The 287,271-nt window shown below is 45.8% G+C and overlaps 12 protein-coding genes and 2 long non-coding RNA genes across 36 annotated transcripts in view; 4 read left to right on the top strand and 10 right to left on the bottom strand.

The window, feature by feature from the left end:
• The window catches only part of dclk1a (doublecortin-like kinase 1a), an 84,944-nt gene extending 45,009 nt beyond the window's left edge, over window positions 1-39,935 (bottom strand). For all 3 annotated transcript variants that reach the window (XM_035433732.1, XM_035433733.1, XM_035433734.1), the window contains exons 1-5: window positions 39,755-39,935; window positions 38,457-38,864; window positions 35,500-35,846; window positions 13,258-13,357; window positions 6,294-6,407 (exon numbers count right to left, since the gene is read on the bottom strand). In XM_035433732.1, coding sequence (XP_035289623.1) covers window positions 6,294-6,407; window positions 13,258-13,357; window positions 35,500-35,846; window positions 38,457-38,817 — 922 coding nt within the window. In that variant the 5' untranslated portion in view covers window positions 38,818-38,864; window positions 39,755-39,935. The remainder of the gene's footprint in view (window positions 1-6,293; window positions 6,408-13,257; window positions 13,358-35,499; window positions 35,847-38,456; window positions 38,865-39,754) is intronic.
• Window positions 39,936-43,118: 3,183 nt separating this feature from the next.
• Window positions 43,119-48,639, bottom strand: ccdc169 (coiled-coil domain containing 169). The gene is made up of 8 exons (XM_035433738.1): window positions 48,466-48,639; window positions 48,043-48,125; window positions 47,627-47,737; window positions 47,330-47,370; window positions 46,690-46,788; window positions 45,751-45,804; window positions 44,720-44,799; window positions 43,119-44,383 (listed from the first exon to the last, which is right to left on the bottom strand). The coding sequence occupies exons 1-8, from the start codon at window positions 48,537-48,539 to the stop codon at window positions 44,281-44,283; spliced, it is 645 nt and encodes a 214-aa protein (XP_035289629.1). The 5' UTR covers window positions 48,540-48,639; the 3' UTR covers window positions 43,119-44,280.
• A 40-nt stretch (window positions 48,640-48,679) lies between these two features.
• Window positions 48,680-49,872, top strand: LOC118235870. The gene is made up of 3 exons (XR_004766929.1): window positions 48,680-48,838; window positions 49,239-49,336; window positions 49,702-49,872. It is a non-coding gene; the product is annotated as an uncharacterized LOC118235870 (long non-coding RNA).
• A 247-nt stretch (window positions 49,873-50,119) lies between these two features.
• On the bottom strand, window positions 50,120-62,314 carry sparta (spartin a). 2 transcript variants are annotated; one of them, XM_035433735.1, is made up of 8 exons: window positions 62,166-62,314; window positions 60,269-61,032; window positions 57,056-57,250; window positions 55,750-55,930; window positions 54,718-54,912; window positions 54,337-54,495; window positions 53,916-54,006; window positions 50,120-51,333 (listed from the first exon to the last, which is right to left on the bottom strand). In XM_035433735.1, the coding sequence occupies exons 2-8, from the start codon at window positions 61,028-61,030 to the stop codon at window positions 51,135-51,137; spliced, it is 1,782 nt and encodes a 593-aa protein (XP_035289626.1). In that variant the 5' UTR covers window positions 61,031-61,032; window positions 62,166-62,314; the 3' UTR covers window positions 50,120-51,134. The 2 variants fall into 2 exon arrangements, with proteins under 2 accessions (XP_035289626.1, XP_035289628.1); XM_035433737.1 differs by lacking the exon at window positions 50,120-51,333 and adding an exon at window positions 52,971-53,233.
• Window positions 62,315-63,384: 1,070 nt separating this feature from the next.
• Window positions 63,385-66,621, bottom strand: ccna1 (cyclin A1). Its single transcript, XM_035432419.1, has 9 exons — window positions 66,485-66,621; window positions 66,080-66,262; window positions 65,712-65,946; window positions 65,510-65,628; window positions 65,028-65,251; window positions 64,726-64,930; window positions 64,533-64,646; window positions 63,952-64,085; window positions 63,385-63,867 (listed from the first exon to the last, which is right to left on the bottom strand). Exons 2-9 carry the CDS (start codon window positions 66,245-66,247, stop codon window positions 63,816-63,818), a joined length of 1,251 nt encoding a protein of 416 aa, XP_035288310.1. The 5' UTR covers window positions 66,248-66,262; window positions 66,485-66,621; the 3' UTR covers window positions 63,385-63,815.
• A 15,786-nt stretch (window positions 66,622-82,407) lies between these two features.
• Window positions 82,408-89,860, top strand: LOC118235494 (serine-rich and transmembrane domain-containing protein 1). 2 transcript variants are annotated; one of them, XM_035432904.1, is made up of 2 exons: window positions 82,408-82,737; window positions 88,656-89,860. In XM_035432904.1, the coding sequence occupies exon 2, from the start codon at window positions 88,765-88,767 to the stop codon at window positions 89,104-89,106; it is 342 nt and encodes a 113-aa protein (XP_035288795.1). In that variant the 5' UTR covers window positions 82,408-82,737; window positions 88,656-88,764; the 3' UTR covers window positions 89,107-89,860. The 2 variants fall into 2 exon arrangements, with proteins under 2 accessions (XP_035288795.1, XP_035288794.1); XM_035432903.1 differs by having other exon boundaries at window positions 88,653-89,860.
• A 21,428-nt stretch (window positions 89,861-111,288) lies between these two features.
• rfxap (regulatory factor X-associated protein) lies at window positions 111,289-114,222 on the top strand. 3 transcript variants are annotated; one of them, XM_035434348.1, is made up of 4 exons: window positions 111,289-111,515; window positions 111,772-112,265; window positions 112,850-112,963; window positions 113,349-114,222. In XM_035434348.1, exons 2-4 carry the CDS (start codon window positions 111,822-111,824, stop codon window positions 113,442-113,444), a joined length of 654 nt encoding a protein of 217 aa, XP_035290239.1. In that variant the 5' UTR covers window positions 111,289-111,515; window positions 111,772-111,821; the 3' UTR covers window positions 113,445-114,222. The 3 variants fall into 3 exon arrangements, with proteins under 3 accessions (XP_035290239.1, XP_035290240.1, XP_035290238.1); XM_035434349.1 differs by having other exon boundaries at window positions 111,289-112,265; window positions 112,853-112,963; XM_035434347.1 differs by having other exon boundaries at window positions 111,290-112,265.
• Window positions 114,223-115,082: 860 nt separating this feature from the next.
• smad9 (SMAD family member 9) lies at window positions 115,083-122,446 on the bottom strand. Its single transcript, XM_035434346.1, has 6 exons — window positions 121,950-122,446; window positions 120,431-120,688; window positions 118,918-119,022; window positions 118,180-118,404; window positions 116,877-117,133; window positions 115,083-115,740 (listed from the first exon to the last, which is right to left on the bottom strand). The coding sequence occupies exons 1-6, from the start codon at window positions 122,359-122,361 to the stop codon at window positions 115,597-115,599; spliced, it is 1,401 nt and encodes a 466-aa protein (XP_035290237.1). The 5' UTR covers window positions 122,362-122,446; the 3' UTR covers window positions 115,083-115,596.
• Window positions 122,447-126,784: 4,338 nt separating this feature from the next.
• Window positions 126,785-134,041, bottom strand: alg5 (ALG5 dolichyl-phosphate beta-glucosyltransferase). The gene is made up of 10 exons (XM_035433592.1): window positions 133,682-134,041; window positions 133,031-133,202; window positions 132,241-132,287; window positions 131,818-131,886; window positions 131,374-131,466; window positions 130,898-131,011; window positions 130,624-130,683; window positions 129,836-129,987; window positions 127,917-128,002; window positions 126,785-127,691 (listed from the first exon to the last, which is right to left on the bottom strand). Exons 1-10 carry the CDS (start codon window positions 133,745-133,747, stop codon window positions 127,576-127,578), a joined length of 975 nt encoding a protein of 324 aa, XP_035289483.1. The 5' UTR covers window positions 133,748-134,041; the 3' UTR covers window positions 126,785-127,575.
• Window positions 134,042-134,475: 434 nt separating this feature from the next.
• exosc8 (exosome component 8) lies at window positions 134,476-137,682 on the top strand. Its single transcript, XM_035433593.1, has 11 exons — window positions 134,476-134,541; window positions 134,843-134,879; window positions 135,060-135,123; window positions 135,325-135,398; window positions 135,514-135,559; window positions 135,650-135,755; window positions 135,849-135,894; window positions 136,260-136,356; window positions 136,455-136,575; window positions 136,993-137,099; window positions 137,421-137,682. The coding sequence occupies exons 1-11, from the start codon at window positions 134,525-134,527 to the stop codon at window positions 137,537-137,539; spliced, it is 834 nt and encodes a 277-aa protein (XP_035289484.1). The 5' UTR covers window positions 134,476-134,524; the 3' UTR covers window positions 137,540-137,682.
• A 31-nt stretch (window positions 137,683-137,713) lies between these two features.
• supt20 (SPT20 homolog, SAGA complex component) lies at window positions 137,714-151,923 on the bottom strand. 10 transcript variants are annotated; one of them, XM_035433583.1, is made up of 24 exons: window positions 151,759-151,923; window positions 150,952-151,042; window positions 150,771-150,806; window positions 150,223-150,348; window positions 149,685-149,811; window positions 149,335-149,438; window positions 148,889-149,005; window positions 148,736-148,789; window positions 147,939-148,078; window positions 146,473-146,629; window positions 146,280-146,339; window positions 145,854-145,925; window positions 145,550-145,719; window positions 145,381-145,413; window positions 144,814-144,970; window positions 144,378-144,483; window positions 144,062-144,217; window positions 143,459-143,744; window positions 142,889-143,022; window positions 142,486-142,544; window positions 142,261-142,377; window positions 141,712-141,814; window positions 140,466-140,575; window positions 137,714-138,793 (listed from the first exon to the last, which is right to left on the bottom strand). In XM_035433583.1, exons 2-24 carry the CDS (start codon window positions 150,952-150,954, stop codon window positions 138,647-138,649), a joined length of 2,574 nt encoding a protein of 857 aa, XP_035289474.1. In that variant the 5' UTR covers window positions 150,955-151,042; window positions 151,759-151,923; the 3' UTR covers window positions 137,714-138,646. The 10 variants fall into 10 exon arrangements, with proteins under 10 accessions (XP_035289474.1, XP_035289471.1, XP_035289472.1 ...); XM_035433580.1 differs by having other exon boundaries at window positions 137,715-138,793; window positions 142,889-143,025; window positions 151,759-151,922; XM_035433581.1 differs by having other exon boundaries at window positions 137,715-138,793; window positions 142,486-142,541; window positions 142,889-143,025; window positions 151,759-151,922.
• Window positions 151,924-157,415: 5,492 nt separating this feature from the next.
• LOC118236406 lies at window positions 157,416-205,406 on the bottom strand. The gene is made up of 3 exons (XR_004767030.1): window positions 205,187-205,406; window positions 201,974-202,071; window positions 157,416-157,517 (listed from the first exon to the last, which is right to left on the bottom strand). It is a non-coding gene; the product is annotated as an uncharacterized LOC118236406 (long non-coding RNA).
• Window positions 205,407-214,912: 9,506 nt separating this feature from the next.
• LOC118236444 (periostin-like) lies at window positions 214,913-245,782 on the bottom strand. 2 transcript variants are annotated; one of them, XM_035434830.1, is made up of 24 exons: window positions 245,589-245,782; window positions 244,637-244,735; window positions 237,254-237,318; window positions 234,881-235,038; window positions 234,309-234,473; window positions 233,605-233,751; window positions 233,115-233,256; window positions 230,887-231,099; window positions 230,143-230,277; window positions 228,314-228,462; window positions 225,038-225,174; window positions 224,640-224,770; window positions 224,411-224,541; window positions 223,380-223,482; window positions 222,262-222,329; window positions 221,827-221,872; window positions 221,622-221,690; window positions 219,854-220,201; window positions 219,418-219,471; window positions 218,583-218,663; window positions 217,370-217,435; window positions 216,763-216,843; window positions 216,300-216,344; window positions 214,913-215,859 (listed from the first exon to the last, which is right to left on the bottom strand). In XM_035434830.1, exons 1-24 carry the CDS (start codon window positions 245,708-245,710, stop codon window positions 215,807-215,809), a joined length of 2,808 nt encoding a protein of 935 aa, XP_035290721.1. In that variant the 5' UTR covers window positions 245,711-245,782; the 3' UTR covers window positions 214,913-215,806. The 2 variants fall into 2 exon arrangements, with proteins under 2 accessions (XP_035290721.1, XP_035290722.1); XM_035434831.1 differs by lacking the exon at window positions 218,583-218,663 and having other exon boundaries at window positions 245,589-245,781.
• A 5,876-nt stretch (window positions 245,783-251,658) lies between these two features.
• trpc4a (transient receptor potential cation channel, subfamily C, member 4a) lies at window positions 251,659-282,035 on the bottom strand. Of its 7 annotated transcripts, none has more exons than XM_035432409.1 (12): window positions 281,508-282,034; window positions 280,037-280,103; window positions 276,862-277,268; window positions 272,476-272,994; window positions 260,625-260,961; window positions 257,894-258,033; window positions 257,332-257,645; window positions 256,184-256,379; window positions 255,629-255,823; window positions 255,070-255,111; window positions 253,980-254,069; window positions 251,659-252,781 (listed from the first exon to the last, which is right to left on the bottom strand). In XM_035432409.1, exons 3-12 carry the CDS (start codon window positions 277,237-277,239, stop codon window positions 252,134-252,136), a joined length of 2,859 nt encoding a protein of 952 aa, XP_035288300.1. In that variant the 5' UTR covers window positions 277,240-277,268; window positions 280,037-280,103; window positions 281,508-282,034; the 3' UTR covers window positions 251,659-252,133. The 7 variants fall into 7 exon arrangements, with proteins under 7 accessions (XP_035288300.1, XP_035288299.1, XP_035288303.1 ...); XM_035432408.1 differs by having other exon boundaries at window positions 280,037-280,098; XM_035432412.1 differs by having other exon boundaries at window positions 276,862-277,262; window positions 280,037-280,098.
• Window positions 282,036-287,271: the final 5,236 nt, after the last annotated feature.

Raw genomic sequence — 287,271 nt, 5'->3', positions numbered from 1 at the left:
ACGTCGCACGGCCGCGCCCCGAAACCCTACGGGGACGGCCCTGCCCAATCTAACTGTCACATGGAATGTTCTGGAAGCCAGGACACGCAGCCGTTACTGTCAGTACAGTAGCTGGAGCGGCCAGGGTTTACACGAGGTGACGACAGAAGCTCCGACTGCAGGAGCGGCCTCAAGTCCCCCCGCAAACCGGTCGGTCACCCCCCCTGCACCCCCCACCCGCCCACCCACCGATAGCACTGCGCAGGAACGCCGACCGTCTCCACCCCCCCCCCCCCCCCCCCGCCGATAGCACTGCACCGGAACGCCGTCCGTCTCCACCCCCGCTCCATTAAGGCGGGGTCGAATCTGTCCGCGCCCGAGCTCCGCTAGGATCCTTACAGGAAAAGAGCAAGCCGGGAGCGTCACACACCTGCGTTACGATCCCTCCGCCCTGATCCAGAGCCATGCGCGGCCGGGGAGAGCGTCAGCGCAACTCTGCACGGAATACAAAACTGCAGTCGCACCAGGGAGCGTCACACACCTGCGTTACGATCCCTCCGCCCTGATCCAGAGCCACGCGCGGCCGGGGAGAGCGTCAGCGAAACTCCGTACGGAACACAAAACTGCAGCCGCGCCAGGAAGGAACACACACCCCGTTAATAATCAATAAGTGTAATGCCAACCTAACAAAAAAAACAATTTGTAGCGTAACTAAAGGTAAGCCCCCCACCACCCTGCCCCCCCCCCCCCTTTCGAGCTGAAACCCTGCCTGGATCGCCCGCCCCCCCCTCCCCACCACCCCCTGGTTAACTTCCAGTTACCCGACCTGAATGTGCGCATTTCGCCTGATGCTACACCCGGCATCGGTGCGGTTACTTTCAAAACGTTCAATCCTGCTGATCATCAGGACATGCTTGAAGCACTAGTGGGTCACTTTAATACGTGTGTGTGTGTATGTGTGTGTGTGTGTGTGTGTGTGTGTGTGAGAGAGACAGAGAGAGAGAGAGGGAGGGAGGTTTTAAAGTAGATGTGCTGCTTATTACTGTCTATGTGTGTGTGTGTGGGAGAGAGAGAGAGAGAGAAGGGGGGGGAGTGAAGGAGAAGGAGGTTTTAAAGTAGATGTACAGCTAATTACTGTGTGTGTGTGTGTGTGTGTGTGTGTGTGTACACTCACACTCAGTGAAGAACCATTAGGGGCTGAATACAACCGCTAATTAGAATTTAATTATTGAAATAAGAGAGACCAGTGTAGGAGAAAGTTCATTCCCTACATTTTGTAATTAGACATAAGGGCTGTTCTTTAATACGCTGAACTGCTAATTACTAGATTCAGCTTCACTGTCCTCTTTTTGTCACGTTGGCAAACCCTAAACGATAACAATAACGTGCCCTCCACAGCAAGGTACTGTGCGTTACATTGCACATGGTGCGCGGGCGCCTCAAGTGTAGGCGCTGCGTGTGCAGTTAACCCCCCACGAAATCATTCTGCTGGAAACTGGAGCCAAAATGGCGGCCAACTGTAAGGGTGTTACATAACCGGCTCTGTACATGCTGTCTGGAGCCTGTATAGATCCATGGGGAGAAGAGACAGGGATGTGGGCGGTCGGGGGGGGGGGGGGGGGGGGGGGGGGGGGGGTTTGGTCTAGGAAGACGAATAATCAAAAGGAGAGGAAAGGATAAATATGGGGGAGGGGGGGGAGCTGGTTCTGTCTAGCAACAGGAGCCCAGACTGGATCGCGCCCCCCCCCGCCGAAGGAGCACACCTACTGCTTACCTGTCGTCCGCCCCCCCCCCCCCCCCAAACAGGTTCCAGCCTCTGCGTAGCAGAATGCCAAAAGACAGAGGAGGAACAGAACAGAACGCCAGACGCCGCATGCAGCCGTGTAACATCACTGACCCAGATTCCGCACTGCGATGTCGGAACGCTAGAACGAGGCGGAATTCGTTTTGGGCAACAACAACAAAACAAAAACGAAAAAAAAACGCTAATAAACAAGCAAAATTTCAAAGCTTTTTTTAAAAGCCGACTTTGGCTGTTTCGTCACCCGAACCTCACACTTTTGGACTGAATTCCGAGCGATTTTTATATAAATAAAAGTGACTCATTTTAGTTTGCTGTTCTACCATGCGCTTTGCCTCAGGTCTGCTGCTTCATGGGAAATAAAAAACATGAATGACTACTGGAACCTAAACGACAGGCCACTGATTATGAAACCAGCATGATCTTTATTCACATGCAGTCACCTCGGATGCTGGTAGGGCAAGCATGTCATCCGTCAAGTTTACTGATCCTATAAAAATCAGGGATCAAACTCTAATCCTGGGGGCTGCAGTGCCTGCTAGTTTACATTGCGTTTCATCAGTAAAGCACCACATTCATGCCAGTGATTAGCTCAAGGGCCCACACACTTTGGTTCCAAGGGGTAAACCGGGTGCTAAGGAAACCACAAAAACCTGCAAACCCCACTCCCCTCCCCCCCCCCCCCCCTTAGGACTGGACTTTGACACCCAAGCTACAAATTCACAGGGATACCAATCTTACTGCACACACTTACAATGGACTGAGATAATGTTAGTATGTTTTTCATGAACATTTTTAGGAAACATAAATCATGGGGATGCTGGGTGGCTCACTCAGTGAAGGCACTGTGTAGTGGTGCACGGATGAGAAAACAACAGCAGGAAAAAAAAATTAATCCAGATAAACTCGAAGTAAAGAAAAAGTTATTTTATTGTGTAAAAGCCACAGAATTCTGGCAATGGCCTTTGTGTTAATTATATATATATATATATATTTTTTAAAAGCACATTTTCAAAACAATCGCCCGTACAACCTAATTAGCGCCATGCTAGTAGCAGGAGCAAGGCTGCATTCAGCTGGCATAAATGTCAGTCAACGGGCAAGGCCAGATTATACCGCCAGTTACTGCACATCCCATGAGCATCCTTACCGCTCAGCACAACCCGCCCGCACGCCCCCCCCCCCCCCCCCCCACCCCCCCCCGCCCGCCCACAGTTTGGGCAGCACCGATATAAACCCACTGAACTTCACACTGCAAGGCCCACAATGCAGCAGTCCCGAGCTCTGTCTCCGTTCTGCACGCTACTGCGCTCTCCAAAATAAAGGTGCAGCGGAGGTACAGTTCTGTTCTTTCAGGAACAAATTTCCCCAAATGTACCCTGAAGGGTACGACAATGCTCTGTGTACTAATAATAAGTAGGAACTAATAAGTACCTTTTTACAAGCAAAAATGAGTTTTTAAACCCGAGGCTAAGGGGTACAGTTTTATGTACCTACAGGCTACCACCCGAGTGATAAGCATTGTAGCTTTTTAGGCACTTTTTTAGTACCCTTGTTTTTTTCCTGAGAGTGTATACCGAACCGGTGCGGCTGCAGGGGGGGGGGTCACCGTATTCGGGGAGGTGTTTAACGAGGTCCGTGTCCTGCACTCCATTGTAACGGCGCACTGCTCCCCCTCCCCCCCCCCCCCCCCCCCCCCGCAACAACGTAATCTCCAGCCGAAAAACACTTTCATCGCGGGCGAGGAGAGGAGAGGAGAGGAGAGGAGAGAAGAGGAGTCGCTGGCTGAGACGCGAGTGGGTGGTGGGAGTGGGCGTGGGTGGCGGGAGTGGGCATGTGGGGCGCTACAAACCCACTCCCGCCACCCACCGCTAACGCTAGCTGCTCTGCTGGCGCCGAGCCCCGTTACATAACGCCAGAGACCGTCGAGAAGGCTTCTCCTTCGCTGGTAGTCCTTTCATTCCCAGTGTTTATCTCTCCCACAGACACAAAAACATGCCACCTTCACATAGCTGTGAAACCTGCTTTATCACAGGTTTATAAGAACCAAAGAGGAGGCCATCTTAAAAATAGTGTTTCCATTAATCTGCAGTATTATGCATGGTGAAGAGAAGTAACGGGGTTGCTACAGTTTATGTAACGGGTGTTTTATTTTCCTTTTTTTTTGTAGTATATGTCATTTTTTTCCCCCACAGAACTTCTAATTCCGAAGGTCACACTGGAAGAACTGTGTCTAATGTGTATTAGCTTCCTGCTGCTCACACATACTCCCTCAGACCTCGTATCAATGCGGCTAATCAGCTAAACTGTGAGCCCTCACTGAAAATCAATCACGTTCAATGACTACGAATCCCTGGAATCACTGTTCCGACCTGCCTCCCATTACCAGATGCCCAGACAGGAAGTGAGACCCATATATGGGCATTCCCTGCCTGGTCCATTGCAGAACAGAACAGCACATCCCCCCCCCGCCCTCCCTCCCCCCACCCAATCTCTGTCTCCAAGGCAACCACAAGGTACTTTTCTCACACAGCAGTCATTTCTTCTGAAACAATTTCGGCGAATCGTCTGAGACGATGACTCTCTCGCTCGCTCGCTCGCCCCCCCCCCCCCCCCCCCACTCCTTCCCCGTCTCCTTCTGGCACATTCTATCCCATTCGCGAGGCGGATCTTGAGTTGTGTGCAGCTTCAAACAGCTGACACATCGAGGTGAGACAGATAAAAATGATCTAACTGATTTGGGATGGGGGGGGGGGCACGGCTGTCTAGAAAACGTGACAGACTAAACCAGAAAAAAACAACAGAAGCACAGCACAGGCGTTTCAGCTCTACCCTACCTAACCATAACAGCAACCAGCTAACCATAACTTAACTACTAACCTTAACTACTAACTGTACCTACTAACCAGCTAACATTAACTAAGAACCAGCGAACCGTAACTTAACTACTAATCACAACTACTAACCGGCTAACCTTAACTTCACTGCTAACTACAACTACTAACCAGCTAACCTTAACTTCACTACTAACCACAACTACTAACCAGCTAACCTCAACTTAACTACTAATCAGCTAACCTTATCTACTAACCGTAACTATTAACCAGCTAACCATAACTTAATGTATCTAACAGGCTGGTTCAAGGCTCTTTAATAACATCTATCTAACAGGCTACTGTCCTCAGTTGCCCTCCTAGAGTTTTCCATGTTTCATAAATAAGTTAGCCATGCTAATATTAACCGTCAATGTACTTTACCTGTCAGAGCACTGCACTGATTTATTCAGGGAAACTCAAAGATAATTAGGCGTTCTCAGTAGGTACGTATGTTAACAGAAATTACGTGAGTATTTGTGGTTTTTTAAAGGACGTCAGGACAGACGATAGCACCGCCTCTAACTGATCCAGTCCTCAGTCATAAAGAAACTTCCGTGCGTGTGCACACACAGACCATCTGCATTAGTACTGAAACTCATAAATCATGTATCCAGTCCGTTTACACAGTCAATGACAGAAAAATGAATTAACGCTCGGTCATTTGCATTCTGAACAGCCAATATCTTTCCCTGTGTACAATGTGAGGACATAGCAATCTGTAGAGATGTAGACTGCAGTTTGTACCAGCCAGTCTACAGTATATAATGTGTATAAGCGCCGACAGACACAACTAACAGTAAACACCCAGGAATGCACACATACATACATACTCACAAACAGACGTGCACATGTATGCACACACACACACACATGCCACACGCACAGGCATACACACACAAACACAAACACACACGCACATGCACACACACGGACACACACACACATGCACGCACATACACACATACACACACACACACAAACACAAACACACACATACACACACACACACACACACACACACTTCCAGGTCCCTTAAGGAGCAGCCTAGTTCTCCAGCTTTATTGTGGATACTCACTGATGCAGTATCAGCTTCCAAGCATATCTAAATCTTAATTACATCTTTTAAGAACGGAAGCAAACGGTTATGAGCTTTGCAGTTCTTCATTTACCGCTGCATTTGTTGGACAAAAAAAAATCCATAGCAGAACCAAAAACATGCAGATATCAAACAGCACACCTTCATTTTTAACGTTTAATTAAATTTTCTGATTAATTTTCTGATCTAGGGTAGTCTCAAATGTATTCTGATGCTTCCTGGTTTTAAGTACGTTATGTAAGTTCTGTATAATTTATTTATGGATGTACATACTATAATTTCCCTAATACAATTTGTTTCAATTTTTAAAAATGATTTTATTGATTTTTTTTTTTTACTTTATAAATTTCTTAATGTAATTTATGCCATCTCGGTTGAAGCTACTTCACCTGAAAAAGCTTGCCCAGGGAAAATAAACTTCTAAAAAGGAGGGAAAACTTTCACAATGTAAGGAACCCAGCTGACCCTGGATCCAGGGCACACACACACACACACACATATTACACACACACACACAGTGCAGGGGTAATCCAGGTCTTACCTGAGCTGGCAGACACAGGAGACTTGCTCAGCCGGGACGTCCCAGCACTTTTGGGAGACCCCCGGTTTTGCATGGAGATCTTCCCATAAGGGGTGGACTTCAGCACCCTACACTCTGGGGGGGGGGGGGTGAGAGAAGCACATCGAGAGCCAGGTCACACAAATATTAAATATGAAAATACATTTAACCCTTTACACACCAGTACAGTCCCATAACAGTTTTAAAGGAGCTTATCTGTTTTCACCAGCAATCAGAACCAAGTTTCTGGGGGCAGTAGTGTAGTATAATGGGTAAGGAGCTGGTCTTGTAACCTAAAGGTCACAGGTTCTATTCCCAGGTAGGACACTGCCATTGTACCCTCGAGCAAGGCACTTAACCAGCATTGCATAATTATATATCCAGCTGTATAAATGGATACTATGTAAATTCTATGTAAAAAGTTACATAAGTCATTCTAGATAAGAACGTCTGCTAAATTCCTTGTAATGTCTAAAAGTTTCAGAACTTGTATGATTGTGCACAGTCGTGGGTAACATTTGCTGAAAGCTCTCAGGTGTGCATGGGCTGTCTGTCGCTGTGTCTAAACAGATAAGGGATCTGAAATCTGTCACTGTCCCTGGCCCACATTGTGTCCTTCAGTTCTTTCACAGTCATTGTGCACACAAACTCTAAAGGTTGATAAACAGCAGAACATACCAGGAACTCGCTCCATAAAGAAGAGGCACAATAACAAGCATGTGGCCCCAGTGAACAGGATGTAACATGAAGGCTGAGCACCTTCCCACACCATCTTATAACATCACAGATCCACTTCCACTGTAGGTACAAAAGCACCTATCCACACACATACACATATGTACACACGCTAGCACACACACACGCAAGCACGCACGCACACACGCACGCACGCACACACACACACATGCACACATACGCACACACACACACACACACACACACACACACACACAGACTCACACACAGTGGAAATGGTTAGACAGTTTCTTTCTTCCCAATTCTTGAAAAGATAAGTTATCAGCAAACACTGCACCTACAGAATTATATATTTCGGATGTCAGTACACAAAGCATTCTAATCTAATTTAAAAGCATCCATCATAACGTAGAGCAACTGGGAGGATCACAGCAGAGTTGGGGGACCCCGATAAATATGTTTTTTTAAATTTAATTTTGTTGATAGAACCCTGCAGAGTTTACATCCTCCTTATCAGATGTTTTCAGCCCTGAGTTTAAGAATTATCTTTCTGTGGCGTACGAGCTTGCAGAACAAATCTCCCAGTTAAAGCTCAGACTTGTCAAATCTGGATTCCGTCTCACGAATGCAAACTGGTACTTAGCCTTGCGATATCCGGCAACCGTGCGGACCAAATATGGGAGATATGGCTGACTCTCGCTCACACAGAGCTGCTGACTTTTGAAAAAACACATTTCTACCATTTTGCTTTGGGGGTGGGGCTGGTTAGGGGTCCATGAAACGTACAGCAGCGTGGCAGATTTCTGCACTCTCTGTTTTTTTTTTTTACATTATGACAAACGTGTAATTAGAAGTGAGTGTCACGGTGTGGGGTGGCAGTTATTGCTTTGTTCTTTAACGCTGTGACCGCTCCATGAGTCATCCAATCACCAGCCCCTGGCAAAATGAAATGTTCATCAAGAAGCCCGTCGCTGGGCATGATGAAAATGACTTTGAGTCTGCAGAACTGGCTAAACGTTTCTAAAAAATAAATAAAAAAACAGGCACAGTAGCATCTTGTGTTTCTGGATTGATGCTGATTTTAAGATTAATGCAGATTTAAATTCAGCCTTTGATGTAATTATCCCCTTAAAGTTACCTACACTGGTTGTCCTCTACAAATGTCTAAAGACTCACTTTTTCATATTAAACCTCAATATTAGAGGATATATGCAGACTGTAGTCTGCATATATCAATGTATTTCAAGGAGAACAGCCTTCAGAAGAAAATAAATCCTATTTCAGTCTAGAAGAAAAATGGGTCAGTCATTCATTAATAACAAAAACACTTCAAAATCTATCTACCTTTCCATTCCAAATGAAATAACCCCATAACAGAAAAAATGTTTTTGTCATGCTTTTCATTATTCACCATAATTACAAAAAATTAACCATACAAGTGGTACCATTAAAATGATTTCAGTTCTCTAATGATTCAACCTACTTCATTAACCCTTAAAGGTGTGAGATCACAGACATGCGATTAGAACGTTCTTTGCTGAGCATTCTAATGCTGATGTCACAATCGCTGCTGGTGACTGAAAGCAGCGGAGTTCTAGGACACTCTAGAATGGCAGATCCGACACTGACATGTATGGGCTAATTATGTTTAATGGCCGCGTTTTCTCTCCAACGAAACAAGCCCGCGATCGCGATTGTTACTCTTCAGAAATTAAGGTTAAAAGAACTCATACGGGCCATTGTTTGTCTTCTATGCAGCTATCACTTTTTGACAAGTAATTAATTCAAATTAGCGACCAGTAATTGCTGAGGACGTGTCAGAAAGCAAATGCCACTAATAATTAAGAGTTGAGTCTTGAATGGCTAAATCCCACAGGGAACTGTCTGCACTCTTTGGAAGTTAGTTAACTTCTTTTTTTTTTTCCTTCTTCTTCATTCCATATCTGACAACAATCAAGCAGAAAAAAAATTAACTCTTCCCTGTTCTGTTTGTTAACACGAGCAGCGAGAAACTTAGTTCTTCAGCGGCTTCACGCAAAACAGGTAGACCACAGGTCTAGCATATAACCCAGCTGTATAAGAGGAAGCTGAAGTTTTATTTATATAATCTTTCAGCAGACAAGTCCAGGATTACCAATAAGGCTCATATTTTGGCTAAAAGCTGGTAAATGCATGTGCCATATGGGCAGTAAGCTCATCGCAGCGTCTTGATGTTTACCGGCGTCTGTAAGGTGATGCAGTCTACTTGCCCCACGACACAGACCCCGAGCCTCAGAGGCCTGTCTGGGTATTAAACACACGACGCTGAGGACACAGGCCCTTTCACCTCCGTGCTAAAGTGTGGATGGGAACCAGCCGTGTGGTGATCTGCAGTCCTTAGAGTTGGGCAGATCCCCAGCAACTGGCCTTGTGTGTGGAAACAGTAGTATCCTGTAGGGATAGGATGGGTGCCGTTGCACACGCTGGTCTAAAACGACAGCAGGACTCTGGCGGGGGGGGGGGGGGGAGTGCAGGGGGGGGGGGAGTGCAGGGGGGGGGGGGTCACATGCCGGCACGGGGATCTGCCAGCTCGATGATGCTGCAGGAAATGCCCACGGCGGGGGTTCATCTGTTCCACTGATCCCTCGCCCCACAACCCCCCCCACCCCCACCCCCACCCCCCCCCAGTGCCATCCTCTCAAGTCATCATTCCACACCCCTCCCCCCACCACCTCCACCTGCACCTCCACCCAACGCTCGCCCTCGTCCCCCTCACACACGCAATGCTGTCTTAGTCACCCATGCCCAGAAGCACGCACAAGCAAACATACACACGCAGACACACACACACACACACACGCACACACACACTCACACACATACACATGCGCACACACACACTCACACATACACACACATACACACACGCACACACAAACACACTCACACACAGACGCACTCACACACACTCACACACACACGCACACACACACACTCGCGTATAGACGCACTCACACACACTCACACACACACACTCGCGTATAGAAGCACTCACACACACACACACACACTCACACACACTCGCGTATAGACGCACTCACACACACACACACACTCACACACACACACACACACGCACACACACACACACTGCCCACCCAATCTCTCTCCCGGGGGTTCTCCCTCTCTTCGCGCCATTAATCAACCTCTCACTCCGGTTCCATCCCTCTCACACATGCGTCATTCTGTTTCTCTCTCTCTCCCCCACTCTCTCTGTCCCTCACTCCCTCTATCCCCCACACACGTACCCGTTTCTCTGTCGCTCATTACCCCCTTACGTCCGTCTCTCTGTACCTCATCCCTGCATCCCTGCGTACCCCTGAACTCTGTCCCTCTAACACAGGGGTCCCCTAAACCAGGGGGACACTCAAATCTTTCCCTCAGGGCCAGAAGTGCTGCTGATTTCTTTTCTTTCTGACAGTTCATTGATTGAATAATACCATTGATTGGCCAGAGCTTTAACTTGCTTGGTGTCCTGGGTTTATATCAGTCCTGATTAGACGGAACGAATGAAAACCACACTATTAAAAAGTTGTAGATTTTATATTCAAGGTTGTTGCCAATGGTTGCCGTTATTCACCGTATAAACAACAATAACAATATGTTAAGCGTACAGTAGCAGGTTATATATCTAACAAACACTATATGTATGAATGTTTCACTGAGATAATACAATTATTTACATTTCAGCTGTTTGTTTACAGTTTCACATCGCCACTATTTTACAGACTTTTACTGTGAAATTCACAGATGTTTTTTACTGCAGTACTACTGGCCACAAGGCCCAGATTTGAGTATAACGTCCCAAAACTATTGCACAGGGGGGCAAAGACTTTTCTGATCAGCCCAGTATTAGTGCTGAAAAATATACTAAATTATTTTGGTTTCAACAGTCCATAAAAATAAAGAAAAAGATTATGAAAAGCAGAGATTCTTACGCTGAAAAGACACAACTTTTCATCAATTGTGTGTTAGGCGACTGGAACAGACCATTAATCGTTACATAACCGTAAATATTCAAAGAAATTAAATTGGCGCTCACCTGACACTGAACTCTGAATATATATTGAGTGCTACTATTGGCTGTGGGCCTGTTGACACAGCGTCAGCATTGTTCGTTGTCTAACCTTGCAGGCACGCGCTTATGTAAGCTACTCCGAATGACAGCATCTGCCAAACGCCTCAATTTAATGCAGATGTAGAATCAGATAAAACTACAACCCCCAACATTCTATGGAGCAAACAAAGTCCTGCAAACATAGCGAGCACATAGATAATTATCAATTAGCGTTACACATCATTAGCCAGCTTAGAAAGCCAGTTACTCCCTCCCTCTATCTCCCTCTCTTTCTCCTTCTCTGAATTTCAAATTCCCCTTTAAAACATTGTTTACTGGCCTGGCGTATTTAACAACATATATATTGCCAAAGCTCGTGTATTTGTTATTGCAACTATGTTGCCATGACAGTTAAAATGACAATAACAACAGTAATAACAAAAATAACAATGATAAAATACATCATCTCTCTTCATCTCTCCCTTTCCCCCCTTCTCTCTCTCTTCCTCTCTCTCTCATATCAGTCTCTCCATCGCGAGGGTGTTTGTAAGTGAAAGCAGTGCAGTCATGAGACGTGTGATGGGTCTGAAGATCTCTCAGTCATTCTAACACCACTGATTCATAAATAGACCAAAGTGATGGTACAACAGGGGCAGTGTCAGCTTCCTGTTACTGGGAAGATTTTTTTTGTTTGTTTGTTTTCTCTCTTCTTTAAGAGACGGGCTGTGGTGGAAATATGTCACATTCACAGAAATCTGCTATGAGTTAAAAGTGGTCAAGATGATCTTATCAGGTTTTCTCTTCATGAAATGTGGGGAGGGAAGGTGGCCAAGTCTGATGGGAAAGGAGGGGGGGGGGGTGGACAGGGGATGTGGTCAGACTTGGTGCTGGCAGAGTACTTTTTCATACACATTTTTCTTGAAGAAAAGTAAGAACCAAGAAAACCAAAGTGTGATGGTGGACTGGGCGCAGGTGGGGGATTGTGGGTCAGGCAGAGGTGGGGGACTGTGGGTAGGGTTCTGGTGGTGGATTGTGGGTAGGGCTCTGGTGGGGGATTGTGGGTAGGGCTCAGGTATGGGATTGTGGGTAGGGCTCTGGTGGGGGATTGTGGGTCAGGCAGGCAGACCCTCACATGGAGTGGCAGAGAGCAAGAGGGAGAGAAGGAGAGAGGGAGGAATAAAAATGAGTGTGACTGATCCATTCTCCACACCTCCCCCATGAAGGGAGGCAGATGGGTGAAGTGGGGGGGGGGAGTGAAAGGGGTGGATGGTGAGAGGAGAGAGAAACAGAAAAAGAGATAAAAGCAAAGGGAGAAAGGGTGAGGGAGTGAAAAAAGAGAAAGAAGGGGAGAGATAGAAGAGAAAAAAAGGAATTTAGTGGTTGAAAGGGAGAGACAGGGGAAGCAGCTCAGCCAATCAAAAGGAGGACTCTGCTTCAGCTGTCAGCAGAGACCAGGGTACGAGTCTGTGAAGAGGTGCAAGGTGGGAAGAGGACGGGGGAGGGGCTATCGGTCCACTCTCCTTCCCGAAAAAACGGGCGAGATAATGAGGGAAAGGAGTGTGTCGGGCGGAGTGTGGGACGGCCGGACGGGACAGGAGGAGAGAAAGAGAGAGAGAGAGAGAGAGAGAGAGAACATTCTAATTCATCCCACCCTTGCCAGGTCATTAGAGAAAATTATTCAGACACAGGCGGAAAAAACCCAGACCTGCCACTATGACCAGCCGCCTCACAATCCAGCCAAAACGCAGGAGAAAACAAAGGAGAAAAGAAATGGAGGCAGAGCGAGTGAGAGAGGGAGAGAAAGAGAGAGAAAGGGAGGCAGAGAGCGAGAGAGAGGTAGAGAGTTAGAGAGGTAGAGAGGGAGAGAAGTAGAGAGGGAGAGAGGTAGAGCGGGAGAGAAGTAGAGAGGGAGAGAGGTAGAGCGGGAGAGCGGGAGAGAGTTAGAGAGGTAGAGAGTGAGAGGACAGAGAGAGAGGTAGAGAGTTAGAGCGGTAGAGAGGGAGAGAGGGAGAGAGGTAGAGCGGTAGAGAGGGAGAGAAGTAGAGAGGGAGAGAGGTAGAGAGGTAGAGAAGGAGAGAGTTAGAGAGGTAGAAAAGTAGAGAGGACAGAGAGAACGCACACAGTCGCAGGATAAATCCGGTGGCACGGTCTTACCGCTGTCGTCCAGGAGGAAGTCGTCCTGGTAGCGAAACTTCTCCGGGCCGCACGCGATGAAGATGTCGTCGTCCCCGAAGAAATCCTGAAGGCACGTCACCTGGGAGAGAGACAGACAGCAGAGCCGACCACTTAGCAAGCTGCCTGTCGTGCATGGACCCGCCCCCCCCCCCCCCCCCCCCCCCCCTTCAGTTCACAGAAGAACAAAAAAATATGTTGACACAAATGTAATAAAAAAGTAGTCAAACAAAAAATGTCTACCCCTTAACATTGTATGACAGGGAAAGAAATATCAATGAGCTATGGCCTCCATTCAGTGGTCAGGCATGGAATCTCCACCTCTTAAAATCACCAGGGCAACTGTCGTCTTGGCTGCCATGTGGGTTCCACCCTCCTGCCACCTGATTGGCCAGCCCATCACATCATCATGATAAATTACTGACGGGACTCCTGTGTCCAGTCTGTATGTTACCACACTGTACCTGAGAAAAACAGCCAATGAGACCCTTTATATCTTTATGTCATTGAGCAGCTATACATTTGAACATCCTCTCCGTATGTTCAGCATACACACACACACACACACACACGCTGCATCGTAACACCTTCCTCAGTTTCCAGGGTTCCACTGGACTCCGCCCCCTTATGGCTGTGCTGATGGTATCTGGGTCAGATTTGGCCCCTCCCCCTTCCTCCCTCCTGACACGGAACACATTTGAGCTGTCCGTCACGTGACCATTCCCCCCAGATGGCACACGGACAAAGAGTAATGTACCAGTACCTCAGAGCCAAAATGGCCTCCGTGCCTTAGCACCAAACTCCGTACAAACACGCATACATACAAAGCAGCGATCATTGAATCAATCCTACATTTCAGCACGCGTGCACACACACACACACACACGCACACACACCATGCATTCCAACACATTTAAGCACCCAGCTTCAATAAACCATCTACACTGCACACATCAGCGAAGCATGTTCCTCCTCCCTCTCTCCCAGAATCCTTTCTCTCTGGCTGAACCGTTCCTCTTCTGGCATCCGCACCATTAGCGTTCACCTCCAGCAGAAATGTCCCCAGTTAATTCCATGCATGCATATAAATGCGGGTTTCCAATGCGCCGATCATTTTACATAACCCGCCACCAAATAAATATGCATTTTACATGTAGAGCAGTCAGTCTGCTTATACCTCTGCGTCACCCACAAAGCTAACTACGACTCCACCATTTTCATTGTAGTTCACAGAATCGTTTTTTTATATTTTTTTCAAGCCGTTTTGTTTTTATGTAAGAATACACAGCTCATTTACACGGTCTCCTGAACTGCAGGGAACTCTTCCTGCACTGCGAGACAGACACAGAGCACAGGAAAATGTTCAGCATTAAATCAACGCTCACAGAGCACGCATGCTCCCTGTTGGACTCACATGTACTCGGCCAGAGCTGAATTAACACTGGACAGTTTACTGTGAGCACAGGGGCAGTCACTTTGGAGGCACTGAACAGATGCTGTAACCCAGAGCAACTTGCACACCACGCGATAATGTAGGAATCGAGCATTAGGCAAAAGGAACACCCTTTGCTCTTTCAAGCGTCAGTTTGAAGCTTGTGTCAACTATGGACATGGCAGATGTGGAGAGGTGGATCCACGGGTGGATCATTTATATGCATCACACGTTCCTAAAAAAACACCTCCACAAAGGACGCGCTCGTGTTTCCTCGCTGAAGCGTCCTCCAAGCGCCTCCTAGCTCCTCACTCCTCCAAGGAGCTTTTAACAAGGTTGGAACATCCTTAAAAGGTGATGGACCTTAATCGATTTCCCATTATTACGGGATGCCACAGATCCTGTGTGTTCCCTTGCCGGTGGCGGTACTGTATTAGTATGCTTCTTGCGGCAATGGTCGTGGTACATTTATGGATATGAAATGAAAGCAATTTGATAATTTTTTTTTTTTTTCAAGCAGGCCAGTCTGCCGTACAGGACTGGAGTGCGTCCTCCATTGTCTGAGTCGGACATCGCCATGGTAATGATGACATCAGCGAAGCTCCGGCACTGGCCTTCCATTATGGCAATGAAGAGCGGCTTCCGGATCATTATTGGTTAGCAAACCGGGCCCCCCACCCCCCACCCCCGCCCTCGGCCCCCAAAGCCCCCACAACCCCCAACTTCCTGTTCAAACAAAAACAACACATAAGTGCTCAATGTCCTCAGCGAAGGACAGGAAGAATTTTATTTTATTTTGCTGCTATTATTTGCACTCAGAAACTATTACTAAGCTTATTATTGAGCTGGGATAAAGGAAATGGACGAGTTTTTAAAACTCGTCTTCAGACAAACGAGGGACAAAAAACGGCAAGCGTGGGCAAGAAATGGAAGCCAGAGTACACAGAGCGGTCTACAATCTGACATTTACAAACTGCGTAAAAAATGACCCTGTAGGCCACCATAACACATTTTCGACATTAGAAGTGTTCCCACAGAGCGGTCATACTCGTAGCTGGAGTCTGTTTTCAGGAGTCTGCTTGCTAATCTTATTTCGCCCGGTAGCTGAGCTGCCCTGATAAAGTAACACTCTCTTACCTCTGTTTTTTTGTGGTGTTTCGTAAAAAGGTAAAAAGCCATAGATCTGCATACCTGCATAAAACGGGATTAATTTAATTTTTGGGGACACAGAGAAGAGGAAGGGGCTTAGTGGGGCAAGAGATGAACCTGCGATAAGACAGTCTTAAACGATGCAGAGAACAGACCGGGAAAAAGACAGTCTTAAACGATTCAGGCAGCAGGTGCAATGGCAGTTTCAGCTCCCAGGACTTGTAAAAGGGATTATGTCAGCAACTTCCTGCCAGCTTACCGGAATTATTATACACTGAGCAACATTCAGCACACCATAGAGAGTCTAGCATAGTCTCTCTCTCTCTCTCTCTCTCTCTCTCTCACATGCACATGCACACACACACACACACATACACACACACACACACACACACATGCACACACACAGACACTCATATACTCACACACACACACACACACACACACACACAGCAGGCACATCTCCCATAAAGGGGTTGATATCAGCGCTCTCACTCCATTATGAAAGCTGACTATGCGGAAGTCAGGGGAGGGGCCACATGACAGACACTTTTGATTGACAGCTTCTCCATGACAGCATTCTGCAGTCATCTGGCACAGGCAGGCTTATGGGAATTGCTCTGGCTTATTTTACATAACAGGAGAGAGAGAGAGAGAGAGAGAGAGAGAGAGACAACATCACATTATAAATGGTGTGACTTCCCCATTCCAACACAAGGCTAGGCATACTTAATTTGTTTTAAAGTCACCCAGCGAGTCAACCTAACCCAACCTTCCGTGTTCCAGGAGTCTGATAATAAACCAGGGGCCGGTTGCTTGTTTTGATGACTCATCATTTTGTGCTGTTGGGGTCCAGAGTGGAGGTGGCGATTCAAGCCTGGCTAGAAACTGCAGTCTAACTGCAGGACTTTTAGCTAAATCTAATCTCTCGGGCGATTTTTAGCGGAATCTAATCTCCCTGATGCTCTGTGCATTAACCGCCCGGCGATGAGACTACGGCTGATGCTGCATTGTGTCTCATTACCACAAGGTGGTGCTAGAGACCTCAGGGCAACCTATGTGGATGTTAGTTCGCACTAGAAGAGGCTGTTTGCCTGTCTCTGTCAGGACGCCAAAAATAGCAGCTTTACCAAATGAATCAGACGCAAGCCCTTTGAACACAGATGTTTCCGGAACATCAGTCTCTCGACTCCGCGCGTCCTAGATTGGCGGTGTGCAAAAAGCAACCCAAATCAGCCAAACCCGCAAAGAAACAAAAAAACAAACTAACGAAAGCAGTCAGAAATAGTCAGCTGTCAGCAAAGGACTCCACCCTCCAGAATGTCTGGAGCTAGAAACTTCTACAGAGGCTTTTAGAGGAGAGAGAGAGAGAGAGAGAGAGAGAGAGAGAGATTTATATTCCCCACATTAAGATGTTAGAATCCAGTACTTTGACCACTTACCCAAATAAATGGACTTTGAAAATAGGAAATGGCAGAAACCACATACCTGAGACAATAGGTCGAAAATCTAGGTTCATAAAGTAAAAGTCCTCCCCAGAATTTTGTTCCAGTCACCTGGATTTGCCAATTAGCACAATGCTTCAGCCAGGAGGTGGAACTAATAAGTGAAATCAGCTGGCTGAGTTCATGGGCGGGAGAAGCGCGTGGTAGGGCTCTTACTTTCTGACCCCTGGACTTTTCCACCTCTGGCGGTGACTCAGAATGAACGCCCGATGCCATTGGCTTTGAATTATAAGAAGGATACTATCTGTTGTAATTGGCAGTTTCCAAGGAGATGCCATCAATCACTTCTTCCACGAGGGGGTTATTTTCCTTACCTTCTCCAACACACAAACACAGTCTCTAAAACTGTGTCACAGCCTGAAAAAACTACTCCTCCTCACAAAAAAAAGAGAGAAACAACCAGAAAAACCTGGATATGAAAAAACTTAAAAAAAATCCTGACTGCAAGGCACTTATTTTCTCTATTTTTACTTTTTTCTAAATTTTATTTTATGCTTCTGAGAGGGGAAAAAAGGGTCTCTGATGTTGCAGTGACTGATGAACGGGTCTCAGGCAGTCACGCAACGCTGATGTCTGTAAGTCTCCCGTCGCACGGAACGGCACGCGGAGAAACAAAATGGCCGCCTCATTTGCCACATCTAAAGAACAGAGAGAGAGACGTTCAAAAGACAGGAATTCGGCACGCGAGCATCGTTTCCCCGACTTCTGCGATCACCATAATCCACTCAAAGGGATGGATCAATGCTACTGTAATTACTCGGTTTAATCAGACTGAAAAAAAATATAGCGGTGTCTATCGAGGCCTTCCAGGGTATAATGACTGGTAGAAAGGATGGAAAGGGTCAGTGTTGTACAAATTCATTTCTGGGGCTTGCCTGAGGTTCACAAATTTTTTACAGAAGGTTAACAGACACCCCCCAAAAAAACATATTTGTTTGTGAAATGTATCATTTATTCAGTCTTGTTCTGACCACCCGGAATGAGTGAATTAAAGTAACCGGTGTGAAAGAAAGCAGTGAAAGCAGAAATTAACTGTTCCTTACACTGCACCCCATGGACAAGAACAAATTTAGCTTTTAGCAAAAAACATTTGAGGTGTGGCCTGAAAATATGAGTTTTTAGACATGTCTTGAAAATCTAGTATGTTGTACAGTCACAAGTATGTGATTAGAATGTTCTTGACTAAAGCATTCTAATGCTGATGTCACAATCACTGCTGGTGACTGAAAGCAGTGGAGTTCTAGAATGCTGACTTAGCATTTTGAAAAGGGAAAAAAAAAAAAACCCTGCTCTTCAAAGGGCTACAGCAGCCAGTGAGTCTCCCCTCCTGGCTGACAGGGGAAGGTCGTTTTGTTATTGAGGGACGAGGGCCGAGAAGAGTGGGGGTCGAGAGGAGAGGATGCTGGGAACTCGGAGGGACGGAACAGCCATACCACTCAAAGCCCAGTACGCCAGCGTGCGTGATTCGAATCGAATTAACTTGAGTGCTATTTTATTTCAGATGAAAGGCTCGTGACACACAGCACTGAGCACTAGAACTTTATTCTACATTCCGTGCAGGTACAGCACGCGGAGAGAGACTGCTGAACAGCCGTCTCGTTTCAGGGTAATTTGAATCAAGTCTCCAAAGGACAAATTGCGTTTGTTCGCTGAGAGAAATTACAGCCCCCTTTTTCTGCAAAGCCCTCTTAAGGCGCATGAAGGGAAATTGCGAAGGAAATCGCTCCTGTGGTTATAATCGGAAAGTACAGAGGAAATCATGTGCGATTATACGTGGCAATTAAGCCTGGAGAATCTTCCCTGAAAAATAAAGTTCCATAAATTCCGGTTTGTCATGCAGCTGGGAGAGCGACAAACTTCACTCTGTAATTTTCACAACAGGTCATTCTTGGCAGGGGTGGGGGGACACCAAACCCACCCCCACCGCCCAACAGGTCTGCCTGTCAGTGTTCCAACGGGCAACTTCCGTCGTCATCTTTCTTTCAAGCCCGGCAGCACGTTGTGAGTGTGCCATCTAGTGGCCAGTCTGTGATGCTGCAGCAAAGACAATTGATTTCCCTGGGTCCTCATTATTACACATTGGAACGCTGATGATCTTCACTCCTGGTCCCGACGGGCTGCAGGGTCTGCTGGTTGATGCTGTTACTCGGCACTTAATTGACCAATTAAAGCAGTCGATTACACAGTCACCTGGTTTCTCGGGTCTGAATTGGTTGCTGATATTAAGACGAAAACAAAAACAAACAGCGGGGGGGGCGGGGGAGTTGACAATTTCAGTTGTTCTTAAGGAACCCAGTTTTCCCATAACAATCTGCTGCAGGTATTTGGATTTTGGGGGGCTTCAGTTAAAGGTTTGAATACAATATTGTATAGCACAAGCATTTGGTCTTATAAACTAGAAAGTAAGAAGTACTAGAAGAACATTTCACACCTTTCTGTCAGGGCGGACTGAGGGCATTCTTGTCTTGCGCGCTTACCTCTGTAGTTCCTCTCTAAACCACCAGAGGGCAGTGATGTCTAGAAAAATGGTCCTTGTGAAGGCCAGAAACAGAGATACTGCAGTCAACTGAACAGAGGAGGCGGCTCCACAAAACCTTCAAGCTCAGCTACCATACGCTGGCCATACACTCCCTAATTTTCCAACAATCACTGTGCCTAACTCAGGAGAGGAGGAAAAGCCTCCTGCTTCAAATAAGTCAGTGACTGACAGCTTATTGTAACTGCCCATTTTTGGTTTCATGAAGCATTGGGCTTGCTTCAGTAGACTGTAATGAGAATTAGAAATTAACAGCATCGGTGTTTTTCTTTTTTACTATGTCACTAGATTGCTCTCCTATTCTACCTTCTCTGTCTTTTCCCCCCATTACTCTTTCCATCTCCTCCACTCTCTCGCTCTCCGATCTCTCTTGCTTTCCTCTTCTCCTCCCACTCCTCCATCTCTTTCACTCCCACCCTGCTCTCTCTCCCTCCCACTCCCACTCCCACTCTCTCTCTCCCTCTCTCCCTCCTTCTCTCTCTCTCTCTCTCTCTCAGGGGGTAATCAGACGCCCCATCAGGGTGCCACCTGAGCTTGAGCAGGAAACAGGAAGAGGCTCACAGAGGGCTGAACTGCACACAGTCCACAGCAGCCCTAGCAGATGGGGACTCATTTGCATGAACATGAAGGAGGAAAACACAGACAGAGGCCAGAATATCCTCCGGCCTTATTTACATCCCAATGAGCTCCGGTGTGCCGTCCAGCCGGCCCTGTCAGACCTGATAAATCCCCCTCAGCCTTTCATTTCCTGTCACAGGAAAAGTTCAGCCTGGTTTCATGAAAGGTTTCTCAGCTCTGACAACTGAGAAGGCTGTCAAAATATATTTGAAAGCTGGAAATGTCACAATTCAGTTACAGACGAGGCTCACAGGATGGGCCAGACTCATCAGTGTGTACCTCATCATCATAAACCTGAACCCTAACCCTAATCATCCTCCTCTACATCTGACTGGATACACAGTTCATCCAACCACAACATCTGATTGACTACATACTGCAGCCAATCAAGGCACTATTACTGCAGACGTCCTCCCGGGACCTGTAATACATTTCTGTCCCCTGTAGGGGACATAAGTCTCTGGTCTGTGGGTATAGGACTGCTTATCAGTGTCACACTAAACGCCAGTCTTATCACAACTTAGGCAGTTGAGTCCTGATAAGTTTATATGAAATGTAGCCGCAGCTTCAAACTTTCAGAATTAAAATGAGGGTTTTTTTTCTCATAACACTAAAGATATACATGATGAGGACGCGTCGGGAAGTAGCGAAAGGGTGTGATCCTCCTGTCACTGATTAAACAGCAGCGAGTGTTACCGCTGAAGTTCGGCTCCTCGCCTGAAGTGCTTTTCGCACCCTTTTCCCCGTTTCGCGAATCACCCGGAGCGGCGGAGACAGATCGCCTGGCTCGGCAAAAAGACGCGCCACCGCGGCTCTAAAAATAGCGCCAGAAGAGCGGCGGGGAAGAGAAGAAAGATGAAAGGAAGGCGAGAAAACGACAAGAACGGTTTCCAGGCAACTTAAGTCGGAGAGTTTGGGGAATCTGGCGACGTTCTGGAGAAAAACGTAGACGGGAGAAAAGAGAGAACAGAAGGAGCGAGTGTTAAACGTGACGTGTTTTTTTTGCGTGCGCAACGGGCCCACGGGCATTTGGTATTCCCATTTAAGGACTAAGACAACAAACACGCTCCAGGACAACTGTTTGCCCAGCACGGACGGATGCACAGAAAGAGCATTTAATTTAATTTAATTTAATTTAATTTAATTTAATTTAATTTAATTTAATTTAATTTAATTTAATTTAAACTAAATTAATGTGAAAATGGTCAGGCTATAAGGTTAAAACTTTCACATTAACAGTTTATTTATTTAAAGGCCACATTATAAGGTTAAAACACACACATTTTCTGTGGTGCTGATATTTTTATATACAGCCCATATATATATCAAACTGCATTTTAAAAATCTGAGTCTTGCATTAGCCATGCAGTCGAAAAATTGAAAGTGCAATGACCAATTGTGAGACTTCCCTTTCTTTCCATGTCTAAGATAAATGGCTACATTTATTTAATAGTTTTTTTGTGCTACCCCAGACAAATTTTTTTGTACTACCCCAGAAAACCTTCTGTTCCCCACAGGGAAGGTAGAGAGCTGTGTGAAGGAGAGAGAGAGAAAGAGAGAGAGAGAGAGAGACAGAGAGGACATGAGGTTTCAGAGGGGAAGGACTGACAGAGTGAAAGAAGACAAGGCAGTTCTGTTCCATCTCCTCTGTCATCCAGGGGCCATCAGGCAGAAAGGCGTGCTTTCCATCTTTAAACAGCTCATGCAACATGAACAAAACGTCAACGTCCATCTGCGCTTCCAAGCACAAAAACTGCGGAAGACGTTCACTTTAAAGTAACAGACTTATAACCTTTACTAGCCCAAGAACATCTTTCCGTGGAAAAGAAAGATTAAATACTACGCATGATGTCACCCATACATGAAAATGAATGAATATAATAGTCATTATATAATAAAAAGTCAAACAAAAATTCCTACACTGTAACCAGCTTTGGCAGTGTAATATCCATGGTAACCATGTGGTTTGTCTTTCATTGATCACAAAGGACGATGACTGTTACCCACAATCCTCCAAGGGTTCAATCTGTAAATTTAAAAGAATTTCAGATTAATTCTGAGGCAGTTAAAAAGTTGTTGTCTATTGTTCATAAACCTGAATTCCCTAATATACAAACCTTATGTCCAGAAGAAACAGATACCCAAGGAGACGTTATGTTAAAATATGACTGCACTGGGAAAAGTTTTCTTCACATAAAACTAACTCATCCCTAGTTCCCTGTTGGGTTGGAGAGAGGGTGTGTCGGGGATGGTTCAAAGGGGGGTCAAAAATGTCATAGTTGGTTTATTAACCAACGGCACCAAGCTAGCGCCCTGACGTAGCCTACACTGCTTAAAACTCTGGTAAGGTTCTCTGACCGGTTCCGCTTCCCCGAGCCGTAAACGCAAACCCCTGACATCTGTTGGGCAGCAGGATGGTCAAACAGTCGGTCTCTGAGTTAGGTCGGTGCATTGTATCCGGCTTCTGGATAGATAGCAGGATACAAATAAGAGTTGCCAGGGAGATCGAGCGAAAGGCCACGGAGACAGCCAGAAAGGTGCGCGCGCTTGCTTTGGGCGCGACCTTCCGTGGGATTCATTGAGTCGTTACATTACTTTTCATCGAATGAACCGAACGAACTCGAATCGAGCTTAAAAAGTAAGCTCTGCTTCGTCGTGCTCTCACAAAAAAGTCTAGACGAGATAATTTATCATGTAAACAAACGAACTGTAGAAGGATTCGCAGTACTGATAAACGGCTGTGCAGGGTGAGAGGAAGAGATAGTCGGAGGGGTGGAAGGGGAAAGTAAGGGAGGAAAGAAAATAGGAAAACTGCAGGCTATGTAGTTTTGTGACTCTGCAACTCCGGCTTCCTCGTTCTATTCACGCGCCGCAGTGTCCCGAGAAGGCTGGGTGCGCAGTTGCTGTGGTTACTGTAGCCACCGGCAGATAATGGACTCAAAATTTTTGCAGATGCCGACACCCACATAAAATTAATCAATAAACGGAGAAATTGGCAGCGTTCACTACTGGACTAAATTACAAAACTCTGACGTGCATTGCGCAACAGTGTAACATTCTCGCCAGTGGCTCAGTTGTTAGTACATTTAAGACCTAGGCCAGGATTCAATCAAATACGTCCTTATCTTTCACTGACAATTACGTTTTTGATTAATTACATTTTAAAATAATTTAAAATAAAATAAATTAAATTAATTTTCCAATTTCTTGCGTTTGCCATTTTTGTCATAAATACATTTTGGCAGTGCATATCAATCACCAACACGAATTCGTCAAGCAATTAGTTCATAGTAAAAAAAAAAAGTAAAACTGGCATTTAATAATACATGACGAACAAATGTTAACTGAATCCAGGTCGGGTCTCTTTACGTATCGCTGTACATTGAGTTGGGTGCGCAGCTACAGAGACTGTCGAAATGCATCTGTTTAAACAAACAAGCTGCGTCATGCAATGAAAAGGCAACAGTGAGTGTTGGCTTGTTTATCGAACTTTTGTGTTGGCGCCGTAGGCTACTGTGTGGTCTATCTTTAGCCCGGTCGGCTCTCAAGGGGACGCGGCCCGTTGGATTCTGGTAACGGGAGCTGTCCATGGTGCTGAATCTCTCGCGCATTCTGTTCCGAATTCCCTCTCGGCGTACGTCTCTCAAACGCCATCCAGTCTCCCGTCTATGACAACGATGGCGTTATTTTCACAGGTTTTTTCAGTGGGCAGTGTCCGAACGGCTCACTCGTCGTACTTTTGTTCTTAAAGTGACTGTTTACACAGAGCCACACCTGCCACGTCCGTTTGAGCTCATGTACGCATGCGCGTATCAGTGCGTGCTTCAGAATGCGGAGCAGGCCAAAGGCTAATCCAATAAAATGACCGTCCTTGTAATTAATTGTCCTTCCCTGGTGTGTGACTGGGAGTGTGTGAGAGTCAGGCTTAGTGTTTGAGTCCATATCAGCATGAGAGAGGGGGTGTGTGCAGTTTGTAACTGTGTGTGTATATGCCTTTCGGTATGAATTAGCATGGTTAATTTGCCTCTTTGTTTGCGAGTGCGTGCGTGGGTGGGTGCAGTTGCATAAGTGAGCGTAGGTGTGTTTTCGTGCGCGTAGGTGTGTGTGTGTGGGCGGCCATGAATCTGCGTGACAAGCTCAGACCTGGCTGCTGCCTACACACACACACACACACACACACACACATTCATGAGCAAGCGAACGTGCGTTTGTTTGCGCGTGTGTATGTGTGAGAGAGTGTGCACGTGGGCGCCAGTGTTGGAGGGCATTGTTTCAGCTCCGATCGGCTGCCTTTCACAGCTCCAGTCCCGTAACTCTGGGGAGAGGCTGTGCGGCGAACAACAACCTCTCTGCTGCACCCACACCCTCTGCTGCACCCACACCCTCTGCTGCACCCACACCCTCTGCTTCACCTACACCCTCTGCTTCTCCCATACATTTCCCCCTGACCTCTCCTCCGGCTCCCTCCAGGTCCAACCTGGTCTTTCAGGCCGAGCTCTTTTTCCCAACAGTGGAGACCTGGAGTTATCAGGTCAGGTCTTTAATCCAATGAGGGAACGGAAAAGGGGGTGGGGGGGGGGTAAACACCAGCTGCTCAAAGTGGGCGGAGCCACAGAGACCCCGGCGGACCTGGGGGGGGGGGGGTCCGGGCGGCGTGTGCGTGAGGTGAAAGAGCGCCATTCCGCGTTAATGACCCCCACCGTGCGGCTCAGCGATAATCACCCCCCTCCCCCCCCCCCCCCCGAGCTCACTAATACACAGCACCGCACAGCGAGCTAGCATTACGCAACACGCTTTTTAATTAAGCACTTAAGACTTCTGCCTTAAGAGTCGAAAAAAGGCTGCGAGAAACTGGAGATCTTACAAGCAGCCGGCGCTGTGGTGTGGGTTATGTAAGCTGGCGCATATTTTGCTTTTCGATTCAAGCGGAGACAAAAAAGTCTGAATAGTAAAAACCACAGCATCCGCCTGCGTGGTCGTTTCTGAGTAGTGTTACATCACCAGCAGCCCCCAATCCCAGCACTGCCTGAACTCTGAGTAAAAGTATCCAACTCTCACTAGCGTGCGGCTCGGTTCGACGTTCGCTGTGTGAACGTCCCCCGGCCTGCTCAGGGTTCAACCCTTTGAAGAGCAGGGTTTTTTTTATTTTGGAATGTTTTTCAGTGTTCTAGAACTCGATATATCTTTCAATCACAAGCAGCGATTGTTACATCACCATTAGAATGTTCGGTCGAGAACATTCTAATCACATACATTTGTTACCTCACACATGGTCAATATACGGTTCATTTGGACACACCTCCACACACATCACACAGGGTTGTTGGGTGAAACTCCCGGGCTCTGAACAATAATAACCCACCCCCCCCCCCCCGAAGTGAAAAACAGATAATAATTTAATAATTTAAACCAATTATTGTTATTATTATGATTATTCATAGGAGAGCGTTTATGCTGAATGACTCAAATGACTGAATGACCGATTGACTCACCGGCCCAGCACTGGGCCTGTACGTTCAGCGGCTGATGACTGGGAGGGGTTGTTCCATTTTGGGATATTTAGGCACTATTCTATGGCAACCGACACGGTTTCTCTTTTATTGTCTATATAACTTATAATAAAAAAGCAAGCTCTCTTAGTTCTCTCACTCTGTTAGTTCTCTAACCATTATACTACACGGCCTGCTTCATTTAATCTAGACCTCCACCCCCCGCCTCCCAGAAGAGTTACAATCAGGATTAAGGTTAAGATACGGCCTTCAATCAGCCACAGAGATAAGAAGGGGGGGGTTTAACTTTCAGTGGGGCTTGGCAGAAATTTTTGATTGGCAGGATGGGCTGAAGGCTAAGGGGTCCAATCAGGAGCTCCGGTTTTCAGATACGCTTGCGCTAAGGCCCGCCTCCTGCCTCTTCTATTCGATCGCCAGCCTTTTTGATCTCTTCAGCCCTGCCAATGAGAACGCTGCAGTCCGTGAGAGGCGTTACGCAACGGCGCGGTTATATAAGCCGGAGAGAGAAGAAAACAAGGACACAACAACCCTGAAGTTCTCCATCCAAGAGGAGAAGAGGAGAAAGTAGGATATTATCTACAGACAACTGGCGAATGATAGAAACCCTGCCTTGGACACACTCTCTCTGTCTCTCTCCCTCTCTCTCTCTTTCTCTCTCTCTCTCCCTCCCTCTCTCTTTCTCTCTCTCTCCCTCCCTCTCTCTCTCTCTCTCTCTCTCCTCTCACACACTGTCTCCTTGATTTGACATCACTTGAAAGGCGCTGTATTGCTGTAAATTGCTTGAAATAAAAAATATTAAGACACAATATTAAATTACTGTATTAAAATGCATTCTCAGTGCCCCTGTAGGCCCAGGAAAGAAAGAGGCACTGTTAATGCTACCGCTAATCAGAAATTACACCCAAATCCTCCTTCATGTACGAAAGCTGAGGCCCCAGGCACAGTCTCTGATTGGTGCCATGGGCGGAACCGGTCCTGCTTCCTGCTCAGACCGGCCGCTCTGATTGGCTGCTCTCTCTGGAGGGTTTCCACTAGGAAGAGAAGCTCATTTCCTGTGGGGCCTGTGCAGCTCATTCCATTCCAGGGCAGGGCCCTTCCTCTTTCACATTTAACAGAAGGAGCCAGGAGCAAACACACACACACGCCGAGGCGCCAGTGTAGCACAATGGTTAGGCAACGTGACCGATAGCTCAGAGGTTGCAGGTTCAATTCCCAGGTGGAGCACTGCCACTAGCACCCTTAACCTGGATATCCAGCTATACAAGTGGAGTATGCTAATAGGTTAATTGTAGAGTGCTAAAAGGTTAAAATTGAGAAAAGAAAATCATACAAAATTCTGGCCAAACTATAGCCGGTGGTTGAAAACTGAGTGGACAGTGATCGTAGAGAACAGTTGATCAGCAGAACAGAGCTCAGCAACACGTTATCAGCAGCAGGAAGCAGCTTCCTCTGTAGTGACAGGAAGTGCTAATTAGATTCCGGAGGAAATGCGCTCGCTGGTAAAAAATGTGTCCAAACTGGGGCGGCTAATTAGCAGCTGTTTCCCCCGCTGCTGGAGCTCCGCCTCCTAGGGGGCGTGGCTAGTGAAGCTGCGGAGGAGGCAAGCGGCGATTAGCGTCGCAGCTGGGGGGGGGGGGGGGGGGCAGGGACACGGGCATGTGCTTCTGACAGGAGTGAGTGTTTCTCTGGGAGAGGAGGAGGAGGAGAGGAAGGGAGAGAGGGAGAGGCTGGGAATGAAGAGGAGGAGAGGAGGATAGAAGAGATAGGAGGTAGAGATGTCCCACATCACATATGCACAGTCAGAGACAGCCAATAAGTTTGCAGCTACAGCACTGAGATAAATTGCCTAACAAACACACACACACACACACACACAAACACACACCACACACACCGCACATACACACGCTCACACAAACACAATCATGAGCACTCAGTAGAGGGTGTCCAGCTGTGACTGAAAATCAGCCACTGCTTTAGAAGCCAGTCCCCCCCCCTCCCCCCTCCCTCAGGGACCCATACACAGCCACGGAGAGCGAGGTCAGACGCTTCCAGGGAGAAACAGCAAACTGCACAGCTCACATGAGGCCCTAAGCCCTTCATCAGCAGAAGGGCCTGGGCGGGGGGGGCGGAGGGGGGAGGGGGAGGGGGGCGGAGGGGGTGTCCAGCCAGGCCAGTCCCAAAGGGAGCGACTCACTGAGGGGGAAAATAAATGGCTTCTCCTTCCAGACGATTTCCTTGTTTTCCAAACGAAACGCGCGGCGCGGATAAGCGGAGCCGCCCAGCTGTGCAGCGGTGATTGCTTGTTTTGACGGGGTGCCACCGGCTCGCCGTGGCGGGAGAGGGAGGCCGCCGGGGGGGGGGGGGGGGGGGGGGGGGGGGGGGGAGGGGGGGGGGCTCTCCTGTACTGCAGAACCATGCACCATCAGATGAGGAAGAGCATTTCTCTCTATTTCTACCTCTGTCTCCTACTCCTCCTCTACACAGAGGAGGGAGCAGTGGGGGGGGGGGGAGGGGGTGTGGGATATTTACATCATACTGTAAATATAATAATGTTTGGGCTAAAGCCATATTTGTTTCCCAATGGAGAAAGCAATGTTGCTGGCATTTCATAATGCACGTGCATGTTTATATGTGTGTGTGTGTGTGTTTCCGTGTGTATACGAGTGTGCATTTCTGTGTGAACACGTGTGTGTTTGTGTGTGTGTGCATTTACATTACATTACATTATAGGCATTTAGCAGACGCTCTTATCCAGAGCGACTTACACAACTTTTACTTAGCACTTTACATTGTATCCATTTATACAGCTGGATATATACTGAAGCAATGCAGGTTAAGTACCTTGCTCAAGGGTACAACGGCAGTGTCCTTACCCGGGATTCGAACCTACGACCTTTCGGTTACAAGCGCAGTTCCTTACCCACTGCGCCACACTCCGTCCCGCATGCGTGTGTGTGTGTGTAATCACCAGCAGCAATGTTGTCAAGGCGGTTGTGATGCTGTCTCTAAGTCACAGTGGTTGGTAGATAGCTGCTTAGGGAGGTAATTATAGTATGCCCATGACTGGGGCCTAATCCACTTTGCAGTCTATCCTACTAATTAGTCTGAAAGGGCCCCTTGCTCTCAAGCACCGCCCCCCCCCCACCACCACTCTTCACTCAATCACTGGCCTGGGTGACTGTGACATCACCGACACACAGCCCCTCTGCCTGAGCCTGTTTCCAGGCAACCTGCTGTGGCAAATACATTGCCATAGAAACTGGCCAAAGAGGGCTAAGGAAGGACAGAAAATGCACCAATTTTCTTTGGTGAGCATGAAATACAATACAATAGCATTCGGCTAAAAATAACCCCTCTGTTAACAAGGTAAGAAGTTCTACTTGTTTTTTGGAGGGTTGCCAGTTCGATCCTGGGCATGTCGAAATGTCCCTGAGCGAGACACCTAACCCCCAACATGGCAGCCTTTCACCGTTGGTGTGTGAGTGTGTGTGCGAATGGGTGAATGAGAGGCATCAACTGTAAAGCACTTTGGATCAAAGCGCTATATAAATGCAGTCCATTTAACATTTACCATTTACCATTCACAGAACACTGAGGCATTCTGGGAGTTTGAAAAACCTCCAACCTCATTTTCCAGAGGTTGTCCAAGTGTGCCAGTGTTTCTAGAGGCCTTCCAGGCCCAGAAACCTACTTTTGATACTTGACTGGTGTCTTTATCTGATGCTGACAGACTTAACCCTTTCATGGGAATACCAAGCACTACATATCCCATGCAGTGAATAAGAGCGTTCTCCATGCATCTGCCAAACAGGCCACGGCCATGCTAGGGAAACCTTCAGCATGTTTTATTAGAGATGCACACATACATACACATACACACATTCGCGCATGCACAAACACACACACCTATACACACACACACACATACATGCACACACCAGTACCACCAACTGAACACACACACAAATACATGTACACCTGTACATACACAGAGACACACATATCACATACACACACTCAACAGAATGTCCAACCTTCTGTCAAAGTGCACTTCTGGTAGGATTCACTTTTATCTTTCTCTTATCATCATCTTCACAAAGGATATGATGCAATCTGACCTGAGGCATTCAAGCATTCTTTGGGCCGATTCGATCGGCAAACAGGAAGTTACAGCCCAACAGCAGTAAACAGCCAGCGCTAATGCTACTGCCAGTGGAACAGAGGCAGAGATGGACTGCAGCAGACCTGGTTTGTCTCCTCTGTGCCAAAGTAGAGAGAGGGGAAGAAAAGGGATTCATTTGGTCAGCCAGACACAATGAGGAACAGTGTGGGCTTTTAACCCAGTGGTTGCAGGTTCAAATCCAAGGTGGGGCACTGCAGTTGTAATGTAAGAACAACTTTCTTTCTCTCTCTCTCTCTGTCTCTCTCTCTCTCTCTCTCTCTGTCTCTCTCTCTCTCTCAATTCAGGATGCTGGAACGGATAGATGGCCTGTAACTGGTTACCGATCCGACCCTTCACAGTGGGTGCATCGCCCCTGCAGACACGATCAATGAAGAGCCTATAAATAGCAGTGTCTTACGTAAACGCTCTCTCCACTTCTGCAACAGAGTGGGAACAAGGCTACGGTCCCTTAATACGAATCAATATCTAATTTCAAGCTTGTGCAAACCCATTGCAATGTGGGAAAAGTCACGGAATCCCAGCTCTAGCCGTGTTCCGAACCCCCGCTTCAATGCTTGCATCATGCCGCAGCCTCAGGGCCCTCTCAGGGTAGTTCAATCACTGAGAAATTCTATTTTTCTCTGGTAGTTAAAAGTGGTTTCTTGGCACTTTCAGCAGTTGGCTGTTAGCAGAGGAAGACATTAATATCCCAGTGTGTGTGTGTGTGTGTGTGTTTGGTTTTCAAGACAGATGGAGAAGGTGGGAAGACACAGTGGGGGTGGGGGGACGGGGAGGGAGGGGAGAAATCTTCAGAAGGACTGCGGTGCTTTTGCACCCATTAAACCATGGAAAGTTCCAGAAAAAGAACAGGCATGTTCCGTCGAGCACCCAAAGCTGGTGGAAAGTGCTGCCTGGTGCACTACCCGAGAAAGAGGCCCCTGAATATCAAAACTGTGTCACCTGTGTAAATGTCACGGTCAAAGTGTCTCCTTTTTATGCAGATGTGGGCACAACACCGCACATTGCAAACTGCCAAGCTTAAGAAACGTGGGTTTTTTTTTTAGACCACCTGAAACCTGGCAGTAGGCCAGCACAGTCCGTTTAAAAGCCATGCAATGCGCGTGCATTCCAGTGACCGGAGGAAGGCACCGCTAACACATGCAAGAGAGCGGAGCGGAGAGAGAGAAATTACATGTCATCGCGAGCTGAGTCACGCAACGCTAGAATCACTCGAGGACAAAGATGAGATTGCACCTAACCCCGGTAAATTAGTTCTCTGCTATTATTTTAGCAGGTTGTTTCATTGTAGGATGGGAAATATTTAGACAACTTCAGTGACCGTGCTGATCAATAAAAAGCATTCATATGAAATAGGCCAATTTTATGAATTGAGGTAGCTTTTCCAAGAAATATTGACAGGGTCCATTTGCTGAGCTAACTGAACTTATGTGTGGTTCAATGGCTCCTTTTTTCCATTATTATTATTTGTGCCCCGTTAGTGAACATAAAATGAATCCCCTGTAAGACAAGAGGCAACATTGTAATAAATGTTAGCGAGCCAGCACTTGCTTAACTTAATAGACCTGTGCAAAACCATGCTGTAGCTTTATTGGTAACACCAAAACCTATTTTTGAGTTTAAAAAAAGTAATTGCACACCAATAACTCAGATAAGGGGCAGCCTCACTACATAATCTAATGTAGCAGAGAAGATGATGTGCCCCTCAGTCAAAACATACCATAAAGGCTGATCTGATGGTGAAACATCATGCTAAACAAATTAAAAACACAAAATATTACTGTACTTGACAGTTGCGCTCGCAAAGTACTTGTGTATGGCTGTACACTTCCTTGATTTATAGCAATGCTGAAGTGAATCAGTGGTTCATTTGGAGTATTTACAGTTGCCTCACTGTAAGCAGCACGACCTGCGCCCTGTATGTTTTCTCAGCTGATCTACCCCGGTGAATTCCGCAGCTGTGGCTCGTCAGACACCGCGGCGGAAAGGGAGAAGCAGATGACAGAGTCAGGACCGAAGCGCGGCGTGGCTGCATCAGCGGCTGATTTGGGCTCTGGAGCTCTCACGACTCTGAAATGAGGGTTTCTCAGGTCGCCTGCTGCAGCACCGCATTCATTTCAATTCCTTCGTTCAGCAGGGACTGCAGGAAACAATTCATTTCTGACAGTCGTGACTGAGCCCGGCGCAAAAATAGGCTCAACAAAAGGTACTCTCTCTCTCTCTCTCCATCTTTGTCTCCCCCCGCCCTCTCCCTCTCTCCCTCCCTCTCTCCCTACCTCCCTCCCTCCCTCGCTCTGTAACAACACCCTTAGCCAAGGATTCTGCGATGTGGGACAGGGGTGAAGTCACGAGTCCTCAGTGCTGGTCAATGGAAAGTTACAGGACCGGGCCGGTCAGCATCTGCATCACGAGCGGGATCCGGAACCCCGGGAGCAGAACTCCAGAGCTCCAGAGCTCCACCGACAGTGCCCTCGACTAAAAAGGGCACAGGCGCCTTTTCCGACAAACACCCCGTTAGAATGACAGATGAAAAAGAGAAAGCGAGTGAAAGGGAGGGAGAGAAATGGGGGGGGGGGGGCAGAAAGGGAGAAAGACAAACAGGGGGAAGAGAAATGGGGGGGGGAGAAACGGGGGGGGGCAGAAAGGGAGAGAGACAAACAGGGGGAAGAGAAATGGGGGGGGAGAAACGGGGGGGGGGCAGAAAGGGAGAGAGACAAACAGGGGGAAGAGAAATGGGGGGGGAGAAACGGGGGGGGGGCAGAAAGGGAGAGAGACAAACAGGGGGAAGAGAAATGGGGGGGGGGGGGGGGAGAAACAGGGGAGGGCTCTGCATCACAGCTGCACCAGGCCGAGGAGGACAGGGAACAGTCTGACCCGTTTTTGGGGGGAGAAAGCTGGCTCACGGCAGAGTAACGGCTCTAAATACTTTGGCTGAGCGTGTCCCGGGATCAGGGGTGACGGGGAGGACAAAAATATGCAAATCCGTCTGGCTGCTTCATCAGAGCTTTCTGACGGAAGCCCAGCCAGATGGGTCCTCTACCCTCTAGCAGACTGATGTGTGCATCGGCAAATGAGCTAGAATGAGCAGGTGTGTGTGTGTATGTGTGTGTGTGCGTATGTGTGTGTGTGGTGTGTGTAAGTCTGTGTGTGTGTGTGTGTGTATGTGTAAGTGTGTGTGTGCGTGTGTGCGTGTGTGCGTGTATAAGTGTGCGTGTGTGTGTGTGTGCATGTCTGTATGCATGTATGTTTGTGTGTGTGTTTGTGTGTACACGTGTGTGTATGTGTGTGTGTATATAACTGCGTGTGTGTTTAAGAGCAGAGGGGAGGTAATGCCAGTTCAGTGAGAGGGAGACAGCTGAGGAAAGGTGGGTGGAATATCAACCAGTAGAGAGAGGGAGCTGCTATTTCAGGCTCCTCTGCAGATACAGAAACTGCGTAGGCAAGAGCTCATTCAAACCCCTCTCATATCCCCCAGATCAACTGTCTCTGTGTCTCCCTCACACACACACACACACACACACAAGCTGCCAGGCACAAGATTTACTTGTCAGGCTCTCTGCATGGCAGACTCACTGGGGTCCAAAAAAAATCACCTCAGCAATTTACAACATCAATTTGTGTCAGCGCATCAGTGAGAGCCAGGAAATAACTTACAACATTGGGGTCACTGCAGGGTCACAGTGGGGTCACAAGACCATGCAGCCCTCCAGGACAGCAAAAGTTAAAACTGCAGACACTGTGCCCCTCTAGTGCTGGAGTTAAACCTGCAGACACTTCGGCCCTCCAGGACAACCAGAGTTTTAACATTCCAGTAAAAAACGAAAAGCTCAGTGCTCACCCCTTCAAATGCAGGCAGTTACATAACGCAGCATGTCAGAGAAGGGACCCACTCAATTCCACACAGTGAGGGGGACCCAGACAGCTAAAGGGACCCACACAGCTAGTGAATCCAACATCTCCTTGTTACTGCTGAACAATCTACCAGGCATGTAGGCGAGGTGTGGACAGCGTTGCTTCTCCACTACAGGAGCAATCTCATAATTCGCACACAGCACAGAGAGCCAACTCAAACTCCCAACCGTCGGCTCCAGCACCCATGCTGTACATTAGAATCGGCCTCGTGGCTACTCTGAGAGCCACCGTCATAGCCCAGACCAGATGAGCGAGCTGCGATTGGGCTTCGGCAGACTTGGGTATAGCTCAGTCTCTACGGCAACGTCTCCGCGACAACCCAGGACAGAATGCCGTGGATTTCCAGTCGTTGGTAGGGAGCGGTAAACCCGGACGTGCCGCCGGCTGCTCGTTTGGATGCGTTCGCACCGTGATTAATGTCTGCACGCGCTCATCCGCGCTCAGAACAACGGCGTGCTTGACCTCAGCTGTCGGTATGATTGGCAGTAAGTGGGTAAGTGGCTAATAAAGCTAAAAGATGAGGAAGAATTATTTTTTTCATACAGCATTCATTTTCCATACGTTTTGAGCGATGGAGACTATGAAACACACACGTTTCACACACTTTTTCTACCCCCTTTCATCCGGTTCCATCTCGATTGGCCCTTTTAAAAATTCTGAAATTGATGTGGTCTACAAACCCAAGGATGTCTATTGTGGAACACCAACAGTCATATTCTTCGCAAAGTAAATCCACCAGATCAAAAAAAAACAAAACAACAAAAACGGTTCAAAACCAAGATAGAAAGAGACTTCATTTCAAAGAGGATATATTTTTCTACAGTTTGTCTGGGGCACTCAACCACCAAGGAGCCACAAAACTTCAACAGAAATACACTTTACAGTACATTTGTACAGCAAATGCTCCCACCCAACGTCACTGCCAACGTGAGAGAACCCAAGTGCGTTGATTAGAGCAATCGATGCAGGTAACCATGGCAACCTAGAACAATGACATAACCACACACAACAACAACAACAACAACAACAACAACTAAGAACACAATAACAAGGGCTAGAGCGCACCCAGCACCGCGTAAAAACCTGGGACTGAACTCCCAGATGGTCTCAGCATCTGCTATGTGGCCTACATGCTATATGCTACATGCTACACGCAACACGGCAAGCTGTTCCGTGAATTGACAGCTCAATGTAAAAAAAAAAAAAAAGCCAACACTTCCTGACATCTGTGCATAGTTTACATTTGGCCTAGTTCCACGTATATCCACTTGTTGGGTCCTAACTCTGACGAAACCCAACCTTAAAAAGTCCTGAAAATAAAAAAAACCACACGGGACGCCCCAGACGCAAGGACACGGACACGGCCCCTCCCCTCCTACCTGCTTCCCGTCCAGGGCGTAGAGCCTCTTGACCACGCCGGAGTCGAGCTTGATGGCGTCGGTGATGTCGCAGAGGACCTGCTCGAAGGAGTGGGCGGTCTTCCTGTTGAGCAGGACGCGCACGGCCTTGCGCGGCTTCACGCCGCTGCGGACCACCGTCACCAGCTTGGGCCGGATGAAGTCCTTGGCCTCCCGGGTCTCCGGGGTGCCCCCCATGGCGCTGGCCAGCGAGGGCGGCGCCCGGGACGTCCCGGAGGCCCTCGGGTTCACGCACCAGTTGGGGTTGACGTTCTTGGTGTAGTCCAGCTTCTTGAACGGCTCGATGGAGCTGCACACGTAACTCCCGCCTGCGAGTGAATAAACAGAATCAGCATGATACAATATTATTATTACTGTTGTCCATCCATCCAGCCTTACTTCTGGTCAGAGTAGTGGGGGGGGGGGGGAGCACCAGCCTATCCCGGCAAACAATGGGTGAAAGGCAGGAACACACCTTGGGCTGGTCACCATTCAATCGCAGGGCCTATTATTATTATCATAGTTATCATTATTATTAGTAGTAGTAGTAGTAGCATTAGCCATAGCAGTAATAGCAATAGTATAGTAGTAGTATTAGCAGTAGTAGCAGTAGTAGTAGTCGTAGTAGTAACAGTAATAGCAGTAGCCGTAGCAGTAACAGCAGTAATACCGTAGTAGCAGCAGTAGTAGAAGTAGTAGTTGCAGTAGCAGTAGGAGCAGTAGCAGTAGTAGAAGTCTTGGTATATACTAAGGTCAACACACAGGACATACCCATCTTTCACAATGCGCAATCCAACGTAGAAGCCGTTACTAATGGAATATCGGAGCATATGAATTTATTATCACCCAGAGCAGGGAGAGCTCAGGAATGATTAACCAGAATATGAACCCCTGATATTCATTGATAGTCTTAGCCGTGCGGAGAAGCTCTGAAGAAAATCTGTCTGATTTAATGCAGGACGAGAGACTGTTTGAGTGGAGGTTAATTGCGCCTTCTTCATTAATGAAACGTCCCATTTTCAAAGAGCCGCGTGTAAGCCAAGGGGTCTTCTGACATCATCGGCTCAAATCCCTTCAAGGTCACGCAGTTTCAAAATCGGTCAAACGAGGGATTTGTCTGCTGATTCATACTGCCGCCCAGATGTATAAGGCTCCTTCCCAGAATCCTTTAGTGCAACAGTGGTACAGTGGCCGACTATATGGGAAATTTTCACCCATCTTTGACTGAATCGACCAAACGTGGATTCAGTTATCTGATGGAATACAGTGATCACCAAATACATAAGGCCTCTCTTATGATCAAACGGCTTAATGGGAAAAACAAATACAGTACTTCATACATGTGTGTGTGTGTGTATGTGCGTGTGTGAGTGCTGGCATGTCTGTTTGTGCGTGCATGCCTGTGTGTTTGTATGTGTGAGTGTGTGTGTGTGCATGTGCATTTCTGTGTGTGTGTTTGTGTGTGAGTGCGTATGTGCATTTGCGTGTGTGTGTGTGTGTGTGTCTCTGTCTGTGTCTGTGTAATTACAGTAGTAGCATAGCGTACTGTAGGGCACATTTCCCCCTGAGCTCACAGTGAATTATTGATTAGAGCTGCAGCTCAGCCCATCCCAGGTGAGCCGTGTGAGTGACACCTGCTGTGTGAGGGAGCTCAGAGCGTGACACGCTGGGCTATGACACGCTGGGCTATGACACGCTGAGCTGTGAGACACTGAGCTGTGACACGCTGGGCTATGACACGCTGGGCTATGACACGTTGAGCTATGACACGCTGGGCTATGACAAGCTAGGCTGAGACACACCGTGCCTCACCCACAGACTGGCAGCTCTCCCCTTCCCCCAAGCACTCAGCTCCACTTCCGTAACCCAAAACAGAATGTCACACTGCCCATGTTACATTACATTTATTTGGCAGACGCTTTTATCCAAAGCGACGTACAAAAAAGTGCATTTCATGGTCATAGACAACTGTCAATGTCAGACTGGCCCGGTCTTAAATAATCAGTAAAATAAAAAAACACCAACAACCTAAAAAAAAAAATGTTCTGATTGGGTGTATACAAAGAGCTGACCGGGCACTTCAGAGGAATCGAAAAGGCAGAAAAGAGCCAGTTCACTTTTTGCCTCCCCCTCCCTCCTAAAAAGGTGGTCTAGAGAAGCTTCTGGAACATCCGCAGAATATCAACAAGCACATTTATCCGTTAGCTGACAGAGATGGGTAAAACAAACCATCTATCTCTCTGTCTCATTAAGAAACACACAGCAGTGTTGATAACTGGTCTTACGTGTTCTAGTGAAATACTCAGCAGAGCCCATGATGTGATGGCAGCATGTGGGTGAGGAGGGTGGGGGGGGGGGGTGTAATCATAATACCTGCTGTACACACCATCATCCAGAGCCAAGATGAAACTGGCAGCCAGTCAGAAATTGCTACTGAAGGTGGTTGGTTGCGTGGATCTATCTCTCTCTCTCTCTCATTTAAATTCAAAATGCTTTATTGGCATGACATATTTCAGTATACATGTTGCCAAAGCTTTACTAAACACATTACAATGTAGGCTACATAATATAGTGTGATGTCATGAATCTCTCTCTCTCTCGCTCTCTCTCTCCTGTAGTTCTCGAACTCCTTCTGAAGTATCCATCCCAGTTGTTCTCCGTTCAGGACACTGAGCACGGTGCCAAGAAAGGCTGCCAGTCACTTGCGAGTTTGCCCGTGCCGGCGGCTATAAAACGCGGAGAATCGCTGACTCACCAAGCAATTACTCCAAATCGCTACCGTCCAACCTTCCGAGCCAAGCGAAGATTTAATATAGTGCAATTTGACTAAAAGAGCTCAGAAATGAACGTAATAACGAATTATGCTGGAGCCAGTGCGTAAGAACGTTAAGGGCAGTGACAAAGTTTTTGCACTCCCTGCCTCACAGGGAGTTGCTTACCTTCAACCAGCTGATCGATGCCGGTGATCTTTTTGCTGCCATCGACTGTATAGATGGTCCGAACCCCCTGTGGCAGGTTGACATTGTCGGACAGGGTGCGGGTCAGGTCCGCCAACAGGGCGTCGAAGGACCTGAATCTGTCCTGGGAGACGGCGTACACGATCCCGTTGAAGTAACGGTCCCCGTTGCGGTAGAAACGGACCTTCCAAGCCTTCTTCTCCGAGATGAGCGCTTTCAGGGTGCGCGTGCGGTACAGACTGCAGTGGGCGCTGTGGGTCGGGCTGGGAAAGCCGTTTGGTCGCGAGCCCCTGCGCGAGTGTCTCCGGGCTTTGTCCCGCTCGTCAAAATGCTCCAGCTCCATCTCTATCTCAAACCCCAAATGACGGTTAGGCGCAGCTACTTTAGAACCTACGGAAGACAACGGCAGACGACAGCACTGATCAAACTTAATTTGGGTCAAATAGCCGCAGCTCTGGTAGCCTAACTGGATCACATTTCGGATCAGTTTTCCGAGCGATTGTGCTCATCGTAACGCTTGCTGCGCCCTGTCAACGGGCTTTTTTCAATCTATCAATGCCATATGAACTGATCTGTGGGCTGCGTGTATAGAAAAAGATATTACGACGTAAACGTGAATCCAAACAGCAGGAGTAAAATAGACAAACACGGGGCATTAGGCTGTGTGTCTGTAAATAACTTTCTGAATAGCGACAGATTAGTTTGTTCTTAGTAAACCGGTCCTTGTCCTGCGTGCGTCTGTCACTTCATTATAGATAGTTACAAACTCGGAACATTTAGATGCAATACAGACGTTTTTTCGGTACGAAATACTGAACAGGAACATTTTATGAATAGGCTACTTTAAGCACTATGCCCCATAACTTATAAAAATCCTACTTCTTTCCTACAGCAGACAGTCTCTAGCACATATAGAGCATGGAATCGCCGTCTATAGATAGCCTACATAAAATGCTGTTTGCCATGGAAATTATGAACTGGAAAATGACAACTGCAGTCTCGGAAACCTTAAAACGTTAAAACATCTGTCATTGCGTTGTCATAATTAGGTCTATTTTAATCTGATAGATGTTTATTGACATACGGAGCATGGTTCAACATGAGGCGCAGCCGGTGTGTGTTGAATGCGACTTTTCTCATGCGTGCTAGTCTTGAACTGTTCCAACCTGGCTAATGCAAGACTTACAACAGTCCAGAAGAAAGACTACGATTATTTTATCAGATGCGAAGGATCCCCGATAGCTATGTTTACACAATAGTTTATCCCTTTGAATGTTTACCTTGCGGTGGTGTCCTCGCTGATCCTGTCAAGGCTTTGCGTAAACCTGTGAATCCTGCAATCAGAATGATCTTCGGAAAGTAGACTACTACGTTGATTAGTCTACACTGCGTTCGCGTTGCAATTGTCAGTCAGTGGCAGCATATACCTGCGCCTCTTTTGTTTGTCTCGTGCTCTCAGCTCGCGTTCGTGACACGAAGGAGGTGGGGCTGCAGCTGCCTAGCAACGAGCGTGATTTACATTGGCCCGTCCCTCATTAAAATGCAGGCCGTCAATTCAGACGTCCACAACCATCACACCCATTCCACACCCCTCGCGTCTCCTGCGCTCATATCGCAGATACAACACTGAGGAGCTGCAAAAACTACTGCACAGGTATGCGTGGAGGTATAATCACTGGTTAGGTTCTTTGTGCTTACACTGACCCATGCAAATATTCGTGACAGCGGTAGACTGTAAGGGCTAGAATGCATTTTACCGTTAAATTGCGCCGTAGTCGCAGCCTACGTGTACATTCAGTTACAGGAGACACGCAAGTAAATCGGCTACAGCCCACGATACGGTGCAAAGACAGAAAATCCACTCACAAACTGCCGTTCACTGCGCTGTAGCCTATAGGCTACTTCATCCACCGTATTTTCATTCTGCACGCGGCCTGTCGCATCACACGCGCGGGGCTGTGGACGCCAGTGCATGCAGAGAAGGGCCTCCATCCTAAATGCATTCCGTGGGAAATGTAGTATTGCACTTTCAGGTGTAGAAACTTTCAGCTCATGTGCCCTCTTTTAAAATAAACCGCAGATATTTGTGTACAATATAAAAATGATTCTCTTTGATGTGAATATTGAAGCTCGGGGGGTGGGGGTGGGGTGGTGGCTGTCGCAACAGTCTGATTGGCTATATGTAGGCATACTTAGAAACTTTTCCATATGCAAACTGTCACAATAAATGGATTTACAATGCAGGCAGTAGGTATTTGAACAGTGACGATTTTTGCTGTTTTGAAATGGATTTGAAATGAAGCAATGGATATGAGGTTAAACTGCGTACTGTCAGCTTTAATTTGCCGGTATTTACATCCATATCGGCTGAACTGCAGTCCTTTTTTATACATATGTCTAGTCTACCGCTTTTCTCAGATGGGAAAATTCCGTTCTAAATTTAGCTCGAGCCGGCAGCCAGGTAAAAGAAAGCGTCGCGCGCTTTTCCAGAGGGACCTCCGTTTGCGTCACAGCCACAGACCGCCCGGACGTGTCAGCCAGTGTGCGAATCTGTACCAGGCCGGCGGAGATCAGTCTTCTCGTCCCAACTAGTCCCAACTAGGAAGGGAGAACTCATCCCCTATGGGTTACAGCTCCAGACAGCATCACCGAATGCACTTAATAACGCCTTCTTTATCCCCGTTGTTCTGTGTCCTTGCTGGATTTGGACCTTAATTCTTAATTTAGAGTCAGAATTGTTTCAGAGGCAGACGAGGAATATTATCTTATATGTGAATGATAAGTGGAGTAGATTGTTAAAAAAAAAAAACCCAAGCAAGTCATTGGATGCTCTACCTACCAGAAAGTTCCAGAAGTTTCCATTAGGTTGTCTTGCCAATGGTGATGTTTTTTTCCAGGTACATGGGGAAGTAAATAAAGTAAATAAACACCAAGCTTTCGGTGAAGGACTTTCGCACAGGCAAGACAGAATGCCAGACAGACGGACAGAGGGGTATGTTTGTTTTGCCCTCAGCAGGTGAGCAAATTAATTAATAATGCTGAAGACGTCGCATTAATTATAAACGACAGGCCGACTCCTGTCCCAGACAACTAAGGCTAGGGAGGGGTTACAGGTGCAGTGGGGACTCACACTCGAACTGATGAGATATGTGTGTGTGTGTGTGTGTGTGTGTGTGTGTTAGTGTGTGTGTGCGTGCGCCAAAGAGTGTCCAGACACCACTGGTCCAGGAAACAAGCTGTTCTAAAACAAGACAAGGGGAGAAGGTAAAGTCAAACACAATGACCTACATTTTCTCCCCTCTGTGAACCAAACAGCCACTTTCCTCCCTAGTAGTTTGGAACATGGCACCAATCAGCCATCTTGATAGGGGTGACCTTGGGTGAAGCTAGCCTGCTTAGCAGAGCTTTGGCATGTAACAAACATGTGGCAAAAGCACCTCAGTGATGTCACAGTACCGGCAGTATCATGTTGTCTGGCTGAGGTAGTGACCTTGGTCTTCACGAGAGGTCAGTGTCAAATTAAAAGCCCCACATGAGCCCTTTACACACCCGGCATGGACACTTCCTGCTACTGCTGCATGCCAACCAGATCTGGAGCGTACACAAAACCCATTACCAAAGCCCACCCACTGCTACCTAACCCCCCTCTAACTGTGTCACACTATGTATTTACCCGGTTGTTGGTCAGTTGTGTCTGTACTAGAACTTCACTGAACTCAACTGAATATCGTTATTGCCAAATAAATTATTGTTATTTGCAATAATGTGTTCTGTGCAGAGGCTCACCTTCATTGAGTCAATTTGTTTGATTAATTCATTTATTTATTTAAAAAATAATATATATTTTTTAATATAGCACTCCTTACACCAAGCTGTGCCAGGGTGCTGAGAAGTTAAAAATAATTAGCAGAATACAAAAGCAAAACACAATTCAGTTAATTTCATACAGATTAAATGGCAGCAAAAGCATAATCAAATAGAAATGTCTTCAACTGGTATATAAAAGTAGGCATTATTCATAATAAAAAACAACAAATCAAATCAGAAATTGCATTTAACACATTTCAGAGGTACAGGGCCAGTTGAGTGGTCTGAATTAATGCTCAATACAAATTTCCTAATAATACGTAGTCCCAAATCACACTGGCGATTAAATCTTGGCATTAGATAAAGCACTAGTGTGTGCCTAGAAGATGCTCTTGTGTATAAACAAGTTAGAATGCAATATAAAACAAACAGAACAAAAGTCTTTTTAAAAAAATTATAATAATTAATTTTTCATAATAATTTTTGTAATATTTGTTGAAATTTGTCAAGTTTTCACACAGTTTCTGTGTGTGTAAATGTACTGTAGGCATCAGCGAAACAAGATCTCCATTCGGGAGAACCCCCATAACTCTCACGGACCGGAGGGAGAATGGTCAGATCTACATGGCGATGGATGTAGTCGCGTGTATCTATCTAAAATGCTAGTAAGATTTGAGGGAGAGGCAGAAAATGGCTGCAAGGCTGGAGTGAGCGGATCCGCTAAGAGTAGCGGCGTAACAGCAATCCCACGCCAGGTCTGTCGAGTGCGTGACACACATTTGACTCAGCGGGTTTCCTACGCGGTTTGATTAGAGCACCCACCCCCCCACCCCCCCCCCCCCTCCCGCGCAACTCCCACTCCGACAGGCACACGCAACCGCGTGAGAGAACGCCGCAGTGCACTTAGCTGGATTGGCCGTCACGACCCATAAGTCACTTTAGTCCTTTGAAGAGTAGGTTTTTTTTTTTTTTTTTTGGAATGTTCTTTTCAACATTCTAAGTCAGTGTTCTAGAACTCGGTTGCTTTCAATCGCCAGTAGTGATTGTGACATCAGCATTAGAATGTTCAGCGAAGAACATTCTAATCGCATACTTGTGATGTCACACATTATAGGGTTAAAACACGTGGAAAGAAACAATGAGAGACCCCCTCCCAACCTGCCTCTGACCAAAGCAATAGTCTATAAACAGGTTAAAAACAACGACTGCTTGGGGTGCTACTCATACAAGAGGGAACAGGAAGGCCAATGTAAGGCATCTCCAGGCAGGATTTTCTGCATAGCTCATTTTGGGGCATTATGTGGGTCAGGTATTATTGGTTACAAGTTGTACAAAATCATTACGCTTGCATAAAAGAATTAATCACAGAGTGTTTCCGCACCTCTTACTGCATGACAGGTGTTTGCGGGAGAGGTGCGATTCTCACTGGGGTTATATTACATTATATATATGCATGATATTCAAAGGCAAATTCCACAGTGTGTATGTGTGTGGAAGGTGCATCCAAAATCACATGCACTCGGACTGGATTTTTTGTGGGGATTTTACAACTAGAGGTGAAGCCAAGATACGTAATCGAAAAAAGGCACTGATCGGGGTTATTGTTCATCACACGTTCTGTACAGGTAATTAGCGTCTTATTTTAACCAGCGTTGAGTAAACAGTGTCTCGGTTTAGCAATACTGTAAGTCTACACGTTAATGGAGCCAAAACCTATTCAGAACAGCTGCCATTCCTGTTCATTCGAGCTGCTTAAAATTCCCAACTGCCACTGGGCTTTGAACACGATGTGAATTGGATATACCGCAGCTTCTGTTTCGCAAGCTAACGTTCGCCGCCAGTCGTCTCCACACTTCCAAGTGGGAAAAAATTAGCAACTGCAAATTAGCTTTGACCGGAGACGTCTGGATACTGTGTGGTGAGAGAAACGAACGGGCCTCACATGCTAATGGCGACCGCGCCGCGGTCTCCTCTCTGTAACCGCTCCCCCCGCTCAGACTCAGCGCTTTAACCTTGGCAGGCGGCTGGAGGTCGTAGACGTCCTCGCGGGCTTCCCGACGGGCTCGCGCGCGGCCATCTCCAGGGTCTGCGTGGCGAGAGCCCTGAGGAAAGTTCCGGAAGAAAAGCACGGGTACACGAAAGCGAAAAAGGGTCACACAGTGAACACTGTCAAAAAACACAAACAACGCATTTTAAACACACGAGAAAACACATCACGTTTTACAGGAGATGTTTCAGTGATTTCATATCGCTTACTGAAATATGACCAAAACTTATGCAAAGAAATGACTGATATTTTGAAATTGATATAATACCAAAAAAAAAAAAAAAAGCAAACTTAGTTTTAACATGCATGGAACTTCTGTAGAAGTGATCTAATGTCAGGTCTTAACCCAGAGAGGGCTCTGAGGCCCACATTAGCATGCAGCAGTACACACCTCTTCATCCCGCTGTCCGCTGCCTCCAGAGGCCTGGCCATCTGCTGCTGCCTCCTGCAGGGGCCCAGGGCTGGCGAAGCCTGCGTGCAATACCCACACGTCCCACATCACGTCCCACATCCCGTTCCACATCACGTTCCATATCACATTCCCCATCACATTTCCATGTCGCGTTCCACATTCCACATCACGTTCCACATCACATTCCCCAACATGTTCCCAGTCGTGTTCCATAAGGTCCGGTATCATGTTCCCCAACACATTCCAGATCACAGCACACCAGGCCAAACTCTGCTGCTCATGGTTTTACCCTGATCACACAAACACTCTTTACCGCATAATAAGCATCTGAAAAATCCTACAGTAATTCTAACTGCCATTGAGAGAGTCCTGTGACAGGCAGTATTGTTTAAAAGCATTAATATTAGAAACCACATTACAATGTTTTATGTTGTATCATAAATTTGAAATATAATTGTTAGGCAACTGGGCTTTTAACTTAGAGGCTGCAGGTTTGATTCCCAAGTGTGGCATTGTTGTTTAAACCCTTGAGTAAAGTACTTATCCTGAACTGCTTCAGTATAAACCCAGCTGTATAAATGGACTGTGTGTTAAAAAAACGCAAGCCCTGTAAGTCCCTCTGAATGAGAGTGCCTAAACATAGTGTTACTGTAGCACACACACCACCTACAGGAGATTCACAGTCGCACGCTGTGAGCAATGGGCTTGTATTAGGATGACTAGCCTATACCGACACCTCTGAGCATCCAGACTGAGCTGCATTAGAGTGAAACGGTATTCCCACATGTGGGTCATGATGAAGACCTGTGTGGTTGAAACGTTTAAATTAAAAGTTTAAATTTAAACATCATCATTTGTTTTTTGGAGCGTTAAGAGAGAGTGCGAGTCTTTTCTTTCCACTCTTTTAACATGTTCCTCTGACTCAGCACCTTGCGTAAAGTTTTGAGGGTGTGCGTACGTTTGCTCCGCCACTGTAGCTACCGAAGATCGGCTTTTTTTTTCCCCCTCACCTTTGCGAGTTCCGCCTGGTACGCACGCCTCTCTTCGTTGGCTCTCTGGTACGCCTGATGGGGCAAAGATGGCGTGAAAATTATAAGCTTGGATATTTCCCCTCGTTCAGCGGTTTTTTATAACAATGCAAGAGGCGTGAATTAGCTGACGCGCAACGTTCTCCCCCGAGCCGCCGGAAAGTTCTAATATCCCAGTGACCTTTGGAGATAATTTGCTCAATTCCCCCTCCTCACGGAGAAGCAATATTGGTTATGCAATAAGTTTCAGCTCCTGCTGTGTGAACGAGAAACTTCCGGAACAGTCACAATGGCTTCCCGAGAGACAGAAGCACAAAGAAACGCATCACTTCGAAGGGGTTACTCCAGTCAAAAATCATTATCTTCACCTCAAACAATACTCCATCCATCTTGTTTCGTATTATCCATCTTGTCACATACAATAATTTAGCCTACACAAAGCCAATGTACTGATGCTCCGGCCTAAACAGTGACGTCATACAGATATAATGCCTCCCCTTTCCCCCATTAAAGTGATTATATGGATTTAGAAAATGTTGCGGAGGCTGCAGTTCAGATGAACGTCTCAAAATATTGAGACAGGAACACATCTGCCCCCATTAGACAGTGCTCTCCAACTCAATTTTCTGAAACAATAAGCAGTGGAGTTACATCACATGACATCACTTCAAAAGGTCTCTTAAAGATACTGGTTTTTCCATATGTAATACGGGCCATACCAACTATTCTGAGGGTAAGATGGAACATACCAAAAACAAATGAATTTTGGGTGGAGCTCTCCTTTAAAATTCTGTGTCAAGATCCCCGAAATTCCACGTTATAATGGAATTCCCAACTCTAATACCATAAAGAGCACCTAGTGAGTGGGATCATGAGTCCGTTTGGGCAATCAGACTTCGGGAATGTTAAACGAGGGGAAACCTTCGCCTCCTGTACGATCCTCCGACCGCAGTCCGTCAGCTGGTTCTGCAGGCTGGCCTTGTCTCGGGCCAGCTGCTCCAGGATCCGCTTCAGGGCGTCCTGTCCATGCAGAACAATAACTGACATCACTTCCTTTTTTCATTATCACTTTCGCTCAGTTTCCATTTGACAAAAATACAACAAAATACTTCTTTAGGTATCACAGCATTGACAATGTTGTACAACTACAGTGTAAATAAACATAAACACATCCGAAAATCACACAGAAAAGAAAAAAGCCACATTAAAAAAGGACATACCACACCTATATAATCCAAGAATTTCTTTAAATTTATGTTTCAGTACCTATCCCTCTTCACTTAATAATTATATCCTTAAAGGGGCACTTCACCGAAGGACAAAAAAAACATGCTGATCATGCGTTACTGCAACGCTCTCTCCTCCTCCTTTCCCTCTAAAGCCCAGTCTTTCTTTCCAAAGGTTCACTCCGTTTCGGAAATGTATGCACGGCATGCTGGGGGTCGGCAGAGCTCGCTACGCTACTTGCGCTTCTGTCCACGGCGGCGGCGGTTTGCGTGGCACGAGAACGGGACGTGAGAGGTCAGGGGTCAGCCGTGTTTTACGTCACGGGTGTACTCACCGCCGGCATGTCGTCGTACGCCCGTATGGAGGACAAGCGGTCTGCAAACACACACAAGGTCAAGAAGGGGGTGAGCAGTGAGGTGTGTCCATCCTCTGGTCACATGCTCACTCTACCCTATACAGGTGTTCCTGTCAGTGTTCCACTAATCTACCTGAAGCCACACCCTTTTTATCAGAAAAAAAGTAAAAGAGAGGTTGATACTGGGCAGTGGGTACAGAAATAGGTGAAGTGTCCGAATGTAGGCACCTAAGTCAGGTATAAAGAGGAGGGAAAGCCGAAAGTTTTTTATTTTACCGTCAGGATTTCCTCGGAGGTCCTCCAGCTTCTCCCGCACGAGACAGATCTGCTGCTCGAGCTGGCCGTTCAGATCCAGCTGCGTCTCGAACCTGGTCCTCCACTCGCTCTCTGGAACCGAATGGGCACGGAAAAACGCATAATTTCAGTAAAATAAATGGTATTTTACTGATTAAAAAACTTTCAAATAAAACATTATTTTTTCTATTAAAATAATAAATACCACATAAGTAAATATTATGAAACATACCAAAGTGAGTTGCCAAAAAATTCACATAACAAACAAATCCCAAAACATAAAGAAAAAACCATACAGAACAGCAAACCATAACAAAACATAATTGAAATAAAAGCACTTGATAAAAGTATGTATTTTCGAGCAAAAGAAAAAACTGTGTGAGTACTTAACTCGTTACCTTCGTCTTGTACATTACGCAGTCTCTTCTCCAGTTGTACTATGGTAGTTCTTAGCTCAGACACAGACACTTCAAGCATTTCCCTGAAAATATAAAAAAGGGAGTGGGCGCAATCACGAGCTGGTTAATGTCACGTTATAGATGCTAGCTATAAAGCTCATGCAAATTAAGTTCAATGATTAGCTAAATCGTTATCGAAGTGCGATGTATGCCTCTGCGCTGCAGGATACTGAAATTAGCTACAGTTGCTAGCTAGTCACGCCTGCTATGCTGTGTTGGTCGGTGCATCTATGCAGCCCTCTAACTTGCTGTGGGCGTTCACGAGCTAACTTTATCCAATTTTGCACTGCTCACTCGTTAGTTTGCAAAAGGTTATGACATGAGCTTTCTGACAAGGTAACAGAAAAATACATAAATTCTTACTTAAGTTCTGTTTCCTGTTCAAGCTCGGCTCGCAATCTACCGATATCGTAGTTACTAAAGTCAGTATCTTCCATATTTACACAGCGGCAAGCTTGCTGACGGTACAGCGAAACATTCCACGAGGGAGGTTGTTTTAAGTTGTTTCCAGGCAACCACCACCTCCGGCGGAAGCACCTCACGAAGGCGCGGGGTAGCTGTATTTTGAAAAAATAAAAGAACCTGCAGTTTGTTTTCTTCCACTACACTGACAATAACTCTGACAGTAACTTGCGTGTACGATTGAAGAGTGGCTCTTTTCACTGAAATTACATTGCGATGGATTTGATTTCAGAACAGACGAGAGTCGGATACAAAGAAATCGCTGAACTGCTAGGTATGGAAGTTACTTAAATGCTTTGTTTCGCTAGCTAGTTGATGTTAGCTGTGTTTATCCAGCTAGTGTTATAAAGTGGCAACTAGATAAGGATGAGTAGCTAGCAATGCTCTTGGTTTTACAAAAGACTAATATATTGTTTTTGTGCAAACTGCTGTAGTCCGCTAGGTAATGTTAGCTAACTTCGTTCTAGCTGCTGTCAATCTGTCAGTGAGAGACTTGACAGCTCAGACTGCAACTACGTTAGTTTACGGACCAGAGCTTTGTATTAACGTTTGTTCACGTTGGCTAGACTAGCTTTTTCATTATTTATCAGTTTATTAAAGCTGTATGTAAACAATGCAATATCGAGAAACTTCTTTTAACGTAGCTGGCTAAATTTTTAACATTTCTGTTTTAGGAAAACTGACCGAAGAAACAAGCAAACTCGAGGCACACCAAAAGAAGATGACCGAACACAATCATGCGCTCGGAAATCTTAACAGATCCTTCAACCAGGTGATTACGGCCGTTATGTAGTAACACAACTCATTATAAAGCTAATGTCAGTTGTATTTTGAGTTACTTCACTTCGCAATAACCTCGCTCTTCAGCGTGACAGTCTACCTACATTATTGGACATTGGCTAAAGTAGTGGAAAAGAGCCAGGCAGTTATAATGAAAACTAGAAGTGATGTTAACTTACCATGATGCTGAAAACGCTGCACATCTTATCAGAAAGCCCAGATGTATTTCTGGTAATAACGGTTCCTACTGGATAATATTTCAGTGTTTCCAAAACTAAACGGGGGTACGTTGTGTAATGCAGGTGTAAATTCAGCTCAAAACGACGTGGGATAGATGAATTTGTACTTTGTTTGCAGGCCCAGACTCGCCTGGAGAGAGTGGCCGTAACAAAGTGCGGCAGTGACCTACTGAAACTGTAACCGCCCCGGACGACAGCTGCGCAGCACCGCTTCATTCACTGAAATACCGCTTTATTTTTACTTTGAAACATCATGTGAACAAACACAAGCTTTTCAGTTAATAATTACTGAATATTTTTTAAGTAAAAAAAACCCACATTTTTATCACGTTATGTTTATGTGTACAATATACTTTTCGTAGTGATGTAATTTCAGATTCACTTATCTGGTTTAGGCAAGTATTTATTTATTTTTCTTTGATTTATTCAGGTGTGTTTGGTAAATGTGGAAATAAAAACTTTTTAAAAGACACCGTCTTGTAGTTTTCCACACCATACAAGCAATGGTGCAAGTGAAAAGCACAATCAGTTGAATGTGAATTTATCAGTCATACTTTAGTATATAAAGTAACAGAAGACTCTTACTTACATAGTTGAGCTCATATTACAAATGCACTTACAGAGGCACTTGCAAGCGGTTTTCGATGGCAGTTTTGAGAAGTAAAAAGGCAAGCCCTTATAAATACAGCATTATTAAATGTTAAAATGAAAAATAAACGTTTGCATTTTTCTCCCAGTTCACTTGTGGAATTGTAGATAAACAAGGCAAAATTTAAATCCAGTCTTCATAGTGTATCTGGCCTTTAGCATAAAGCTTTCCCAACAGAAATACATGAACATGGATGAATAAGTCAGATGTTTTTAACCCCAAGGCACCTGTTCAGCAATGCTAGCAGGAACACATCCCACATTACAGATACAAACATATGAATTCATTCTAAAACGTACAAAAGGCATAAATAATTATTTATATCCATTAAACCACCAAGGTAGAAAACATACTTTATCACCATACAAGTTGTATAGATGTGAATTTCATGTATATTTGTTCCGATTCATACACCTGTAGGTGCCATCTTTAAAATATTTTTGACCCAACAATCTTACTTCAACTATAAGCAATATTCATATAACATCATCCTGGAGAGCCCAGGGGTCACTTGCAGTGTGTTTAGCTGGAGACCACAGAACAGAATCACAACTGGAACAGCTAATCCTAATTCCACATCTTAGGACAGCTGTTCCAGTTGCAACACATTTCTATTGTCTTCAGGGTTAAATCTGAGGTTTAAACTCCAGCTAAGCACATCACAGTTGACTCACAGTCTGCTTTTAATTGTTAGCAAACAGGACTTTTCTGTGTCTGAATCAGCTGTAGACTTAAAGGTGAAAATAAAAACAATCACACCCTGTAGCTTTCCAGGACTAGGGCGAGGAGCAGAGCTTAATATAAATATTAAAAAGGTAATAATAATAATAATAATACTTTAAGGCATAGAGGACAGGTACTGTAAAGGATGTGTGGATGGGGTGGTGGAGTGATTGTTACTGCTACTCCTCCCTCTTCTCCTCCTTCTTCCCTCTCTTCTTCTGGGGCCTGGAGCTCTCCGCGGCGGCGCTGGACGCCTGCTGGCCCGCAGCCTTGGTGAGGCCCTTGATGGCCAGGTGGTTGAAGTTGACGGCGGCCACGCCCAGGTCCACGGTGCAGTCTACGGCGCTGTGGGTGGCCTGGCCCGCGGCCGAGCCATACCTTAACCACAAACCGGGGGGGTGAGGGGGGTACCGTACCTTAACCACAAACCGGGGGGGTGAGGGGGGTACCGTACCTTAACCACAAACCGGGGGGGTGAGGGGGGTACCGTACCTTAACCACAAACCAGGGGGGTGAGGGGGGTACCGTACCTTAACCACAAACCAGGGGGGTGAGGCGGGGGGGTACCGTACCTTAACCACAAACCAGGGGGGGGGAGGGAGTTACCGTACCTTAACCACAAACCGGCGACACCAGGTCGGGGGGGGGGGGGGGGGTTACCGTACCTTAATGACAAACCAGCAAGACCCAGTAGCCATGGAGTGGGAGAGGCCAGACAGAAGGGCCAATCATGAGGGTGAGAGTAAACAGTGGGAGGAGCTGCATAGGGAAGGGGCGGAGCATGAGGCAGGCAGTGAATGAGGAAGTGAATAAGGAAGGTGCAGCATGCAGAGATTCAGAGCGCGCGGACGTGCTGGGTTCGTATGCGTGAACAGTGTCGATTCCCAGTTCCCAGCGTGGATCCCGATTCTGGGGTGAATTAACACAGCCTCTGGGCTTAACGTTTCAGCGTTTATTGCTTCAGTGCGTGCAGTTACCTTAACGGCAGACAGAGAGAGCCTGAGGTAGGCTACGAGTCAGCTGGCTATTGTCCATCATCAGTATAATGTTTACATAGGAGGAGCTGAAGTATGGTTATGTGTACTTCCATAGCATGCTGAAACCTGCCTGTATTCATCACAATTTTGAATTTTATTCCTTAAAGGTAGTATGTACTACCTGAGCTTAGCCTGAGTTCGAAGAACAGAGATCATAAAAAAAAAAGAAGGTCATCTGCTGTAAAGGCTGTGTTCATGTTCCTAATTGCGTTTAGAACTTTGACTTGTTTCGCCCTGTATAAGCCTGTCTAGAGAGCATGTAAAGCACTCTGACCAGAAGCTACAGTGTCTGTGGACCTAAAGGCTGCCCGTATGAAAACAGCAGTACAGGCTAATCAAAATTAGCCGCAGGGTCCCAGGCATGTGTGTGTGTGTGAGTGCATGCCTACAACATTGAACACCAGCCTTGTGACTAAAAAGCAATCACAGGTTTAAAAAAAACACTGAAAAAGTGTCACCCTATAAAGGAAGACATTAGGGTCTTGTCGTAGACTCATCTCATGTATATATTCATAAGTGAATCAAAATCAACTGTCATAACCTGGGGATAGTTAAATCGAGCATGCAGATCGAGTCATGCTTTTTATACAAAGCGGCGCAGAATCACGTCCGTATCGTACACGCGGAGTGGAGTCACACACAGCGGCAGATATGAAGTGAAGGTGTGGTCAAAACATGCACAGACCAGAGTCAAACTGAATTACATCGGTTCTTTAAATGGCGGTAGAATAAAATAAAAAAAACGATCCTGCAGATCCCTGAGAATTTTCACAGAAACGTGTGAGAGAAACGATCATGCGAAATAACTTTTCCTCTAAATACTGGATAAAATTAGACTCAAATTATAAAATTAGAAAATTGACAGTGAAATGCAGGACAGGAATTTTCTGGGTGCTAAATGGGTTTCAGGTAGGATTTATAATAATGATAATTTGGCCCAGGCCTGTGACAGGCAAAGAAGCCCTGCGGAACACAGGCTACTGCTTGTATTGCTTTTATTAATGACTGGGGGCGGGGTCACACAGAGCACATGATTTGGGGGCGGGGTCATTTCAGTCAGACTGACACCTGCCACTCATGCAAGCTGGCCAATGACGTGCAGGACATGCCAGTGAGAGTTTTTTCAGGAGAGAATACTTTCGATTTTTGTTTGAGTCTGTTCCTTTTTCACATTTACATTTTTTTTTTTGGTTTGTTAATCGTTGCTAGGAGGGTCTAAGACGTTTTCTAGACCCCTATATCTGCAAAATAAGAGGAAGAGAAAAGACAAGCGAGAGCTCATATTAGTTTTTTCCCAGGATGGGCGATATATCGTGATGATAATTATCGAATGTGATAACGGCTGTAATGGTGTATTGCCTTTATTTTCCTCTTGAATTATACCTGAAGCAGTTAGTAAACAACCACAAGCTTCAGAGGGCGCCTGAAATGCTTCCGACCATAAGACAGCCAATCAGCAGCAAGGCCTCGCAGCTTCATGTGATTGACCAAAACACATCACACGATGACATGGAAGCTGTGCGACCTTGCTGCTGATTGGCCGTCTTATAAACATCCAACAGACAACAGTTGTTACTTTTTTTTTCTCCAGAAGCATTTCACACAGCCTGTTTAGTTAGGTTGTTTGTATAATACACCATAATACACCATAAGGTGGCTATGACGTCTTTGCATTCGATAATAACCATTGCAATATATCTCCCATCCTTAGTTCTCCTTACCCCCCTCACAATTCCCCCAGGAAGAACAAGCCAGGTTTTAAAAAACAGAATGAATAAATGAATAAATAAATAAGCGAGGTAGAAACAGTTCTGGTTAGACATGAACTAGACCAAAAGGATGCAAAGCAAATAGCAGAACCCAGGCAATAGCACCTGTTAGCACCATGTAACCTTGCAGAAGAGGTTAAGATGCTTCACTTACTTGTGTTTCACCGTGGAGACCGTCTCCGTGGCGACGCTCTTGCCGATGTTCTTGGACGCCACCTCCAGGCCTGTCCACACTGTCGCGAGTCCTAAGCCACAAAAGAAAAGAAAACAAACTGCACTTGCAGACAAAACATAGATCTAATCCTAATTCTTTAATTACATTATAAATTCAAGCAAATATTTATATTTGAAAAAATAAAAAAACAATTTAGAGCAGTGCACAGCTTTCATCTGCAAACGTCCAAGCAGGTTTGAGGAGGAGACGTCTTTGATTGTAAACACTGGACCTTAGCAAGGCTAAAACATCCTGCTTAGTATGCCTTTAAGTAAACCCTGTTACCCCAGAAGACCACAGTGCAGCCTTCATGCAAACTCCCTCCAGTCCAGCAGGGGGAGTGCTCACGAATAGCACCTACCCTGCATGCCGCTGGCAGCCACCACCTTGGCCCCGTCCAGTGTGGAGCGACCCTTTGCGTCCTTCTTCAGGGACTCTGGGATCAGCTTGCTGCCGTGCTTCTTCACATGGGGGGCCAGCTCTCTGCTCACATGGCCAGCAACAGTGCAAACGCCATCCACTGTAACAGAGTACAGCCTTTATACACGCATACACGCATACACACACACACACAGACACAGACACACACACATGCACACACACACACACACACAGTGACAGGGCAAACCTCATTCACTGTAATACAGCAGCCTTTACACACACGCGTGCGCACGCACGCACGCACGCACACACACGTTGAGGCTGTGACATTGGGTGACAGGAACCTCCCTCACACACTCACCCAGAAACTGGCTGACTTTGACAGCGCCCCCGGTGGCCTGCTTGGCCACATGCAGGCCCATGGCCACGTTGGGGCTGACCTCGGCGGGCGTGTCCTCCGGGGTGATGCGCTCCCGCAGTTTGGACGCCCCCTTGTGGATGGCCTTCTCCGTGTACTCCGCCCCCTTCACCAGACCCCAGCTGAGCCAGGACGCCCCTGCAAAAGGGACAGCACCCCAACTTTCACAGGGCTGTGATGCAGGCCGCAGCGTGGCATAAGAGATAGGCAACTGGGCTTTGAACCAAAAGGTTGCAGATTCGATTCCCAAGTAGGACACTGCCACTGTGACCTTGAGCAAGGTACTTAACCTGAAATTTTTCAATGTATATCCAGCTGTATAAATGAATTCCATTTATAAAGATTTTTTTACTTCAATAAAAGAGTCACGTAATTTGTTCTGGGGAAGACTGTCTGCTAAATGGAAGTAATGTAATAATTACATTAGAACATCTTATTAATCCTTAGAGAGAAAATGCACCTTTCTGCAAGTATCAGGCACCAAAAATCAATGTAAAGCAAGTAATAGAAAAAGAAACTTACATGGCTCAAGGGAATCATCATAATCTAGAGAGGAACGATAGTGGTGACCGGAGTTGGACCCCTGATATGTTCAAACATCACACCTTCGTAAACACAGGACCCAGTGTGCTTTCATGTACTTTGTTTGGGCGACAGTGGCCTCTAGTGGGACATTTCAGGAACTGCACTGCAAATGTGCACATTGGGGATAAGCAACCCTGGTCCAGGAGAACCTTAGGGGGCCATCTGTATTGCATACACACCTTATATTCCCTGGGGGGCAGGGCATGCAGGTGTATGAAGGACTGACCCTGAGGTGTAAAGGCAGTCCTCCACACACACTATTGGTGTCAGCCATAGTGTGTCACGATGTCACAAAGTAGCACAGGGCACTTAATGACATCACAAAGAGAACGCGACGGTTTGGGAACAGGAGGGGGTAACTGTCCCGTCCTGGGCCGGTCCCTCAGTCACCTGTGAGGATGCCTTGAGCCACCTTCTCGCTCCACTCCGGCAGAGGCACAATCTCATCATCATCCTCCTCTTCCTCCTCCTTCTCTGCCGCGGCCCCCAAGGGGGCGATTTCCTCCAGGGGACTGAGGGGGACCTTCTCACACCGGTCCTCAGCTGCTGCTGCTGCGGCTGCCTCAGGCACCTGCAGGGAGAGCTGGAGTTACCTGCGCACACCTGGAGTTACCTGTGCACACCTGAGTTACCTGTGCACACCTGGAGTCACCTGTGCGCACCTGAGTTACCTGTGCGCACCTGAGTTACCTGTGCACACCTGAGTTACCTGCACACACACCGGACCCTCACACACACCTGGATTTTCCTGCCACACTCTGGACACTCCCACACACACACACACACACACACACACACACACCTGTTGTTACCAGCACACACTCATGTAGATACCCTTTATTACTCTTATGTGACCCGTTATGTGACTCTCAAAGAGACAGAACTGAAAGCAAGCTCGGACTATGCAGAGAAACAGCAAGTTTTCAATGTAGTTTAAAGTTTGTATGCTTGCGATTCATCTTTCCCCTATACAGCAGCACTACTGGGCCAAGTTAACAAATTGTAATGACTGTTCTGTTCACAGGCAGAACATCTGAACCCACAGCACTGTTTTGGGGGGGGGGGGGGGGGGGCAGCTAGCCTCTCACACTAGGCCAATAACAGACAGCCAGTGTGCAGGAGGGGCTGGGCCTAACACAGCGTTCCCGAAACTGGCAGGAATCCTTTTAAATCCGCTAAATTCTCCGGCTAATCTGATCAGCACATTCTACCGGGATTACAAACAAGGAAATCTGGAGAACCAGGAAACTCTAAACCGTGTCAATGATGCCGTGGCGCCGTTCAGCTCCACATAGCCAAGGTGACCTGCCACAGATAGCATCACCCTCGGCTGTCATCAACGATTGGTTCAAAAGGGACATGTGACCATAAAGGACCAATCAGAAAACTGCACAGCCTGAAGCAGCTCACTAAGGTCAAGGCTGATAGGCCAAAGGGACATGAAAACAAAAAAGAACCTCGGGTGGTGATATGTGCAGGGGTCTTGCTTCTGACATGTTTTTTAAAGGCTGCTTTTAAGATTCAAACTGACTTCATACAGAAGGAAAAATATATACATTTAAAGGGCATGATATAAAACTCAAATCCCATGGTAGACCTGTAGAGCACACACACTGAGCCCATGACGGACGTAGACAGGAAGTGACATGGAAGCCACAGGAAGTGACACTGAAGCCATGTCACTACGACCGCTCACCTGGAGCCGGAGGTCGGTCAGCTGAGAGAGGTGGTCCTCAAACAGCTGCCGGTCAGATTCGGGCAAATCTGAGGACAGCACCACCCCCACGTAGGACCCCGGCGCGGCGGCCATGGTGTTGGGGAACATGAACACGCCGGTGTTGCACAGCAGGACGGGGGAGGTGGGGGTCAGGGGGTACACCCAGTCACACACCTGTAAAAAAAAAAAAAAAAGAGAAAATAAACATCCACTGTAACTGTGACTGAGCAAATTAGATTTCTTCCATATATGCCAGACTACAAAGTGTGTTTAACACAGAGCCCGTCCGCGCAGACACTGAACACTGCCCATCTGAGCAGACACTGAACACTGCTCATCTGCGCAGACACTGAACGAAGCCCATCTGCACAGATACTGAACGCTGCCCATCTGCGCAGATACTGAACACCGCTCATCTGCGCAGACACTGAACGCAGCCCATCTGCGCAGATACATAACGTGGCCCATCTGCGCAGATACTGAACACGTCCTGTCTGCGCAGATACTGAACGCGATCATCCGCACAGACACTGAACGCAGTCCATCCACACAGACACTGAACAGAACACAGAGCAGGGCAGCTGTTGAACAGAATCTTCCGGGCGGGCGTACAGACAGCTGCCCTGTGCGTTTACACCGCTCAGACAAGGTTGCCATGGCAAACGAGTCCCACCAGCTCTCACGGGACGGCTGGCGCTGGTGCCAGTGAGGTAGGAGGGCGAGGGCCGGGGAGTTATTTATAGAGAGGGGGGGGCGGGTAAATGGAGCCGGACACACAAGAGAAGAGCAGTGTCATCAGTAACGGGGTCCTTTGTGCTGAAATAACAGCTGTCCCAACACCGGCCACTTCTGGAGAGGGGGGGGGGGGGGGGTGTCTGACTTCCATGGCTCCCAAATGTCTCGTTTTAGGAGTTAAACCCCCCCACCCCCACTCAGGTCACAGCTCGTTTGCTCAGATAAGAGACTGTTTGCAGCTGGGCTGGTCAGCCCTGGCTGTAATGCCCGGTGAAGAATGGATTAGCTGACCGTGAGCGTCACATGCTAACCGGGACAAATTACTGACAGTGTGCGGTGACCAAGCCCTCAAATGACATGACACTCTTGTTACCCCGCCCCCCCTCCCCACACCCCTGCCAGCCAAACCCCCACCACCCTCCACACTCACTTTGTGTGACACTTCTGTGGAGAACCCGGTGATCGGTCACATGATGAAGATTTGGGAGATACTGGGGGAGGCTTTTTTTGGGGGGGGGGGGGGGGGGGGGTAACTCTCCTAGGGTCCCCCTCTGACCGTCCCAGGGCACCTCCACTCCGAACACGCCAGACAAAGATTTAGGCAAACCCCTCTAACTCTGAAACTACCAATGCCAAGTAGCCTTTTGCCCAACAAGGGTACAGAGCATCACAAAATTGTTGCGCATGTTTTCAACCGTACATTGTGCCTGGTAAACACATAAAAGGTTCCACAATCAATAGAAGACCCCATTCAGTGTCTCTTTCCAGGACAGAACACTCAAACTTTTATCTGTCTCAACGCTTACGTAACTGCCGAACCGATATTAGATTAGTCTTGGAAACAAAACAAGGCACACTTTTGTTAGCCTGACAAGCTAAATCAGGACAGTTCGTAAAGGTCTAATGCAACTGCCCACAGCACATCAGTTCCTCTCGACATCTTCGCAAAAAAACTCCCCGAACTGTTCAAAGACTCGGACGTCCAAAGTTCAGCCGCAGCGAGCTGGGCAGCGATCGGAGACGGAGCTCTGGAGCGCTATCTCCTCCGGGCCGAGCCGCACGGCCTTCTGGGAGATAAGAGAAGGATAAAAGGTGGACACCGATGTTCGGACTGCAGTCCTCCCTTATCAGGCACACCCAGCGTCTCAGCTGGGAAACTGAGGTCGTGTGGAATAGGCAATCCATTTATTAACTCTCTCCCACAGAATTAAACCCTCAGTGCACTGTGCACATCAAGGCTATTCAACTGCCAGCCCAGGGGCCATTTTATACCCTTTCATCCAGAAAATAATATATATAAATATATATAAATATACAAAAATTGAGGCTATGACGGATAAGAAATAAGAAACAGATATGCATATTTTAAAGACATCCATTTTGTACAATATATTATTCATATATTGCTTGGCACAAATGCAGCATTTTTTAACTAAAAAAAGAAAGAAACTGAGCCCCAGACACAAAGATGTCTGAGCATCTGGACAGCCTCCTTTAAATATCTGTAAGTACGGTTTTGCATTTTTGGCTGAGTGACTGCACCCCATGCCTGAGTCTGTATAGCCTCCCTGATCATGTGACAGGGGACATCACGCAACAGGGCACGAAGCAGAGCCCAACCAACCAGAACGCAGGAGAGACCATCACATGACTCGAGCCCAGACCGGAACTGAGCTCCGCACTACGGTCTATTAACCAGTCCACTCGATACAGACGGACCAGCGGATTGGCCAACGCTATGTGCTTTAGGATCCCGGATTGGTGCAAACAGAGATTATCCGCCTGAAGCAGATAGGCCATGGCGACACCACGCAGGACAGCGCGGTCGAAGTCTGCGCCGAGCTGATGTGGAAGAGAAAGAGTCAAAGTCCTATCCAGAGGGGTGACGCCAGACGATTCTGCGATTCTGGCTCTCCTTCGCGGTCAGATCGCGGTTGTGCAACACCGACCCAGTGCTCCGAAGTTAGCAGAAGGGGCCTTTCCACATTGAAACTATTTTGGCCGGAAAGCTTTTCTAAAACTTACATAAACACCCAACTGGGTGAGAGGGACGGTGAGCAGGCACGAGAACACTGCCAACTCCCACCTCAGAAACAAACAGGCTAAGTGAGAAGAGATTAAGGTTTGTTCTGCTAAACCGTAGCAGTTCCTCCTGGTGTAGCAACACAAAAAAACAATGAAATCTTATGCGCAAATATCTGAGAGTTCAAAATTTAGATTTAGCTTTTTCAAAAATTGAAGTAAACTCATCCCTGCCTTCTATCCCTCTACCTCACCTCTACTCCTCCCTGTACCCCACCCAATCCCCCTCTGTCCCTCTACCCCACCCGAAGCTCTCCCTCCCCGTACCCCACCCCACCGAACCCACCAGCCTCCCTCTACCCCACCCGACCCTCTCCCTCTCTGTACCCCACCCCACCCAACCTCCCTCTATTCCTCTACCCCCCGCCCCCTTACCTGCAGTACCGCAGGAGCGTGTTCGTACGCCCCCTCTGTGTGCTGTCGGTTGTTGAGCCGGGCGATGCGTAGGTACCCCGGGTAGGACGGGGCGCTGACGTGCCCCTCGGGGCCCACGAAGAAGATCTGCACCCCCTGCGGGAGGAAGAAGAGGTCCTGCCCTTCCTCGCCCCCCCGGCCCAAACTGGGACTCGGGAGGCTGCGGGGGGGGCTGGGCAGAGGGGGGGGCGTTTCCCTCACCAGCGACAGCTCGCCCGCCTCCGTCCCATAGGACAGCGTCAGGTGTCCGTCAGCCGCCTGGGGCGAGTAGGCCGGGGGCAGGTCGCCGGGGACGCCCCGGTGCATTGTGGGAGACACGGACACGGGGGCGAACCCGGGGAGGGGCGTTCTGGACGGAGCGGACGCCCCCTGCTGGTCCAGGGCGAGAGGCGGTTTTGGGGCGGGGCGCGTAGGGGCGGGCGTGGACGTGGTCTCCAGGGCGGCCAATCGCGTGGCGATGTTGCCCAGGGTGTGGCTCATCTTGCGCTGCATCTGCCGAGCGGCGTCCCAGGCGGAGCCCACGCACTCGGGCCGGGCCGAATCCACGCCCATGCCCCTGTGGAGGTGGTACCGGCCCCGTCTGTACAGCTCCAGGGCCTCCGCCCCGCTACCCACCTCGTCCGCCGTCAGAGCCCGGTCCAGGCACTCCAGCGCCTTCTCGTAGTCGTCCCGTATGATCCACAGCCCCAACGGGTCGAACGCCTCCGCATTCGACTCCTCCATTCCTGGGAGAGAGAGAAAAAAACGGTCCGTGATCAGTGTCCAGGCATCCAGCGCTCAGACCATCAAGGATTCAGGTTTTGCCGACTAAACTGATTCTCAGACCGTAAATGTCTCTGGTGCTCGGTTGTTGATTCGACGTTTGAAATTATCGCCAGACGTTCTCTGCTTCACTCAGCTGTCAAACAGCGGGCAAAAGCTTTTGAAGTATGAGCTTATGACATAGGCTACCCAAGTCTGGTTGCGAAGATTTACGGTTTGAAAAATCAGTACTTCCTTATAAACCGAGAAGAATAACAGCATACATCCTACATAAAGGTATTTCCTTTAAAGGTGTGTTTAAATGCGTTTTTTTTTTCTTTTTTTGCGAGTGAAAATGCATTTTCACATTTCACATATTACACATTAGATATTTACCTAGCCATGTCAAAATCTTGTTAACCAAAAGGTTAATGTAGATTATTATTTTTAGCCCTTTGTTTGCAGGTTATCTCTTCGCTCACAACGCTTTGCCTCAGAGCAGCCAATGACAAAACCAAAACACGCTGGTAAACTTTTTCTTATAAAAAAGAGAGCAAAAACATTTATTGGGGATTATCGTCGAGCTTTCCCCTTAAATGTCGAAACACCGCAGATTTCCTGGAAGCTAGCTGCCTGACATCTCAAGCATTTAAGACGGTGCGCAACTTAAACAAAAATATGCGTTTGCCTGTCCGTGACAGTGGTTTCACAGACGCCCAGAGCTGGTTGTACCAGAAACGCCAACAACATTCCCCGTGTGTTCCGCGCGTCTGTGTGTTGATACAAGCTTCAACTATAGTGAAACACAACAATACCAACGAAGTATGTTTACGCACTCATAAAAACATAACGTTAGACTATTATACTTTAACTACAATAAAAACAAAAATGTACAGCGACAGTAGAAATGATCGGTTTGTCAAATATAATCTACGGTCACATTCAGTTTCGACTCAGCAAATATTTCACAGGACGCAGTTTCTTTTAGACACAAAAAGAAAAAGTCAATTTGCTTGCAAAAACTGTTAAAACCCCACCATATGGACTTTCGTTAACTGGCAAACGCATGTTGTATATTCTAATCATAATGGTTTCATATAATTTGAAAATGGCATACCTGTTCGTTGCAAATTCTAACCGCGCAATTTCAGGGCGACGTGAAGAAACAACTTCATCGCGGGAAACTCCAGCATGTCCGACTCAAACTTTCACAACTTCAAAGCCAGCTGTCGATGATGCGCCTCCCTAATCACCTGTTTTGATAAAGTTCCAGCCAAAGTATGGCGAGCTCATATGGACAAAAGTTGACGCCATTTCATTTAAGAACGCTGGAGGGCGCTGGATTCCCAGTTTTTGAAGCACGCATGACCATACAGGAGGCAGACGCTAACCCGCCCTTAATTAACCCGCATCATAAATTACATGAACACTGTGCTCATTCAAATCGAGTTATCCATTAGATGAACCATGATCATCGCTCTTAAATCAGGGCACTCCTCAGCCTCAACTCTCTAGTTGATTCTTTCCCCTTGCAATTAACATTTTAAGCACTTCCCAAGTTCTATCCCACATTGGTTTCCAAGTTATCCTGTTCTTCCACAAAAATATTAAAATCTTGTTCAATGTTCATAATCATTAATGTAAATTTTCTGCCTTTGGAGCTTTAATTCGTACAAGCTTAAATAAACCCAAGTTACTCTTGGAATCTTCACTTTACATGCAAAATGACTGCCATTACAGATTCTGCTTCACTTGAAATACCTACATAAACCATTTACCTCCATCACTTTAAAATGGTATGCCGAATGAAGTACATGTAGAAAGTAAAAACCAAAAAGTGTCACTGAGGTCATTTTGGCAAAGCTGCAAACGCAACATTGGAACTCAGTGGTAGCACAGCCATGTGCATATTAGCATGCAAAAACAGGTCTGGTGCAGTTGTAGTGAATGTTAGGTTTGTCTCATCATTAGGTAGTTGGAGGGTCACCAACTAACCTTCTCCCCAACCCAAAATACAGGGGGGGGGGGGAGAAAGAGAAAAGAGAATTCCAGTACTGGAGAGCCAATTCCACTCCAATACCTCTGCCAAACACCGACAAGGACTGAACAGCCCTTAGTGCAACTGCACCCTTTGAATTAAGCCAAGAGCAGTACAAAACTACCCATAGGCTCATTACACATTAGCTTGCCTCAATTAGCCACATAGCCCAACTAGTATTAAGGACAGTTCTAAAACCAAAGCCTAAATGGGGTCCAAAAAAAAAAAAAAAAAAAAAAACAAAAAAAAAAAAACACACACCAGAGAGACACCAAGTATATAAACAAGATGGAGGCAGTAGTGTTACTTGCTTCTTTAATCACATTGTAAACAGTGTACAGGTTCAAATTCATAATTCCATTCAGCAGTTTCAGTCCAAAAATGATTGTATAGCAAATTCAGGACAGCAGGCAAATGGATTAAAAACCACCCGTTTCCACAGACGGAGACTGAACTGATCAGCTGACAAATACATCCACACCACATTAACACAGTACAGGGGTCAGAAGCAGGTTACAAATACTTAGCTTTAGAAAAAAAAAAAAAAAAGTTTAAAAATTGTTACTTGATAGCTACCAGTAGGATCTACCTAGGATAGAGTCTATACAAGGTCTTAAAAATGCAATTTAAAAATATTAAAAATTTCCCATGAGTCCCATTTGCCTCATGGGTTCAGTGTCCAGAGAACAGGTAAGCGCTGAGAGTTCGTGTTTGAAAGTCCACTTTGCATCATTGAATAGGCAGGGACCTTGGAGGACCAAGGAGTGACACACTGCCATATCTGGAAGAGAAGAGCACAAGTCAGGAGAGATCAGCCTTAAAGTAAAATTTAAACACACAACACCAAAGGTAGTTCACTGCCCACCTTGAGCTCTTGTACTTCTCCCTGATGGCCTGCTGGGGGCGGCAATCAGCACCCAGGTACAGTTTATGGAGATCCTTCAGACAGGGAGCGATTTCCGCCAAGGAGTAGCCGGTGAATGCGTACAGGGAGTCGGGCTGTTGAGAAAGTGATCAAACACAATGCATTAAAACCTCCCATTCTGAAGCAGGCAGTGAATTCAATGGATGCAACCTTAAGTTTGACAGGCAGAAATTCCAGACTGAAGCACTAAAATGACTGCTTATACACACACTAAATCACCCTCATTGAGTTGAGCCACTGAAGTAACTAGATTGAGGGGCATTAAATGGTACTTGAGTTACTGCAGACACTTTGCAGTATTCATCCCTCTGATCCTGAAATTCATACCATTGCATTTTATGCCTACAATGAATTTGCGACCCATTAAATACATGTTAACCATTTCTTGTAGAAGTTTCATTAACTGGTCTACACCAGTCAGACTTACTAAAACCTGCACTTGTGTAGACACCCATCTTGACACCCAGTGCCTGCCTCAGTAGGCACTTTCACCAAATCTCAAGTCACCAGCATAGTCTTACCCATAAGGCCTTGTTCATAGTGTAGTTTGCGAGACAGTAGGCTGCTGCAGCAACCTTGGACGGAACATGTAGCAGGAAAGGGTCAACCTCCAGCAAGCTTAGCTCCGCAACATACTGCAAAGGGCACAAGCAAGTTACAGGGGGCAGTCTAACAGCAATACCAACGCTCATGTTGAACTTAACGGGCAATTACCAGAGCCAGGTTCTCAGTCTTGGTGCAAACTGGTTCGGTGACCATGAACTGCCTGAGGAACTGATGGGTTGTGGGAACGGTCATGTCGAAGGAGAGGACCTTGAGAAGCAGGTGCTCCATCCGCAGTAGCTGCTTCTTCGTGTACGTGTCATCCGTGATGTACACAAACTCGTCCACATCCGGAGGGTAGATCTCTTCGTACTTCCTGGAGAAAAAATTAAACCATAAGGCCAGAGTTGCAGAATTCAGAGCAGATTCATTGTCCATTTAATTTTTATTTTATGTAGACATTAAAGTCTTACGCAGCCAGGAGAATGGCAGCCGTTCCCACGAGCTGCAGCTTCCCCCTGAGAACGGACATGCAGGACAGGAAGCGGTCCATGTAGTTCACCGCCAGATAAATGGTCTCGGCGCACAGCTTGTACTCCTCCCCGACCTCCACCAGCCAGTCCACCAGCACAACCCGCATGCTGTTGGTGATATCCGGCTGCTTCTTTATGTAGCCAGGCTTTGGCCTGAATTTCACCTGGGGGGGGGGATGAAAGTAAAGTTAAATTAATTTCATTTTAAGGAACTACTCAGGGGCCGGTTTCACAAAGCAGGATTACAGAGTTAGCTGAATAACTACAGTAAATCCCAGAACCCTCCCACATCTTAAACATGGACTGAAGTAATTACAGCCGTTCCAGGTTTTACTTGTTTATCCAGCCAACTCGGTAACACTGCTTCCTGATACAGCCCCCAGGACAACAGTAAAAGCTAGCTCTGCGATCAAGATACCCACTTCACGGTCTCGCAAGTGTTGATGAATGTCCTCAGCATATTCTGCCACAGTAAGGACGTCATGGGCACTCGAAGGTTCGTCCTCTGGCTGAGATCGCATAGAGGCATCCATACAGGATCCTGTAGAAAAATCCTGTGAATGGCCTTTCAAAAAAATAAATCGAATACTACTAAACTGCACACCAAATCGGTTCTAGGCTTACCTGCACTAAGTTCCAAGAAGAGTCTAAAATCTTTGTGCTGCATAGCAGCCATGTCCTCCTCGAGCAACAGAGGCCCTGGTGCCACCATCGCGTTGGTGACCGGTAGTACGACCTCATTCGGTTCGTCGACATAAACATCGAAGCTAGAACTGGAGCGACAGGACGGGATGCTAGTCAACGAGACTGCTGGGAATGCATTTTCCAAACCTGATCCATGCTTGGAGTGTAGGCCAGCCTGTTAAAATAAAAACAAAATAAATCAAGAACTTAAGTTACGTCGACAGATTCATTAGGAGTTGAAGCAATTGAACACAATACTAGCCTGCTGCAAGTAACCATAGGGATGCTGCCTGCACTTGTTTACTCACCTGACCGTGGAACCGGCTGTACTGTTCGTTTTCACTCAATTCGCCGAGCACAGTCCTTTGTTTTGGTTTTGAAGCAAACTGCAACCGAGACGCGTCCATCCTGTTTGACGCCTGGCAGTTTTCTTGATTACGGAAGCTTCCAACAGGGATAAAGCTGCCAAAACTCATCCTCCAAACAGAAAGCTGGTTGTAGAACAAATAACGTTTGTCAGTTGATTCAAGTTATCAGTCGGTTTAGCCATTTTCAAGTTTATGCACTAGATGCTACGCGAGATAACTGAGCAAAAAACGATTGACAAAACAATATTTAGCATTCGTACAAACTGTACATTTAAATGTCGCAAGCAACGTAAGACAAGCAGGAAACGAAAGATTTTAGAGCACATTTCGAACAACAACACAAACCTATTGCGTGTAAGCCAGACAATGCACTCGTTGCAGCCTCGAGATGCCTGAGTTGAACTTCTCCAAACTCCTTAATTCTGAATGGGTAACTCTCACCGGCATTTATGGGCTTCGTGAACAACATTTAATTCCTATCTGGGCATTAGCTAATCAGCTGTCTTCTCGGTAAACTCGGCTGTTGCAAATCAAGCAATTCAACACCTTTGCTTTTCAATCACGCCGCTTCCAGGCCAATGTCCAATCACAGTCGGCAGTACGTGTAAGCGTCACCATAGCAACAGAGATAGCGATCACCCGCAACTGCTTCAATGCAGCGTGCTTGTAAAGACACACCCCTATGGATAATCAAATCATCAGGAGTAAAAGCATTACGGCTATAAGAATCCCCTGCATCCATGTAGTGGTACTAACCGTAGCAACAACAACGACAACAACAACAACAACAATAATAATACATAGCTAAAAAAGCTTCAAAAGTGCTTATTAATGTAAATCAGCTGGTTGAAATATTAAAGTTAAAAATCCAGTGCCAGGAATGTGCATTGAAATGTGTTGTTTTAGTGCCAACAAGAACTGTTAATAAGAATTTTGGGTAAAAAAATAACGTCCATTTCTTTCCCCACTCGGCAGTGCTTGGCCCAATGGCTCCTTTTATTTGAATACAGATTCACATTAGCCTATATGTGCAGGTCACATATGTTATAAACATACCTACAGCACAGACTTGCACCTAAGACTGCTTGTACAATAGCCTTTTTTTCAGAGTGTGTGTGTGCATGCATGCATGCTTGTGTGTGTGTGCATGTGTGTGAGTGTGTGCTTGTGTTTGTGTGTGTGTGTGTGTGTGTGAATAGGGTCTGAACTGGGATTTGCATCAGCTGTGGAAGCTCACTGCCTACAGCCCAAAGAGGAGAGAGTTTGTTAATTTATGTTTCATGGTGTTATGCATTCTTAGCTTCCATCAATAAATTATAGCATTAAAAATATATAATAAGGATCTAGTGCCAAAGAGCATAAATTAAGCTGTGAAGATTCTCAAAGTTCCTCTAGTGCCCCACAAAAATTTGCCTGGAGCCAAAACAAATGTTAAAATCGGACACAAATGCTACAAACAGCTAAAGCTATTGCTACACATCTCTCTAAAGTGGCTTTTTTTACCAGACAGTTTATTATTTTGGCCTGAAGAAACCTTCTAAAAGTGTTGGTACAATGTTGTCATTCACTGAATAACCTTACTGCGACATTGTAAAAAAAAAAAAGATACCATGATGTTTTGTTTTCCAACACAACCCACCGAGTCTCTCTTTGTCTGGGTTTGTTGGGCTTTGATCACAAAACTGTTTGCGTATCGAAGCTCACTTTAGCAGAAGGCGGCGGCTTAATCCTTACCCTGGGACCTGTGCTGTTTGTCTTCCACTAGACACACAAGCCACGTTGTGTTGTCGTCTGTCTCAGGATAACCCAGCAATATTAAACAGCACAGCGCATCTCACTGCCCCCACTGCGACAACAAACACGGCAACAGCCAGTGCCACGCCGACCACCACAAAAGAAAGCCGAGCACTGCTGCCGTCGGAGAAGCCAACTTTATTTGTCCAAAGCTGAGGAGGCGCTCGGGTTCTCCCCAGAGTCACCGTCGCTTCGGGAAATGTGATACTCGGATTTCAGTTAAGGTGCATTCAAGTACAGTGGAGCGTAACAGGCAGGTTATTTAAGTGGCTGTCCATTTTTTAGGACATCACAACACTCTGGTCGTTGACAGGGACGTCCCGTCAGAATAGGCAACGCAGGTGCCACCTACCATACAATAATCAGCCAAAAATAAGATGACTATCAACCTTTATATCCTCCTATCATTTTCAGCGTTCTGTAGATTTATTTATTTATTTTTTTGGATAATATAAATGCCAGATAAGTGATATACCCAGTGAATAGAGAGGTATGTAGTTTGGAAGGCATTGAGCAGGCTACACCCCTAAAAATTGAGGGGGGTTCTATCCAGACACTGGTGCCATAACAGGATGAGCCAACCAGGAGCAAGAGGTTGCCAGTTTTAATCCCACACCATGGGGCTCATCCAGACAGTGTTGCCATAGCAGGATGAGCCAACCAGGAGTTAGAGGTTGCCAGTTTTAATCCCTTTGATGGCATTACTGCTGTTTCATCATAGACCCAGGAAACTTGTCTCTTCAGCCTGCATCTTGACTGGCAAACCTGCCCCCTGGCATTCCCACCTTATGTAATAAATCCCAACCAACAAAATTATTTATTGGGGTTTTTTGTGGCATCTTATGTATGTTAACTGTATCTCTGCAGTTTTTGGTTAGCATAATTACCTTACATTTAGTGCTGTTGCATAAACGGTATGCTCACTGGTCCGGGAATGCCAGGTTTGCCACTCGTACCATACAGGTATACACCAATGTTCTCTCACACCATCAATAAGAGCATCTGGTAAATTAAATATAGCCCAATATACTGGAACGTAACATAACAATGTGATACTGTACGTGGCTGTCCTAGTTGGCAACCAAATCATGTTTTCAGGGCAAACTCAGGACGGAAAAATCTGGTGGAGAGGAAACGAGAAGAATTTGAGCCCACGGTCTGTGCCGTTTCTACATTTCGGCACTGCAATGTTTCGAATTTTCCCTGCACGGAGGAAACCTCTCTCAAATATCAAAAGAATCTGGAACGTGACACTCTCGCCATTCAAAGCGGGTGAGAACTACTAACGATGACCATAATAATGGGCTAACAAGCAGCATATAAACGGCGCGAGCGGCCGGGGCTGAGAGCTTCTGTGCAGCAAATATTATGTAAATGTTCCGTGCCATTGTGTAAACCTTTTCCGCGGTTAAGCTTGTTGATTACACAAAGGAGCCCCTTCATTAAAACGACCGCGTTTCGCAGCTCATTGTTAACGCCGATGAAGGACCTCGCAACTATCGCACTTCACTCCGGTGGAACAATGCCTCCCCCTCCCTTTCTCCCGCGGTGTTTATGGGACACTGTATGAAATAGCTTTATCTCACCTCCGCAGTGCTCTCGTGGATCCGGTCCAAACAATTTTTTTGGACCCAGTCTGGATTTTTTTTTTTGTTGAATCTTTACATCATGGAAACTTAGGCTATTTCTATATATCATGTAACGCATTGCATAATATATCTGGATATACGGGGGCATTTTTTCTAACACAAGGTAATATATTGTTATTTTTGCTGTTTTATATTCAAGTAATTATATCCCAGTGAGACCGAAGTGATAATAACTGTCAATGCAGTAAAATTACAGTAGGGTTCATTTTGCATATCATTAGTAGGCCCTACGTGTAGTTAAATTCTGAAATAAATAAATAAATTGTCAGAACAGTCTAACACTGGCACAGAACTGTTAGGATATTTTGGGATATTTTCACACTGTATGGATGTGAAACCCCACGGCATTACCCATCTAATCAACTGGCTGGTTCCTGGGCGTGGTGCAATCGTGTACACTTAAACTGACCTTCAACCCCTGCCAGCACCAGGGGTTGAAGGTGATTATCTGTGATAAATAAATAAATGGATGAAATAAATAACTCGCTCAATGCAAGCTTGGATAGGCTCCAGCACCTCCCGCGACCCTGACCAGGAATAAGCTGGTATAGATAATGGCTGGATGGATGGATGGATGGATAAATAAAAAAAAATTAAAAAAAATAAATAAATAAATAAACAAACAAACATAATAGCAAAAATGACACTTCACAGTTCTGAAAGAATGCCTGGTTGAATGGAGATGAATGAAAGGAAATATAACACATTTTACATGCAAGGACTTTTTGTTTTTGTTTTGTTGTTTGAATGAACGTAAGCGTCCAACAAAAGCAGTGCGTTCGGGTTGAATCGCGTGGGCGCTGAGAGAGTCACTCTGTTGTTTTGTCCAGCGTATCGCGCTGATTGACATACTTTCAAAAATGTCACATGATCTAATCTAGCGATAAAGCAACAGATGAGGGGAAAGGTGAGCCGTTAGTCATTACTGCTGCGTATAATTGTAGTCATTTATTTCGGTTTTTATTTTGCTAAAGCATTCCGGAAAGCTGGTCTTTCTACCTGCCACAAATGTGTTGCGAATTATTTCCTCCATCTGAGATTATATGTAAACACAGGGGACTGAAAACACGCCATAGTCTGTGAGCTTAATGGCCTTAATAGACATCACATTCATTTGAGCTGGATGCTAAAGCAAAATAACAACAGCAATGACATTTTACTGCTAAATCCTACCATCACAGCTAGACATCTAATTATCCAGCCGGAACATAAAGTTAATTTTCTAGTTACGAGGCTGAATGAAACTCTGCATATAAAGGGCTGTAATTCCTACACGGTTCACCTGATGTGGATGTAAATAAAGTCAAATTAAAGCTGACACTTTTACCCCGTATTCGTCGTTTCATTTCAAATCCAATATGCCGGAGTAGAAAGCCAAAATAGCAAGATATAGTGATTAAATGTGATTCTCTGTGTATGAATGAAATCCAGTTTCTGCTCTATGTAATATATCAGCCACTGCAGTATCAGTATCGACAGCATCAAAACAGCAATCTGGTCAAAGGTTTGCATGGGGAAATTATCTTTATTGCTCACATTGACAGATCAGGGTTTTCAGAAAAAGACTGTGGTTCTGATGAATCACATGGAAAAACACTCCTTATGATGTCACTAGATAACAATGCTGGGTAAAACTTAACTGAACCAATCAGATTGCAGGGTTTTTAGTGGCGACCAATCCAACGAGCTCTAACTTCCTAATCCAGATCGAAACAGTAAACAGTCCCCCCAATGGGGTCTTCCCCACAGCCTATATTTTCCTGGTGACTGGATTTATGAATGAATAAATGCATGACATACGGCATAGCTCAGGAGGTAAGAACGTTTGTCTGGCAGTCGGAGGGTTGCCGGTTCAATCCCCTGCCCTGGGCATGTCGAAGTGTCCCTGAGCAAGACACCTAACCCCTAATTGCTCCTCATAAACACACAACACACTCTCTATCACTCTCTCTCATAAACACACACACACACTCTCTCTCTCTCATGAACTCACACACATTTCCTCTCTCTTATAAACACACACACACCTCTTCTGTCTCACATGAACATGCACACTTTCTATCACACAAGCATTCTCTCTCAAACACACACAAATGCATGCACGTGCGCACACACACACACTACCATCCACTATAAAGTGTATCATATCTTCATGTGGTAATCAGAACAGTACAGTGTACACTCCAGATCCTGGCCTGCAGTTCTCAGGTTCATCATCTGAGCTTCAGTCAAGCCTTAATGTCATTAGGCGTCAGGGGTCTAACCATGACTGATAATGTGGAACATGATTACATGCTATGCTCTGAAGGGGCAGCTCTTTGTGAGACCGAGAAAGAGAGAGAGAGAGAGAGAGAGAGAGAGAGACTGTGTGTTTGAGAATGTGTGTGTGCGCACGAGTGTAAGTGTATGTGTACGTGTGTGTGTGTGTGTGTGTGAGAGACAGAGAGAGTGTGTATACATGTGTGTGAATTTGAGTATATGAGTGTGTGTATGTACTTGTGTGTGTGCGTGTGTGTGTATGTGTGTGTGTGTGTGTGTGTATCCTCTGTTCTGCCAGCCCTTGGGGGCCTGGCCCCTACCCTCCAGCATGCCTGCACTCCCCCCCCCCCCAACGTTGTGGGCTTAGCGGTGTGGCGGTATTTACTTCTGTGTAGAATGCTAATTGCCGAGTTGTTGGGCTGACTTTGTGCCTCCTGATCATAAACAAGCCTTCTGTGCCCACTTCTGTATTCCAGGGAGTAGTGCTGATGTTCTCTGCTTTCATAACTCACCCTGGATATTAGTGTCTGCTAAGTGAATGTAATGTATTGCGGTGTGTGTGTGTGTGTGTTAGTGTGTGTGTGTGTGTGTATGAGTGAGCGTGTGTGTGTGTGAGTGTAAGTGTGTGAGGGTGTGTATGAGTGTGTGTGTGTGTGAGTGTAAGTGTGTGTGTGTGTGTGAGGGTAAGTGTGTGTGTGTGATTTTGTGTGTGTGAATGTAATGTATTGCAGTGTGTGTATGAGTGTGTGTGCGGGTGTGTTTGAGTGTGTGTATGAGTGTGTGTGCGGGTGTGTGAGTGTGTGTGTGTGTATGAGTGTGTGTGTGTGTGCGTGTGTGTGTGTGTGTATGTGTGTGTGTGTGTGTGTGTATGTATGTGTGTGTGAGAGTGTGTGTGTGTGTGTATGTGTGTGTGTGTGTGTGTGTGTGTGTGTGTGTATGAGTGTGTGTGTGTGTGTGTGTGTGTGTGTGTGTGTGTGCGGGTGTGTATGAGTGCATGTGTGTGTGTGTGTGAGTGTGTGTATGTGTGTATGAGTGTGTGTGTGTGTGTGTGTGTGTGTATGTGTGTGTGAGTGTGTCTGTGTCTGTGCGGGTGTGTATGTGTGTGTGTGTGTATGAGTGTGTGTGTGTGTGTGTGTGTGGGTGTGTATGAGTGTGTGTGTGTGTGTGTGCGAGACTCCAGCAGACGTAGGTTGTTTGTGAAGCTCAGAGCCGGGCCGTTGCCGTGTGATTAAGTTGATGCATTGAAGCTGACAGGGCGTGGGCAGCTGGTCTGCCGCTGTGTGTTTCTCACCTGAGACGCAGAGGCCAGCCGGGCGATTCTGCACCAGCGTGGCGAGGTCCTCGCCGCGGGCCCTTCAGCGTGCGGCACCGCGGGCGGCCGACGCCTCCTCGGGACTGGATTGATACGTAGATTAACGCGGACGTAAGTGGAGTGCAAAAGTGTGAGATTCTTCCCGACACCCTGAACTGAAACGCTTCATCGAAGACTAATAATAGCCGCGCCAATTAGCCGAGCCGTGCCCCCCCAGCCCACTGGACGTCTGATGTGTGCAAATTCTGTATTACTGCTAGTGTCGGTAGTAAACATTACCATAGGACCTCCGTCAAAACAATAATTTTACTGTAGGTGGTTTATTTTTAATTTGATTATCTAGACGCCGGTATCCAAGGCAACTGTTTGTTTTTCTGTCTCACCACCCCAGGTGTTCTGGCCAAATGCCATCCATAGATCCTGCAATCTGGCAACCGAATCATCCCCCGGTTTAATTGGTTTGTTAAGCCCCTCCCTCTCCAGCTCAGCTGTGGCGTGGCGAGAGTTCTGGCTCAAACTAGCTGCCTTTACCGCACCCAGGTGACTGCTAAACATCCCACTCGCTGGAAAGTGCTCAGAGGTTTGCGTGGATAAAGGCGCTATATAAGACAAATCCATTATCAGCCCTTTGAAGAGTAGGCTTTCTGTAATGTTTTTTTCTAAATTCTAAGTCAGTGTTCTAGAACTCCACTGCTTTCGGTTACCAGCAGTGATTGTGACATCAGCGTTAGAATGTTCAGTCGAGAGCATTCTAATCGCATATTTGTGACCTCACACCTTAATTAACTTCTTAGCCGTTCCAGCCTCTGTCTCTCATTCGCCCTCGCGCACGGCTCCCCCTGTTCCGCATCACAAGAAGGCCTTAATTAAAAAATTGAGCACCGATGCAGAACCAATCCCCGCAAGCGTAAATATCCCGAACAGAAACGTCCTCGATGACACCGCATCACCGCCAGGCGAGGCAGCTAGACACAAAGGCATCAAGAGGGAAACGCTGCACTAATGCAAAATGCTTTTAACAGTTCACAGTGATTTTATTCTTTTATTGTTTGCTTGCAGGGACAGGGATCAAGGAAATTTTAGACAGGCCTGTCAGAGGTTTGTTCTAGCCTTTCTTCTTCCTGATGCTCACAGTAACAGAGTACGTGTCAAGGGCGAACAGATTCCCCCACTGGCAAGGGGGGGGAAAAAAATGGAGTACTTTTCTGTCACACAGGGGGGAGCACTGCTCAGTTACCGCAGGGCCGGTGTGCAGCCCGGCTGTGGCTCAGACGTCCACGCCGGCGCAGACGTCCTCCTCTGTCAGGCCACAGCAGCAGCGAGGACACGAGCGGTCTGCAGCAGCACACTGGCGCTCATGACCTCATGAAGAAAAGGCAGATCAAATTAAAGACCGGGCCTAATTAGGTTAATGTCAGCCGGAGTCAGGGCGAAAGCCAGAAGTGGACTGGCTGAGTGGCTTTAGTCACGCTCCTCAGTTCTGACCCCCCCCCCCCCACCCCAACCCCCACCCCCACCCCCGCACGTTATGTGTCCCACACTCCGATCAGGGCCTGTGGGCGGCAGGGCAAGCGCCCCCCTCCCGTCCCCTACCCCACCCCCCCCCCCCCCCCGCCCCCTGCCCCCTGCCCCCCCCCCCCTTTCGACGCCTCGTTAATCCGGAGCAAACAGCCGGGGCAGAGAGGGGGGACGGAAGGGCTGTCAGTCTCCCAGGGTCCTCTGGGGCAGGAGCGCCACAGCCCAGAGCCTGGCAGGAGCAGCATGATGAAGAAGCGTGTCGCAGAAGATGGAACGGACTGGAAATCAATGTGCCTACGTGTGTGCGTGTGTGCGTGTGTGTGTGTGTGTGTGCGTGTGCGTGTGTGCGTGTGTGTGTGTGTGTGCGTGTGGGTGTGTGTGTGTACATGTGTGTGCGTGTGTGTGTGTGTGTGTGTGTGTGCACGTGTGTGTGTGTGTACATTTGCCACCCTTTGGTTGCTAAATACGTGGATATGAAGTTATCCACATATTTGGCATGGGCGTGGGGTACCAGGTTTTGGGTAAAAACATCTTGCTCATTGCTGACTTCAGGGTATACGCACATACGGTTATATATGGATGATATAAAACTGTTGAATTGCAGTTCCCCAAAAATGAATGTATGGCTGTAGTCAGTGGAATTTTTAAAATTCATCAAATTAATTTCAATCCGTTTCCTCAACTGACTGAACTGAAATGAAATTCCCCCAAAACTCTGATTGGTTGAACTCTGTCCGACCCAGCAGGGGAAGTTGCCAGGGCGATTAAGGCGATTTAACTTGCTGAATGTCATCAGACCTGCTGAAAATGGAAATAAAAAAGAATATCAGTCAGAAAAAGACGGGAAAGGTTGGTCTTCGCCGAACTAACGCCTTCCTCACAGGGAAATGGCGGTTATTCACAGTTCCGGCTACTCATCTGTCGCTCAGCCAATCAGGACAGTCCGTGCTTTGTGACACTGCACCCGGACCAGGGCGATCTTAGCTGATCCACTTTATTTATCTGCGTGTTCATTTTCATTTTCGTCTTGCCATTCTGCAGCAGCGCTGTTCCGCGCTGGCCTGAACTGAACCTGATTGAAATTCAGCGGCGGTGTTAAGCTCAGCACGCCGGGGTTCAGCGCGTGCGTCGTCTTCATTTGCAGCGCGCTCGAGCACGCGCAGACGCTTTCGTTTTTCTCGCTTTTATCGTCCCACAAACCCACCCCGGCGCGCCTATCCTCGTCCCTCTAGGGGTGACCCCCGCACTCACGACGTCTGAAGCAGAAGGGTTCGTGCAAACGAGGCTGACTTCTGCCTTCCAGACCGCTGCTGGCAAACTGTGGCTCCGCTGTTCGCCAGGGTTGAGTCTGAGATTAAAGGAAGAGGAAGTATCCAGACATTAAGTAAGGGTAACATAAACATAGACACACACACACACACACACACACACACACACACACATCAACACCCAGACACCCAGACACACACACACACACCCAGTCACACACACACACAGAATTATTGTCCTGTTCCTTTAGAACAGAACCCGAGTTAATTACAGGTCTGGCTTATCTCCTCAGAGGCTTATTTAACAAGAGGCCCAGTCCTTTCTCTTTGAGCAATGCGATTCGCTTCCAACCAAAGCCACACAAATGTCTGCTACTCCTTCCAGGACAGGGACAGACCGCTTCATTACCAAGTTATTATTTGCATTATCTGCTCTTATCAAATGATTGCCCGACTTTTATCTCGGAACAGAAACTCTTTATCCGAAGACCTTCTCAAAACATAAAAACTCATTTCAAACTCCTGTCGGGATTTAATTGGTCGTCAGCTTTTTCCCCTCTCTCTTGAATTCAGTCTCAGCTCTTGGTGTTTGATTATTTTGGGGTAATTTCTACGCTGTCTGAGATGCTCTACGTCAAGCGGCAGCCTCTGGCTAAGTTTCAGTCGAGACGTCTCAGCGAGATTCTTCAAACAACACCGCAAAAAGTCTGCCTTAAGTGTTTCAGTCTTGCACTGAGACTATAAAACTCACTTTAAAAATATTATTAATATTCGGAAATAAAGGGCATAGCTGAATATGCTTTATCTTCTCATATTAATGAGTCTTGAAGGTTTGATGGATATTAAATGTTCAGTGTAGGAGAACTCTGTTGTGTAATATTTCAAATACCTGAACAAGCATGATTAAAAAAAAACCTTAGCTGGCATCAAACAAGTTCTCTTGTCTGAGGATGTATTTGAAATGACATTACAGATTACATGTGTACCTGTCAGATAAAACCATGAGGTAATTACCCTTTGGACTAGTGACAGTAAAATGTGTGTGGTATATTATTCAGACTTACATTGGCATAACTGGCCTACTGTATGTATAGGATAGAAAGTTGAGGCCTACATTAAAACCCATTAAGATGTGAGATCACAAATGTCTGATTAAAATGTTCTTAACTGAGCATTCTAATGCTGATGTCACAATCGCTATTGGTGACTGAAAGCAACAGAGTTCTAAAACACTGACTTGTAATTTTGAAAACACATTTCTTCAAGGAGCCAAAGGCACCAGAACATCAGTTTCTGACCTTTACCCAGTTGAGATACGCGCTTCAGTTCATATTTCAGAATGTACTACAATACCAAAACACTAAATGTGAGAGAGACCCCTGCCTTAATTAAAGGACGACACTAATTAACCGAACTGGGAGTTCAGTCTCCAAACTGAATAAAAACCTGCAGGAGGTCTCTCTCTCGGTCTTGTGTTTGGGATAATTACGGTCGGTTCCAAAGCTGACAAGAGCAGGCTACACGGAACAGGGCGACCCAAATTAACAGGAGCGCCTGAAGCTGCTTTTTTGTGCGTGTGGTTTTTTTTTTTTTTTCTGGATTTAATAATAAAAATCGAAGTTTCATTGTTTACTTGTGCTCGTTTTTCCCTGCTATGAATTATTCAGAGCATCCAGGAACACCACCTTCGGTGAAATGCCTTGGGAAGACCACGCTGTCCCTTCAGAAAGCCCTTCTGTTTAGACAGCCACCCCCACCCCCCACCCCCCCACAACCATGATCCTAGGGCTAACATCCATGTGTGCCAAGCCTATGAATTATGAATAGATGGAGAAAGGGGCTTTTGCAATTCAAGGGCTTTCTCAGTCGTCTTTAATTTTTTAATTATTTATCTATTAGAATAAATCTCCCTTCACTATCCCCACCCCACCTCCCCCTTCCCCTCCCCCTCCCCCTTCCCCAATAGAATTCTATTTCCTGGTGCTTTTGTCTTTCAGAGAAGAAGCAAAGATTTTATCACCTGGGAAGTCCTAGGTACTATCTGAAGTGAAGGATTTTCAAACAAAAAAAACTGAAATAGCCAGCTAACTATTTTTTGGGTTTTTTTTTTTTGGGGAATGATTCATATTCTGTGCTTTTTCATATTTTTCATATTTTCATATTCAACCAGAAAAGAGCAGATTTGAAACGGTTTGGCATGTTATTTATTAATTAATTAATTAATTATTATTATTATTATGGGCTGAAATTCACAGAAATACCAGCTGTGAGTACACAGCGGGGCAGCATAGCCTGGAAGAATAAACATTCGGAGAATAGTTCAGAGTCAAAATGTGAACCCCCCCCCCCCCATCACCCCCTTTTCTGTGAAGTCTCATTAGACCGGGGGGGGGGGCTTTGACAGTTGGCCCTTGTGCACCGAGCCGGACGGACAGAATCCCGCCGCTCACCCCTCCTCTTCCTCCCTGTGGGGGGCGGAGTCAGACAGGCAGAGCGTTTTCCCCGGCCGCCCCAAAGCCACACGCTCCAGTGCCCCCCCTTTCCGTGGGGGGGGTCATGTTGACGGACGCGCAGACGTGACTGAGCCCCTGTGAGAGGGGGCTTGTCCCTCACGATACTGAGAAACCGGGCCACAAGGGGCCCCTCATGGGTCACACATGGGGGCACACGTGGTTTTTGCATGAGTTACGCACAGTTCATCAGGGCACGGGCTCTAACAGGGCCATTTTAGGGGTGGTGATTGGGTTGGTTCCAGCTACTCTACAGTACGGGCCCCACGGGGGCCCGTTTTTGAGTTATTCCCTGGTGGGGCCTTGCGTCCAAGGGCCCCAACTGTAGCCTGTTTCAGCCTCTTCAGTCGCCTGTATGGGCAGCCAAACATAATGTGGCCCCTCTGGAAAAAAAAGTCTTTGGGCTCCTGTTGGAGAAAACCCACTAAATGCGCTAAGAAGTCTCTTGGTAACAAACGTTAGAGACTTGTCCACCGCTATCTCCGCGGCAGCATCTGGGACTGGGGGGGGGGAGGAGGGGGGGGGGCGAGCAGCTCTTATCGGAGCCCTTCAGAAGAGCAGGACACAATGAGAGAGGCTCAGAGGACCCTCTCAGCGCGCCCAGGAATTATGGGAATTAGCCGAGGAGGCGCTGAAGACGTCGCGCTAGTCGCCTCGCTCTTCACGCACACACCCCCCCCACCCTTCCAATCGCGCACCACCCCCCCCGAACCCCCCCCCCCCCTTCTGTCTCCTTCCCCCCAGCTGGCAGGGCAAGACTAATTAGGGAGAAGGGAGGTCTGCCCTTCCACGTGTCCTTGGTCTCTGTCGTAGATGCGACGAGCCGCGCGGTCGAATTGGACCCGAACGAGCGGGAGTCCCGCAGAGTGTGCCGGATCAATACAGCCCGGGGGGGGGATGGAACAGCCCGGGGGGGGGGATGGAACAGCCAGGAGAGAGACAGAACAGCCCGGGGGGGGGGGGGGGGGGATGGAACAGCCAGGGGGGAGACGGAACAGCCCAGGGGGGGGATGGAACAGCCAGGAGAGAGACAGAACAGCCCGGGGGGGGGGGGGGGGGGGGGGGGGGATGGAACAACCAGGAGAGAGACGGAACAGTCCGGGGGGGGGGGGATGGAACAGCCAGGGGGGAGACGGAACAGCCCGGGGGGGGGGGTGGAACAGCCAGGAGAGAGACGGAACAGCCTCGTCTGGAAATAATGAGGTTTAATGAAAGGGTTCTTCCGAAGGGAGCTGTTGTGACTTTTGTCACATTTCGTCTCGAGAAATCCCTTTGTGGCACCCGGTGCCCGCCTTCCTCTGCCCGTACTTCTGGATTTTGGCTGAAAATAGAGAGAGAGAGAGAAGAGGAAGGAGAAAGGAAGAAAAAAAACCAAGCCAGCTACACTCCAGCTCATTAAAAGAAAAACAGAAGATCCCCCTTTTTAAAAATTCCTCACGACGGGACAATTTGCGTCACCGCTGTTTTTTTTTTGTCCCGGCGTTACCCCCGTAAAAAGGCTGCTTTTCTCTTTTCCTCGCTGTCCACCGAAACCTTTACGAGCGGCCCTGCCTGAGGGGGAGATAGCATCTTCCGGGAGCGACGGGGGAGAGATACCGAGCGCATTGGTATTCTGCGCCCGCCGCCCCCAAGCGCTTATGAAGGAGCAGCCATATGTCAGGAGCCAGAGCTCGGCCGAAAAGAAAGGGGGGGGGGGGGGGGGGCGGGGGTGAGGAGGTGAGGCGGTGTGGGGGGGCGGGGGTGAGGAGGTGAGGAGGTGTGGGGGGGGGGGGGGTGTAGCACACGGAGCAGTCACGAGAGTCAGTCTACCCGACGCTAAACATTGAGGGTCGGAGGTTCTAACAGGAAAAGGATACCGCGGTTGTTCCGTCCTCCGGCAGCCGAGTTCCCCTCAGCGGTGCCGAAAGAATTTAGCCGTGTGATATGAGCAATATCCGAATCTTAGTGCCGAGCAGAGTGAGAATGAGAAATTTGTTTTGGGGACAGGACGGGGACGGAACGGAATGGAATTGGAACGCCGCCAGGACGGAAACCCGAAATTTATATCCCCCAGCTACGGTGTCTGACATGCTGGCCCGAGGAGGAAAATTGTTTTTATGCATACGGAATACGGTGCTTCACACAACAAAAACAACCATCAATTCACACTGGGCACCGAAAACAGTTTTTTTTTTGCAGTTCCCTTTTTGGTATTCCAGGCGCCTGCACCTGCACGTACTCTCATTTTCCAACGTGAGAAGTACGAAGGCGGAGGAAAGGAAGGCGAGGGAGAAACAGAAACGAACCCGAGCTCAGGGAACTCGCCGTGCGGCTACTTGAAGCTGTATCGGAATTCTGCGTTTCTATGACATCACAGGGTGCGGAAGCCTGGGTCTGAGAGGAGTGAGGTCATCTGTGATGAACCCTGAAAACTGCTAAACTCTCTGGTACTGGGGTGTGCCCCTCTAAGGCATATCCAGAACCCCAATAATTGTTACGGCACATGCATATGGAAGACAGCGCGTCTTCAAATTAAAACCTGCAAAAAACAAAAAAAAAAAATACACACGTTTATTTAATTTCTGTCATATTTTCACCGAGACTAATTTTTCATAAAGGCGTGTAATTGCCCAGAACTACCAGCAGGGCCCACGACTCCTGACTTCACCCAGCTGGTGTTCCCAGACACCCCCCAACCCCACCCTCACCCCTACCTCCACCCCACCCCCACCCCCACGCTTACCGCCACCCCCGCCACTGTCTCATTTAAAAATAAATAATAATAAAATTAAGTTTAAAAAAAAAAAAAACAACGGTCTGCGACACAAAGCAAATCTTCCGTAATGAGGGCCTGACAGCCCGGTGACGGCCGAGAGCTGTGATTATCCCCGCCAGCTCTGAGCAGCGGCGGCGCCGGGCGCCCCGAAACACCGACGCGCGGTCGGAGCGGCCCGCCCGCGGCGCGGCGCTAACGCGCTCGAGTCATCGCAGAGGGGGGTTCTGGGAAAGATAACGCCTCGCGCCCTCCTGTGGTCCCCCCCCCCCCCCCCAAGCACTGGTCTGAGAGCAGCTAACACCGGCTGCTATGACGCCAAAAACGTGACCGAAAAAATGTAGTGAGAAGAGTCTAAGGAGAGTGTCTAATGAAGCTCAGAATAAGGCAGCGTCATACCGGAGAGCAGACTGCTCTAAACTGCAGGACTGGATACGCAGGGGAGAAATATTATAGGAGGGCCAGCTGAAATCTCCCTGGTGGGGAAGGCAACGCTCTTTTGGACACACACACACACACATATACACGCGCACATCTACACAGACACAGACACAGGCACAGAGACACACACACACACACACACACACCACATGACGCATAGACACACAAACACACATCGCACGAGACACACCACATCACATGCACACACACACACACCACATGACGCATAGACACACACAAACACACATCACACAAGACACACCACATCACACGCACACATGCACACACACACACACACACACACACACGCACACACCACGAGACATAGACACACACACACCCACAGACACACACAGACATGCAAAGAGACACACACAGGCACACTCACAAGTTCTAAAAATGCAATTTTAAAATCCTGACATATTTTTGTAAAAAATACAGTTTTTCCACATTTTCTGAAGGACAATATTTAACATTGAATACTTTCAAATTATTCCAGACCAGAGCCTATCGCTGTTCCCTGTCTTCTACTTCCCAAAAAAATTAATCGTATTTGGGGGGGGGGGGGTATTTTGATACAGAGGTGTAGGACATGGTGGGGGGGGGATTTTGATACAGAGGTGTAGGAGAGGGTGGGGGGGGGGTATTTTGATACAGAGGTGTAGGAGAGGGTGGGGTGTCGACCACTGCCTACTGCAGCTTAGGGAGGGAGGGTGGGAGGGAGCGGCAGAGGGGGTGTGGAGTGAGAAAGGGAGGGAGAGAGAGAGAGGGAGAGAAAGAGAGAGAGAGAGGGAGGGAGTGAGATGCAGTGAGGGGAGGAGGGTTGTCGGCTTTGTACAGCACTCGGACAGTCAGTTTTCAGCACTCAGAGATGTGAATCAACAGGACGTGGACCACCTCCTCTCCGCTGCGTGCCTCCTCTCTCTCTCCTTCTCACCTCCCCTCGGTCTCAAACAGTTCGCATTCACCTCCCTTCCTCTGAGAGAAGCAGCTACTAAATGAATGACCACGAGGACTATCGCTCCCCGGATTCCCTCTCAAAGGAAATGGATTGCAAAAGAATGTGAAAAAGAGAGAAGTCCTATCTGGAAAGAGGTAAGTCTTCTTTTCTCTCTCTCTCTTTTTCAAAGAGAACGCTTTCGCCATTCGCACTTTGACAGCGAGCCAAAGCTGAGAAAATTAGCAACCTTCGGAGGAGCAAATGAACTATAGTTCCATATTTTTGAGGAATGGTGAGCTACCTTTGTTTAAACCAAAAGTGAAAAAAAGAACGCTCCACAAAAGGTTATGTGCTGCCCGCGAATGGGGCTGCATCGATGTGTGGGTGAATGTATCGATCGCGGCACTGCTGCTGTCCGTTACGAGGATAACAGGCACGGGTTTTGTCTGAGGAGCGCGCTCGCGGTCACATGTGCTGTAGCTGAGCACGAGGCGTCTGACAGATCTCTGTCGCCGTTAATTCCCCTCCGGTGTCCTTTGTGTCTCCAACGGCAACGTGCTTCCGCCGCGCGGAATGCAGCGTGCCCGCAAAGCGTCCTCACGGAGCGTCTCCTCGCGCATTTCCCAGCTGCGCTCTCGGCGGCCACTCGTAACTTCGGGACGGGCGTGCGCTGGCATTAGAATTAAGAATAAAGAAAACACCTGAACAGCGGAGAGAGAATCGGCGGACGGAGAGGGAAGTAGGAGAGGACCTTTTTTGGGATTTGGACGTCTCGTGTCTTCCCGGTGGGAGACATATCGCATCATGTAATTTGAAATGAACAGAAACCAAATAATAAATAAATAAATACATAAAAAACAATTAACGATGGAACAGGAGCCGACAACAGGGGAAATCTAAGTGCCCCCCCCCCCTCCCCCCTTTCATGCTCACTTCAGTGAAACGGGGGTGGAACGCCGCTGTTCCCAGGATGTGAATAAATGGAGAAAGGGCACAAAATTCACAGGAAATTGAGAGGAACCGAATAAGAAAAGAGGGCGGCCACAGGCTGCGGGGTTTCCGAGCCAGCGGGGGAGACTACAAAGTCCCGCTGTGCGCCACAGGAACACTAATCAGGCTCCGCGTGTAAAACAAACCGCGTCTCTGCAAGTTTCCGCGCCGCTTCAAGCTGCACGCGTAATTCCCACCAACAAAGAGTTTATGCCTTTAGTAGTAATGAGAGACTATCGCACAGACAGAAATACACAAACTCACACACTCTCCTCTCTCTCACACACACAGACGTGTGCACACAGGCACATTTTCTCTCTCTCTCACACACACACACAGGCACACATGCACGCACACACACACCTCCATATAACACTTAGAAGAGACCATATCTGAGAAATCCCTTGTTGTGGTGCAAGTAAAGATGGAGCTGCACTCCGAGGTGAAAATCTCTGCAGTAGTGAAGCAGCCAGGCGTCTCCATGAGGACTCCCCATTCATTCATTTCTTTCTTTCTTTCTTTCATCACTCCCTTCTTTTATTTCCTTCTTCCTCACACTTACAGTCAGAACTTATGCGACTGTCACTTTCTTTGAGGGTTGAATCAGCAACTCTTTTTTTGGTTACTCAGTAGAATGAGGAATAATAGCAAGATCTTTCTTTTTTTAAGAAATCCTGGGACTTTTCTTTTTTTTTTTTTACATTACTGAGAAATCATCAAAACATGTGTGCAGCCACACACACACACACATCTGCACACACACACACACACTACCTCAGTGATGTTCATTTTCTCTTGTAAAATTTTACAAAAAAATAGTACACCCCTATTTTTCCCCAATTGTGAATGCCTGATTTGCGCATGTTTTCCACTAGAATGCCCTCAATTAATTCTGAAGGGTGCAGACGAGCACACGCTCTTATTTTGAAACACACAGCTCACGCTCATTTGAGCTAATGCAGACAGTGAGTCAGAGGAGGAGGCTACTTGATCGCTGTTTTGCGCAGACAGACTTTAGATCAGTGGTGACCAGCCCTGTTCCTGCAGATCTACCATCCTGTAGGTTTTCATTCCAACCCTAATTTGGCGCACCTGCCTCCACTAATAAGCAGTTCAGTAAAGATCCAGGAACCCCACTGGTTCCAACTGCTTCAGATGCTCAGTTTAAACAGAGGGGGGCACTGGGATACGATGAGTCATAGAGGACCCACTGACTGGAAACTTTTTTACTTGGCAGTCCTACTATCGCCTGTCGCAGGAGCGGGTAGTCCCAGTCCGGGAGGCCAGGCGTTTATTTGGCAGTGTAATTGTTTGGAAACTGGGATCGTAGCCAAACGGTCGCAGGTTTGATTCCCAGTTAGGACACTGCCATTGTACTCTTGAGCAAAAGTAATTGCTTCAGTATACATCCAGCTATACAAATGGATACTATGTAAAAAAAAAATCAAAAATAAAAACTGTGTAAGTTGCTCTGGAAAAGAGTGTCTGCTAAATGCCGGTTCTTTCGCAGGTAATGCAGGTTCTTTTGTTTGGCTCAGTTAGCTCTGTACACCAATGTTGGCTCATATCTAGATCAGGCCAAAACAAAATATTTCATACAGGGCCCCTGACACCAGCCATCGGCTGAGATTCATAAGCATTTCAAATAAATGCAGCAAAAATGTCCGCTTAGATGTATGATTGGGCTCAACTGTATAATTAGTAAACAATTAATAGCAGAAACCGGGATGAAATTCTGAAACCTGGTACACCCATTTGCCAAACGCTGCTCTAATTCTCTCTCTCTCCCCCCAGCTCCCCCCCCCCCATCCCTCATCCCCCATAGACCTTTAAATTATAATCCTTGCTGCAGCACCACCAGTCTCACTGTGAACACTGTCAGTTCTGACCTTGAGAACAGTTTCCTCAGAGCTAAATGCTTTCCAAAATTTCTCACCCCTCTCTAGACGGTGGGGTGGGGTGGGGGGGGGGGTGGGAGGCTCCACGCTGACTACAGTTGGGGGGCGGGTGAGGGCAGGGATGTGGGGGGAAAAGGGGGGGGGGGAGAGCGTCTGTGCTGGAGGAAGGGGTCACATGCTCCTACCCCAGGGGGGCCGAAAGTCACTGTGACATTTTGCCTCACAGATGTCCGCCGGTCAATAATTCATGGACGGGCGACGAGAAGCTAGGAATGAGCAGCTTAGCGGGAGCGCAACCGCTAACAGGTAAAGCCTTTTCTGTGCCCCCCCCCCCCCCCCCCCCCATTTAAAAAAAAGGCTGAGGGCCTTAACAAGCACACAAATCAGCACGTTGCCTGGATACAAAGCGGATAACGAGGTGCGATCACGACCCTCAGAAAGGCTGCTTTCTTTGACACAATGTATGCGCAAAACAACAACAGCTTTAACCCACACACGCGCGCGGGGACACGCGCACACACAGTGTAGGCTAATTACGCAATTTGCTCGTTCACAAATGTCGCGATTGCATTCTGAGGTCTGGAAGAGGCAAATAATCAGTCCTAATGAATGCAATCCCCGTGTATGCCTTATGCGTCTACGCCAGTGAGCCCCTACGCTCCCTGGAACTCTGTAATTCAAAATCACAGGTCCTCGAGGGCCATGAACTGCCAGATTGTCATCCTTTTTTTTTTCCATGGGAGTCAGGTGTGAAGGCAGTTTGGCCAATCGGTAGCGCTAATCGCTCAGTTAATTGCCTGGCAGAAAGGAAAACCAGGGCCGGATTTGGATTTGAATAACCGTGCCCTTGAGTCCGAGGGTCTTGCTCATTACCACTGTTGGTGGAACCCTTTAATCAACGCTCAATTAGCCAATTAAAACAGTCGATTGCTCAGTTAGCCTTCGCCTCCTTGGGTCTGAACTGCTTGCTGATTTTATGGTGAAAACAAAAACCAGGAATGGCTCCCCAGGACTGGGGCTGGGGACCTGTTGTCCCGGACCCGTGGATGAGGAGCGCTCTCCCGTACCGTAGAGGCACTGACTCCGGGTTTTCTCTATGAACCAGAGAGAAACAAACCAGCTAACGCACGATGTCCTCACAACGGAGTGTTTTGTGAATGTTATAATATTTCTGCTTCATGTAAACGACGTTGTGAGGATTTTTCGTGTTTGCTGGGAACCAGATCATAAAGCATTTCAAGGCAGGGTTGCCTATGTGGGATGAGGTTGTGTCCTGTCTGTGTTCTAACACAGTACATTATGAATGAAGAAGGTAAAACTGATTCTTGATCCGTGCCCACACTCGTATACTGCAAAAAGGTCTTTCTTAACAAGTGTTTGAGTCATATAATGAGACATAAAAAAAAGATTTCTCTCAAGTAGAAAAGATTAGCTTGTTTCCTCACCCTTATCGTCGAATCTCAAAATGAGTCACTTCATTGGCAATCTTTTTGTCTTACTTAGCAAAAAAGTAACATAAGTAAGATCTTATGTGAAATGAGAGACTACAATACCGATTTGATTCGGTTTTTGCAGTGTGAAGCATCACAGTGTAAATGTGCTGATCTAGGATCAGTTTTTGCCCTGACCTTATGTCACCCTTGTCCATTATCAGCAACAAGGGAAAACTGATCCTAGACCAGTGCTCCTTATCTGACATGTTTTATGAATACAGGCCCAGGAGCAGATTCTCCACCAGCAGGTAGCACAGATCATCAGACCAGAGCAAGAGGCACTCACTCACACACACACACACACAAATAGACATGTGCACACACGCGTGCACAGATACGCACACTCACACGCACATACAAACACACAAACATGCTCATTCACACTCATACAGGCACACGCATATACTCACACTCACATACACACACACACACACCAATTTGAAGCCCCCTGTTGGAGTTTAAAGAAGCAGCGCCTCAGACGTGAAATTGCACACTGCCTTTGTCTTGTGGAGTGCACGCTGAGTTTGGGGGGGGGGGGGGGGGCGCAGGCTGACAGACAGAGCTCTGAAGGCACAGAGATAATTACACATCCTGTACAGTGCGACCGAGGAAGAGAGAGAATCTCTCAGCTCCCCTCAGTTTAAAGTGTCAGATCTCAAACAGGCGATTAGAATGCTCCGAACTGAAGGTTCTAACGCTGATGATGTCACAATCACCGCCGGTGACTGAAAGCGCTGCAGTTCTAGAACACTGACATAGAATACTGAAGGAAAAAAAAAAACATTCAGGGGGAAAAAAAACCTACTATTCAAAGGGTTAACTACGTCTTTCAAGTGTTTTTAGCCCCCCCCGCCCCCCCGGCGCCCCGACGCCAGGGCCCATACAATGGTGACAGTCTGTCCTCAGCACTCAAGGTCACATCGGGCCCTGGGGCTTTTCCCCATCTTACAGAAGGGAGGGGGCAGGGAGGGGTGGGGCAGGTATCTGTCGCCTTATTTTATATGACCTTTCTAGACTATTTTTACGCTGAAAAAAAAAAAACTGTACCGAGTCAACTCGGTATGAGTTTGTATGAGTCCAACACAGACCACATTCACTCGATAGGAGTTAAAGGGACTATCAAAGCTGAGTCTACACTGAACATTCAGCAGTAAATTGGCTGACCAGACCTCCTCTTTTTCTCAGACATTTCTTCTGTTAGTGACTGAAAATTATCTATCTAGGCAGGATTTCACAAATTCCTAAAACTGTCTGGTATGGTTTTGCTCATTCCATAGACTGCATATAAACAAACAAATAGCTATTATGCTTGTAAAATGCCTGCCCGGCCTGGTCCTCTTTTTTAAAAGTCTAATATATGGTCACCCTAGCGTTGAAGAAAAACTGCAGGTACCACCTAGTTTTAACCCTGGATCATGACTGTGCAGAAACTGGATTGTATATCACTCAATATTAGCCTTTAACTTTGCCAAAAAATAAGTGCAAGCTTTATTTTTTCTTTCATCATAATGACTTTGGCAAGTCGTGATTGCTGAATTGTTCGTTTGTGAAGAAAACAATTACCGGCTGCATTCAATTGTTGAGTTAAAAGATAATGACAAATGTGGATTCGGTCCATTCTGTTGTCTTTTATTACGGTTGAATTGCATTCGATAATGAGAAGTTATACTTTTCTCTCTCTCTCTCAAGCAGAGCGTCGGCGAACTCTTCGTAAGGAAAGCATCGCAGCGCCGCGGCGACGCGGGTTTTCCCGGGTTCCTCATGGAATCGAGCTGAGCCGCTCCGGACTGGGACCGTCGGGATGAGCGGGATGGACGTCCCGGCCGAGGCCTGGAACGGCTCGGTGCCGCAGAACGGGACCTTCCTCCGGGTCGCCCCCCCGACCTCCGCCGTCTCCGCCGCCGCCGCCGCGGACGCCTCGTCCGAGCGCCCCGAGAACGTCTACGTCTACGTCTCCATCTTCCTCAGCCTGCTGGCCTTCCTCCTCACGCTGCTCGTCATCGCCCTGCACAGGCTGAAGAACATCATCTCCTCCAGCTCCGCGTACCCAGAGTGCACCAGCGAGGGCGGGAGCTCCTTCACAAACATGGAGATCTGCAGCCTGTCCTCACAGAGGTCCACCGTGTCCTCTTTGTCCTCCTAAGTCGCCCGAACCTGACAAACTGTGTGTGTGTGTGTGTGATTCCCTCTCTCCCTCCTTCTCACACTCACACAAATATAATTAAATATGCGCATGTTTATTTCATGAAATACCAGGGCTACAGAGGCAGACACACACTCACAAACCTTATAATATAATGTAAATAAATACAACACATCGACACGCACAAGCAATATGCGGACACATGCTCGGTCTATAATACGCATAAACACACTCCCACGGACACATAAAAATGCTTTATCGCTCTTCCTCCCTTTCATTCTCATTTTCTCCTCCTCATTTGCTCTCTCCCTCCTTCTCCCTCTCCCTCTCACTCACCCACCCACCCACCCACCCACACACACACACACACACACACACACACACACACACACACACACACACACACACACACACGCGCGCGCGCGGAACAGAATGAGTAAAGGGCAGGGCCGCAGTCTGTAATGGTTCTAAGCCCATCTGATAAAGGTTAACGGGCTCATTCCGCTGTAGCAGGGTGAGCGCCGGGCGATCTGCATGCCTCATAAGAGCCCCGCTGAAGGCTGGCGGGAAGTTCATTAGCACGTTAGCGCCGCCGACCGCACTCTCTCTGGAGGCGCGGGGACGTTTGGGGGCGGAGCCGTGCCGGTCGGCGTGCCGCTCGAACCTCTGGGACTTAGCATCACGGCGGTGTTAGCGCCAGGGAAGAACACAACAGGCTCGGATTCTTCATCTTTGCTGCCCCCACGCCCCCCCGCCCCCCCCCCCCCCCCCCCCCCCACCAATCGCACGCCTTCTCAACCCCACGACCCGGCGCATTTCGGACCACCATCAGCCCCCGCCGTCCGTCAGCATTCCGCAAAAATCGGCATGGCAACATTCTACCAGCACCAGCAGAGCCGTCCCGAGGCAAAATAAAAATTTGGGGGCCCCTCCAAAACTTTGGCACCCTCTGATTCTTCTGCTGTCAAAGGAAGGCAAGAAAAGTGGGGCCCTGGGGTGAGAAGGCGGGACCCTAGGCAAGGAGACAGGGCCCAGGGTGAGGAGGTGTGGCCCTGGGCAAGAAGGCGGGGCCCTGGGTGAGGAGGTGTGGCCCTGGGCAAGGAGGGGGGGGGGCAGGGTGAGAGGTGTGGCCCTGGGCAAGGAGACAGGGCCCAGGGTGAGGAGGTGTGGCCCTGGGCAAGGGGGGGGGCAGGCAGGGTGAGGAGGCCGGCGGGCTGCTTCATGTTTGTGGAGGATGCTGGGAAGCCTGACACCTCCCCATTCGCCGGCTGCTTCGACCCACAGTGCAGCACAATGTTAGGGGACGCATTTGGTGCGGGCGTATCCCAGCAACAACAAAAAGAATGTACAGAACTCAGCGTTGGCACAATGTTGAAATAAACGAGTAAACAACGCCATTTCCGCCATATCTTTCTTTCCCCTCCCGTTTCCCCTCTGAAAGCCGGGCCGTCGTCGAGGGCAACGGTTTCCCGCGGCGATCCCGCGCAGTTAAAAGTGGCGGCTGCTCCGCCGCGCGTGCACATCAAAGAAACGGCTCCAAAACCAGGCCACACTTACAAAACCCGCCAAAAAAAGACGACATTATCAAAGTAAAAGTACTTTCAAAGATACACGGAGACCAGGGGGGCTGAATCCATGATGCTATTTCAGGACAGTCCGCACCATCCTTTTTTTTTCTTTTTTTTCTACTGATTGTAGAAACTCCCACAAGCTTCAAAGACACCCATCACATCACCAAGCTTACGAGCTATAGCAGAGGTGCGCAATTTTGTCCAAAAAAAGAAAAGGGCCGGTGTGGGTGCAGGTTTTTGTTCTAGCCCAGAACCGGATTCCACTTATCAATGTCTTTGCTGAAGACTATGATTAGCTAATTACTTTAATGATGTGTCACAGTGCTGGACTAAAACAAAAAACCTGCACCCATATCGGGCCTTTTCGGATAAGCCTGGACAACCCTGAGCTATAGAGAGCTGCTGGGACTATAGAAAATGATAAACTTATGTATTTTTTTTTTCTCCATTGTCCATGCCCATAAGCTTCTGACTCATATGTTAAATCTAGCTCAGGTGGTTGAAAGACAACCGTAAACTGAGACAGAGGGCTGGCAGACGGGACCACACACAATGAACAAGGCCCACCGTGCACAGCCGTTAGCTACAGCCCAACGCAGCAGCAATGCGAGCTCCCAGCCTCCACCAGCAGGCCAAAACGCTTAACATTACAGTGGAGTATCTTGCATTTAGATACACATCTTGCATATATATATATATATATGACCTCTCGTATTCTCCCTGACAGGCTTAACTGGTTTACGTTCGATCCTGGGGTTTCACGTTTACGGTCTCCATTTGACTCTCACCTCTAGGGTTACTGTTGCTCGCTAGCCTGATTTATGCACTTGTCTTCTCGTTGACGAGGGAACGCTCGGGATGAAGAGTGTTTCTGCCAAATGCCGGCAAGGTGATGTAACACAAGTCGAAGTACAGTCCGTACTGCAGACCTTTATATAAATCTTTCATCGGTATCAAGACCCAGACTGACCTGACCAGGATCCACCATGGATCTAAAGGTTGTTTGATGTCTGATGCCGGTAAACGATTAACAAGGGAATTCTAGTACACACGCTCTACTTCAACTCCAACTACACCGTAGAAGTCTCGCTCCCTTGTCGATGTGCGTAACTTCACGCAATTCCAACGTAATACAATACCACCAGCTTGCCAGGTCAGGTAGTAGCGAGAGTGCTGGATACCCTCTACACAGTCCTGGAGGGCTGCATTGCATTACATTACACTACAGGCATTTAGCAGATGCTCTTATCCAGAGCGATTTACACAACTTTTTTACATAGCAACTGCAATAGGGCTGCAAAATCTGCAGGTTGTCAGTGTGTAGTGTGTTCGATTCGTTTAAGTCATCGATCGGATAAGGAGTCCACCATTTTGTTCCCAAGGCTTAATCTGGCTACAGATTGAAAGAAGACCATAAACATCCAAAAGACCCAGGACTGATTAATATTTTATTTAAATTAAAACTTCACCTGGAGTAACTAACTTCAGCTAACATATTAAACTCTTCAGTGTTCCAGCCGAGTCAGATGTCAGAGGCAAATGAGGACTTTCAGTATGCAGGGGAAGTAGGAATGAACGGGGAAAAATTCAAAAGTTCAGTTTCCTTTTTTCCATCCTCGGTAGTGGATAAATCATTTAAAATGGCCTTTTTTTTTTACATTTTCAGATAGAATCATAAAATGACTTTACAGTCACAGATTACGGAAGCCCCTTACGAGATCCCCCACTATCAAATTCTCAGCACATCTCCCCCATTAATTACAGGAGCTATCATTTTGACGTTGGAAATAAAGGTTGCGGTAGAATAGGTCTGCGTTAATATAGGCCACCAAACGTGCTTCGACTGAAAACACCAGTGTCAGACAAACTAGGCTTTTGAACAGGTTTATAAAACTGTCGCACTACGGTGCTCAGAATGCCTAATCATAATCCCAGAATTCGGCATTAAAGGTCACAGTTGTTCACGTCGTGCTTCTGGGGGTGATTCTAGGTCGTTACCCGTAGGGAACATCCATTGCCGCAGTATTCTGTTCGACCAAACCCCATGAATATTTACAAGATGCAGAAAATTCGAATGGCTGCTTCAAAAACGCCAGAGCACGTGGTGAGTCTGGAAAATCTTCGTCGTACTTTCGGCGCCTCGCCTGCCAAATTATCTGGGGGGAATTATCGAGAACGAACACTCTCTTTCTGACAGAAAGAAAACTTAAAAAAAAAAAAAAACCATCCATAATAGCATCGTGTTTAATAGATTCGCTTTCTTATCCTGGCGTGTCTTTGCTAAACGCCTGGCTTCTGCACGACCTGGTGCCGAGTTGCGCTTGACTTCGCTGATATATATATATTAATGACTCAGACCAATTTCCCCTGTCGGATTGAATACCACTGTGAAAAGGAATAGAGGTCGAAGGTGCATAATTACCGATAACAACTCTACCTAGTTTTGCGCACATTTAAATGTGTACGCATCGTGCACCGCCGAGAAACCTTAATTTAAAATGCGGTTTTGTCACCGTGACCGGAGAACTACGGGACATACTGTCACTTGGCGCTGAGGGCGCGAAAATGAATCCCTGTAAAAGGGCAAAAAAAAAAAAAAGTATTTAAATTTTGATAAAGGTCGTTCTCTGAGCCCATTTTTCCATCTGATATTTGCCATTCGAGAAAGTAATTATGACGGGTAGGGAATATTTAACAGCACAGTGGCATCACATCTAAGCAATCCATATTTCAGGTCAACCGGGAGAACAGCTGTCCCCATCCGACAACCTCGATTTAAAATCCATCCAGCCCAGCTTCTGCTGAATGATAGCCACACACTCAAACAGGATGTGTTAATATCGAAAAACAGTTTTTACGTTATGGCTGCAGCTATGAATTGTCAGGCCTGGGGCAAAATATATTTATACATGAAAAAAAACATCTGAGAAATGATTAAATTGCAAATGGATGTGTGCTTAACACGCACGTCCACGAAAGAAGGCATAATTTCTCGCACAGGATATGGGAATAATTCAGAATTACGGTCCAATTTGCAATGGCAGGTTGAACTTAATAAACCAGGTAAATATCAAGAATAAAATAATACAAATGAAAAATAATATGTTTCAGGTCTTTTAAAAACATTTTTATTGCTTGAATAAATATGAATATATTGCACATGTCATTAGGTAGCCAAGCTACTGTAGAAAATATTTCGCTCGTTCAAAATCATTAACAAACCTGTGTCCTAACCATTCTTCAAGCTGCTGAACACAGCCATGAACTTGCCTTTACCCTCAGACTTACCGTTTTCCTAACCCTAACCCTAATTTGGGCCCTTAACCCTAATTGAAGCCATTGGAAGCTTGGAAAACTTCGGAAAACCCATTTAAAATTGATGAAAAAGCAAGGTTAATATCATGAATACAATAATACAAAAGCAAAATAATGTTTAAGGTCTTTTAAAAAAAATGTTCCTTGAAAAAATATTAATATATTGCTAATTTTTTAATGGCCATAGGTACCCATGCTAAAATAGAAAATATTTGACTCATTCAAAATCATTAACAAACCTGTGTCTTAACCATTCTTCAAGCTGCTGAACACAGCCATGAACTTGCCTTTACCCTCAGACTTACCATTTTCCTAACCCTAATCCTAACCCTAACCCTAGTTTTGGCCCTTAACCCTAATTGAAGCCATTGGTAGCTTGGAAAACTTCAGAAAACCCATTCAAAATTGATTAAAAATCAAGGTAAATATCACGAATACAATAATACAAATGCAAAATGATATATTTCAGGTCTTTTAAAAAGACTTTTTCCTTGAAAAAATATTAATATATTGCTATTGTTTCAATGGCCATAGGTACCCATGCTACAGTAGAAAATATTTGACTCATTCAAAATCATTAACAAACCTGTGTCCTAACCATTCTTCAAGCTGCTGAACACAGCTGTGAACTCGTTTTTACCCTCAGACTTACCGTTTTCCTAACCCTAACCCTAATTTGGGCCCTTAACCCTAATTGAAGCCATTGGAAGCTTGGAAAACTTCAGAAAACCCATTTAAAATTGATGAAAAAGCAAGGTTAATATAAAGAATACAATAATACAAAAGAAAAATAATGTTTAAGGTCTTTTAAAAAAAATTTTCCTTGAAAAAATATTAATATATTGCTAATTTTTTAATGGCCATAGGTACCCATGCTAAAGTAGAAAATATTTGACTCATTCAAAATCATTAACAAACCTGTGTCCTAACCATTCTTCAAGCTGCTGAACACAGCCATGAACTTGCCTTTACCCTCAGACTTACCATTTTCCTAACCCTAACCCTAATTTGGGCCCTTAACCCTAATTGAAGCCATTGGTAGCTTGGAAAACTTCGGAAAACCCATTTAAAATTGATGAAAAAGCAAGGTTAATATCATGAATACAATAATACAAAAGCAAAATAATGTTTAAGGTCATTTAAAAAGATTTTTTTCCTTGAAAAAATATTAATATATTGCTATTGTTTCAATGGCCATAGGTACCCATGCTACAGTAGAAAATATTTGACTCATTCAAAATCATTAACAAACCTGTGTCCTAACCATTCTTCAAGCTGCTGAACACAGCCGTGAACTTGCTTTTACCCTCAGACTTACCGTTTTCCTAACCCTAACCCTAATTTGGGCCCTTAACCCTAATTGAAGCCATTGGTAGCTTGGAAAACTTCAGAAAACCCATTTAAAATTGATGAAAAAGCAAGGTTAATATAATGAATACAATAATACAAAAGCAAAATAATGTTTCAGGTCTTTTAAAAAGACTTTTTCCTTGAAAAAATATTAATATATTGCTAATTTTTTAATGGCCATAGGTACCCATGCTAAAGTAGAAAATATTTGACTCATTCAAAATCATTAACAAACCTGTGTCCTAACCATTCTTCAAGCTGCTGAACACAGCCATGAACTTGCCTTTACCCTCAGACTTACCATTTTCCTAACCCTAATCCTAACCCTAACCCTAGTTTTGGCCCTTAACCCTAATTGAAGCCATTGGTAGCTTGGAAAACTTCAGAAAACCCATTCAAAATTGATTAAAAATCAAGGTAAATATCACGAATACAATAATACAAATGCAAAATGATATATTTCAGGTCTTTTAAAAAGATTTTTTCCTTGAAAAAATTTTAATATATTGCTATTGTTTCAATGGCCATAGGTACCCATGCTACAGTAGAAAATATTTGACTCATTCAAAATCATTAACAAACCTGTGTCCTAACCATTCTTCAAGCTGCTGAACACAGCTGTGAACTTGCTTTTACCCTCAGACTTACCGTTTTCCTAACCCTAACCCTAATTTGGGCCCTTAACCCTAATTGAAGCCATTGGTAGCTTGGAAAACTTCGGAAAACCCATTTAAAATTGATGAAAAAGCAAGGTTAATATCATGAATACAATAATACAAAAGCAAAATAATGTTTAAGGTCTTTTAAAAAAAATTTTCCTTGAAAAAATATTAATATATTGCTAATTTTTTAATGGCCATAGGTACCCATGCTAAAATAGAAAATATTTGACTCATTCAAAATCATTAACAAACCTGTGTCCTAACCATTCTTCAAGCTGATGAACACAGCCATGAACTTGCCTTTACCCTCAGACTTACCATTTTCCTAACCCTAATCCTAACCCTAACCCTAGTTTTGGCCCTTAACCCTAATTGAAGCCATTGGTAGCTTGGAAAACTTCAGAAAACCCATTCAAAATTGATTAAAAATCAAAGTAAATATCACGAATACAATAATACAAATGCAAAATGATATAGGTCTTTTAAAAAGACTTTTTCCTTGAAAAAATATTAATATATTGCTATTGTTTCAATAGCCATAGGTACCCATGCTACAGTAGAAAATATTTGACTCATTCAAAATCATTAACAAACCTGTGTCCTAACCATTCTTCAAGCTGCTGAACACAGCTGTGAACTCGCTTTTACCCTCAGACTTACCGTTTTCCTAACCCTAACCCTAATTTGGGCCCTTAACCCTAATTGAAGCCATTGGTAGCTTGGAAAACTTCAGAAAACCCATTTAAAATTGATGAAAAAGCAAGGTTAATATAATGAATACAATAATACAAAAGCAAAATAATGTTTCAGGTCTTTTAAAAAGACTTTTTCCTAGAAAAAATATTAATATATTGCTATTGTTTCAATGGCCATAGGTACCCATGCTACAGTAGAAAATATTTGACTCATTCAAAATCATTAACAAACCTGTGTCCTAACCATTCTTCAAGCTGCTGAACACAGCTGTGAACTCGCTTTTACCCTCAGACTTACCGTTTTCCTAACCCTAACCCTAATTTGGGCCCTTAACCCTAATTGAAGCCATTGGTAGCTTGGAAAACTTCAGAAAACCCATTTAAAATTGATGAAAAAGCAAGGTGAATATAATGAATACAATAATACAAAAGAAAAATAATGTTTAAGGTCTTTTAAAAAACATTTTCCTTGAAAAAATATTAATATATTGCTAATTTTTTAATGGCCATAGGTACCCATGCTAAAGTAGAAAATATTTGACTCATTCAAAATCATTAACAAACCTGTGTCCTAACCATTCTTCAAGCTGCTGAACACAGCCATGAACTTGCCTTTACCCTCAGACTTACCATTTTCCTAACCCTAACCCTAATTTGGGCCCTTAACCCTAATTGAAGCCATTGGTAGCTTGGAAAACTTCGGAAAACCCATTTAAAATTGATGAAAAAGCAAGGTTAATATCATGAATACAATAATACAAAAGCAAAATAATGTTTAAGGTCTTTTAAAAAGATTTTTTTCCTTGAAAAAATATTAATATATTGCTATTGTTTCAATGGCCATAGGTACCCATGCTACAGTAGAAAATATTTGACTCATTCAAAATCATTAACAAACCTGTGTCCTAACCATTCTTCAAGCTGCTGAACACAGCCATGAACTTGCCTTTACCCTCAGACTTACCATTTTCCTAACCCTAATCCTAACCCTACCCCTAGTTTTGGCCCTTAACCCTAATTGAAGCCATTGGTAGCTTGGAAAACTTCAGAAAACCCATTTAAAATTGATGAAAAAGCAAGGTGAATATAATGAATACAATAATACAAAAGAAAAATAATGTTTAAGGTCTTTTAAAAAACATTTTCCTTGAAAAAATATTAATATATTGCTAATTTTTTAATGGCCATAGGTACCCATGCTAAAGTAGAAAATATTTGACTCATTCAAAATCATTAACAAACCTGTGTCCTAACCATTCTTCAAGCTGCTGAACACAGCCATGAACTTGCCTTTACCCTCAGACGTACCATTTTCCTAACCCTAACCCTAATTTGGGCCCTTAACCCTAATTGAAGCCATTGGTAGCTTGGAAAACTTCGGAAAACCCATTTAAAATTGATGAAAAAGCAAGGTTAATATAATGAATACAATAATACAAAAGCAAAATAATGTTTCAGGTCTTTTAAAAAGACTTTTTCCTTGAAAAAATATTAATATATTGCTATTGTTTCAATGGCCATAGGTACCCATGCTACAGTAGAAAATATTTGACTCATTCAAAATCATTAACAAACCTGTGTCCTAACCATTCTTCAAGCTGCTGAACACAGCCATGAACTTGCCTTTACCCTCAGACTTACCATTTTCCTAACCCTAACCCTAATTTGGGCCCTTAACCCTAATTGAAGCCATTGGTAGCTTGGAAAACTTCGGAAAACCCATTTAAAATTGATGAAAAAGCAAGGTTAATATCATGAATACAATAATACAAAAGCAAAATAATGTTTAAGGTCTTTTAAAAAGATTTTTTTCCTTGAAAAAATATTAATATATTGCTATTGTTTCAATGGCCATAGGTACCCATGCTACAGTAGAAAATATTTGACTCATTCAAAATCATTAACAAACCTGTGTCCTAACCATTCTTCAAGCTGCTGAACACAGCCATGAACTTGCCTTTACCCTCAGACTTACCATTTTCCTAACCCTAATCCTAACCCTAACCCTAGTTTTGGCCCTTAACCCTAATTGAAGCCATTGGTAGCTTGGAAAACTTCAGAAAACCCATTCAAAATTGATTAAAAATCAAGGTTAATATAATGAATACAATAATACAAAAGCAAAATAATGTTTAAGGTCTTTTAAAAAGATTTTTTTCCTTGAAAAAATATTAATATATTGCTATTGTTTCAATGGCCATAGGTACCCATGCTACAGTAGAAAATATTTGACTCATTCAAAATCATTAACAAACCTGTGTCCTAACCATTCTTCAAGCTGCTGAACACAGCTGTGAACTTGCTTTTACCCTCAGACTTACCGTTTTCCTAACCCTAACCCTAATTTGGGCCCTTAACCCTAATTGAAGCCATTGGTAGCTTGGAAAACTTCAGAAAACCCATTTAAAATTGATGAAAAAGCAAGGTTAATATAATGAATACAATAATACAAAAGAAAAATAATGTTTAAGGTCTTTTAAAAAACATTTTCCTTGAAAAAATATTAATATATTGCTATTGTTTCAATGGCCATAGGTACCCATGCTACAGTAGAAAATATTTGACTCATTCAAAATCATTAACAAACCTGTGTCCTAACCATTCTTCAAGCTGCTGAACACAGCCATGAACTTGCCTTTACCCTCAGACTTACCATTTTCCTAACCCTAATCCTAACCCTACCCCTAGTTTTGGCCCTTAACCCTAATTGAAGCCATTGGTAGCTTGGAAAACTTCAGAAAACCCATTTAAAATTGATGAAAAAGCAAGGTGAATATAATGAATACAATAATACAAAAGAAAAATAATGTTTAAGGTCTTTTAAAAAACATTTTCCTTGAAAAAATATTAATATATTGCTAATTTTTTAATGGCCATAGGTACCCATGCTAAAGTAGAAAATATTTGACTCATTCAAAATCATTAACAAACCTGTGTCCTAACCATTCTTCAAGCTGCTGAACACAGCCATGAACTTGCCTTTACCCTCAGACATACCATTTTCCTAACCCTAACCCTAATTTGGGCCCTTAACCCTAATTGAAGCCATTGGTAGCTTGGAAAACTTCGGAAAACCCATTTAAAATTGATGAAAAAGCAAGGTTAATATAATGAATACAATAATACAAAAGCAAAATAATGTTTCAGGTCTTTTAAAAAGACTTTTTCCTTGAAAAAATATTAATATATTGCTATTGTTTCAATGGCCATAGGTACCCATGCTACAGTAGAAAATATTTGACTCATTCAAAATCATTAACAAACCTGTGTCCTAACCATTCTTCAAGCTGCTGAACACAGCCATGAACTTGCCTTTACCCTCAGACTTACCATTTTCCTAACCCTAACCCTAATTTGGGCCCTTAACCCTAATTGAAGCCATTGGTAGCTTGGAAAACTTCGGAAAACCCATTTAAAATTGATGAAAAAGCAAGGTTAATATAATGAATACAATAATACAAAAGCAAAATAATGTTTCAGGTCTTTTAAAAAGACTTTTTCCTAGAAAAAATATTAATATATTGCTATTGTTTCAATGGCCATAGGTACCCATGCTACAGTAGAAAATATTTGACTCATTCAAAATCATTAACAAACCTGTGTCCTAACCATTCTTCAAGCTGCTGAACACAGCTGTGAACTCGCTTTTACCCTCAGACTTACCGTTTTCCTAACCCTAACCCTAATTTGGGCCCTTAACCCTAATTGAAGCCATTGGTAGCTTGGAAAACTTCAGAAAACCCATTTAAAATTGATGAAAAAGCAAGGTGAATATAATGAATACAATAATACAAAAGAAAAATAATGTTTAAGGTCTTTTAAAAAACATTTTCCTTGAAAAAATATTAATATATTGCTAATTTTTTAATGGCCATAGGTACCCATGCTAAAGTAGAAAATATTTGACTCATTCAAAATCATTAACAAACCTGTGTCCTAACCATTCTTCAAGCTGCTGAACACAGCCATGAACTTGCCTTTACCCTCAGACTTACCATTTTCCTAACCCTAACCCTAATTTGGGCCCTTAACCCTAATTGAAGCCATTGGTAGCTTGGAAAACTTCGGAAAACCCATTTAAAATTGATGAAAAAGCAAGGTTAATATCATGAATACAATAATACAAAAGCAAAATAATGTTTAAGGTCTTTTAAAAAGATTTTTTTCCTTGAAAAAATATTAATATATTGCTATTGTTTCAATGGCCATAGGTACCCATGCTACAGTAGAAAATATTTGACTCATTCAAAATCATTAACAAACCTGTGTCCTAACCATTCTTCAAGCTGCTGAACACAGCCATGAACTTGCCTTTACCCTCAGACTTACCATTTTCCTAACCCTAATCCTAACCCTACCCCTAGTTTTGGCCCTTAACCCTAATTGAAGCCATTGGTAGCTTGGAAAACTTCAGAAAACCCATTTAAAATTGATGAAAAAGCAAGGTGAATATAATGAATACAATAATACAAAAGAAAAATAATGTTTAAGGTCTTTTAAAAAACATTTTCCTTGAAAAAATATTAATATATTGCTAATTTTTTAATGGCCATAGGTACCCATGCTAAAGTAGAAAATATTTGACTCATTCAAAATCATTAACAAACCTGTGTCCTAACCATTCTTCAAGCTGCTGAACACAGCCATGAACTTGCCTTTACCCTCAGACGTACCATTTTCCTAACCCTAACCCTAATTTGGGCCCTTAACCCTAATTGAAGCCATTGGTAGCTTGGAAAACTTCGGAAAACCCATTTAAAATTGATGAAAAAGCAAGGTTAATATCATGAATACAATAATACAAAAGCAAAATAATGTTTAAGGTCTTTTAAAAAGATTTTTTTCCTTGAAAAAATATTAATATATTGCTATTGTTTCAATGGCCATAGGTACCCATGCTACAGTAGAAAATATTTGACTCATTCAAAATCATTAACAAACCTGTGTCCTAACCATTCTTCAAGCTGCTGAACACAGCCATGAACTTGCCTTTACCCTCAGACTTACCATTTTCCTAACCCTAATCCTAACCCTAACCCTAGTTTTGGCCCTTAACCCTAATTGAAGCCATTGGTAGCTTGGAAAACTTCAGAAAACCCATTCAAAATTGATTAAAAATCAAGGTAAATATCACGAATACAATAATACAAATGCAAAATGATATATTTCAGGTCTTTTAAAAAGATTTTTTTCCTTGAAAAAATATTAATATATTGCTATTTTTTCACTGGCCATAGGTACCCATGCTACAGTAGAAAATATTTGACTCATTCAAAATTATTAACAAACCTGTGTCCTAACCATTCTTCAAGCTGCTGAACACAGCTGTGAACTCGCTTTTACCCTCAGACTTACCGTTTTCCTAACCCTAACCCTAATTTGGGCCCTTAACCCTAATTGAAGCCATTGGTAGCTTGGAAAACTTCAGAAAACCCATTTAAAATTGATGAAAAAGCAAGGTTAATATAATGAATACAATAATACAAAAGAAAAATAATGTTTAAGGTCTTTTAAAAAACATTTTCCTTGAAAAAATATTAATATATTGCTAATTTTTTAATGGCCATAGGTACCCATGCTAAAGTAGAAAATATTTGACTCATTCAAAATCATTAACAAACCTGTGTCCTAACCATTCTTCAAGCTGCTGAACACAGCCATGAACTTGCCTTTACCCTCAGACTTACCGTTTTCCTAACCCTAACCCTAATTTGGGCCCTTAACCCTAATTGAAGCCATTGGTAGCTTGGAAAACTTCGGAAAACCCATTTAAAATTGATGAAAAAGCAAGGTTAATATCATGAATACAATAATACAAAAGCAAAATAATGTTTAAGGTCTTTTAAAAAGATTTTTTTCCTTGAAAAAATATTAATATATTGCTATTGTTTCAATGGCCATAGGTACCCATGCTACAGTAGAAAATATTTGACTCATTCAAAATCATTAACAAACCTGTGTCCTAACCATTCTTCAAGCTGCTGAACACAGCTGTGAACTTGCTTTTACCCTCAGACTTACCGTTTTCCTAACCCTAACCCTAATTTGGGCCCTTAACCCTAATTGAAGCCATTGGTAGCTTGGAAAACTTCAGAAAACCCATTTAAAATTGATGAAAAAGCAAGGTTAATATAATGAATACAATAATACAAAAGAAAAATAATGTTTAAGGTCTTTTAAAAAACATTTTCCTTGAAAAAATATTAATATATTGCTATTGTTTCAATGGCCATAGGTACCCATGCTACAGTAGAAAATATTTGACTCATTCAAAATCATTAACAAACCTGTGTCCTAACCATTCTTCAAGCTGCTGAACACAGCCATGAACTTGCCTTTACCCTCAGACTTACCATTTTCCTAACCCTAATCCTAACCCTACCCCTAGTTTTGGCCCTTAACCCTAATTGAAGCCATTGGTAGCTTGGAAAACTTCAGAAAACCCATTTAAAATTGATGAAAAAGCAAGGTGAATATAATGAATACAATAATACAAAAGAAAAATAATGTTTAAGGTCTTTTAAAAAACATTTTCCTTGAAAAAATATTAATATATTGCTAATTTTTTAATGGCCATAGGTACCCATGCTAAAGTAGAAAATATTTGACTCATTCAAAATCATTAACAAACCTGTGTCCTAACCATTCTTCAAGCTGCTGAACACAGCCATGAACTTGCCTTTACCCTCAGACATACCATTTTCCTAACCCTAACCCTAATTTGGGCCCTTAACCCTAATTGAAGCCATTGGTAGCTTGGAAAACTTCGGAAAACCCATTTAAAATTGATGAAAAAGCAAGGTTAATATAATGAATACAATAATACAAAAGCAAAATAATGTTTCAGGTCTTTTAAAAAGACTTTTTCCTTGAAAAAATATTAATATATTGCTATTGTTTCAATGGCCATAGGTACCCATGCTACAGTAGAAAATATTTGACTCATTCAAAATCATTAACAAACCTGTGTCCTAACCATTCTTCAAGCTGCTGAACACAGCCATGAACTTGCCTTTACCCTCAGACTTACCATTTTCCTAACCCTAACCCTAATTTGGGCCCTTAACCCTAATTGAAGCCATTGGTAGCTTGGAAAACTTCGGAAAACCCATTTAAAATTGATGAAAAAGCAAGGTTAATATAATGAATACAATAATACAAAAGCAAAATAATGTTTCAGGTCTTTTAAAAAAAATTTTCCTTGAAAAAATATTAATATATTGCTATTGTTTCAATGGCCATAGGTACCCATGCTAAAATAGAAAATATTTGACTCATTCAAAATCATTAACAAACCTGTGTCCTAACCATTCTTCAAGCTGCTGAACACAGCCATGAACTTGCCTTTACCCTCAGACTTACCATTTTCCTAACCCTAATCCTAACCCTAACCCTAGTTTTGGCCCTTAACCCTAATTGAAGCCATTGGTAGCTTGGAAAACTTCAGAAAACCCATTTAAAATTGATGAAAAAGCAAGGTGAATATAATGAATACAATAATACAAAAGAAAAATAATGTTTAAGGTCTTTTAAAAAACATTTTCCTTGAAAAAATATTAATATATTGCTATTGTTTCAATGGCCATAGGTACCCATGCTACAGTAGAAAATATTTGACTCATTCAAAATTATTAACAAACCTGTGTCCTAACCATTCTTCAAGCTGCTGAACACAGCTGTGAACTCGCTTTTACCCTCAGACTTACCGTTTTCCTAACCCTAACCCTAATTTGGGCCCTTAACCCTAATTGAAGCCATTGGTAGCTTGGAAAACTTCAGAAAACCCATTTAAAATTGATGAAAAAGCAAGGTTAATATAATGAATACAATAATACAAAAGAAAAATAATGTTTAAGGTCTTTTAAAAAACATTTTCCTTGAAAAAATATTAATATATTGCTATTGTTTCAATGGCCATAGGTACCCATGCTACAGTAGAAAATATTTGACTCATTCAAAATCATTAACAAACCTGTGTCCTAACCATTCTTCAAGCTGCTGAACACAGCCATGAACTTGCCTTTACCCTCAGACTTACCATTTTCCTAACCCTAATCCTAACCCTAACCCTAGTTTTGGCCCTTAACCCTAATTGAAGCCATTGGTAGCTTGGAAAACTTCAGAAAACCCATTCAAAATTGATTAAAAATCAAGGTAAATATCACGAATACAATAATACAAATGCAAAATGATATATTTCAGGTCTTTTAAAAAGATTTTTTTCCTTGAAAAAATATTAATATATTGCTATTGTTTCAATGGCCATAGGTACCCATGCTACAGTAGAAAATATTTGACTCATTCAAAATCATTAACAAACCTGTGTCCTAACCATTCTTCAAGCTGCTGAACACAGCTGTGAACTTGCTTTTACCCTCAGACTTACCGTTTTCCTAACCCTAACCCTAATTTGGGCCCTTAACCCTAATTGAAGCCATTGGTAGCTTGGAAAACTTCAGAAAACCCATTTAAAATTGATGAAAAAGCAAGGTTAATATAATGAATACAATAATACAAAAGAAAAATAATGTTTAAGGTCTTTTAAAAAACATTTTCCTTGAAAAAATATTAATATATTGCTATTGTTTCAATGGCCATAGGTACCCATGCTACAGTAGAAAATATTTGACTCATTCAAAATCATTAACAAACCTGTGTCCTAACCATTCTTCAAGCTGCTGAACACAGCCATGAACTTGCCTTTACCCTCAGACTTACCATTTTCCTAACCCTAATCCTAACCCTACCCCTAGTTTTGGCCCTTAACCCTAATTGAAGCCATTGGTAGCTTGGAAAACTTCAGAAAACCCATTTAAAATTGATGAAAAAGCAAGGTGAATATAATGAATACAATAATACAAAAGAAAAATAATGTTTAAGGTCTTTTAAAAAACATTTTCCTTGAAAAAATATTAATATATTGCTAATTTTTTAATGGCCATAGGTACCCATGCTAAAGTAGAAAATATTTGACTCATTCAAAATCATTAACAAACCTGTGTCCTAACCATTCTTCAAGCTGCTGAACACAGCCATGAACTTGCCTTTACCCTCAGACATACCATTTTCCTAACCCTAACCCTAATTTGGGCCCTTAACCCTAATTGAAGCCATTGGTAGCTTGGAAAACTTCGGAAAACCCATTTAAAATTGATGAAAAAGCAAGGTTAATATAATGAATACAATAATACAAAAGCAAAATAATGTTTCAGGTCTTTTAAAAAGACTTTTTCCTTGAAAAAATATTAATATATTGCTATTGTTTCAATGGCCATAGGTACCCATGCTACAGTAGAAAATATTTGACTCATTCAAAATCATTAACAAACCTGTGTCCTAACCATTCTTCAAGCTGCTGAACACAGCCATGAACTTGCCTTTACCCTCAGACTTACCATTTTCCTAACCCTAACCCTAATTTGGGCCCTTAACCCTAATTGAAGCCATTGGTAGCTTGGAAAACTTCGGAAAACCCATTTAAAATTGATGAAAAAGCAAGGTTAATATAATGAATACAATAATACAAAAGCAAAATAATGTTTCAGGTCTTTTAAAAAAAATTTTCCTTGAAAAAATATTAATATATTGCTATTGTTTCAATGGCCATAGGTACCCATGCTAAAATAGAAAATATTTGACTCATTCAAAATCATTAACAAACCTGTGTCCTAACCATTCTTCAAGCTGCTGAACACAGCCATGAACTTGCCTTTACCCTCAGACTTACCATTTTCCTAACCCTAATCCTAACCCTAACCCTAGTTTTGGCCCTTAACCCTAATTGAAGCCATTGGTAGCTTGGAAAACTTCAGAAAACCCATTTAAAATTGATGAAAAAGCAAGGTGAATATAATGAATACAATAATACAAAAGAAAAATAATGTTTAAGGTCTTTTAAAAAACATTTTCCTTGAAAAAATATTAATATATTGCTATTGTTTCAATGGCCATAGGTACCCATGCTACAGTAGAAAATATTTGACTCATTCAAAATTATTAACAAACCTGTGTCCTAACCATTCTTCAAGCTGCTGAACACAGCTGTGAACTCGCTTTTACCCTCAGACTTACCGTTTTCCTAACCCTAACCCTAATTTGGGCCCTTAACCCTAATTGAAGCCATTGGTAGCTTGGAAAACTTCAGAAAACCCATTTAAAATTGATGAAAAAGCAAGGTTAATATAATGAATACAATAATACAAAAGAAAAATAATGTTTAAGGTCTTTTAAAAAACATTTTCCTTGAAAAAATATTAATATATTGCTATTGTTTCAATGGCCATAGGTACCCATGCTACAGTAGAAAATATTTGACTCATTCAAAATCATTAACAAACCTGTGTCCTAACCATTCTTCAAGCTGCTGAACACAGCCATGAACTTGCCTTTACCCTCAGACTTACCATTTTCCTAACCCTAATCCTAACCCTAACCCTAGTTTTGGCCCTTAACCCTAATTGAAGCCATTGGTAGCTTGGAAAACTTCAGAAAACCCATTCAAAATTGATTAAAAATCAAGGTAAATATCACGAATACAATAATACAAATGCAAAATGATATATTTCAGGTCTTTTAAAAAGATTTTTTCCTTGAAAAAATATTAATATATTGCTATTGTTTCAATGGCCATAGGTACCCATGCTACAGTAGAAAATATTTGACTCATTCAAAATCATTAACAAACCTGTGTCCTAACCATTCTTCAAGCTGCTGAACACAGCTGTGAACTTGCTTTTACCCTCAGACTTACCGTTTTCCTAACCCTAACCCTAATTTGGGCCCTTAACCCTAATTGAAGCCATTGGTAGCTTGGAAAACTTCGGAAAACCCATTTAAAATTGATGAAAAAGCAAGGTTAATATCATGAATACAATAATACAAAAGCAAAATAATGTTTAAGGTCTTTTAAAAAAAATTTTCCTTGAAAAAATATTAATATATTGCTAATTTTTTAATGGCCATAGGTACCCATGCTAAAATAGAAAATATTTGACTCATTCAAAATCATTAACAAACCTGTGTCCTAACCATTCTTCAAGCTGCTGAACACAGCCATGAACTTGCTTTTACCCTCAGACTTACCGTTTTCTTAACCCTAATCCGAACCGTAGTTTTGGCCCTTAACCCTAATTGAAGCCATTGGTAGCTTGGAAAACTTCAGAAAACCCATTCAAAATTGATTAAAAATCAAGGTAAATATCACGAATACAATAATACAAATGAAAAATGATATATTTCAGGTCTTTTAAAAATATTTTTTCCTTGAAAAAATATTAATATATTGCTATTGTTTCAATGGCCATAGGTACCCATGCTACAGTAGAAAATATTTGACTCATTCAAAATCATTAACAAACCTGTGTCCTAACCATTCTTCAAGCTGCTGAACACAGCTGTGAACTTGCCATTACCCTCAAACTTACCGTTTTCCTAACCCTAACCCTAATTTGGGCCCTTAACCCTAATTGAAGCCATTGGTAGCTTGGAAAACTTCGGAAAACCCATTTAAAATTGATGAAAAAGCAAGGTTAATATCATGAATACAATAATACAAAAGCAAAATAATGTTTAAGGTCTTTTAAAAAAAAATTTCCTTGAAAAAATATTAATATATTGCTAATTTTTTAATGGCCATAGGTACCCATGCTAAAGTAGAAAATATTTGACTCATTCAAAATCATTAACAAACCTGTGTCCTAACCATTCTTCAAGCTGCTGAACACAGCCATGAACTTGCCTTTACCCTCAGACTTACCATTTTCCTAACCCTAATCCTAACCCTAACCCTAGTTTTGGCCCTTAACCCTAATTGAAGCCATTGGTAGCTTGGAAAACTTCAGAAAACCCATTCAAAATTGATTAAAAATCAAGGTAAATATCACGAATACAATAATACAAATGCAAAATGATATATTTCAGGTCTTTTAAAAATATTTTTTCCTTGAAAAAATATTAATATATTGCTATTGTTTCAATGGCCATAGGTACCCATGCTACAGTAGAAAATATTTGACTCATTCAAAATCATTAACAAACCTGTGTCCTAATCATTCTTCAAGCTGCTGAACACAGCTGTGAACTTGCTTTTACCCTCAGACTTACCGTTTTCCTAACCCTAACCCTAATTTGGGCCCTTAACCCTAATTGAAGCCATTGGTAGCTTGGAAAACTTCAGAAAACCCATTTAAAATTGATGAAAAAGCAAGGTTAATATAATGAATACAATAATACAAAAGCCATTTAAAATTGATTAATCCACAGGCACTTAAAACAAACAAACAAAATAAATAAAAATGCGGCTTTTCTGTCCATGCAAAATGACACTTTTTTGTACAAGGCTGTGGAAGATGCTTTAAGGTTGCTCTCCGACTTTCCTCCAGGGGCCTATGATGAATCAGAATCCATTGTCCACCCGTCCATTGGGGGGGGGGGGGGGGGGTCTAATGCTCTGCAACATTTCATTACTGTGTTTACCTGGCTCTGTAAACCAGCGCGGATCATTTTCAGGGTTATTCGGCGAGACCGGCGTCTAAATTAATGAAGCGTTTGATGAGATTTCAAAAACTCCATCTCATTTCCCGTCAACGACCCCCCCGGCCACCTGAACCCCCGTCAGAGAGAACGCAATAAAGATGCCATCCTGAGGGAACTGCGCATAGCGCGCTCTCGAAATTAAACGGGGTTCGTTTGGGGAATTCGGTTCCCTTTATTCTTGGCCCCGTATAGAAGCATAGAGAATTGTGTGCCGAACTTGGCAAATAGACGGGGGAAAGAGAAATGTCACGGAGCTGGACTCAAACGGGAATGCAACTGAGTCTCCACAGGTAAGCTCGGTACGTTGCATCATGAACCACAGCAGGATAACTTAAGAGCAACAGTTGATTTGCAAATGAGGGAAATTTAGTTGGATGATGTCCACTTCAAAACAGTACTTACTTGACCCGCCATTCTTACATAATGCCAAAAACAAATAAGCAATTATAGCTTCATAAAAACAAAACTCTATTGAACAACCTGAAACAGCTACAGCCTCTTAAACACAATGATAAAAGTGCACTGTACTTGTGTATCCATTCACAAGGCCATCCCAGCGTTCCTGGAATACTTTGAAAAGCAGCTAGATGCAAAGGAAAAGCACCAGTCAATGCATATTTTAGATGTCAGATTGGTACATTTTGACCACCAGTGCACTCAAATGCGCATGCAACACATCAAGAATACACACTCATCACTATGGACACTGGATGGGTTTACATTTTTTTAACCGCGTTTATTACTTTATGGAATGACTACAATCCCACAGTCTTCAGACTGCAAGTTCTGTTTTTAATTATCATGTTTTTACATTAAAAAACACTGAAAGGCTTTGAAGGTCTTTTGTCAAAGCTTGCTAAATAAAACCTTTCCCCATGCAGTTGTGTAAAAACGGCCTAAAGGAGCGGGGACCCTTATGAACAATTTAGTTTGTATACAACTGAAAGAACACTTGAGCACAATAGGCTAATTTACTGTCTTTTAATTTATTATTATTATTATTATTATTATATGGTATACACATAGCTACAACTGACCTAGATGTGCATATACAAATGACTATATTAAAAATGTCTAGCAAAAACAAAAAGTAAAAAGGCAAATATTGTACCACTACAATGAATCTAACGGATGATTGAAAATATGAAACAACAAAATCCGTTAACAGATAAAAATAGAATCTTGGCATTGGAAGCGAGGGAACCTCGCTTACAGGCAGCCTATCAGAAGCGAGCACCGAGCCAAGCGCGCGCAGGTGTGAGGCGGAAGACGGGCATACGGCAGTGCGGCACCTGTCACGGCCCGAGGGTCCTGCAGCGCGGCTCTCTGACAGCGCGTGTCCCCGCAGCGTGAAAATGGTAAAACGGAACAGGAGCGAATGTCAAAGAGGTGATAAAAAACGGGGAAAACGAGAGGGAGTTTAATCCCCTTAAAAATTTTCAAGGTTTGTCAGTTTCAACACGGTTCCAATCTACCATTTGCTATACCGTCTTACATTTTATTTGGATTCAGAATATTTACCATTGCATCAGTAGCAATGAAAGTACTCTACCAGGCTACAATGGACTCTACCAGAGTGAGATTTTGGACATTTTTGTGAATCTTCAGCCCAGTGCATTTGGTCAAGGTACAATGGCCAGCTGAGAAAAGGTGAATCTGAATGGTGATACTACAAGCACTCACCTGACGTTAGTTTCACAAGATCAACAAGAATGGTTTTACTTACCTTTTACTTAAAAAAAAAATCTCTTACTTATCCACACTGATTTTTCTTAAATTGTTTTTCCAATTTGGCTTTTATTTACCTAATTTGAAGCTAATGAAGTCAGTGAAATTGCGTTGATGTTTTAAATTTGACATCCATATTGTTTGTTGATCACACTGTATCAGTATTGACGGTAGGCTATCGACGGATCCAATCCAAGACAATTACACATCGGTTCTACGACAGCAAGCCGCACCTTGTGGCAATTACCACTGTCTACCAGAAGAGGGCAGCTCCTCAAATCTTAAGCAGGTGTGATCAGAAATTGTACCGTCTGGCTGGACCATAGAGCTTTCTTGTTGTTTTGATCGTCTAATAGGAAGAGGAAGCAACAAGCGGCTCGAGGCTATACCAAAAATATTATAACTGAAAGATTATATGTGGGGATGCCCTTTTTTGGTTAAACACGACAAACCAATTACTCACAACAAATCATAATTTCTAACTTTTATTATGAAATTTCCACTTTGGTAGTTACCGGAAGTTACTTTCTTATTTTGGCTAGGTTAACACTCCGGTAAGCTCCGGCTTCCTCAATATTTAAAATGCATTGATTTAAATGCGCAGATAAGGCGAATTTGTGTACATACAGATTAATAAACACTCCTCTAATGGAATTAATCGGCAAGCCTATAAATGATTAGCTGGTTAGTTAAATCAGTATCGAAAAGGAACTAGCTAGCTAGCCAGCTGATGTGTGCACGATAGCTGGCTGTCGTAGAGAACTGGCTGTTGACATTCAGCACTTCTTTCTTCTTTGTTCTTGATCTCAGTATTGTCTGGTTTAGCTGTCTTGCTAAGACCCCCTTTTTCAATCGCAAAAATGAGCGAAGAGGACAATGCTACTTGCACAACTCCAGTAAACAAAGATTCGAACATTTCGCTTTTGCTCACCAAAGACGGGCAGACGTACTTCGTGGACAAGAGTGGGGTTGTGGAAAGTCGGAATGTGGTCACGCCTCAGGAACCGGACACCGTTTTCCCTTTTGACATGGAAGATCCAGGCGACGAGAGCGACGTCCTGGACACCACCGACCCCAGAGATAGCACCGCCAGCCCAGAGGCAGAGGAACTGAACGACGAGGAGGCCTTTGGCGACAGCGAGAACGTGACCAAGACCTGCACTTACGAGGGGTGCCACGAGACCACCACGCAGGTGGCCAAGCAGAGGAAGCCTTGGATGTGCAAGAAACACCGTAATAAAATGTACAAAGACAAATACAAGAAAAAGAAAAGTGACCAGGCTATGTCAAGCGGGAAATTAGACGTAAGGATTTACAAAATGAGATTATTGGGGATGCCACTGTCTAAAATCCTGCATTTTGGCGTGGTTTGGAAGTTTTATTTAGTTCAACCTGTTGTGCAATTGGCTAAATCCTCGTAAGAGTTGCTAATGGAACCTGTTTATCTTCAGTCACGTTTTATTAATAATTTGCATTCATATGCAGGGCCTCAATTAGTTTCACAATGCAGATTACATTCTAGATAATTGATGACGTATCAACGCTATGTGCCCCTGGTATTGTAGATCCTAAAAGCCATATAAACGTGACTCAATCAACTGCAACCCCCGCAGAAATACTTACATTTGCATGGAACTGTCAATGGAGCTCAGTGGAAGTGACTTCGTAGTGATTAGAAGGAAAACCAATGTTGTTCAGAGCCTAAAGAATTAACATGAACTCGACAGGACTTTTTAATGTTATTTTATGAATGGCTAATTAACGTTAGTACTCTTGTTTACCCGGTCATGTTATGGTTTTCACTTAGGTGTAAAGGCAAAGAGGTGCGTTGCATGCTTGTCAGAAAATAATATTTTTGGCTTCTAACATGAATTGGTGTCTGTTAAAGCAGGAAAGCTCGGAGGAGAGACCAGTTTCAGTCACCAAGCAACGTCTGGGTACCGTGGGTGACCGTCCGGCAAGGCCATCTCTCATCGAACAAGTGTTGAACCAGAAGAGACTTGTGAGCAGCCTAAACACTCTCTTCGATTAATTAATATCACCCGTCTTGGGCACAAACAAATGCACCCGTTTTTCCTCATGCACTGTAATTCCTCTTGTCCAAGACATCTTCCACCCCACTTCTGACCAAGTGGCATAATGGCCATTTTGTTTTGCAATATATATATATTTTTGTCGGTGTATGTGACCTCATTTGACAGAAATAATGGTGTAATAATGCTGTCCTAGTTTACTCATTCACACACTGTAAATTAACCATGAAGAAAAAGAAAAAACGAGGTGCAAAGACCAGTTTCAGTAGGTTTAGCATTTCGGATACGTTCGTTTCCCAGGACGGCCTAAATGGAGTGAGTCTGCGATTATGATTTTTTGCGTTTTGTCCCCAGTCGCTGTTAAGGAGCCCGGAAGTGATCAGCTTCCTGCAGGAGCAGCAGAGGCTTCTGACGTCTCAGGCTCGCGCCCAGACGCAGCAGGACTTCTGAAACCGTTTGTTGGAGGAGGATAGCGCAGCTCGTTTCCGTTGGCAGCCAGATATCGACTAGAAAACGTCACGACGGACGAGTTTGGACAGCTCCACGCCGGTCGACAGTTTTTTTCTGTTCATCGCGTGGGCTTCACTGACCACGTGCCTATGCTACGCCTTGGAGCGGTGGCCTAATCTCAACTGTTGTGAAAACAGTGCGTGCTATTCGATAAAGATTTTTGATTTATTTTTCGATAAACGGCCGGTAGAACAATTATAAAACATCCGATATCCCAAAAAACATACGTGGCAGAGCGGTGCAGATTCGGTTTATTATCCATTTGATCAGCAAAGGAAGCGTCACGGTCACTAAACTGCTTTTAAATTGCACTAAGAACCGCACGTTACAAAATCGATCTTGTTTTGCATATGAGCATACTGATTTTTAAATTATTTCTCAAATGTGTATTTATAAATTGAATATATTTATATCAACTTGCATATTCTTTTGTAAATTACGTGTTCAGGTTTTTTTATGCCAGACCCTGAATCGAGAGAGAAAAATTGCGCAGTTAATGGTTGTCCCAATGACAAAAAACGGTGGCCAATTCTCTTGACCTTCCAATTGATCAGGTTTTTGGATAAAGAAATTGTCCTAAGATGGCATTGGTCTCCTTAATAGTTTTTTGTGTGTATGTGTGTTTTAACGTGTGATGTAATTATGCCATACTGTATTGCATGACTCGTCGGTATTGTCGTAATTTGATTGTACAGAATAAAATGAATTAAGTGTGGAATTACTTCCTCTTCTCCCATGGTTGCTATGGCAGTCACGCCAGCTTGTAAACCTGTCCTAGTCAGTTATGAATTTGGGTGAATGCACTTAATGGACTATTATTGGCATCAATTTAAAATCATTTTCCATTATGCGACCAAACAATACCAAACGGATTGCTGCTTACGCAAGTAAAAAAAAAAACCAACGCTTCTCTGTCAGGGCCTCACAAATGGTTATTAAGTAGAGAACAGGGACCTACAGATTTTATGAAGCTTTACAGTATCTGCAAGGATAAAGAAACAACACTTTTCTTTTGAGATATTAAAAAGCACAAACATGTCTGGAATCAGAATCAAATCATTCTACAAGAGATAAAACATACCTTTAAAAGATATTTAAAAAACACCTTTTTAGATAGGGATATATTCATACCAGAAATAAGTGATCCACAAACCAGTTACAAGCTACTACAGTAAGTGTAACAGGAAGGGAAGTGCTAAGTTTCAGTGAAGATGTTACCATTACAGTAATGCACAAGGAGACACAGCCATGATCTGGATGTCCTTTCACTGGTCTCTGAACTGGGGATTCTGACAGAGGAAGGAGTGAGAGAGAGACAAAGCGTGAGAGAATGCTTGTTCTTTTCCTGTTTTCACAGTCTGCAGACGCAGCTGAACTCACACTGATGCCGTATGTACAGAGTCCATTAAAATCCTCTCTCTCTCCTTAAGTGCCAGTGTCCGATTTTCCGGAACTTCCCGAGCTCATCCAAAATGGCGGATCCAATCGCAGCACACCTTCGCTGATTCATGCTGCAAGGCTGCTTTTTACACGCTTTTTTACCACAGAAATAAACAGAGAGGATTCACAACACAATGGAAAGGAGCCAGAGGCTAATGCATATATATTTTTATAGAAAAACAAAAACGATTAAATCACACAAGCCAAAAGACTTACATGGAGTGTTCTGAAATGACCAATCATCATGTGCTTCCCTACATCACAAAAAACAAGGCTCAAAGAAAATGAAGCAAAACAAACTCATCTTACGTCCATTTCATTTCATTTTCAATTGAGGCCCGTGTTTTGTAATGTAGGGCAGCACAAAAGTACCAAATATGCAAATCCCATAATTGTTTTGTTATTTGAGCATCATGTCAAGACATTATACAGATCTGCGAATGCTGTAGAATTAAAAAAAAAAAAAAAAAAAAAACGAAACACGTACACTTAGATACTCAGCTGCACAATAACGTATTCCAATGCATTTAGAGTGTTTACGATTGAAATGACTGGCAGGACGAGCGATCCCCACTCCGTTTAGAGTCCGGAGAGTTCCGGAGAGTTCCGCCCCCGCCCCCTGTCCCCCTACGGCGTCGGGTTTCGTCGGTCGTTAGGACACGGAGGAGATGGGATTGTGCGGGGAGCCCATTTGGGTCAGAACCTTGTCCAGCCACTGAAGAGGCCCGTGCAGGTGTATCTCGATCCAGCAGGGGGTGCTAGTGACGTCCTGGCGGTGGTACTCCGCACCCCAGCCCTGGAAGTTAACAAAGAGGGGGAAAAAAAAGATTGAGGGATCAGATGTATCTACTGTCCCCTGATACTGTAAACAAAGCCAAACAAATTCCCTAACACACAAAACTAGGGCCCACTCCACACTAACCCTTTAGCAGTCTGCTAGAACAAGCAACGGATAACATGAAGGGTTAAATTTTGTGAAAGTTTGGTGCTGAAAAACTTTTCCAATCAACTGTGCTTGAGGGTAATAGGTAAAAAAAAAAAAAAAAAAACTATGGTCAATCAAGAGAAAAAATCCATTTGTTGTTATTATTGACCCAAGAAATTAAAATAAATTTCCTTTTGTCCCGGGTTCCCCAAAAACGCCTCTGCTGATGCCGTTCCGGGCCGTTACCGGCGGGGGGGGGGCACTGCGCCGGCGGCTGGAACGCAGCCGTCGTTTCCGCGGCTGGAGTAACCGGAGAGCCACAGGACCCGTTAAATCAGCACCGTGTTCCCTGGCTCACAGAGAGCACGGGGAACCCGGCCAGGACCAGAATAACCGCCCCGTTCTGTCCCCACGGCAACACGCGGCAAAACTTTCTATTTGGGCCTCACAAACCCGTCCCCCTGCCCTGTCGCAGGTTTGTCCTGGACTTCTGTCTGACCCCCACCCCACCCCCCCGTGCCCAAAAACGAATCTTAGTACAAATACATGAGGAAAAGCAACCCGAACTACAGCGTTGTCTCTTAAAAATAACACAGAACGCAAATTTAATAGAAGCTGTGTCACCCACTCATGATGAAACATGATGTCTCAGCCACCTTGATGTGCTGGATAGCCAAGGAAGCCGAACAGTAAGTGTTGCATCTTTTATTTAATCAACATGAAACATGTATTTATATGTAAGCGTTTCATATGTAATATGGACACTCCACCTCTTCTTTGTAGTTTATACATCTGAGCTACCTGCAGAACAGCTCTCCACCATTTCAATGGTAGTTTATAGATATTTGGGAGGTTTTATTACAAATAATTTCCCCCCCCCCCATTCACCTTGACGAAGCTCATGTGGATGGTGCACATCTTGGTGAGCTATTTTCACCCATGCCCCTGTATTCAGAATCAGTATCCGTAACCTTTGACCCCTCCCCCCCCACCACCCACCCACTCACCTTGACGAAGCTCATGCGGATGGTGCACATCTTGGTGAGCTCGTACACCACCTCGAAGCCGTGGTTGACGGACTGGGAGAGCAGCTGGGCGAAGAGCTGGTTGTTGAAGATCTTGAGGCTGCAGCCGCTGGGGATCTTGCAGACGGTGGTGGCGTGGAAGCCATGCTGGTAGTTGCAGTTGCGGCTCTGGACGAAGATGCTGCTGTCGCTCAGGCACTCGGCGTACACCTCCCCGCCCACGTAGTACAGGTGCACGCCTGCGGGGGGGGGGAGAGAGAGAGGGGGCGGGGCAAGGGGGCGGAGCCTGTTAACACTGTATGCACAGGGTTTTCAACAGTTCAATTCAACTGAGCGCCAAATTTATAAGAAAAAACTAAGTTCCTGTAGTGAAGATATGTGGAGCGCCACGTAACCCTGCCCCCCCCCCCCCCCCCCCCCGACCTGCCATGCTCCCCCCCACCACTTTTCCGTGTCTGAATAACAATCGACCCGAAACAACCATAAAGGCTTTTCCTCCCCCCTAAATTTCAGCCCTACCATCCAAAACAGGCCGTGTTATTTCAACACTTCTTTACCAAAATGTATTTGCTTACGCACTGCAGATTTTTTTATTTACCAAAGGCCCTTTTTACCCCCCTGTCTGGGTGTTTTTTATCACATGCCAAGTGGGGCCCGTAGCTGTAGAGATGCTTGTGAAACAGGCCAGTCTGGCTTATTTCAGTATCGCAGTCTTTGTTCTACAGAGCCCCCCCCCCCCAGACGCACAGGAAGAAAAGTAAACTCGGCCAACTCCCACGGGCCCCTGGGAATGTCAATCACCGCCGTCGTCGGGGAAACCCATTGTGATGCTGTAACTGCTCCCGGAGGGGACGTGCCAGCTGGGAACTGACACTGTAAGGAGGACTGAGGGAGTTTTACACTCTGCTTAATGGAGTGATGACAGAGAGCAGAGGCACGCCCACTGAAATATTCCAGGATCCCTCTAAAATTCCCACTAAAATTCCCCACAGAGCTGGCTCTCAGTATCAGGCCACCTTACATTATTATTATCTCTGCACACTAAACTCCCTGCAAACTACTGCTGCATGTGCTCAATGTCTGTTTTGCTCACGTTATTTGCACAAGTAAAGTGCTCCTCACAGGTCAGGATCACTGCTATGACTACGGACAAGAGACCGAACGGACCACTGCAGGACAGAGCAGGACGGCATGGACCAGAACAGAACCGAACCAAACCAGAAAATAAAAAATTTAAAAAACATTTAATCGAAAAGGAACCCGAATCTCCCCCTCGGGGACGCACCTTTGCCGATGTGCCGGCGCGTGTGCTCGATGGTGGAGTTGCGGTTGACGTTGGACAGCAGGCCCAGGCAGAAGCGGTTCTTGTTGTTGGAGGGGTCGGTGAAGCCGTCCACCAGGACGCTGCGCGACGAGGCGTGGAAGGTCTCGCCCACGCGGTTGTTCAGCTCGTAGTACGCCACCGAGCACCAGTACTCCGGCTCCTCGTAGCACACCGGGCGCAGGTCCGCTGGAACGGGAGACGGGAGGGCCGGCGGGTCAGAGGGGTCTACTGCCCGCGCCCCCCGAGTCTGGAGCGACTCGTCTGACTCTTCAGCAAGGACTTAGCAAAGGCTAGACTTGTCTAAAAGCTCAGTAGCTCGATGAGACCCATCTCTCCTCATTCCTAAGGTTAGTCTCTTTTATTTCAGTAGCCAAGGTAAGGATTTCCTCCTTAACCCTCTGTGAAGAGTCAAAGTGCTTCACAATAGCACAAAACACTTGCGCTTGTTGCAGCCAATTATACTGTGTATCATAATCTACACGACTGTGTACGGCCAGTGCTGGATGCAGCAAAGTATTTTAACTGAAAATGCACACGCAGTCTGCAGCGTAGCTCACGTCTTTATGAAAACATGTCTAAAAATCAAATAAACGACTAGGGCTGATTAGATAACGGAGGAGAGGGTGGCATGAAACCCCGAAACGGACTGGGCACGGTCGCAGGGCGCAGGCCTGACGTAAGAAACGCGGGGGTCGTCACCTCTGTGGGGGGCGGAGAAGATCAGCTTGGCGGCAGAGTCACCCGGCTTGATGTCCTCGGTGGCGGCGGTCTCCGTCATGCTGTACGGAGGGGGCGGAGTCTCGGCTGTTTGGGGGGGGGGGGGGGGGGGAGACAAAGGGACTCTGTGAGCTGAGCTGGTCACATGACATAACTGATGATTCCAAACAGCATGCCCACCCCCAACCTCAACTGCCATCAGGGATTTCGGGCCCCACGAGAAGACCCACACTGGACCCCACCACCTCAGGACATTTTGTGTTCTAATATTTCTTGAGGGCCCCTGTCAGTCAAGGCCCTTGGAACCATCGTAATACCCCCCCACCCCCGGGAATCTCTCTTAATTTCTGCCTCACAGTCAGGTGACAGCGGGGGGGGGGTGGAAATACGGTGGCCCAGAAGACGCGTGTCTGTCGAACCACCGCGATTCAGCCGCCCCCAGATATGCCGTGATCAGAAGCAGCTCTACCCTCACAGAAATGGAACAGCCTGTAATACAGTATAAATATGTCAAAGTTTTGAAAACACAAATAAATATAATAAATAATAAATTATAAAAACACGATATATATATATATATATTTAAAGCATGCTGCAATCCCCAAAAGCAGCAGTCATTTTCCATGTCTGTCCACATATTATGCAGCAGCACGATAACTATCCATGCTTTTGATTCCAGTGTATTTTTGGTCATTTCCATTACTGTAAGGGCATATCGATCCAGTCGCTGAATCTATAGGAGTCTCTTTGCTCAGCTGCACCTGAGGTGGGGGCGGGGGGTTGGGAGGGGGAGGGGGGGGGGCCGTTTCCACAGCGAACTGGCCGGGGCCCGGCGGAACTCTGGCATCCAGCGAGCGGATTGGCCCGGAGCCCAGGCAGGCTGAGTGGAAGTGGGCGTGTCCATTCAGACCCGCTCAAATGACATCGGCATCTGGCGCCCGCCTGCAGCCGCTCAAAAGACACGCCTCCTTTCACCAGTCGCTGTCGCTAGCCCTCTGACGCTAGCATTTTAACCGACATCACACGCAGAGAAGCTCAAGATAAAAACTCTTATTAATGTTCTTGTTCAGAGGTCAGTTCAAGAAGAATTAAACTAAGCCCTGTGCTGGGACTTTAAGCCAAATTATTAGGCCATCTGAGAGAGAATGGCTCTAAAATGGATGGACATGGCTAGGGACTACAGAGGAGCCTGAAACTGAAAGCCAGGCTAGCTCACATTCTGCTGTGATTTGACAGATAGCAGCCTGGGATTTGTAGTCCAGTATTCAGTATGGTGGGGGCACAGCACTGGCTCCAGAGTGACATTTCAAAGCCCAGCCACCCCACCCGAGCACCCAACTACGCAGCAGGTGAGAAACCCACAACAAGCTGAAATGCAAGCCGCCATCTTGGCTCAAGCCAGGCTGACAGCGCAAAGTCAGGTCTAGTGACATCCAGCCTCATTACTGCCCCCTTGCCCCCCCACCCCCAGCCCAGCCCAGCCCAGGGTACGTACCGGTCATCTGGTAGGGGCTCCCGGGGTCGGTGGCACTGCTGGGGGAGTTGGGGTAGCTGACGGTGCTCGGCGATTGGACGTAGGAGCCAGCAGGGGAGGAGGAGAAGACGTTGCAGGGCAGCGGGGGGAAGGAGTCGGGGTACGTGGCGTTCTGGGGCATCAGGGGCTCGTTGTGCAGTGAGGCATTGCGGAACTTGGCCAGGAGGCTGTGCTGGGGGTTGAACTCGCTGTGGCGTGGGACCAACACAGGGGGCAGCACTGAGAGACGGGGGGGGGGGGGGGGGGGGGGGGGGAGAAGCAGTGAGTTTATTAACAAGAATAATTTCCGTCTGATCAAAACTTAAGAGAACTGAAATGACCTTCATGTGACCTTAGATAGTTTGTACATACTTCTGTATGCGTGTATATGTAAATAATACAAATACACACACACACACACACACACACATATATATACACACACAGAATACCTAAACACGTGCGCGCACACACCACACATACACATATATATATATATATATATATATATATATATATATATATATATATATATATATATATATATATACACACACTCATATACACACACACACACACACACACACACACTTGCATGCATACATACATAATGTATATAAACAAACTGAAAATAAATCAGCCTAACACATGTAGCCAGCCCCAGAGAGAGGGATCCTGTCGTATTGATTACTGAGTGAGGGCCAAGTGCAGTCGGCCACAATCTTTTCGAGCGTGAAACCCGAACCTTTAACTGTACTTCTGCGGTTTGGGATGGGGAGGACTGGGGGGGGGGGGCTGCTTTCATGTTTATTTAAAGTCTTTGAAATCGCCGAAATGAAGTGAATCGTTGAGAGCGATTAAAACCGCAGGCTGTGCGCGTCGGGCGATGGAATTCCCTCCATTTCTCAAAGCGGGAGCCTCAACGTCGCGCTGAACACTGAAACCGATCCTTCCCGCCGATCTGATAACCAAAACGGACTCGGTTTCTTTTTTTTTCTTTTTGGCGGTTGCTCAGCTCGGCAGGGCCGGCAAGGGGACGACGCCTCTGGTTTCCTGGCAGAACGTGCTGGAGAGGCCAAACTCCATTTCAGGATCCGGTTTGCGAGAATTACAAAAAAATGCCTGCAATGTCACTTAATAATAACAATAAAATTTTTTATTTATTACAAATCAAAACATTTTATTTCAACTCCTTTCCTCAAATTGGGCTGACTGAACCCCCCCACCCCTCCTCAACAAACCCTGTGTGAAATTTTGGGCCCCACCAACCCCAGGCCACTCCAAAACAAAAAGAAACTGCCAGTTTTATCCGTACATTATAAATAAAATATCCCATTCGTGTCAATTTCAATAGCCGACGCACTAAAAAGTTATTAATCTAAAGTTCTAATATTTTCATTGAGGGCCCCTGTCACTCAGGAATGCCCTTGGAATCGTCCTAACTCCTCCCCCATACGCCCCCCTCCCCCCTCCCCCCGCCTGTGTGGCCGCTCCCGCCCACCTGGGGTCTCGACGCGGCGGTAGTGGTAGGGGTTGATGCAGATGTCCTTCTGCTTGGAGCCGAAGGGGAACTCGCAGCACTCCAGGGCCTTGAGCTCGTGGTGGGACTGGAGGTCGGGCCAGCGCCACACGCGGCAGTAGATGACGTGCGGCAGGCCCTTGCGGTGCGACACCTGGAGCCGGCCGTCCAGCGAGCGCGGGATGGTGACGCACTTGCTGGGCTGGCCGGGGCTGCTCAGGGCCTTCTCCAGGTCCTCCATGGCGCCCTTCTTCTTCTTCAGCTTCTTCACCAGCGAGTCCACCGCCTTCTCGGCCCACTTCTCCTCCTCGTCGCCCTGCTTCCAGCCCAGCAGCCTCTTCACCGCCGGGCTGGTGAAGGAGAACAGGGAGGTGATGGAGGTGGTGGAGTGCATCGGGCCGAAGGAGAGGAGAGGAGGAGGAGGTGGTGGGGCAGGGGTGGTGGGGGTGTGGGAGCGGTGACTGGGTGCAGGAGGCGGGGCCTGTTGGAGTGGGGGGTGTGTTGGAGGGGTGAGAGGTGGTGGTGGTGGTGGGGTGGGTTGATAGCGGTGACTCGACGCGGGACGCGGGGCCTGTTGGAGAGGGGGGGTGTGTTGGGGGGGGGAGAGGTGGTGGTGGTGGGGTGGGGGGGTGATAGCGGTGACTCGGTGCAGGAGGCGGGGCCTGTTGGAAAGGGGGGGGGTGTGTTGGAGGGGGGGGGAGGGTGGGAGAGGAATTCTGGAAGACTGCCACAGACAGAGCAAACACACTCTGTCACTCCGGTGTCTGGTGCTGGGAGCAGGAACCTGAGAGGCTGCGGTGTGGGGGAATGTTTTTTTTTTCTTCTTCTTTCTCTTTTTTTTTCTTCTTCTTCTTCTTCTTCTTCTTGTTACGCAGCCAGATGTCCAGATAGAGTTTCTGTCATCTGTCGAGAGAAACAGAAGGCGTGTGTTGAGTGTCACGGCAACCCAAGCACGGCCAATCACCAAACGGTTAAACAGAGCCGTGCTTTGATTTCCTGAAGGGGCAAACGCACGTGTCCAAAAGTCTCAAGGTTTGGGGCCCTTGGCACATACAGTGCACTGGGACTGCGTAGGGGAGGCAGGCCTAGGGTGCGGGTGGGGGGGGTCCTTTGTTTAGAGAATTTGGGGACCCCCTGGACAGCTAATGCACACTGGACAGAGCTCTAAAGGCAGTATCACAGTCTAACAGCCGCTTTCCGCAGTCAGAAGGAGCAGCTGACAGCTTTGTGCGGCACGAAAAACAAGATAACCACGTCAACATGGTTGACCACAGCCCAGCGGGATTTATCAATAAAATTCAGTCCCCCCCGGTCAGAATACCCCGGCCCCCCCTCCATATTGTTTTAAGGTGAACAAAACTGGTTCGGATTCAGTTCTCCACTCAATAACTCAGATAGTCAGCCCTCTTCCCAGCCAGAGATCAACTTTCAACCAGCAAATGAACATTGCCAAGAGCAGGTGTCAGGAGATCAGCGACATCCGTCCTATAAATCGAGTACCTGTGGTTAATTTTCACCTCTTTACAACTACACATGTACGGTTTAGCCACCTGGGGGGATGGGGGGGAGGGGGGGTTGAGGGTGTCTCTTTCAGTAATTATAGCAATTTGCACGGGCTAAAAATATAGGGCAAAAAAAAAAAACTCCGGAATGAAAGGTATTTGGAACCAAATTCTTTACAAAAAAAATGTAATGGCCATTTAAATAAGTACTTGATATGTAAAGCACGCAGACCTCGACTGTACTTGAAGCACGTGAGTTCAATCCTGCGACTCCAGAGCCTACTCTTGCGTTTGGAAAAAGCAACACGCTCAGAGTTCTAAGCTTGCATTGAATTTTTAAAAAATAAAATTAATGGTAAAAATCATATAATTCGTGATAAAAATAGAAAAGGTCGGAAATAATCGGACATGCAGAGTGCATGTGTGCGCAGTGAAATAAAGAATAAAATCTATCCCACAAATAGCAAGACAACTACAAAGCCCTCCTTTCTTGGCACGAAATGAAAACAGGCGTTCACTTCAATGCGGCATCAATACTTTTTGTTCGTTCTCATTTTGTCTTTTATGAGACTGGCGTCACTCAGTCTGCCGATTCAGATAGGCTTAATCACCAAACGCTTTATTATCTAGACGCCCCCAGCAAAATAAACAGACGCGTTTCCTTTCGCTAACCCCGCTGCATATTCTTTATTTATTTATTTTTTTAAACAGTGTATTCAGGTCCTAACCCCTGCGGCAGAGGACACCTTGAGTAGCTAATGATCATGTCACGTCGTGCGTCTACAGCGTGGTTCTCCACTCCCCAGAATGTACATCAAACTCTACGATATGATATTCACGGACAAATTACACCAACACAACTTTTCCGCGTGTCTCATCATCGAACGGAAACCAGTTCAACTAAATTAGTCTAAATTGATTATTAATAAGAACATTTTCATAAAAGCAAATAAGGAGAAACTGAAAGGATGAAGCAGTTACTAAGCTGGTCGTTATTTTCTATTATCCCGGGCTGATTCCCACGGACATAATTGGTTGAAATACACCTAAAAACGTAACATTTTTTTTTTTTAAACAGGAAAACTGCAATCAACCTGTGCCGACGCCATAAATAAGCAGTAAGTGATTGAGTGTAGGGGCAGGGTTATGAATCATTTCACTTTTCTTACCTTTGTCAGGAGGACCCCGAAGACACGCTTCTGTTGTAAGTTGAGGGTATCCCTCTGCGGCTCGCGCTGTGGAGGTGTGGAGCGTGTGTGTGTTTGCAAAGGAGCCGGAGGAACAGCACAGCCCCGGCGTCAGTCAGGCTGGAGCCTCAGCGCCTTCGTGCGGGATCCATCCGCTGCGCTGGAACTTTCCCAGGATTGCAGACAGACGGCGGTGTGCTCATCCGAACGAGGACGAGACAAGAGTCCCGCTAATTAATACTATCTGTATCGGGCAAGGAGAGGCCCAGACTGCTGCTGTTTTTTTTTACGGAGTTGAAAATACACCCAAAATCGATCTGTGTTTGAGACATCCTAAAGAAACACAACATCGCACCTGCACCATGGAATATTTACAATGGTATTAAAAAACTCAATAAAATAATTGCCCATATATATATATACACAACTAAGTGGTTCTGTCATGTCCGTAGATATAGCACACTACGAAAGGAGATATTGCATTGCATATGCCTATACAAGATCGTGTTATCAATGTAATTGCCTTAAAATGATGACAAACCTCGAGATCCGAAACATTCTGGTAGCAAGCCAAACATACAAAACATTTTCAGAAAGGTGCATTTAGTTTCACTTTAAAAAAATCCGTGTACTCATTTCCATTCACTAAAATCACTGTCGAAATTTCAGCGTGTAAAATGAATTCTTCGATTTAAATGTTTGGCACACTCCGGGGCACTTTTTGGCTTGAGGTGGTTTGATTGGAATGTCCATCGACATTGTAATGTTGCGCAACACACCTACACAGATGACAGAGTTCAGTTTATAACTTGAAACGGGTCTCAAACGCTATGCTTCTTAATTTAGGAACAAAGTCAGCCTTGAACAATACTCACTGAACAACTGTTACTGCGAGTTGATGAGAACAGCAACACATTTCCTCACTTCAAAATCCTTAACTATATTCTCCGTATGTCTACTGCTCACTCAGCCTACCTGCCCAATTTCCACGAATTGGTACTGTTTCTTGGTGATATAAGGTGCAATTTCACGTCAGGGGCGTTTCTTACAAACGCAACATCAAGCAGCCTCCACCGGCGCAGCTGCGCCAATTATTGGAAGTGCGCCAGCCGGCAAATCGATCTCTATATTTGTAAGGTTCTTTTCACTGCGGATGGATACATTTTGATCGTGAGCGGCGTGACTAGTCCAGTTAATGACGCAAGCCAGGCTGGCGACAGAAAGTCTAGGAGTTTGACATTTTCACAGTTTACAGCAACTGCAAAGGAACGTAACAATGCTTTGAATATTGAGTGCGTCCATTTCAGAGCCCGTCTCAGATCAATCCTTTACGCTGGGACTGTGTATTATTTTAAAGATAGTTGGGAAACATCAAGTGAAACAACGAAGTGCCTATGTTTAGCAAGGTGTACGGTCTCGACTCGTACTCAGGCTGCAGGGGAGCGAGTGGGGAGCGATTGTCTACCCGTGCGAAATTGAAACGCACTGATGCTCCTGTCACGAGTTTGAATCTGACACAGCCGCTGTTGTGCTTTGTCACGTTCCAGAATCTTTATACATAACGTTCAATTACAAAGAGGCCGCCAAACGACAGAGACATAAAGTGCACGAGGGAAACGGAGAGAATGCGTTAGACAGAACGACTTCCTGGCAAGGAGACTGATAGAAGAGTACAAACAGGATGTACTCCCTAGGGTATTCAACAGCCCACAAAAACATCCACATTATTAGGTTTGGAGTCTCTGGCAGACCTCAAAATTGCAGAAGAAAACAGTAAATTATAATGGGACTTCACGTACTCAAGCCGCAGACCTCTTGAACCGTTGTTTTTTAAACAGGGGGCCAGTCATTATTACCCTGGCACTGACACGCAGAAATGCTCATAAACAAGACGACAAAAACAAACAAATAAAAGTTCCTCGAGGCATCATCGAATAGCCTACACATTTAGGCATGGATTTGGGGGGGCTGGATGTTGTATACAGAATGAACACCTGAAATGATCAACATCATTTTTTTGTACATTATAGATGGTGCAATTTAATAACTGTGGTAAGCAAACAGCGTTATGGTACAGTCTTCCAAATGCAAGTCTTTCATTGGTCACAGAACCACATACAAGCGTGTCTGAAATGTAAAAGTTATTTTTGTTTTTATTGCATATTTCGTAAATAATTTATTTCAAAATGTCTAATTAAACATTGTGTATTCACTTTAACATAATTGTATTTTCTTTTTTTATCCGAAAATTATTTTGTTATGCCCTAGCTCCCCCCTTAATTAATTCTAGGGGGTAATACTTAAAATTATTGATCAGTATATGTCAATGACATCATGAAATCCCCATATTTATTCATAAATCCACATATTTATACAGTTGCGAGTTCACAATGTAACAGTTGGAAGTGGAATTCTACAAGAATTCAAATGAAACATACCAATGCTGGCCCACAAGCTAGAATTACATGGTGCATAATTTCTGTTATGATTAAGTGCCTCCGACTTGGATTGTCTGTCTGAATAAAACGCACATAACCAATTAACTCTTTCCTTGCTTTTTAATTATTTGAGTCAAGTTGTCCAGTGCTCTTTCAGTCCAAAAAAAAGAATAAAACCCACACACAGGTAGGCCTACAGTATACTTTCCAAATGAAACCAAATTAAAAACGGCTATTACATTTCAAAACCTAACAAAACCACGATACAAAATAAAGATCGCTTTTTGATTACAATGCAATATTCTGTCAGGATTCTCTCCTCTTTGACACAGTAGAAAAAGGTAACATGATAAAATATCTTTGAATGCACAGCCTGGGAACATCGCGGCATCATCAGTGTGCGCGTTAAACACGGAGAAACCGCGAAACAGTCTCCATCCGCCCGCGCTTCTCCGCGTGCTAAATTCGGAGCCGCGCGCTGCTAGTCCGCTTTTCGCTGGGACTCCAGCTTCCAGGCACCGGTAATGTAGCGAAGTCTGATAAAGACCAGGTCCCGGCCCATCTGCAGCCAGCTCCAGAAAGGGACCAGCTTGGACCCTGAGATTAGACAGAACATACACAAAAGAATCACAGAAAAACTCAACACCAAGAAATGGCTCTATACACTAAAATCCTTCTTTTATATGGGGATAATGAAGTGAAGGACCTGTGGGAATTCTCACCAAAGACTCATCAGGAGGGAAGAGATTTGACGGGGGGGGGGGGGGGGGGGGGGGACAGAAAAGGCCATTTATGAATCATTCAATTTTAGCAGCGGCCCACCTTCGATCTCGGTCCAGTTCACGGCGACCTCCGCTATGGGTATCTTAAAGCACTGGGCGATGTAGAGGAGCTCCACATCAAACGCCCTGTGGTGGAATAAATGCCTTCAGTTATTATATTACACACAGTGTGTGATTACATGGCATCCGTTTGGCAAGTGGCCTTATTCAGATATGAGCGACAGAGCACGAGAATCGGCTAACAACTTTTCCAGACCAGGAAGCGCGTGTTCAGAATTGCCAAAGCGCTAACTGCAAGTTAACCATGTCAACAGCACTGAAACAGACCCGGTACCACAAACCCCATGTATTGCATTTCATGGAATAAGAAGCCATATGGATACCAGTGCAACGAACCAAACATTCACCGTAAATGTTCACACCCTTTAGACTCTCTGTGTGAGCTCTGTTAGTAACATGTGTGTGCGTGTGTGTGTGTGTGTGTGTGTGCGTGTGTGTGTGTGTGTGTGTGCGTGCAGGCACACAGGGCTGTAGGTCTGTCTGTTCTGCTGCAAAGCCCCACTTTAATAAGACTGCCACACTGCAGCCTTTTTCGAAAAAAAAATGTAAAAAAATTCCCATTCAACCCAGGTGGGAAAAAACCAAAAAAATTATGGCGCCCCCCCCCCCCCCCCCCCCACCACTCCCCCCAATCAGCTAACTGAAAGCAGTCCCTTGCACTCAGATATGGGTTCGTGGGAATATGTCCAGTCACTATGCAGAAAACACACACACAGAGACCAAGGGCGTGGCTGTCCCGTTCACAGAGGGGTCTAAATTAAACCCCGGGTCACCGTTTGCCAAATGCTGTGGCCATCCAAGAGAGGCGGTGAAGAGCTTGGCCTTCTCGGGCCAGGCTTCTGGTCTTCACTGGTCAGCACGGAACACGGAACACGGAACACGGAACACGCCAAGAATCTCAGCCCTCCGCTCTCACACCCAACAACTTCTGTGTAAGCACTCCTTTTATTATTTTTTTAAACCTCTGCCAAGGAGGTTATGTAACACCGTCTGTCCATCCGCTTGTCTGTCCGTGACAGAAATATCTGGAAAAGTACTGGCAGGGTTGCCACAAACTTTGCTGAGCACATTCATGTTCCCAAGAGGAAGAAAACTTATTTGATTTTGGTGACCCTGTGACCTTTCCTCTGGTGCTACCATCAGGCCAAACTTTTAACTTGTGATTGACATATCTGGAAATGTAATGGCCAGATTGCCCCGAAATTTGATGAGGACATTCATGTTCCCAATAGGAAGGAAACTGTTGATTTTGGTGACCCTGTGACCTTTCCTCTAGCGTCACCATCAGCCCAAACATATCTTAAAAAGTACCTTAAAAAGGGGAGATTGTTGTGCCTTGGCTGAGGCCTGCACTCTACAGAGTGCATTCTTTCTACTTTAAATATAAATCTGGCAGCCAACGCGGGACAGAATATATCGAATTCCCACCCTAATTTAGAATATCCAATCGACTATTTACAGCCACGTTCATGCGTGATTTACACTGCTGACTCAGGAGAATGAAGAGCCGCGGTTCTCATCCTTTTCTTTTCTTTTCACTGTGTCTTTATGCGAATGAGCCACTCAGCAGCCCATGTAAATGCAGTATCAAAAGAGTTAGGGCTGCTGGAGGAAACATCACAGAGCATCGCCGGACACGTTTACAATGAAATGCATGCGCTCTTTTTTTTTTTCAAAGGGAAACACTTAGAGGTTCCTGGCATAGAGCAGTCGGCCCTACATTCGGAAGAACTTGCCCCTTCTAGTGCCACTTTGGAACTGCTGCTCTGACCAAAACCTAAACGAAAGGCACTGAGGTACCCGCGGTTTACGCAGGTATCGCACCTAGCGGACGCGTAGCGTGGATGTTTGCACAGGGGACGCTCTGAATGGCCGCGGGACTCGCGCGATTTAACGTACCAGCGCTCCACGTGCAGGCTGGAGAAGGTCTTGAGGGCCGCCTCGCGGGTGAAGAGCTTGAAGCCGCACTGCGTGTCCCGGATGCCCTTCACGCAGAAGAACCACACCAGGAAGTGGAACCCGTACATCAGGAAGGTGCGGAACACCGAGCGCTGGGGGGGAGAGAGAGAGGGGGAGACGCGGGCCGTCAGCGAACGCTTCGCGGAAATCACTCGCCGGGGGAAACGCATTGCAGCGTCACACATAACTGTCATCGTTTCACGCGTTCCGCCAGACGTAGACGTGGCTGAGTTTCCTCTGTAACTCCTGAGTATGAGCCTTCTAAACCACTTGAGCTGCAGTCCTCATTTCACCAAGGCCGTTTCCTCTCCTAAACAAACCCTCCACCCTCAAAGAGCACAACAGGCCATTAAAACTCATTAATTTTGTCTCTGCAGCGCACCCTACAGGCCAAAGTCTGAGAAGCACAGAGTTAGAAATTGCTTTGGGTTACTGATACAGGTTACTGCATTTACCACATAGCTAGTTTTAAACATTAATTTCCCAGCATACACACACAGTACACCCCACAGCCAGTTTTAAACAGCAATTATCGAGCATACACACACAGTACACCCACAGCCAGTTTTAAACATTAATTTCCAGCATACACACACAGTACACCCAACAGCCAGTTTTAAACAGCAATTATCGAGCACACACACACAGTACACCCCACAGCCAGTTTTAAACAGTAGATCTGGAGTGACTGGAGGCACAGTGGACACACAACGTAAGGTGAGACATACCTGGGCAACGGACTCCTCCTCCAGGTGAGCTCGGGAGCCGCAGGAAATAGCCATGTTCTCCTGCCAATCAAAACCCATCAATAATCAAACCAGACTCTACCCCACAGGAGCTCTGACAGTAAATAAGTGTCTGGATATTTGCTCACTGATAGCGCGTTATGAACACTTTATGAACCGCCCCGCGCATTTAGCGGCATGAAAGAGCTCTGATATGTTTCGTCAGCGTGGTGGCTGCAGCACGCGATAGAGAAAGAGCACAAGACCCACGACCCACCGGCTTCATGCTGATGTCATTAAGCCCCGCCTCCACCTTCTCCAGGTCAGCGAATTTCGTGGCTCCGTCGGCGTCCGCCATCAGGATGAGCTTTCCTCGGGAGCTGAGGGTACCCTGTGCAGACAATGGCACAGGTCAACAACAAAACCGACAACAATAAAACCGACAACACCGACAACACCAACAACATAAACAACACCACCAACAACAACAACAATGACAACACACTTTTATATAGTATGCACACTGCTTTTCACAGTATCGAGATATCATTACAAAAAGGTAAATACAAAATAACATCAAGAAAACAAAAACAAATCACAAACAACAACAAAGTAAAAAAAAAAAAGTTTCTAAGATTCTGTGAAGTCGACAATGTTCAGAGACATTTTTCATGTGACTGGCCCAGCAAAATGAGAGCACATAGGTCAGGGGTCAAGGGTCAGGGGTCAGGGGTCATGATCCGGCACACTCACCATCCTCACAGCTCCACCCTTCCCACGGTTCCTCACCAGCGTCAACACCCTCACTTTGTCAGCTCCGTACTTCTTAGAGTAACTCAAGGCAACCTGGAGACGTGGAATTAACCCCTCTGTGAGAACACTCATTCCCCCATCATTACGAAACACAAACACCCTGCCAGCAGCGGACATCCAGTGCAATTCCATTATTCTACAGCATCAAAACACTCTCCATCAATGTTAACATTTTTTCTAATAAATATTCTAATGCCAATTTTATAAAATCTAAATAAACTAAATATTAAAATACAAAAAAATGTTCATTTGTTTCTAGGGTTTGCTTAATACCTTTACAGAACCATACATAAATGAAGACAACAAAGGATTTAAAGAATTGATGAGCGAACACTCGGGCGTTTTCAAATTAAATCAAAACGTATGAAAGGCTTGGCGACATACCTCAGTCGTTTTGTCTTTACTGCCGTCATCAACTATAATTACTTCGTAGGTGAATGAAGGCTGTTGCTTCTGAAACACAATGTAAAAAAAAAGCCGTTTCATTGCAACACATTATTCGAGAGACACTGCCACCTCCTGGTTATTTGTCGTAATTAAGTGTTAACAATCCTGTAACTGATTAAAGCAGTTACAAACATAAAAAATGCACAACATTTCCACAGGTTAACAACAGATATACACAGGTATACCAAAATTAACTGTTTTTTGCATTCCAAGAAGAATGACATTTCCTGACGAAACACAACTATGCATAACACAGGTAACAATGGACAACTCAACCACATTTCCTATTTTTTCCATGAATTTCCCAAAAATACGTAGCTCCTTAAAGCCCCTTTAGATGTCACTGAGGAGCCTGATTACCTGTCGTTTCTCCAGGTAGTCCATCGTCTCCTCCATCATCACAGGCACTGAATGCACACAGGCACACAGAAAGTAATGCAATGTAACGTAGCGATATCCAAACAGCCTATTTTCCTCCACCGCCCACAGTCAGGTGTACGAACACACAACAGCACATACAAAATCCGTGCACGCATGTAAGATTCATTATAAAGATATTACGAGGGACACAGAACACATACAGTAGTCCAGTACATACACATTACACGGATATCATGAATAGCTAATTCGGGCAGATCAATTCAGGTGCGCTATAAGACTAAAATGGGACTCAGAACAGGCTTGATTGGCTTTGGTCCGATTCTTATTCTCTGAAAGTCAGTCTTTTGAGATGAGTGGGAAGTTATTTGAATAAATAATCTTAATTGCCTGGCTTGAGAATGCCAACTGTGCAAATGGCAGAACAAGAGAGCGACAGATCAAGATAATTCTGATGTATCCTAGACAACCCTCAACTATGTTCAGTTATTACAGTTAGACAACATTTTCACATTTTAGGCATTAAACAGACGCTGTAATCCAGAGAGATACATTGTGTACATACAATATGTTTATACAGCGGAAGCAATTCAAGTAAATACCCTGCTTAAGGGTACAACGGCAGTGCCCCATCGGGGAATTAAACCAAGAACCTCGGAGCTACACGCTCAGTTCCCAGAATATTATCATATACTACCGCCCTGATTATGTTACCCGCCACTTGAACCCATCAGTCAACGCTACTATCAGTGACCGGAACAAAAACACCTACACCGGAGCTCTTCGTTGTAGGACGGCACTACCACAGACAGCTCCCGGGAATGGGGGTCATGGAGACTGGGGAACGCCTCCTTCGCTCCGTCTCCGGAGAGGAAATACTTCTCCTTCTCGTGGCGTCTCAGGTCAACCATACCTGAAGCGCTGAAGTGCGCAATTAATATTACCTTCAATAGAGAGAGAGAAAAAAACATGAATGGAAATGTATTCTGACGACACAATGACGTAATACTAACGCAAAAGTAAAACAAAATACATTTTAAAATGGACAAGTCAGTTCTCTTAAAAACGTAAGCTGCAACTGACGTGCCACATGCAAATATTAATTCTTTCTCCCGTTAACCACCGATAACTTTATTGATTTCAAACAGGAAAAGTGCATTTAAGGATCAGCTTAGCCAACTATCATTACAGTAACATGGATACCATTCCATTCTCTCATTATAACTTTGGCAAGGTTGTCATTACATTAAAATTTAACAGAGGCAGCATCTAGTAAGCAATAACGTCAATTATTTAGCTAATTGGCAAAGTTAACAAGTTACGATTCTAAGACAACACCAGAAATAATCAAAACTTGCTGGTTATGTGCATACAGTTAAAGGTACTTGGCAACCTAAACAAGCAAATAATGAACGTTACTTACCAAAATTAAAGCCACAACTGCTAAGGCAGCCAGACACGGAATCAGTTCACACAATCCGCAATCCATCTCTGTCCATTCCCGGTCGCATAGGACCCCTAACCCTACAGCAGCACAGTACTAGACTACAGAAAAATGGGTAACTGACTAATTGCACTTTGACACAAAGCAAGGTAGACCGGACCTCATGTAATGTACCGTTACCGAGACAGCCAGCAATGTAAGTTAGCTATATTAAACTGAGGCATACCACAGCATTTAGTTTGGCAGCCTAGATTTGTGTTTTCTCATTCAACTTTTACTTCCACTCACAGTGAAACACCTACGCGGAAGTCTCTCGTAATTTTGGAAAAGAACACATCACCACATCGCTGCAAGAGGAAAATCCGGCTAGGAGAAGTGAACTACAACGCGACAGCGGCCATTGCCGGCTGGGAGTGATTAGGTACTATATTATTTCGCAGTAAACGAATGTGAAATTCGATTAAATCATTCCGCATTTTTATTTTAAACATTTAAGTATTTAGATTTTAAAGTGAATTTTCACAGTGCTAATAATATTCCTGAACTAACCTATTGTAGAGGTTAATTTAACTAGCAAACATTTGTATTTGATAAAATATTTTTATATGTTGTTTGTATAAAATTTTGTATTTGTTAATAGTTTACGTTAAACACATAACATAATGTATTTGTGTTGAATCGTAACAGAAGTAAACCATTTAAATAAAAGCAAGTTGTTTCTTTTCTAGGCTACATATTTTTTTTGGCACACAAAAACTAACGAATCTGCTTTGAATCATTGTAGCTTAGTTTACCCACATTCACGTGGTGCATCAAAACAGCATGGCGGCTGGATTCAAGTGAGTGAACTGTAAGCTAAAATGAAAATGATTGCTCTTAACGTCTCTCTTTAGATGTTGTAGGAACTAGACACACTAAATCGTGTACATTTGTAAAGAGTTTAGCTTATCTTAAAATGCAGATTACTCATCTATTTGTAAGTGCCTTATGTCATTTGAAAGCTAGCTAGCTGGCTAACGTTACCCACAGTTACCCACCACTCTAACATTCAGTTAGTCTGAACTAGGTTGGTAGCATGTTAAATAAATGATTATTTTAGCTGTGTATATACATTACGAACTGTGTTTTTTTCCCACGCAGAACTGCAGAGCCCCTGGAATACCACAGGAGTTTTCTGGTAGGTGGCTGTTATTAATTCAGTGTCATTCTTTGCTCGTATGTTTTGCGATTTTTTTTAGCTAGTGATATTATTCTGGAGTCTGGACCACTCGCAGCTAAAAAAACGGCAGGCGTTCGTATATGTCATCGCAAATAACGTTTGAACTATCATTATATTCAGTACTTGTCCTCTCATTAGAAAGAAAACTGCCGGCCAGATGGACGAGAACTGGGCGAATTCAGAACCACAACCCTTAATATAGGTGAGAAACTGTTTTCTGTTGTGCTGTCCACTAGTAGATGAGCTTGCTTGATCAAGTTACTCAGTCATCATTGCTTGAAAGAGACTAGAACGAATTGATGGATTGATCGACATTTTTATGAGTATCGACAGTTGCTGTTTATTTATGTACCTGTCACAGTGTAAATTAATGTTGGGGCATACTGTTAATTCTCATCTGAAGGTTCCATATCGACTGCAGACGGATCGGCACTGGTGAAGATCGGAAACACCACTGTTATTTGTGGTATTAAAGGGGTAGAGTACTGACTCTAATGGCCAGAAAAGAGCGGCGAGAAAACTAACTACAGCCGTTTAAATTCAGATTGAGCTTCACTTAACACATTAACTAATTCTCCCGTCTTGTTCATAGGAACTAACTTCTCCACCGGCCGACGCACCAAATAGCGGTTATATAGGTAAGTGCTTCAGCTGTTTTTAGATAACACGTGTTATTACATATGTTTATGGCATCGCTTACGAGGCTGTTCCTTTGACCTCCATTTCAGTTCCAAATGTGGATCTACCGCCGTTGTGTTCGTCCAAGTTCCGACCCGGTCCGCCGGGGGAACAGGCGCAAGCAGCGAGCCAGTTCATGGCTGACGTCATCGAGAGGTATCCTTCACGCCCCGCCCCCATATTTTCATGGTCGTTGGGTTATTACTGATGAATATGTGACAACGTTTAATAATTCTACTCCTGTTCTAGCTCTGAGGTTCTACTGAAAGAAGACCTATGCATTGAAAAAGCAAAGGTAAGATTGGTGTTCTTGGAAAAGTACAAATTTAAAACTGTGCATAAGAATACATTACATTATAGGCATTTAGCAGACGCTCTTATCCAGAGCGACTTACACAACTTTTTACATAGCACTTTACATTGTATCCATTTTATACAGCTGGATATATACTGAAGCAATGCAGGTTAAGTACCTTGCTCAAGGGTACAACGGCAGTGTCCTTACCCGGGAATCGAACCTGCGACCTTTCGGTTACAAGCGCAGTTCCTTACCCACTGTGCCACCTCCGTCCTTTTATATATATATATAATCATTCTTTGCACAGACACATTCATGACCAGTATATTACACTGACAGTAATTAAGTGTGTTTCATGCTAGCTCTGCTGGGTACTGTACTGTGACATCATGTGTCTGGACTACGACGGAAACTTGCTGGATGCCTGCGTTATCGCATTAGTGGCGGCGCTAAAGAATGGTAAGGAGTGCCAAATCGTCTGAATGCGACATTTTTTTGTTGTTACGTTTCCTGCGCAAAACAAACACAAATAAACGACGTACCCAATTTCCTCACAGCGCAGCTTCCGGAAGTTTCCATCAACAAAGACACAGACTTGGCGGAAGTGAACACGGACAAGAAACGGCACCTGAACATAGCCAAGCATCCGGTCAGCTCGTCATTTGCAGTATTTGATGAGTACGTCATTGTTCCGACCCTACTGTTGTGTAGAACTTGCAGCAGAACATCTCTGGGCTGGGACATGGACGTGAGAATTCTAATGTCTTAGTTCCTCAAACGTTAACACACCATTATGGACATAATAACAAGGTTATAATAAAAAAAGCCCTTCAGAATGGGATTTTCCAGTCTTCATATATTAACTGCTTAAATATTTTCATGTGAAATGTTTTCTTATTTGAGAAAGAGTGGTTTATACTAATCTCACCTTGTGAGCTCCTGATGTGTTACAAGTTGATAAATTAACTAGGATGTCCCCCCATATTTAACTCCCATCGTAAATAACTTTGTTTCCCCCTTATGTAGCTCTATTGTAAATAAGTTTTCCTCCATATGTAACTCCACTGTTAATAACACTGGTTTTCCTGTATGTAGCTCCATCGTTATCGTTGACCCTACTGCTGAAGAGGAGACGTTGTCCACCGCCATGATGACCGTGGTGACCGACGAGAACGACACTCTCTGCATGCTCCACAAACCAGGCAGGTTCCACGCACTGTCCTCAGAGACACCATACTTACGCACTAGAGTTTCTATAGTGAAGGTGTGGGAAGAACATTCCCCCCCCAAAGTTAGCCAGAGCACTGCAACCCTTATTTTAAATAGTTTTGTCACATTATTGCTATGTAAAATATTTACACACGGAAGTGTGTAAATATCAGAAGTCAACTACTCATTGTAAACCAAATAAGCACTCGATGATTTAATGTATTTTTTCCCTGTCTAAACTGCATGCAGTACATCCCTGGCCTGGGGTGTGGGCAAACGTCAGTGTGACGTAAGATCTCTCTTCGCTCTCTCAGGTGGGACGTCGCTGTCGAGCGAGAAGCTCCAGGACTGCATCAGCCGCGCGGTAACGAGGAACCGCGAGGTCGGCAAACTGATAAACACGGTCACACAGAGCGTCGAAACCGACAAGTGAGACCACACACACAAACCACACATTTCTGAGAGGGTGTTTTTTTTTTTTTTCTTCTAAAAGTTGTATTTTTCAATGTCAATATATATTTTCTTTTTATCACAATAAAACTGCTGACAAAGAACATTTACAAAAAAGAAAAAAATCAGCATCTGTGGCCAGATATCTTTTCCCCCCCCCCCCTCCCTCCACACCTGATTTCATATGAATGTACAGTACACAAATCCCTGTTGAGTACGACATCGTTTTAAAACGTGCTGGATTAAAAACGCACGTGCGTTCTTGAAATTCACCCTTCGTCGGTCGACGGCGGTAGCTAAATCGCCCGCCGTCGCCGGGCCGCGTTTCCAAGGCCCTTTAAGCTCTCCCTCTGCGAAGCCGCGAGGAGGAAGTCGGTGGGGCGCAGCAGGCGCCCAAACGCTCCTCTGCGGAGGGTTCGAAAGCAGACGCGGCACGAGGAACACCTTTGGCAGGCCAAAATCCTGAACACACATTCATGCGGACTCCGCCATTGTGTGTGGAGTCCTGTTTCTAAAAGCCTTGCGCATTTCCACACCTGAATACTGGGACATCAACCCAGAAGACCTCCTTCGAGTTCCTCAGAAGGCACAACCCTAGAGTCAGTAAGCACAACAGCAGTAGTCTCTGCTGGTCTTGGAGCGCCAGAGATGTTTCTGGGTAGTTTGACTAGTTTGGTACCCCAACTTAACGGTTAGTAATGAAAGGCAGTACATGGTCATCTGCACAGAGGAAACCTAAAAACTGTTCAGAATGGGTGCAGTTATGAGTTTGGGTGAAACTACAACCATACAACTCCTCTGGTGCTCCAGGACCAAGTTTGCCCGATTCTGCCTTACAGAGAATAACCTTGGCGTCCAAAATGACGAGCCTCATTCGGACCTGCCCTCGTCACCAACTGTCATGTATCTTTTTAAATGTATTTAAAAAAAAAAAAAAACAAAACAAAAAAACAGTCTTTTGAACTCTCGAGGTGGCGTATTAAGTGTGGACACCGGAGTACAGTATCGATAGGTCTCTTTGTTTTTTAACCGGGGGGTAAGGGGATCCGCGTGGCAGGGGCGAACCATGGTCTACCGGGCCGGCATCCCCTCACGATTTGGGCAGGGGCTGCGGGGTGCTCCGCTTCCGCTTACTTCTTGGCTGGCTGGCGGAATGTTGCCGTGGCGGCGCCGGACCCTGCGCCGCTGCCCCCGCCATAGCCATTTGCTGCTGCATTTGGTGCTGCAAGAATTGCAACTGCAATGTGGGGGAAAAGGGGTGGGGGGAGGGGCCACAGAGAAAACAGGAAGTGAGCCTCGTCACACAGGTGCGTCCAATGAGCCTTAACCGTAAAACAGGAAGTGTGTGCAATAAGCGTCTGGGGTTAGTAGAAGCGAGAGGGGGGGGTGCATTGCTAACTGGGTTAGGGGGTTGGACTAGGGGTAGGGTAGAGTTAGGGTTAAGGGTTGGAGTAGGGGTAAGGTTAAGGGTATGGTTTGGGGTATGAGTAGATTTTAGGGTAGGGTTTTGGGGAATGAGTAGGCTTTAGGGTTGGGCCAGGGTGTAAGGTTACAGTAGCATTTGGGGAGGGATTAGTGTTTTGGTGGTTGGAGCATTTGGGGTAAGTTTTAAGGGTAAGGCTGAGGGTAGCGTTTGGGGTAGGAGCATGTTTAGGGTAGAGTCAAGGGTAGGAGTAGGCTTTAGGGTGGGAGTAGGGTTACGGTGGGGTCTGGGGTCATTTTTAGGGTAGGCTTAGGGTTAAGGGTAGGAGTAGCGTTAGGGTGGGGTTTGGGGTCATTTTTAGGGTAGGCTTAGGGTTAAGGGTAGGAGTTAGGGTTACGGTGGGGTCTGGGGTCATTTTTAGGGTAGGCTTAGGGTTAAGGGTAGGAGTTAGGGTCAGCAGTAAGGGGAGCGGGGGATTTGCGGGTGGCCCTTGCAGAAATGGACATACAGGTTTGCACACATTACAGACATGAGCGAACAGTCAAGCAGCACCAGTGGCACAGGAATCTGCAAACGGCACTAATCTGCCTTTCTTTCGTTCTTTTCCATAGCTCGGCTACATTGCTACCGTATGACGTTATGCTGCGCAAATGCTTTTTCCACACTCATGCTCTGTGTTTTTAAGGTGGTGGAGGAGGGGGGGGGGTGCAGAGATTTCAGTAAGTCAGCAACTTCCACTTGGTGCTCAGCCAGTCAGGGCTTCATACGGGTTAGCGTCCATATGGGTGGGGGGGGGGGGAGTGCTGCAGCTTAAGAAAAGGGGTTTGAGGGTGGGGGAATAAAAAATAACAAGTTTGACAGAAATAATAACACCATGCATGTGCGAGTATCTGTGTGAAAAGTGATCAGGTAGAGCGTCCGGCGTCGGAGCCTCTGTCAAGCGATGCCGTTCGAAAGCGCCGTTACCACGGCGATAAACCAGCCAATGACCTGGGGTCACATGCACCGGGTGGGAGGAGTCAGGACAGAAGCGATTAGTCTCATATATGGATGTGCCACAAGCACTACTTGAAAGCTTGATTTAAAAAATAAGAACAACAATGATAAATAAAAAAGGATGGAATGGGTTTGTGTGGTAAAAGTGAGAAAATTCCGTGCTCCCCATGAACATTAATTCCTTCACGATTCTTCACCCGAGAGAGCTTTTGGCTTCCAAACACATATAGATACACATGTGTTAAAAGAACAATGAAGAAACCATAACAAACAACGAAATATAAACGGGGTAAAACAAGAGAAAACCCCCAAAACTAAAACCTGAGATAATTTTTTTTTAAACACCCAAATAATTTAGATTTACTGCAGAATTATTTTTTTTTTAAGCAGTTTTTTGTTTTAGAGAGAGATTTGTTTTCTTTTTTTTGGGTTTGTGGAGCACAGAATTTGTGCTTGGCATGTGAGGGTCAGACTGAAGTTGCTGGATTACTTGGATCTGTGGCTGGTGCTGTTGGTGTGGTAAGCCCTGGGGGAGGTGGAGCCTCGATGGTGGAAGACTGGGCCCAGGCCTGTCCAGGCCACAGCCCAGCTGGGATAGCACTACGTGGGGGGGGGGGGGGGGGGGGGACAGGGGACAGGGGGTCATGAAGGAAGAGTCACAGGGAGAGCACATAGGACAGGGTGACAGAGGAGAGGAGGTGGAGGAGAGGAGGAGGAGGAGGTTGAGGTTACAGTAAAAAAAAAAAAAAAAAAAGGCGGGAAAATGGGGGGAAAAAAACAGAAGTACAGAAACGAAGGGATAGTGAAGCGGAACAAAAGAGGGAGAGGAAGGTGGAGGTCAGAGGTCACCTATTAGAAACTACAAAAAAAGAACAAACTCATCTACAGTTACATCGGCTAATGAATTAGTAAGAAAAGCTACGAGACTACGGGGGGAGGGGGGGGTGAAGGGTGGTGGTGGTGGTGGAAGAGACACATCTATATTAGCATGATCTGCGTGATTAGTGTCTGTTAGTACCTCTGTGGAACCAATTCGTGACAATGTCCTGGATGTGTTGATTGAATGGGGAATTAAATTTTTTTTGTTAAAAAAGCTAAGAAATATTAAAGGCTTTCGTGGTCTAAAGCAGCCTCTGTCACATGGCAACCGTTTGTGGTGAGGGGGGGAAAGGGGGCGGGGCCACAGACACACCCGCGGTGTCATCGCGTGCGCAAGTAATGGGCTCATTGTCATAAAGCTGGCTCAAAAGTAGGAGGAGCTAATCTAGGATCAGCTATCCACTTCCTGTATCCCAATCTCACGCATTACCGGGCTAAAGGACTAGTCCTACGTGCTTGATTAGGCATGTCCACTGGAAGAAGCTTTGTGAACACAGGCCACTGAGTTAGCAGCACACTCTTGGAGATCAGTTTAAGGTTTTAGCTCATAATGGATAAGGTTAGGATACGGACCAGAGAACACTGATCCTAGATCAGCTCCACTCCTGCACGGAGACACTTCATGGATGAGCCCCGTGAAGTTAGCCTGCGTCCCACACAATGTGTGCTCTAGAGTGGTCACGTTCTAGAGTGGCCACATTCTAGAGCGGTCACATTCTAGACTGGCCACATTCTAGAGCGGCCGGGCCATGTTCTACAGTGGTCACATTCTAGAGCAGTCACATTCCAGAGTGACCACGTTCTGTAGTGGTCACATTCCAGAGCGGTTGTGTTCTAGAGCGGTCGTGTATCCATACCTGCGGCCTGAGGGGACATGAACCCGCCCATTCCGGTCAGGTTAATTACCGCCGTCTGCTGGCTCCCCAGGGCCTGGTCCGGCCCGCCCATGCCCTGGTCCACCTGGAGGGGGAGGTAGAGAGAAGGAACCTCAGTCTCTGTACCCTTGTTTTCAAACACCAAAATCCTGACTGTGACTATCATATCGTCTCTACAGCAAGGCTCACTGACCCTGCGTTTTTTTTGTTTTTAGATAGTTTAAAATTTTTTTTATTTTTATTATTTGATCAATTAAAACAGTTAACTCCCCTCACCTGGGTTCTTGGGGCTGAAATGGTTACTTGATTCCAACCCACAAGTCACCAAGAAGGGTCATTTGTGACCTCAGGACTAACTTTAATTTCCTTCTAACTGCAGTAAATCTAAGCCATTATCCCGGTTTTGCGTGAGACTGAGGGAAGATGTGGGAAGTGAACCTGAGGTAACCAACAACACTAAATCTCAGCAGGACCAGGACTCTTGCTCTATAGTATCTGTGCACGTGTGTGCTTATTTTCATGTGTGCTCACCGTCTCCCCCTGCTGCTGGGGGCTGGAAGTGGCCGACTGGCTGTTCTGCTGCTGTGGGGAGAACTGGGACAGCTGCTGCTGCTGCAGAGAGTTAAAGATCAGGGGTCCGGAGGGAAGCTGAGGAGGAGGAGAAGGAAGATGAGGAGTCACAGAGGTGCAGGCGAAGAGGCCACGCCCCTTTTGCATGCTGACATCACATCGCTCCTCAGGAGAGGCTCCTCTTACCTGGAGGAGGTTCAAGGGTCGCAGTCCTGAGGAGTTATTCAGACCAAAGGGGCTCCCTGCTTCAGGACAACAAGAAACACAAGAGGATCGACACAGAAAAAAATATCTTAATTCTCTTAATCTTCTACATGTATAGTCACTCTTTCTACAGTTCTGGACCAGGTCTTTCGCCAAAGAGATCCAAAATTTCAGTAAAGAGATCCAACTCCCCCCCCCAAATTATATCAAAAATAAATAAACAAATAGGCACTGACATCAAATCTGGGGGCAGCCACGTAGGGTGTCTTGGGTAATTGGCTAGCTTCTCCCAGGGAGGGAGTCAGCCAATGGGGAAAGAGTGAAAAGAAGCAGCTGTGTGACATCACTCTTTTCCAGAGGAGAGTTTGGGGGGTGGGCAGGTTACCTGCTTGTGCTGTGGGCTGCATGGTGGGGAGGGCCCCGGACATCAGACCTCCTCCGGGCAGGATCCCGCTCAGGTTCAGAGCACCAGGGCTGCAGCCCAACATCGGGTTCGAGCCACTCATCAGAGCCTGGGGACTGCTGTACACGTACACACACACGCACACGCACACGCACACGCACACGCACACAAACACAGGTCATGAACACAGCTTTGCCTTTTAGCAGCAAAGCTGTTGAGCACGAACTGCTTGAGTGTCCAGCTAATTCAAACGACTAACATAGACTAACGAGTTTTGGAACTCCTGGCTGGTGCTGTGGTCTCCAAAGTTCAACATGCAAAATCTAGAGTCCGTAATGAAAATATGACATGGATCTGCTCATAATTAGTTGCTATGGAACTAATTATACCAACTCATAATTAGTTGCTATGGAAACAGTCAATTAAGTGAAGTTGGTGTAGTCCACACGCACGAAAACTGAAAGTTACCGAGTAACGCTTTCGTATTTTTGGGGGAGCTGGGCCCGGTTTTGACGTAACCGGGGCGTAACCGGGGGCGACGGGCGCGCTCACCAGACGGAGCCCACCACGTTGATGATGTTGAGCCCGGCGGGGCTGGCCATGACCTGGGAGGACGAGGTGCCGGTGGTGATGGAGCTGGCCATGGTGGGCAGCGGAATGGTCATGACGGGCAGGGTCTGGCTGAGCGCCATCTGCTGCTGGGCGAAGGGCGCCAGCAGGGCCGGCTGGGGCCCCACCGCCGGGTCCTGGGGGGTGGGCGTGGCCGCCTGCGCGTCCGGCGGGTGGGGCGTGGAGCAGGGCGTGTTCGTGGGCGTGGGGGGCTTGGGGGTCCCCGATCCTGAGGGAGAGAGGGGGGGAGAGAGAGACAGACAGTTGACAAACATGTCAAAGGTCAGAAAAGATCAATACCGTATGTTTTTAGATAAACTCCAAAGTTGATGTCATTATGAGAATATGCTTTCAACTTCCAAACTTCTCTACCGGAAGTGTGTCCACTATCTTGTGAAGACGTTTCATGGTTCTCAACTTGCCAGCGATTGGTCAGTTGTGTCCACGTCATTAAGAAAACAAATGAAGGTCGGGGATGCAACTGCGCTTTCTCAGAGAGAGATGTCAGGGGGTGTGGCTGTGGGCGGAGCCTAAGGCCATACTCACTCTGTGAGGAGCCAATGGGAGACACCGCTGCAGGCGACAGCAGGCCGGATTGGCTCAGCTCCATGGAGTGCTTCCGGGACAGCGATTGGCTCTTGGAGGGGGGCGGAGTCGTGCACTTGAGGTGACCCGTCGTCGGCGGCGAGCTGAAGGGGTTACCTGCGCCACAGGTAAGGAGGAAGGAGGCGGAGTCAGGAGGGGACTACGCTACAATTCACTCGCAGCCAAGCGGTTTAGCTGAGGAGGTGCAGAAGAGTCACTGTGACTGGCCAGTGTACCCGAGGAGCCGCTGAAGAGAGAAAGCGATTGGCCGGTTTACCTGAGGAGCTGTTGCCGGGCCCCGTTGGCAGTTTAATGGGAGGCGGCCTGTGTTTAACTCCCTTCCCCAACACTGAGGACTGAACCAGCGGGGAGAAACCGTCAGCCTGCGCCACACAGGAGACAGAACGCACAATCGCAAACAACCGTTAAATGGCTGCCGTCACCCTATTCCCCACCACAGACACCATCTCAACAGCAGTGGTTCCCAAACCGTGGGTCGAGTGGGCGTTGAGGTGGGTAGCAAGATCACAAATGACACATTTTTATTATTTACACAATACTTTTCAGCAACACGTACACCAATCAAATTAAACATGACATTCACTGAACTATTTCAAGTATTGTTTTGACATTACTGTCTGCAAAAAGGTTCCTTGTTGAATATGGAAGGACCCTTCTTAATTATTTTCTGTCAGGCAGCCGTCGGGTCAGACCTGGGTAACGGGCGTCGGCCCGGACGAGGCCCTCACCTCCAGCTCCCTCCCGGGGGAGGCGTGCCCCCCCTGCACCGCCGCGCTCCCAGAATTGTGGGACATCTTCACGGGACACTTCACGTCCCGCTCGTACACCTCTTTGTACTGGTTCAGGAACCTGTGGCCCCCACCCCCACAGAAAGGCACGGATTATTAACAGGAAGCAGAGGAGAAATGCACTCCAGTTAGCAATGTTAGATTTCTCCTTTATCCCTTTAAGGTGTGAGGTCACAGATATGTGACTAGAATGTTCTCAACTGAAAATTCTAATGCTGATGTCAGAATCACTACTGGTAACTGAAAGCAGTGGAGTTCTAGAACACTGACTTAGAATGCTGAAAAAGAACATTCCAAAAAACCCACTCCTTCAAAGGGATAATCAGGAGACACTGATTTTCAGTCACACCCTAAATGTCTATGGGGCCACAAACTCAGATTTATTGCTTAATACAGTCTCTAACCCTCTTGGGCGATGAATTATGTTATTATAGTACTGTATTATCATATAGTATTTGACGATGACCTCACCTGTCAGCATCAATCTTTGAACCAATCAGAAAGCTGATGGAGGAAAAAAATAAAAATAAAGTGAGCAACAAGTTTAGTTCTCAGCGCAGGGTTTCCACATTTCACCAGCATTTTGAGAGTTAAATATTTCACACTGTATGTCAGACAGTGACGGGATGGGGGTGCTTACGGTGGGTGAATGAGGTGCAGGTCGTTGGGGTCCTCCTCAGATTTGGGGTCTTTGGCGCTGTATATCTTCCCGTAGACCAGGGGGTCCCCCACCGACTGATAGATGGACACCCGGGTCTTCTGAAACTGTCCGCCCACTTCACATTCAAACAGGTAGTCATCCTTCACTTCCTGTGAGGGGGGAGGAGGAAGGGGCTCAGAGCTCACACCAATGGGTCACATGCTCACGTCCCAATATACTCAAAATACCAAACAACCCAGGGACTGAAGGGTAAGGCGAGCTCCACCCGTCCCAGGACACCCACCTGAGCAGGCCAGACGACGGGCTGAGAATCCTCCAACTTCACCGATTTCTCCACCACGGCGTACTGCTCCACCTGGAAACAGAGACAGAGAGAGCGTCTAACCCCCCATTTTAGAGACCCAGAGAGACTGAGAGAGAGGATCTCTCATCTCCCAGCATACACACCCAGAGAGAAAGAGAGAGAGTCCATCTAATCCCTCAGTTTACAGACCCAGAGAGACAGAGAGAGAGAGAGAGAGTCCATCTAATCCCTCAGTTTACAGACCGAGAGAGAGAGAGAGTCCACCTAAACCCCCATCTTACAGACCCAGAGAAACACAGGCTTACAGGAAAGAGTGATGAGGTGGGAAAGAGAGATATAGAAGGGATGAAAGGAAGAGAAACAACCAGTAAAAGAGGGACAGAAGAGATGGAGAGAGAGACTCACATTGACTTCAGCAGGGGCAGTGAGCTGGCAGCTGTTCTGTCTCCACGTGTCCACACACTGCTGCAGAGAAACAGCAGGCGATCAGTGTGTGTGTGTGTGTGTGTGTGTACATGCATGAGTGTGTGTGTGTGTGTGTGTGTGTGTGTGTGCGTGTGTGTATGTGCAGGGTTGCCCCAGCAGGAGGTGCTCTTACGCTCCCGGCCTTGGAGATCTTCAGGTCGATGGAGGGAGGCGCTCTCCTCTCCTTCCTCCTCTGCAGGTAGTCGAGGAGGCGCAGCTGTGGGGGGGTGGGGAAATGCGCCAGCTCCTGCTGCCTGTTCAGAGCCGCCCTCGAGTGCCTCTTAAAACACCTGGGGGGGGGGGGGGGCGGGGAGGACGGTGGGGGGGGGGGGGGGGGGGGCAGAACAGGCTTGTGACTTAACTAGCATTTAGCACACACCCGAGTGACTTACAATGCAAACACAAGGCTGAAGACCAAACTGTCCTAGTGACCCAGCAGATTCAAGAAGTGCACTCGGCCGACAACTTGTCAATGGACGCCTCCCTGTTGATTAGATTGCTATGGTAACAGCAGGATTTACCATTTACCCAGAACACACCCTTCCTTTTTATGACTATGACCTCATCGCTTCCGTGCACTGCAAACACGTTTTAAGGACCCACTGGAGTTGCAGACCTTTTTCAACAACCAGCACATTTGAGAAAAACTAAAAGTGGAGGCTACAGTTGTGCAGAATAGCTGAGGTTAAATAAAGTTTTTTTTTCCCCCACACAGCCAGACGGCCAGCCGAGCCCATCGCCGGACAGAGGAGCCAGACGGTTACCGTGGCTCAGCGCGGCGCCAAAAATACACCCGTGACCAAATCAACGGCCCTGTCCCGCTTTCCAACGGCCCCGTGGAGATAAGCGCGCGGCGAAGCATTCCGTTCCCCCCCCTCGTTAGTCGCCGAGCTAGCTAGCTTGGCACGCGTACTTTCCGCTACGAGCCTCATTTTAGCGGTATTTAGCGGTACTGTGCGAGCTCCCCACACAGGGGCGTGTGTTTTCCCAGTTTGATAGATGATGGCGGATTCTTCGGTTAGACGAGACGGGAGCGTTTCCAAAAAAACTGCCACTCCCACACAAAACCGCTCGCTCACTCTCGCTGGCACGCAAACGCACCGTTGTGTAAGACCGTAATTTTTAAAAATGTGATTTAAATATGATTACGCGACGTATTTCAACAGCATTACAGTTTACTTGGAATATACCTTCATCCATCCTGTGACCTGTCATGGTCTGCTTATAGCCACACTATAAAAGTTTTCCATGCTAATTTTATCACTGTACACCCTGGCAAATCATCACAATGGCTTCCCACAGGCACACACACACAAAGCACGCACACATATACAGGCACACACAGGCAGACACAGACACACACATACCCACCCACACGTCACATGGCTACTAGTCAGACATTATTGCCACACAGTTGCGGTACAAATCAATGAAAAAATGCAACTGTGTACATATTTTTTTTTTTTTTGCTGTTCACACCACAAATATCTGAACTATGTCACATACGAGGGCGGGGTGGGGGGGTGGGGTCTGAATTGGACCACTTGTAGCTGCGGACTGAATCTAACCCAAGCGTAAAAAATAAAATGGCCGACTCACCGCTTCATAGAGCGGGTGTTCATCTTCTGCTTGTTGTAGAGCAGGCGATTGGCAGTGCAGGTCACAGAGAGGGAGGGCTCCAGGCACAGGGGCTCAGCGGTGGCCAAGATCAACTGGCTCTCCAGCTGCAGCTTGTCGTCCTGCGGGAACGCATTCAGGAAGTGGTGAGAGAACGGTGCTCATGGGAAATGTAGTCCAAAAATCCTGGAGGTCGTGGACTACATTTGAACCAGAGCCAGACTTGAGAAACAGAGCTGCGCAATGCCTTGTCAATCAAGTGAGCACCGAGGCGCGGCATAAATCAAGTCGGGTGTCTCTCACCACTTCCAGCACTTTTCCACACATCACGGCGCATTTTAATCCGGCAAAGACGTGCATTTCAGACCTGCCCTAACACGAGGGATTATCAGAGCCAGGCGATGTTAAGCGCTCTGCGAGATATCGCCTCAGGCACCCCTCGTGAAGACACTTGAGCAGTTTGCATCTGACGAGAGTACCCTTCGCAGACACACTCAGATCAGCATTTTAAACAAACTGAAGGTCATGCTGACAGAAGAATCTGACAAGATTGATCGCCAGCCAAAGAGGTGCGCTGCTTGCCAATAAAAGTCAGCAGCAGTTGGAAATCTTTAGAAATTTTTTTTCTATTCAGACAGTTGTCATTTTCTGCTGGAACACAGATAAGACTGATTGACTTGTTGATTTGAGCAGCCCTGCTGTAGATGAAAAGGGGGGGGGGGGGACTCTTCTTTAGAGAAAGCATTCCCATTGGTCGAGGCGAGGCAAGCCTCTCGTACCTGTGTCCACTTGTGATGGTCGCTGGTCAGAGCGTGGATGTCGCAGATCAGGGTCTGAGGAGAACAGAAAAAAGGGGGGAAAGGGTCAAAACGAGGAGTCTGCTCATTTTGTTTTTTTTTTTCGGATCGGAAAGCGGACCCGCTGGCACTCACCTGCATGGTGGGCCGCAGCAGGATGTGCTGGCTCTGGTACGTCGGCATCTTGGCGTTCGCGGACCGCCGGAAGTCCCTGACCTCGGCGATGACGCAGCCGCAGTGGAAGATGTTCACCTGGGGCGGGCGTGGCCGGAGAACAGGTGAGATGAGTCACAGGTAGAGAAGAGGAACACACTGCACTCAGTCAGTCTGACAAGATGGCGGGAATCCTTCCATTCGACCCCACGGGAGGTTTTTTCTCCCCCAAAAAAAACCCTCTCACACTGAATACAGAGCACACTCGCCTCCATTGCTTTGCCGGTCTGAACTGATTTCATATTTTTAGGTGAAAGCAAAGACCGGCACACCCTGCCCACGAGCTCTCCGCAACCCGACAAGCACCGAGGAGCCGCGTCCCGGTAAAAGGAACGTTCCGGTAAATTCCGGAGCGTCAGCACGCTCACCTGCGCCTTCTCCAGCAGGTCCACCAGGATGGGGGGCAGCTCCTCGGCGTCCAGGTACTCCAGGAGCTCCGCCTCCTCGTAGGGAAGCCGGATGGTCTCGGAGTCTGAGCGGGACGAAAAGAAAGGCTTCCGTTTCACTTCGGGGAGAAACGCTGGAGGAAACCGCTCGGCTGGGCTTCAGAGAGACCCGATTTGCATACGGCAGGTTCTGCACTGCACCATGGGTAATAACATCAAGGAGTGCACTTTTGTATTGAGCCCTTCTGAAAGCGAATACACAAATATTCAGGAGGCACCAACTAAACCGCAGTGTGTGGACTACGGGGGGGGGGGGGGGGGTCGGGTCTCACCAGATCCATTCTTCCCCCGGAGCATCAGCGAGTAGCCCTCATTCCCCGGGTACAGGTTGACCACCAGGCACGACACCGCCTCCTGGGAGACCAGCTTCTCCAGCAGATTGACATTTCTCCTCAGTTTCTAAAGGTGACGTTAAAAACAACAACACTCAAATAAATCCAAAAAGTCAGACAGTCGAGCAATAAACAAGAGCAGCAGTACAAGAGACCTCTCTTTTGAATCATTATTATTATTTAGATCTGGGGTCCTCAACCCTGGCCCTGGGGGTGACAGAAATGCTCCTGACCTTTGCTCCACTGAAACCTATAACTACAAAACTGCAATTACTTTAATTAATAATGTTTAATGAATGCAGGTGACCATGTGCTGCGGGTGTTTTACCATTCAGAATATTCGTGCTTAAGACTTTTATTTATGCATCAAAATCTTGTGATCAAGCTCAGATGGAACAAAAACCAGGAAATGTCGCCAGCACGCCAGGAAACCCTGGTTTAGATAATTTCTACAGAGGGCCAGAGTTCAACGCCTTACCTTTAATTCGGGTTCCTTCTCGCACTCCTCCTGGGACAGCTCATAGAGCTTCTGGTAGAGAGACTTCCTCCCGCTGGAAGAGCCTCTTCTCTTGGGCGGCCGCTGGCGAGCGCTTTCCACGATATACTGAACGGGGAAAAAAATGCAAAATCGACAGAATTGACTGACAGCTCTGCCGGAAAATTCCAGCTAAGACCAGCTGGGCTTCGAATCTGGTTTAAACTGTATTTTTGACACTTCCAACTGGTCATAGCTGGTCTGTGGCCGGTCAAAACTGGTCTCTAGTGGGCCAAAGGTGGTAGAGTAAGCTGGTGGTCAAACTGGGGAATGAGCTGACTATAGGTTAGGCAGCTGGTGAACAGCTGCTTGACCAGCTGAAAGTGTCAAAAATGAATCTTAAACCAGCTTGACCAATTTCGGCCGGTTTAATCTGGAATTTTCAGCAGGAAAGACTTTACAAAAGATTAAATATAACAACTCGCAGCCAACTGCATGCATGACCGCGCTTCTCTCAATAGATAACTTCTAAAGGCAAAAAAAACCCCTACCTCAGCCCGATCCAAGGCAGCCTCCAAAATGTGTTGCTGAGAAAAACGATGAAATGAGTAATTATGGTGCATCATCGCCAATGATGTGTACTATGTACTGTAAGCACACCATCATATGTTCTCCTTGAATGTCAACACCTCCAAGTAAAGGAAAAGTTTGACAGCACTATCACCGTCTTACCATTGTGGTCCACCGCCGGTCGCCTCGCTGACAGTTGCAGATTCTGTCGTTATCCCGACGCGCCAACCTCCATCAGTCAACCACTCAATGCCTGCAGGTGCCAAGGCCACATCTTCCGTTACCGTGGATCGGTGCAGATCGGTGTCCTTCGCGACGCAACTAACCTAGCACGATTCATGTTCCCAAAGCAGACTTCAGCGCGACACTACACATAAGCCGATTTCATTCAAGAACGATGCATCTCAAAAAATTATTCATCTGGAGATCACTCGCAGGGGAAGGGGTGGGATCTCTTAAGAGTCGCCCGCGAGCTCCGTCCTGGTGGAATGTTGTGCGGCCCGTGCATTACAGTGACATACCAAACATTAGCCAATGAGCAAGCTAATACGTGTGTCACGGTCATTCATTTTATTTAGCAACAACACTTCGACAAAGTCGTGCATTCAGTAATCAAATTAAGTTTACAGCCCACTAAAGTTACAACAAACTAAAGGAAATGCTTGGTATTGCATACACAGCACTGAAGAAATCTATCTGGTTAACTTAATGGGGAGATTGAATACTAGCTAGTTAGTTATCGGAAGCCATCGAGTTAGAAAATTAAGTTATCTTAATTTAACTATCTTACTAGGTAACTGATCACTGTATATACGAAGACTGCGAAACTCGAAGTGACCGTAGTTGCAACCCTGTTAGCTTGGCAGCTAGCACATACAGCCTGATAAGTTTGTTAGCATTAGCTGACCAGCAAACCGGATTGCAGCGCAAATGCATTGAGCTTCTGTAGAACAACAATAAACGACTTGCCTTGTAAGGAGCAATAAAACGACTCGCATCATCGATGACTGTAAATCCCGGGAAAAGTGCATTAGTTTCGCAGGACAGTATTTCCAGCGCCTAACTGAATCTAACTCACAGCAGCCATTTTCTATGAGTGCAACAACAAAAAGTAAGCTTCCGCTATGCATTGTGGGCGGAACCCCAACGAGGCTTCTAGTGAAAACAGAACTGTGGCGTGTTCTAGGGATTCGCATGTTTTACAACAGTGTGGGTTTACCACCCGACCATGAGCGACCAAGCCGACCACAAATACACCAGATCTATCTATATTTATTGTTGCCCCATCATTAATTCATTCGTTCAGCAATACATCTGCTGTCTACTGTGCAAATGGTTATCAAAAAACCACCCACTACCATTTCTTATTGATTGAATTCTTCTTAGAATAACCCCACATTAATTTTTATTTTTGTTGACGGTTGTCAGCAATGCCAATAGTTTAACAAGATACTGATACTGATTTTATAAATGCCGATGGATAGTTGTCTGTATATTGTCACTAGAATAAATGAAAAAATGTTCAGACAATGTGCAGCTTTAGTATTTCCAATTAACATGTATTTTTTTTGGCTTGGTTGCCACTATATTGCACACTGTATGTGACATAAACACATACATATATTCAAGTGTTGTCTAAAACCACAGTATAAAAAGTCAATTCTGAGGACTGAAAATTGAACAAGTGTACATTGACTTCGGCCCCATCTGTTACTGTGATTGACAGGCTACCTCTACCACTGCTAATGTGCCGTGATCACCTGGGCACTTCACGGCAGCCATTTTGCATCAGAACCCTCACCGCCCATTAGAAGATTTGCTGAGGGAAGCACTCATTTTAATTATTTAATATGGAGAACGTATATATACGGCCCAGTTAAATTGGGAAGGATGTAAGAACACCCAGGATGTGTCAGAGGCCCCTAAGTGTACCCCACTTGGAAAGGGGCCACCGGTATGATCGCATGCTGGTTTGATGTCATGCATCTTCAGGGCACGTTACACGAGGCAGAACACTGCTGTGTGTGTGCGTGTGTGTGTGTGTGTGTGTGTGAGTGTGTGCGTGTGCGTGTGCGTGTGCGTGTGTGTGTGTGTATGTGTGTGTGTGAGTGTGTGCGTGAGCGTGTGTGTGTGTGTGTATGAGTGTGTGTGTGAGTGTGAGTGTGTGTGTGTATGTATGTGTGAGTGTGTGTGTGTGTGTGTGTGAGTGTGTGCGTGTGTGTATGTGTATGTGTGAGTGTGTGCGTGTGCATGTGGTCTCAGATCAAGGTGAGAGTCGCATCTCTTTTTGAAAGGGTAGAGAGGTGTTCATGTTCACCCTGGTATCCTGGCCCAAGAAAATGTCTTCCATGTTTGACCCTATATCTTGACGACACAATTCCTTGCACTCCCAACCCACTTTGATTACCCCAGGTCATCAGTTGACCTTCCTGGTTAAATAAAGGTTAGACAGAAACTTGTGTCGAGGAAACATTCTAAACATACGCATTTACTTGCCACACAGGTCATTCACATCTGGACAAAGGAAGCAAACGCTAGGGGGCACTGTGGGACCTAGTTAGGAAGCTGAAGTCGGATGCTTCAAATAAATAATAAAAACATCACCCCTCAAACTGTTCCCAGTTACATTTTCAGTGTTCAAACGCTGAGGAAACGTTAGAGGATGACAATGAACGATGCTATTTGGATTCACTGTCATAAATCCACAACAAATCAATTGTGAAGGCAGTTGTAATTCCGCGAAATGCTAAAAGGGCGCAAGGCACCACAGTACGCAATTTACAGCGTTGGTGATCCTGTGCGCCCCCCCCCCCCAATCCACCCACCCACCCACTCACCCATCCCTCCAAGGCACAAACAAATTATCAGCATATTTCCAGCTAATTTACTAATCTTTTCCAAACTGGTAGTCGGCAAAAAAAAGAAGAAAAAAAAAAAAAAAACCGACCACCCTGATTGGTCAAGGCAAGATAAATCACGCTCGCTATTTGTAGTCCAATGTGTTATCCTGTCAGGCCTCAGGCTCACCTGCATTGCTGACAGGAGCTTTGGCGGCGTCACCTTTCACCCTCCCAGGCGTCTTCATTCCGGAATCCCGGTCCTCCGGCTCTGACTCAGACCCGCTTGTGGGAAAAAGTCAGCGGCTCTGACAGAAGAACGGCCAGAGGCGGGGAAATTCCCGCTAATCTCCGCGGCATCTGGGCTTTGAGTTATCGGCTCAATCAAGCCGAGTACACGTCATCCGTTTTTTACCATTTACAATTTAGAACGAGACCGTACAGTAGGACGTGGGATCAAAACCAGAATTTGTTTTTTTTGTAAGTTATTGATCTAATTTAAACTTAGAATTTTAATGTGAATGAATGTGTGAATATGTGAATAAGTGCAGATATGCATGTAGGGGCACCATTTGGGAACCCCAATGTTTGTGAGAACTTTTCATGGAGCCCAAAATCCCTGGTGGCACCGCTCTATCATGTACTGTTGAATGCATGACTTGTTCATGAAGTCTTTTAAATTCATTGTGCAAAGGGTTGGTGGAGCCAGAGTGGAATTTCCATTTGCAAGTGGACAGTGAAGTTATGCTAATCTATTCCGTTCTGCTCTTTAACGAGGGCAAAGATGAGATCTACGGAGATTAGTCAAGATGAGTCACTTAAAGTCATGATTCATTTCTTTAATGAAGAAAACGTGTACAGTTTGATCTGGGGAAAAAAGAACTTCAATCTAGGGATTTCTGTGGCTATTTGTAGTGCCCCTGATGACAGTTCTTTTTGTGGAAGATTCTCTTAACAAGGGTGCGGGACAGAGAGGGAAGAGATTTGACAGGACAAGTCATCACCTCCTGACAGAAATCCCCTGACGCTGTTTATGTCTCCGAGTCGAACCTGCGCAGTTCTGCGCAGCTGGACAAGCCTGGGAGCAGCTACTACACAAACAGGAACAGTGCATCCTGTGCATTTAATGTTCTGATATTTTTTGGGGGACCCCAATCAGTCAGGGCCCATGGAATCGTCCTGACTGTCCCGTCCCTTATCGGCACTCCTGGCATTAACCAAGCAGCAGTGATATAGGAAAGCCTCCGTTATGATTGGTAGCTGGCCCCCTGGCGTTAACCAATCAGCAGTAATGTGGGAAAGCTTCTGATATGACTGGTAGCTGCCAGGGGCTCTGGTGGGTTGTGGGACTGCGTAGAACACAGCGCATTGCTTCGTAAAAGGAACTTTTCTTTTGTTCACTTTCCAGGAAAATGGCAGTCTTCATGGTGACCGCGGAACAGGACATGAACGTCTCCATGCAGCAAACCTTTTCAACTCACAGCGAACAACTGCGTGCGATTAAAAAGCATAATGCGGAACAGCTGGCTCTTTACGTAGTGAACATCCTGCTTTACTTCTGTGGTACTGTACTGCAAAAACAGAAAAAATTATAAAAATGCACGAAGGCAAATGTAACGGCAACATTTCGTGCACGGACAAAAGAAGGCAATCTGTTGACACCTGGATCTATGAATTATGACTTGGAATCTGCTTTTTGTTTTGACAGTTTCAAGGAGTGACTCTCCCCCCATCAAAGCCAGAGCAGTCTGTTTTCAATGAATTGTCCTTGTTCACACAGATAACATCATGAACGGCGCCAAAGAAGAACAGTTATTGTGTAGTTACAACATGGTAACAGAACACCATACATCATACACAGCAATGGTGCCAGGTAAACTCAGAAAAGCCTCAAACTGGCAACATTACATCTACAAACAAATCAAACCCATCCTTATTGTTTTAGTGTCAGTGTCACAATATACCTTCAAACCTCACTGGACTGTGAGTAACCATTGATTGAATGGGAGAGCAGTCTGTTGTGTTAGCGCCTGTAACGTTAGCACTTGCACTTCCTACCGAGCTCCTGTAGAGGGCAGCATCGAGCTGGCGGGAATCACCGGTCTGCGGTTCTGGAATTAATTCTCACGCCATTTCCTCAAAGGGGAACGACTTTTGCTAACACACCATTAATCCCGAGGATGACAAGAAAGACTAAAACTGTTCAAATCAATTATGGGAGCCGAGGAAGGAAGGACAGGAGGTGCATTAAGTCACATTTGTCTGAATTTATACGAGCAGTGTCAACCCAGGAGGCCTGACACTTTGACTACATAGCCTTTCTGGAGAAGTGACCTTTTGAGTCCTAGTAAAAGCAAGATTTAACCAAGCAAATGGCATAGTCTCCCTCTACCGCTCTCTCTTTGTGTATCTACCTATCTATAAATCTTTCTCTCTTTATCTCTCCACACACACACACACACATGCACGCTCACACACACACACAAACTGTTCAGTATGTCTGTTCTGTACTGAAGACAGGTAATAGAATCAAATCAACTTTCAGTTTTGTACCAACCCACAGTTCAGGGTAACTGTGATGCAAAGTGGCCAGATGTGCATCTTACATCTTCCCAGCCAAGATGGCAGACAGTCCATCAAGCGCTAATGTCATACAAATTAACTGTCCTTACTGGAGCATGCAGAGTCAGCGATTGGTTTGCCGCTCACACAAATGTGTGCAACATGACGTAAGGAAATGTTAAGGTTGGTCCAAAGAGATAATACGTAGAATGCGCAGAAAAAGGATGCGGACTACATTTATCTGAACTGGAGACAGGGAGAAAATATTTGGATTTTAGTCTACAGTGTCACTCCTCTAAAACAAACACTGTTGGCCTCATCATGGACAGATTTTTCAACTCAATAGAAAAAACAAGATGAACATTTAAAAATGACATTACCTGTTCCTGCCCTGTGCCTGGTTACACAGCGAAAATGGGGCCCACCGGGATGCATAAATAAACACATTAGAATAAACTTTTCAGTCAGGTTTTGCACGTGGTTATGATGAAGAGAATGCACCAACGCTGACCCACACTCTGATAAAGAGATGTGTGTAAAATAACATGATGACTTCGTAAACTAACCATATATGTGGTCATGTTTGCTAATAAATCATGTGAACGGTATGTTTTGGAAATAAACTTGATTAATTAAGCAAGCATATACCAAGACACCCTATCCAAAATAAATATTGTAAGGAATTGCACGTCTCATTTCAGTTGCGCTTAGGAAAGAGGAAATAATTCATAACAGTTTTCAAATGGTTTCACAAAACCAAAAAAAAAACAAAACCAAGCAACATGTGTGTATGAACGGTCTCTTATTCTCTCTTGTTTGGCTTTAGGATGACATAAGTGAGTTATGCCTAAACATGTCTCTTCATACCCAGAGTATCTTCTCTCTGTCGGTCAGGCTCGGCTTGACGTTAACCACAATCAGATGCCGAGGAGCCATTTTGGCTCACAGGGCCTGAACTCCGAACTCCGGTCCGTTCCGTCAGCTGTGGCGCTGCGTGAGTACAGTGAGCGAGCATGCTCAGGAGGGTGATCGCTTATTTCAGCTTTCTGTAGCGGAGAATGCATTCCCCCCCCCTCCCCATCTGCTTATTAACCTGGGTTCCCATGCTTGCGTGCGCTTCCCGCTTTAGCGATATTTAAATGTTGTGTTTCAAGCACAGGGTGTTGCCGTCACCATGCTGAAAAAAGCGGTCCGTTTCACTACATTCAGCCCGCCTCGTCCAATCAAATTGAGTCACGCCTGGGAAATGGTATGCTGTACTGGCACTGCCACAGACGGGAGGAAGACTCTTACCAGAGAAGCTGGACAGGGAGGAGAGCCTTTGAGTCCCTGTAAAAACAAAATTTAACCATGTTAGTATCATGCTTACCCCTCACACACACACACAAGCAGAGAGATGGGGGGGGGGGAGAAAGAGAAAGATAACACAGTGACAAGTTGCAGTGATATGGTCAAAAAAAATCCACAAGTTTTCAAAGGTGCTGATTCAAGTTTTATTCTTTATTTATTTGCTTTATTTTTCCAATATGTTTTATTGCACTGTGTGTTGCAAAACTATTATCACAAACCACAGGTGGGCCTTCCACAAAATACAGAACGGCCTTCAAGAACTGTTCACAACAAACAAACAAAGAAATCGACAGATGTTCAACAAGCTTTTGTTAAAGCTCGGTTCACCACAAGTCAGTTTAATAAAACGGGTACAACTCAAAATCCAAGACATTTTTTGGCCAACAGTGGCAAACAACACATCCACGGAAAACTGCAGATCCGTTTCAGAAATTTAGAACATTTCCGGTGCTCAGCAATTCTTCCAAATGACCTCATTCCAAAGAACTGGACAGGGACAATACGAAGGAGCCAGATGGTTTCATCAAAAAATTTGGGGTGCATGACTCAAAAGACGGCCTCTCCCAGAAGGGGACCTTCACCCCTGCAACGCTGGACGGGGAACACAGGAGCCGCGACGACGGAGAAGCTCGTAAATCGTGTGTGAATTACAGCAGTCAGTCAGGAATGAGGGGATCTGGGGGTGGGGGGGGTGGTCAGGGGGGTTTACTGAGGAGAGGGCAGTTAAAATAAGTTCAGATGTTGCTTTTGCAATTTTACATGTAATTTTGCAATATGTTTTTTCATTTTTTGCATGCCTGGGAAGCCAAAAGCAAGAAAGGAGGTTTAACATCAGAGGTGTTAAATTCTCACCTGATTACACATATACACCTGATTCCAGTACCAACCAAGGTCCTCAGCAAAGATTCTAGTTGCTGATTAGTAGAATCAGGTCAGGTGAGTAACCGCTTGGCTGGAAAGAAAGCCTGCACCCACACCGGCCCTTTATGAATAAGACTGAGGACTGGGGGGGGGGGGGGGGGTGCTCATTTCAATTAGTGGGGAACACCGGTGCACCATGAAATTTACTGGTCTCTGACTCCAATTTCTTACAACATGGCAGAGCCCACAGACTGCACTTTTTGGGCTTCAAATACGCCTTTAACCAAGCCCAGGAAGAGTCAGTGGGTTTCATCACAGTGACTTGGTCCATATCCCTAGTTTACCGGCTCACATTTTGAAATCAACACCTGCTACAGTTAATAACCGTTAGCGTTTGCCCCAACACGGACAAAAATGTAATCTATCACGGTTGATTTAACACCGAGCATATAGCTGAGTATCTGTATTGCCCTTCATTTATTGAATGCTGATTGATTGAGGCGGCTAAGAGTCTTGTGCAATGTGACCCCCGAGCTTTGTGCAGCGCGATGCTAACCTTCCCCCACAGCTGAGAGTCTTTTCCACACAGCAGGAGGACAGACAGTGATCGATAAGGCTAGTGCTGAGGGAATTTGGCTAATGGCGGTTTGAATACAGTTACAAGCAAACGGAATGATTCTTTCTTTTTTTTTTTTTGAATGACATAAGGTTCGGAAAACGTTTTCCTTCTCCGGGCTCATTCTTCTTCCTTAGAGCCGAGCCGTGACAGCGAACGCTTATCGTCAAAAGCGCTTTTCGGACTGACGAGCCGTCCGGAGGGCGAGAGACGTCGGGCATCGCTAGCTGCGAACCTGCGAATGCTATTTTGGCTCTCGGCCACATCCACGGGGTGCGGAAATTCGAACGCGCCGGAGGCCCACGAACACGGAGAGCGTCGTGAGATTATGGATATCGTGACAGTTGATGTTCCGCACGTTATTTCATTTTCGCCGTTTTCACAGGACATTCATTTTGGCCAACAGGGGGCAGTAGACCAACCCTTCGGAGCATTCCCTTTCCAGCGGTTCCCTTTCCTCTTTCCTCATGCCTGTAGGGCTGTATTCCCAAAAATCAGAGGTGGAAAAATCCACGTTCACAAAGTTAAAGTCCCCCCCCCCCCAGTATTTTGTTCCAGTCACCTGGATTTGCTTAATTGGCACAATTCTTCAGCCAGGAGGTAGAATCAATTAGCGAAATCAGCTGGTGGAGTTCATGGTTTAACTCCAGTCCGGGAGGGCCGCAGTGACTGCAGGTTTAACTAAATAGTCTAGGAAATGAGGTGTGTGTGTGTGTGTGGACTCTTAAACAATCAATTAATTAAATGAAGCACTCGAATGCGGGCACCCACCAAGAACTTCAGCTACTGCGGCCCTCCAGGACTTGGGTTTGGAGAGCTAAATGGACAGGGGAGCACCTGTATCGACCTAAAATGGTGCCCTAGTGGAACAACAGTCTAACATCCGTCCCTCAAGGACGACCACGGAAGGAGCCCCTGGAGAGAATACGATAGCCCTCGCGTTAAGGTTGGCTCCAGGCTCCAGACAAGGTGAAGGCCGAGGTGTAAGGTTGCCTTCGAGGCCGAAGGAGTCGGGGTGACTTTAGGGTCAGCGGGGAAGAGACGGATCTCAAATGGACTCTGAGCACAGCCAGGGGCCGTTTCGAGATAGAAGCTACGCACGCAAAAGAATTTTTAAAATTCTCTCTGCTCCTGGAAGAAATTTCTACAAGGACGCCCATTCATTTCATAGATGCTTTTGTTTTGAGATAAGACAGTAATTCTTAACCCTTTGAAGAGCAGGTTTTTTTGAAATGTTTTTTTTTTTTTTTTTCAGTATTCTAGAACTCTGTTGCTTTCAATCACCAGTAGTGATTGTGATATCAGCATGTTCAGTTACATAATTACATTTTTGTGGTTGTATCTGTTAAATGGTTAAATAATATAATAAATGGACAGTAGGAAAAATAAGAAAAATTACTAAGAATGCATCAAATCTTTTTTAAATTTCATTAAAACGACACGCTGTGGCAGGGGGAGGGAGTATATATTTTTCTAATAGTTACGTTCACATCGAAGCTGACGGAAGTTTTTCAGTTTCTGCGTTGGATTTGTACCTGGGATTAGTTCATTTCCTTTTATAAACACGCAAACTTGGAAAACCAGGCCTATTGCGCTCAAGTGCGGTGATATTTTTCTTTCTCCTTGTTCTGTTGAACCACAAGATTATCTCGATGTGATCCGCCAGCATTTAATCTTCCCTGGCAGACAAGCCTGTGTATTTTTAATGGACAGGATCAGTATAAAAAATAAAAAAAACCCCCAGAAAAACCAACATCAGGGCTCAATTGATTCCACACCAAAACGGCAAAGCCGTCTGGTGCGTTGCCATGAAAGAAAATATTTTATTTTAATTGTGAGCCAAGGTCAATTCAGATGTTTCCCTCCCACAAAAAAGTCTACATTTCTGCCACTGCAGTTTTTCCTGCATTGTCCATTTTTTCCCAATTCAAGCAATTTACCGTATGATAAGACCTTGGAAACAGGCTGAAGGGGAAACGTCATTAACATCAAATTCACCTTTTTTTCTTTAGTTTTTATTTTTTTCATCATATTCAACAGACATGCAACAGAATAGAACAGAACAGAAAGTACTGGCCATGCGACGTGGAAATTTGCCCTTATAAAAATGAAATAAAAATTCAGACAACGTTCGTCAGCAGGGAGACAGACAGCGCAAAAGCAAAAGGAACATTCCGTCATCAGGATCTTAATAAGAAATGTACAAAGGGGGGGTGGGGGTATTGATAGGAGGTGCTGTTGGGGGGGGGGGGGGTTCTGTTAAATATATGGCAAGGTGTGAAAATTTATTTCGACATCATCAAATAGCCATACGGTTATACAGGGGCTACGGGCGCAACTGTTCTGTTACGTCTGGGACTCAAACCAACAACATCCTGGTCGATCCCAATCCCCAGAGGGTATAGTGACTACAGACTACAGTTTACAGTTATATAGTACATTTCACACTAATGGAGTACCATTATGGACTCGCATGAAGTCTGTAAGAACTGAATTAACACTGGTGACTTTACCCCAGCAGCACAGCCAACAGCACAGCCTTACATCAGGCTAAGAGCACAGCCTTACATCTGACCAACAGCACAGCCAACAGCACAGCCAACAGCACAGCCAGCAGCACAGCCAACAGCACAGCCAACAGCACAGCCTTAAGTAGCTGCGTCAGACTGACAGCGCCAGGCCATGAGCCGCAAGCAGGAAAACTTCAATTTGTCTGGGGAGTCGAAGGGGTGAGTAAATTAGACAGGGCCGTGCAAGCAGTGGCCAGAGAGCAGGGGGAAGGTGTGTCAGCACACCAAGATGAACACATGTGGAGAGACCTTCAGCTGCGCGCGCGAGCCAGGATGTCAGATCGAATTCAAATCGCAGTGTCTGCGAAGACACAAAGCTAGTATTACTGTAACTGAGATGCTGGTTTCCAGGTTCGCAGGCTTGGCTCAGTCCTCGGCTAATTCGTACTCTGGTTCTTGATTATCAGTGAACTCGCACTAATGCTTCAGCGATGCTGATCTTTAATCGATGTTCTGGGACAGTCGTTTGCCAGGTCCGGCAGTATTGTTCATATTAATCAGGTGAATACGCTTCTGTTTATCCTGCACTATAAATAAGTGACTGGCAAATGAATGTAATGTAATACAGTTATATAACTATGATTCAACATTTTTATCCATGATGCATAAACCAGTGAAGGGGCTGAGTACACTGTAGTTGGAGACAGTATATTGTGTGTGTGTGTGTGTGTGTGGTGATGTGTTTTTTCCCCTCACAAATCTCCATGTGTAATAATAATAATGTCAATAAAATTGCGTGAATGTGTTTCAAATGATCAAACCTAATATGGCACATTGATATTTATGGGCACAGCTGGATGGTTTTCAATGGGAACCAGAACCAGACCAGTGACATCATAGAGCAGGCGACATGGTGCCAGCCATGACAGAGAGAGGGGGGAGGGGGAGAGAGAGAGAGAGAGAGAGAGAGAGGGGGGTGGGAAGAGAGAGAGAGATGGAGAGGGAGAGAGTTGGGACAGGGAAAAAGAGAGAGTGAGTGAGTGAGAGAGAGAAAGAGAGATTTGGGAGACGCTTTACATGAAAGCGTCTCCCAAATCGCTTTCATGACCCTTTACATGAAAAGACGATTCCTTACCAGGAACATCTTTTCCCACCTCTGGTTTAATATTTTTGTGAATTATGTAGAACAGTGGTGGGAGTGGGAATATCACATTTCAGAACTGACCTTTGAACTTCATAGTCCGGCGTAAGGCTTGCTCGTGATTGGCCCGGTGAATCTGGCGGGGGTTCAGGTCGGGGTCATCCGCGGTGACTCATCCTGTCCTCGGATCAGGAGGCACTTCACGTTCCGTTCTTCCCAGAGCGCACTTTGTCTCTGGTCTGTGAGTCACCCATGCCCCCGCCCCACCCACACCCCCGCCCCATGCCATTGTTCGGCCGGGACGGTTTATTTGGGGAGGCGCGGTGCTCCGTGGCAGCGCACGCACCGATTCGGCACACGCTCCTCAGCGCCACGGTTTCGCGCTTTATGAATTTCGCGCGAGGGGAAAAAAATAATAATTTAATTACAGCCGTCTGTAAACTAACGGCATGAGGCAGATATTTCCAGGAAAGTCCCCCCCCCCCCCCGAGCACTGCCCCTCCCCACTCGATCTCTTTCAGACGCAAACAGCAGCGACGCCTCAGGACACCAAGCGTTGAGACTCCACGCCGGAGACGGAGCTGATATTATTACGCCACGGCCGTTACAGATCATCAGCAGCATCATATGTTCCATCGGCTGGGCTGAGCACACAGGAGCCAGCCTGCAGTGGAGACAGGCAGCAGTGGAGACAGGCAGCAGGCTGCTCTGCACTGAGGGCCCCAGGGCTGTCAGAAACACTTACTCTGTGATGGATTAAAAAATACATACACTCACACAGACGCACAGGTGCACACACACACACACAGACACACACACACACAGACACAAGCAGACACACACACAGGAACAAACACACACAGACACATGCAGAGACACACACACACACACACACACACACAAAACACACACAGCCGTAGCAACCACTGTGGATTTCACCAGTAGGGTCTATACTCAGGAAGGTGAGTCAATTGACACTGTTCACACTCAATGATCTCAGAGCACAAAATCTAAATCCAATGCGACTTCCTGCAGTCTAGACCAGGGGGTGTCAAACTAAAGACCCGGAGAGCGGCAGTGTCTGCATGTCTGCGGTTCCCTCCAATCAGCAGCCAGTATTAGGCCCTGGAAACAAGGTGCCTGTGAACTTCGGCCAATCAATGACAAGCTAATCACTGTAGTGCTGAAACGCTCCAGACACTAAGGTCACTGCAGACGTCCAAGTACTGGGGTCCGACACTGCCGGTCTATGCCGGTGGCAGATTCTTTTGGATCGAGTTACTCCAGAACAATCGCTGCTTTTTTAAAATGGGGATCCAGGTATTTGACTATTACAACAATCTGCCCACAGGTGATGAGATGGGGGAGATCTGAACTGTACTCAACCTGCTTTATGGTACTAAACACAACATAGGACTTCATCGTGGTGCTGTGCAGTACCAGGACAATCGAGGGTAGCCTGTAATGGGGTAGATCTCCAGCGGGTTTCAACCATGAGCCACTGGGTGGCTCGTTCGGTTAAGGTACGACATCGTAGTGCATGGATGAGCCTCTGTAATGTGTAAACTCTGTACCTTTCTATGGTATTTAGACCTTGAGGCAAAGCTCACTTCGGCTCCAACAATGCTGGAAAGCATCCCTAATAAAAAGACTGCCATCAATAAAAACCCCACTGGAAGCAGATTTTCTCACCTGGGATAATAATAACAAGAAAATGGAAAACATTTTTTTTGAATGTTCTGGAAAATACATGCTTTTGTGCTTTTTAATTATTTATACAGCTGCCTCTTGTAAAATGCGATCCGAGTGGGCTTGCAGGACTGGGAAAAGACAGAAGCGCTGTCCTGAATTCCACGTCTTTTAGCAGACACGGTTCTCAGACGGTCCACAGCCGGGGTGGAGGAAGCCATTTTGTCACCCAGAGTTTCGATATCTTGGGATTAAGGCACCACACAGAGCTGCTCAGTAATCAGCGGCGACACTCAAGCTAATGAATTAAGTGAACGTTGACATTTAATTTAGCAACTTTTTGGACCTGTCCTATGCCCAAACAACGTGTGTGTGTGTGTGTGAGAGAGAAAGAGTATAGAATAAAAAGAAAACAGGTAGAGCTCTTTTAGTATCCCACATATAATGGTTATGCTAACCTGAGTAAGTCTGTGTACTTCTACTTACCTACCTACCTACACCCACACGCACACACACACACACACACACACACAAACACTTATCTACCTACACACACACGCAGCCACACACGCATGCATGAACACACACCCACCCACACACACACAGACACACCCACACATACATAGGCACACGAAAGCACACACCCACATACCCCCCCACACACACCCCCCCCCCCCACCTATCCCAAACAGTGCCTCAGAGGTCCCCCCCATCCTTTCAGAAACTCTCTCCAGCTCGCCCGCCGTCTCGCAGGAAAGACAGGACTGGAAGAAACGGCGCGGCTGGCGGTAATTAGCCATGGGAGACAGCAGCTGCTGAGGTGTTTACTGAGCGCGCTCACTGCCCGCCGGTGGAGGGTGACGTATGTACCCGTGCCTGTCCGTAACACGTCAGAACACTATCCAGTCACACAGACGCTTAAAAAAAAAAATCAATAACTGTACTGTTCTGTTCTTCCTTAAAAATACACACATCGTACCACTTGTGCACCATGTTGTGTATAGAGTACATTGTTGTGCACTGTGTCATATATACAGTGCATTCTAAATACACAAGTATGTTGCATATGTAACCATACCAGGATTAATTCTGTAACCTTGCGTGGTGTTTTCTCAATGGGGCCTGGGCTATTTCCTCATAACATATATACTAACTTTAATTAGCATATTTTCTCTAAACACATAAATTCTTTTTTTTTCATGCACGTCCAAATATGTCAGAATATATTTTATTTTCCCCCTAGGATACATCATAAGTTATTTAAAACAATGGCTCAGTACTATATAGCTCAGTTATAAATGCTTAGTACATTATTAATAACCACATTATACATCATTAGCCATGTGATATACTGCTACTCCTCACGCCAGCCTCCTAGCAACGCTCAATAAAAAAAGAATACAAGAATTCCTGCAGCCAGCGCCAAACTACACAGGTTTAGGCCCTCTGCCCAAGTCAATTCCACTACCCCCTACTTTACCGGCCATTACAGTTGGAGAGCCCCTCCCTGATTGGTGGTGCGTTTCGCCCGCTTGCTTTCTTGTGCTCTCTCTGCGGAAAGAGTTACCTTTTAACCCTTTGAAGAGCGGGATTGTGGAACATTTTGGTTTTTTCAAAATTCCAGGTTATTGTTATAGAACTCCACTGCTTTCAGATACCAGCAGTGATTGTGACAGTAGAATGTTCAGTCAAGAACGTTCCAATCACATAATTGTGACCTCACATTTAAAAGCGTTAAACTCAAGGACCCTGGACACTGAGCCAGAAGGTCAGCTTGTGGCTCAAGAGAGAGAGGGAGAAATGACTCGCGTCTAAAATGGCTCTCTTCATTTTAGATTTTGGTTTTGTGACTAACTTGCTGATCCACAGCCTTTGTGTAAAAGCTTCTCAGAATAGCATGAAAGGTCAGAGGTCAATATTCTCGCTGAGAGGCTTTGGGTACTTTTGGAGCGGCTAAGTTCCACAGCGATCATCCTCTTTAACTCCTGTGCGTGAGGGAACACCTCATCTCAGAATGCCCATTGACAGGAGTTTGGAAAGAGGCAGGCCAAAGTTCACTCTGTAAAAACTTTTGAAAACGTATCAAATCTTTTTTTTCTTGTTTTTATCTTGAGTTTCAGCTGTCAGGGAGTGCATTAGTGTAAAAATTGTCGTTTCCATTTGCAAATCGAGAGACTGACATGTTTTTTATGGTGTCAAGAGAGCCTTTTTCTGAGAGTCTGTGTTTTGACCTGCAGAGATTGGGGGGGGGGGGGGGGGGAGGGGGAGGAGAGAGAGAGAGAGAGAGAGCGCTAAAGTAAAGTAGGGATGAGTATCATTTAGATTTTGCTGATAAAAGTGCAAAAATACCTTTAAAATGGTGCAGTGCTTAAATGGTGCCAGAACCATAGACTGAGGAGGTAGGCAATTTTATGCGGTTCAGGTGGGTCAGGCCCGGTTCTGTGACCCAAAATCACGTCCCATCTGTGTAATCTGTGAACGGCCCGCTCTTCTGACCCCTGCCGTTTTGGGGTTATGGGTCAGAGGTCAAAGCTGTGCACTCCTGGCGTGTCAGTGCCTCAGGAAATAAAACAGGCCAAATGGCACAAATCTAAAGGGTCAATGGGGACAGTGATCTGTATCATAAAGGCCGGAGGACTTAAACAGGACAGAAAGGGTTCACCGGTCAGCCATCTTCCCCCGTTTCACACAGGTCAACATCTTTCATTTAACCTGGAGGATTTATTGCAGCTTTAGGGTAGAGAACACAGCAGTCATGGAATCCTACATGCAATGGAACAAGGACACAAATACATTGACACACACACGCATGCACACACACATGTATGCGCACACACAGAAAACATGCACACACACACACACACACACAAAACGGCACACGCACACACACACACAGGAAGCTCAGGCTCGGCAATCCCCCCCCCCCCCCCAGTTTATTTTTCCGCACCATTAGGCTGGGCAGGCATCAGCTCGTCTGTCCTCAGGTCTCACAAGAGCCCGTTCTCCATTCCACTCAGGCCCCCCAGCCCCCCACCCCCCCCACCCCGCGAGCGAACGAAACATCGGAGCGCCGTCTCAAACAATGCCACAGGCCCGCCCACCCCTCCGCTGTCTCCACATGCCCATCACAGAAGAAAGGGCTCTTTAAAAACGAGAGAGAGACGCGCTTTTAAAAAAGCCTGTTCACCCTTTGGGACGCCGTGGAAACGCTTCGACGCTCCGCCTGCGGAATGCCAGAACCGGAGCAGAACAAAAGCAGTAGCGGGTCGGTGGAACTAGGCGTGCGCCGGCCTGTCGCCGCTTGAACGAACAGCACGCTGAAAATGCGTCGCCAAAACGTGTTTTTTTTTCTTCTCCCAATCATTTCATAATAGAAAGAACACCGTTTTGTCTTCTGGCACTTCCTGGTAAACAAGACACAAGACTAGGAAACCTAGTGTATGGCTGGACCTAACACACGTGACGCGGCCGACCAATGGTGTAACTTCATAACCCGGCCGACCAATGGTGTAACTTCATCGCTCAGTCACTCAGTCAGTCACAGACATTCGCGTCTGTAGGGCTGGGCCCGCTGTTGCGGTCCGGCCAAAAATTGTATAAACGTCAAATCATCCCACAGGTTGAATATTACAGGTCCACAAACACCCGTTTAGTTTCGTTTTACGATGGAAACAATAAAATTTTAGTCGGAACGGGATATCCAAAAGGGACGGACAAGAGATGGCAGTTCAGACATAACTATGGGAGCTTCCCTTAACTCGAGAGAACTTTACCTGTTTTTTCCAGAAATTAGAGGACAGCTTTATATCTACACCGAGAATGACAGAACTGCAAAAACCACAGAGGAGAAATTGAAGAGCATATCCAAGCTAAGGGGCTAATCATTTTCTCATCAGCTTAATCAAGCTCCTTAGCCATTTACTGAATCTGCATCCAATTATCTTCTGATGTCTTTATTGCAAGTTGTAATTGCGATGAACAGTTAGTTCCTCTATCATGTCTACTTATGTCCATCACATTACATTAGGGTCACTTAGCAGATCCTTGTCATGTATATTATTTGCCCTAAACATGCCATCACTTGTAAAACATTAGAAGGCTAGAAAGCCACACAGGATATTTTCCTATCTTTCATCTCCCTTGTTTGTTCTTATGCCAGGAGAGGAAATGAGTGGGGGAAAAAATCAAGGTATTACATTACATTGTTCTGCCCTACACGTCAGTCAAGAGAGCTCTCTTATCTTCACAGATCACAGTTAATCACTCTCTACTTGCTTTTGCATTCTTCTTTACTGACATTTTTTGTAATATTGCAAATGTTTCTCACCAATTTGGAAAGGCAAATCATAATTCCAAGGTTTGTCGCATTGCTGTCATGGTCGATTTGAGATCAAGCGCACCCCTCCCTGAGTTATTGGACACAGTCTGCAACCCAAACGTCTGGATTAGATCATTGCAAGGTTTAACAGTTTTCGTGTTTAATTAGTCCTTTTGGATTAGTATTCAGGAACAAAGTATTCTTCCAGTTTGCACTAGTACTTGTTGGCTATATCATCTCCTAGAAGCAATCACAGTGACCGCTGGACCGGGACAATTATCTCTGGCACCCAATGCAAAGTTTACACCTGTTTCCAAATGTTTTAAATGAGGCAATCAATCATGCCTCTAGCAGTTGTCAGGAGTCTTTCCAATGGGGGAGACGTGACACAAAGCTGAAAATATTTCACGCACTTTTAAAGCTAGCCGCACTAAACTTGTGCTCCACACCACGCTGTAGTCTCAAGCATAAATACGCTCATTATATTACAGAAAGTGAGGCAGTGGGCACCACCACTGGCCAGCAGGGGACGCTGCTGCACAATGAGACATGGCGTTCCAACCAATGGGATCGTCCGATCGAATCCCTCCCTCCCCGGGTGGCACTGCAGCTAAATAAGCAGGCCACAGTGCCTATAGCAGTGCCCCCCCCGGCAATCGGCAAGTGCAGACTAAACCAAACAAACCAACGCTTAGTACGGTAAAGAAAAGTGCATCCCGCTACACAGATGTGCACTCGATGAGCGCGCTGCTGCAGCAGAGTCCGAGAAGGGTTCACGGGAACCCTGGGAACGCACTCTCTCTCTCTCTCTCTCTCTCTCTCTCTCGATCCGCCAGCGCCGCAGATGTTTGAACGCAAGAACACACACCCATCTGTGTCCACCTGTGGAGAGACTGGTCAGTGGAATGTGCGGTTACACCACAGAATGGCCACACCGTTTCTGTGCTGTTTGCTCAGCACAGGTGAGCACAGAGCTAGGCCAGACACAGACCTTCTATCCGCTGACCAGATATTCAACTCCGCCAAAACTTCGACCCGGTGCACTTCCATGTTTAAGAGATTCTGGGGGCTAGCAGAAGTACATTAAAGCATAGCAACATTTAAATCTGGTCATAAGAAGTGAATCTTTATGACTCATATGGCTAGAGAAGTTTTAAATTTTAAATACATTCCTTACATACTTAACAGATAAGGGCATAAAATATCTTTTCCATTCCGTCCAGTGGTCCACATTCAGCTGTACTGGAGCTGTTCAGACTTTTAAAATACGCATATATCCCAAAGCAAATATCAGCAAATAATTTGCTGACACATAAATAAGGGGAAATTACATTTTTATTATCATTACACTTATTTGAGTCATTGCATAATGTACTTGGAATGGAATTGTAATAACACCCTCAGGTCTTGTGTCAACTTTCCATTTTCAGCAGGGCGTATTAAATTGTACCGACTGGTTTGGATGATTGATCTAGAGAAAGTTAGAGAATTCTCCACAGAGACAACGACGGTCCATTAACATACATAACAGACCACCATTTTGTATGTGTGGTCTTGAGAGCTGGGACCGTGGATGTGGCTGGTGATAAAATTCCTTTCATGGTTTACATAAACACCTGGACTCTGATGGAACAGGCCCAGGAGACACCCCCGGGGATGGGAGAGGGGGGATTTGGGGGGGCGCGAAGGGAGACATTTCACTATTTTTTGGACGAGCTCCTAGGAAAACATTTCACAATATACTGGGTTGGGAGGATTAAGAACATGCCTATATACACTGACACCCACACCTGCACACACACACAGTGTACATGTAAACGTGTCATGTAACATGAAGCGCCGTTTTTCTTCTTTTCAGACAGACATTTACCTTTTCAGGTAAATGGCTGGAAGGCGAGATTTGCAGAGAAGCGCAATTCCAGCTGCTAACTTTTCCCCGTCTCACTTTCTGGAGTCTAATTTACTTTTCAACTTGTCTTTCTTCATCATCACAGTGCTCTTATTCTTTCGAAAAGAGGAACCCAGATTTCGGGCAGACAGCAAACAAAAGACGACTCCTTCGTTTTTTCCCCCACACTGCTGGATGATGATACAGCATAACAATCCACAAAGTGTGAGGTAACTCAAGGGTTGCAGGTTCAACTCCCAGGTGTGGCACAGCCATTGTGTTCCTGAGCAAGGCGCCCAAGCTGAATTACTTCAGCAAACTTAAAAAAATTACTGTGCAACTTTAAAAAAAAAGTGAATAAGGCACAAAGAGTGTTTGCTAAATGGCTAAACCCGAATGGAACGTGCAGTGAATTGCGTTTGCACAGTACAGTTTGTACGACGTGGCACAGGTGCAGTTACCCATGATCCTCTGACCCCGTCGCCGTGGCGACACTGCGTGGCACATAGCGGCTTCACCGCAGGCCTGCTGAGCGGGTTCCAGACGGACGTTGAGTAACCGCGTTCCGCTAAACTCGTCTCACGTTTTTTATTGTGCAGTTGCACAGTGTCTGGACAGTGTTGGGATGGTTGCGGGGGGGGGGGGGGGGGGGGCTACACAGTTTTGCTGGGGAGCCAAACTTAAGAGTTTTGGACCTCATACTCGGTGAAACTGTGGTTGAGAATGCGATGTGGATTACGTTCTCTATAGAGATGATAATGAACAGCAGCAAAGCAGGAACGAGAGCAAGAACGCAACTCTTTCCGTTTGCCAAGGACAACATCAGACGTACCTAGTCTGGGACAAACATTCCTATTGGCACAGCTATAGGTCTGAAACTGCTGAAGTCTAGACTGAAGAACACACCAGGTTATTGCAACCAATCGGCGATCCAATTGGGGTCAGCGATTCAAGCCAGCCCATCAGCTGACCTATGACACAACGTGACCTCGAACCATCGCTAGAACCAGAATCAGATTTGCTGGAAACCCCAGTCATGCAAACTCCAACTTGTCTTTCCAAGCCCTCTCAAGAGATGGCATGTGGGGTCAAGACTACAGAAGCCCTAATCATTAAGGTGTGATTTACAGGCTGTGGACCAGGCCTCCCCCCCTCCCTCCCTGCCTGTTCCTCATGCGACTAGAAGCTCTGTTTTTCTTCTTTACAGACAGACTGTACCTTTTCAGGTAAATGCCTGGAAGGAGAAATTCGCAGAGAAGCACCCCATCTCACTTTCTGGAGTCTAATTTACTTTTCAACTCGTCTTTTTCCATCATCACAGTGCTCTTTCTTTTTTTTGCAAAGTGGAACCTGGATTTCGGGCAACAGCAAAAAAAAGACGTCTCATTCGTTTTTTCCCCACACTGCTGGATGATGATACAGCATAACGATCCACAAACTGTGAGGTAACTCAAGGGTTGCAGGTTCAACTCCCAGGTGTGGCACAGCCATTGTGTTCCTGAGCGAGGCGCCCAAGCTGAATTACTGCAGGAAAAAACCGTGAAACCCCAGTCACGCGAACTCCAACTTCTCTTTCTAAGCTCTCTCAGGAGATGGCATCTAGGGTCAAGACTACAGAAGCCCTAATCATTAAGGTGTGATTTACAGGCTGTGGACCAGGCCTCCCCCCGTCTCTGCCTCGGCCTGTTCCTCATGCGGCTAGAAGCTCTTATTTTGACAAACAGAGATGGCGACGAAGCACTGGCGTTGTCATGGAGACAGCCGGTACCACGGGGATGAACCTCGGAGCGCACGGACCAGTGACATCACCGCTCCTGTTCCGGTGCGCTCTTGCACACCCCCGGGATATTCCCATTACAATGCCACGCGTTTTCCGGAAAACCTACACACCCCTGCACACAGGAAGTAGGAATTTCATAGCACTGGACATTCAGACCAGAGTCAAATGATTAACCATTTAAGACAGCAGAACAATTTCAGCAGGTAACAGACACTTATAAATAAATAAAACAAATAAATTTCCACTTTCACCAGAATTCAGAACAAAATTACCCTTTTCAAACAATTGTATAACTAGCCAATACTATGTTTTTTTACAATACAGCCCTGCAGTAGTTGGTTTCAAATACTGCTGGGATCTGATGAGTTAATATATTTTCAAAATGTGTCTTACCCAGGTCCAGAGGGAATGAAAGGGGTGTGCGTGGTGGGTCGGGGGTGTGTGGGGGAGGGGGGAGGTGTAATTTCACTACATAAACTGGCTAGAAGTTAGACTGCAAAATGCATTTACAACATACATTAGTCATTTGGTGAGTTCTGCTTTTTATACATGAAGCCACAAAGGCTACGTGCATACGTACGCATAATCCAACAATAAAATAATTTATTGTGGGGGGGGTGGGGGAGGAGTTTTGGAGGAGAGAGAGAGAAAGGAAACATACGGCCACATGCAAGTTTACTGGGTTACTCCAGTCGCGTATTTTTGCATAATGATTTTATTTACATACAATTTAAAGATATTCTGCTGTAGATGTTGTAAACCAAGTTTCGTGCATATTGGTCAACCTGTCTCGGAGACTGACTCGAACAGTTCTTTTTATTTTTATTAATTAAAAATGGCAGAAAATCCAGTGGAACAAAGTTACGAGTCATAGCGGGAAATCCTTTGTGTTTGCGAGGAGAGAGATCTCGTACAGTACACAGTGTGTTACGCACAGAGCCTTTCGTGTTGATGGCAGTCTCATCCTGCCTCTCCCTTCAATTAGCTGGAGTAATCATGGTAGGAACTTCCTGTCTAAGAGGGAGGAAGCAATTTCACTCTCCCCAAAGCTGATTTTTATATAGTTTTTTTTTTTTTTTTTTACAATTCCGTTGTATTAAGTGCTTTTTCTCCACATAAATTCCCATATATGGCAGAAGCAGGGAAGTCCACTGATGGCAGTGACCCGTCTCCCGCGATGACTTTAGCAAACGAGGCCCTCGCAGAGCCGTTGACATGACCCCCCTGACGGGTCGGCGGAAACCCAAACAAACGCAGAGCGCTAATGTCTCCCACGGCCGTGTGAAGAACGTTCAATTATCCGACATGTTTAAAAAATAAACTTCGCTTAGGAACAGACGCAAAAAAAAACAAAAAAAAACAAAAAAAAAAAACCGTGACCTCATTTCCGGGTTTATTTGTTCAGACGGACAGGACGTGAGCGAAAGAGAGAGAGAGAGAGAGAGAGAGAGAGAGATAGAGAGAGAGAGACAGAGAGAGAGAGAAAGAGAGAGAGAGACAGAGAGAGAGAGAAAGAGAGAGAGAGACAGAGAGCGAGAGAGAGGGAGAGAGAGCGAAAGAGCGAGAGAGAGAGAGAGAGAGACATTTCCCTTTGTGTCATCGTGAAAAAACCCAAAACGTGTGTTTGTTGGCTTATGCGAAAGGCCAGGCAGGAAGTGAGCTTGACTTGTTTATCTTAATGTCTGTAACAGATATCCACAGTAAATGTCAGATTCGTAACAACTTCAGCTGGCAGAGCAGAGCTACGGGGGAATTTATTAGGATAAGGAACGGCACATTCTACCTCGGTTTACGATTTTTCAACCCCGTTTGTTCATTTCAAACTTCAGTAAAGGTCACAATCTAGAGCTGAATCACCAGCTATTGAGCTATTGCTGCCTCTTCACTAATCTAATTGAAGAGAAAAAAATAAACAAGCACACAAGACAACTGAACATGTGCAATGCATGAAACATGTGCAGCCAGATCTAAAACAAACAACGGCAACATCTGCACGCACACACACACACACACACACATACACACACACACGCGCGCACACACACACACACGCACACGCACACGCACACGCACACGCACACACACACACACACGCACACACACACGCACACACACACGTGCACACACATTTTACATAAGTGTTATTTTTTCCAGCAGTTGCTTCTGATGCAACGCTGCAGAAAACACGCGTGAAGCCCAGAACAGCATCCACAGCATGACGCAGCGATCCGAACAATTACCATTTTGACTTTTCCCCGAGACTTCTGTTTATTTCTTTCGTTTGGTCGCCATGGGTTACGAAGGCGTCGCGCCGCTAGCGTTCCGCTCCCGGCGCCTTTAACGGGACACTTCCTGCCCAGGGACTCCGCCCCCTTTCAGAGCGGTTAAAAGCGTTTTTTGTCTCGCCCTGTCTTCGGACACGATAATGACTCAACTGGACTGGCGTGTTTGTGAGAGTGTGCGCCAACACAGCTGCTAAAACACATCAGTGGCACTATATTCCTCAGGAGCACGGACCTACTCAGACAGTCATTATTGAACTCACAGAATTATACACACTAATGCACACAAGCATGCCCAGCCAATTCATGGGCCTACACACATTGGTACATACACTACATGGCCAAAAGTACGCGAACACCATCATCTCATTTCATTAATATGGAGTTGGTCCACCCTTTGCGGCTATGACAACCTCCACTCTTCTGGAAAGACTTTATATAAGATGTCGGAGCATTGCTGCAGGGATTTGCTTCCATTCAGCCAGAAGAGCATTAGCGAGGTCAGGCACTGATTGGGTGATTAGGCCTGGCTTGCAGTTGGCTTTCCAGTTGAACCCAAAGGTGTTGGATGAGGTTGAGGTCAGGGCTCTTGTGCAGGCCAGTCAAGTTCTTGACAAAGCAATTTCTATACGGACCTCGCTGTGTGCCCGGGGGCATTGTCATGTTGAAACAGGAAAGAGCCTTCCCCAAACTGTTGCGGAACCACAGAATCATCTAGAATGTTGTTGTACGCTGTAGCATTAAGATTTGCCTTCACTGGAACGAAGGGGCCTAACCAAAACCATAAAAAACAGCCCCAGACCAAGGGGTGTCCAGATACTTTAGGTCATATAGTGTACTTGGCACCTACAACTATCAATTATACAATCCATAAGTCCATCTACCCTCTACACTAAAGCCAGCCCTAGGGGTCTGGCAGCCCTAAAACAAGAATGTTGTCGTGGCGCCATATTGCTCCAACATAAATCACACCCCATCACTTAAAACTTGAACTGTGTGCTCCAGGAATGGTTGTGGCCCTAAACGACACCATAGAGTGTTCATACCAGAGGCCAGCTCTGCACTGGACTGTACGCTATGGTTTCATAAACACATACCTACATACAACCAGCACACCAACATACATCGTGTGCATTTTACAAATACAAACTCGTTACTCTACAGGGTTGGAGTCCTGATCGATGTGGTCACTTCTGGCACTACGATCCTTACTTCACTCTAGTGTTTCTTTTGCACCTCTACATCATGAACCAATGCACTTGTTGTACGTCGCTCTGGATGAGAGAGCGTCTGCTAAATGCCTGTAATGTAATGTAATGTAATGTTACATACAGCCATCAGCTTCACAATGAATACAGACAGCAGACTGTAAGAGTGCACTGCAGAGGAGAACATGCGAACTCCACACAGAAAGGCCCCAGCTGGGATTCAAACCAAGGACCCTCTTGCTATGAAGAGATACAAGTTATATAGTTGGTATATATTGCAGCACCTCACCTATTGGATACTGAGCAAACGGCTCAGAATGATAGCGGTTAGCATGTCACTATTGCGGGGTTTTCTTCGTCACCAAAACACTAAACTTTTTTAACCGAGGTATTTATAGACTAATATCTCACTGGCAGCATTAGTGAGTTCAGCATCGGTCTGACCCTTTTTGGCCTTTGTTTGACGTGTGCTGAGAGAGAGGAGTTAGCGGTGTGCAGTTTGTAGGAGCCTGAAAACTCCAGCAGCCATTTTACTTGGAGGGAAGTCTATAGTCCAGTAGTAGAGGAAGTTTAGGTCTTACCCCCCCTAATATTTAACTGAGTGTTATTCGGGAACACATCTCCCTAATGAGTTCTGTAAGAAACTGGTCCTTCAACTAATGTAAATAAAAATGGTGGGAATGCATTCATGCGGAATAAAAAAAAATAAAAAAAATTAATATGCTTTCAGATAACGTGCACAGGCAAGGAAAGACCCCATAAGTTTTAACTGAGTAAACAAAACCACCAGCGGTACCAGAATATATATGTTCTCAACGCACATATATATTCTCAATGACCTTAATGAACCTGCCTGACTTTTTGTTAGGAAAGAGGAGTCATCCATCTTGTCTTTTTTTATTACGGGTTCCATCTGGTTCTCACCTCTTCTGAGTGGGTTTTCATTGGCCAGGGGGGTCAAAGGGTCACACGGTCAGAGAGGTCGAGGACTTGAAGAGGTTGTTACACTTCGCTCATCGAGTTGAAGGTCAGACCGGGGTTGAATAATTGCCCAAAATGCTTTGAAGTATTTAAACCAATTGTTACATTCAAAGGAATTGTTTTTTCCCGTAACTGATTTTACGGATGGACCACCTGAGAAAACGCTAAACTCTGCATCAAAAGCAACAGAGTACTTTGTCAATTTTTTATCGATTTTATTATTTTTTTGCCACACGTGCGACGTCTCCCGTTTCTGAGGGGAACAGTATCAGACCACGGGGGCGGGGGGCGGGGGGGGGGGGGTGGACCTTCATCGCATTCTAACTCACCTCCTGCGACGAAATCCGGTAACGTCGGCTTGATTAGCCAAGCTAAACATTATCTCTGTGGGAGTTCCCCTGCCGGCGCGTTTATTGTTAACATCTGGCCCACCCAATCAGCACGCGGCGCCATATCAGTTAAAAAAACTGGTCTCGATTAGTTCGGGCTCGTCAGATGTGCACGTTCTCCCATCACAAATCACTGCGCTGCTTCTTAACGATACGCTATAAAACTAATTGACGAATCGTTTCGGAAATCGCTCGAGATGTGCCTGCAGCCAGCAAGCTTTTAAAGCTTTCAGAGAGAAACATGAACTCTGAATCGTACATGTTTCTGGGTTTGGGGGGGGTGGGGGGTGGGGGGGGAGGACATTGAAACCAGCCCAATTCTGACCTGAGAATATGCAGGTGAGGTTTACCAACAGGAACCGTAATGCTTGGTGTGAACTGGACTGCCATTTTAAACACAAAGCAACTCATTTGTAGCTCATTTGAGGGCTGACAGGATAACAAAAAAAACACTAATTCCCAAGCAGTGAAAGTAAAACAAATGATGAAGAACTAAAGTTTCATACTCACAAGACACTGGAGAGAGAAGGAGCAGAACGAGGGAGTAAAGGGGGAGACAGAGAAAGGAGAGACAGGGAGGTGAGGGAGCTATAGAAATGGGGAGAGAGGAGGAGACAGAGGAAGGAGAGATGAAGAAATAAAGAGAGGAGGAAAGAGAGAGAAATTGAGCGGGAGGGAGGGGAGGGAGGAAGAGGAAGAGGGAAAGAGAGAAAGACAGAGGGTAAGGTGAGAGTAAGGCCTAGAAAGGGAGAGTAGGAGGGAGAGAAAGGGAGAGAGGGGAGTGCGGTGCATGACTACCTTCATTTCCCTCCTATCCCAGAGCCCCTGGTTGGGCAGGGAGGCAGGCCCACAGCAGAGCTGGGCTCTCCCAGACTGACTGAGTGACTGCAGCTGTGTACCTGACGGAGGGGCCGAGCTCGCGCCCGCCCCCCCCCCACCCCGAACCCAGACCCCCCCGCAACCTGTCCTGCCCCCCAGCGCTGCGCTTGCCTCTAAAATAAGACAAACCGTCATTGGCCAGTGCATCAATTCAGAGCTCCACCCCCTTCCCCCCCCCCCCCCCCCCACACACACACGCACCCCAAAAAAACATGCTCCAGACCTATTCAGCATTCCCCCAGTTCAGCTCCCCGAGGCGTGTCTGGTCTCTGCGTCTCTGATTGGATAAGCGGACCCTGAGACACGTGGGTGATGTCATCTCTTAATTATGATAGTGGGTGGGTACGTGGGGGTGGGGGTGGGGGGGTCAGGGGGTGGAGCTTATACGTGTTATTCGAGCTTGTCATGGAGACCATACGGCCGGCGTGCTCACGTTGTATGCCGTCTAACCCTCGCCGAACGCGATGACGGGTCTCTGACAGCTGGTCCTGACCAGGCCTTCGCACCGAGCAGAGCCAGTCTTATTTCACACCGCTCGAATCCCCCCCCCGCCCCCCCCCCCCCCCCCCCCGACGCATTCCACGCTACACACATCCGTTCTGCCACAGAGAGGATCCCGGGGGGGGGGGGGGCGCTGCGGGTCCACTGTGTTGGTGGGGAGGATGGGGGGGGGGGATGCGGGGGCGGAGATCAGACCTAAACTTCCTCTACTTATCCCCCCGCCCCCTACCCATAGACTTCCTCATCATTTTTACTAACGTTTGTTTTTGTTTTTTTTGATGGCGATGATGCTGACGGTTATTTGAGATACACACTCCTGCAGTCTGCGTACCCCTCCCACCCTGGTGTTACTCTACGCCCATCAGTCCTAAAGCTCTGCTGGTACCGCCCCCCCCCCCCCCCCCCCCCCACAGCCCTCCACCCACCCCCGTGCCTTTTAAAATGAGGAATTCATTCAAGCGTGTCCACAAGGGGAACCGGGTATTGAAAACACGGCCAGGAAAAAAAGTTGTTTATGTGTTAGAGAGAAATGGGTCTTAACAGCTTTAGGCTGCAATGCCTGCCTGTCTCTATAAAGGACTTCATTTCTATTATATGAGGCTAATGCCTTTTATGGGCCAAAAAAAAAACAAAAAAAAACTGAAACCAATTAAAATCCAGCTGTGCCTTGTTATTTTGGTTATGTTACTGCAGCCAAACGTGGTAATGAGATTTATAGCGCAGATTTTACGCCAAAGCAACACCACTTAGGCAAAGGACGGCAGGAAAAAAACAATGTTGTTCTTCAGCGGTTGAGTCCGTTTGTGTTTACAAACTCTCTCTTTTCACAAACCGAGCAGGAGGCTGAGAGCGTGACGGATGTTCCGTACGGCCAGCGAGGAAGCGCAAGAACTTCCCGTGCCGTCATCGAGGCCGGTGATCAGCCGTCGTCACGGCGACGCCACGAAAAGCGAAATCTCCCACGGCCTCGCTCGTCTTCTACGCTGCGAACGACCGCGGCCGCGTCAGCCGCTAAAAGCACGCGCCACGTCGAGGCCAAACGCTCCCACCAGACGCCCTCGCCAGACGATCGTTCTTACAGGAGGCTCACACAGCCAATGGGCCGTTCTCCGTAACGTTTACTCGCTAAATCAGCGCTGGCGGACGGACCGTAGCGGTCCCGCTCCCGAGGCGACCTGTGTCATTACCGCCAGAGGCTATCCGAGCGCCCCGCTGACTCAGACCGAACGCTGAATGAAGTCTCCCCAAAAAACAGTTTGAAACGAGCCCTTAAAGCAGTATGGCAGGGATCTGTGGGATCCCCCCCACCCCCAACACCCCCCTCCCACCCTGTCCCTGCCCCCCCCAACACCCCCCTCCCACCCTGTCCCTGCCCCTCCCACCCCCTTCCCCCCCTCCCACCCTGTCCCTGCCCCCTACACCCCCCCCCCCTTCTGGTGAGGTGAGGAGAACCTCCAAGAAGCCACTCTTCTAGGACCGGGAGAGAGAACGTTCACTTTCTGTTATTTCTATTTTCTTTCTTTTATCTATTTTTTTTTTTTAAAACACTAACCCAGCTGTGGACCAGGATACCCGTGAAACAATAGAGCACCACACCTCCCCCCCCCCTGCCCCCGCCCCCGCCACTCCTCCACACCGCTTGGCCAGACAATTGTGGTTGAATCACGGCGTTTAAAAAAATGTAATAAACCGAAAAAAACAGCATGTGGGAGAGTAGGTTTATGTAACCCCTACACCCCACACGCATGGTTTCTCTGTCCTCTCAGCACAGTAAGTAAGACTGCGTCGGTGAAAAAAAGACCAGCAGTTACCAAACATTTACTGTGACACCCCACCCCCACCCCTCAATAAAAAAGGGGCCATATTGAAATGTCATCAGGATGTTTACTGCAGCACGTGCAGCAACAGCAGTGTCTTATCAGACCGTCAGTGGAAAACGTGCGATTGATATTAATCTTTTTTTCCCATGATCCGATGAGTCATCTGGAGACCCATCTCAACCCCTCCCATGACCCCCGACTTGGGAACCAGTGACAGAAATCAGGGTGGGGGGGTTCCTGGGTCTCCACACAAGAGAAAACCAGTAAAACACCAGCGAAGGACCCTCTCACTCCACACTACATTACTTTTATTTGTTTCAGGCATGGTGTCCACTACAGTGGACAGGGCATTCAAAGTATATTTCTACCTGGTCAGAAACATTTCTGATCTCCAATCTGCTTGACGGCAGATTCTTTGGACCTTTGCCGAAATCTTGATACGCTCCACATTGGTACGTTTGATTGGCTTTTCTAAGTTTCGAAGATACGCTCAAGGTCAAAATGGTGGGTGGAGGTGGAAATGTCCCTCAGGTATAACCTTCTATTCCTAGAGAACAGAGCAGGTTAAATGTATTTTTGTTCGTTAAGATGCGAGGACCACTGTAGCTTATGTTTTAAACAATAAATGCCTTTAGTTCTTATACTGTGTCTGAAAAACCGGTTCACTCTGGTGGACATCATGCATCAAGAGTTGTAATCTGCATGTGTGGCCTATGTTTTCATGGAGCCAAGAAATTTTCAAAAACCTTTCACATGTCCTTAAAAGTAACAAAAATTATGGGAAAAAGTTATTGCTCTGTTTTCTAATAATTCAAGCAGAAAAATGGTAAAATGACCATGATTCAATGCTTCAGGCTATGCAGTATAGAAATAGTAGCAAACAGGGAGATTCAGGAACATTTTTAAAAGTTATCTGGGTTCGGTTTACTGGCATAACCCCCATTAATCTACCCGTGTTTGTTCTGGCGTGTCTCTCTGTTATGGACCACGCGCATTAGCTTCGCTCGCTAGCTAGTGATTAGCACGAGACCGTAACGTGCGCTAGGCTTAAAACGGAACACGCCGTCTCTCACTCTGAGACAAACCAGATATAAAAGAAAGCACATCTTATCTCTGGAGGTTAAAGCCTTGTAAATCACAGGCAGTTACGGGAGAATTTTTATTTATTTCTATATTTTTTTGCCATAGTCTGTCTCATTGGATGCAATCATGTGTCAGTTGTACTTTTTTGTGATTCATAGGTGTTTTTCCTGTGCTTTCCATTTTTATTGTTACACTTATTTTCTGGAGGAGATCCCCCCGGTGTTGCTCTTCTGGCACCGTAATGAAGTTTTTAAAGCCTTTATGGAATTTAAGTCAGTCCCCAGACGGAGGAGAAGAAACCAGCACACGAGCAGGAAAAAAATCAATTTAGCCCAGACACAAGCCCGGGTCTGTTTTTACCCTTAATAATCTGGGAGGAACACATGATGTGTCACTGTCTCTATTTCTGTGTGACAACACATCCATATCGTCAGTAAAATTTAGCATTAAATTAGCTCCCAAAACAGTTAATGAGTCCTGGATGTATTCTATCAACGTGAAACGCACTCTATCAGAGTTTAGCTAACGCTTGAACATTTTTCCCATGTGTACTGTTGATAACCATCCGTAGTCGTCCTTACTGCTGATGAGCATTGTGGCCTTGATTCCCAAATTTGTCAAAATGAGCAATATAATAAAAAAAATGTAGAAAAGGGCTGGAAATACATCCCTACACGGAGGCCCATGTTTTTGTATCAAATTATCAACACTTTAATTTTTTGGGAGGGCGGGGTGGGGGGGTGGCCGACTTCTAGCCAACCTGCACAGTCTTATATAAGCAATGTGTATAAAGACCATCTGGTAAAAAGCTGATGTACAATTCACCATTTAACCCTCAGCAGGAGTTTGGGGGTCCCTGATGATGTCACCACTCAAATCCGAGGTTCTCCCCCACTCCCTCTCTCTCTCTCTCGCTCTGTCCCTCATTGGTATGTTTCCTTCTTTCCTAAATACCCTTCCAAAACTAATCCATTTCATTGACGTTTCTCGTTAAAAAAATAGCCACAGTCTCCTAAAACTGCTCAATCACTGACTTTTTAAAAACTGACACTGAAATTCGGGGGGGGGGGGGGGGAGGGGGCGAGACGTTCCTGGTGAATATGATATGCCCCCCCCAGCACCTTCTCTCCACATGCAGCAGACATCTCACCTTACCGTCCAAAATGACGGTAAAATAATAATCCTCACTCTCCGGCCCATGACTACGCGGCCAGTAACACAAACACGGGCCCACAGGCCTCTTCGTGGCTAGCTGCCTCTGGCCACACGGTTTTATTGTGAAATTAAATTTTTCCTGGACTCAAGACTCAGAACCGCTCCTTCAGAGAGAGGGTGGTAGATCTGTTTCTCAGAGGGCGTGGGACCGGGAGGTTAACGGGAACAACAGAGTGCGAGAGAGAAAAGCGGAGGAAGAGTGGAAGAATCATTCTTAGTGGGCGGCGGTTTTCGCTGAGTTTGCAGGATTGAAGGAGGGTTGCATTTTGGAGACCAAAACGGAATGAGCCGGGTTGCTGTCATAAAGACGTATTTTTCTGCCTATTGGTACTTTCTTTTAGTTACAATACAAATTGTTGTTTGTTTGGTTAGCATTACACTAATATATTATTAATTAGGTTGGCATTTCACTCATTGATTATTAATGCTGCGCCTTCTTGGTGTATTTTTGTATTCCTGAGAGATACACTGATTACTCCCCTACTGTACTTCGCCCTGGATAGGAGCATCTCCTACGTGGCTGTGATGTAATGTTCGCACAGCATTCCAATGAGACCCCACGGTCTGGGATCAGACCCGAGGAGGGAGGGATTCGTTTGGACGATCCGATTGGTTGAAAGACCATGTCCCAATGTGCACCAGGGGGCCAATGGGGTGCCAAATATCCCCCCCCCCCTCCAATCCACCTCCAGTGCAAGCTCTTTTGCCGGAGTAAATAGCAACAACTCACATCACACATAATTTAATTTAGGCAGTGCAAATTAAATCCTTATTTGTACACATGACACAGGGAAGAAAATATTCTTGGCAAAAAATCTTACATTTAGTATCAAACATTAACGAGGCATCCATCAAAATCTATTCAACCCTAAAAGAATAAATAATAACTGTATGAATATGAAATTTGATTGTTTGTAGGCTGTGCACTGTGGGGAGCTTTTGGCTTGTGCACAGAAAAAAAATGATCACATCATGGGGTAAAAACTCAATAGAGGTTTTAAAATCAATTCCATTCAAATTTATTTGTTCGGCGCTATTTTTGTGTGTGTGTGCAAACGGGACTGTAACAAAGCAGCTTTACGGAGGTCCAAGCCTGAACCCCCAAAAACATGCCCTAGGGTGACATTGAAACAGTTTTTGTGCGATACAATGTTTCTTCAGAAGACAACATCTACACCTGAGGGGATGGAGAAGTTTAAGCAAGTCTGAACTTTCACTGCTGTAAAAAAGGACCATAATTGCTCCTGCGTGTATCATCTGCAGTAATGACCTGCTGGATGATCCTGGAGTTTTACCGTCGAGTACAAAGGGGAGGAGACAGTGTGACACTTTCTTTTCTCGTGGAGAGCAAAGGTTCCCTTGGGGGGAAATCACTGTTTTCTCCCAGAGACAGGATATTACATCATCACCTGACAAAGCAAAGACACATGCTGTGGACTCTCAAGATACTCAACTGTTATGTGCTCTGTGTCTCATAAATACTGTTACCGGTAAATGGAGTATCCGGCACTGCATTACGGCACAGGACATCAATCATCACAATGCTGTACTTCAGAAGATCTGATAAATTGTTTGGGGTTCAACGGTAGACAGACAGAATTCTCACCGTTAAGGATACTGATCGGATTGCCAGATGATTCTAAAGAATTTTGGTGATGCTGCCACAGCAACGCATGAAGGCTCAATCCATTCCCTCCTTTTTGTAAACAGTGTTCTGCGTATTTAGTTTTATGCTTGTTATCTTTATTTTTTAATTTTTATATGAACATAAGGTGACGAGACCGGTACAATGTGGCCAGTCAGAATTCAACGACTTCCAAAACGCAAAAATGTAATATTCCACATCGTCTATGATGCAATTGTTATTGCATTCTTTCACCCCTCAAATAACTTACAATAGTTCTGTTTTTGTACCACCCTGACAGGGAAGAATAGTTTTTCCACTGGTCAAGAGGGAACGGCTCAAGTCCGATTCTATTCAAGTCCCTCTATTGATTCAACAAAGACCAAACAGGGCAAAGATTTGAGAGAAACAGTTGATCTGCACAGCAGGAGCAGATCAGTGAAAACACTCACTGTGTGCCAATCTTGTGCAACGCAATACCCTCCCTGGCACCAGGGTTTAAAACATCAGAAGGTTTTATTCAGAAAAAAATTTGTGAATATAGGCTGGCCATTATTTCCTAATAGAATTACTCACCATTGACTCAACTGAGCTGCCCTTTCTAATTGGTCACGTGTGACTGTGACGTGCCCATTGGCCCTCTCAGCTGTGTACAACTGCCATGTTTAAATCACCAACTGCCCTCTCCTTTCATTTACTAATACATTCCGAGTGTCCATTTTGTTTCCCAAATGGACACATTTTGGGAGGCAATGACCACAATCGACCCGACAAAGGAACCAGCTGTGTTGATTGAATTCTGGAATCAGGAGCTGCAGGAAGGCCAAGTGAGTATTATGTAATTGATTGGATCAAAATCTACCTACGCTTTTCTTGTTTGTGATCTTAGAACCCTCGTTTCAATTTTGGACCCATTTTTCTACGGGCCGTCTGGAATCTTTATTTTTTGACGCACCGTGACCTTTGCTACAATTTGCAGCAAGCCCTTTTAGCTCAAGACAATGCAGCATCCAAATCATTATTGCCATAAATCCAGGGGAACAAAGGCTTATGGGAAACAGATTCCTTAATTAGAGCAATGCTTCCCTCCAATGTTTCCCTCCCGTGACACTGTGGCTTTGCATCCACCGCAAAGCCCCCCCCCCCCCCCCCCCCCCCAAAGAGGAGCTCGTTTACAAACGGGAGACCTTCCAGGACGTTTCGACACTGCGATGGAATCGCCATGGATTTACTGTGCCCTAACGCGATGCATGTAGCGTTTACCTCACACGCACATCTCTGCCATGAGGCACACGGGGGGTCCTTCCCCGCTAAGACGGGAGAGACGTGTGACTGACGAAAACACTGGCCAGCTCCATGCAAAGGTTGGCATTGCAAACACTGGCTTATGCTGGTAATCATTCTTGATGTAAAATCACCCGAGCACGTATGCAAGATGGCGGTCATGCGTATCCTGCGGTCATTCAGAGCTTTCTTTGTGCACATCAACGCTACACGTCCACAAGGTCCACAAGACGCAGCCACTTCACGTGCGCGTAGTGCAACAAAACTCACGCATGTGTCCAGCCTTACTGCAGCCAAGATTCACACACACTGCACAGCAGACTGTCTCCTCTCTCACACCTACACATCTTCTTTCTTCTGTGCGTATAGGTAGCCCCTGACCCCTGCCCTTTTGGGGTTTGGGGGGACAGGGGTTCTTTAATAGGAAAAAAAGGCACACACAGATCTTGGAAATATCGCTGTCCTCTCTTGGGCCCCTGAAATCGTTCCCCCCCCCCCCCCCCCTTCTCTTTAAGTGCAGTCCTGCATATAGGAACATTTGATTTTATAAGTGAAGCAGCAGGACTTGGCGTGGGGGCGAGTGAGAAGCCACTCAAGCGGTTTCGGGGGAACGGGCTCGTGAGGTGCGTTTGAAATCGCGGCCCTCCAGGAGCGCACGACGTCATCGCTCCTGTCAGAAACGATCCCTTCAGCCGCGTGAAAGCAAACGGTTAAGGTCTGACAAAATCCAGCCCCAAACGCTCATTCTGTGAGAAAAGCCTCCATTACGCAAGTGCGTCCTCCACGTTATGAATCTACGCCGTAATTCCACAACGGGTCTCATTTCTTAACTTTTTAATGATTGTACCCCTTTCCGTAGTCTCTTGTCTTTATCTGTACCTATCCATTTGTATGGATGGAAAATCACTGACGGCATTTTGGGGTTTGCCCCCCTTTGCTTGCCAGTTTGGCAAGTCTCTTTTTTTCCTGACATGCCCACTTGCATTTTATAAATAAATACAACTTCGCCCCAAACTTTGAAATCACACATTTCTCTTTCACGATTGCAGATAATTCAGAGGTCAACATTTGCATTGCATTTTTGGCATGAGAATTTTCTTATTCAGAGCAACTTACTGTACACAGGTGGGTATTTTAAAGCTGGATATTTTACTGGTTTGTTTTTAGTTCTCAGTTCAAGGGAACAATGACAGCAACTTGGCGGAGAATCAAAATCCACAACCTTTCTGTTGCAAGTCCAGTTTCCTAACGGTTACACTACATCACTGCCCTGGAATGATTTACTCCCTGTTTTGGTAACGCGTACGCGAGGATATCGAGCCAGGATGGCCTCGACCGAGCGGTGATTCAAGTGGGCTCTCTCATGAGTAAACATTTCACGAAACCTAATTAAAGAGAAACCAGAGACACCAACGCAGAACTCACTGAGGCCTCACGATGCTGAAGAATGTCTGAAACGGTAATCTGCTGGGAACAGGGTAGAACTGGCAAGGGCGATTGCAAAAAAAAAAATTTTTTTTTTAAATGTTTCAGAAATAAACAAGAAAATAAAAATAGAATCAGGAGAGACGAACTTGTGTCTCTCCTGATTGTGTGGTCGAATAAGCTCTGGGCCAATGCGATTTCAGTCTTTAGTCTACAATGGAAGACTGGTGTTAATCCCCTTTTAAAAAAAAAACCTTAACATTACAAGACGGCCATTTTGTTTGGACTCATTTAAATCTCTCAGCTGCCAAGAGTTAGCGAGTGTTGACTTTACGCTAGCGAGCCGTACGGCGGGTTATTCCAGCCACTGTGTTGGCTCAATTCCCCCGCGGTAACAGGAAACGGTTATTATAATCAGCGGGCCGCCACGAGAACCGCTGCCTGCTGTAAACCAGCTCAAACGCAGGCCTTTGATAGGCCGAGCATGGCTGTCACTGCAGCGGGGTGGTCACGGATTGGCCGTAAACACCCCGCCGCACTTATGTTTCACGCGCAGGGGTCAGAGGTCGTCCAGTCATCTGTTCGTCCGTTGATTTATAGCGCTCCTTCTTCACCTCCGTCTGAAACAGCACCAGGAGACTGAGAGAAAGCGGTTGAGTGTCTGAGGATGACCTGGATTTGGGAAAGGGTCAGTGGGCGCCGCTTGCAATCGAAGGGACCTTCGTTAATAAAATGTAAAAATTTGTGCTTTCGTCAGAGTTTGAGGACAAAAAAAAATGCATCGAGCACTCAACAGTGGCTTAAACCTTTTAATAACAAGCTGCCTGTGGCCTACACCCTTCCTAGGAGAAGCAGCGTCAGCATTAACTTTGAGCGAATCATTTAGAATTATTTTGATTAAACATAAAATGGACACATTCCAATGAGGTAGTCGAATCCTCTGGTCGAACTGGGAATGCCCGCCCCCCCCCCCTCCCGAAACCTTCCTCTAAATCAGCAGATGTCCAGAACTGAGGCGTCAGGCGAGGGCTGGTGATTAGGACTGAAGATTTACGATCAGATGTTGCAGGTTCAGCTCCGCTGCTGTGCCCTCCAGCACCCCCCGGGACGACACGCGTGACCCCGAGCGGCTCTGGCGGTAAAGGCAGCTGTTTTAGGCGGGTTTGGATAAGGAAGCGGCCGCACAGCGCTGATGAGCAAATCGCATTCCCACAGCCTCCGCCAAGCGCTCAAACTTATCAGTACCTCACCCACTGCCAGGAATGAGACTGTTTTTAATTCAAATAAAGCAGGTTTTTTTTGTTACTGTTGCATTTTTGAAAAAAAAAAAAGGCCTAAATTACCCCCTTCCTCCAAACACACACAAACACACACACACAAACCTCTGACAAAACCAACATTGACACCAGCAATATCTACAGCTTGTCTGAGGCTGTTAGATGACATGCCACTAGAGAATGGTGGGGTTCTATGACAGCTGGGCTACTGGAACACCAGGAGAATGGTGAGGTTCCATGACAGCTGGGCTATTGGAGCACCAGGAGAATGGTGGGGTTCTATGACAGCTGGGCTATTGGAGCACCAGGAGAATGGTGAGGTTCCATGACAGCTGGGCTATTGGAGCACCAGGAGAATGGTGGGGTTCTATGACAGCTGGGCTATTGGAACATCAGGAGAATGGTGAGGTTCTATGACAGCTGGGCTATTGGAACACCAGGAGAATGGTGGGGTTCTATGACAGCTGGGCTATTGGAACACCAGGAGAATGGTGGGGTTCCATAACAATGGGCCATTAGAACTCAGGAGAATGATGGGGTTCTATGACAGCCGGGCCTGCAAAAGCTCTGCTTCCACAGTTCCAGGCCTCTGCTCTCCTTAACACCCCCCCCACACACCTCCCCCAACATGAAAGCCAGGCAGCTCCATGCCAGCGGAATTAGCAAGACCCCCCCCCAACGACTCTGACTTCACATCTTTCTCTGGTTATGCGGGAAGCAATCACTGCCCCACAGAAAGTTGTCATGGAAATCCACAAATTCAATCAACCTGGCCCTCGAAATGTTGTACGCCAGCAGTTCCGAGCACCAAAAACATTCAGCAGTTGCCCATTTTATATTGACAGACCACTTTCCTTCAGTAACCCCCAACGTTAATCACCCAGAGAGGTTACAATCTCACCACACAGCAGCCGATATCTTAATTGTGCAGTACACACACTCAAAGACATATCTACTTCCATTTTATTTTATCCATATCCATTTTACCTATAAGAGTGAATTGGTTAGGCATGAGCAAGACAGTTACACGATTACACAATCCTTACATATTGGGCTGTATTCGGGTCAATAACCCATAAAACAGAGAGATTTTCTGAAACCAGATGTACGCAAATTGAATGATTTACAATCGCTTGCTCCAGTTGTCACCAGGTGTGTTGAAGTTTTATTTGCCAGTTTTTGACCTTTAGTCTTGCCATTATATGAGTTCTTTCCATCAACAAGAGCCACTAAATTCTTGCTGTTCAGCCTGGTCTGTGAATACTGGGAAGGGATTGAGGATTGACCATATACTTACAGGTCTCTGGGACTAGAACTGAAAAACACGTTTCCACAACATTAGGTGTAGTCATGGGGCGATGCAGCACATGGTCCTGAAGCAAATACTGATTGGACAGAAAAAGAGGTAGGCCTGCTTCAGCTTAGCTACTGTACAGCAGAAAAGAACTGCACTCAGAAGCCAAGATAGCAATAAAATTATACAAAATAAAATTGACATGTGTATTCAGTAATGACAGGCGGCCTACAAGCTGAACTCAGTCGCTGATTCGTTATCGAGCCGCAGTTACAGCTGCTGCTCTGCTCAAGCTCCTGTCAGTGTCATCTGGAAGCAGACGCCTCCGTACAGCGTCACCACAGACAGCTGCGGTGTGGTACCGCCAAATCGCCAGGCTCTAGAAACTGGCGGCTGTGGAGGGAGGGCTGATCTGCGCCACTGGGGACCAGCTGACCTGATTTCCTGTCCCGAGGAAAATGTCCAGAGTTCCGCAAACACCAACACCAGCAGAACAGCCAACTCCAACACTATGACAGCCCCACAGTACAGCCAATGGCAACACCCCAACGCCATGACAGACCAGCCGTACAACCAACACCAATACCAACACCATGACAGACCAGTACAGCCAACGCCAACACCCCAACACCACGACAGGCCTGCAGATCAGCTCGCAACTCGTTATCGTCTTAACTCTAACATCATTTGGTTAAAAGGGGCAATATGCACTCCATTATAGTTAAAAGACCTCCCTCAGAGTCGATAGTACACTGCCGTCCAGGCACCAACATCGCAAAGCCCCACAGATGTTGAGTCGGATAAAAACAAGCCTTAAATCTGCAGAGCCCTGTGTTATCTGCACAGGGCCTGCAGTATGAGTTCAGGACTTTGTATTATCCTCGCTCTGGAACCCTTTACACCGGGGGCACATATCACCACAGTCTCACTGACAAGCTTTTACCGAAAACACTTCGGCTAGCCCCGCGGCTACACGCTACTCCTGCAAATTAGCCTGGTGGGGTGAAAGCCATCCCTGCTCCTACGGCTCAGAGTTTAGACAGGCACATTTCTGGAGCCCCTTCTGTAATCCTCCAGCGCGTTTCCTCAGCACGGTAGTCTTCCTCATCTCAGTCCTCCAGCAGACCCCGCCAGAGCAGGATGAAAGAGCGTTTTTGGGTGTGCAGACGCCTCCAGGTGCGTAGTTGAGAGAGGATTACATTTTAAAGGTTTCAACAAATGGTGGGACTCTTCCATTTTAATTTCAGAAGAGCTGACAGTGCATCCCCAATTGTATTATTATTATTTTTGCCACACAGAAAGCAGAGAGGTTTACAGGTACACATGGAGTCACAGTTCAAAAAGCACCTGGGGGGGGGGGGGGGTTATGCTTCTCAGCTAAGGTCTGGATGGAACTGCGCTAAATAAGTATATATACTTTATAACAATAATATGAGCTAAAACACAAAACAGATCCTGGATTAAAACTCCCATTCTGAGATGCTTCATAAATGCAAGGCCCAGGAACTGTTATTTTCATCTTTGGAAGGGTGCCGCTCCCCCGCACCCCACCCCTTTTCAAACTGACAGTAGAAGTATGACTAACTGTCAAGAGTTGACTTTTCCCCCCCCCCCCCCGCAAACCCAGCCAGAAGGATTACGGTTATTTATGTATTTCTGGAAAGAAAAAAAAAAAACGACAAGGATTTTAACTTTTCTACATATTTTCCACTCCGCAAGGTGTGCTTAAAGATGAAATGTTCGTGCCGGAGGGTAAGCCGACTGACTTCGTTACTACTGACTGTCAAGGCGTGTTGACTGACAGAAATGATGGGGGACTCTTCAAGCCCAGATTCCCAGAATGCCTTTTTTTTTACGCGCCGATCCGATCAGCTACTCTGGCTGGTAAAGCGGATAGCCGCGGTGCTCTGTTTGGATACCTGGAGGCCCAGGTCAGCCACCTACAAGGCGCTCCGGGCTGCAAACCTGTAATACACGCCTGTACATCAATCTGCTATGCCCCAACGCCGTTAGAATTTTCCCTTCTGTGTGTGTGTGTGTGTGTGTGTGTGTGTGTGTGCGTGTGCGTGGTTTTTTTGTGCAAAAATAAACACATTCTAAAAAATGTTACTTGCCACAAGACAAACTTCTGGAGGAGTTAACCAATACTTAGATCCAATTGATCTGGGTCACTTTAAAAAGACCACAGCCAACTATGACTTAACGACCAATCACTGCCCCACCCTACAACTACAGTCCGTCCAATCCACGCTCCCGCTGAGGTGTGATGCGTGCCGTGGGACCAGTTCTCCGTCGAGACAGCTGTGAAAAACAACCGAGCTTCGCGGTAAACACGTCTTTTTTCCCCCCGTCTCCCTCGTGGAACTCTTCCACGTGGAGGTCTTTGCGGCGGGGATGATGGAACGGCACTCAAGTGAAATACGGTTCGTTAGCATTAATGGCTAGAAGGAGCTCCCGGGGTTTTGGTAAACGTGACATTCCCCGTTTCTCAAAGGGATTTACGTCTGCCTGTCAATCAGAACCTAACAACGGTTATCCAACGTGTAGCACGTGTTTTGTAGCGGTCTTCACTCTGGATCGAACTCTTCGCTTCAAAGCATCACGGGAAAACTGACTTCCCTGGAAATGGGGGTCCTTATTTGTTGTCAGTTATTAGTAAACAGTTCTTATTATTTTTTCTCATGGGTGAAGAGTTAGAGTGACCTTGCATGAGGTCGCACATCTGGGTTTTACGCGTTGCCATGGTCCCCTTAATCGCTTAATCTTCTCTTCCCCTTCACAACCCATCAGTTCTCAGACGGCGTTGTTTGTTGCTTTTCCTCAGAAACAGCCTTCCCCTTTTCCTCAGAAATGGCCTTCCCCCTGCCCCCTACTAATCACTTTCCTTGAAGACCGTATGGCCGAGATGCAAATCAACATTTCTTCGCAACTGTGACTCAACAGTAAATGTAAGTTGATTTTTATCTCGGCCAAATATGGTTTTTAGAGCCCGGCGGTGACCATAATTAACCGAACAAATATTTTTGCGTGTGGTTATGAAGGCAAAATGTTTCATTGGATAAACCTAACATTTTTTGTTCAGTTTGTTACACCTGTATTTTTTTAGGTTCTCAAATACATTTTTTTTTTGATTCATTTCAATGAAAAAAAAAAAAAAAACAGGTGCAACAAAACTGAAGTTAAATTTTACATTTTATCCAATTAATACTTTTTTTCAGTGTAGGCCTGTAGTCTTGAAGTGTTTTTTTTTTTTTTTTGCCTTCACAAACCCAGTCCAGGTAATTCTATTCATAGTTAAAGAAGATAACGTTGACTGACACAATGAAACTACAAAGCATCCGAACTGAGCCCAAGAGCAGACAAACAAACCCGGAGATGAAAAGACTCCCAGTCATCTGTCCTTTGGGGCCACACTCCCGTCAATTACCATGGAAACAAACGAAAAGGAGAGAGTACAAACGAGAGCACGCTGAGCTTCGTTTATCTGTGGAGTGTATTTATCTTTCCAGTTTTCCCCCCCGTGCTGCAGAGAACCATTAAAATACCTCCATTTTGCCATGTCTGTGTGTCAAACGAATAGAATTCAACCCCTGAAAGAGACCAAGAGGAACGGGTAGACGCGTGTGTAGAACTCCACAAAAAAAGAAGACGGGTAACACACATCTACCTGTTCATTTCAGACTCTTTTATGATGGATTTATTTGTCTGACAGAGACAGTGCAGAGGTGGGTACTCGAAACAGTTCAGCATACTGCAAGCCCAAACCATCACCTACTGTACACTGGTATGAACTTACTACTGTACATTGGTGTGAACTGAATACATCTGTATGTCTCAATGTGTCTCATATATTAAAGAAATACTCGGAGAAATACAAATGCTGAAAATCTCACAAAAAATGTCTTTTGAGCGCAGCAGGTTTCTTTGCGTTGCAGTCAGACAAAATGTTCGCCGCAGGAGCCTACACTTAATAAAGAACAAACCCTAAATCAGCCGAGCGGGCGTGGGCCGTGATGTCCGCACTGAAGAATCCCCCGGAGGGGTGCCGTGACCTCTTCTTAACAACGGCCGATGTATTTTTTAAAATCTGTCCTTTTGATCTGGGAGGTTTTCTTAATTCTGGATTAATGCGGGATGCCTCTGCCAGGGTCATGTGTTCTCCCTGCTCTCCAGCTCTCTCCACATGCTCTCTTAAGTTCAACCTCCACAAATTTAAACGGCCTATATCCTTGCAGAAGAGCATGTAGGAGGAGGGCACAGTTAAGGACAGACCTGCAAAGCCCTGAACAGAGTAGGTTACTCGTGTTTCTTCAGCCCTTGGAAGAGCAGGTTTTTTTGGAACGTCTTTTCAAAATTCCAAGTCAGAGCCCTCGCACAGAGGGCCACCAGCAGACCACTAATCTCTTTGAAGCGTAGGTTTTTTGGAATTCTTTGGAATGTTTTTTTTCCCACAAAATTCTAAGTGAGTGTTCTAGAACACCACTGCTTTCAGTCACCAGCAGTGATTGTGACATCAGCATTAGAATGTTCAGTTGAGAACATTCCAATCACGTGTGATCTTAAACCAACAAAAGAGTTAAAGCTTTTCAGGCACTCACTACAGAGTTAAGCCTGGTTCGAGTTAATGTGGAGACAATGAGAAGGCATGGCGTAAGCACGATGAAATTAAAACCGTTTCTCAACTTCTTCCCCGTAGCATCCCGGGGTTTGTTCGAAATCTCTCGTCCTTGACGAAAAGACAACGCAAGCAACGAGTCTTTGTGAGGCTTTGTGAGGATGTGTGTGTGTGGTGTGCATGTGTGTGTGTGTGTGTGTGCATGTGTGTGTGTTTGGGTGGCGAGGTTTAAGAGTAGCATGTTCATTCTCCACCTTTGCCGAACCTTTGAAGATTCTCTCGTCGTGCATTTCAGGCCTGCGAGCCCCATCGCTGGCCGTCCAATGGGAGCAGGCTTCTCCAGGGGGGGAAGGAGGGTTCATTAACGGTTTCTGGCTCCGCAAACACGGCGATCCCTTTTATCGAGTCCCAGCGGAAGGGCGCGCTGCGGTTTCGGTGGGGGCTCCGGGACGGCCAGAGAGAGAGCCCGCGTAAGTTTTTCCAAAGGAGACGGCCGTTCCAGGTGCTAATCAGCTGCTGCGCTGTACGGGCCAAAGTTTAGTGTGTGTGTGTGTGTGTGTGTGTGTGAGTGTGTGTGTGTGTGTGTGTGTGTGTGTGCGTGTGTGAGTGTGTGTGAGTGTGTGTGTGTGTGAGAGAGTGTGTGTGTGTGTGTGTGTGCGTGTGTGAGTGTGTGTGTGTGTGTGAGAGTGTGTGTGTGTGTGTGTGTGTGTGTGAGAGAGTGTGTGTGTGTGTGTGTGTGTGTGTGTGTCTGTGTGTGTGTGTCTCTCTCTCTCTCCTTGCAAAAAATAGTGGGAAAAAGTCACACGTATCCCGTGGTGACAGGCATCCTCCGTGCGTGTAATGGTTATTATCCTGGAGGAGTCGACACGGAGGAGGAATGATTATGTGCATAACAGACAGCGAACGGGACGCAAAGGGGGGCTCATTTTGCACACAAAATGGTGGTGGGGGGGTGGGGAGGGGGATGCTGGGAAGTTGCTACCGCTTCCTGTCAGGATTTTTTGGCTGAGAGGGACGATGCAGAGGTGAAACGGTGCTCATGTGCAAAGAGCACGTTTCAGCCACAGGCTTCACAAGTTCAGATCGACGTGGTCAAATTTGACGCGGAACAGTTTATACGACAACCACAGATTTTTAAAAATGCTGGCTCTCCTGACTGCGAATAAATAATTACAGTCGTTTGCAAAGAGAACCAAGTTAAAAATTCAACTCAATTAGCCAAGTCAGCTTTAGCTTCATAATTAGTCATTTGAAAAGCCGTTTGCTGTTCTTTAAGCAAAAATAAAGAGAACAAAATATATGTTAAATGTTCGTTATTTTTGTGAAAAAAAACAGAACAAGTATTTGCTCTTTCTCATTGGATTATTTAATGGGAATGTTCCCTCCAGCTGTTTCAGAAGAAAAGGGGATATTCATAGGCATTTAATACCATGAAATAAAATCCACATTTTACATTTTTGATGGCTGAACCGGTTTAAACCAGTATTGAAATCGGTCCTGGGTGCATAATAACTGTAATACTGTAATAAAGGAGAGAGGCTTGCCAGTCATGGCTAGGGTTTGGCTTTTATTGCAGGCACACACATACAGGCTGCAGACAGCCGTTAAAGTAAGATGGAGGACCAGACCACGAGGGCTTTCTCTCTCCCAAATGTACTGTGGCTGAGTTTGGGGAGGGGGTGGGAGGGTGTGTTGTTCCCCCACCCCTGTTAAGACATTGAGGTCTGGAATTGGGACGCCAGGGAAACAAATGGAACGAATGAGATCCCCTACAACACCCATCTTGCTGTCGATCAAAAGCAGTGCCAGTCTCCCCTCTCTCCCTCCCGTTCCCTCTCTCCCTCTTCCACTTCCTGCTTTAAATGAACAAACATTTGTCAAGGTGGTGCACACCGAGCCAAGATACTGAGATGGAAGGTCAGAAAAGCACACCACTCTAATGCCATTAAATTAGAGCCCCCCGCAGCCACCTCTGACAGCTCGGGCTGTTGTGAATCTGTGACATTTACGGTGGACATCTGCAGCAGACATTAACATAAACAAGTCAAGCTCCCTTCCTGCCCAGCCACTCACATAAGCCAACAAACACACGTATGGATTTTTCAGAATGACATCATGGTAATCTCTCTCTCCCTCCCTCCCTCTCTGTGCGCTGTAGATGAGGGACAGGCAGGTATGTCACAGGTGGGGGGGGGGGGGGGGGGCAGGGGGGCATTGGGGGCAGACATGTTGAAAACTGTCACCCGCTCGTCAGACATTCCAGTACCCCCGGGCGTGAAAGCAATCCCCCCTCTCTCATCAACACATCCAGAGGACTGTACACACAGATTTTGGCTAGGGGCCAATGAACAAGGAGAAAAGCCTCGGCTTCTGTCTCCAGTGCATCTTCAAACACACTCCGGCAGTGCCCTGTGCATCAGACAGGGGGCGCCACTGAGCCCAGCGTTTCACTCCCCCCTCAGCTCCAGTAAACTCTGGAACGCTGGACTGCCACATTTCGGAATCTCTGAGCATGAGTTCCTGTGTACTGTACGCCTGGGCTCCCCAGCCCTGGTCCTGGAGAGACGCAGGGTGTGGATGGATTTTTTTTTTTCACCTTAGAAACAGCAACTGCGCAATAAACTGCTTTAATCAATGGTCAATTAAAAAAAAAAAAAAAAAAAACCCGCAACAATGAAAACTAGCAGACCATGTGGGTCTCCAGGGTTGGAAGTTTCTGCTCAACTGTACAGTATCTACATTCTACCACATGTTAAACTGCACAAACAAAGGATCCCCAATAGAGATCAAATCATCTCTGCAAGAGTTGCCTTTTTATTGTCTCTAAGTTTTGCAAAAAGCAATGATTATGTTTGACATTCAAGCATTTCATGTACTGTTGCAATCACAAAAATTGAAACCTTGGGCACCAACAGCAAATTATTATTTGTTGCCCCTTTATACGTTCAATTTAATAAAACTTTTGTTGTTTCATCTGGAAGCGATTTTCGAAACACGTCGTTCTCCGTGGGCCTTATAATTATGCAAACCAACCAGCGCTACGTACCGCGCTTCCTCTGGGAACGCTAAACGCTAGCACATTTCAATGTTTTACTGTGAATTCCAGCTTTGAGTTGCGGATACCGCACTTGGAGGTCTGACGCAGTGTCGTTTTTTGGAAGGTGCAGATGAGGCCGTTGCGTTTAAAAATACCCCCAGTCAAGCAAATTAAGACTGATAGTCACGACCTCTGAACTTGTCAAGAATTAGGTTCAGTCACGATGAGGTATTTCACATCTTAAATTTAGCAGCGGTCAGTCCATATATCAGACTTCCTGTAAACAGGCCTGAAGCCTCTACAGACAAGCAGTCATTCTGAATTAGCCTGATACACCTTTGATGGACATGCCATGACATCTCCATTACATTACATCATTTAGCAGACGCTCTTATTCAGACTTACACAACTTCTACATAGCATTTACATTGCAGCGATGCAGGTTAAGTACCTTGTTCAAGGGTACAATGGCAGTGTCCTACCCAGGAATCAAACCCGTGACCTCTAGTTTTACAAGACCAGTTCCTTACCCATTATACTACACTGCCGCACCTATTCACTAGCCAAAGTAGATATTAAATCTCTATTGAATTATAACACCAATGTAGGTTCAATAACATTCTCTAGCTCACATATGTAATAACATGTATATTCATGGCTAATAAAGATACCTTTATTTTTAAAAAAGATACCCTAATGTCATACAGACAAGGGACGCGGGCAATAGCAAATGAACATGTTCTGACCCACACTCCGGCCTTGAGGAAAAAAATAAAATATGCCACCATGGGAAACTTGAGAACTCTATTAAAAAGAACTTTTACAACAAATGGTCCATCCCAGCTGTTGAAAAATGTCAAATAAAGTGTTGTGAAAATGTAGCCTGAAAGATGCTCTGTGTGACTTGTTCTCAGACTCCTACACAGTTAATCTTGAACAACAGGATTTGTGCGACAGAGATAAATGTGCAAAAGGAAACTATCACAAATGAGAGAGGGAGAAAGAGCGAGAGAACGCAAGCGAGAGAGAGAGTGAGAGCGAGTGTGAGATAGAGAGAGAGAGAGCACGCAGGAGAGAGAGAGCGAGAGGAAGCGAGAGAGAGAGAGAGCGAGCGTGAGACAGAGAGAGAGAGAGTGAGAGCACGCAAGAGACAGAGACCGAAAGGAAGCGAGAGAGAGAGAGAGCGAGCATGAGAGAGAGAGAGAGAGAGAGAGAGAGAGAGCACACAGGAGAGAGAGAGACTGAGAGCGAGCGTGAGAGAGAGAGAGAGAGAGGTGGGAGTTTAACCGGAAAGATAAGTGAAATACACTCCTGTAAGTGTCCTGCAGAGGCCCTGATGCACATGCACAGTGTCCATGAATATCATGCATTGCGTTTCACAACGTGGACTCATTCTGTAATGCAAAACAGACTGTTTGGCCAACTCCCGTGGATCCACGAGAATGCATGCCATACTTTGAAAAAAATGATCATAAATGACTGAGGTGAAATTCACATGGCTTTGCAGTAAAAGAACATGGCCAATTGGTGAACACACACACACACACACACACACATGCACAACAAAACTGACTCAGCACATAAATGCTAAGCACCCATCAAGGATAGATGAGTGCCTTTCAACACATTACGACTGAATGCTCCATCTTTTTTGTGTGAAGTTTAGTGTCTTAGTCAGACATGCATATGAGAGATGACTCCATATTATTACTATGGGGTTTGGGTGCTGGAGCCTATCCCAGCATGCATTGGGTGAGAGGCAGGAAGACACCTTGGACAGGCCACCAATCTATTGCAGTAACCCAATGCTCAGTTGGGTGAAACGATCTTGTTTATTTTTGAAATATTTAAGAAGAAATCAGTTACAGAAATAGGCCATGTAAGGCCATGATACTGTACCCATGGGAAATATACCGCTGGAAACAATGGAGAATTTTAGGCCAAGCAAATATTTAGGGTGGCTACTGTTCATCCTAATCAGTCCAATCAAAGCACACCAACAGCCGCCTATTTTCATCAAGAATATTATTCAAAAACCCCTGAATAACAATACTAAACAGAAAACTAAGGCAATGAACACATATTCAGAAATACCAGTAAAAGTAAAACACGGATGCCCAGCTTCTCTATCCACTGAAACTATGGTACCATTTAAAAAAAAGAAATGGCCACTAGCACCCTTCTATAATCAAAGCTGTTGTCTTATGCCTCCAAACCATATTATCTACCATAGGTGCAAACACCGTCCTACTGAAGACAACGTGAGTTTGCAGCTGATATGAACGATGTAGGTTTCATCTGGCTGATGTACACATTTGAAATGGTTACACGCAATGAAGGAGACAATCTAAACCTGTGGGTCTTTGAGGAAATATATTTTTCAAGGAAACAAGGTGCACATATCTAAATTGTTTTTAGGAATCAATTTATGTCAGACCTAACTTTTGAGTTTAAAACAATAACTTGTATCCTGCGAGACAGACAAAACACCATAAATTAAAAGTATCGTTTACAGAATCCACTCACCATAGCACACCAAAATAAATGTCATAGGAAGCAGGTTAATAAAACCAGGAACCTTGTACGCCCCACAGTACACGACTCGTAAACCCAGGGGCATATATTATTACATCACGTCTGCAGTGTTTGTTCCATATTTGGTATTAGTCTGAAAGAGCAGTATTTTTGAATAATCATCTGTAACTGAAAACACCATAACCATAATCACCTGTACAATAAAATAGGACAAGTCGTGTTTTATTACAGGAAAGAGTTGGGCGGACATCAATTTCCTTGAAGTATCACAAGCCAAGCATTAGGCCTAATGTTTGTATTACATTAAATTATTCTGTCTTTTCGCAAAGCGACGTACATATTTTAGACCTCATATCCACCTTTGTCGGTCCACCCAACCAACGGACACATCTGTCTTCTTGTAATTCATTTGGTTTTCTATCTAACTGATTTGGACAGCCACACCAGTTCAGGCTTCTGGGTCTGTTGACTGGGTTAAGGATAAGATAACCTGGACCCTGGCATCTAACTGTGGGGGGCTGGGTTTCCAATGTGGGTTTATCTCTTTGAACTGCTGGTTTTTTGGAATGTCTTTTCAACATTCTAAGCCAGGGTTCTAGAACTCCATTGCTTTCAGTTACCAGCAGTGATCGTTACGTCAGCATTAGAATGTAAATTCTATTAAGAACATTCTAACATCATTCTAACATTCTAAACATCATATTTATGATCTCACACTTTAAAGAGCTAAAGACCATGCTTACATTTTAACTCACTATTTTGGAGCAAAATTTGAAACCAAAAAAAAAACTTTATCTAAAAGAGTGCAGCTGAGCCTTCCTGGGTTTCTTTGCATTTTTATTTCTTTTTCATTTTCAGAGTCAGTAGAACATCAGCAGGGTGCTTCTTCTTCCCAATTTGTTTACGGATCTCTGCAGTGACAGCTCTGTTTACCAGCCCGCGCTGTGCCATTACTAAGAGAACTCAGGAAGTTAAAAACTGGAAATTAAATGCGTGAACGGTAACTTTAAAAGTGGGTTTTGGGTATGTATTATCGTATCATAGGACAATACTCAAGATTGGATGCATGGGGAACGGTCAATATATTCATTTAGGGAAGACTGAGAACTGAATAATAAAAAAATACTTTCGCAACCCTCTGCCATTTCGTTTAGTTTTCCTGTTTAGCACACTGCACCATCTTCAGAACACTGGCACGAAAGAAAGTTGTGGCTGTCAAAACATTATTTGACACCCAGAAAATCTAACAACATGAAGAGCACATCCTGTTACAGACTGAAACACTCTTAGACTATCATGAAGGTGACAGTTAAACACGTTTGGTCCCAGAGAAATCAATTTACTTGCAGACAGAACTCTGCATATTGAAGGATTCTGGCCTTGAAAAAAGTGCAGATGTCATGTTGTTTTTCTGTGCAGTGGGGGGGGGGGGGGGGGGTTCATAACCTCGCAGTCCGAGTCGAGGGTCAGAATCCGGTACTGATTTTAATTGTGGTTCTGTGGAACTGGCTTAGTCACCCCTGAATCAGCTTCAGTTTCCTCTGGGAAAGCTGGAATATGCATAATCTAATTACCTTACACAGCCCACAGATAATGAGGTCAGCATTTGAGGTTTGTGTGTGTGTGTGTGTGTGTGTGTGTGTGTGTGCACGTGTATATGTGTGTCTGTGCGTCTGTTCGTGGTTTTGTGTGTGTGTGTGTGTGTGTGTGTATGTGCGTGTGCGTGTGTGGACTCACTGGTCTGCCAATGTTCTTTGCCAGGACCGCCCCAGTTGTTTATATACTGTAAATAAGGCGAACACACTTAAGCTCTCTTAAATTGCCAGGCACTCTGGACCTGAAAGCCCACTGATGTAATGTAATGTAACGTAATGTAGTGTCCGTGTGTGTCCTGCACTGTACTGACATCCTTGGACACAGCCCTGCCTCAGACTCTGACTCTTATCCGGGTGCATTGGGATATTGGCCACATCACTGAAGCGGCTAACAGACTTAAAAAATTGGACAAATTATTTCTGCACAAGGGGTTCGGTAACTGCTGGCAGGACGAGACAAGGGGAGACACCAAACTTGGGTAGCCGGGCACTTCCACAAATAACCCACAAGAGAATTTAGCAGGAAATGGCACTCTGGTCAAAAAGCTAGAGTTTTGATATAATATAGCATAATGTGTAAAACATTACCTTGATCGCTGAGAATGAGGCTTCCAATGTGCTGTTAGCTTAGAGCCAAAATGTCCGCCTGCCAATGATGTGACTGGACCGACAGCAGCTCTTGCTTCCTTTATTTCAGTAGAGGGGAAATGGGAAGAGATTATTAATACACCGCATCATTCTACAGAGTTTGAGACACATTCCTCTTTTCAGGGGCATTGGGGTTCTACAAACATGCTTCAGAAACATTTTTCTTATTATTATTATTATTATTATGATGATGATGAATGCTGGATCATCATCGCCCTCCCAATTAAGAGTAGCTGGTACATGGTTTTTCTAGATAAGATTAATGAGGGCACATGCATGTATGGGGAGTCTAGATGCAGATATGGAATTTGGGGGGGAATCTGGACATCCAAAATCCTTACCTTCCATTTGTACACAGTTTGCCAGCAATTTTTAACAGCTAAACACAAAACGCAGTGCAATTTTAACTTCATATTATTAACAATTTAAATGCCAGTACAATCCCTGCCCATCACTGCAATGGCCATTTTGACAAATACTCACAAGTCTGTGTTTTCATATGACTGTACGTTTTTGGCCTGTCAGGCTGTTTCACCAGCATCTAGAGAGTTAACAAATTTCAGATACATAACTGACTCGGGGCCTGGTGCACTCATATCTTTTTTTTTTTTCTCTCCCTCCTCATTATCTTTGCTCTGAATTATTGATGTGTTTTGGCCGGAGAGCATCGGAGTCCTTCCCACACTGTGATTCACACACTAATCAGGCTTGGGGAGTAAAAGAGCACCGATACGAAGCTGTAATCCTTTCTTTCAGATCCGCAAGGCCGCCCTGCCTTCAGTCAAACAACGAAGAAACACGCGTAAAGTCTTCAATCAACACCTGCCATGGCTATCCCAGATCCTTTGCATGGATTCCCCAGTCTCACTCATTCTCTCTGTGTGTTGCATTGGTTTTTTGGGGGGTGGGTAGGAGTGGGTTGTGGGCCTGTAAATAGGGTGCTAGGATAGGTAGTTGTGGAAAATTCAGCATTTCAATAAAGGAACATCAAAAAGTCAAAAATATCTCTCTCTCTCTCTCCCTTCCTCCTTCTCCCTCTCCCTCTATCTGTCCCCTAGTCTCTCTCCCTCTGATGAGGCTTTGACACTGGATTTGACATTTCCTTGCTTTGTATATTCTCCACGTACAGCATAAAAGGGAAATCACCTACCTAACTGTAATTACTGAAACTAGCCTATCTGAAACAGATGTCCTTTGTGCTATTTAAAAAAATGTACAATAGCAGCTTCCTTCCTGATCATCTGTTCAACACCTTTTCCCCTAAATCTGCGTCCATAGCCTTCACTGTCACGATTAAAATCTTATTTCCGTACCTGAACATGTCAAAGTCTATTTTAGTAAGTAGTGGGGCTGCAGCACACACATTAACTCACTGAGTCAATGTTGTCAGGGTAAAAACAGCTCTAACAGTGTATTTCTAATGCTAACAGAGCACATTTGTGTCCTTACCGGACTCTGACAAACTCAGTCACGCTCAGCTTAATGCAGAGAATGTCAGCAGGCGCTAGTCAGCTCCTAAGAGGCTCAATGTTGTCTGTGAGCAGGCCCCATGTGACCTGGGCAAGTTTTGTAGCTTGTCAGGGCGCTGGAAGATGAGGTCACTTTCTCAGACCAGAAAAAAAAAAAAGAAACCAAAAAACAAAACACAAGATTCATCATATTCTCAACACTTCCTGGGATCTGGGCCAATCCAAACCTAAACATGAAGCCCAGACTGCCCATTAGAGTACAGCTAATATGCACTATAGGCCTGATGATATTTATAGTCCAGGATAGCAAAGGAGGACTTTTACACTGAAGCCAGTGTCCATTTGTTAAGAAGCTTTATAGGGGTATAAAGGCTACCTGTCCAGTGCTTGTTCCTGACTAGTACATTATTTTGGAAGACAGCAGATCAACCCTCACCTCCCTTCAGCCATGATACTGTTTTTCATGATACTATTCAAGGAAAATTAAAAAAAATAATATTCCACCACAGAATTTATGTCGGTAAGCCATGAAAGCACATTACCTCTCACGAAAACAGCACCAAGAAATGCTGAGGACAGCATTTCTGCCTTGCTTGCCTCTTACATAATGCAGAACAGTACGGTGGGACCAGAATTAACCTGATTCCTAAAACAACGGGAAGTCGAGAATCAAACAGCAAATGCAATAAAACGGTTGAATAATCACTATAATGCATGAATTATGACTTTATTATACTTCAAATGAGGCACAATTACTGCATACAGTTTCAGACAGAGGGGTAATATTACCCTCCCGTTGGCAGCTACTGTGTGTAATTAATTTGAACCGATTGTTTACATAACATACAAGATTTATTTTTCAAACTAGACCTACTGTAATAGCCACAGATGTGTTGCTCTTGCGCGTAATTTCAAAAATGTTGGCACAGGCATATGCCCAGACTTGAAATCAACACAGGGGATGCAAAAAAAATGAAACTTTTACGCTTGAAGCGGCAGTATTTTTCCGTGGTTACATGCTTCGCCATACAGACACGGATCACAGGCGGCACTGTCTGATCCGCATGCCGTAAAGCAGGTGCTCATTACGTAACGCTTGCAAGAGGAGCGCTCGAAACAGCTGCTATGCAGAGTTCAACGCACCACGGTGCGATTTCTGCAGCGAGCTTTCAGGCCTGCTGCTTACGACCACTGCGAACTGTAAAATGTTAATTCTATGCTGTAATCTTAACATTGATGTAAAGCGACATACATAAAAGTTTATGCGCACATAAAATGTGTAGCCTTCTCTGACTTGGTTACTAGAGAAGGATCATACGCAAAGTTACCCGGATTTATCAACGTGCTAGCTAGTTGACAATCTAACTTAAAACAGTAGCCAAACATCCTTGTTAACCCACACTCATGCCACACTCCCACAAGAAAAATACAAGTCACTTCCAGAATGTAGCCATTACATCAGTCCCACAAATAAACACAACACAAAACCAAACAAAAAACACCTCTGAGCCTCAGGCTCTCTGTCTTGTCTTAATCAACTAAGATAATTACATGATACACTTGGCAGGTCTGAACATAGTAAAGCAACATATAACTGGGATTTCACATTGCTTTGCACTGACCATAAGTTAACGTAATAACTAGCATCAACAACCCAGGAAGTCAATAAAACGTGCTTGCTTACCGTCAACACGGTTCCGTTTTCTCAAATAATTTGTGGCAATTACTTGCTTCAGCCATGCAAAGTTACGTTTCGTCCTCCAGATTCGATCGATGTCCTCCATGTTTTCTAGTCTGTAAGTCTTAGATTTGATATTCGAAAAAAAATGTATTATTAAAATTAACGTTTGAATATACATTTTAATCATACAGACATGTTCATGCTTCCAGACGTTTCCTCTAGCTTGTGAATGACCATTTTCTCCACCTGGTGTGTAGCCAATCAGGTTTTGAATATTTTAATAAAAATTATCATAGCTGATTAGTGTTCCGCGGCAGATGACTTAATGATGCTTTGAACAGCGAACGCCACTCCCAGTTGACCAGGCGCGCGCTGGTGAGGCGGAAAACCAGTGCACAGGTAGCAAAAATACCTGAGCATAACAGGTAGGCTACTTCAGCCGACACTGAGTTTGCAGGGAACACTGTAAATAAAATCCCGCTGGCCTCTAACCAAGTGCAAGCTCTTATGTTTTGTATTTTGGCAAATAATCTGGAAAATAATCGTATTAATACAGACTTCCAAGTTGAAGGGAACTTTTTCATCTGTGTTTCCCACGTCCGTATTTTCTTCCCCACGTCTTTCCTACAGAATGAAAATGCTGTGGCCAATATAAAATAATGGTTTGACTGTTTGGTTAAAAATGTATGTTGAAGACCACAGGTGTCAAACTCCAGTCCTGGAGGGCCGCAGCATCTGCGTGATAGTCAAAATTTTTGTTTACTTCAGGCAGTTCTTGCAAGCAATAATATTTTCAGCCAGTTGTATCTATTGTACATAAGCATTAACCAAACCAGATTTCTGCTTTGTCTCAATCCATCAACGCAGTGCTCCTGCAAGGTAATAATTGAAGGATCATCCAACCCTTGCACCTCCCACTCCCTCCATCCAATCAGCAACAGTGGGCACAGGTAGAATGTACAGGTGTGCCCACATAGCAGAGATAGTTGGGATCCTGAGAGGACGTCCAGCCAAATTCCCACATTTAAATCAACACCAACTGTTTAGTCCCACAGGGGCTAAATATAATACTTCAAAGTTAAAATGGACTCGGTCAGTTTTGACACTGAACAATTTGGGTGAAGCTAAGCGGGAAATTTATTTTCTTTTTAAGCTTACAATTTTATTTAAAAAAAGAAAACAAACAGAAATTGTTTGTTTTCAGTTATACTGTTCAGCTCCCATAGCAGCGATGTGAAATTTGGGTCACAACATGCCAGCCAAATTCCCAGAGTTAAATAAACTCTAACTGCTCTTCAGGGCCAAATATATCAGAGCTATGAAGTGAGCACTCAATCAGAATTTTGAAACAGAAACAATCAGTTTGTTGCGTGAAGATCTTTCGGATATTTATTTTCTTTTTAGTTTACGATTTTTTATTTTATTTTTTTAAATAGGCTACATAAATCGTTTTAAAGAAAGTCATCCAAATGAAAAATATGAGTCCAATAGGGACTCTGCAAGAGCTGGTTAAACAGTGAACATTTTCCTGTGTGTGTTTTTAAAGTCACATATACGCATCTCCTATTTGATGTAAAAACTACAAAACATTTTTACGGAAAATCAATTCAGATGTTTAGTGTTAATTGAGCCGATCTTGACTTTCATGCTCTTTGGCCTGTTTTGAGGATTTAACTCGTTGAATCCAATCGCGTAATTACCGGTCTTTGGCACATGCCCAGCTGTGAGGGCGACCTCATTACATTACATTACATTACATTACATTACATTACAGGCATTTAGCAGACGCTCTTATCCAGAGCGACTTACACAACTTTTTACATAGCATTTTACATTGTATCCATTTATACAGCTGGATATATACTGGAGCAATTCCGGTTAAGTACCTTGCTCAAGGGTACAACGGCAGTGTCCTTACCCGGGAATCGAACCTGCGACCTTTCGGTTACAAGCCAAGTTCCTTACCCACTGTGCTACACTCCGTCCTATAGTTAGGACCTCAGTGCTCATCAGTGACTGCAGTTCATTCTCCAGCGAAGAACACTGCCTGTTTAGCATAGTGAGGATGATGTCATACATTTCCACAGCAGTGGAACAAAAAGAAAGAAATTTAAAGAAGTCTGGGCTGATACGTTTCATTAAGGTTTCATAAAGCGTGGATGAGGAGGCAGGTAAATCGTTTGACAACGGAGAGCCAAGTTGGAACTTAAAAAAAGAAGTGTAGGCCATTTCAAATGTAGCCTCAACTGGCAAGAATTTTCAGTCAAGGCTATAGATTATCACGATCTGCTCGGATTAATCTGGGTCGAAATCCAAGCCGAGTGACAAATAGGGGAACCCGCTGCCTCAGCTTTGCTGAATCGCGTGGTTTTCTCTTCCTCTTCTGCCAAAAAAACCGTAATGTACCCAGCGTGGCGCTAAATCAGCGGAGGCTAAGGGGACTCCCGGGTCCTGGAGTCGTCACAAGTCGCGGCAGCGCCGCCGAGGACCGGCTGTTCGCGATTAGGTTTTGGATGGCGTCGCGTTTCTCCCCAGGGCTGCCTTGACTCCGCTTCCCCCCCCCCCCCCCCCGAAGGTCGTTATGGTTACCGTTGCCAGACAGCGTCAGTCTGACTCACGGCTCTGCACAGAGTATCGGGTCGTGTGGGTGAGCGGTAAGATCCCGCCGAAACCTGGGCTCTCTGGTGTTTTGGCGGGCGTTAAAATGTTTCATTGTTTAAAACTGGACTTATTGAAAGCGCGCACACACACACACACTAGGTTATTGGTGCACTGGCCCAGAGACAGAAATTGGCAGCAAAATGACATTCACTGGGACTTACTCCCAGCCAACAAGCAATAGGTATTATGTTTGATTCTGAATTGAACTTGGATTCTCATATTAGGAACGTCACCAAGTCTGCTTTCTGTCATCTGAAAAAATATCACTAGAGTCTGGTCTTTTCTCACTACATTTAAATACATTTATTAATTTAGTTTAAAATTCTAATGAGCTCCTCCTGTACTGTACGAAATGTCATAGGATAATACTCTGACTCCGTGTTATTGTGATCAAATCAATTTTGAACAAATATAGTAGTTTTTGAATTGATGGATGGTACAGGATGTCTCTGGTGAATACACAGGACTATTGGTGCTGATTTTGTTGAACACATGCAGGCACCGCACTTATAAACATTCCATGGGCATTAGGACAGCGCTGCATATGTTTCTTTAATAAGTCTGTTTTGCAGCTGAAGTTCCATGGCTCACTTCATTGTTTTTGGGTTTGTTACCTTGGCCCTGGGGGCATAAAGGCAATGACCACACACACACACACACACACGTGCATATGCGCACATGCATGCACTCACACAAACACACGCACATGCACGCACACAAAAACACACACGCATGTGCACACGTATACACTCACACACGCATGCAGGCACACACACACACACAAACACACGCGCATATGTGCACATGCATGTACTCACACACACACACGCACGCAGGCACACACACACACACGCACACACACACACGCACGCACGCTCGCACACACATGCATGTGCATGTACCCAGTGCGTTGTTACTCTAAAAATACCAACACACGGATTTTACCGGAGAAATTAAATAAAACTTCAGAGGAACTTTCATCCATCAAAATGAGCAATTCATCTTCTCTCCCAAAAAAAAAGTAAAATAAACTGCGCATGAACAGGAATGAAGACCTCGGAGGGACAGAGAACGCACTCACAGGACACCCCCCCACCCCCCGACCCCCCCGAAGGCCAACACTGACACGCCAGCTACAGAGAGGGCCCCAGCAGTGCCAAGACCTTCAAACAGATCAGAAAGCTTCAAAAAAAAAGATCAGGATGACTCATTATTTTTGCACCCAGCCCCCTGGTCCTTTATCTATATTCACTGCTCAACAGCAGAAGAACAGCATCCTTCAGGCAAAGCTCACTTGTCAGTGCCTACACATTTACTGCACTCACAGAACCCACACTGCAGAACAGAACCCACACTGCATGTACAGAACCCACACTGCATGCACAGAACCCACACTGCATGTACAGAACAGAACCCACACTGCATCTACAGAACCCACACTGCAGAACACAACCCACACTGCATCTACATAACCCACACTGCATGTACAGAACCCAAACTGAATGCACAGAACCTACACTGCATGTACAGAACCCAAACTGAATGCACAGAACCTACACTGCATCTACAGAACCCAAACTGAATGCACAGAACCTACACTGCATGCTCAGAACACGCACTGCATCTATGGAACAGAGCCCACACTGGATATGCATTGGCCACACTGCATGCGCAGATCCCACAATGTATACACAGAACGCACACCTCTGGCCACGGTATTGTAACCATCTGGAGTGTGCCAGGAAGCATTACGTCATAGCCGAGCAGGCTGCTGTAAGGAAGTGCATGAGAGGTAAACAAGATAAATGGTCCTCTTGAAACAATCGTATCGTGTTTCGGCGTATGGAGTCACCCTCCACGGTGTAGACCAGGGACTATGGTTATGTAAGAGCTTAAATGAACCTAAGCGCTGAGAATGGCCAGACAACGCTGTGCTCAAGGCTGTTGCGAGTTAACACCTCACCAACCATCCCCTGTAGCCTCCACAAAGGGGGAACAAAATGGCCTCTGGGTCCATAGAGCCTGTTCAACTGTGCCTTTGATTTAGTGCTGATGTCAGCGGTTTTTCTGGAAGGACGTTTGTCATGTAAAATCCCTCGGTACTGGAAAGTCTCTCCATACGGGCCACTGTTACGGCATTGCAGTACTGTAGGTAATTGCCAGCCAGAGATTTTGTCTGCCTCGGTGTGGCAGAGCCCAGGTCTTTGGACAAATGCTTAAGTATAGTGCCCATCCATCCATCCATTATCTAACCCGCTTGTGCTGGTCAGAGTCGCAGGGGGTGCTGGAGCCTATCCCAGCATGCATCAGGCGAGAGGCAGGAATACGCACCTGGACAAGTCGCCAATCTGTCGCAGGTAAGTATACCATTTTCTGCTTAAAGGAAAAATGCAGGAAAATGATTCAGTGGAATGCCTCTAAAAATGAATTAATCAAGTGAATTATACTCGACATACACGTACAGGTATGTCATACTCTATTATTGACCTGCTTCCCCCAAAATGGTTTAGACTAAATAATAAGGGCATTTGCAGTTGAATATAATATCTCATATTTTACGCCGTATGGAAGTAATTTGTTTGCCAACCAGAGCGTTTTACTGAATCATATTTTCCATAGATTCCATATGTTCCACGGTGCATTTGAGCGAGTCAGCTCACGGGACGAATCAGATTTCAAACCTATGGCACAAACCTGAAGTCTCTGCCAACAGAATATGTGCAATTAACTACGGCATAAAGTGGCTCAAAATTTTTTTAGAAAAATAGTTTATATCAACAAACCTTGTGGCTAAAATCGGTTAATCAAAAACACTTGTACAAATAAGATTGTTTTTCCATCTCACACAAAAATCCTTGGTGTAGTTATTGCTTTCTGTCTTTCCGTTGCCTGGGAGACAGGCTGTATTAAAAAGCACACATCCTGTAATGTACACATGAAAGTGTGTATTTTTTTATTTATTTATTTTTTAACCAGCCAGCCCAGTTGATTAAAGTCAACAGCTGCACCGCAGACAGTGTCCCTGTGGGTTACTATCCCGGGTGTTCCTGTGTGGAGTCAATGTGAGGACATGCTACATGCTACTAAGCACCCAACCCACCCCAATGTTAATCCCCCCAGCCCAACCAACCCAACCAATCCCCCCCCCCCCCCTTGCAGATAAATTCTTGCTGACTCAGGGGGTCAGAACAGAGAGGGTTCCTGGCTTGTCTCCATCTGGATAAACCTGCCATGCTTCATCGTCATGTCCAACCCGAAAACTTAAGATGTTTTTAGCTTACGTCCTCGTACACAAATGGTTATTTTTCACCCCTGTCATTTTTATTTGTCTGTGTTATTCATCTTCTCTAACTACTACATTCATACAGTCATCTGCTTTTATTTATTAATTTGCAGAAATTGATAACATCTGAAAACGATACTGCTTTGCGTTTGATCATAAAGGAAGTTATACATTTTTTTCCAAGCACTAATCTGCTTGTTTATGCATAATCAAACAGATTTATCTCATATAAACTTAGCCATGTGTGACTAAAGCATTCAGTGAGCTAAATGTGAAACAGAAGTTAATCTTGGTATTAATCTCTTGGAACCTATTCTGGCCATATTAAACTATTAATCGGCTGCACGTGTGCAATGACGTACCAACTGAGTGGAGAAGACAAACATTGCCCGTGCCATACACCGTTTAAATTATTTATTTGCAAGCGAAATGTTGAAATGTCTCATTAAAATACCGCAAAATAGGCAAAATACAGTGGAAAAACAGTTAAAAGTGTTGAGCATTCACCCAAGAACAACAAAACTATTTGAGGGGCTGTTGGTGGTTCATCCTGCTAAGGTACTGTTTGAGTGTACTGTATAGATGGGCCTCACAACCAGGTATCAAATCCAGACCGTAACAGTGCTGACTGACTGTGGTCAGCAGTCCCACATAGCGACGCATAGCGACGGGCAGGGCTTCTGTTGGGATGGGGCGACATAGCTCAGGAGGTAAGAGCGGTTGTCTGGCAGTCGGAGGGTTACCGGATCGACCCCCCGCCCTGGGCGTGTCGAAGTGTCCCTGAGCAAGACACCTAACCCCTAATTGCTCCCAACGAGCTGATTGGTACCTTGCATGGCAGCCTTTCAACCGCTGGTGTGTGAGTGTGTGTGTGAATGGACGAATGAGAGGCATCAATTGTAAAGTGCTGTGGATAAAAGCGCTATATAAATGCAGTCCATTTACCATTTACAGTGTCTCGTCGCCTATTCGCCACCCCCACCGCCCAATCCGGGAGCCCTACCCTGACTGCCGAGCTGCAGAGGAACTATCTTCCTCTGACGCCTGCGTCCCCACAAGCCCAAGTTGCGTACGAGGCGGCGAGTCGTTCAAAAGTCTGTCGAGAACAGCGAAGGGGTCATCGAGGGTAACCGTTGGGGCACATCGAGGAGTCAGCGGCAAATTTTCCCAACACTCGGAGTGTATCGAGAGGAGTTAGTGGCAAATTTCCCAGACTCATGGAGTGTGTCGAGGAGTTTGTGGCGAATTTTCCCGACGCGTAGAATGTAGCGAGGAATTTGTGGCAAATTTCCCCGACATGAGGCGAGTACTGAGGAGTTACACTCTCAGAAGAAAGAATTCCAAAAGGCTCCTTTGTTGTCTCCATAGAGGAACTCTATGTAGTTCAAGGGTTCTTTGTCGGGCAAAATGGTTCCATCTGGGAGCTTTGGCACGTTTCACACCTATCATACAGGGTTCCAGAAAGAACTAAACAGGGTTCTCCTAAGGAGACAAGCCGAAGAACCCTTTTTTCTGAGAGTATAGTGGCGAGTTTCCTCGATACCCCCGTGCTGTTCCACACAAACTGACGTTTTGCGATGTGTGCTTATCTGTGCTCTCCGATATCGATCGTGGATGTTGGACCGTTTGTGCACTTATCAATATAGTTGGACAATCCAAAAATACAGGGGAATAAAAAAAAGCCACTGGTGACATGTAAACTGAAACGAACATGGAGGTGTGTTGAGTTCTGTGCAGCCATGGCAGTAAGAGGGCCCCAAACAGGAGAAGCAGAAATGCAGGGCTTATTTAATAATTATTTTAGTTTCTATCAAAATAAATGTATTCGAGCGGAGAAACGCATCTCTGAGCAATTTCTCATGATCGCAGTGAATTAAATGTGAGGGAAAACGAAGCTATGTACAGTAACATTGGACAAACTTTAGCAGAACAGGAATTTCCTCTCTGCGTGACGACGAGAGATCTTTGTATTCCCCAGCCTCTTAATCACAGGTGATGAAAAAAATCACATAATGAAAAAAAAAAAACAAACACACAGGAAGATAATCGAGGTTAAAGGGTTTTCCACGTCTCTCTGAGAGTGCCACTAATTTCAGCTTTTCCCACCCGGAACGCAGCCAGCGAGCTTTCGGTGAGCTTCGCCCGCGAACCCGATACCCTGGCGCGACTGCACAGTCTGTTTAACTTCCCCTGTTGAGATTACCGGACAGAGAAATAAGCAGGGCCTACATACACAACGGCGTAGTCTTCATAACATTTTGTGCGGATGAACACGACACTCTGACCCCATTCACTGTAAGTAATTTTAATGGCGTCCAGAGGGGATCGACATGACTGGATGTCAGGCCCTCGAGCCTTTGCCTGGAACAGTGCTGGTCAATGCTGTTCCACTTATATCCCTCTCCCTGTTACGCAGGGTATCAGCAAACAGGCCATACAGTATTTTGTTTACTCAAGCCTTCCTGCTCCAAGGCCAGTGAGGCTATCTTCTTCATTCCAAATGACTTAAGGTGTGAGGTCACAAATACGTGATTGGAATGTTCTTAACTGAACTGGTAACTGGTAATGGAAAGCAATGGAGTTCTAGAACACTTGCTGAGTGTCTAGAATTGAGGGGGGGGGGAGGGATTACATTCCAAAAAAAAAAAAACGCCTACACTTCAAAGAGATAAGATGAAACTCAGAATGCAGAATATGAGGGTTCAGTGGACTAGTGGTTCTCCACGTGATCTGCATGGGGCTACATTCCAGTGCTAGGTTATCCAAACAGGGATTTGATTTAATTGAGGCGCGGTAATTAAAACAGTGGCCCATGGAAAAAATGCATAAATAAAGCAAGACTGCTGATTCATTCTTCAGTCCAGAACAGAAAAGGTCCGTTAATTTGTCACCACTCCCACATCTTCAACACAAGGTCACAGAAACAAAAAGATATCCAAACAGGACATCAATCCGAGGAGCACTCATATGTGCATTCAATCATAATCACCTTGTGTCACGTAGTAAACATATTTCATCGTGCCATCAATTTCCATAGAAATATTGAAAAATGAGCCTAATGAAGTCGTTGTTTTCAAGGGGATTGAAACACTTTTTAATCACCTGTTGAGTTGCGTGGAATAAACAGAACACAGAGATTGATTAGGTCCTTCTAAATTGCAACTGATGATGCCACAATAGAATTCTGCGGCCCTGAGCCAATCCCAGGCATGAGAGGTGAACTGGCTGAGTTAAGCCACGCCTCCTTCAGGGCAGAGGATTGGGTGAGGCTGCCCTCAAGTTGGAGGGTCAGTCATTTGAGGTCACACTTCTCCGAGCCCACAGAGCGGTCGGGTTAGAAGGTTGCGTTCAAGCACGTAGTGTATAAGCACACACCGGCCATCGTCCCACCTACGCAAAACGGGATTAAAAACAAGTCTTATTTACAAAGACTGTCGGGGGTGATAAATCAAAGGGAGTTTTGCTTTGACACAGTCGCTTATGGGAAAAACATTTTTTTTTGGGGGGGGGGGCGGGGGGGACCACCGCTGTATAGAGCTGTTTCTGTATGTTATGTTCTTTTCTTTCATGTCTGCATATATAGTGTTACACAAGGACGGACTGAATCTGGCAAGAGTCCATATAAAATGAGGAATGTTAGCCAAAATGCATTAATTACGCAGACTGTGTGAGTGACTGTATCCTTATGCTTCACAGGCTATTTATAATTCAGATTCTTCATCATCAATGGACATGGACTGGAAAAAAAAACATGTATGGTGTATGTTTTTTTTTAAATGACAAGATTAATATTTCATAGTAACTTTTATTTAACAACTGTTTCCGAAAACATGTAAAAAAAGGCATAGAGATTGAAAGGCTTTGTGTACAATCTTTGTACAGAACCCAACAAAAAGAATTAACAAAACATTTTAAAAAAGAATAATCAAATTACAAGACGGCAGCATTTGCATCTTCAATCTGAAAACAAAAAAAAAAACGTACAAACACATACAATAGATAAAAAAAGGTAAGAAAAGAACGATGCAAAAGAGAAACACTGGGATTTTGGAGGACACCTTTGTCAATCTCCATAATTTACAGAGATGCAGCATTTAGTATCTGAAAGTAGAGAAGCGTCACCCATTTCTGAGTTCTGAATGCAAGCACCATAGAATGCAAGCATCACAGAATGAAAGCACCATAGAATCATGCAAGAGGTAAGCTTTTCTTATCTGTCCCTCCATCCATTTGGCTGTCTGACTAGACAAAAACTCATCCTTGCTAAATCCAGACAATTCTTTAAACACGCAGTCCTTTAGAGATTTACCTCCCACCTCCTCCAGTTCCTTCCTCACAACACACATCACTTTTGCATATACCATATCACATATATGTACAACCATTTACATATATGTTTCATTCTAAATATGTCTTTATCATAAAAAAATATTTTTTGTTCCCCAGACAAAATTAAAATTAAGTGTCTTATTTTTTTAGACACCCTAAGTATATTGCTTTAACAATTGCTTTTGGTTCCTCTAGGGTTCAGAAAGTTGATCCACAACCATCGTCCTGCATTCCCTATGTGTTTTTACAGCATCAAAGTGTCTGACTGGCTTTTCATTTTGCGTCTTTAATATACCCAAGCATTTCTGGTTTTGGGGGGGGGTGCGTCTGCGTTCCAGTCGTTTCCGGGATCACTGTCTTGGGTTGGCGGGACGGCGCATTGGTCGTTTTCTTCTCATAGCAACTGGGGGGGGTGGGGGGGGGGGGGTGGGGGATTGGTAAGAGGGATAGGGTCAGGGTGTGGCACATTTGGAACATTACTGTATGTCGAACATCTCAACGCGTTTGAGTTTAATTTAACATAATTCCTCTTTTAAAAAGTACCAATGTTGCCTCATTTCTAAAAATGTTTGCACACTGCATCTCTTTACAAATCTACGCGTTTGAGCATTTAAGTTACTGCCACTGAAATGGGTAAGTCTCTTGTCTGAAGCGTGACACAGGTGCATGTATGTGTGTGTGTGACATGCACTGCCATGCAGCGTATTGCCATGCAATTCCTACACAGAAATTACAGATTGGCTGTGCATCAGTAAGAGTCTGAGTTTGAGATTAATGAGAGTGTTACGTGTGATATTCCTGGTGTTAACTACGACTGGCGATACAAGACGTTAAGAGTTTTACCTGCACCTCTTTTGACAGCTAGTCTCTTCTTCACTGGCTTCCCTTCTGTTAATGGAAACAGAGAACGGTCACATTGTGCGACAAACTCAGCAGATCAAGCATGCAAAATGACCGGCTTCTCAAGTACAGAGCTCAACCTTTCAGTCCTGGAGGGCTGCAAGGTTTTCAGTTTTATCTTCCAAACCTGCAGCCAATTTACAGTTTTCCTTTTTCTCCAAGGCCTACTGTACATTACATCACATTACTGTCACATGCCTGTAATGTAATGTACAGTAGGCCTTGGAGAAAAGGCGTGTGACCCCTCAGCCAATCAAATCACACGATGCAGAATGAGCACTCGAGTGTTGAAACGCATCAAAAGACAAGCAGACGCAAAATGGCCCCCCGCGGGACGGGAGCTCCGAGGCTCTCTCTCGCTCGTTTACGGTTTCGCCGCCGCCCCCCTAAAAATGGCTGCACGGACCTCTGATGATTTTGGTGATTCTTTCCGATTCCGCGTCGATCAGCTCCGGATTGTCAGAGTCGATCTTGGAGAAGTCGGGCCCTGTTCGGCAGAGGGGGTGTGGTCAGAAACACGGCCTTAAACCAGCACATCTGGTACCCAGGTGAGCGTTTTCAGCTTTCCACAACAACCAAATTTGGGCTAATGTTCCCAATACATAATAAGTTATTATCATATTAACATTACTTTAAGTCATAAGGAAAATTGCAGGGCTGTCATTCAGTTTTCCAATCGCAGTTGAGTAAAAGAAATTTGAATTGTAAATGATCATTCATGTTAATTCCGTTTGAAAATCTGGCATGGCATCCAGTACTAACATTTGGAACATTATCAAAATGTTACTGACACAAAACCTCCGTGATGTTTATTTCAAGACGAAATTACTTTAACAGTAAGTTTGTTAACATCACTTGCCGTTGACAGAAGTCATGTTAACAAACATTGTCTACGTTGACAGAACTTGTCTGGACAAAAAAAAAAAAACCACTTTCTAAGTCTGTTTAGGAAATCTGTTGCTACCCAAATATTCTCCAAACATTTTGCGTCGGCCGAACGAACGGAACCTTACCCTCGATGATGCGGGGTTCTCCTGGAAATACCCTGGTAACAGAGGTGCTAAATCCCTTTCCACCTTCTACACCCCACCCAAAAAAAAAAAGAACTGCGTTAGCATTCAAAACGAACTCACGGATAAACACACAGCCAAACACGCTCTGGTGAGTGAGGTCACAAGTGAGATTTAATACCGTTTCTCCACAACTGAACTGTAATAAAACACTCCGGGCGCTTTCCCTGTTAATAAAAGCTTCTCTCTCCAGCCCCCGCCGTCGTCTCCCGTTTCTTTCTCACAGGAAGTCACCGCACAGAGCGATTATGAACTCGGGCTTTATAAGAGGAGAGAGAGACTCTGCCAAGACGTACGCCACAGTTTGAGAGTCAGGAACGGAGAAACGTGTGTGTGTGTGTGTGTGTGTGTGTGTCCCCGCATGCATGCATGCGTGCGTGCATGCACTCTTGCACACGTGTGTGCATACATGAGTCCGCATGCGTGCATGTGTGTTCCAAAGGCATTCTACAATCAAAACCATACTTTTAGACATTATACGAACCTTATAGTTGAAATGCAATTAGAAGTTTTTTTAGTAGATGCACGTCTCAGCACCAAAACCTCAAAACAGCAGCTACTGCTTCATGAAGTTCATACGCAAGCTCTTATAAGGGCTCAACGAGCAGATTAAATGATTAGACTAAAGCTCTCATCGACACCGATCCCTTGTTTGGCTGGCAGCAGTGAATCTGTCACAACAAGATTTAGGTTTGTTTACTTCTCATGCATGTCACTGCGGAGCTTGCAACGCAGTTAATACCGTCCACATCCTGAAACTTGACTCGCCAAATCTCAGACAGAGACTTGGGTCGGGTCCCACATGTCTCTCTCCGGTGGGTTCACACAAATTAAAAACCCATTTAGGAAATTCTATTCATTCATAAGCAAATGTCTCCTTTCGTGGATGATATTAGGTGCACTGCGGATCACTCAGAGGTCAGAAATAACAGCCTTTACTGGGGTGTGTTTCCATGGTCACATTTTTTTTTTTAAATTCACGAGCTAAGAATTTAGCCAGGCAGAGTATTCGGCCCCCAAAGCGGGATGGGGAAGAGGGCAGGGGGGGGTCACGCCCGCCGGGTGCTCCTCGCAAACGCGTAGATTCGGCCGAGGATGCTGCAGCCCGTGCAGTCATTCCCAGGAACGGCTTTGTCGCTTCCCCTCCGCGACTGACCTGCCTGGATGATTCGTTTGATCTCTTCTTCCTCGAGAATGTGCGCATCGCTCTCTAGACGCTCCATAACCCTGGTAACCTCTAATGAGATAACATGGCACAGACATCACACACGGGTAGAGCCCTCGCACAGAAGATAGAGAGGCTCCTGTCTGGCCACCAGCAGACCACTAATCTCTCTGAAGTGTAAGTTTTTAGGAATGTTTTTTTTTTTTTTTTTGAAAATTCTAGAACTTCATTGTTTTCAATCACCAGTAGTGATTGTGACATCAGCATTAGAATGTTCAGTTAAGAACACTCCAATCACATATTTGTGACCTCACACCTTAAAGGGATAAGGACACGAGGTGAAATGGAACTTCAACTGAAGGCCAAGATCTAGCAACTGAAAAGCTGTCCATTACTGTTAGGCAGCAATGAAAACCCGGGTAGGAATTAAATAATCTTACAAATTTATAAATTAAAGATTATATTATCTGAGATGACATATTTTCCCCACAGAAAAAAAAAAACTGATCTGCCTTTGGAGTTTTTGACCAGTGATGTGCCCTCATCCTCCAAGTCCATTGGCAAGATCTACCCAATCTGCCATTAGACCAGCTAAAATGGTGGTTTGTGGAGTTCAAATCAAACTGGACAATGACTGTGGTTCAGGGGCAGTTTGAACGGAGAACGGGAGCCATGTGGCAAAATCAGTCATCCACCGTTTGGTCACGGTCTGTGCGTGATGAGAGTACGGATGTTTTTAATCAAAGTCCGGCAGCAGCTGCAAGGGGGTGTGGTCTCATGGCGCTCAGCGGTTTATTGGCTGAGCTCGTAGTGACTCAACACTGACCTTCTTCCAGGATCCTTTTCAGTTCTCCATCGGTGTCCAGCTCGCCCGAGAACCCTGTGGGACAGAGACACGCCCGTTTGGGAGGCAATTTGAGGACTCAAAGTATACTGCCAGTCACTAGAGACCAGTCCACAGACTCCAAGACCCTCGACTAGAGATTGGAGGGGTTTTGTGAACCCCAAAAGGGGATGGAGCTTAAATTAACTGTCAATCACTGACACTTTTTTGGGCACTCAAAATATGTTGCTGTCCTACTTCTATTTTATGAAGTTAGTTTCTGAAATGTTTGGCTCATCCTGGTGTTAACTTTCTCAGGTGAGGGTCACTGGTTAACATGCTAGAGTCCTTCAATGATCTACCAACAACAAACAGGTACAATGTAGACCTTGTGGACTGATATTAATAACACTGGTGTATATTTTGGGACACACTGTACCTTCAATGACTCTGGTGACTTTTGTGATCGTGGGTTCCCCTTCGATCACCCTGGTGACCTTTGTGATGGTTGGCTCCCCTTGAATGACTCTGGTAACCTTGGTAACAGAAGGTTCTCCTTCAACTGTGACTTTAATGACGGATGGGTCCCCTTCAACGACCCTGGTATGCTCGTTGAAGGTCAAATCCCCTTCAATGATCCTGGTAACCTTGGTAACTGATGGGTCCACTTCCCCTTCAATGACCCTGGTAACCTTGGTGAAAGTTGGATCCCCTTCAATCACTCTGGTGACTTTAGTAACAGTTGGTTCGTTTTCAATCACCTTGGTGACTGTTGTAACGTTAGGCACTGAAGACGATAACAGCAAAACAAGACACACAGGAATCAGGTTTAAAACACTAGTTGAAACGACATAAAACATAAAAAGTTTACTCATGGCATTGTCATGACATGGTCAGCTTAAGGACATCTTTGCAAATGGTTATGGACCAGTTTGTTGGGGACACGGTGGGACAACATTGTGAAGACCTGTGTGGTTCAGAAACTTCAGCTTGGCATGTGAACATTCACATTGATTGGTTGAACACCACCCACAGTTAAAAAAAAAAACATTAAAAACATCATGATTTCTAAAACGTAACACTTTACAATTTCACCCTGCTATGACATGCAAGTATAAAAGCTTTTTGAAACAATAAAACTACCCTGGCAGTATGTACAACAACACATTGACAATATACAGGGATTAGAGCACAGACTTTGGTCTGTAGAACTGGTTATAGGGCTAAATCAGGCTTCAAAAGAACTGTCCTGTATATTCAGTTAAAAAGCAGACATCACTTAGATAAGCAGCAGCCAATGGAGAAAGCAGGGTCCCCCTTTCTTATCGTGATTAAATCCATAATTAACTTTAAGCGAAGGGTTTTTCGGTTCATAGGATGAAATCCTGAAACCCAGTCTTACGGAAAGCAGAGGACCGTCGAGCCGCAACTCAACAGTAGGAGGGATTGTTCACTCTCGCTGACACCTGACAGCCCAATTTACCCATCAGCAATATTCAAGGAGGGCTCCCGGTCAGGGGCCGATCGTGAGTAATGACTTTCCATGCCAGAGACATGATGCAGAGATGGCTCACACAGATAATCTGGAACTAGATATTGGATGTCATCTAAGACATGTTTTCTTTGTCCACCGAAACAGAAACATTAGGGTCATTAGACACTGTGGGCTGTCGAAATCGGATAAAAGATGCATTATCCCAGTCTTGGGTAAGGGAGCTATTTCAGTGTATTTTCATTTAAAATAATAAAACTATGTACATAACCTAATGACCAGGCTGGTCATTTATGCTTTTGGGTGGAATACAGTACTCTGAACGTATTACTCTTGACGAAACTGAGCGGTCTGAATAATTTTAAGGTGTGTTCAGTTGCAAGGCTCCTTGCTGCAGACAATTTATCCATTACACAGAAACACTCCCTGAGCTAGAATGTGTCAATCACTGGGTTTCCACCAAGCTCTCTACAACACCTCTAAATGCCCAACAACGTAATCAAACGTGACATTTTTAATAAAAATACTGATCGAAACTATAATTATCATAAGTCACTCTTGAAGATTTGATTGATCTGAAGTGAACTGTGTCCACTACGATGAATGTTCAGAGAGATCAATTTTGAGTGAATTTAAATTTAAATTTGATCGACATTCCAGCTGCGGAGAGGCGAGTCACCAGGCTCCACCCCCCCGATCGGTTTTGGACAGTTACCCGTTTGAATGACGCGGGTGAAGGTCTGAATCTCCGGCTCCATGGTAATCTCCGTGGTGATGGTGCGCTCTGAAAAAAAGCGATAGTTGGCAGTTGGTAAGAATAACGTAACAACATAAAATAATAATGACATCACATCATTCACTGAAGTACTAAATGTGTATATCAGAGCAAAACGTAAGTAATAACTGTTACAAAGACTTACTGATGAAGGTGAGAGGGATCACAGTGTAGGAGAAGCCAGGTATAAACTATAAAGCCAGGTAAAAAAAGTGTGAGTTCATCATTCATTATAATACATGATAATATAGCTAATACACTATTAACATCTTTTATGTTGCCTATGTACTGTAAAAATACACCAATTTATGTAATTGGGGAGATGAAACAGGACCCCCCAGTTTGGGGGGGTCCTCTACAGATTACAGTACTCTTTAATCTCTAGGTTTCTCAGGTAATGACACCGGGCATAGGATCCTGTGCAATTAAGTGGGCAGATATATTCACTGTGGAATGATGGGCTTTGGGATAGTGGGAATACTAATGTCCCATAGTGTAAACAGTGTAAGTCTCTGTGTGTGTATGTGCATCCGTCTGTGTGTGTGTGTGTGTGTGTGTGTATATAGACCAAGCTCAGTACCTTAATCTGAATGTATTTTATGAGTCTCTTCAGCAGCAGAAGCAGGTCCTGTTGTCCCACTGGCAGATCTGATTAATCACACAGACACAAACCATCATTTCCACATCCTACACCCTAAAAAACAGGTCTGCTTTCTGTGTGCCCCAAAAACAGAATTTGGTGCTGCTGTCTTTTGATACAGGATCAAAAAACTTGGAAAAACCTTCAGTGAATGGCTCTTCCTAAGACCTATATAACAACTTCATACAGTAAGCAACATTACCATGACACACCAAGGGAAACACAAAATATGTCGCTATTCATGTCTATGAAGTGCTTATAAAGGTGCTATGAAGCATCTATGGAGTGCTTATAAAGGTGCTATGTAACACCTATAAAGTTATATAGGTTTAATAAAGGACCATTCATAATGTTACCCAAAATGCGAATCCCTCTCTTTAACTGGGCCCCGTCTCTGATACACTGCATTTGAAGTGAATGTTAAATGTTGAAATGTGAATAGTTGAACGGTGTTGTAATTGTTGGATTGTTGGACGGTGTCGAAATGCTATTGCACAGACACCATGTCCCGAACGGCGTACTGTTAGCTACGTTAGCTTGATAGCACGTTCTCCCGGTGGGGCCCAAATAAACACTTCCACAGAAGTCGGCAGCGAAGCCTGAGCTCTGCTGTAATCTGAAGGAGCACGACTGCTTAATGTGAGGATCTGCCGCCAAATCAGACGCGTGCTCCTGCTTCAACAAAAACTGCAGAAGGGAAAAATTATTCCCCCCTCCTGACTGAATGGAGAGGAAATGTCTCGAGGGGCGGGGGGGTGGGGGGGTATTGACCTGGGGGGAGAGAGAGAGGGAGGGGGGAAAGAGGGGGAGAGAGAGAGGAGGGAGAGATAGAGAGGGGGGGATAGAGAGAGAGGAGAGAAAGAGAGAGGGGGGAGAGAGAGGAGGGAGAAATAGAGAGGGGGAGAGAAAGGGGGAGAGAGAGAGGAAGGGGGGAAAAAGAAGGGAAGAGTTAGAGAGAAATAAAGCACCCCCCCCCCCCCAGGTGACACGCTCTGGGCTGCAATTGACCACGCCCCTCCCGCTCGCTCCGCTAACAGACGTCGGGGTGCTGGACTCACCTCCGGGGTACAGCATGGTCTTCACCACGTGGATCACTCCATTGGACGCCATCAGGTCGTTGTCCGACACGTTGAGGGAATTGACCTGGATGGAGTTGTTAACCTGGCCACGAACGAGGACAGCGCAAAAGATAAGGATAATAATGTCAGCCATTTCGCTACCATTATGTTTAGGGGAGGATAATGGCGATAATGGAGTTTAATTGCTATGCCCCCCCCCCCCAGAATGTTTCCCAAAATAAAGTTGGATGGCGCTATCGGACAGATGCCCCATTGTTGTAAACGAAGCCTGCAAATTGCATCAAGGAAACAAGTTTCCTGTAATTTAGACGTTTCAGAACTCAAAGGTCAAACTGGAAAGAAACCAAGACAGGACCATGAGCTGTCTCTCTCATTCCCTTGCTCCCTGTCATTCTTTCCATCTTTTGCTCTTTCACCATCTCACTCTTTCCCTCTCTCTCTCAATTTTAACTCTTACAACTACAAATTCTGCCATACTAACATTACTACATACTAACGTACTAACACTAAGCTGTGGTAAACAATCTTTTCTGATACAGTACACAGGAGTATTCAGCTCTCTGACCGCTATCTGTATCAAAGTTCACAGTCCTGTCCGATTATAGCAGGAAAAGAACAGATAACGAGCCATTGTCGTGTGACCTTCGATGGAAGCGGACAGGAAGTGGAGAGAAACAGATCAGAGGTAACAGGAAGCCAGATTTCTATCAACGGGCCCAACTCCACAAATGATCTCGTTGGCCCAGATGTACTGGTCCTGACTTCAATTAACAAGATTACAAGGTTCTTATGATTACAAGGCTATTACAACAGCTCAGTGAGAAGTAATAGCAGATGAGGATAGTCCATAAAGCAGAGGTTTGAAAGAGGCCTTGTGGGGGTACTTACAGACAGCACTTGGAGGATTTGCCCTCCTGAGGGTACTTACAGGCAGCACTAGGTGGTTTTTGCCCTCCTGGGGGTACTTACAGACAGCACTAGGAGGTTTCTGCCGTTGTGGGAGTACTTACAGACAGCACTTGGAGGTTTCTGCCCTGGATGGACTTCAGAAGGTTGGTGACTCCGCTCTCCAGCCCTCCGTTGATGAAGATTCCGTTACTGATGTGGTACAGCAGGATGGTCCTCAGGGCGTTGACATCGCCTTGGTTACCAAAGACAAACAGAAAGCAGTTCAGATCCAACAAAATCCAACTACCGGTGATTTGTCAACATGAAAGTATAAAAAAGACTAGCGCTCACTGGACAGCAGGGCGAGGTCCTCTTCACTCAGGCCCGCGAATGCATCGTCCGTGGGGGCAAACAAGGTGTAGGCCCCCTCCTGATGGAGCAGGTCAATCAGCCCTGCTGTTTTCATCAGGGACAGGAAAATCCTGCAACCAATCAGCATCAAGCACGGGGATCCTTACTGCGCCGCACGACAACCAATGCGATCGCAGAGATCCACAGTTTTTTTTGGGGGCGGAGTCTGTGAGTGTCACTCACGTGATTGACATGTTAACGGTCACATAATTGCCCCAAACTGAAGAACTGTGGAGTACCTTTCATGAGGGGGGATTTGCATTTGAAACGCTCCGTAAAAAAAAAGACTCGGAGACGTTGTCACGGAGACGTTGTCACGGAGACGGCGCGGCCCTTACTTGAAGCGGCCGTCGACCTTCAGGATCTGGTACATGCTGGTCTCAGCCGGTTTGATGAGCGTCTTCATCAGGTGCAGAGCCCCGTTACTGCCCTCCTTACTGCCCCGCACCATGCAGGCGTTCTCTATGCACACCGCCTGGAGGGGGGGGGGGGGAGAGGGGGGGAGATAGAGAGGGGAGAGAGAGAAAGAGAGAGAGATAGAGAGGGGGGAGAGAAATAGAGGGAGATAGAGAGCAGGGGAGAGAGAGAAAGAGCTTTCAATAAATTCCAGTTTCGAAACAAAAATATTTTCACACCCATCCAAAAACAAGAGCACCCTCCGAGTCCCACGGACACGACCCGACAGAGAGGCCCCATAACCCATATTCAGAGACCAGACAAATGTTTCTGCTGCTATTAAATGTATTACTCTGTCATAACAATGGTGCTCTCCAATACTCTTCATCCCTCTGGATAAGCGAATCTACTGATGACTGTAATGTAATCTAATGTAAAAAAAAAACACCGTGTTACTTGTAGATTGGTAGATTACACACACAGTAAAATGTTTTATAGAGACACAAGAGCAGTCTTCGGCTGTCATCCGTGAGCTTACCCAGAGCTGCAGCTAAAACGCGAGATGACGCTAGGGATGATTAAGCAATTGAGGCCAGAAGTTGGCATGGAAACCAGAAACAGACACGGCCCTCATCGCCGACCTCTGACCCGCAGTGCACGTTTTTCCTGTGTCCGTACGCCGAAAGAACAAACTGTTCTGGCAAAAACGTTTTGAAACATTAAAAAATTTTAATAAAAAATTTGTTTTTTACAACATTTGACAGAGGTAGCGAGGGGTTATGGAGTCTAAGAGAATTGAGGCTATTTTTTTTTTTTTTTGAATTACTCCTTTTTATTACCTCCAAAGGACCAAGCTGGCTTCCTGCTCAGTTGCAAACAGCTCCAGGTTGCACCGTGTTCCCACGGTGTTTGCAGTGCCCCGACGAAATTACGAGAACGCAGAACGCAGCTTTTCCTCATGTTTTCACCGCAACCTAAAAATTTTTTAAAATTTTTTTTTTTTAAACGCCATCGAGTAACTGGGAGTATACACCCTTGGCTTTACCTGCTCAGATGCCACACAGAGGCCAATCTGACGCACAGGTGAAGCAGCACATCATGTCACATGTTCCTCGGCCCGAGCTCCACCCAATCAAATACAGTGAGAGCGGCGCTCTCCGCGGGAAGACCTCGCACTCACACTTCCGCCGGAATTCGAGCGCCGTACCGCGAACGTCCTCGAAATCGCCGCCTCTCTTCGAAACCCCGGCACCGATGCGTACGCGGGGATGAGTCGCGAGGCCCAGGCAGCGTCGCTGCCAAAATTACGCACGAGGCTGGCTCGCGTTCGTTCCTGAGACTGCTGTTGGCTCGGGAAGAGAAACGCGATCTTACGTGAGTAATGCTCGGGCTGGAACGGCATCCGGCCCGTCGTGGTTTATCCTCGACTGTCGAGTGACTGACACATTCGGCTAATAATAATAAAGACGGTTGCGAGCAGTGACCGGAGCTGCCAAACACAAGGAAAAGATAAGCTTGTACAAAAAGATCTCAGGCCCGTTTTTGTAATTGGATATGACATTTAAGGGTTTCGTGTCACTTTTTGGATGACAAAAAAACAATGACTTGTCCTTCAAGTACGATTAAACCTGGGACCTTGTTATTGAACAAAAGAGAGATTATCTTGGAGCTGCTGAGATATTATTCTTGATGTCCAAAGCATTCACTAAGTTATTGCATACAAACAGATTTAATCATAAACAAAAGGAGACAAGTCCTCATTTATCCACTATAATTTATGCACAGAATATTACAATTAGCTCTCAACCGTTCAACATTAGCCTTACTTGTCACTTGTAATTATGTGCAGATTGCAAAATCTCACCAAAATACCCAGTACAAACTCAACAAACTCCTACACAACCCCTGTAGCAATAAATGGAAACTGTGCCCTACCCACTCTCACTCGTTTTTGATCCAGTGGGTATCCCAGAGGAAGAAACAGGCTGCATCTCTCACAGAATAACAGGAGTATGCACACTGGGACCGATCAGCAACATTGTGGGTAAGACAAATATCAATTACGTAGAAAAAGAAAGAAAAACTGAGTTACCTGCTAAAAATATAGTTCTCCAGTTCAGTAAGTCACTCTGGATATGTGTGTCTGGCTCAGTGATCATATTGTAATATATTGCTTTGAGCTTCACATAATTCAAAAATTACAGTATTTCTTAAAATGTTGGTCTCTCAGCCCACATCTCGTTCCATAATTTGACCGTTTCGGTTTGATTTGACCAACTTCTCATGACCGTTTAAAAAAAAATATTTTTGAGGAGTCGATACAAGGAAGCCAATCGTACTCCAGCGGGACACGACCCACCTGTCACTGGACACGCCCATCGCATACTCAGCCAATGACAGTGCAGGCACAGACTGCAGAGTTCCGGGCTGCAGACCAGGGCCTGGCTTCCAGAACATTCTCTGACTCAATCCCCCTGTGTGCTCAACCTTCAGCCCGTTAATCAACACGTGTGATCAGCGGCAGCCAAAGAACGTTCACGCTCAAAGATTAACACTTCACTTCGCAAGGCGTTTTTACAACGTTTTTCCACCGTAAAAAAAAAATATTTTATGTGGTGGCCACTTATTTTCTTTGGTGTTCCATTCACATTTAGTCATAAAATATGGCCGGCAACATGTGGCCAAAAACTTCTTCATTTTTGCTCATTTGAACCATTGTTGAAAATCAAAGAAGCATATTTCATGCTGCAGAACCAGACATTTTAAAAGAGAATCTAATCATTTTCAAATTTGTCTACCATCACCCTTTCGGATGCTATAATGCAGCAAGCTTCTGAGAAACATCTTCGTTTTAGGCCAGTATTTTATTTGTTGGCTCTAAGGATAATTACTTTTAAAGTGAAGGAGAAGGAGATCACAGACTGAAATACAGGGAACACACAGACTAACTCAAACAGGAAGTGATATGGAAAGGGAATTCACAGAACTCAGACAGGAAGTGATAAGGAAAGGGAATTCACAGAACTCAAACAGGAAGTAGTAGGGAAAGGGAAATCAGTCTAACCCAAGCAGGAAGGAACCTAATAAAAAAAGGGAACTCACAGACTTGCTGAAACATAAAGTAATAAGGAAAGGGAACTCACAGTTCAGTTTAAACTGGAAGTGAAAGGAGTGGACTTCACAGGCTTAACTTAAACAGGAAGTAACAAGGAACTCACAGTGCGGTAGATGAACACTCTCAGGAGCTTTCCACCAATGGTTTCCAGCAGCTGCCCGTTGTACAGCTGGCTGAGGGTCATCTTCAGTTTCACGATGTGGTTCTGCAGAATGATCTTCAGGAGCCGCTGATCCATTCTCATGATCTCGTCTGAGGGGTTTACACCAATGAAACGTGATCCTTATGTACGCTAATTTAACCCCTAACTTCTCTTATATGCATCATTCATTGTCCAGAAATGTAGTTATATATTTATGTACATAGTATACACTGCCGGACATGGTACATAGTTAATAGTAATTGTCTCATTTATTACATTTTATTTCATGTGATTTATATTTGAAGGGGAGGCTGGTCATCAAAACTGAGACAAGCTTTCACAAAAACAACATAAGTGTCTGAGTTTGGGATTAATTGAACTCATAAATTAAAAAAAACAGATTGAATCTCAGTTTGAATCTCTTAGTGTTTCACCCCATGGGCACCACAACGTCATCTTAGCCCCCCCATACCCCCCCCCCCCCCCCACACACACACTCACACATAGCACAGGGGGCAGGGTGTGATTAATGTGGCATCACAGATTTTGGACAGGGACTCAAATGACCCCTGGCCACACGTGAGGTCCCAGACAGTCCGCATGACTCGATTTCAGACAGTGTCATAGATAGCCAGGATAGATATCCCATCATGCAGTGCTTTGGGTATTTGTGATGTAATGCAGCACCCCCCCCACCCCGTAAAAAATACATTAAATCGTGGCAGCAGACCAGGAGGAGACCTATGGGGGTTTTTTTATGCATGGGATCACATTCCTATTGTCATATGGAATTCTGGTGGCTCTAACCATCCGGAATACTGCCTCTGAAGTGAGGGTCCCCACCTATGCTGTCCTCCCTGAAGCTATGCCAGATGACGACAGAGCGCAGGTATGTGAAGGGTTTAGAACATAAAAACCTAAGAATGTACAGTCAGGAGAAAAGGCCATTCATTCGGTTCATTTTGGGTAATCATTTACCCATGATCTAGAGAGGGGGGGTTTTACCCCTTGTCCAATCCAGGGACCTCCACCCAGGCTCATAGGAATCCAGGGGTCCCCCATCGTAAGTTAAAAAGAATAATATTTTTAAAAAGTTTATACATTTTGAAATACTTTCCCAAATCTACAATCATTTTATATCACATCTGGCCAAGGACTGCCATACAGTACTTTCAAGGACCCCTCCCCCCTCCCCATGGGTTTGTGGACCCCCTGATGGAAACCCAGGATCTAGAGCAACACATCTGCACTGGGGCGCCCCAGTGAACCTCCTCTGCCTGTAGTTTACAACCACACAAGCTGCTCCACATCTGCACCCCAAACCTCCCCCCTATATCAGCCAAGCTGTGTGTGTGTGTGTGTGGGAAGTGCTCAGACACGGGAGGTCCACAGCGTCTGCTGCTTTTCCGTCCTTAACCGTTTAAGGGTGGGCGTGAGATCACAAACGTGTGATTAGAATGTTCTGAGCTGAGCATTCTGATGCTGATGTAACAATCGCTGCTGGTAACTGAACCGCGACGGAATTCTAGAACACTGATTCTGAATCTTGAAAAAACATTCCAAAAAGCCTACTCCTCATAAGGGATAAGTGTTTAATCGAGGCCATTGCTTGGCTGAAGAGCACCACACGATCCGTCTCCATTGCCGAACTTTCCTGACGATGGCATGGAAACCAGAAAAAACCTGCAGACACCGTGGCCTCCAGGACTTTGGTCTAACACCCCTGTGCTGACGTGTTTCCGGGAAGATTCCGGGTGAAAGGTGCGGGGTGCGGGTTGCGGGGGACTCACCAGAGAAGACAGAGTTGAGCGGAGCCAGGAGCGTGTACTCCGCCTCCGGCCTCATGGCCTCTGCCAGGCCCAGCTCCGCCACCATGTCGCTGAAGGTGCTCTGGGAACTGCCAATCAGCTCCATCACCTGCTTAGCTTAAAGCCACGGCAACACGACATCCCATTCAGAACCCTCATGTGATCCTGCTCCACCAATCAGCTCCATCACCTGCTTAGCTTAAAGCCACGGCAACACGACATCACATTCAGAACCCTCATGTGATACAGCTCCACCAATCAGCTCCATCACCTGCTTAGCTTAAAGCCACGGCAACACGACATCACATTCAGAACCCTCATGTGATCCTGCTCCACCAATCAGCTCCATCACCTGCTTAGCTTAAAGCCACGGCAACACGACATCACATTCAGAACCCTCATGTGATCCTGCTCCACCAATCAGCTCCATCACCTGCTTAGCTTAAAGCCACGGCAACACGACATCGCATTCAGAACCCTCATGTGATCCTGCTCCACCAATCAGCTCCATCACCTGCTTAGCTTAAAGCCACGGCAACACGACATCGCATTCAGAACCCTCATGTGATACTGCTCCACCAATCACATACGGCGGCTTTCCTTCGACTCATACCGCTGTTTTAAAAAATACCAAATAACAGCCGAAACAAATGTGTTGAAGAACGTGCTCCTTTGAAGAGCCCTGCGGAAGGTTCTAGCAGCAGGTGCGGGAGACGGCGAGCTCACCTGAGTCGGGCATGAGCACCTGGTCGATGAGGTGGATGACGCCGTTGGAGGTGACGAGGTCCTTCCTCAGCACCATCTTGACGCCGTTGACGGTCAGGCTGTCGCCGTCGCAGCCGATCTCGATGTTGGCGCCCTCCTCCGTCTCGTAGGAAGCTCCCGCCATGATGGCCTCCGAGCACTGGACGGATTTCAGCAGGTGGTACTTCAGCAGGGCTGTGGGGGGGGGGGCAGTCTACAGTCAATTTCTTTAACAAAATGAACATGGCAAACTGTGCTCGTAAAAAAAAAAGAAAAAAGTGACAGTTGAATTCATTTTTATTTAAGTCATAGTCAAGGACAAATGACTATAACACTACTCAAAAGGATTGAAAAGGAAATCCGAAGTAAGTAAGCGAAAAAAGAAAGGGTATCTCAAGGGGGTCGGGGGGGGGCATGGTGCAATCTGAAGAGGCTTCATTCCCAACTACAACGAGCGAGAGAGGGTCGCGGGCTCTAACAGAGGGTTTTGTGTTTCTGCCGAATCGCGGCACGTGTGTGTATGAGGGACATGGCTGGATAAAGGGAGTGTGTTATCTCTAATGTGCAGGAATCTAGCCACATTAAAAGATAAAAAAGCAAAGCATCGCAAACAAAAAGGCAAATGGTACTTCTGGGAGTGATGTGAACCCTGACGTTCGGAATAGATCAAACATGCGGCCTGTTATTAACTTTTAACGACACCGTTCAGAGAAGTAATTTTTTTTTGATGATCACCCCTACTCCCTACTCACTATTATGGGGTGTTCAGTGACATGCATGGTGGCTTTCTATAAAGTTTTAATAACAAAGTTCAGAGAAATGTCTGACTTTTTTCTGGCGTTTACACAACAGGTTGTGCCAAAGACATAATTCAAGCGCAACTCAAATATAAATTAGAGAGAGGGAGGGAGGGAGGGAGGGGGAGGAGGGGGAGGGTTAATCAATGTCAGTCATGTATTTTCATACCGGTCTGGGAGAAGTTCCTCTCCATTAGTTTTTAATGAACCGATCCCCCCCCCCCCCCCCCCGAGCCACCCCCCCACTGTCCTGTGCTCCTGTGCTATCCAGGATCCCAAAAGGGGCGGGGGGGGGGGGGCAATGATTAATGTTCGGCATCACCCACAGGTTCAGACACACACACCGCCTCGCTACGGGCTAGCCGCTAGCACTTCCTCCCGCGTATACTGTACTCTAAAGCTCATAACGGTGCTCGTAGATCATTTCCCCCCCGCCTCTGGGTGCCTGGCAACCAAGCGTTTATGCGTCTGGAACCAGAACGCCGTCAGAACCCCCCCCCCCCCCCCAGATCCTCCCTGGATGGCGAGCGCTTACATCATCATCCCAGAGCGCTATGGGAGGCGCTTTTCGCCTCGAAGCCGGATGACGTTTATTTTTTCTGCGATCACGCAGGACTCTGAGCGCGCTGCCGCTGGCTTCGGACGTGTTCCACAGGCCGGGGAAAAATGACAGCCAGCCGGCGCGTTTATTCCGTGAGTAATTCGCTTCTGTGTTTCATGTCATTAATCTTCGTGTGGTTTTTTCTGGGGGGTTTTTTTTTTGTGCCTCATTGGCTTACTTTGAGAACGCAGCCAGTATTCAGTTACAGGATTACAAGCATGAATTATACAAAAAAAAAAAAAAAAAGTATCAAAATTTGGGACTTCCACCAAGCGTAGGGGAAAGGGAAGTAGCCGAGGAGATCAGTTTATCTGTGAGCGGTTAACCTGTCATTGATCCTCTCATTAATTATCCCGTCTGGCAGTCACCTTTAAAAAAAAAAACAAAAAAAAAAAAAAAAAAACTGTGACTCAACGCCACCGTTCTTCACACACTGCACGCTCTCGCCCACCCAAACGCGGTTCAGCGCATTTGTTTGCCAGCAGCCTGAGCGTTTCAGATGACTGGGCAGCCTCCGAGACCTCTAAGCTCAGGGGCCACTGAGTTCTCCCTGTCCCCCCTCGCCCCAGCCCACGGCCTTCTAGTCGCGTGTGCCCGAAGCTTCCGTCTAACTGAAACACGCGACGCTTGTGCTCCCTTTTCCGCGTAGGTTTCCGCGTAGGTTCCCCTCACACACTTCCCTACACATAAAAATCATGGCGTGTGTGTGTACAGTAAACCCGGAGTGTTTCTCCAGCGTGTCAGTTGGGTTGAGGGAACCGCCGTTTCTCTTTCTTTCATTTTTTTTGTGTGTTCTTATCGCGCCGGCCCACCTTGGAGGATGCCCTTGTCGTTCTTCAGTCTCTCCAGCACCTCCCTGTCCATCTTGTCGAAGGCCTCGTTGGTTGGGGCGAACAGGGTCATCTGACCCGGCTCTCCGAGTTTGTCCAAGAGGCCGGATTCCTGAGCCAACGTCTGGAGGGGGAAGCAGGACATTTACACAGTTTACATCATTTATACCCAATCATATTCATTTAAAAAGTGTGTGTGTGTGTGTGTATGCATGTATGTGTACTCTCAGGAAAAACGGTTCTTTGGCTTCACTCCATAGGGGAACCCATTTTAGTTTTTTATGCAGCTGTCGATGGTAGGTGTGGAAAGTGTGAAAGATTTAACTATTTTCCCAGTCAAAGAACCCTTGAACTGGACAGGGCTTCCCTATGGAGACCCGAAGGAGCTTTCTGGAACTCTTTCCACTGAGAGTGCAGCTGATTTCCTTCTGAAACTGTAAGTACTTCTGGCCAGTCAAATTATGGTATGTACACTCAGAGTGGTGAGGTCATCGTCGACTTCCAGGACGTCCCTGATGGTGTTCCCAACGGCGGTGATGACCCGGTCGAGGACGTGCACCACTCCGTTGGTGGACACCTGGTTACCGTGGACGATCCTGGCGCAGTTCACCGTCACAACCTGCAGGGGGCGAAGCAGCAAAGATGACAAACGTCAAACTCGACAGTATTTCACTCAGCCTTGCAATTCCTTTAATCTTTGTTATTTTCCAAAACAAATTTCAGATGCTGCTTTTATTCATTAAAGGCAAATAATTTTGCACAGAAATAAAAATAAAAATTTCCATCCAGAGATGTGTTAGCGTGTGATATAGCTAGCCTGTTGAAGCACAGTTCAACGCCAGGTTTCAGTAAATACTCTGTAATCTGAAGGTAAAATGACACGCCTAGATGGGCTGAATCAGGGGCTGCCCAGACCTGTTCCTGGAGATCTACCATCCTGTAGGTTCTCATTTTAACCCTAGTCTGGCACACCTGAGGCTGATTCTACTAATTAGCAGCACGATGAGATCTCCAGCTGTTGAATGAGGCGTGCTTTTTCGGGTTGGAGTGAAACCCTGTGGGACGGTGGATCTCCAGGAACAGGACTGGGCAGCCCCTTGGCTAAACGGTCTGTTGTTGTCATCAGACATTCTTATATTCGTGTGCATTTATCAGCATTGTTGCTAAAAAACCTGCCCCGTTCGAGTAGTGGTTGATGTACAGGCCCAGGTCCTGGTACATGGAGGTGAGCGTTATCCCATTCTTCAGGTCCTTGGTCAGGAGACGACGGTTGACCATGTGGTAGCGGAGAGCGTTGTACAGCTCGATGTTCACGTTGCTCACCAGTCCGCCCCGCACTTCCTGTGAGAGAAAGACGCTGACAGTGTTTCTATATGCTTATAATATGCTACATAGAGAAGAATAATCGATATTTTTCAGTGCTGTATATTTAAATGTTCTGAAGTTAATATAGCTCCACCAGCATTAAGGAAGTTAGTCATAAATGACACTGTATTTTTTACTTTTATTTTAGAAAAAAATGTAAAGCACTTTGAGATCAGGAGAAGACAGGTGCAGTTATATATGCATGTCATTATAGCGGTCTATAGCTTTTCATATAACCATACAGCCACATGACTAGCTATAGTCTCATCAATTCAAATCATTTAAAATTCCTTTAGAAATTGTTCATGGAACGCTAAAAAAAGTTTTCCAGGTGGTGAATTCTCATTTGTTTCCTTTGCTTTATTATGCCCCAGGGGACTGACCGGATCCAGGAGGTCCCAGGCGTCGTTGCTGGGGGCGAACATGGTGTAGGACCCGGGGCCCTCGATCTCCTCTCGGAGTTTGGACATTTCCGAGTACTTCTGGGTGGTGGTGGCTTTCACCAGCCCCAAAGTCCCGTAAATATTGTCGATGGGGGCCACTGCAGGAGAGAGAGGGAGAGAGAGAACAATCCGGACAATCACACCAAAGACCCTCAAAGGCTGGTTCAGATCAAAGATTCATCAGCTGACAAGACTGTCCTGGAATGTTTTCAGTGTGGATGAGACTGCTATGGGTACTGTGTGTGTGTGTGTGTGTGTGTGTGTGTGTGTGGGTGGATGAGACTGCTATGGGTACTGTGTGTATGTGTGTGTGTGGATGAGACTGCTATGGGTACTGTGTGTGTGTGTGTGTGTGGATGAGACTGCTATTGGTACTGTGTGTGTGTGTGTGTGTGTGTGTGTGGATGAGACTGCTATGGGTACTGTGTGTGTGTGTGTGTGTGTGTGTGTGTAGATGTAAGCACTATGGGTTCTGTGGATGTGTGTGTGGGTGAGAGCATGATGGGTAATGAAAAGACAAGCCTGAAAGACAACGCAGATCTGCTCAATCAACTCATAGCTTATAATAGAAACAGTTTCTCAGCATTCTAACATTCCGAGTTCTTCTTTTATTCAGTTCTGAACCGAGCTTCCAGCTCCCCACATACTGAGCTACAGGAGGCTCCAGTCAATAACAGGAGCTACCGTGGAGAACATCCTCAGCTGCTGTGTCGTGGTTCTGCTGCACCACTTAATTCGTCCTCAGAAGATTAATAAAACTGGAAAGTTTCAGCCTATGTCTTAACAGTAGGGAAACACTGGTTTTGGGTGCTATGGAGCCGAGTTTATGGAGGGTCTAAATATTCTGTGATTACACCAAGCCTTGTAAAATGCTACACTAATTAGTGCAATTAACCGCCATATAAAGCAGCTTAAATTTTTTTTACAGGGAACCCTGCCCGGGGCTCGTGCAATGAAACCATTCGGTTTTGCTAAGCCAACATCATCCTAAACCCCCCCCCCAACCATACACACACACACACAACCTTTACTCCAGTTCTACCCACAGCCCGAGCCCTAAACATAAAACACACCATAAACTCTGTGTACTCGCGTAGCAGTAGCACGGCAAATACGTACAGGCACAATTCCCATGGCCTAAAAATCGGGACCCGACGAACAACACGCAGACGTTTTAAATGAGCGTCTCTTTCTATGGCATAAAAAAAAAACCGGGCAGTTTAACGAGCTCGGCTTTCGCGCTTTTATTGTGACGCAGCAGCTTGCGGTGAAACCGACTTGAACGAGCGGCACTTTAGCACGTTAGCCCCATATATGTCTGCCTCAGCTGCCTCGCTCATTGCAGCTCTTTATACACGTGCTAATGCGATTCGCGTGTGGAGCCAAAACATCGAAGAGAGCCCAACTGCCAGCTACTCTGACCCACAAAGCAAAAACAACAGACACACAAATTACAGCAAATTACCGCATTCACTGTTGCCAAGTAGCTGCTGTCCTTTTTTTGTTTCTTGACTGTTTTTTTTTTTTTTGGACTCTCATTTTAAATCTTTAAACAGCACTTTCATTTCATCGGTATGTCGTGGTACTACTGTACACGCTGTGCAGTTTTATGACCAGGATGACTGAATTCAACAACGCCTACCCCTTAATGGATCAAACACACACACACACACACACACACACACACACACACACACACACACACACACAGTAATGTACTGTAATATACACACATCCTCATTTTTTCCTCACTCACATTTGCGGTAACTGGCATTTTCACAGCATATTAGTCATTAGATTTAATTTAGCTGCTCCACAGAACGTGTTCTGTTCTCCACCCATGTACAGAGGCTTTTGCTTATGGGCTTTTAGGCAATGAGGCGCACAGCTACCCAGCGGCAAAAGCATCAAACGCCCACCACCCCATTAAAAAAGCACAGGAGAACGCAGCGCGCGCACATGAATCAGCACAAACACAGGCAGCCATTTTAAAAGGCCTGCGGATAACAAACAAACAAACACCATCTCTGAACTACAACATCACACCCTCGGAGATGACTACAAACCCCCAGAGGCTCATGGGATTTTTCACTCAGCCACATTAAGGACCCAAACAGTTCTCTGCCCCCTTAAAGAGTTAATGTAATAAACTGTCTATTTGAAGCAGGTAATCCTAATGCACTTATGATGAGGCACTTATGAGTCAATTATTGACCCTGTGCCCCCCCCCCCCTCCAGTCAGTGCCAGTGACAGTTACAGACAGTTGGAACAGTGCCGCACATTGCCTGTCAAGCACACAGACGCAGACGTACCTGCAGGGCATCCACGCTTGCCGTCCAGCTTCATGTATCCGGGACAGCACTCATAGAGGACGGTCCTGGGGGAGAGACGGGACACAGGGACGCTTACTTTAACCGGTTACCAAGGAAACCACAATGGGTTTGACTCAGAAATAACGGAAAAATTAGGTTTTTTAAAATTTATTCACGTGCAGAGCTTGGCAAGCTTGGAGTTAATTTCATGATCGCTGAACTTGGTAGAATGTGTTAAAGAAGAAAATAAGACAAGACTTTTTGATGAATGTGCAGTATGTGCAAATGTGCACACAGATCTGAGTGTGTGTGTGTGTGTGTGCTTGGATCTGCTGTGGTGTGTGTGCGCATGTGTGTGTTTTCTGGCTGACAGGAGAAAACAGGGCAGGACAATGTTGGGCTTGAGTCCAGTGTCCAGTCGGCTACAGAGCACAGATATTTCATACAGAAGAGTGACCCACAGAAAGTACAGATCAGAGCTGGTCTCCAGCTGTATTCATCAAGACCTTTTTCACACAAACACACATTAATAAGCTCTGGCTTAGGCCACAGCTGCTGTACATATGACACAATGGTAAAAAATTAGCAGGCTAATAAACCAATCATCCTAACGAGCCACGTCATCAAAATTGTCACATACAGCATTTCGGCTGGCACCGGATCACTCGCCCGTGCTAAATTCTGAGCCAGGGTGTGTCCCGTCTTAAATCCATTAGCGCCTCTCATTACCCCCCTGGCCTGCTACACCGTTCCAAGAGCTCCGTGTAGCTAACCCAACTGCGCTTCCACACTCAGCGTTCCACTGCAGCTTCCTTATTAATTAACCCGTTGGAGAAGCCTGTTAGCCTGCGTTAGCCTGCGTTAGCCTTTTTTGTTCCGGGCTCTTGGATAAAAAAATATGTTCACATGATTTTTCTGGCTGGGAAACAATATCCAGAAGTGTTTTTGCTTACGTGTATTTCAGCTTATGTGTTTCAGTACACTTCAGGTTAAAACAACTCTAAGGGACTGATTTACTAACACCTTTAGCTTGTGCAAAAAAACTTTTAGCACGAGCAAAACCGATAACAAGGCCAATGATTGGTTGTGTATTTGTTTTGCACCAATCGTTGGAGGTGTTATTCGTTTTGAGTGCGCTGAAAAGGTTTTGCAGGTCGTAGTAAATCAGACTGTAAGTGTGCTAAACGTCTGCCTACAATTACAGAAAAAGCCAAACAGTGGAGATACACGAGATAACGTGTGATTTGGATCAACCAGCAGATCCGGGTCATAAAAGCCTGACAGTAGCAAAACAAAAAATCCTCTCCGGAACAGGGCGTTTGTCCAGTTTTCTGAGTGTTGACCACATCAAACGGATTCAGATTTCCTCCCGTGAAAACAAACAGCAGTCGCTGTTAACACTGTTTCAAAACTCCGGTTTACACAGCCAATTTGCAGTGGATTTAGTGCTTTTTAACACAGAGACTGTTATGCAGATGGAGGGCGTGGACAGCATACTGCTCCGTGCTGAACACTTCACTTGCAGAGTGACTCTCCTCTCCTCTCTACTTTCCTCTCCTCTTTTCTCTCCCGATCTCCTCTTCTCCTCCTTCCCTCCTCTCTCACACTCTCCTCTCCTCTTCTTGCCCCCTCCTGTCCCCTACTCTCCTCTCTTCTCTCCCCTCCTCTCTCCTCTCCTCTTTCCTACTCTCCTCTCATCTCTTCTCCTCTCCCCTACTGCCCTCTCCTCTCCTCTGGGACCTCTGCACTAGGACAGGGAGGAGAGAGATCTGGTACTGACCAGACGTTTGATGTCACGATGGAGAAAAGCCAGCTTTGGGTTCTCCGGCTGACAGACAAAGGAAATATCGGGGAAAATGTGCATCATCGGTGATTACTTTTCAGTATGTGGGAGCTATAATGTATAGGAGCTGGGAGCTGGGAGCTGACAAGGTGGGGGTGAGGGGAGGGGAGGGGGTGTGGGGGGTGTTGGCGGGAAGGAGAGATGGCAAAAAAGAAGGATAACGGCAAGGAGAAGGAAAGAAAGAGGGGGAAGGAGTGTAAGAGAAGGAGAATGCAAAGGAGAGATTGCAAGGGAGAAGGAGAAAGGGAAGGAGAGATACCGAGAGAGACAGAGAGAGAGAGAGAGAAGGAGGGAGAGGGAAGGAGAGATAGCGAGCAACAGAGAATTAACCAAATTAATACACTGCAAGAAAGGAAAAGCCCTGGAGAATTTAAGCACACTGTCCCCAAGTATGGACCGATATCTGTCCTTAATTTAGACTCTAAATTGACTGCAAATGGCGGCCTGCTGCTACATAATGTAACTGCAACCCTGCTGTTATCTGGGCCTGTCATCTCTGCCTCTCTCCTGTAAACTGGGGCCAGCTTTTAAATAATCAGAGACCAACATGGAAAGGGCCTGCATTTTTCACATTTCCCAGGGGCGGAAGAAAACTGTTTAGGCTGGCTAACGAGCTTGTGTCCATGCTGGGGAGAGATTGATCTCAAGGTGGAGGGCAGTGGTCCCCAAAGTTGGGAGAGTCTATGGCCAAACATTTCCTGTGGCTCACCTCTTGCTGAAACATTTTTTGAAAAGTAACAACATTTATGTTTAACAGAAATACTTCTTTAAAAAAACAAATCAAAGGAACTTTAAATTCACTGTAACTGGTGTGCTAGAGCTTGGCCAGTGGTGTAATCTGACTGGTTAAAAGTCATGATTAATGACTTCCACAGCACTGTCCGTCTCCCAACCCACCTACATCCCTTTCAGGACTCGACAGTGGGTCCCAAAGTACAGTTTAGACAGCTGTTTTCGGGAATACCTCTGAGCCGGCCCCCCTCGTACCCCGACGCCCTCGCAGCCCAAGGGCTCAGCGTTAAATCAGCTCTGGCGGTGTACAGTTAACACTGACGGAGTAGATTTTAATCCCCAGCGGGTGAACATAAACATGCTTCAAACGGAACGATTTTTGCTGTGCAAGCATCAACTGCCATCGCAGTATTAATGACATAAGGGGGGTCCTAAAGGGGTACAGGGACATAAATACAGGGTTTGTGGGGACCCGTGCAGCACAGTACATTCCCCACAGAGACTCATGGGTTAAGAGGCCGTACGGCTCTTGTACATAAACATGTGTATGGCCTTGGAGGTAGAAAGCATCCATCCATCCATCCATCCATTATCTATACCTGCTAATTTCTGGGCAGGGTCGCAGGAGGTGCTGGAGCCTATCCCAGCATGCATTGGTCGATAGGCAGGAGTACACCCTGGACAGTTCACCAGCTCATCGCAGGACACACACACACACACACACACACACACACCACTGAGATGGAAAACAGAGGAACTGAAAGAACAGACCCCCGTCCAACGTAAGCTCACGCCGAGCTGAAGCTCCGATGTGTTAACGCTCCCCGGGTGCTGGAGCTGAGTTATCTGCATTGTGGAGGCTTAGTGAACTCATTCATTACAGACGTCCAAAAGTCCCGATTCCTCTGGCCTCTCTCTACCAAAACGGTAACTTAATGAATGCTCAGACTGCTACGTGATATTGTGGGCTAATTTATAATAATTATCCACATCCCCTACCTCTCTACTTTAGCCTTCCACAACCAGAATTACCGGGTCACCTATCAGTATTAGTGTCAGCTTAATGAGCACTCACTGAGATTAAAAAAGTTATTACATTATACAGCATACTGACTGCAACATGACATATGTGATTTAAGAGATATCTAACACATCTCATATCTCTGATACCAATGCTGCCTTTTTAAGCTGAGATGTATTCAAACAGACAGACTGGAAGGATTGACTACACTTTTTTATTTTTTCTTTCCTTCTTTCGGCTGTTCCCGTTTGGGGTCGCCACAGCGCATCATCCTGATCCGCATGTTTTTGATTTGGCATATGTCTTTACGCCGGATGCCCTTCCTGACGCAACCCTCCCATTTATCCGGGCTTGGGACCGGCACTAGGAATGCCCTGGCTTGCGCATCCCCAGCGGCTGGGGTTTTTGGGGCTGGGACACGAACCCAGCCCGCCGGTGTGGCAGGCAGGAGGACCGACTACACTACTTCATCTAAAAATTGTCCAAAGCGGTAATTTAAGTGCAACTGCTAGCTCGTGGGCAGTGGGCCTACTCACACGAGCCTTGGAAAGAAATTTAATCTCCGCAAAATTGTTTGCCTTTTCATTATAAAAAACAGTTTGTGGCCACGGAGGACACATTTCACATCCTAAAAACCTGGGGAAGCCAATCCGCACAACCTTCAAACTGCGAACACCGCTCGGATAATGCGCTGTATCACGGAACTGCGAGAAGAAGAAAAAAACATCCGTCTTAACCACATAAACGTGACCCACTGTGACAGAGCCTGACTAATGCCTTTCACTGACAGGAATAATTAATGGACGCTGCGATGTTCATTTTTTCTGAAGATATCCAATTTTAGAAATGTCTGCGTTTCAGCAGGGTTTGTGGTGCGGCCTGTGGGGCAGTTGATGCTTAATCCATATACGATCCCCCCCCACCCCCCCCTCCACCCCCGTGCGGCTTCGGGTTCGATTTCCCGCTCATATGTAAGATCCCCTCTCGATCAGTAACAATCTGTGCTGTCAAATCTCTATCTGTAACACTCGCTACTGTCCCCGTCTGAACAAAATAAAGAATATGAAAGGGGGTGAGGTGGGGTGGGGTGAGGGGGGACTGGCTGCTTTCCTTTAAAAAAAAACCTGCACACTACACACAACATTTTCACACAGTGTTTAGTCACCGGCATCCGTGGGACAAAGTGTAGCGAAACCAATTTGACCACCTGGCTGTGCAGCTGATTTCACACCTCAGCAGTGTAACTAACGCAATACAAAGAGACTTAACACCCTGACACCGGAACTGATTGGACATCTAAGCCGTGTGACCTACTAAACACTACAGAAGCACTGGCGATTTAACACCTCTGCAAAGTAACCCATTTAACCCCTCAGCAGTGTAACTCATTTAACCCCTCAGCAGTGTAACTCATTTAACACCTCAGTAGTGTAACTCATTTAACACCTCAGCAGTGTAACATGTAACACCTCAGCAGTGTAACTCATTTAACACCTCTCTGGCTCTCTGGCTTTTGTTGAGGCAGGAAGGGAGGGGAATGAAGAGCACACACCACACGTACTGTGACACTGTCGGGGGGGGCGTGGGATGGGAGGGAAAGGAAGGACTGAGTCACCCTTTTCCTCCCAAACAGGGGGTCCTCCAGGGCGGGGCAGGGGGGAGGGGGGCGGGGCCTGTAGAGTGCCTCCACAGAGAGACCCTGCCCCTGCAGCGGGGCCCTGGAAAGAGGGTCTGCATGCTCCTCGGCAACAACAAGAGGGAACCCTCCGGAAAGTGGCCTGTCACCGAAGCATGTAGAGTGAGAAGTGGGGGTGCTTGGGGAGGGGGGGGGAATCGCTCAAGTAATAAAGTGATGACATGAAAGTTGTTTTGGGGCCTTGGAGGGTACTACCCCCATCCCCAATGTGGAGAGGGAGGCTCAGCGGGGACAGGGTTCACTGCCACTGTACCCCCCCACCCCCCGTTCTCTGAAACATTAAGGAAAGTTACGGGGGGGGGGGGCACAGCAGGGTGGGGTGCAGCTGAAGCACCTTCCAGTCACAGTTTCCAGGCACAGTGCCTTACAGTGATAAAGGGGAACAGAGTTTCTTTCCAAAGGCCTAATTCCCACCCCTGCGCTGGGGCATATCTACTCCCCTCCTGTCAGGGGAGCCGGAAAGTCCTGCCGAATCCCAGACACCCCTGCAGGAAACGCGATTTGGGAGAGCCCGTCCCGCTCACACGCTGACCCCCCCCCCCTCCCCCCTCCCCACCGTACCCTCAATCCCATCAGAGCAGCCCTCATCACCGTTCCTACAGCCAATCAGGGAGGGGTGCACGACCAGCCGGCCTCTGTGACACGACAGGGGTTCAGCGCACGTAGCACATTCATTTTAATAATTGATCCCTCGTAGTAATTAATCGGGAAATGAGCGGAGCCACCCCTACAGCGAGGAACCTCAGGCCTGGCCCCGCGTGCAAGCACGTTGCTAAGAGACACCGAAAACTCGCATAATTTGCCGTGCAGAGTTTAAGGGGTTTTGATGGCGTTTAAGGAAAGCGCTCTTTCTATAGCGGTGGTGAAAGGCAAATTAACCGCAAGCCCAAGGTGGGTTTTTTTCTGAACAGGGAGGCGCGGTCTGAAACATAAAAGCACTTTAAGCAGTAAAAGCTCAGCATAAACCGAGAGCTTTAAGGACCAAGCAGCCGCGAGCCCCAAACCTTACAGAACAGCTGCACACGGTTCCTGTGGAGAGCCAGCCACAGTTCCTACCAGACTAAAAAAAAAAACATTTTTCTCTCGTTCATTTCCACTGGTTTGTTTGACTGGGATTGGACGACATGTAAGCGAACACACATTTCTTTCTCAAGAAGGAGAGAGAAAGGTGGGGTTTCTCTCCCTGCTCAGAGCCAATTCATACATCCCACACTTTCCTGACAGACAGAGGAAATCATGAGCCCTGTCTCAAACGACTCTCACACTCGCTGCCAACACCTGACTCTCCTTTTCCAGCCAATCACCTTCCCCTCTTATACCAACAATAACATGCCTTCCCTCACCCAGCCAATCACCTGTCTCCCCACTACCAGCCGATCATGTGTCTCCCATCTCCCAGACAATCATCTGACTCTCCTTTCCCAGCCAATCACCTTTCTCCCCTCTACCAACAATATCATGTCTCCCCTCGCCCAGCCAATCATCTGTCTCGCCACTACCAGCCGATCACGTGTCTCCCAGTTCCCAGCCAATTGCCTGTCTCCCCTCTACCAGCCAATCACCTTCCCTCTCTCGGAACAGGGCCACAGGCCTCAGGTAGCTGCTGGCATCCGCCTCTGCCAACGCTACACGAGGAAGGCACTGTACGCTCCACAGCGTCCCTGCGAACCGTCACGCGTGAGCTCCGTTGCCATGACGACAAGCGGCGGTTAAAACGAGGCGCGCCGGGGGTACGGCGCCCGGTCCGCACAGAGGGCCCACTGAGGGAACGTGGGAAACCCGAAACGGGAACTGTGGATGACATCATCGGGGGTCTGGACACTGTCATACCAGGGATCAAAAAAAAGAAGAAAAAGCGAAGTCAGCCCAAACAGGCGACTCCCCACCGGGGGGAACAGCGTCCCTCTCGTCTGTCAGAATGAGGTCATCCCTCACGCTCAGGTGAGACCGCGTGTCCAGGTGAGCCCCGGGCGCCCGGAGGGTTCGGCCCGTGCCTCATTAGGCGCCGGTGACCTTTGACCTCGGGCGACCAGGTGCGCCCCTGCGAGAGCTTGCTCGCTCAGCGCAGACGGTAACGAGCGGCGAACTTACGCCTTCTTGCCGCAGATGGCCCCCTGGTACCAGTTTCGGCAAGTGCTGAAATACTTCTTCTTGGTCCCCATGACCTGCTGGAGAGCGCAAACATTGGGCCTGAGGGAGGGGGGCATGGGGGGGGAGGGGGGGGCACAGAGAGAGAGGGAGAGAGACGTTAGCCAAAACGGAACCAGTGTAATGAGTTTTAAATTGCTCAGCATTTTTTCCAGCGGTAAGGCTTGTGTTGTCCTGATAAATCACAGCTCCCTGAACGAGAGATCATTAATTAGATCTGCTCTCATGCTATGATGAACCGTTTTTCATAGTTCCACAATTAAAGGGTTTTTCAAAACTTCTGTTTATGTTTATAAAATTTTCAATAATGCTCAACTCCTTAAGAAATTTTGTTTCATAATCCCCACAATTACTGTTCACAGAGAAAATATATTTTCTTCCATTAACAATAAATCTTTGGCAAATTAATTCCTCAGCATTCCATTTTCTCATTGTTATGTTTCATACAGGCATGGGTTACATCATCATCATAAATCAAAGCATTCTTTACCACATATTTAAACAACAAACACATTTGTGCAGTACAGAAAACTTTGTATTCAAATTGCCAATCTGCATGAATGAAATCCTTCCTGAGAGTTGATCAGATCACAATTTATTTTAGAGGGCAACAAATTAACAACATAACTTATGAAGTCTAAGTCAGTCCATAAAATACAGCCCAAACAGCTAGGACATAAAATTAATGCACGTGTGTCACTTTATAATTAAAAACGTTCCGTGAATCCTGCTCATTTTAAACGCACGTGATCCCATTTTTACTTTTCACGGCACCATAATAATTCAACCACATGAACGTGAATTAAAATAAACGAGGCCAAAAAATGATAATTAAACAAAATATATATATCCAGATATTTTGGAGCTGGAGCTGTGCCCCGGTCCGTCCCCTTACCCCTCGTTCTTCGCCCGGATGCGGCTGTGGGTGACGATCTTGTCGTAGGCGGAGGAGTCGGCTCGGTCCAGGGAGGACAGCGCCAGCAGCAGCGCCAGGGCTGCCAGAGACGGGAGCTTCATGCCGGGATGGCCCTAGCGGGGTCGGGGAGCAGCAAATTAGGGAGAAATGGGAGGCGGGGAGAGGGAGCAGGAGCTTATATACCACCAGACTGTCCCGCAGTGGGAGGAGGAGGGCAAAACACACAAAAAAAATAAACCTGCACTCTATACCACCGCCCCCCCCCCCCCCCGCTCCTGGGACAATGACCTCCACCCCCACCCCCATCGCCCTCCCCCCCCCCCATCCCAAAGGGCCTGCCACACCCCCTGGAGAGTCCAGAGTCTTTTTTTTAAACACAGTGTTTTTGTCTGGTAAAGCGTGCTACTGAGTGTATATTTCATCAACAGGTGATTTTTTTTTAAATCTAGGGGTTGTAATTAGCATAATTAGCATGTAGGGATAATTTTTACCTGAAAAGATTGACAAACTTTTTATTCTTCTTCAGTGTAAGAAGATACCGTGTGGCTATATTCCATCATTTAAAAAAAAGAAAAATTATATATATATATATATTTTTATATATATATATATATATTCAAAACACAGATGGGGTGAATCACTTTTTGCCCCAGTGTAGGAAAAGTCACCAAATATAGTTTTCTGTTGCTTGAGGTACCCGTCACACACTTATGTTATAAATCTATTTGGCATAATTATGTGATTATTTTATCATTTTTTGGGGCATCCACGTTGTTACCATAAAATCTCACGGGCTCCGCAAAAACTTGAAAGAAGTTGTTTGAGTCTGTTTGAGGTAACAGATGGATCAACGCTCCTGTTAGAATTACAGTACAGTACAAATCAGGGACAGATGGAAGCAGTTGAACTTGAAAGGAAGAGGCTCTGCAGAAACTAGTTTGTGTTTATCTCATCCTTTCTGACCGCAAAGCACGTTTCTGATAAACAGAGAGGGGGGTGAGCACAAGGTGTGGAGTGACTGCACATTAGCGTAACATGACAGCAGACTGAACACTGTGTGCATTGCGCCCTCTAGTGGCCGAGACGGAGAAGGACCGCAGTCGTCAGGAAAGACGGTTGAGTTTTAAAATTACCCGTCGGCGTCGATGGAAGAGGCAGAAACTGGAGGCAGCGTGATCACCACTGCTCGTTTCTCAGTCCCATTTCCTTTTGAACAGTACACCTTTAAGAGAGTGGGGGAGAAAAAAAGTTTTGTGCAGACTTCCACGGATCCTGTGTGAAATGACAGCGAAATCTATTGGGGATGATGGAGAAATCAGATCTCGCGCGGCAAAATCATTCAGCGCCGGACTAATGCCTTTCATTCGCAAACTGCCACTTCCTGCCGACAGCTGACGCGCAGACGCCGAGGAGAAGCATCTGCTCGTCTGACAGCCGCCTCGTTTCCACAAGCAGGTCTTCTAAACACAAGCAGGCGACATGACAGCCAGGCTTTTCCCCTGGCTGTTCAAAGCCACACTCATTCCTGCTCACGGGCTCCGTACAACTCTTCTCGAATGGACAGTGACGGGCTCGGCGTATCGCTCAGCCAGGCTGTTTAACTAACACGTGTGGAGAGATCAGGGGGAAAAAAAGCAAGGAGCAAGATGGAAAAACATCAAAAACATGAAAACAAGTTCTTTCTTCCAGGGGTTTGCCTTATCGCACTTTCTGAAATTAGGATTTAGCCTAAATCTTCAAAAACCCGTAATAATACATCAGAACTGAGCTCGGGCGCTGTGCGTTTCCGTTCGTCGTCGGATGGATTCGTTTGAAGCCCCATCACACATTTCCAGGCCTGCACATCCACCGCTGATTTGTAAGCCGAGCCATTGTAGCGTCGGAAAAGTCGCGGGGTGCAGCGCTACCGGGTTAAGAAGCTTTCGCACGCCCGGCCCAAGGCGAATAAACAGCACGAAAACAGAGGAAATTGACATGACAACGGCCTTGTTGCGCAAAGGCCTTCAGTCTGGCTGGCAGACGGCGTGCCCGCGGCGTACTGCCCGGGTCCGATCTCGTCCCAGCGGACAGCCGAATCACTGGCCCCCGGGACGACGGAACGGGACAGACGCCCGGGGTAATTTTCCTCGGAACGAACTCAGACAGCACAGCCCAATTGGGCAGCGGCCGCATCCAAGAATAAATAAATCAAAGCGATGGGAAAAATTCAAGACTGCCATGTCACGGGGAAGGCATAACACCGAGACCTGAAAAAAAACAAAAAATGACAATGACAAACGACGCAGGCCTACCCAGAATCCCTCTGGGTTTACAGGTCATTTTGATTCGGCGTGAAACGGCCCCGTTCTGAACGGCTTATTTTGGGAGCCGCGAATCGACGGCCCACAATGCATCGGTGCTCGGGACGTCCCGTCTGGCAGAGGGCTTTGAGGGGGGCACGCGCACGTTGGCGAGCCGTGACAGTGCGGTAATTTGCCCTCTCAGTTCTTTCGAAATTACGCAAACACTCACACAGCCTGTGTTGAGATCTCCTCCAAGCGCCCACTGCCAAAATAACCCAATCATCTCCACTCGAGGTGTTTATTTAGCCAAGGAGGAGAAACTTGCACTGGAAGTCAAGCTACATCTGCTCCTAATAAACGTAAACGTTGTTAATCAGAAGACTCGTTGCGTCGGGGGACAGGGGGCTTTGGTGTGCGTAAACATCCAGATAATTAAACAATCGAATTCGGCAATTAAACAGCTGACGCAAATGAGGCGAAGCATCCAGCCCTAGAGCAAAGGATTCCGAAACTGACTGGACTGCAGGCCCATAACGAGCAAATAAATAAATAAATCAACAAATAAAAAACTCCATCTGATTAGCACAACGCGGATAGTTTGCAGCGGTGTTACATAACAAAGGCCTTTTTCCCCAAAATCTGCCTCACATAAGCGATGGCAGATGTTTTATGGCACAGATAGACATCGCATGCGGCGAGTTGCATAAATCCCTGGCGGGGATGAGAGGAGATAACCCGACCCCCCCTCCCCCCCCCCCCCCCCCCCCCCTTCCCCAATTCCCGTCTCCATTTGGTTTAATCATAATACCAACTTCCTCCACTTGAGTCCACAACAGAGGGTTTCTGGGAGCAGTCTGCTCACCGGGAGGTTTAACGGAACACCGCGTGCCCCGTCGCTGTCTCGGAGACGGCGGGAAACAATGGCGGCCAGCGCCAAGGCGGCGATGATCGCCCACACACACGGGCCGCGGGGCGACTGCAGTGTCCCGGTATCCCGGAGAGAGCGGCTGCCAGAGATGCGCCTATCAACTTGAGAAACAGAAGGACAGGCAGATGGGGAGGGAGAGAGAGAGAGAGAGAGAGAGGGGGAGAGACAGAGAGAGAGAGAGAGAGTGTGAGCGAGGGAGATAGGGAGAGAGAGAGATAGGGAGAGATTGACAGCGAGAGATTGAGAGAGATATGTGGTTTCCATAGTCCTGTATGTTCTGTGTGTTGCTTTGGCAATATGACTATAGTTGTCCTGCCAATGAAACAAATTGAAATTGAAAATTGACAGAGAGAGAGAGAGAGAGAGGCCGAGGGAGAGGGAGAAATTGACAGAGAGAGAGAGAGAGAGAGAGAGAGATTGAGAGCAAGCAGGAGATTGAGAGAGACCGAGAGAGAGAGGGAGAGAAAGAAATTGAGAGACAGATAGTTTTGAATCTCATTTCTGAGGCTCTGATGATTTCCATGCTATACCCCAAAACTGCACAGCAGAGAAGAACAGGGTACATTCGTGTGAGATTCGCTGGGTTCACACTCAGTGGAACCCATGCTGTCTCCAAGATGAGGCACAGGCTGCGTGCGCATTCTCTGACACCAAAGGGTACGACCGTTAATTTTAAAAGGCTTCCTTCGAGATGCACGGAGAGCCGAAACTATTACTGGCGACGAGGAGAAAAAGGCTGCCAGACAAACATGGCTCAAATACGCGAGAAATGCTGCTTTTCTATGAATTCTAACAGCATTGTAAATAATGTTTTTTTTTTTTTTCTAACACAAGAACAAAAAACCCACACACCATTTCCCTTGTTCCTTACTCTCCAAGGTTTAAAAAAAAAAGAAAAAAATTAATTGAGGGTTGTTGAAAGAGATGAAACAATTGAGTTAAACCCGGCCAAAGAAATGATACTCCAAATGTCTTTGGATGGAAATTAGATGCTGCAGTAAAGTGGGAATAAACAATAAATGTTCTGAGAGGGTAAAATGGAGTAAACGCTTCACCAAATATCCTAACCACACAGTGGTCATTGTTTTTCTGGGGCCAATCACATGATGAAGATATAATTTTTTTTCTAAGAAATATTGATTTTTAGAGTCTGAGTCCCCTTGGTGGTGTTCATCACCCCCGAAGGACACCACTTTGATCCAGTTTTATTTTTCGGATGCCAAAACAGCACTGGCCAGTGCCGGATGCCCCAAAGGCAATCTTTACAAAAAAAGACAAGAATCTATTTAAATGAAGACGGTGAACTCAGTTAAAGGCATTTGTGTAATAGACCTTGCTGCCGTGCATAACAACATGAACCAAAGCAGGACAGCCTCTTCACACTCCAATACCGCCTCAGGTTCTGGAATTCAGTGTTTAGAATGAGTTCTATGCGCGTGTGTATGAGTGTGTGCGTGTGTGTAAGAGAGAGAGAAAGAGAGAGAGAGTAAAAGAGAGGATGTGTGGTCTTAGAACACCAAGTAAAGACAGTATAATAAATAATTATATTTATTCAGTCATTCTGTATATAACACATTGTTTCGTCAAACTTAATATTATGAAACAGTTCATTTTCTCCACAGAATTTCTGGTTTGTTCAAACTCTTCAGGGGTGACTCAATGCTACATAATCAATGAAGCTGAATGTTATGTTTCTGTTATTTTTGTGAATGTGATATTTTCTTATTTCGCATCATTAGGTACACAGCTCATGTTGAAATGATCACATGTATGGTTCTACAATAAAATAACGATTTACTTCAAAATAACTGACTTATGGGTTTCCACTATGCAATGAACATAATACTTTCTTGAAAACAAGTATACAGGTTAATGAACTTATAAAAAGAGATGAGAGATGATGTCATAAAGCTGAAACAGTGATGTCATAATGGAAGCTGAAACAGTGTGATGTCATAATGAAAGCTGAAACGGTGTGATGTCGTAATGAAAGCTGAAAAGTGTGATGTCATAATGAAAGGTGAAAAAGCTGAGTTCTGGATGATTCGATTTCCTGGCAATAATGATTGAAGGAGGTTCAAAATGGCATTTTGGGAATTGAAGGTCTTGCATAGAAAAAACCATGAAAGAAACTTTGCATAAAAACCATCAAAAACCTTGTCATATACATCGATAATAATTTAGTGCAGTGGTATTCACTGTTACCCCTGGAGAGCCACATAGTATGCAGGTTTCCAATGGCATGCGAGTGTTTTTCTCCCCCAACGCCAACCGCAGCGATTAAAGCAGCCGATTGAAGGTAACTTGGCCTTGCCCGACGTCCTTGGTCGGAATCGCACCACCGCTGAATTAAAGATGAGAGCGAAAGCCAATCACAGCGCCCCTGTGGCTCCTCGAGGGCGAGAGCGATTAGCACTGATCTAGTGCAAAGAGCGTGAACAGAATCCGTGTGTAAGGCAGAGCGCAGCGTCTACAGGTCACAGCACTATTGCTTCTACGTTTGCGAGGTGCAAGCCGAGAGATCGAAACACACAAGGTACAGGGGGAAAAAACGCTCGCATCCGGAAAAACAAAAACCGCACACCCCTGCCGGACCCGCGCCTCCGGTCCGGAGGCCTCTCTCTCAGCCGTCCGGCCAGAGAGAGGGGCGGTGGAGTCTGACGACGGTAACGCCGTCGAGACACGCCCAGAGTCCCCAAACGCAGGGCCCCGCCGTGTCCGGGTTGGGAAGTTCTGGGAACCCTGTTCGGTCCGTTGAGATCTGATGTGCCGCACGCTTCCCTGAGTCTGTGAAAGATTCCCACCCCCCCCCCGTAAATTCTACGAATCCTGCCGGAGAAATGTATCCCCCCCCCCCCCAGGATCTTGGGACACCTTCGTTCCAAATGCCATCTGGAATGTTTACATTTCAATGCTTCACGGAATGTGTCCGTTAAAAACTCCTTCACAGAATGTATCCATTCCGAATGCCTTTCCGGAATGTTTACATTCAAATGCTTCACAGAATCTATCCATTCAAATTCCTTCCGGAATGTTTCCATTTCAGTGCTTCACAGGGTGTATCCATTCAAGCACCTTCGTGGAATGTGTCCATTCATAAAGCTTCACAGAATGTATCCATTCAAATGCTTCACGGAACGTATCCACTCAAACGTATTAATTATGAATGCCTTGTGGAAAATAATCCATTCAAATGCCAGCTGACCGCGGTCAGAAGGACAGTCCTCTGAAGACCATGAGCGTATTCCCACTGTGTCCATCGGTCTCTCGTGTTCAAACTGCGGTCCGTTTTATTTCGTTCTAAACCCACGGAGCTACTTTTCTCCTGACGGGGACGTACAAGCATCCCCATCGGCCATTTCCTCCTGTGGGTGACTGTCTTTCTCTACTTCCTCCTTATTCCCCTCCTCTTCCTCCCGACACCCAGTCTGCCCCACCCCCTGCCCCTCCTGATTGGCCGACGGCCCCGCCGGCTCCTCCCCTTCCCCCGCCTCGGCCTCGCCCACCTCCTCGGACACGGAGTAGATCCGGTTGGGGTTGGGGCCCCCGGCGACGGCGGCGGCGGCGACGGCGGCGGCGCCGCCCTTGCGCCGCTTCTGGAAGAGCCCGAAGTCGGAGATGTCCTTGGGGAAGTCCTTCCTCTGGAGCTGCGGCCTGTCCCTGGGGGGCGGGGCCTGGGGGCCGGGCAGGAGCGCCGCCGACCCGTTGGCCAGCCCGTTGAAGGCCTCAGGCTTGGAGGAGGCGGAGCTCTGCTGGAGCAGGGCGGTGGTGACGCTGAAGAGGTTCAGCTTGCCCTTGCTCGGCTGCTCGGCAGGGGGCGCCGGCGAGTACTTGAGCGGCCGGTCGGGGTAGGCCAGGCTCGAGGCTCCCGCGATCGCCTTCCCCGCCTGCAGGCTGGGCTTCGTCCCCCTCATCATCCCCATGACCTCGTAGCGGAAGCTGGAGATGTCCTGCTTCAGTTCCTGAAAGAAAGGACAAATCACACACACCAGACCCCCCTTTAGAAAGGACAGAGCGCACACACCAGACCCGCTTTAGAAAGGACAGAGGCACACACCAGACCCCCTTTAGAAAGGACAGAGGCACACACCAGACCCCCTTTAAAAAGACCCACAGGCACAGCACAGAATAATGTTCACTGCGTGAGCTGAACTATATTCTTGGCTATAAATAGCTGTATGAAATGAGTACTGTACCTTTTCTAACCTGTGTGTTTTGTAGTTGTTCCAATGACCATGACATGCACTTCTGTACGTCGCTTTGGATAAAAGCGTCTGCTAAATAAACGTAATGTAATGCAATGTAATGCTAACGCAGGGCAAGCCATCTTGTCTCCGGTGGCTCTGAAACGGCTTCTTCTCAAACTGCGCTTTTAAAAAAAAAAAAAACCTGTATCATAAGCTGTTAAATAATTGATTAGGTCAGTCTCTCAGAGTTCAGACGCTCCGCGGAACAGCTCGGCGCGTTAGCGACGTTTCCGTTGTTTTGAGCTAGCGAGCGAGAAGGCCCCTGGAGAAGGCCCCTTATTTCCCCACAGGATTGACTTGCACAGAAAGCAAGAGCCACAAACACAGCCTGTGGCCATTCAGTGTTTGGAGACGCGTTAAAATCGCCGTGATTTCAGAGCTGCGTAAAAATCAAAACCATCAAAAACGACGAAAAAAAAAAAACCTCACGAAATGCAGTTTTTCTGCTTCCTTGTACCTGTTTTGCTGGGATGCTATGCTCTCAACCTTATACAACTGTGTACTTACTGTACATAAAGATGTTTGTAGGCAGGGGTGCTACATGGGAGGGGGGGGGGGGGGAAATTTCAAGGGTCCTGACTAACAGGGACCCTCAAAAAATTGTGCTGTAATTGTAGGGATGGTGGGGCCCTTTGTGAGATTTTTCCATGGACCCCAAAACCTCTGGTAATACTCCTGTTTGTAGATAGACTTCAGATTCAGCCAATCTCCTGATAAATTAAGGTTGAGTTGGGGACTGCGGCTTACTTCTGTCCGTTCTTCGACGAGCCAATGAAAGGGTCGATGAGACGTGACCTCGGACACGGGAGCCTTCGGTTGCGTTCGGCTGATTGGCCAGTCGTTAAACACGTACAGACGGCTTATTTTATTTGGAGAATGATGGACATTTTGGGCACGCACAGGACAGCGTTACCTTGAAGTTCTCCTCGGTCAGCCCCTCTTCTGTCTTTGCGTCCCGGATCATTGCAGCCACGTACCTCTTGACCAAATTTCTCAGCACCTCCTGCAAAGGTGGTGAAACCATGACAACAGCAAACCCAATCTTTGCTGTAATTATTTTGAGCAATACAAGAGAGTCTATATTAACACAATAAAAACAGTATCTAAACAATATATATCAGGGACCTCCAACCGAAATCCTAGAGGGCAGCTGTGTCTGCTGGTTTTTTTTTATTGAAGTCACTGATTGGCTACGGAGTCTGCACACCAAGCACCAAACACCTGCTGATTGAACAGAAACCCAGCAGAGACTGCAGCCCTCCAGGACTTAAGTTTGAAACCTCTGACATATAGTCTTATCTACTTCATAGGAATGAGGGTGGACAACTCCAGTTCCTGCAGGGCTGGTGTGTTCTGGTTTTACTTCCAACCAATTTTTCTGGCTTAATCTCCTAAACAGCAGCGTACACCAGAGCTGATTCATTCTTACACCGGACCGCAGCAAAATCATTTTTTGCCCCCGCCAAGAATATATGAGCATTCTGCAGCTGGAATTCGTGACTGTATTAAAAATGATGTGGGGCCCATTAATTTAAATAAATTATTGAATAATTAAATTTATTATTTCATAAATGAATAGGCCAATTAAATCCTCATCAGCAGAAGTTTGGCAGGAAAACCCTGAAACAGATCGGCTTGTGTTGGGCACCCCCAGTCCCAGACAGAATTTACACTGAAACCCAACGGCACCAGGAAGACGCTAACGGCAATAGCGGTGGCATAAATCAACATTTTCCTATTCAATTGCATTTAAATGTGAATATCTACACAGTACTGATGCACAGGGGAAGACTGCGCAGCTCTGAATGCGAATCAAACTGTTTATCATTTATTCTGTTTCCATCACGGATAGTGTCAAATTGTGCTGATTTATTTCACACCAGAGTGAATCGCTGTCCCGATTGCGTCTGATCTGCTATTTGAATCTCTCTTAAATCAGCGACGTCGTCATCTGATCGCGCGGATTTATCCCGCGCTCCGATCCAATCGGAGATCGTCATTACCTGATACTGGTGATTTATTCGAAGGTTCTCGGCGGCCCGTCTCTGCAGTGGGGAGGCGGGGGGGGCGGGGGGGACGGGTGTTGGGGAGGTGGGGGCGGGGGCGGGGGGGACGGGTGTTGGGGAGGCAGGGAAGGGGGGGAGAGACCGGTGTTAAATCACGCCGAATGCACTGACTATCACTCTCTCAGCTGGCAGAGAGTCCCGCCGCTGCGTGAGCCTAATGCTGAACCGACGCCACGCTCCGCGCGCCCGACAGCCACTCGCCATTAGCGAGAACACACAGCGCTTCCTCTCAGAGCTCCTCTCAGAGAGCGGCGTGGAGTAACGCAGAAGCGACTCCGAGCAGCAGAACGCTAATATCAACACAACACAGTACCACATCATACGAGAATACAAACTCTATCCTCTGGGGAGAAGAGTCATAGAATTCCATGTGAATTCTAAGTGTTCCATAGAATCACCACGGCAACATAATGTAGCAAACTGCTATAGTTCTGAGGGCAAAGCTATGACGTTGAACGTGGATTTAAAAAAAAAAATATTTAAGGTGGAATCTCACCCCGAGGACTCCGAAGGACTGTGGCCTTTTCGTGCTGGCCTCTTTGCAGACGTGCCCCTTTATCCACCGGACCAGGTACCAGGCCGATTTGGGGCTGGGCACGATGTTGAAGGGGGAGGGGAGCGTGCCCCCCTCCTCGAAATAGCTCATCCAGAGCTTGGTCCGGGCGAACTTCCACTCGATGTCTGCGTGATCCTGAGGTATAGGGAGGCACGGTACAGTTACGAGGGGGATCAGTATGAATTATAAAATGGTTTTTATTCGTGTCATCTACGATGAAATATAGACAGCAGGTAAGGAGAGATAGAGAGGGAGAGTGAGTACGGAGGTGAGGGAAAGGGAGAGAGGTGGGAAGAGGAAGAGAGGAGAGAGAGAGAGAGGGAAAGAGAGAGAGGGAGAGAAGGAAAGAGAGAGGGAGAGAGGGGGATAGAGGGAAAGAGAGAGGGAGACTGATGGGGGAGAATAGGAGAGTGGGAGAGTGAGGAAAGGAAAGACAGAAAGAGCAAGGATGAGAAAGTGAGAGAGAGGTAGAGAGGGATGATCACTGAGACTCACCGCTATGTGTTGGTAGGAGTTGTTCATCATGGCGATGAGCATGTTGAGCAGCACCACCAGGGAGATGATGTTGTAGGTGCCGAACATGGTGGCGCCCACGAACTCCGTGAACTCGTGGTGGGCCTTGACGTTGGTCACGTACAGGCTGATCAGGCCGAAAATGGACCAGAACAGCGACTGCAGGGTCTCAAACAACCTGAGGACACGGGGTCGCAGAAAGGTCAAACAGAGGTCAATCAGAGGTCATTTGCAGGTCAAATACAGGTCATGACCAGGTCAAACACAGGTCATACGTAAGTCAAACACAGGTCAAATGGCAATTGAACTGCCCGCTGTCTCTCTCCGGAATAAGAAAACTACCCATGTTGGGAGTTGATTTCATTATCACGGATCCGTGAAGCATAAATCTAATGCCACTCAAAGCCAAAGCTTTCATCCGATAGCCTGATGTCTGACAATCGTCACGCCATCCCATAATATTCTCACATGACTCATGTAATATTTACATACCATCATGACAGCTTAATGGCAAAAGTCATCACTGGCAGTTGTCTTCACCATCATAACCGCTAATTGCATTGCCAAGCATTAAAAATAATTAGCAGATAATTATCCATGTTTCACCAAAGCCAGTGGGCAAACAAATATAAAAAGAAAAAAGGAAATGAATTTTTAATGACCCACAGGACAGCAACTATCCCTTCCTGACCCCATTTAAAGAAACATCTGCTTCGACCATCTAATATCAAGGACAACATTTTAATTCTGTATAACTGTATGCTACATAAATATATTTTGACTCCAGTGTATTTGGGCCTGTGTCACACTCCAGAAAGGCAAAATTCTCATCAGGAAACTCTGCAGGGCAGAAACACTTAATCTAATGTAATCTAATCTAATCTAATCTGACCTAATATAATCTAACCTGACCTAATCTAATCTCATCTAATCTAATCTAATCTGATCTAAACCTAATCTAATCTAATCTAATCTCATCTAATCTGACCTAATATAATCTAACCTGACCTAATCTAATCTCATCTAATCTAATCTGACCTGATCTAAGCCTAATCTAATCTAATAGTAAAGAGTAACGGCCTGCGTTTATATAGCGCCCTGGCGCGGGCTTGCTCGCCGGGCGGACTCACGTGGAGAAGGCGTTGTTCTGCTTCTCGCAGCGGATGCCCTTGCAGTCGCTGACCTCGTCGGTCTCGTAGTAGAAGTAGAGCTGGTTGAGGCCGTTGGCGAAGGCCAGCAGCACCAGGCAGTAGATGAAGAGGAACTTGAGGATGTCCAGCAGCATGCGGCCCAGCGAGATCTGCAGCGGCCCCAGGTGCGAGTTGGCGGTGAAGAGGGAGATCAGCCGCAGCGAGCTGAAGATGTTGGCGATGGCGAACACGGCCTCCGCCACCAGCGTCGGGTGCCACATCTCCCACTTGTCCCTGGGCTTGCAGCCGCTGTACTGTGGGGAGGCAGAGAAGCATTGCAATGCCATCAAATATATCTGCAAATATATATGAAATATATCATCAAATATATATGAAATATATCCACAAATATATATGAAATATATCATCAAATATATATGAAATATATGTCAAATGTATTACTCCGAGATGGCGTGTGCTAGGACTACGTGAAAGTGGATAGAGGAACAGATCCTGGAGCAGAACCTCGCTGGAGAAAACTGCCACAGACACGCTGTTTTACCTTAACGTACGCGACCACCTTCAGGGAGATGGTGGCCAGGTAGAGGGAGTTCATCACAAAGTCCATGAGGTTCCACCAGTCGTGGATGTAGTCCTGGAACCCCCCGTCCCACATCTGCTTGATCTCCGTCCATATGAAACCTGCGGGGGGAGAGGGCGTGTCACAGGACAGGTGTGTGTGTCACCACACAGGTGTGAGTCACCGGACAGGTGTGTGTGTCACCACACAGGTGTGAGTCACCGGACAGGTGTGGTCATAGCGCACATCCGCACGTGCACCATGCCAGTCTCAAAGGGGGAGGGGGTGGGGGAAAGAAGTAAGAACGAGGGAGAGAAAGAGTGAGGGAAAGAGAGGGAGGAGAGAGAGAGATGAGGAGAGTGGGAGAAAGGTAAGAATGCGGGAGGGGAGGGGAGAGAGAGAGAGAGAGGGAGGAGAGAGAGAGATGAGTAGAGTGGGAGAGAGGTAAGAATGCGGGAGGGGAGGGAGGAGAGAGAGAGAGAGATGAGGAGAGTGGGAGAGAGGTAAGAGCGAGGGAGAGGAAGGGGGGAGGAGGAGGGAGGTGAAGAGGTGCTGAGTTTTCCGTGTTTAATAAGACAGCTGTAAGGCGGAGTTTCTGTCAGACACGCCCGCGGAGAGTTTCACGCTTCGCCGCGAGCTCTCATCACGTCGAATTCACCCTCCCCTCACGTCGGCCTCGTCCCTTTTCACTTTGCCCGCTTGCGTTTTCGCGGCCGGGCAGGAGGGAGGGAGGGGCGAGAGAGAGAGAGAGAGAGAGTGTGAAAGACGCGTTTCAAACGTTTGTTCCTCTCACCTTTTCTCCTGCTTTCTCAAAGGTGTCTCAGACACAGCGTGAGCGCAGCGCAGAAATGGCCCAGCATGTCTGTGTGTGACACTATAACAGGACCGCAGTCCTATAGCGCCTGTCACCTCAGGATATAAAACCGTTTTACAGGGAAGGGAACAATCTGTCCACACAGTATGCATTCCGTATATCTATGAATTCTTCAATGTTTATATTTATATTCAATAGACGGGAGGTGAGGTCTAAGGGCAAATTTCTGCGTGAGGAGGGGTATGAATTTTACCGAAGTAAAGTCCAGTAAAGCTGTGATGGATGCACAGTCACATTCAGGCATTTAGCAGACTTACTCAGAACAAATTACGAAAGTGCATAATAGGCTTAGGCAATGGGCAGAGATGACTGCAATTCATCAGAGTGACAGCCAACCGTAGCAGGCAGTCCATAAACCTATAACATAAAGCTAATTGCCTTAGCAGACACGCAGGAGACTAAGGATGTATTGCTGAACTACCCTTTACTTTTTTTAACCATCCTTCACAGTGTGAGATCACAAATGTGTGATTAGAATGTTCTGAGCTGAACATTCTAATGCTGATGTCACAATCAATACTGGTGATTGAAAGCAGTAGAGTTCTAGAACATGGACTTAGAATGCTGAAAATGAACATTCCAAAAAAACCTGCTCTTCAAAAGGTTAAGCAGCAGGTGGGTCTGAGGATACTGCGTTAAGTGGAACACAGAACAAGTTAATAAACCCATAATGCAGTGGGGCCTTGATGTAATGTAAACAGGAGTGTTGTATAGTGTTTCTATAAATACCCACCCGGGACACCGCAGAATGTTTTATTTATTTTGTCGCAGTACAAGCGTCTCGAATGACAATAATAAAAACATGTCGCGGTGAGAATATCTTCAAAAATATTATTTATTTGATTTTCACGGAATGTCCCGTCCCGTGCAGTGAAGCTTTCATCCATCCATCCACTATCTATACCCACTTTAGTGAAGGTTTCTGCACAGAAAAATGTATGGCTCATGAGATTAAGAGACTCAAGGGATAAAAACGAATCGCTGAATCTCAGGGGGACACCGTAAATTATATACAGTTCAGCTTTTCTTTCAATATAATTCAATATAAAATGGGAGGTCACGCCCACGGGTCCTGTGTCTACTTCATCTTGTCAAAGGCATGGGGTGTTTAAAGATTAAACACAGCAAGAAGAGAACCGCCTGCCTTCCTTCATAGATGTGATGTCTGTAGGGGGGCAATAGCAGTCTAACCAAGGTCATGTGTGTGTGTGCAGTATGTATGATTTGTTCACTTTATTATCTTTTGAATTAAATACATGGTGCTGAGATCTGAAACCTCACTGCTACAGTCCAGAAATCTCACACAGTTCAAGGAGAACAACAACCCATCCTGACCTCTGGCAAATTCCCAAAATCTCACGCATTTGCACTTTTTAATGCTTGAGAGAATGTGTGATGGCTGGTGACCAGGCTTGGAGTTAATTCTATTTTTTTTACTTCGTCAGTCCAGAAGAGGAAGCATTGAAATTCAATTCACGAATAAAAATAAATAAAAACCTCATTCAATATCACAGCCATTTTGCATTTCACAAATAGAATTTTAAATAATTTAGCAAATTGACTGAATTGAGCATGGAGTTGACCCCAACACTGGAGGTGACAGGAAAGTTTAATGCAATGCAAAAGGAGTAAATCGACAAAAAAAAAAACCTGACTTACTTCAAAATTCAGGTACACTTTCATGAATGAAAGTGTTTTGAAAGCCTTTACAGTAGCGTCTTTATAACCACTCCTCTTCATGCAAGTGCGCCTGAAGTTTCAAGTAAGTAGAATTTGATACTTTTGTTTCAGCTAGTCCTCCTGCAACTAGGAGGGGGGGAGGGGGGCGGGCAACGTTACCTAGCACCCAGGGCAGGATCATCCACTCCACGGTGGTGGGGGCGGGGCCCTGGCGGTTGGGGTCGTTGGAGACGATGTGCTGCGAGGCCAGGAGCAGGAGGAAGAGGAAGGTGAGGTAGGACGCGGTGTGGCAGATGAACTTGATGAAGGGCTTGCGGATGAAGAGGCCGTAGCGGCTCTTGGGGGCCATCAGGTAGCAGAGGGAGAAGAGGGGGAAGAGGAGGCCGATGAAGACGCAGGTGAGGAACTTCCCGCCCCAGTGCCGCCGCCGCCAGCCCGGGAACTCGTCGTACCAGCGAGACGCCAGCAGCTGCTGACAGTTGGGCTGGGCCACGAACTGACCAATCAGAGAGAAGGGGGGAGGGGCCAGAGAGAGAGGAGGGGGGAGATGTATGAGCGAGGGGGAGGAAGAGAGAGGGGTAGAGGAGGGGAAGGCAGGGGGAGAGAGGGAGGAGAGAAAGAGTATTGATTTATTACTGCTATTTTTATTGCAAATATATTCACTTTCACTGTATTAATATATTTATTTTAAAATCTGTAATAATTTGCATCTGCATTAATATTTCCATGTATTTATGCAGGCTGTACAAATGCCTATCCTGCCAATGAAGCAGGGGGGAAAAAACTAGAATTTGAATTATACATTTGAGTCCAGAGAACCTGCAGCCAGCCAATTAAAAACTGAGAGAAAGGAGGATATCAGAGGAACAAAGACTACGGAGTGACAAGGAGGTGCATCTGATCTCCATAAACGTCATATTCTACCTCATCACACATCATACTTCATTCCACTGATGAGAGAACAGACCAGAGGCACCATGACAACAAAAATGGGAGGAGCTAGCATACACTACCATTAACCCACAGAACCAATCATTTTCTTAGCTGTGAACAGATTTTATGATTGACAGCTGAATGTGGATCCACCCTTTTTTAACCTCATTCTGCCATACATCACTACAAGCATCACTTACAGCAGCTATAACCACCCTCCTGAGCCGAACCAAAGATAACACCTGCTTTCCCTCTGCATGCATGAACATATGGCTGGGATTCAATCAATATCCAACTTTAAGCTCGACTAACATTTAAAAGCAACATTCTTTTTTACTTCAACATAGCTTCGCCATTTCAGCAATCGCTGAGACAAACTCGCCAAACTGAGTTTGTGAAGAAAAGCTCACTCAGCTGAGTTTGTGAAGAAAAAGTGTCACTTCTGTGCAAATTGTTTGCGTGTATGTAAGTGAAGGACACATTTTGATTAAATACAAGATAATGGCTTCTTAGACACCCACTCATATTTACAGGACACGCTTCGCCGTCTGGAAACATCCCTTCAGTTTGAAAAATTGAACAGTTTGATATCATATCGCTCACAAAAATGCACGGTAGATCTAAATGTTTCATCATGGCGGAGTCTTGTTGCCAAAAAAACGGCTTCCTGATTACTGCGCTATAGAGAGCTCGACTTTTCCTAATCTCACCGATAAACACATTTGAACAGTGGCTCCACAGCACTGCAGTAATTAGATGCGTTTCAGTTGCACTAATCCAAATAAATAAAGCCCTCGAGAAGCACAACGACGAGGCCATAACAGACGTGTCCGGCGGTCGTAAACAATAAATAAAATAAAATAAAATAAAAAAACACACATAATCCTCGTAACGATGCGCCTCGAAACCGCGAGGCAGAAGAACGGCGACCCAGCTGGAGAAACGCTACGCTATGCGCTACGCGCTAATCAATACAGAGCTCTCCCGCGGCTTGGCGGGGTTTTTAATCAGCCACTTAAAACGGAACATCTGAGGGGCTCGTTACGGCCGAGGAGGAACGAGGCATTGGCGGAAAATCTTTCCTTCCCGCCAAATGGCCGGCATGTGGGAAGGAGGTCACATACGGGCAATCACTGTAATTTACTGTAAGGCTGCTCTCATACGGGCAATCACTGTAATTTACTGTAAGGCTGCTCTAATATGGGCAATCACTGTAATTTACTGTAAGGACAGCTCACATATGGGCAGTCACTGTAATTTACTGTAAGGGCAGCTCACATACGGGCAATCACTGTAATTTACTGTAAGGACCGATCACATATGGGCAGTCACTGTAATTTACTGTAAGGGCAGCTCACATACGGGCAATCACTGTAATTTACTGTAAGGGCAGTTCATATGCAAACCCAGGGTACCAGCCCAGCACAGGGATTACACTGTAAGGAAACACATGCGCACCATCTGGGCACCCTCACACCAAACAGACCCTGCCGTGTGGCTGGGCATGAATCACCCAACCCCCCCCCCCCCACCCTGCCCTCCCCCAAGGGAAGGGGCAGAAGATGAGAAGTTTCGGCTGAGATTCAATCTGAATTTTCATCCTGAACTTTGACTCACAATTAAATGCAGGTGTTTAGTTCCAGAATCGGCAAAATGCATTTATTTGTGAGTCATTACAGCTGCCATTGCTCATACGTACACAGCCAACACTACGAGCAGCCACACAAAATGAAAACCGTCTGTTAAAACGTGAATGTTTTACAGCATTTTGTATGTGTAACGTGGTTCTAACGTTAGCTATGCATGAAAAGACAATGCTAACGTTATGTTTTCCCATATAATGACATTCACTGTATGAAAATTTGCATAGCTGTGTAATCGCATTCATAAGGGTGGTAATACATCCTTTAAAAAGATAAATCTGGTTCCCGGCGTGGGGTTGATTCCCTCCCTAATTTGGAACAGGCCAATCATCTGTGACCATAGCTGCGTTCATGCGTGAGCTCCACAGTTGACTCGGGAGAGTTGTAGACTTCCACACTTGTCATCTGAAACCCGTGGCGTCACCAGCTGCTCGTTTCTACGCTGCAGAGTTGCATCAGCTGAGCTCGCATAGAGCAGATGTTTATTCATTTATTTATTTATTTGACAGGGACAATACACATTGATCAACATCACTATTCTGTGATGTAAATGTGCCAGATTTAGCCAGATGGCTAATTTCCATCTGTTGAAGACCTTTCATATGTGATGGTAACATGCACTCCTCGGGCACCCGATCGACTAGCGAGGGGCGCTAGAGAGCAATGAAACGTGGAATCCTACTGAACCATGCCATACCCCAATGGAGCTACCGGCCATTCAGCACTGGCACGGTCCGGATTCGATCCGATTCCAGACCAGACAAGGACACATCTGTGCACCTCAGCATGGTGCCTTAACCGGATGAGCCACTCAGCAGCCTCTGAGCAATGACGCACAAGGCTGTGTAATATCACAGATATTGACATAATAATGCAGCTTTTTATTTAACTTCAGTTTCTTCTGCCTTATGGTTCCTCCAAGCAAGGATATAAATTATATAAAACGAGAGCGTTTTTTAGTTTCTCAGTGGCTGACAGAACACTAATACCTGGCATTCATTTGCAAATTCACATCGATTTTTTTTCCTTCTGCTTCTGGAGAACCTTGCATATTTTAAGCTCCGGACTGATGAACAGGCCGCACGATAAAAGCTGGAGTAAAATATTGATTAGTTCCCCCAGGGAAGCTGGCCGCCCGTCCGTGGATAAATCAAATGCACCGTCCACCCAGAACACCTGCACAGACACTCTTCAAGGACTTCTCCCATTGTACTGCTTGCCCAGATAGTGCACATATATTTAAAACTAGATCCAGCCCTGAAAACTCCCCTCCATTGTGTGTGTTCCAGAGCAAATTAGAGAAAAATAACCGATGGTGACATAATGTTCAGCTGACTTAACGCTCGGGTAAGACCTGTGTGAACCTTTCTTCACTTTAACTTTAGTTCCTTTAAACCTTCAGACACATTTTTTTCTTTTTACATTTTCACTTTCCGGGCGCAAGTCGGCTAGAAGTTCTGCACTACAGCGTCCAAGGAACAAATCGATAGCGGTGTCACAGACCATGACGAAGTTAAAGAAAAGGACTTACACTAAACTACTCAGAGCTATTTTATTTTTTATTTTCGTCAAGTAGGTGTGGAGAGTTCCCGGAAGTCCCCAGATACCTCCTGAGTCTTGGGGGGGAGGGGGGCGGGGGGAAGGGGGGGGGGAGGACTGGACTGCTGGTCCAGTGTTGCAGAACTGAGAAAAACTTTCTGAAGGAGTCCTTCAGAGCCACGTATGGGAGGGAGAGGTTGTTAACATTCGAAAAGAAAAGGAAGATCGAAACATTTGAAAAGTTGTTAATGAAAGAGTGAGCAGCGAGCACAAAACCTATTCCCCGAGGGGTCCGATGTGTAATGCCGAAACTAGACGTTCCCGCTTTTCGCGGCTTATCGGACCACAGGAAAAAAAAAAAAAAAAACATGTCCGCCAAGGACACATTAGCGGTTATCAGCTGTAGCGCTATGAAACGGAACGACCGGGGCTAATTAAATAATTAAGAGCAGACACGCGTGTGGCAGTTAATGCCGGAACGTTCCGGCCTGCCGTTCTTCATGCCCCCTTGTGGCTTAATGAGTATTAAACCCGTTTATTCGGGCCTGTTAGCTGCGCCCTGACCTTCCCATCATGAATCACAGCAGAGATTCAGGAAGTCAGGAAGAGTGAATTCAAATAAGGGGGGAGAGCTTATTCAAATGAACGACATGCAAGATTCTGAAGGTGGGGGGGGGATATTCAAACTACAACAGTAGCTGGCTGTGTATAATGTATCTGATCATGAACACCAAACTCAACATCTGAAAATTTATCTGTGTCACATCCTAGTTGTAACCACTGATCCAATTAAATTTATCGTAACATCCCAGTAACAGCTGTAACAAGATCGGGTACGCGGTGTATCAAGGTGATCTGTTTGTTTGTTTTATTATCATAATAGCTTGCTTTGATATTCCGCACTCAGTCGTTCACTGTTTTCCTTCTTAATGAGGCTCGTATCGTGCCGCACTTATCAGAGATGCAGGTGGAAACTGCAGGATGCCATTTTAAATCTCTGCAAACAGAGGTGCACAAACACTAAGGCGGGCCCCCATTTGCAAAGCGCCTGGGCTCCATTCAGCTGTCAGAGAGGAACGGCTGTGAACCGAAGCGTTTCGGCGGGAACTAGCGAAGGGGGAGCCAGGGTTCAGGAACCCAGCTACACTGAACTGTCAATCACTATATTTGCTTGAACAAATTTTTTTTTTTTTGCTCTACACAATGATTGGTTGACATCAGTGAGTCACTGGGAGCAAACATTTCCTTCCAGTGACTCACTGGTGTCAACCAATCATTGTGCTTTTTACGTAATGAAAACTTCAGTCTGTCACAATCAGCTGAAAAAACACAAGAATGAGGTGTGGAGAGTGGAGCGCCACCTTGTGACACTCTGTGGTTACTGAGCCACGCCCTGAGGGAGTTTTCATCTCAGTTTGGACATTTTCGTTATACCTTTGAACAAAGCCCCTTCGCCTTGGTTTTGGAGGGCATATAAGTCAGGGCATGTAATCCCCAAAAAAGGGCTCGAGTTTATGTTTGTGAAAGCTAGCATATGCCTTGTTGATGAAACACCAAGCCACTTCCCCAGGAGGATACTGAATATGCCAGGTAACACAAAAAACACTCTCACAACGTTGCTGCAACGTAGTGGCAATGTTATAAACTTGACAGAACACTCCAGTAACACCGTGAGAACATTCTGTGTTAGCTGGCACTTCCCCTGACGCTCCGCTTCTCCCAGCCGCAATAATCCACAGCAAAAACAGGCTCGAGTTTGTTTGTGAACGTTAGCTGAGGATAGCTAGCGTTCCCCTCGCTGCAGAAATGTCAGGAGTCTTTCCCAGGAGCACATTACACTACCCTCGAGCTCTGCTCCGCCCCAGCAGCAATAAAGGCAGCCTGTACCAGAGACGCTAACAGGCACTAGCGGGGGGAACGAGGGAGGATTCTCCTGCCTGTGAAATGTTTCCTTCGTTTGACAAAAAAAAGAATGCCAAAACACCAGCCACTTTCTTAATGAAATATTACACATGTTTACGAATGCAGCTAAACGATGACTGCTTGATTTTCAAGACTAGGCTTGATATAGGTAATCAGAGCACTAATTTAAGTCAGGAAAATGGTGAGCATTGTTGGGCTGAATGGCCTGTTCTCGTCCTTATGTTATGTTGTGTAAATGAAATTTTTTAAAAAAGATTGCCAGCCTCAAATTAAGCCAGGGGCAAACATCACATTATTGTGATGAAGGTAGGATTTAGCCATTTCTGTGGCTATGTATGGGTGTGATATACTGCGTGATAAAATAATGCATTTTATTTCAAGGTATTCATAAATATATTAAAGAACAGAATGTCAGGCAGGAAAATAAAATATAGTGCAGGCTATAAAATTATATTGCGCCTACTTTAAGCATTATTAATCTCTAACTTCCTCAGATGAAGGTGTCTCCTAAATAAATATAGAAATAATGCTGTCAGTAAGGAGGACTTTTAAAGCTGATTCAGACAGTAATGAAAATGTACCATCCAGAAACAAGTATTAAATGTGTTTGTCTTCAGAGTGCACAATGCAGAACTAAGCCTGTCGACACAGAAAAATGTCCAGTGTTAATTCAACTCTTAGCAGATAACATTTGGACCCTCTTATCAGAGTTGAATGAACACTGTTAGAGTTGAATTGACACTGGACATTGACATTTACTGTGTACCATATTCAGATACAGGTTCTAGGGTGAATATCTTCCCCCCCCCTACCAACATTGATCTCAAGGGTGTTGTGCTAAGGTCAAAAAATCATAAATGTCCACTGACATCACAACAATAAATAATCAATGCTAAACTAATTACAGCAACATTACTATATGTTACTATAATTACTATACTAATCATATAATAATCCTTATCAATACCATACATGAAATCATTTTTGTCTGCGGTAACATTACTATAATATGACAAAATGATTTTTTTCTAGAAACAAAAACTATAAAGCCAGTCATGTTACGATAAATCCAGACTTATTTTACAGTTCAGAGACTCCTGGGGAAATCTGTTCTTTTCTTCTCTTTAGCTCTTGCAGTATTGCGTAAGGAACACGTTCCTCTGTATGTATTCCTCTATCAGTATGGAAACCAAAATATAAAGTCGCCGCAGTCAATTGTAACGTCTGCATTAGCAATTACCGAATGAAAGAGCCCTTTCACTGCAGCAAGGTCTTCTCCATCAGGCAGAGGAGAGAATGCAAATGCTTATCAGCGATCTGGCGATAAATCCCCATCCGTCAGAGCGGTAAACCAGCTTTATTCCCCTCTCTGCCCTGGCCCAGCGTTGTGTGCGGCATTTCATCAGAAAGCTCTCCGTCCTGTAAATGTCACCGCCATAAACAACGGGCCGGCCGACCGGCGGACTGGGCGGCGCGGGAGGACGAGGACCGCGCGGAGAGCCGGGTTCGTGCGCCGCTCGCTGATTGCTTCTGTTCCCGGATTCGGCCCCCAAAGAGACCATTCAGGCCTGGGCAGGGCACTCAATTTCGTAAAAACAGCATAAAACGAAATGAGCTTTATTGAGAACAGAGGGCCGCAGCGCAGGGAACTTTAAAGGTTAGGGGAACCGGGCCTGCCACCAAAAGGATCGCAGGTTCGATTGCCTGGGCAAGGCACTGCCATTGTAACCTTGAGCAAGGTGCTTAACCTCAGTGGCTTCAGTACACCTCCAGCCGTATAAATGGATACTGTGTTAAAAAAAAAAATATGTAAAAAGATGTGCAAGTCACTCTGGATAATAATGTCAGCTAAATTCCCGTAGCGTACTGAAAAATCTTCAATAATAGATATTTACTCATATGTTTTCAGTTATGCATTTCTGCAATTATATTCAAATTCCTTACAATGACTGATTGATTCATTGACTGATTGAGAGGGGGGAATGCCTCTTCATTAATGATTTTGGGTGGTAAATCAGCTCATCATCATCGTCATCATCACTATCATGCCACCTGTGATGCAAACACAGTACCCGTGCGCTTCCTGTCCAAAGGAGAATCCCTGGCTGTGGGAGAACGAATCCAGAACGTTCCATGAAGTGTTAGGAGCGGTTGGGGGTGGGGGGGGGGGGGGGGGGGGGGGGGGGGAGAGGAGCTTGTCCCCGCATCAAGCCGAAAAACACAGGTTCCCCGTTACCATGGGAACAGCCCGGAGACGTACCGAGACCCTCGTGAACATACCGCCTAAAAGTAGGCGATTGATATTTTTGCAGTCCCAGATTTTCCTCCTCAAATTTCTCTCAGGCGCACAGGTGTTCTCCTCTTGGTGTTCTCTCCCGCTCCTCTCCGGTTGAGCTCCCCTTGATTAATGCACTAGGGGGAGGGGGGGTGGGGGGTGGGATTTTATGAAAGAGCCACCTGACTAATCATCAAGATGGGATTTCAACCCACAGACTTCCGAGGACAGAAGAAGCCTCGTTCTGTTCTGTTCTGTTCTTTGGGTTACCGGAGGTGAGAATCATTACGATGCCAAACCTCCCAAAAAAAACAAAACCAAACGCCGTCACCTGGACCACAAAGCAAACAGGCTGGTTTACAGCTGGTGCTGGAGAAAGAGAGGTGATAAGACGTCTCAGGAAAAAAGATCCACAGGTGTAAAGCCATTTTTAATGTCCGCACATCCATGTGAAGTAAAACGGGTCAGTCGTGTGAAAAATACCTTACAAACAATTTTGTTTTCATGTTTCCATGGATATTTATCCCCAAAGGGACAAAATCTGGAATTCTGTATGATGTTGAGAAACGGCATTGAAAGCAATAGGGATTAGTTGAAAGGAGCCAGTTCGATTTTTAACTCACAGCCACGGAATAGGAGAAACATCAATTACATTGAGGATGCAGTACCACACTCCCCTCAGCAGGGGGCGATAGCAGACAGTGTAAAATTCATGAACTCTCAGCGTCTCACAAGGACACGCACCAGTGCCAAAGGAATATTCCTTCTGATTTTTCCCTTCTTTTTTTACCCACAGTGTACAGTACTAGTAAAAATATTTTTCCTTTCATTTCTCTTAATAAAACCCTTGCATCTTCAGACTTACTCTTACATTGGGGAATATTCGCGAAATTTAAAAAATGATGTGTTCTCATGGAGGCGGTGCAAATACGATATTGATTCAGCGGCGCACAGGCTAACGCTATGAAACCCAAGAGTTTTGTTCTCCTGATCTCGGGCCGAAGATTCTCTTCTCGCGGAAGAGAGAGAGAAACCCTGAAACCGAGGAATTCTCAGACGCCTCGGGCCGCGGGTTTACCGGACAGGCAGAACCGAACGGCCATTTCGCACGTTTGCCCGTTACTTATCAGGGATGGACCCGGAGCGATTCCTTCTGATGGAATTAATGGACAAGAAAAAGAAGAGGGGATGTCGTGGTTTTGACCCACCTGCTAAAAATGAAATTCTGCAGCATGCCAACGGCTTGGGAAAAGCGAAGATGCTTTTTTGGTAGGGGTAGACGAGATTTAGTTATATTTCCTGGATGGCAGGTGTGTTTCCGTCAATTAACCTGAATCCATCAGCTAAACAACACCACTTCGTCCATAGATTCGACCACAGTGACATATTTCAGATGGAGACACGACAATCTTCATCTGGCATTCATGAGCATGTAAATGATCGGGATAATGAGATCATTAAGAGCAGAAATTGGCATTAAATCCAGAAACAGGCACATCCCTCAATGTGCCTCCTGTGTTATAGCTAGTAGACTCAACTCAAGGGATGTGGGATTCACTGACTCTATCATTCCTGTCTCTCCTGACTCAATCAGGGTTCTGGAACACTGTGTACTGCCACTAATGGTGAGATTCCATAGGTCAAAGGGTTAAGCACATAGGTCAACGGGTTAAGTACATAGGTCAAAGGTCAGCACTCATGACCTCATTATAGTGAAGCATCTTTATTTCGTGATACTTCCCACTACTCCACACATCCCACTGCCTCTCCCCTACTCCAAAACTACAACTCCACCCATCCCACTGCCTCTCCCCTACTCCAAAACTACAACTCCACCCATCCCACTGCCTCTCCCCGACTCAAACCTACAACTCCAAAATTCAGCCGAATCAATGGTGGGTTTACACCAGCCAGGAAGGAGGACAGCTGATCTGACGCAGCCCGGTCCAGGCAGGTGTCAGCGCTGCCAGCGCCAGACTTCACCACCCTGCCGCCGCAGGACTGTCAGAGCAGGGGAGCAGAACCGGTGGCCATGACAACAGCGCAAAAAGGAGATCGAGCGCTACGACGCTAACGGGCGCCGAAATGCGCTGCGTTTCCGACGGCCGAAGAGATCTGCGCCACGGGCACTGCTCACTCGCTGTCCACGGCGACGCTGACTTCTCACGGCGTGAAAGTCCAGTTCTGACGAAGAGTACTTTTAAAACTCTGATACAGAGCAACGTGTGAGTCCCTATTGGACTAACAGACATTTCTTTTAAGAGTAGATTTAAACACTGGGGCTTTTGCCATGCAGAGCCAGTAACCAGTACGACCAGGCTTTACTAATTCACTAAAATTAGAGACGATTTCATAAATTCAAGAAATACACACATATGAAAGAGGTTTGATTGCATGCAAATGCAGGAAAGCCCCCTGAGACACAGATATGATGCTGGGGGAGGGGGGGGGGGTAGTTCTTAATATTTTAATAGCCAAACCTCATCCACACGCACACATCGTGACTTCCTATTTTTGGAACCTCCGTTTCCGAACCCCTCCTCCTGCCCCCCCCCGCCCCCCCTCGCATGACTCACTACACCAAGGAATAATTGCATTCCCCCCTCCCCCCCATGCTCTGAACCTTATGATACTTCACCATGACATAACTGCTTTATCTCCTTTATCACCCTTTCCCAATAATTCAAATTCAAAACTCACGACTGTGGCGTTGTTCTTAAAGTGCAACTTGAAAATACTGCCCTGCGCTAGCAACTGAGAAGGGCACTGTGAGAACGGGGCTACACAAGGCCAGGATTCCAGCTCAACGAGCCTGACCTGGTCGACTTTCCCACGTGAGGTAAGTCTGTCGAACGTGCAGGGGATGCACTGCAGCCAACGGTCACTTAACAGAAAAAAAAATACTCAATAAAAAATGTGACTTCAATGTTTTCTCAATTGAAAATTTTAAGGTTTGTTCAAGTGAGAAGTTCATCTTTTAGGATTATCAAATAAAACGTTTTTTATAAGTGTATGATATTGTGTAGGTGGGAGCACGGGGCTCCAGTTAGTGGTAGATATTTATCCCAAATCAAATATTTACCAGCCTTCACCTCAACACCATCCAACCATTTCCCAAACTGCAGTTTGCCTGAAACAGACTATCCAGAGAAGGGATTTCAAACTCAAATCCTGGACTGCTGCATCGCCTGCAGGATTCTCCCCTGGTTTTGTTCCAGCTAAGCCGAGGCGCTGGAAACAAGGACATGATGTACACCAGGGACACTCAGAATCTGTCTCTCAAGGTCAGCAGTGCTGCTGGTGTTCTCTTCTGCCTGATAGCTCCCAGTCCAATAATGTCACTGATTGGCCACTGATTGTCACTGATTGGCCAGACATTGCGGGGGGGGGGGGGGTGTTAATGAAAGCCAGCAGTGCTATCAGCCCCGAGACCCTGATTTGAGTTGCCGTGGTGGAGACAGCTTCAGCTAATCAATGACCTAATCCATGCCTGAAAACACCTCAAGTCATCCACAAACCAGCTCAACCCCTAGACCAATGAACACGATGCTTACTGAAACGTACCAGAACCAATCAGAGGGAAGGATATTGCGCAGAAACCTAAACTCGCAAACTATACCAGGAGCCCTGGGATAAAAACCAGGGAAATCATTAACAGGGGGCTGGTGAGGGAGGTCCCCAAAAACAAACGCCTCACCTCCTTCTGGTGGTACTTGATGGCCAGCTTGAGGCGGGCCAGGTCGTTGTTGGTCTCCTCCTCCAGCGGGTTGGCGTCGTCGCGGAAGTTGAGGATCATCTCCAGCTCCCGGGAGCTGCGGGTCTGGTCCAGCAGGTCCTTGGCGAACTGCTTGCACTGCTGCGACAGCTCCTCGTACTCGGACTTGAACTCGTTCTCCACCTTGCTGAGCTCCTGCAGCTCCCAGCTGAGCTGGAAGGCGGTGAGGAAGGGGTCCTCGCTGGACAGGGCGATGAGGGAGGGGCTGGCCAGCGCCCGGTAGATGTTCAGACGCGAGCGGGAGTGGCGGAGGCTGTCCACGTCGGAGCTGGACACGCACTCAATGCAGTTGCAGCGCACCTCGTGCGGCTGGGGCACGGACACGCCCTTCTGCACCAGCAGCTTGATGATCTCGTAGTTGTTGGTGTGCGCCGCCAGGATGATGGGCGTGATGTCGGGGGTGAAGTCCGAAAACTGCTTGTCCAGGAGGATCGGAGGCACCTGCCGACAGGGTGACATTATTTAACTATTATTTAATTATTAGCATTAACATAAATAAATGCATTATTTAGCACAAACAAAATGTATTAACTAATACAAACAAATGCATTTCTTAACGCAAACAAATGCATTAACGAACAAATTACTAAACGTAAACAAATGCATTACTTTGCATTAACAAATGCATTACTTAACATAAGCAAATGCATTATTTAGCCTGCATGCTTTAACACAAAAGAATGCATTAATGAACAAACGACTACAATCAAAAACACAAACGCAAACACAAATGATTTTGCGAACATGCTAAATAAATTAGTAGACATGCATATATGCATTTGTTAACATGAACCAATGCTTTCATTAGTGAATTCTTTAACACGAACAAGTGCATCGAATACAGTGGCACCCAAAAATATTCAATAACGTGAAAAAATGCACTAATTAACATGAACACGTGTTTACAAAGCATTAGCAATGATAATATACATGAGCAGACCCACAAATGAATGGATTAGTTATCCAATCAACCCACAAACATTACTTAAGCTGGGAAATAACACAATCGATTTGTCAGTCAATACACTAACAAAGCATTGAAGCCAACAAGTGAAATATAATGCTGTGCATTGCTATTGCTGTATGCGGCATGGATTACTTAATGCTCAGTGCTAACAGGTCTCACTGTGCCTCAAATGGGCCTGTGGCCAGTGTGTGGATGCTGGCTGGGGATTCTCTGTCCAATCAGACCCTGAGATTCCTACATTTATATGTTGGCTGGGGTTTCTCTGTCCAATCAAACCCTGGTATTCCCATATTTATCCCCAGGCTGACCGTTTCCCTGATACAGCACTGCAGCCACTAAAAGGTGGCTTTTAAAAAGATGAAGAAATACAATAAATCCACTGACATCACTGAAATTGACTTCCTGCTCTTCCAGCTGACTTTTAACAGATACGTTACAGACTGTAACAGACTGCAAAGGCCACTGGTTTAGGGATGAGTAAATGTAGGTGCTATATTTTCCCCAGAAGCATTTTATTAAATGCTTCACATCCAGTCCCAAAGAGGAATTAAACAAAAATTCAGAATCAGCAGCTCCAAGCACAGAAAGAGGTCCAAATTACCTAAATAACCCGGTAATGAGTAATAACTAGGTAATTTCACAGTAATACACACTCAATATATCTGTGAAAAAATCTACTACAGCACGGATATATCAGTGCAATACAGTAATGCAGTATATTGCAGCACAACCAGAAATGCTGCTCCATAAGCAGAGCCCAGCCTCAGTGCTGTACAAGGATTTAGTTTGTTTGTTTTTCACGGGAAGATAAAACCGGGCTGTTTTTACAATGCCGGCCTCCCTATGTCAGATAGCGAGCCAGAGAGAGGTGGCGGCTCAACGGGAGCCTGATGAATGGGCCCCTCAGCGGTGTGTGTGTGGGGGGGGGGGGGTGGGGGGGGTGGCGGGTCCCCCTGTAAACTGGACAGTTATGGCGGGATTAACGGGAAAGCATTCCAGGGGCCGCGGCCCGGCTGGTCGCTAACGGCGCCCGTTGCCATGGGGGCGAAGCCACAAAATCCAAGCCTCTTTGCTGCAGGGTGACATCACTGCGCGATAATAAAGTAGCCATTTTGTTTCATGCGCAAAAAATGCAAGCGAGCCGTCAGTAATACGCAACAGGCCCAGGCCAAGGCAATGGTCGCATGCTGTGTGGACCCACAATGGCCTCCTCATGCTACTGAGTGTGCTTTATGGAAGAAATAATCATTCTGTGAAAAACTGGTGCAGTACATGCAAATAGCATTCTCTGTGTCAGTTCTCCAGGTACACTGACAGACTCCTGTGTGCAATGGCTGACTGTCATGATTATGATTATTATAATCATTATTGTTATCAACAACAGCACTGATGTTTCATAGTTCTGATTCTTGCAGTCTGTATTCTTCAGAGGGTAACTGACCAATGCCAGAACAGCACAAGTATGATGTCACAAACAGCTTTAAAATGTGGGCGGGGCAAGAGACCACGACACTCAACCGTCTGTTTGTCTTTCAAAGCAGGGGGGCAAGGAAGTCCAGACGTCCCTCAGGGGAGGCTGAACCCCATAAATATCCCCCCCGACACCTTGTCCGGGCCGCTTATCGTCACAGCCGCGCGACGCGGGCCCACATCGGCGGCGGATAATTTCACACCGCCGCCTGCCATCGCCGCCCGCCCTTCAGCAGCCACAGGTGCGGCGAGATAACGAAGCACGCCGCGGGGTAAACGTTAGCGCAACGGCGGCCCCGAGGCATCGCGGTGACATTGCGACATGTCGCCACGGAGACAGCTGAGATCGCCAGACGACTGTGTGGCTCTCTGGAGCTGCTGAATCAAGGGGGGTGGGGGGTGGGGGGGGGGTTCAGAAATCTCACTACTGACGGCGAAAAAAAACAAACTTTACCTCCCTTAACGTAGTTCTAAATGTAATCACCTCTACGGGTGAGATGAGGTCTATTCATGTCACAGCCGGACAACCTTTCTTATACTCGTGTATTACCTGAGGCAAATAAGAACTTTATTTGTCCCGTAAAAAAAAAAAAAAACCACAGGAGTGAACCCCTTTGGTAAATGGAAATTAAAGCCTCAGGGATGTATTAAAAATGTCTAAATAACTCTCCACATCTACTCAGCGTAGCGCAGAGACATGCTCTCTCTCTCTTTTTTTTCTTCTTCTTGTAATATCGACATCCACAAAGCCCACAAGAAGAAAAGCGACTTCCATTTAATTTCGCTTCGGTAACTGAATAAAGCGATGCTGACATTTCCCTCGCTGCACCGCCGTTTGTAACGAGAGCAGCTGTTTCACCGTTTAAAAAAAAAAGAAAGAAAAAAGAAAAAAAGGTGTTCCTGCGTGTCGCGAGGAAGCCGGTTCGGCGCCCTGCCTCCGCTTTCTCCGTGAAACCCCCCACGGACGTGCGAAGCTCTGGAATTAGCATAGCACGACGTTAGCCTTCTTTGGTTTTCATCACGAATTAGCATAGCATTACATTACATTACACTACAGGCATTTAGCAGACGCTCTTATCCAGAGCGACTTACACAACTTTTACATAGCATTTTACATTGTATCCATTTATACAGCTGGATATATACTGAAGCAATTTTCGGTTAAGTACCTTGCTCAAGGGTAAAACGGCAGTGTCCTACCCGGGAATCGAACCTGCGACCTTTCGGTTACAAGTCTAGTTCCTTACCCACTGTGCTACACTCCGTCCAGACCAGCACGTTAGCCTTCTTGGGTTTAATCGTTTAATTAGCACGAGGTGCGAAGTGGTGGACGAACGCAATTGTTGATTCGAGTCAGCGGAAACGGTCGGTTGTTATCCAGCCCTCCCTGTCAATCAAAATGATTGGCGTGCAGGAGAAGCAGAACGCCCCTCCCCCCCCCACCTCTTTTCCCAACTGCATTTCATCTGTAATGTATTTTGGGTGGTGCAGACGTAGTCAGCCCTTCGTCTGAAACAGGGAGCCTCAAGCCTGGTCCTGAAGTGCCACAGAGTCGACTGCTATTGTTTTCACCTTAAGATCAGCTTCAGCTTACCTATAAGTGTAATCAACAGATTTAATTAACTGCTGTGGTGCTCAGGTGCTGTGACAACAAAAACCCTGCAGACTATGTGGCTCTCCAGGACCAGGACTGAGTACCACTGGTCTAGAATAAGAGGCCCCAGTTCGATGTTTTTTGTGACCTGAAGACGTGGTGGCAAAATGAAGTTTTTTGGAACGGAAAAGAGAAAAGCAAAGTTCCCTCACGAGGAAAGCGTCATTTTTAGAGCACATAGAGCCTATGACAAAAAGACTGAGAGACAGTCTCCTACCTGCATGCCCCCGCTGGGCCTCTTGTGGTTGAGCAGCAGCTCCACGGCCCCCACCACCTCCTTGCGGATGGCGTGCAGCAGGGCGTCGCCCACGTAGACGTTGAAGCCCAGCAGCAGCTCGACGATCTCCAGGTTCTCGTTCTCGATGGCGATGAGCAGCGCGGTGCGGCCCAGCGGGTCGATGCAGTTGATGTTGATCTTGAAGTAGATCTCGGCCTCCTCCAGGGCCTGCTTGACGCTGGCGTAGTCGCCCTTCTCCACCGCGCTCAGGTAGGTCTTCTCCTGCGCGGAGAGCTCCGACTCCGCCCGCACGATGCGCAGGGGGATGCGGTCGCGGTACGACGAGTTGTCCGTGCGGCGATAGTACAGCTGCGACATCGCGGCTAGGTCATCTCACGCGGCTGGGGCTGGGGGTGGGGGTGGGGGGGGAGAGCAGGGTGAACACACACACACACAACGCGTCGGGACAAAGATCCTCCACACACAGATACTCAACTCCAAATACACACACAGCGCACCGGGCCAAAGATCCTCTACACACACAGATACTCAACTCCAAATACACACACAGCGTGCCGGGCCAAAGATCCTCCACACACACACACACACACACACACACACACACACAGTGTGTCGGGCCAAAGATCCTCCACACATGCACAGATACTCAGATACTCAACTCCAAACACACACACACACACAGTGTGTCGGGCCAAAGATCCTCCACACACGCACAGATACTCAACTCCAAACACACACACAGTGTGCCAGGCCAAAGATCCTCCACACACACAGATACTCAACTCCAAACACACACACACACAGTGTGTTGGTAGTTTCGGGGGAAGGGCAATCCCTGTGGCAGTGAGGCTGACAAGGAAGGCCCAATCACCGCCTACGTACTTATTAAGAACGGAACGTTCTTCTTGGAAATTGAATGTTCTGCTTGGAAACGGAATGTTCTGCTTGGTAACGGGGCTTTCTGCTTCTTCCTGCTGTCCCAGTAGTGTGCTTGGTCACGCTCTCGTACAGGGAAACTAAACCTTACTCTGATGCTGTTGTCTTTTATTGATCTCATCCATCCATCCATCCATTCATTTTCTAAACCATTTATTCCTGGTCAGGGTCACTCTATCCCAGCATGCATTGAGCAAGGCGCAGGAACACACCCTGGACAGGTCACCAAGGCACACACATCGCAGTGCCCACACACACACCACTCCCTCACACACTCACATCTACAGGCAATTCAGAGTGTCCAATTATGGACTTTGTGTCTCAGACCCCTGTGACACCAAGACACTTTAAAACCCCATCTTACACCCCCCCCCCCCCCACCCGCCTCCCCCTCCTTGGGGTTAATCACCACACTTCCCCCATTAGCCTCCCGCTAATGGCATGATGTCATGTGGGAGGAGCCGATACGATGAGTGACGGCTGCTGCAGAAGCACAGGGACTCAGCTGAGCTGATGCGGAGAGCACTTGAAGTGGGATGTGAGGGGGAGGGGGGTGTGGGGAGGAGGAGGAGGAGGAGGAGGAGGGGGAGGGGGAGGGGGGGTACGTCTTATATAACCCGGTGACGAGAGATGAGCGATAGCTTCAGCCTCCGCTGGTTCTATTCTCCTCCAGCCTCTCTGCCCTCCAGGCCTGCACTGTGACCGAGGCCATCGGAGCGGCCAATAGGATCCCAGAGTCCGTCCGCCGCTAGGCGCTAGCGCTAACTCGCCGTCCCCCGCTCTCTACGTTCGCTCAGCGTGAAGCTCCCTTCCAGAGTGACTGACGCGGTTAGGGAACCCAAACGCCTCAAACTGAGCTTTATGGGCAGCTGTGAGCTTGGAGCTGAAGAGTAAAATGGCGGGTGTTAGAGCAGTGGTAACCCAATCCCTGTTCCTGGACATCTACTATCCCGTGGGTTTTTTATTTCAGCCCTAATTTGACACACCTGACTCTACGAATTACTGCAGCAGCTCAACAGGATCTCTAGCTGCTGAATGAGGTGTGGCTTTGTTAGGGCTGGAGTGAAAAACTACAGTAGATCCCCAGGAACAGGACTGGGAACCACTGACCAAGTAGATGCAGCATGAGTGACACACACACAAGTGCAAAGATCAGGGATCAAAATGCAGTAATTCCCTAGAGGGGGAAAAGTGTAGTCCCAAGAGAGATGTCAAGTGCAAGAATTGATAAATCGTTAAATTGATTGATAAATTTACTACACTATTGAACACGATACAAACAAGAACAAAACTTCCCATCCATTCATCTGTTATCCAACACACTTTTTCCTGGTCACAGTCCTGGAGCCCTATCCCAGTATGCACTGAATGAGAGGCAGGAATATACCCTGGACAGGTCGTCAGTAGAACAAAACAACCCAAATGGATTTAAAACTACATTAAATGAACCATAACTCTGACAGCAAATAAAGGTTACAGCTAATCAACCATTAGGGCCAGGTAAAAGAGCCGGAGGGACAGAACTGATGGGGTAAAAAGCTGTTTGCAGCTGATATGCAGCAGTCTTTTCACAAGACCACAAGCACACAGCCGAACTGAAGGTCTCGCTTTATCTCATTTGCAGTGACAGATGGAGGCTACAGTACGTGGGGGTACTTCCATAAGACTCCGTTCATAACCAGGATGTGCCACACATGCGCAACCTGTTCAGCACGCGCAACTGATTTACTGTGCAAACACTTGGTATTATCGATCATTTAATTACATCTGCACTGCACGTGCTTTTTGTGTGCGTCTCGTGGTACATTCGGATCGCTTTATAATGGTGATAACACTACGAGTTGACTGATTTACCTCAGCTTTGGTAGTTGTGTTTGCGTTTAATGCATCGGTGAGAGCGATTTTTTTTAAGAAAGAAAAAAACAAACAAACAAATAACTAGATAATGTCAAAATTGAATTAATGTGACGGCACTTGACAAATGCACCTTGTACTTTCCCCACACCTATAAGCGTTAACGCTGTTCTAAAACAGCTGTAGGATAATTGAGAGAGAACAAATGCGAGAAATTTCAGATTATAAACATCACAGCGCTCTGGTTGATCCCGGGGAATGTATTCTTGTTAATGCGCGCAGACACGAATTACTCCTTTTTAACAAATACCATTCGAGTCCTCTTGCAGCGGTGGGAACAGATGGAATTTTTACGCGCTTTTACCTGTTTGCTGTCAGTGACAAGTAGGCTAGTTCACCGTGAACCTGCGCACAGTGCCTTGCCACCTAAACTTGGATACAGACGAAAATAAAACAAGAAAATGACACACACACATACGCAATTTGGGTAATAATCATCTCACATACTTAAGTATGTGGAATGTAAGATACCTGTTAATATGTTGTTCGTCATATTAAGGTGGGAAGACTGATCTTGTAATGACGGATACCCTGCATTGACAAGGCCAGGTATGCTCTTTCCCCTGCCTCTCAATTTAAGGAGAACGGAATTTTCTTGATTGCACCACGGTCTGGATGCACCAGTACTGTAAACTGCGATGAGCCCCTCGCGCGTCTCGCAGCTCGAAGAATTCCGCACGTTACAGTTTTTCCTTTTACGTATTTCGTTTTTGGTAGTTACAGTCGAAATTCTAACACATTTTTACATGCGACAAAGTGAGCACCAGCAGTTAACAATTAACTAGTGTTTTGCAGCGTGCGGTCTGATATTGCAGGTGGTTGCTGTCATTCGGCGCGTGACAATTTTCATACCAGGTCTGCGTTTGATGGGCGCCTCGTGGATTGACGGACGAGACTCTTCTGTCCACTTAAACGCCACTTAAGACACACGACTAGGCGACATAATTATTAATATTGAAGATCATTGATGTGACATTATCTTCACTGGTGTGTGACTAAAAAGATACGTGTAACAAAACAAGCAGGTTCCATTACTTTTAGGATCCCACGATTTGCATTGCACACCTTTATTTATCTTTTGATTTTAAAAAACCGATAAGTTGCCATTATACAAATGCGACTGTAATCAGGGGTTACCCCCTACACTTCCATAGCGAGAAATGCATGAACGCAGCGAACGAGCAAACAGCCAAAAACATTTAAACACTTCTCATTTCTGCACAACAGACTGTGACAGTCAAAACTACAGGTTCATGTGGGAATCGTGTAGGCTAACATAGTAAAGTAATGCATTACGATGTCAGTTACATATATTTTGTGTGTATTTGGGTGCTAGCGGTAATGGAAGCGTGTGTATTCACACTTAGACCTGCATTAAACGTTCAGGAAACATGTCATACAGTGCCTTGAATCTGGACAGCATAAATTAGGTGTATTTTTTTACACTCATTTGGTCTGATAAAAAGAAGCACACACCAACTCGATTTATGATTTTGCGTTTTGAACCCTAACTTACCTGTTGTTTCTTGATGTTTGTAAATATACCGCATCGATTAAATGACCGTATCCGGACTTGCTATTATTTTAATACTGTTTAATTCATCACAGAACGCACAACAGGTCCTCAAAAGTGTGAGAAGTAGAGGCAGCCAAACGATAACCCGCACGCGACAGATATGCTCGAGGAGCGCGAGCTGGTGCGTTCCAGACCCAACGGCGCACTAAACCACGCAGTTATTATTACATGAAACACTGTACTTTCCCGAATTCCTTACCCAGTCTCCTCCTGAATGGCTTCTCCTTTACGTCGTGCAAGAGAGAACAATCGGCGAAACCAAATTTTTCCATATTTTGTTTTTAGAAAAAAATATTCCACTTTCAGGATATCGGCGAGCTTTTCCCCCAGAGATATTTCTTCATAACTAAAATACGTACACAGTCGAGCGATATTTCATTGCCAGGCAAATGTTCTCTGTTGCAGTTTTCATTTTATAAGAAAAATGAATTCGCGTCGACACCGATGTGTGTGCGGAATGCAGTTAAATGCTGGCGTAGTGGGTGAGAACTGCTTGTCACCGGCATAATTCCTCTAAGCGCCCTTTCCTGGGTGCTCGTGCCCCTCCCGCTGTCAAACTGTGGCGGAGGGAATCAAGAGGAGAGGGTGGATTGGCGGGGCATAAACTCCAATGCAGCAGGGGTTTGGGGAAAAGACGCCGCATATTACATCACGCGGCGACCTCGTCGACGGGTGATGTTTCCGAGGAACAAGTTGTGTCATTGCGTTCTGAGGAAGCTTTGCGACTCCTTCTCAGAAGCGCGTCTCGCCCTGATGGGCATGCAATTTATTTCAGTGGAAATTTAATTATCGGTCGCAAATGCTTTACAACTGAGACATGATTAGCTATGTTCTTTATTTGATTCGCCACTTTAAGCCGGATATGAGGAGATGGAAATCGTATGTCAAGTTTTTCCCGAGCTACTATGTTACAAAACGACAACTTTATAAATCCGTGGGCCAGACCATTTTTGGCCTGGTATGCAGTGCAATATTACACTTACAGTAAGTGCTGAATCTGCTGGTGCAATTTAGTTTCAATTAAAATTGGGAAATTGAACTTTAATAGTGCTCTCTCCCTCTCCTTCTCTCTCATAATGAGTGAAAGCATTTTCAGGGTACGATCCCTTTTAGGCACGCCTGTTTCCGGTCGTGTGCGCGATAAAATTAATTGGTTACAAACACTGAAAACACACGTGACCCCTGAAAACACCGCGCGCAGATAGATGTTTGATTAATTAATATCAAACAGGAACATGCCCTTCACACATTAAAAAGCCTTCGCCAATTTGTACACTTCACCCGTCAAAAAAGGCCTTCACCAATTGGCGCACTTCACCCATTTAAAAAGGATTCACCAATTTCTGACGGGACTCACTTGTCTGGAATCCCTCCCGTCGGCAGTATTTATGATAATTCAGTAATCCGGCCTTCCGTTGCGATCAATGCCCATTTGTCACGTGGAGTGCTTTGGTGTTCGTTTTTGCCGTTTCCCTTTATTGCAGGGACGGGCAAGGAGAACCATATTTTCAGCTTTTTCTTCTTTTATGTCCACTCTACTTTACGCCCTCAGTCAAATAGGAAATTAATGACTCTCTAAAATAAGGGCGTGGGATGCCAACTTCTGAACGTATTGGCGCTTGGGGTTTGATTTACTATGACCTCTAGCATGCACGCAAAACCTTATTTTTTTAACATGATTGGTCATGGGAGTCAGTTTGGACCAAAAATTGGTTGTACTACTAGTTTTCCATGTGCTAAATCAGGCCCATGCTAAAACTAAATCGTCCAATGAAATTAAGTTCAAGGAAGCCATTTTGAAAGAACATAAGTACCTGTTTTCAACTACTTGGTGATGATGAGATTGGCTCTAAGAAAAGCCAGGGTACACAGTAGATCCTCTGGGAATGGCTTGTGACAACCCCCTGGTCTAATCTGCATAGTGAACAGTCATTGGGGTACACACAGGGGTGGAAAGTCCAGGTCCAGAAAGTAAAATTCCCTCCCCAGTATCTTGAGCCAGTCACCTAGGATTGGCCAATTAGCACAGTTCTTCAGCCAGGAGGTGGAACTAATTAGTGAAATCAGCTGGCCAGAGTTCATGGGTGGAAGAAATGCTGGCGGGACTTCTGCTTTCTGACTAAATTAATTGAGCAAGGGTCTCAGGTGGAGGCAGGGGGGTCGTCCTGGGGGCAATAATGGATTGGTGGGATGGGGCCTTAAGTTGGGGCCTGAACTGCACAGGTTATACTCTTGGCCACAGGTGACAAACTCCAGTCATGGAGGGCCGCACTGTCAGCGTAAGTGTTTAAATGAAGCTGTTGATTGGCTAAGGAATCCTCAAGCCTTGTGCCCAAGGCCTTAATTAGCAGCAGGAAACCACAAGAACCCGCAGACACTGTGGCCCCCTTGGGATTCAGTTTGACACCCCTGCTCCAGGCCTACATGGAATTGTTTTTTATTTTTAAAAAAATACAAAAAGTTCAGAAAGCTCCAGAAAGCTCCAGAACCACAGCTCTGGGATATTTTAAATAATTTAAAAAGAATTTAAAAATTATTTTTAAAAGATAGCAGTTACTTAGCGCCATGTTCTGGGAAAACAATTATAATGTATTTTTTATTTCCCCCCTTACAGTTAACTTCCAGGGGAATAGAGGTTTCACAGTTTTGTAAGCACTAACAAGTGCATAAAAGAGTACATTTTTGCAGTACACTACAAAATTTCAACGGCTCATTAAATGCTGTGAAAAGAAGCTAGGTGTCATCGCCAGACAGCATGATGTCATACTCTGTAATTATCGCATCACAGGTATGAATGAGTCCCTTAATTGTTGCCATGCCTGTCTTGTCTGCATCAAAAGGACCCGCCCACACAAATCCCACCTGGTTCAGCTTTAAAAAGGGATTCTGAAAACCACCCACCTGGATGCTGTGTTGTCAGGATGGTGGTGGTGGCAAGTTGCACCAAATCAATTTTCTTTGTCTCCGTCTTGGAAATTCAGAGACAGAAAAAACCCCTTTTGATGAATAGGCTGTCATTCCTGCTACACTACAGAACAATGTAATGAAGTGGCAGACCCACTTATTTCTGACTTTCTAATGGTTAGGCTGTAAGTTCTACAGTCATGCTATGGGTATCCGAATTGGAAAACATTTAAGAGTTCCGAACAGGAGCGGATCCAAACAATTTTAATTTACTGGAGTGACTCACTCGAGTAAATTTCAGCTCAGCCCTTTTCCCTAGTGGGCTGCAGTGTCACCCGCCTTTCATTCAAGATTCCATTAAAATTTGAACGTAACTTTATTTACGAAGCACTTTTCGTACATGTGACTTAAAGTGCTTTCCTGATGGGACCAAGTAAGTGAGTCATCACCAAACGGGCAGCTCAAACGCGAAGGTAAACATAAAAGCACCGCGAGGCGTGGCGATCACCAATCAAAACTCAAGAACAGAGATGGTCAAAACTGAGAAACAGTGATAAAGGTCGCACACGTCTGCAAGTCAAAAAGGTGTTTTTTCAAACAGATTTTAAAATGGAGACTGACTTTGCACAGATGATACTTTTTGGGGGGCAAGTCATGCAGTAGCTTAGTAGCCTGTACTGAGAAGGTGAGCTCACCTTTGTTTTTTTATCCCCAGGGTTGACATAAGAGCCGACCTGACCCCCCCCCCCCCCCATCCAGTCCATGATCACTATCCACCTCCACCTCCCCCCCCCCCCCACGGTTCTCACACTGAGTCAATCTGTAATGCTCAGTATCAGTTTGAATGAGCTCTATGTTGACCGATTGGGTGTGCATTAATATCATTTTGGTTTCAAATGCCTATCCTTGGTTTTTAAGTCTTACCACTTTTACCAAAATACCTTTGAGAAAACTTGTGCCGCAAGCTATCCTAAAATTTTCCTCAAAGAACATCTGCCCGTGGCAAAATTAATTGCCGCTCGGAAACTGGGTAATATCCTGTTTGAATCTCAAATGACGAAGTCAAAAATGTAAGACTTCACACGTTCGAAGGTAACGAAGGTAAAAAGGAAATGCACTGCTATTAAGAAGCTATATCTTCCAAATCTTTAATGTAATTAGCTTTTCTGTGGTGATAATTTTTCAAGGAGCATAATGTCCCTGTTTGAAGCCTGCACAAAAAACGCGGATAAAGAAACGTGCAGTCTCAAGCATGAAATGCAAAGAGACCATTGATTTCAGGATCTAGGTGATTTAATCAAGATTTCAGTGGGCGGACGTGGAGGACAGAATGTGTTCGAAATAAAACAGTGTTGGAATTCTAAAAGCCGTCCTCAGGGTCAACCTGTCCCTCAGAGAGACATCGTTTCAATATAAAGCAATTCCCAGAGGTACCAGGGATTGATAAAAATGGAAAATTCCGGAACCAATGAGAATAAAATGTTCTCCGAGTTGACTTTGCGCTAAACCTTTTACTGTGTAACCAGAATCGCATAATTGCAAAGGTGAAATTAAGGTTGAAAAAAAAAAAAAGGCAGAAAAGAAACGAGGTTTTCTGTCAAAGGGTTGGCAGGGAGGCCAGTGGACTGATAGAACCGATTTGCAGCTCCTCAGGTAATAAGAATGTAAGGTCTTAAGACAGGGATTAAGACACAGATTTTAAGATTGTGAAACACGATAACAAGCTCCAACGCTGGGGGGGTGGGGGGGGGGGGGTGATAGGCGGGGCCTCTGCGTTGCATGTCAGAACCTTCAGAACAAGGGCAGCATCAGCGGTCAAATAGGTCTGTAACACCTGTCAATCAAAAAGGACACAGTGGTGAACTAAAGAGGTACTTCACTAAAGTAACATTTGATCAGAAGAACAGAGAGCTGTCCACGCAATGGATTTAAAGTTTGGATTTTAAGAGAAGGTGAACAGTGCAGACATGTTAAAGACATCAAAAAGTAAATAAAAATACTGATGCATGTTCAAACTTTACAATAAATGCAAAAAATTGGTAAAATATATTTCCATGATTGCTGGAACCTACAAACTGTATCTGTGAAAATAAAAATAAATAAATAAATAAAAACCTAGCATTATTTGCCTAAAAAATTGTTTACACACAGTATATGTAAGAACTAGAATTTACAAAGACATGTACACACAATGTGGGTACAAAATTTGGCAGCAAGAATAGAAAGTATATTAATAACACAACACAGAAATGCATGAGTCACGCGAGCACATATACAAACAGAGACATTCACACGTTCTCGCACACAGATGCAAATGACTATTTGTGAAAACTTGATGTCACACTCACATTCCCCTTGGGAAGAGCACTCCTAGTGAGGAGGCAGACTTTCACAGCTGAGTCCCACCCCCCCCCCCCCCCCATCTCCACAGTACAGGAAAACAAATGCAAACCCCCCCCCCAAACCTGACCCCCACCAACCCGCCCACTCACCCAACCCCGTACGCACACCAATGTGAAGTGGGAAACTAACAAAACTAAAATGGACTTTTATCGCTTATTAATAATTCATTCATTTGTTTGCCCTGCGATGGACTGACGAACTGTTCAGGGTGCATTCCTGCCCCTCGCCTCAATGCATGCTGGGATCGGCTCCAGCACCCCCAGCGACCCTCACCAGGAATAAGTGGGTTAGATAACGGACGGACGGATGGATGGATTGATATTTATTTATTTATTTATTTGAATCTGAGCCCCCCCCCCCCCCCGGAAGAAAGTGAATTGAATGAATTGGCACTTTCCATTTCCTTCACTTTTTCCCCCGAAGCAATCCGGCGTGTCATCCATTTTGTAGGATGTTCCTTTTTCAATGAGGTAATTAATGAATTTTCTCTAAACCCTCCACTGCCCAGAGAACACCATGCCCCCCCCTCTTTTATAACACGCTCTGGATACACAGGCACAAATGTCAATTCTGTTAGAAAACTCCCCAGGCGAGAGGCATCTGCAGGGAGCGCAGAGGCCGTTTAAATCACCATCACTTTCCTTCTGGGAGCTGCC

The sequence above is a fragment of the Anguilla anguilla genome, chromosome 9 (genome assembly GCF_013347855.1).
Source record: "Anguilla anguilla isolate fAngAng1 chromosome 9, fAngAng1.pri, whole genome shotgun sequence".
NCBI lineage: Eukaryota > Metazoa > Chordata > Actinopteri > Anguilliformes > Anguillidae > Anguilla > Anguilla anguilla.
Note: the sequence above shows the minus strand (reverse complement) of the source record. Positions and strands in the feature narration are given on the sequence as shown.

Bases quoted from the DNA above. Each gene is read 5' to 3' on its own strand.
- ccdc169 (XM_035433738.1), bottom strand. From the start codon at position 48,539: ATGGAAGATACTGACTTTAGTAACTACGATATCGGTAGATTGCGAGCC. The intron at 45,805-46,689 runs GTTTCCCCTCGT...TTGCCCCATCAG, and splicing joins GGATCGTACAGGAGGCGAAG to GCGTACCAGAGAGCCAACGA. The intron at 44,800-45,750 runs GTGAGGGGGAAA...TATTGCACGCAG, and splicing joins ACCAGGCGGAACTCGCAAAG to GCTTCGCCAGCCCTGGGCCC.
- sparta (XM_035433735.1), bottom strand. From the start codon at position 61,030: ATGGAGGAGTCGAATGCGGAGGCGTTCGACCCGTTGGGGCTGTGGATC. The intron at 57,251-60,268 runs GTAAGGGGGCGG...TTTTTTTTACAG, and splicing joins ACGCTCCTGCGGTACTGCAG to GTGTGTGACTGGGTGTACCC. The intron at 54,913-55,749 runs GTGACTGAGGGA...TCCCTTTTGCAG, and splicing joins GGCTCAAGGCATCCTCACAG to GGGCGTCCTGGCTCAGCTGG.
- ccna1 (XM_035432419.1), bottom strand. From the start codon at position 66,247: ATGAGTTTTGGCAGCTTTATCCCTGTTGGAAGCTTCCGTAATCAAGAA. The intron at 65,252-65,509 runs GTGGGTATCTTG...CCCCCCCCCCAG, and splicing joins AACACTTGCGAGACCGTGAA to GTGAAATTCAGGCCAAAGCC. The intron at 64,647-64,725 runs GTAATTGCCCGT...TGCCCTTTGCAG, and splicing joins AGACTGAGAACCTGGCTCTG to TATGTTGCGGAGCTAAGCTT.
- LOC118235494 (XM_035432904.1), top strand. From the start codon at position 88,765: ATGAGCGGGATGGACGTCCCGGCCGAGGCCTGGAACGGCTCGGTGCCG.
- rfxap (XM_035434348.1), top strand. From the start codon at position 111,822: ATGAGCGAAGAGGACAATGCTACTTGCACAACTCCAGTAAACAAAGAT. The intron at 112,266-112,849 runs GTAAGGATTTAC...TGTCTGTTAAAG, and splicing joins TGTCAAGCGGGAAATTAGAC to CAGGAAAGCTCGGAGGAGAG. The intron at 112,964-113,348 runs GTGAGCAGCCTA...TTTTGTCCCCAG, and splicing joins TGTTGAACCAGAAGAGACTT to TCGCTGTTAAGGAGCCCGGA.
- smad9 (XM_035434346.1), bottom strand. From the start codon at position 122,361: ATGCACTCCACCACCTCCATCACCTCCCTGTTCTCCTTCACCAGCCCG. The intron at 118,405-118,917 runs GTGACGACCCCC...CTCCCGTTCCAG, and splicing joins CTTCTCCGCCCCCCACAGAG to CGGACCTGCGCCCGGTGTGC. The intron at 115,741-116,876 runs GTGAGTGGGTGG...GTTAACTTCCAG, and splicing joins TCCGCATGAGCTTCGTCAAG to GGCTGGGGTGCGGAGTACCA.
- alg5 (XM_035433592.1), bottom strand. From the start codon at position 133,747: ATGGATTGCGGATTGTGTGAACTGATTCCGTGTCTGGCTGCCTTAGCA. The intron at 133,203-133,681 runs GTAAGTAACGTT...TCTCTATTGAAG, and splicing joins CAGTTGTGGCTTTAATTTTG to GTAATATTAATTGCGCACTT. The intron at 131,467-131,817 runs GTATGTCGCCAA...CCACGTCTCCAG, and splicing joins GTAAAGACAAAACGACTGAG to GTTGCCTTGAGTTACTCTAA.
- exosc8 (XM_035433593.1), top strand. The intron at 134,880-135,059 runs GTAGGTGGCTGT...TCCTCTCATTAG, and splicing joins AATACCACAGGAGTTTTCTG to AAAGAAAACTGCCGGCCAGA. The intron at 135,560-135,649 runs GTAAGTGCTTCA...CCTCCATTTCAG, and splicing joins ACCAAATAGCGGTTATATAG to TTCCAAATGTGGATCTACCG.
- supt20 (XM_035433580.1), bottom strand. The intron at 142,378-142,485 runs GTAAGAGGAGCC...CCTCCTCCTCAG, and splicing joins GACCCTTGAACCTCCTCCAG to CTTCCCTCCGGACCCCTGAT. The intron at 141,815-142,260 runs GTGAGCACACAT...CTCCCCCTCCAG, and splicing joins CCCAGCAGCAGGGGGAGACG to GTGGACCAGGGCATGGGCGG.
- LOC118236444 (XM_035434830.1), bottom strand. From the start codon at position 245,710: ATGAAGCTCCCGTCTCTGGCAGCCCTGGCGCTGCTGCTGGCGCTGTCC. The intron at 234,474-234,880 runs GTCAGTCCCCTG...TTTCTCTCACAG, and splicing joins CCTGGGACCTCCTGGATCCG to GAAGTGCGGGGCGGACTGGT. The intron at 219,472-219,853 runs GTACAGTGTGTC...TCTGTCCCACAG, and splicing joins AGTCACCAGAGTCATTGAAG to GGTTCTCGGGCGAGCTGGAC.
- trpc4a (XM_035432409.1), bottom strand. From the start codon at position 277,239: ATGTCGCAGCTGTACTATCGCCGCACGGACAACTCGTCGTACCGCGAC. The intron at 260,962-272,475 runs GTGAGGCGTTTG...CTGATTGGTCAG, and splicing joins TCAAGTACCACCAGAAGGAG to TTCGTGGCCCAGCCCAACTG. The intron at 257,646-257,893 runs GTAAAACAGCGT...GCCTCCCCACAG, and splicing joins AGGTGGTCGCGTACGTTAAG to TACAGCGGCTGCAAGCCCAG.